The 258039-nt window shown below is 39.7% G+C and overlaps 4 protein-coding genes across 6 annotated transcripts in view; 2 read left to right on the plus strand and 2 right to left on the minus strand.

Moving 5' to 3' along the window:
* commd10 (COMM domain containing 10) overlaps positions 1-13046 on the plus strand; it is a 79464-nt gene extending 66418 nt beyond the window's left edge. The window contains exons 6-7 of one of the 2 annotated variants that reach the window (XM_079251862.1): positions 763-822; positions 12407-13046. In XM_079251862.1, the coding sequence (XP_079107988.1) occupies positions 763-822; positions 12407-12448 (102 nt within the window). In that variant the 3' untranslated portion in view covers positions 12449-13046. Of the gene's footprint in view, positions 1-762; positions 823-1097; positions 1488-12406 lie in introns of those variants that run through there. The other variant, XM_079251863.1, reaches the window with a different exon arrangement.
* Positions 13047-68453: 55407 nt separating this feature from the next.
* Positions 68454-178861, minus strand: sema6a (sema domain, transmembrane domain (TM), and cytoplasmic domain, (semaphorin) 6A). 2 transcript variants are annotated; one of them, XM_079251929.1, is made up of 20 exons: positions 178649-178861; positions 149002-149135; positions 132131-132296; positions 131192-131309; positions 116981-117041; positions 115785-115847; positions 115099-115200; positions 109716-109806; positions 108351-108470; positions 107784-107872; positions 104028-104245; positions 102411-102542; positions 100421-100576; positions 97551-97724; positions 95845-95985; positions 95667-95744; positions 91386-91444; positions 90516-90536; positions 87405-87584; positions 68454-72830 (listed from the first exon to the last, which is right to left on the minus strand). In XM_079251929.1, the coding sequence occupies exons 3-20, from the start codon at positions 132228-132230 to the stop codon at positions 71680-71682; spliced, it is 3054 nt and encodes a 1017-aa protein (XP_079108055.1). In that variant the 5' UTR covers positions 132231-132296; positions 149002-149135; positions 178649-178861; the 3' UTR covers positions 68454-71679. The 2 variants fall into 2 exon arrangements, with proteins under 2 accessions (XP_079108055.1, XP_079108056.1); XM_079251930.1 differs by lacking the exon at positions 149002-149135.
* Positions 178862-199269: 20408 nt separating this feature from the next.
* dmxl1 (Dmx like 1) lies at positions 199270-249352 on the plus strand (the record flags this gene model as incomplete). Its single annotated transcript, XM_079251606.1, has 50 exons — positions 199270-199356; positions 199965-200090; positions 203068-203145; positions 203656-203734; positions 203876-204020; positions 204268-204334; positions 204520-204704; positions 205167-205371; positions 207052-207232; positions 207766-207939; positions 208040-208281; positions 208808-209525; positions 210308-210429; positions 210889-210978; positions 211347-211449; positions 211551-211670; positions 212173-212391; positions 213966-215227; positions 216178-216433; positions 217808-217941; positions 219024-219210; positions 219312-219422; positions 219963-220132; positions 220476-220573; positions 220681-220846; positions 222759-222887; positions 223006-223144; positions 225053-225849; positions 226166-226264; positions 226683-226850; positions 229356-229547; positions 230938-231014; positions 233564-233685; positions 235175-235432; positions 235576-235778; positions 235952-236100; positions 236315-236400; positions 236540-236741; positions 237714-237831; positions 238207-238269; positions 239897-239983; positions 241506-241624; positions 242292-242439; positions 244327-244387; positions 244896-245023; positions 245598-245675; positions 245789-245880; positions 246009-246061; positions 247421-247638; positions 248623-249352. 50 exons carry the CDS (start codon positions 199270-199272, stop codon positions 248845-248847), a joined length of 9336 nt encoding a protein of 3111 aa, XP_079107732.1. The 3' UTR covers positions 248848-249352.
* A 4173-nt stretch (positions 249353-253525) lies between these two features.
* Positions 253526-258039, minus strand: part of hsd17b4 (hydroxysteroid (17-beta) dehydrogenase 4) — a 39879-nt gene continuing 35365 nt past the window's right edge. The window contains exons 23-25 of the mRNA XM_079252137.1: positions 256300-256438; positions 255071-255198; positions 253526-254178 (exon numbers count right to left, since the gene is read on the minus strand). Coding sequence (XP_079108263.1) covers positions 254089-254178; positions 255071-255198; positions 256300-256438 — 357 coding nt within the window. The 3' untranslated portion in view covers positions 253526-254088. The remainder of the gene's footprint in view (positions 254179-255070; positions 255199-256299; positions 256439-258039) is intronic.

Consider the following 258039-nt stretch of genomic DNA (forward strand, 5'->3'; position numbering starts at 1 on the left):
ACTAAACTGGCTTGTCTGAAACTCACTGATTTAAACATGTTTGGAATGTCAAGAAATAGAAAACCTGAAAACTGAGACTCCAAAGTGCTGCAAAATTTCAAAATATGTCAGGCAAGAATTTTAAAATAAGGGCCATGCAAATGTACATCTTATTGGCTCACACACAATTTACATTGTTTACATTGTTAAGACCTGGGGTTGCAAAATAGTGGTAGACGTGCCTTATTTTTACCCCCCCCCCCCCCCCCCCCCCCCCCGCATATTTTTTTAGATAAAAGTGAGCATATATTTTCTGTTTCAGCATTTAATAGTCTTTGTACCATTTCCAGCTGACAATATACTTTGAAATATAAGAAAATCTTTGCATTTGCTGAGTTTACTCAGCATCCCAAAGGGAGCTTGAACACAATGACCAAAAAATGAAGTGACCCCTTCAACACTTTGAGGATAAGCCAGTAGAATGGAGAAAGTGATGGATTTTCTCTCCACGACTACCTAAACTGTGACGTCAAGTTTATTTTTAAGCATTCTGATGGATAAAACTTAGAGATGCAACATATTGTGCAGAGACTAGAAATAATTAATGAAGGTTTTTATAGAAAGCACAAGAAGCCAGCTCAGCCAGTCTCAGCCGTGACTCCTTCGCATGTGCTCTTACTGCTGCTTTTTCTCATCTGCTCTGTTGTTCTTGTTTAGGTTTGGAAACTTTTATCCATGGGTTGTTTTTGTTTTTTCTTCTCACTCTTATCTTTGTCTCTGCAGGATCAGGAAAACGTCTTTGCTGAGTTTAACCACCAGGAGCTTCTTGAGTTCTACAACAAGGTCTGTATGTTCTGTTTTGTGTGTGTTTTTGTTTGTGTGTCACTTGTCAGTGTGTAGGATGCATGGTGCATTTCTTCCTGATTGGCAGACCCTGGCCTGACAACATCCATCTGCCCACTTGTCTGCTTTATACCTTGATACATTTAGCCTAAGTCTATCTGGATTTTTCTTCTCTTTTGTGTGTGTGTGTGTTTATGAGGTCTTTATTCCATTTTTTCTTTTTGTTTATTTATTCTTTTTTTTTCTCACTCAAAATCTTGTTTTCTTTCTTTCAGCTTGAAATGGTGCAAGGGCAGTTGGATTCCCTAACTTGATGCCTGGCGCTCTGTGTACAACCACACCCACACAAAACACTGTGTTGTTAGTGCTGATGCTGACAGCTATGCCAGCTGTTGGAGGCTGAGCAATTCCAGTCTTGCTTTGACTTATTAGAGAAAACTGTCAAGCATGGAGGAAGGAGTTTCTTTCCCTTTTGAGCTCTTTTCAATCCAAGTTTGTCCTCATCACAGAGTTTTGTGTGAGAAATGGGATCATATTTTAGAGACAACCCTGCTGTTTGCCAACATTAACTGTACATAAATGAATGTCTTCATAACATTTTTAGGACTTGTAGTGAGATGAATAATGCCAGACAGCTATGTACATTTCTTACTTTATCTGCAATTCTCAGCTGTCTTGAAATTGAATTTGTACCCCCAGGGGGAAAAAAGAAATTAAATCTCGAGTGTAACTTCATTCAAAACAAATGGGTTTTGTAGCTTGAAAACTACATTCCTTGTTATTCTATTAAACTCTGAATTGAAGATGAAATTCTTGCAGCCTGTTGTTGTTTAGTGAAGGCTCATTATTTCTCATTAAGACCAACCTGGACTGCTGGTTCAACAGATGGGAGTTCTGGGATGTTTCAGTCTTTGAGTGTTTGCATGTGTGTAAGCATATTTGTGTCGATGAACACTGAAACGAGCCTGTTCTAACATGTATTTCTCTGTGTCTTTGTATGTTTAGAAATTCTTCTACTATTTTCTACTTCAGTTCCAGGTTTTTGAAGCACCGATTCCCAGGTGCTGTTTTTCTCAGGAGATTTAGGAAACCCAGCCAGATCTATCTGATAGCTCTGCTCTGGAGATTTACATCAATAACGCTGAGTTTTGTTTTTATTTCAACTTGGCTTGTTCTTTAACATCTTACTTCAATACACTAGTTAGCTTCCTTTTTTTCTTTTTAAATTGGTGAAATGTTTGTCTGATTTGATTTATGGCCACAGTTCTTGGGAAGTTTTTATACAGGAAGTTTTTTTAACCCCCAAATATTTCAAGGTATCCTGAAGTCTTCATAAGTGCAAGTACATCAGCAAGTGGTTCATTTCATGTGTGTACTGGTCGGTCTTGAAAAGGAAGAAATTGAAGTTCAGTTTGCCTTTAAATGTATTTTCCAAACTACACCAAGACACATCATTCAATATTGAGTTAATGACACTGTAAACACATGATGGATAAATACAGGCAGCTTTGCTGGACTTAGACTGATGTTTTTGGCAATTTAGGTCTAAAACACATCAACTTCCCCCCTAAAAAGTTAAATCTCATAGGCTACTTCGTCTCAGCTGCTGCCACTGCTTCACAAACCCAGACAAGCACAGAAAAATGCATTACATACTTCCTTTCCCTGCTCTTTGCCAAAGGGATGTTGAAATAGTTTAGAAACTGTATTTTCACATTAGAGAAAAAAATTCCCTCAATCGGCAAGCAGCTTAACATTTAATTCAATTTGTTTGTCTCTGACTTTGGCACATAGTAAGCTGTGTTAATAGGATAATTGGCATGTGGAGAGGTCATAAAGACATAAGTGCACACTAAACCAAACAGCAAAATCACTCCCACTCGCACCTTATAAAATGGATGAGCAGCTGCCACCCTCAGAGATACCCAAACTGTTTAAAGATAATTTAATCCACAGAAAAAACAGCCAGCAATTACAATATATAGGTTATTTCTTGTGATTTTTTAATGAAACCCCACATATTATTGTAACACATGCAGAGAGAAAAAAAATACTATCTGTATAATAAAGCTTATTAAATGACTTCACTGTCGCAACATAAACCATTTCATAAACCTTTTCTGATAAACTTCCATTGACAATTTGTTGCCACCATGTAAGAATGCCTGCAGCCAAAGGGAGCGCCATGTCCCACAGCATGGAGAACAGATGGCAGGGCCGAACAGAAATGCCTGGGTAAAAAAAAAAAAGATGAAGAAAAAAGAAACTTGCACATCGACAGTCATACTGAGATCTGAGCATACACTGTCCCAGTAAAAATGATTAGAGGAGTGTGTGTGTGTCTCTGTGTGTCCATTGAGTTGAGTTTCTGCATGTTCCTGTTAAAACTGTTGACATGCTTTGTTGTGTGCTATAGGACAAGCTACTGTAGGTTTTTGCTGGAAACCACACCATCAGCAAGGAGTGTGTGCAGCTTTTCTAATGGACTCACCTCTGTATGTGGCTGTAGCCCTGTGGGACTGACAGAACTGCACAACAGATCACACACACAGATAGATGGTTTCTAGGATACACAAAAGCCATCCGCCATTGCACCCACTACTCACCTGTAGCGGTGGACAAATTTACATTTATGTTTTACCTCATGTCTGCCTTTTAGGTTCGTTAGGATTAGTGATTGAAAAAAAAAAAAAAAAAAAAAAAATCTCCTCTAAGCTCATGTTTTGTGGATAAGGGAGCCTTGAAGTGTTTTAAGTAAAATACATAAGTGATTGTCTGTTTTCTGTTGTTTAACCAAGAAGAAACCCAAACAAAGACTTAAAACATGTCAAAGGCAACTCTGTTAAGTATTTGTTTATATGAGAAAGTGGAAAATTTTTTACAAGCTTTGGACAATGGGACATGGTGACTTGCAAGTTGTGTAAGGTTTATGTTTGGATGTGGATGTTTACGTTTTCCGCACAGTAGAAAATATGTCAACATTCTACCAATAAAATTTCCTATTCAGTGGGACGATGCTATCTAGGGTAAAAATTTCTTTTGAACTTCAGGGAGTCTGCTCAATGGAAAATGTTACCAGGTGGCCATCAGAACATGCTGTGAAATGGTGTAATTGAAGTTGATTACTTTTGTAATCGTCCCTTCAGTATTTATTACTATAGTATAATCTTTGTTGCCTGCATACCGTGAAGAAATCTTTTTTTCTTTTTTTAAACATCAAATTTTTAAAAAGTGGGACAGGGCCTATTCAACCAATGTGTGTATCACATTTTCTTTTAGAAAACAGAGAGGTTTACTGTGGGAAAAATAACTGCTGTAATTTTGAAGTCCAAAAGCTTTTCCACCTTTTGTTTATTTACAAAACCCATTTCCAGAAAGAAATTGTTTCCCTTAAATGCCACACAGATTTAAATGTTAAATTCTTTATTAGTTTAAATTTTATGTAAGTTGGTTAGTCACAAACAAATTAAGACTATTGACTTCAGAAAACAACTTACCTTTTGAAAGTGTAAACAAATATAGAATTGAATGCCACTAAAACTGACAAAAAAAACTTGTAAATGACACGTAACAAAAGAACGAAAAGTTTATTGAATGTACCTACAACAGCTGTGAGGGTGTCAGAGTTGGGTATAAAAGAAGCATTCATCAAAGGCTTAGTCTTTCCATGCGACTATGGCTTGTAACCCACCTTTGTACGCTACACAATCTGAGAGTTAATGTTTTAAAATAAATAAAGTGAGCTAGCAATAACTTTTTTTTTTATCTGCAATGAAGTTCACGGTGAAAATATTCAGGAAGTTTTGGTAAATCTTAGTACAAAAAGGTATAAAGATTATAAAGTAACATTCAGGTCCTCAGACAGCAACGCATGGGAAATCTTTATGACACCAGTATTACTATACCCATATTTTTACTCAACACTGTCCAGACATGTAACCCAAACCTACATTTTAGAATATACACTTTCTCTTGAGCTCTCTGGGCGTGTAGTAATTTTAGATGGACATATAACTGGTCTCTGGTATGCCTAAGATAGGAAAAAAAAAAAACATCCATGCTTTTATTGGTGGAATGCGCAAAAGTCTGAGGATAAAGGAGTGTATCATTGTCCTTTTTATGAGTTACTTGCATGTTTTTTGAAGATATCAATAAAGAGGACCAGACCGGAGAGGATAGAAGAGAAAGATAGAGAAAACACCTCATGGAGAAAGAGATGAAGTGAGAAAGAAAGACATACATATGCACATGTAAATGCATATTCACACATACACACTCGCCTGTATTAACACATATACATACACACACATACAAGCCAACCTTAGATTCATAATCCCCCTGCAGAGGCCTGAGCTATTAACTGTTGGAAGCACCAGAAACTAACAAGTTTAATATAAATGAGAAACACACAAAGAAAACTAGCTGCTAGTGAATAAACCTGCAGGATGACTCGGTGACTGTGTCACATGCAGAACATACAGAGTGGAACGTGTTCAGAGAAGAGTGATCATGCCAATGTGACCCCGCCCACACAAAGGCAAGAGGGAGGCCAGGAGAACCCCCGAGACTTAAATTTATTTCTTAAGTGATTAATGAATCATATTATGCTCAATTGTAGTTTGAAATGGGAGTTGTAATAAACCTCTCAATGTGTTTCCATTTAGCTGTGAAGCCAGTTCTACACCAGCAGTACATAGCTCTCCACCGAGCCACAAAATAATATTGTTTTAGTTTAGGGAGAGCAAGTCTGCCTCTGTCCTTGGGTTACTGTAATGTTTCATATCAAACTGTAGAGGTTTGTCAAATTTTGTGATTCTTTTTTTCATCCCAAGATATTTAATCATATTTTTACACCATTTAAGTTTAAATTTATTCTGCATTTTTAAGGAACAGCTGCAACCGATTGTAAGTAGGCTGTCTGGGTTTTTGACATATTTATTTATTATGCAGAGAGCTGTGTGTAATTTAAAGGAAGGAGGATGCGGCACAGTGGTTAACATGTCTCTGTCCCAGTTTTTTAGTGTGTTATTATTAAATGTTAATTTGTTTATATTCTACAGAATGAAGCTGGTCAGTAAACACATTGAAAGCATTACCAATTTAAAGACATTGGTTTGAATGGTTTAATCTGCTAATGAGTCTATCATCACTTTGTATTTATATTTTCTTGTTGTTGTTTTTGTACTGCACCAACAGGTATGGACTGCAGGCAGACAATTTTGGCTCATAAACTCTTTTATCATATACATAGACAGAAAATTTATACAAATAAATTTTAAATATGCTGTGGTTTAACTCATATTTGACATAGTTATAAAGCATCTAAAGAGCCAAAAAAAAAAAAAAAAAAAAAAAGTTAAAGAAGGTTCTTATCATGTTTTCTAAAACAAACAAATTCTAATGGGACATACTTTGACTATATAGTAACCACCGGTACGGATACTCAGAATGAATGTAGGCTGATAACTAGTAAGAGTTAAAACAACCCCCTTAAATTCAAATACAGACGTGTCCATTTTTTATTCAGTGTGCACCACAGCGCCTGAAGATCATGGCCACTGATAACTAGTTTCAGCCTCCCTGCAGAGATTTTTATGGATTTTCTGAAGTTTTGTTTGATGTTTTAAATACAGCAGCTGATAAACTCTCCATTTATTTTTGTTCAGATTTTCCTTTGAGAAAAGGTCTCTGATAGAATAGTGAAAACCTCCCTATTCACCATCACACATTTTGAACCGTTCCACGTTACTTGCTCCTGTTTTAACTATATTAAGGTATATCAAATATTTAAATTGGAACTGATTAGATAAAGGTTTAAAATAAACAACCAAAGAGAAACTGTTAAAATGTTTTGCATCTGATTGATATATATATATATATATATATATATATATATATATATATATTATTTTTTTACAAGGCATCCCAAATTTCTTTTTTCATGGTTGTACTATCACTGTGATTATATTTATTTAATCTGGTCTGAACTGTCACATTCACTCTGGTCCATTTAAACAAAGCACATGAGTTTAGTTGCTCAGCATTTTATTAGTTAGAAGATTCTACAGTATGGCCTCATTGCATTGGCTTCCTATTCAATTTCCTAGTCAATTTCAAGGTTCTATTGATTGTTTTTAGGTCTCTAAATGGTCTTGCACCAGTATATCAGTCTGGCTTGCTGCACCTGTACATCCCTTCTCGTTCCCTCCAGTCAGATGACCAGATGTTACTGGTGAAAAAAATGAAGAGGCGATAAAGCTTTTTCTCTTATGGTTCTAACGCTCTGGAATGAGCTCCCTCAGTTTAAATGTTCTTTAAAAACACGCTTTTATTGTTTAACTTATAGTCCAGTGTGAGTTTGACACAGCTTTTATTGTATTACAATCATTTCTGTCCCGTGTTTTAACTTGTGCAGCTCTTTGGTCAACCACATGTTGTATTTTCTAAGTGCTATGTAAATAAATATGGGATGGGATTGTGGAATCAGTCACTAATAACTAATGGGAGGAGATAAAAGTTTTCTTTTCTTTCACTGTGAAAGAAAAAAATGTTTTTGTTTGTGGAACAAACTTCAAGAAAACTGCTGAAAGGTCTGCTGAAACTCAGCTGTTTTAAATCATGGTTATAAACTATTTTATGTGCTGCCTTTTATCAAAATAACTGTTAATTTCTCACACTGTAACTTTGATTTGAAACATTTTCCCTTCTCTTTTTACTTAATGTCTTCCTTTTTAATAAAGGTGTTGTTTTTAATGCTCTCTGCACCTCACTGTAATGCTTTAATGGTTTTATATAAAGCACATGAAATCTTAATTCAGGACTGTGAACAGAGTTGCATGCTTATACATGCTTATGCTTGTGCGTGCATGTGCTGACGTCAGCTCCACCATCATCGCTTTCACATGACGTGATCGTGAGTTGTTTTGGAAAGCAACAGCTTATAGTCACAACAGTGCTGAGCTGCACAGATACTTGTTTTTATGAGGAACATTCCTCTACGGCGACCATGCAGGCTCATGAGCAGCTAATAAAAGTGAACAGTTAGGGGAGGGATTGTCACATTAAATCTGCGCTGTGTCAAGAGCTCTTGTGTTTGCATGTCACTGTCTCTAATGTGTGTCTGGTTATTAAAATATTTAATACTGTTCTCTCCAGCAGAACAGAGAAAAGTGCCAAAACAGGACACCATAACATTCTGACAACCACGCAATCTAACTCTTAAGTACACATATCCTACTGAGAACAGGTAGATTGTGGTAATTCTTCATCAGACACTCACCCCCTTTCATTATTCACAGTTAATATGATTGTTAGACAGTTCAGTTAATGTTGATGATGTGGACGTTAGCTAACAAAAAATAAAGCAGTGCTTCTACTCATTACAGTGTTATTTATCATATGAAGCAATACGATTAATTATTTGGCCATATTAGGTAACTATTAAGTACTATTAGGTGCAGGTTGAAGCCCTAGTCCTAGATTTTGTGTTTTCAGTAATAAAAAAAAATAAAATTGCTCAGTGCCCTACATTAGATTTTTTCCCTTCTGCTTGAGCATTCCTGCTGGTTTGTGTCCCATCAACTGAGATGATAGTCTTTAAAACAGACTGACAGAAGACATTGGTATTCCGATGACTTGTGCGGGATATGGTTTTTGCAGCTTTACGATGAATTATTAATGATCTCTCAGAATGTTGTTGTTCTGATTTTTTCCAAGTCAAGATGAAACTAATAGAAAAATACGGTGTTACAGTCAAGGCACCAAAACATCTGAGTAAGTGCTGCAGTTCACGTGTTTCTTGAGGCGTGTAAAAGTGTGATGTACAAAAAGAGAAAATAAATGCTTTCATAAGCAGACAATATAATATAAGTTCTCCTGAGGCCATGATAGATTGGTAACATTCTTCAGGTCTAGTATACCAATTTACTGTAGATAGGCGAGTCCATCAGCACATAATATAACAGCAAGTCACATTTCTCTGATATCTGAGGTGTAAATCTGACAAATCCTCAGACTGAACATGAAAGGAAGTGAGTCTGTTTCTGAATTCAGATGGAAATGATCCTACCAGTAATTAATGTGGTTTTAAAGAGGTGGCGGTCAGCTTGATGACATCAGAAGATCTTTCATCTTTGCTGTTGTCTATGGCTTTTAGATTGTTCATACATTTTTCTTTCCAAGTTATTTTTGGATTTCTGTTTTCACCTATTGTCTGTTATTCACAGCAATTGCCTTCAATAACCCTGATAGGTTACCACTATCCTCTCTGTCATGAACCGACCTGCAGCCATACACGTAAACACACTTCCAGCTATAGACTGTATATTCCTTTTCTTTTCTTTTTTAAAAATTTTTTTTTATCTGCTGTCAGATCCCCCGTTTATGTGGAGCAACCATTTCCAGCCATTCACCATGTTTGTCCAGCTTTGTGTTTGTTCTCCACTTTGCTTTCTCTCCCTGCAGAGCTTTTGTTTATTTTATTTTATTTTTCAGATATATCACCAGCCTGCATCTTGTGTCTGTGCTTGGATCTTCGAAAAGCTGACCATCTCTTTCATCACTTTCTCTCAACACAACGTATTTGATTTAATATTGATATATTTCTCTCTTCCTACTGTCCCCTCCCCTGCCAGGTTCAGCATTACCATATCAGGACTGATGAATATCATAAAAATGAAAATGGTCAGGTTATCAAGGACAGCCGTATATGAAACATGTCTCCCTTGGTAAAGTAAACCTGTCTGGCTAAATGTCGCACAGACTACCATTCTGTATGCTACGATGCTGGACAGGACAGGGTAGAAAAAATAAATGATGATATGAGAACATGACTGGACAGTTCATATTATTAGTTGTGAATAAGATACAACCAAATTAAATGAACTGTTCATTAACTACAAGCCTTGTTACACAAGGCCTTTTGCAAGCTTAACATAGTGTTCTGGTTCATATGTGAGGAGCAGAAAGAGCTCCCATTGTCATGTCTCAGGATTTATCCTTCTTGCTGGAGGAGCGTTGCAAAGGAAACCTATGAGAATATGACTATTGCTCCAGTTTTCAGTCAAATTTGTGTTAACAGGAAGAAATTAGTTTGAATTTTGACTGAAAGAAGCATAAAATCTGAAGTCTGAGGAAAGTTTTGCTTTGTGTTTGCACTGTAATGTGTTTAGACTGATGGTTAGATAAGAAAAATAGTTGAATGCACAGAATCAGTTGTTTATTCAAGATATAGAAAGCTTGAAAGGTTCTTTTTGCACTATAAGTCTGATTCATATATCTGCTGCTTTGTCTGTAAAACATCCTCAGTGGTACAAGCTGTCTTCTAACAAAGACCTGCACTAGTAGAGCTGATACTTCTTTTTCTTTTTCCTTTAAAATATATTCTCACATCAGCAATGCCACATAAGTTTTTTGTTGGGAAATTATTTTTACACTATTTTCACATCTTTTAAAACTGTTGATGAAAATGTAACTTTGAAAAACTGGATGAAAATTTACTTAAAATCTAGCACTTCAGATTTACAGCTCAACTGGTTCCCAAACACTAAGGAAGTGTGAAACTGGGTTCTCACAGCCATTGCCCTGTAGTAAATTAGTTATAACGTAGACTTTTCCGATCATGTAATCATCACATTTGAGCCATGCTGCCCTGCCCCTGTAGCCAATTTAGTTTATGCATGCATGAAATTTTGGGATGTAATTTTTAATATTTCTGGATGTTCTCATTTATGAAGCTGCATCATGATCCCAGCTAAACTGGAATTGATTAAAATGTGATTAATTTAACCTACAGCATTTAAACCGCAGGCCAACTTAAGATGGTTAACTTTTATCAAAGCTAATCTGACCTGATGACGTGTGTTTGATAGTCATGTCATGCAGACAGTACCGTGCTGCTCTGTCAAGGGAAAGATCCTCTGGTAGTTTATAAAACACAGATTCTGTTCATATTTCTTTTGAACCTTTGTCACTTTTGTTGCTTTGTCAGCTTTGGAGTTAACTCTGGCTTTTCAGCATCATGTCTTCCCCGTTCATATTTCCCTCACGTACAACCGAATGCCTTCAGAAGCACATTCACATTCTCAAAGCTGTGAATTTCAGCTTTTTTCACACTTGTATCAGAGTTTAATTGTGATTAAAACATCATCCATCACTTGTTCAAGCATCAAAACAATTATGCCAAATACTTAAATAAAGTGGCTGCAGCTGAAGGGCAGGTTTAAATCACAGTGTTTAAAACATAGCCTGAGTGTCAGTCTATGTCATATTCTGGTCACATCATCGACATTTTCAGCAGGGTTGGCCAAGATGTTAGTGTGGGATGACCAGTCAAACACTAACTGCGATGTCCAGCAGGATTATTCACTTTGGTTAGTAAGTGTGTGAAATACTCGGATTGCTGGATCTGTGGAAACCCCTAAAGAAAAGCTTTAATCTCTTTCCAATGTCAAAAACAAAACTCTGTTTACAGATTTTAATGAATAATATATAAGGTTTGATCTTTGAAAAAGAACTAATTGGTATTACAAACTCTAAAGGCTTTCATGTGACAGACGGGGGAAAAAAGGACTTTAAACATTACTTGTTATTCAGAGTAAACACACACACACACACACACACACACACACAGAAAGACCAATGATGAACCAATCAACACAAGCTGTCCTTTCTGCTGGAATCCACTGACTGAAGCCTGGTTCTACTTTTTAAGGGTAAATGAGGGTTACCCACCAAATCTTTCAGACCCTTGTCCCACGTCAGTCCTTATTTTACACACTGGTTATCCATGTAAATAAAGTTGGCTTTATTGAACAGATACATCTGGAATGTTTGTTGTCTCCTTCTGTCTTTAAGCGACGATGAAATTTCAGGGGTGACCCAGGACCCTGCAGCAGTCTCCCTAATATTGCCACTGCTCATTGCAGAAGGCCTTACAGAAAAACAAAACATTTCTGGCTCTGATAGATTTTCTGTCAACAAACTTCAAATCTTCACATAAACTTCTACTTAAGTATATTTTCTGTGCCAGTCATTAATGTCTCATTAGCCAGTATCCCTTCTTCTGATCAGTGCTCACACTACAAATACAGTAGTTCTATAATTAAATAGGTATCAGGCCTCTTCTATTAAACAGTCTTTGGTTTTAAAGTTGCTAGTATGTAATTTCCCATCTTGATTACCGTTTGCTGCAGTTTTTCCCAGTTTTTCAGCTCTGCAATGGTCGACATCAAACACATTTGAAGTGTCTCTTCCCATCCCAAGGTCCCTCCAGCCTGACTGACAGAGGAAGTCGTTCAAAAATTGTCATATTTTTTAGGGTCATGCCAGTGAAATTTAAAATTGCCAGACATAATTCAGCCGGCTCTTTGTCTGTCATCATTTATTTCCAGCAGGCCCACATCACATATTCACGGCTGTTCTCCATTTATTTTCCTTCCAAATGACCATTCTGCTTTGAGCACTAATAAGCCACCTGTGGTCAGACCCCACACAAACAAATGTTTTGGAAATCATCAGTTTGCCCTGCTATCCTAAAATTGAATCATTTATTTTGCCTTTTTTCCCTCTCTTATTATCTCTGCAGATTGAGCATCTCGCTGCAGGGCACAGACAGAAAAAGATGTAACTCCAGTGTCTTCTCTGCATGTTTATGTGATGGCTGCTGGCTTGAATGAAATGGCATCTTTTTTTATTGAGATGAACTGGGAAACATGTCCTCTACTTTAAATTTGCCCTCTTTTTTTTCCCAGCTGTATGACCCCACCAACACTCCCCACAACTCTCCAACCTTACATGCTGCTCTACCCAGCCTTGAGCCCCAGTTGACCCATTAATCTCCAGTTCCAACACAGTTAAAGAGCCCTCATCCCAGCCCTGAAAACTCTTTTACCCTTCTGTATCCTGAGGGTTAAACCACTCAAAGTTTATAACATTGTCTCTCATATCTCAGCTTCTGTCCCCGATTCTTAGCTGTCCTTACTGAAGCCTTTAAAAACAACTGACACTAAATGGCTTTGACATATAAATATTTGCATTTTTTTTTCTTCCTTTGCTTTATCGGCTTGAGATCTGACTACATGAGACATTTTCCAGGATTACAAATCTGTTTCACCGAATTGCAAAACATGTCTCAAGAATAAGTCATCTCAATTAATGGGAGCCTGTCTCTGATTTCTGTGTCACTTTTACTTCATGTTGTAGCGTTTCTAAAATTAGTCCCCATCTCTCTCTCTTTTTTTTTTTTTTTTATTTAAATTTGCCTCAGGAACTGCTTGTCCACATATGGATTAGCAGCTGAAATGGAGTAAAAAAACTTGAATTAAAAAATTATATTAAATGTCAATAGAATTAGGGCTAATTAACTCATGTGCCTGTTACCTATGCAACATGTGGGATAAATTTAAAATGTTGAATGGCTTGTTTTTCTCCAGTGAAAGACAATACAGGACTGATTTATTAAATCATTAAATGCAAACTGTGTGCTTTATGTCCCTGCCAACAGGGTTCTAACATGAGTTTCCCAATTTGTTTTCTACCACACAGGGGGCTATTTATTTCATTCATGATTGTGAAATATAAAGTATATCCTGCAGACACTGGAAAACAGAGTCAGATCTGTCACAGTTGGCACAGAGACGTCTTTATTTTCATGCCAAAGCGACCAAAATCTTGTGAAGATATTCAACACGAGCAGGGACTGATCTGAAAACAGTTTTCAGGTAATTTTGTTCCTGTATTGATCAAAGGTTTAATTTAATTGAAGGTGATGAAGGGGAGGAGCAGAGAGAAAAGAAACAGAAAACAGGACACGTGTAAGCTGAGTATTTAACTGAAAAAGGAAAACATGTTATTTCATGCGAATTATGAAAATAACCCCTTAAATTTTTCATTATTTTAAATAATTGAGCTATTTGCTGGAGCATTTTTAAACAGAATGACACACATCTATCTCCCCATCTTCACCTCTATAAGCCTCTTTAGGATGTACTGATCTGTTGATAATTAACCTAATTAGTTGCGACAGCTGTCATTTTTTTAATGTGTGTAAAAGATAATAACATCCCAGCTTTAACATTTGATTGGGAAGCTATTTAATATTAACGATGTTTAGATAAAATGCAAATTACCGCATCATGTATAATGTGAAGCTGAGAGGTTACTATATTTAAATGAGAATAGTCACAGAAATATTTTTTAAATATAATGGCAACAACTGATGGATAAAGCTTATAGCATCCAGCGTCACCGCCAAAGACATTTCCATGTCTTCTACTTTTTATTCAAAATCTGTTCTATAAAGAGCTTATTGCAACAGAGCTAGTTATTTGAATTTTCATGGTTTTCATGCACTGCATGGGACAAACACACGCTGACCTAAGTGTCTGCTATCAGATGCTGGTTTAATTTGATGGTGTACGAAGACAAACAGTGACTGGTTTTGAAAAGTGAGTGACAGAAGTGTCAAACATACAGGACAGGTAAAATGAACAACTAAAGGGTTAAAGTACGCAGAGCTGCCTGTGCAGAACTTTTTAAAAAGTTTCCTAACTACGAGTCACAGCAAGAACACACAAAGGCTTCTTCATTCAAAGGTCATCCCACTGCTGCCATCCTGTTGTCCACGGTGTGGAAGCAGACACATCATTATTTCTGTCAAAAGCAACTTTCTGCTCTCCTTTCGATCCCATTTTCTCCTGACTTTTTAAAAGTGTCATCTCTTCCAGTACCCTCTAGCTATAGCCATGATATCTTCCTCAAACTGTCATCTTTTCTCTGTCTTTCTGTTTCTGCTTGCATGCTCTGCCTTGTTGGCGGCAATGTTGGCAAAATGAATAGGCACACTTATTCAGCTAGTGTCTCTCTGGTCCACTGCCCTGGGTGGCAGCTCTGGGCATCCAGCCTAGTCTGGCTTGGTAGAGTCTGGTTTCCATTATGGAGCCAATGGGGATCTGCCAGGCCTTACTCATGATTCACATCGTTTGCTTTTCCCCCCGTTCCCCAACATTACTTCAGTGAGTCATCTTTTCATCTTGTTGCCAGCCGTGATACTTAGCCAGATGGGCAGATTTTCCAATAAACAAGTTGCCGTTTTGATCTTGCAGTATGATTTTGTGGAGTCGACATTGGTACAGGCGAAGAGCACCTGGTCCAAATAAGGGAATCTTGCTGCTGCTGCATAAGGCATGTTTATTTTTAACTGTTTTGTGTTGATGTATTGTGCGGCATGTATAGTTTGAGGAGGTTACTGCCACATGTTTAGGGAGGCTATTTGTCAGCGAAATGAAAACCTTGATACTGCAAGTTTACTTTGTTTTAGGTGGAAATTTATATTTAGTTTCAAACCCTGTTATTGCAATAAGATTGTGTTGCTGCACAGATGTGTTTAACAGCTTTAGCTTCTGAATTATTTGATTTTAACTATGTTTGAAAACTGTTAGTCACAAAAGTCTGACATGGACTGAATTTCATTTCTTAAATGACTGCCAAACTTATATTATTGTGATCGTCTGAGCTTTAAGTACAGACATATTTCAAGATTCTTCCAGACTCTAGATAAATGGTCATTGTTGAAACCTTTTGTGTCACTTGTGTGTGAGCTCCACAGTTTGGAGTATGTGATTGAGTAAATGAATGACGAGTATGTTTCATGTTTTTGTGGTTTGTTAACTGTTGTTTGAAAAAAAAAAAACATAACATGCAGTCTCAAACAATAAAGGATAAACCCAATGAACATCAGACAAGCCTAACAGCAAATTAAACCCCGAACATATCAACAGAATCAAAAAGCAACACTGCAAACTGTACAGAAAACTGCAGTTGTACTCCACAAACACGCATACAGACGGAAACATATGCTCAGCCATTAATTCAAGGCCTGGGGGAATTTGAAAGCTGTAAGTTTGCTTTTGAACACGGACACATGTTATAGACTTCAGGTCAGCTTGTTATTGATGGCTGGACCACAGCAACTGAAAACAGCCTCATCAGACTTTGATTTAATTCTCTGTACACCCAAACGACTTGCACTTTATAAAGGACTTTGATATTTCTATCATTAGCTGGGAGACATTAAAGTTACTTGAACACCAGAGAAATATGGTGAAATATGTGTGTGTGTGTGTGTGTGTGTGTGTGTGTGTGTGTGTGTGTGTGTTTGTGTCTATGCTGCTGGCTAGTTGAAGAAGGTAGATTGAACTAAAAGGCAGTTGTCATGCAATAATGTGATCAAATGCTACCTACACACACATTGCTAATACAATCCCAACCTCCTCCAAAACTGGGATGCTGTATAAAATGTTTGACTGCTTTCATTTGTTAATCTCAAACTGATATTTTACTCCCAATGGAACAAGATATCAGATGTTGAAATTAACAGATTTTGCCATTTCATGGAAAACAAGACAATGTACATAATGTATTCAGCAGTCCCTGAGATGGACTGGCGACCTGTACAGGTTGTACCCTGCTTCCCACCAGTGACTGCTGGGATAGGCTCCAGCTTCCCTTCTACCCTTTTTTGGACAAAGTGATTAAGAAGATGGATGGATGGATAGATATTCAGCAGTATTGACTTATCTGTCTGACTGTTAGCATCATAACTCAAAAGTTATGGATGAATTTTGATTAAATTTGCAGTTAATCTCAGAAATGGAAGAACAAATAGGTAATTTGATTTTTATCTGGATCCAGGATTTTTTTAACAGGATTTTTTACTACAAGGAGATAAGGGTAATTTTGCCATCAAAGTTTCTACCTAAAAATAATAGAAACATCATTTAAAGTATACAACTCATTTGCAGAGGTCTGCCCTCTCTGAGTGTTTCTAGTTTCTTTCAAATTTGATATCACTGTAATACGATGACCAATGCAACCCTGCATTTAAAAGCAATGCAGGCTTTAAAAGTGTCCACTAACCCAAACAAACCAGACAGTCCCTCTCCTTTTCCGTCTGTAGAATACAGTCAATTGTTTCTTAAGATTTTAAAAGATTTTTTATTGATCAGACCAGAGAACAATTTTCCACTTTGCCTCAGGTCTTATAAAGGAGCTTGGACTCAGAGAACATGGTGGCATTTCTGGGATGTCTTTATATGGCCGCTTCTTTGCTTTAACTTTCATTTGTATTCACAAACTGTGATTTCTGGACGATTTCTGGATCTTGCATCAGGTGAAATTATTTAAAAAAATGAATGCCTTAGGCTTTGCCCTCAGCAGATGGGGCCACAAGGGTGTCCAAGCCTGCTGTCAGGGTGGTTCTGGTCCACTCTAGATCCCCCCTAGAACTGCCCTGATCGCATGCTGCTTGTGAACAAAGCCAATCAGCGTATGTTATCATATATACTGCAGTTTCAGTATTGATAAAACTTTCATGTTGTTTTCTTATTTCCTTTTATCTGTTCTTCTAATTAGTTTCATCAGCTGGTATGACACACTTACAAAACATATCTGGATCAGATTGCAGTGTTTTGTTACAGTGTTATTGTATTATATTATATCACTAGCATGTGGAGATGAAATTATTGTAAACAACTGCAATGTTTACTTGTGGATAGTTGCATATTTTAGTTTTGAGCAAAGACATGACTCCATACTGCATGATATAAAGTTCTTTAAAAAAAAAAAAAAAAAGGAGTATGAATATTTTTTTATGCATAACCACAGCAGTTGACAGCCAGTACGGCTTTGTTATGGTTGCTAAGCTATGATTAGACAGCCATTGTCTCGGACAAGGGTTTAGGTAAAGGTCAGCTAATGTTCATTTTTATATTTTTGAAATGCTCTAGGGAAAATTCATGCCTTTATCTTCCAACAACACAATTACCACCACCTCTCTGAGCTCTGTTCTGGTTCCACACAAAGCACTCACGTTCTGAGCTGCAGTGTCTGCTGAAGACATCTCCAGACTCTAGCTGGCACCGCCAAGACACGACAGCACTGTCAACAAGCTCTAGATTCTCGCCATTCCCCTGGTAGTTTTTTTTTTTTTTTTTTGTGTGTCTGTGTGTGTGTGTCCTTCTTTTACCCCTCATGCTCTGGCTGTTTTTCTCACATTTACTGTCCTCTGTCCTCACAAACCTCATCATGTCTTGCCTTGTCTTGCCTTCTCTGTCAATACGTGTGACATCACCTCAGTTGTTTGTACTGTCTGTCTTATTGTTTCTTTGTCCCCACTTGTTGGTCTTTGTTCTCAGTGTGTAGCTGTGGCAGATACTGTGGCAGCTGTGCCCTGGGTTTTTTGTTTACAGCTCTGATCAGTTTAGATCTGTTATAATTAGTGTTTGCATGTGATTCTGGACATAATGACAGACAACAGTCAATGGCTGTCATTGCTGTTTAGGGTAATGTGTTGCAGGGTAACAGGTTTTAGCAGCAGCATGAAATCATGTTTCATTTAGGCAGTTTTTGGTTCTGCGGGAGTTAGTGTGACCTTACAAATAAAATGAAATGGTAAAAATAGCTAAAGTGTACATGGACTTTATTCTTTTTCAGTCATTTAATTTGATGTTGGACATATGTTGTCATTTGTTTCTGTTGCATTTTTCAGTGGTTGTTATTTATGTTGTTGTTTTCATTACTATGTGAGGAGAAGCTTGCAGCCGCCCTGCCCTGTCATGAACCAAGCAAGGTGGTATGGTGTGTGACTCAGCAGGGTGTCTGAAGCAGTGGTGTGTTACGTAAACAGTCTCCACACAGATGGTACAGCATGCCTGTACATATGGCAAGTGCACAAGCTGGGGAGCTCATATATCATTTCATATTTTACAGGATGAATGTCACAAATTGTGTTTCTTTTGGTCTCCTGCACCTGCTTCAACCACATCCATTGGGGGAAACCTGCTGTTTGTGTTTATCTCTGTGTCCATGCTTATATGCTTTTACAGTGTTATGTTTTGATCTTCATCTTTAGTCACATAATTAAGAAGATCATTCAATTTTTTTTGTTGTTTTATTCTTGAGGTTTTTCATGGATTTGATTTTGTTTTAAAATGTTTGGCTCTTGCAATGTTCCTCTGAACAAATTTTAGGGAAGAAATGTGACTTTTTTTTTTTCCAAAAGTCTTGGTCTTGATGCATGAAACATCTTGAGATTTGGATTTAGAGATAAATAAGGTATGTTACACTATTCTGACATAATTTCACACAGTTTCCGAAGTTTTCTAACACTGAGATAGAGCCTACTGGTCAACAGATCCATTAAAACAAAAAATTTACATCTTTTTTTTTTTTTTTTTTTTTTTTTTTTAGTTTTTTTTTTTTTTTTTCTCAGGTTTTAGGGTATGGAATTTCCCCTTGGGGATAAATAAAGTATCTTTGATTTGATTTGATAGAATTGGCAACTTAACCCGATGTACTTATGTCATTAGATCCGTCCTACTCATTTGAGCTAACATGCAAATACAAATTCAGACCAAAATTACATAAAAATGATAAATTACATTAACTAATACCAGCCATGAACGCTCACACAAACACACAGCAAAGCAAGCTCATATTAGCACAAACAAAAGGGACAGAAAAACTTTCAGTATACTCACATATACCCCATCTTCATTTTGACCTGGTGATTGCTCTTTAACCGCTCACTTCTCGTACCAATTCATACAATTCATACATCTATCTATCTATCTATCTATCTATCTATCTATCTATCTATCTATCTATCTATCTATCTATCTATCTATCTATCTATCTATCTATCAATCAAGAAAAAAGAACTTATAATTGTGATATACAACAAATGCAGCCTTACTTGACACTGAAGTTGGGTCGTGAGATGGATACAGATGCAGGTGCTGCATGTTTCTAAACTGAACTGGCAGTAAGATGTCAAAATTTGCAGTAAATCTGAATGGCTTACTGAAATTGTAATTTCCGATCACAGAGAATTCTGATTGTCCAGGTTTTGGGTGACACACAAATATATATTTTCAAGCACAGCAACTAGGATTTTTTTTGTGTGGCTTAAAGCTGCAAGATAATGGAACATGCAGTATTACACAGGCTTAGAAACACTCTGCCTTTGACATCAGTGGTATGTGGAATTGGGTCATAGTAAAAGCAAATATAAAGTTTTAAATTAAAAAGCACATGGTATCTTTTACAGTTTTACCTCAGTTTCATAACCTGGCTAACTGGAAACATGAAAATCTGTTGCATTTATTTATCCTTTAAACTTTGACAACATATCATGCATTCCTTACCTTCATAATGTCCGTGTTTTTCCACATGTTAATGACTTTTAGTTTGAATAAATTGTCCAATATGTCCGCAGCTCAAGCTGCTTTAATATTAAGCTTTGAGAAGACGTTTTAGAGGAAATCAATTTAACTGGAATTAACGAGTTGAAATGTACAGTTTCACCGTTTTCATGCCCCGCAGGCCTGCTCACTCACTGACTTTTTCCTGCACATTTTACCGTGCTGTGCTTCCTCAGTAAGGAGGGAGAAATGAGATCAAAAGTATCAAAAACATAAACTTGTTTGATTTTGCAGCATGTTAAAACAGCAAGCTGTTTGTTTTAGATGAGGTCTTATATCGTGCATGATTAGCCATAAAATATATTTATATGTTATTCCCTTTTGCATATTCAAATATGGCACATATAAAACATGAACCCAGAAATATTAGAGATACTGATAAAATATTCTCCCACGTGAAAGATGACTGGAATTCATCTAAACTGCAGGAAATTTCAGCTGACTTTTCCCACATACATCCAGCAAGTGTTGTATCTATTTTTATTGACCGTACTTTAAAACAATCAAACCTGTACTGCCATTTTCTTTCCCTGATGGAGGAGTGAAATCGAGGGATGAAGTCAGAGGGTGGGAAGAGTTTAGATGAGGAGGAGGAGGAGAAGGAGGAGGAAGATGAAAAGAGGGAAAGTAGGGCAGAGAGATGACTGACTCTTATATCCTTCTGAGTAGCTTCTGGCCTAAGTGACTCCTGTGTTGAACCTGAGCTGCTCCCCGGTTTACTGAACAGTGTGTGTTACCAACCAGTTCTGCCCATGTGTCCTGGACTTATAGATGAGGAATCAAATTTTCTGTCATATAATAACTTTTCTCAGCTCAGCCTGCCAAGTCTGAAATAATACTGCTTAAATAACCCTTTGAATTTACTGTCGAATGCCAATTTTAGACCAATGAAAACAGTTCTAATTTACAGAACATTGTAAATTATCTGTAAGCAACATTTGCATAAAAATACAAAACAGTTTTCTGTGGTGAAATTAAAATAAAAAGGTTTTTTAAGGGACTAAAACATATCCAAGCAGCTATGTTGTCGGGGGCTTTATGCCCCTGGTAGGGTCACCCATGGCAAACAGGTGTCTAGGGGAGGGACCAGACCAAGCACGGCTCATCAACCTCTATGATGACGACCAACCTGGGCATGAATGTTCCCTTGCCCGGATGCGGGTTACCGGGACCCCCCTCTGGAGCCAGGCCTGGAGGCGGGGTACGAGAGCGAGCGTCTGGTGGCCGGGCCTTCGCCCATGGGGCCCGGTCGGGCTCAGCCCGAAAGGGTTACATGGGCCCCACCTCCCGTGGGCTCACCATCTGCGGGAGGAGCCGTAGGGGTCAGGTGCAATGTGAGCTGGGTGGCAGCAAGGGGCGGGGACCCTGGCGGTCCGATCCCCGGAAGCTGGCTCTAGGGACATGGAACGTCACCTCTCTGGTGGGGAAGGAGCCTGAGCTTGTGCGCGAGGTTGAGCGGTTCCGGCTAGATATAGTTGGACTCACCTCGACGCATGGCTTGGGTCTGGAACCAGTACCCTCGAAAGGGGCTGGACTTTCTTCCACTCTGGAGTTGCTCATGGTGGGAGGCGCCGAGCAGGTGTGGGCATTCTCATCAGCCCCCAGCTTGGTGCCTGCACGTTGGGGTTTACCCCAGTGGATGAAAGGGTAGTTTCCCTCCGCCTCCGGGTGGGGGGACGGGTCCTGACTGTTGTCTGTGCTTATGCGCTGAACAGCAGTTCAGAGTACCCACCCTTTCTGGAGTCCTTGGAGGGAGTGCTGGAGGGTGCTCCTTCTGGGGACTCCATTGTTCTGCTGGGAGACTTCAATGCTCACGTGGGCAATGACAGTGAGACCTGGATGGGAGTGATTGGGAGGCATGGTCCCCCCCCTCTGAACCCAAATGGTGTTTTGTTATTGGACTTCTGTGCTCGTCATGGATTGTCCATAACGAACACCATGTTCCAACATAAGAGTGTCCATATGTACACCTGGCATCAGGATTCCCTGGGCCGCAGTTCGATGATCGATTTTGTAGTCGTATCGTCGGACCTGCGGCCACATGCCTTGGACACTCGGGTGAAGAGGGGGCGGAGCTGTCAACTGATCACCACCTGGTGGTGAGTTGGCTCAGATGGTGGGGGAGGAAGCCGGTCAGATCTGGCAGGCCCAAACGTGTTGTGAGGGTCTGCTGGGAACGTCTGGCTGAGTCCCCTGTCAGAGCGAGCTTCAACTCCCACCTTCAGCAGAGCTTCGAACATGTCCCGAGTGAGGCGGGGGACATTGAGTCCGAATGGGCTGTGTTCCGTGCCTCTATTGCTGAGGCGGCCGGCCGGAGCTGTGGCTGTAAGGTCGTTGGTGCCTATCGTGGCGGTAATCCCAGGACTCGTTGGTGGACACCAGCAGTGAGGGATGCCGTCAAGCTGAAGAAGGAGTCCTATCGGGCCTTCTTGGCCTGTGGGACTCTGGAGGCAGCTGATGGGTACCGGCGGGCTAAGCGGCATGCGGCTTCGGCTGTTGCCGAGGCAAAAACTCGGGCATGGGAGGAGTTCGGCGAGGCCATGGAGAAAGACTTCCGAACGGCTTCGAGGAGATTCTGGTCCACCATCCGGCGGCTCAGGAGGGGGAAGCAGTGCTCCATCAATACTGTATAGAGTGGAGGTGGGGAGCTGCTGACCTCAACTCGGGACGTAGTGGGTCGGTGGAAGGAATACTTCGAAGACCTCCTCAATCCTACCAACACGTCTTCCGATGAAGAAGCAGAGCTGGTGGACTCAGGGGTGGACTCTCCTATCTCTGGGGCTGAAGTCGCTGAGGTGTTTAAAAAGCTCCTTGGCAGCAAGGCCCCGGGGGGTGGATGAGATCCGCCCGGAGTTCCTTAAGGCTCTGGATGCTGTGGGTCTGTCCTGGCTGACACGCCTCTGCAGCATTGCGTGGACATCGGGGGCAGTACCGCTGGATTGGCAGACTGGGGTGGTGGTCCCCCTTTTTAAGAAGGGGGACCGGAGGGTGTGTTCCAATTACAGGGGAATCACACTCCTCAGCCTCCCTGGTAAGGTCTATTCAGGGGTCCTGGAGAGGAGGGTCCGCCGGATAGTCGAATCCCGGATTGAGGAGGAGCAGTGTGGTTTTCGTCCTGGTCACGGAACAGTGGACCAGCTCTATACCCTCTTTGGGGTCCTGGAGGGGGCATGGGAGTTTGCCCAACCAGTCTACATGTGTTTTGTGGACTTGGAGAAGGCATTCGACCGTGTCCCCCGGGGGCTCCTGTGGGGGGTACTCCGGGAGTATGGGATACCGGACCCCCTTGTACGGGCTGTCCGGTCCCTGTACGACAGGTGTCAGAGCTTGGTCCGCATTGCCGGTAGTAAGTCGGATTCGTTTCCGGTGAGGGTTGGACTCCGCCAAGACTGCCCTTTATCACCGATTCTGTTCATAACTTATATGGAGCCGCTGCTCCTTCGCATCGAGAGGAACCAGTTGAGGTGGCTCGGGCATCTGGTCAGGATGCCTCCTGGACGCCTCCCTGGTGAGGTGTTCCAGGCACGTCCCTCTGGGAGGAGACCCCGGGAAGACCCAGGACACGCTGGAGGGATTATATCTCTCGGCTGGCCTGGGAACACCTCGGGATCCCCCCCGCAGAGTTGGCAAATGTGGCTGGGGAGAGGGAAGTCTGGGCTTCCCTGCTTAGGCTGCTGCCCCCGCGACCCGACCCCGGATAAGCGGCAGAAGATGGATGGATGGATGGATGAATGAAATTGTGATATAAAAATAGGTAGTAGCTAGATAAACTGGCAACTTTATTATCATCTTGTAAACTATTAGACTTCAGACTAGTCTTGTTTGTCATTTGTTCCTGATCTTGTGACAGATATAGAACTTCAAAAATGTATGTATTTCTTTTGTGATCTTAGATTGATAGGAAATCTAAGCCAGTGCTCAATTGGTTTGATCATTAAAAATTTCTCATTATGACTGAATCTGGACATTCCTATCTTTTAAACTGCAGTGTGTGAAATAGTGCACCTGAAACAAGCCAGGTCTAGCTATTCAGCACATAGACTTCACAGGCAAAGGCAAAGGTAAGTATTAACCATACACAGTTAATCTAGCTGAAAGCCTATGAAGGATGATCCGACTTCAGGCTGTTTTAATAGAAGATGCTGTTTTAGCAGCCCTTGACCCATGTGGTAAAGAAGTCCAAAACTCCAGTCAGTAATGAAGGCACCATAAGTCGATTAAGAGTTTGTTTCAGTGAGTGCAGAGACTTTTACTTGATAATCTGAGGGATAAGTCAGGTGTGCATTCAGTGAATAGATCAACAGTGTGGGAAAAGGCTGAGCCATTCATAGAGTTAAAAAAAAAAAAAAAAGATTGAATTTTCACTGAAATCCAATGTTTGTCTAACTGGGTGAAGATAAGCAGCCTACAAGTAAAAGAGATGGTACAGCAGTGTTCTGAGTTATCTGGTTTTTATTAAAGGTGCAACAACCCATTTCTAGTTGTTAGATTAAAACTCAACTCATTAACTGAAAGAAAAGCAACAATGAACCCCAGACAAGGCTTGTTGTATCTCAGTCAGGACACTGTTGGAACAGCCAGAAGGATGTCCTGCTGTAATGGGTGCCTTGTTTTCAGGAAAATGTGGGACTGTTCGTGTGTAACTGGTTGGTTATTCAGGCCAATTTCCAAACACATAGTGTAAATTGCTAATTGTTGGAGGAGTTTGAATCAAGTTAAACTCTGGAAAATATATGGTTCCTGCACTTTAATAACTTCTGCTTTATGACATTTTGATTATTTAAACAGATTAGACATTTTGTTGGACAGAGGCCCAGGACATGTCCCCATCCATGTCCTGGGCCGCCTCTTCAGTCACACAGACAATGTAACATGTATTTACTGCTTTGTATTCTGCCTTATAGCCCTTTCCAAATTATATAAATGGTCCTGCATTTTCTGTTCTTACCAACATTATTGGCTGCTCTTTCTGTCGATTTCAGTGTTATTGCAAGACAATAGTTGTGTCTTTATTCAGATCTGTTTCTATATCAGAATAAAAAACAACAATGTTGAAATGAACATTCGCTGTCATATTATAATGTCAATGCAATGATTGACAATGATCACTTCTACTTTTGCTTCTCAAAAAGATGATAATACACTGTGTAACTGTGGTTTATCACTGCATTTGCAAGTAGAACTTTCAATAGGCACATTTAGTCTAATGTGGCATCAGTATGTGACTTTGTCAGGTGATTAAAGCAAAGCGCCCTGCATGGAGTAGCGATCTGTCTCGCCTGCTGATTGCTGTGAGAAGGGTTAGGGCTCCGACTTTTCCTGAACTGGACTAAGTGGTATAGAAAAAGAGTGAATGAATGAAGGATAAAAGCAAAGCTGCCAGGCAGCAGAGAGAGAAGATGAGCAGAGGACAGGTGGAGAGACGGGGTCACAGATGAGATTAAATTAGATTCTTTTTGTTTTGTTTCTTGTTGTTTTGCCTTTCCCTCATACCATTAAAATGATTAAAATAATCCAGTATTCAGTACAAACATACAGTAAAACCTTGATGTCAGTCACGAAAACTTTGGATTGTTGAACTGTCTGTTTGCTCTAAATTACATGATGTTGTGGATAAACTTCTATTATAAGTACAAAAAATCCATTTGTCTTCCAGGAGCCTCTGTGGATCACTTGATCCACCCTACGAGTATCAAAATCAAGTCTTTGCCATATGTAACATCTATATATTTACCAATCATGCCACTAATAGGCAGGCAGACCTGCTAAAACCATTGTTTTTCTTCCAATCAGGGTTGTTGAGTGACAATTCAAAGCTGTTGAATATTGAAACATTGAATATTTTGTACCATATCAATTGTCAATGGTGTATCAATTTTTAAAAAGTCAGTATTCTTATGTTACCAGTCCCATGTTCTTGTATTTATCAAGATGAGTGATGATTCATCTTATACTCAGGTGTGTGTGTTGTGATCCAAGTTGCTGCCTGATGAGAGCTCAGAACGAGAATCCCACAAGTGTCATGGTGAAGTTGAAAAGTTAAGAAGCTGCAGATTGTGTCTTTATTCAGCAGTGTGGGACTCACAGAGTTCTTAAAATACCTATTCAATATGAATCAAGAGAATCTGAAATGTGTAGACGTCTAAGTAATGGTATGCATTGAATGTATTTGTGACTTTACATAAACATTAATTAGACTGAGCCACAGTTTTTTGTTTTTTTTATTTTAATATCTGATCTGAACTGGTCATTTGAGATTCATGTGAAGATGAATTGTAGCACCTGGTTTAAACTGACACTTAATCACATCAGCCAGGACTGGTTCTAGGACTACAGCTTTTCGTGAGTGTGTAAGCATAAATTTGTACACTTTAAATGATAAATAAGGTCCAAAAAACTATCCAAGCCATGGACATGTTTAATTACAACTTTCATCTTTCAAGGTAGGAGATGTTTTCCAGGAGCCTTTTTTTTTTTTTTTTTTTTTTTTAAACTATATTGTTTAAAATCCCCCTCACACCCCGATTGCAGCCAATTAATTAATTCGCTAACACACTCACACACAAAAAAAAATAGTCCCCTGTGGAATGAACAGGACTGAAATAACACCATCCAAACATTTTATCTGGCTTGTTCTAAACAATTGGTGTTATATTGATCAAACTCAAAAGTCGTTTGTCCCTCCACCCTCCACCCTCCACCCTCGTTTCTGTGGTTTGGAGGTGTGGCTTCGGGCTTCACAGGGAAGTCTGAGTCAAGGGGTTTGGACTTTTGAATTGCATATTTTCGAAATGTGTCATGATTTGAAGTTTCAGACATTTTCCTCAGTTTTGGTTTCCTGTTTTATTTTGTAGTTTTTCCCTGTTTACTGTGGAGCCTTTGTTCTTGTTAGATAGGTTACCTGGTCTTGTTAGTTCATTCTTTACACCCCTGCCTTGTTTAGTTCTGTCAGTATTTTCTAGCCCTCAGTTCAGTTGTGTTTTGCTGGTCCATTGCGCCTGTCTGGGTTATGTTTAGTCCGCTGCCTGTAGCAAATAAAGAAACTTCAGTTCTGGGGCCGACTCTGCGTTCGCTCATCTCTGCGCTTGGGTCCTCGCCTCCGCCAGACCCTGTCAAAATGTAGCTTGCTACAACCACTTTTCCCTAATCACCTAAAATACCTTTAAACCTAGAATGAAGACAAAATAGGGATTTTCATTTTTAACATTTATATGTCTTTTTGGGGGAGGGTCTTTTTACATACTTTTAAGAAGTTTATTACCATGTAATATGTCAAAATTGTTGTTGTGCAAAAGGTATCCACCAGGGGGCAGAAAAAAAAATCTGATTAAGTACAACTGGGTTCTGTGCAAAGTTTTTACCATAAAGTGATGCAAAAGGTAACACAAGCTACATGTACTAAATATGATGCTTATGGCATTAAAGGGTTAAAATTTAAATGGCTGAATCAAATCTTGAAACCCAGAGAAAGCAAGACGAAGACGAACATTTAGTTCCCCAGACCTTCTTAATCCTTCAGACTGCTCTCTTCCACCCCTCACTCCGCAAACGCACACACCAACACACAGCACATGGGCTGACTCTTCTGAGCACGCTGCCCCCACACATCCACATTATTACACAGCAGCTAATCCTGTTTTCCAAATCCCAGTACCTTGGACTCCGCTGAGAAAATCCTATTGGTGCTGCACATTTCACCATACGGTTTAGCATACAGGAATCCACTGTCCTCCAGACTGCCTTTGTCTCCTTCCAGCCTGCCTTCCTGATGTTTTCTGCTGTAAATCACCCCCTAAATCCCTGCACCCCATCCATAATAAGCAATGTCTCAAGTTTATTATTGCACGCATTGTTGTGCAGAATATCTCAAGCAGACACAAAAACTCACAGACAAATGGGACACTTGCCATCTTTCTTTGCCTTCCTGCCAGTCTGTTGTTTTGCTGTAACTAACTTAGTGGTTTATTTATTGCTCTGTTTGTTTATTGGTGGAGTTTAAGTAAAGAATTCATGAGGATGTAGTCTTCCCTATGAAACTGTGTTACTGTGTTACTCAGACAGAGGAAAGGATAGACTATCAGATCCCCTCCATTCAATCCAGTTGAGCTCGCTTACATTTCATGTATGTGTCTCTGCAAGGATTGTGCAACTGGTAAAAACGTACTAATTAACAGATATTTCTCTGTGACCAGTTGAGGCGTACTTCCTCCTGTGTGTTAAGACTCCTGTGACAGTGGTGTAGATTGTGTGTCTGTGTGTAACTGAGAATATGTAGTGGATATCCTGTGCTTTCTGCTCAACTGAATACCTGTAAGTGCTTTAGTGGCATCATGGGAATTCAAGGTTGCATGTTTGGTCATCTGCACGCACCATCTGCCTCTCGCTGCATTTTCTGTCTGTCTTTAGCTATTCAGGTATGCATTCTGTATTTTTGTGCACACATAATGATGTTAGAAAGATTTCACTTTGATTTAGGAAGTGTGTGAGACAGACATGGATACTTCTATAGGTAGGAAGCCTCCAGCTGTGTCAGGTCAGGAAACATTGCTTCAATCATTATCATAGATTTATTTTATGAATAACACATTCACTCCCATGAATGCAGGCAACTTGAGGGATGATGTGTCCTTCTTATAAATCAGTATCCTCACAAAGTATTTGTAGAGCAGCTGAAGCTCAAGTCTCACTTGTTGAAAAACCTGCTAACACAATCTGGCATTTGCCTCCAGTCAAACAGGACATAATAGACATACAGTCCCATGTCAAATGACCTGGAACATGTAACCTGGGTAGACACTCTTTTGTGTGTGTGTGTGTGTGTGTGTGTGTGTGTGTGTGTGTGTGTGTGTGTGTGTGTGTGTGTGTGTGTGTGTGTGTGTGTGTGTGTGTGTGTGTGTGTATTGCTCTGGGGCAGCAGGAGTGAGTGCTGTTTGGATTCGGTTTGCAGATAATTGTAAGTAACAGGTCAGATCTGAACTCAATGAATGTAGGTGTCAAAGTTTGGTGAGTGAAAGAAGAGAAGACCCGAAGATAGAATAACCAAAGGCTGGCAGGTGATGGAGAAAGGTGAATTTCAGTAAACCTGAGAGGAAAAAAGGCAAAACTATCTCATCTAAAAGAAAATGATGTAAAAGAAACAAACAAGCAAAAAGTTAATACTTACAGAAAGATACAAGAACAAACAAACATAGATCATTTGTTGTGTGCTTAGAGTTTGCTAAACTGAACCAAACTAGGTGCAATATTTATTCTTATATAGTAAGTAGAGACCAGGGATGGTAAGTCTAAGAATTTTATACATTATCGGTATGTAATTTCCACTATATTGAATGTCTTACATAAAATTATGTGGATCATATTAAACATCCATCTTCCTGCGCTGGCTGTCATTGTGCTAAATTGAATCATGTTGAATTGCACAGTATCACAATAGAATGGATCATACAGCACTCGTACGTGCTTCGTTTCCATAGCGAATCACATCATTGGCACTACATCACAGTGGCCTCAGTAACACATATCTGCAGGTTAACCTAAATAGGCACCTGTGCTTTTGTGGTGGACCTTATTAAGAGACAGTGTCCATGCTGCCTGAGAGATTTATGTCTAAAATGCTCTGCATATGACTCACTAAGGCTTTCAAAGGCCAGTTCTCCGAGCATGATGTGATTCATGCAATGTTTTAACAATCCAATCCTGATTGAAGTGGTTAGAAGTTTTTGTAAGACAAAAAAAAAAAAAGTTTTTGCAAGAGAGCACTCTCAGTTATTGTTCCTCGAGCACTGCCTTTGCCTTCATTAACCTCATGTATAGCCTCCCTTAATTTGTTTTCATTGATTAAAGAGGTGCTATTAAGGAGCTTTCTACAGTGTTACAGTGTTGAATCCTCATCAGACATGTGAACAACACTGTTTTTTATCACCTAAACGCATGTTTGAGTTTGAGTTTGAGTTCCAGCACTCTCTCTGTTCGGTTTCCATGGCGACGAAAAATGCGTCGTTTTAGAGAGTTTTTTTCTACTTCGAAATCCTTGTGACATCCCGGGGGATAAGGTTCGGTGATTGGTTACCTTCTACTGGTTAACAAGGGCATGTACAAATACATCAGGCGGGTGGAAAATGTCAGATAAAGTTATTTCCAACGATGTCTGGTGAGTTTACCAAAGAGAGACATCCTGCTGCATTCGTTGCTGTGGGTTGCTGTTTTCCACTTCGTTTTCAGGGTCTGATTCAGGTTCCAACATGTAGGGCTGTATGCTATGTGTTGACATTGTATTTTGTTTTTTTTATTGAGTTCATATTAGGGTTAGGGTTATTAGCCTGAAATGCACATAATAGTTCCACTTTAATCTCAAAACAGTCCAACAGTTTCAGTGACATTAAATTGTGTCTGATTTTAAAAAAAAGAAAAAAAACAAACAAAAAAAAACTTGCACACTAAGTATAGCAGCTAAAGCAGTTTTTATGGCAGTAAAAATAAAGAAAAACTTTACTTGTCACTGCTGGTTAACAGAGAGAGATAAATACTAATTTGCACAAAATTATGTTAAATAAATTACTTCTTCATCTTTATATTCAATCAACACTTACTTGTGAAGCTTTGCATTTTGTTGTGACCGACTCATTGCATGTGAAAGGATCATTTATTAGTTTGAGAAGCTGCATCTGTGTGTCTTAATTAAATATGAGGAAGACAGAATCTTAAAGCTTCATCCTATTTATCAGTGCAACTGTCCTCTTTGCACACTTGTCACAATATTTAGATCATGCGCTATATGAGGGATGGTAGAAGCTGCACTGTAGTTTGTTGTAAATCAGCTTGTCTCTGAGGAGTAAACATATCTGAGTCTCGCACTGCACTGGTGTGCGCGCGTGTGTGTGTGTGATCGAATATTTCAGACAGAGCTATTTGTTCTCTCAGGCTTAGCAGATGTGTGGCGTGCAAGAAATACAGTAGTGAAAAGCACTTTGCGAGATGCATGATTACCACCCATTCAACCAGTGTGAACTCCTGTAATCATATGATCCATCAAATAATGTGCAGCAGCCATGTGTTAAACCCAAAGGGAACAGAAGCCGGTTTACATGTGTGAACAGCAAACAGCACATTGTAAAAAATGGTTGTAAAATGAGAGTTGCCATTTTTTTAGTCACTGTCTTGCCATGGCTAAAACAATATATCATCAAAGACGTTAGATTTTTCACATTATCTTGATAAGTTTTTTTTAAAAACATTTTTATTATACAAACAGTCTGATAAAATGAATCCGTTCAGCTCCATCATGTTTGCATGTTTTCCAGCACAACAGCCAATGCTTTCGACGTCACTTTAATATAACACATTGTTTCCCGGATATGGATATTTATTCACTCAACAGGTCCTTAAACACAAAGATAAAGACGTATAGAAAATTTGTCTCAGTTAGTGAGTAGGTGCATTGCTTTGCTTTATTTGAATAGGATGTGGGTCGACTTTGATCTGCTGATGGTGCTGGAGGACCAACAATGTTCTCACCTAAAATCACCTTCAATGATATTGTCTGGGTCCAGGTGATGAACCAATGCTAGCAACGCTGCCATCTGTTTTCTGTAAGCCTTGTCATCTTTTAAAGCTTTTTTGTGGTTGTGATTGTAGTTTAAAATAGTAGCAAGAATCCTATTTTGTTTGTGTTGAGAATGAGCACCATGCTGGTAAAATGGGCACAGATGTACACCATTAGCTAGACCAAATTACTCATGGACGCAGCCAGAATAGCTGGAGGATAAGCTTAATGATGAAGCATAATGCGGGAACAGAAGGAAAAACAAATTTTGCATCTCAGAAATAAGTTCCATCTCAATCACTTGAACATTTTGTAGCTGTTATAACTTCACATTGCTTTGGCCCTTCCTGTAACTGGATAGGTTGACAAAGATATACAGTACCAGCCAAAAGTTTGGACACACTTTCCCATTGGATTTAATAGGAAAGTGTATCCAAACTTTTGACTGGTAGTGTATATTATGTACCTGTTACATTTTGTGTCTTGTTCTTGTTCTTGTAATGTTGAAAATGACGTAAGATGGTTTAAAGCAGGGGTCACCAACTCCTGACCCAAACCAATGGCTCATTAACAGGCAGGTGCAGAAGATGACAACAAGTTCTTGGAGAACCTTTTCACTTGGATCAAATGTGTTGTACAAGGGAAACACTAAAACCTGCAGGATGGTAGCCCTCAAGGACTGGAGTTGGTGACCCCTGGTTTAAAGGGTATGTCTAAAGTCTTATACAGTAAAATTGTTTGTTAAATGCGTTGATTGGTTTTACTTTGCGCTGAGTGTCGTGGGTTATGTGACCAGTTTAGCAAAAGACTTGACTGGTAGCATTGTAAGTTGATTCAACATGGATGCAGTGGAAGGACACAAGTCTCATTGAGCGTATTTCTGCATGTTGTGGAAAAGCTGCAGACTTTACTCGTCCATTATCTCGTTTATGTTTCACTGTATGAGATACAGTATCAGTCAAAAGTTTGGACACACTTTCCCATTGGATTTAACAGGAAAGTGTATCCAAACTTTTGACTGGTAGAGTATGTTTTTTCTGACAATTTAACACCGCTGAGATTTTTGTTTCATTCATCCTTATTCCTGTCATGAACCTGCTTTAATGATGGATATTAGCATGAAGGTTGTAGAAAATGGAAGATGCATTGTGTGAACTAAAATTTTCTTTATTTTGTAATTTTCACAAAGTCCACTGAAGAGAAACGAGAGAGTAAAATAAAACTTCAAAAGTACAAAATGTGGCCACTTTTTCTTTGTATCTGTGCAGCTGCCCTTGCTTCTTTCTATCAACACATTTCAAATCAAGCCTTCAGGCCTACAGTACTCCATCTTTCAACTGTACCAATAAGTCAAACGGAGGTTTTATCGCTTGATATGAAACGTCACATCAATTCATACTAATACTAGAAAAATGTTGTCGCCTACAAGTCATTAAAGAAATGTGACAAGACAATGTGAAAGCAGGTGAAAATACTGCAAAAACTAATATTTGCTGTTTCTTTGGTACCACAGGATAGATTTCAGCTCAAGAACCCCACCCCCCACCCCCTTTTGCTGCTCAGCATTAAAGCCCTGATGTCTTCCTACATATCCCACATAAAATGATAAAATGAGATTAGTATGTTCTGTGCATGAAAATCCCCCCCCCCCCCAAAAAAAAAGAAAACGCGTCAGCCAGGAGGAGTCAAATGGAAGTCATAGCCCCATGTTTTATTCATTCATTTTCACTTGAATCACTGTTGTTTTCTGAGAACATTACAGCGAGCGGTTCATGCCAATCAGTCCTTCGTCCTTTACCATCTGCTGGTTTAGTGACTGGAGGACAGTCAGATGGTCCTTGGGGAGCAGGGGCCCTCTCTGGGCCCCGGGCCTGCCCACAAGGCAAGATCTCCAGACAGTCCCCCCTGAGGCTGTTAGATGGTCCACAGTACTTCCAGACACTTCCACTTAGAGAAATACCTTTCTGCAATGACCCGAAGCATCAAGTTATCTTCTAAAGACATTATAATTAAATAAAAATGAGATCAAATGCTTTCAGTATCCATGCAAAGCATCATTTTACAGCACTACTTAAAATAAGTTATTGTTTCTTTTGTAAAAACCTGCTTATAATGTTGTTGCATATTAAAAAAAAAAAAAAAACTCAAATCCTCCCTTTTTTTTGCACTCATTAAGTCTGTACTTTCAGACTGGATTAACCATGTTCTGCAGTGAGTAAAGGGCCCTGCGCCTTTGAAACAAATATGAACATTTTTATCATTTCTAAACAGTGGGACACTAAAAATTCAAAGTTCAGAAAATTCACGAGTTTAGTTTTATTCGTTTATTTAGCATTTATAAGAAGATTTTGATGAGTTTCCTCTTGTGAAATGCTGATGAATAATTTTATACAAATGTGTACAAAAACCTCTTGCCAGCAAGTTGGAGATTTTTATTAATTATGTGTTATTTTATTCCAACTTCAGCAATAAAATATGTTCCATTTTAGTGAACTGTGATAGTAAATCCAATAAAGATGAATTTAATGCAACATAAAACTAATACTGCAACACGGCTGGAAACACTATGAGTGTCACGTTTGATAAATTGAGACACACTGAATGTAAATTCATCATGTGTGCTGAGTTATGCTGCTTGTATTGTACATAGTAGAATGAAAGATTACAGCAGGGAGACCAGCAACCTATAAACTAATGTGGATGTGTGCCTAGTGTGTGTGTGTGTGTAAATAGAGAAGTCTGTTTCATTAAGTAGAACTTGTCTCACTGTGAATTACTTTTTCCTCTACAAAGTATCTATAACCTCAGTGTGTGTGTGTGAAAGAGAGAGAGAGAGAGAGAGACTCTGTCTGCACACCTTCTCCTTACTATCTCCAGCAGCCAGGAAGACACTTAACATCTGGAGTGGGACCCGGGTTCGGTGCGATAAAAGCCCATGAGGAGAAAGCGAGCACAGTGTGTACGTGTAAGTGTGTATCCATGCGTAAATTGCAGAGTGAGGGGTTTGTCTGAGTTCATGTTCGAGGGGGAGGGTGAATTTCCACTCTGATACAGATAGAGATATAGAAACACAAAGGGAGGAAAAAGAAAGGCATGTTGCTGCAGTATGAAAGGTTTCTGGAACCACACTGGTTACCGCCACTGCTGTCTGCACATGAAATGGACGAGAGCCAGCGGGCATGTAAATGGATGGAAGATAAACGACAGCAGTTGAAGAGGTGAAACGAAAAGAAAGAGATGAGAAGGTGAGCAGGAGGCAGCCAAGAACAACTGCAGAAATTGGGAGGGATGAAGAGAGAGGGAATGGCCCCCAAGGAGCTCCATCTCCCATATCAATTATGGAAGAAGTACAGCATAGGGGGTCAAGAACAAGAAAACACAGCTGGAAAACAACTCTTTCGATGCACAGGCCATGTCCCTGTTAGCTCCAAATGCAGAGACACAAACATTCTACTCAACCTTATCTCATCACTCATCTTATTTGTGTTGGAAATACAGTTTTCAGCCCACCTTTTGCAGCATTTAGAAACAGTAGATGAAGTTGGCCGTTGAACAGAGTGGTGATGGAAATGCAGACAGTTTAGAGCAATGAAACTGTCCCGTTCAGAAAAGCTGATGGTTACGTTTCTGAAGCCTTTATTCAGGCAAATGTACAGCAACGACAGGAGAGCAAACGCGCAAAATATTTGTAGTTTACACGTGAGTAGACAGTTTCCAATTAAATAATCCATGGGAACGGGCTTAATTTCTTAAATATCCATCCCAATCATCAATATTCTTGTGAGATGATATAAGGAAAAATGTAAATAGATATGTTATTAATTATTAAGTTTTTTTTCCTTGCATCTTTGACACATTGTTTTTCATATTTTGTTTTTACAATTTCGTGCTCATAAGCAGTGTATCAATGTTTCTATTGTTCATATGTTCATATTTTTCACATGTTTATAAGCATTGATATGGAGCAACTAGTGTTTAGTTTCCCCATTACACAAACTAGTAGGTTAAAACATATGTAACATCAGATGTGCTTAATCGTCTCATTGGTGACGTATTATAATTGTATCAGGTCTTAGTCTTAGTCTCGTATCAGAGCACATATTATCATGCAATAACAGCAAATACAAGAACTTCAAATATGCACATGTATAAAGTTCCCAGTGCTGATTATCTGTCTTACATAACATGCTTTAACAGCCAAATGACTAAGCTGCTGGTGAATTATAAAAGGGTAAAAGTGAGAGAAAAAGAAAAGAAAATAGAAGAAAGGAATCATTGTGTACAAGTTAAATGTGCTGGACTGAAAGCCATTATATGATTCTAAATTACAGTTTTTATTTCCAGTCCAGTTTTCTGCATATAAATCCTACACTGATGTCATCACTCATGTGGCTCCACTTACTCAGCCCTGACCTGTCATTTGGAGCTGGGCTGTTAGCTATGAACAAGCCTTAATGGTGGTGCTCATTCACAAGTAATACTTAAAGTCCACAGTGGCTGCTTGAAATAAAAAGCTCTTGAGACAAACGTGTGAGATGGAGAGGAAGTGTGGGGTGAAACTGGAAAGGGCTTTTGCGTGCATGCCTGGCCAACATGCTTGTATTTTTTGTACTTTTCCATCCTTTGCACCTTTGCTGATGAGCTGTCAGCAGACAGCAGACAGAACCTACACTCCCCCCCCACCGCCCTCAACAGCTTCCACGAAACACAGTCTCCGCAGAGGTCAATACAAAATGTCAAGTGTGACGGATGCTCCCTTTCAGAGGATTTGCGACCTTTGACCTCTTGTGTAAGAAGGCCAGGTCAGGATGGAAACCAAATAGCATTAAAAGCCCATCCTGGGCCAGCATAAAGCTTTCTCATTATTGAACAATTGGTTTCTTGGTCCAATAACCTCAAATAGAGATCAGTACATAGATTTGGGTAATTCATCAAGTCTCCTCTCATGAATATTAAGGCAGAATCAGATGGAGAATATCATTCCATTCATATTCATGTAGTAAGATTGAGAAATACTGGCAAGACAGCCATTTGAATTTCAATAACATGTCAGACGTTTTAAATTTGAGAATTAAAATTCCAGCTGAAGCCATTCCCCATAACCTCATTTGACAGTTCATCCAGATCCTTGAGAATACATTTCCAACTATGAACGGAAACCATCAGTGACCTGTCGCAAACACCGCCTGATCCTTCACCTTTTAACCGCCCCACTCTGGAATCATTCACCAGTTTGAAGATGATTAGTTTGTGTGTGTATGATAGTGAGAGAGAAGCAGGGGTGTGTGCGTTTCTGGGTGTGTGTTCCAATCTGGTGTACAGTATGAATTTCCATCTAGAGTGACAGCAAATCAATGCAGCCATTTGTGCCCCAAACTTGGACACAGCTGAAGTATAATCAGCTCACCAATGACCTTTAGGGCTTTTTGAGAACATAACCAACAACCATTCGCATGCACAGACATGCATGCATGTTCGGCAGTACATGTGGCACATGTTGACAGATGTTGAACTAACAAAAATATGCAGGTACACACACTCACACAAAAGCACATGTAGGTAATTGATGTTCACTATAAACCACATATTTCACATACACTGATGCATGTTGAGTTACTGTGACCTAAGTGTTGCATAGATGCACACACCTGGTGGAGGAATGGTTAGAAATGATCAAAAGTATGCTCTCATGCTCTTCATTTTATATTACAAATTATATTTCACTTGATTTCTGGTCATAGTTGTTGTTGTAATGGCCATCCCACAAGGATCACTGAGGATTTTCATGCTCATTACTCAGATGTTTAAAATATTTATAGTTATATAGAAAATTTGGCATTCTCATGTTAAACACATTTCTAGTTTGCTTTTACTAATGTGATTGAATCAAGATAATTCTCACAACAGGAGCAAAAAGAAGTCAGATTTGTGTATAAGGGTGTGAACCTTTATTGGCCTTATGATGTATTTTTAGTTACTATTCACCTGTTACATCCTCAGATTACCATGCAACCAAACCATAGTTACTTATTTTTTAAAGCCCTAGTGTGTGAGATTTACCCCCATCTAGTTCTGCAGTAATTTAATGCAAACAACCTCATTATTACCACGACTGAAGCCGCGAGGAGTCAGAAATGTGAAAATACCAACATCTTGCACAAGTTGGAGGAGACCCCATTAGTTGATGAAGTACAGAAGGATACTCACTTCTGTTTCATGATTGATACCAATAAGGTACAAGCATACCCATGGTACCAAGCAACAGCTAATAGCTAATGTCATTGCAACTTCAACCCCCACCATCTTTAACAAATCAGCTGAAACAAATGATGAGACATGAGGAAAAATTCATGCAACTGAAAGAAACACACAGTCCCTTGCTCGTAGGACTTCTTTTCCTCCTTCTTCTTTTCCAACTCACAAATTAGCTGTCTGCAGGTAATAGGAGGATAAAGTAGTTGCTGGACGCCAAAGTAAACCTTTTTGTTAGATTGAATTAGATATCTGACCAACAGAAAGCGGCATCAGTTTTAACGTCCCTCTCCCTTATGAACTGCTTCCTTCTGGTAAATATTACACTGATGTAGACTCTTGTTTTTTCCTGGTAACTTTTTCTTTTTCTCTTTTTTTGGCTATTTATTCCTCCCTTTCAAAGTGCAAGAGTATGGATGGTCCTCCTTTTTGATGGAAAACAGCAAGCTGAATGATTACAGCTAACACTAATAAGTTTGTCTCTTTTTGGCTTCCTTCAAGGACAGCAATGCAACATGGCAGCCTTCTGATGAATGTGCCGCCACCTATAAATTTATAAGTAACTCATTCTAAGCTATGAGAACCCTTTCATTTGGATACAAATGTGATTTGACTTCAGTAAAATATGGATTTATGAAAGAAATACTTGACTTTTGCCAATAAAAAGCCAGAATAGTTACACACTGTACCTTTAAAAAAAGACAAATAGATTGCTCTACATAGGCTTTTATAATTAGTTTTTTCAGAGAGAGAGAGAGAAAATAGGACTGAACCTCTTTTAGTCCTTTACTTAGGTGTAAGTATAGCTGGAGGGATAGCTACATGTGAAAATCACATGCCCAACCCAGGGTTGTCTCCATGCTTTGCTGGTGGGAAATGTTGACAAAGAATACAGGATACAGATGTTTGAACCAAATAAATACAGCTAATGTGGTTACTTATGTTTGCTGTATTACCAAAGGATTATGATTTTTGTGTGCTAGATTTCGCAAGTGATTTCTGGTATGTATGTGAAATCTGGCCCTGCGATGGACTGGCGAGCTGTCCAGGGTGTACCCTGCCTTCGCCCATAGACAGTTGGGATAGGCTCCAGCTTCCCCGCGACCCTGAATAGATTAGGCGGTTTAGAAAATGAATGAATGAATGAATGTGAAATCTGACTTTTGGCCAGATGTCAGCTTTGAAAATGATTTACCCAGCCTATCAGCGACATTACCGTAATTTTGTTCGTACAATTTAATATAAGATAACAGGAGAATGTGACTAATTTTCACTGTTGTTTTACAGCCTTTTAACGTAATGTAAAGATGTACCTCTGTACAGTAACTTCCACTGGAGAGAAATAAAAAAAACGATTATATAATATTTGTGATGGGTACAAACTTGGCCATGTTATGTCACTCTGTGTAAACGTAAACATCATAATACATCTTACATAAGGCAAATTAATCATTAAATAATAATTATACAAAAGCTAGTGCAAATAGAGTTGTGCGATTCATGGAGTCTGTCACCTGCTGAAAAGTCTGAATGAGTCTGTGAAGTCACATTGTTTTAGAAAGTTGTAGTTCTTCTGCTTGTAAACTCATGATGTGACATTGATTTAGCTCACTCCGAATTCCAATGAGAAGAAAAACAAATTTGTAACACCAACTTTGTTATCACTTGGACAAATCGCCACCTATTGACTGGTTTAAAATCTGAAATATTCCCCAAATGTGTGAAAATTCACACACACATAGACACACACACACACACGTACACAATGTCAATTCCCTGGAGGGATGACTGATCCCTGCGGTCCTCAGAGAAGTGATGACTGGACCTGCAGCTGAGACCCCCACTGATTATAGTCTGCAGGGGCAGCAGGGGGCAGTCACGTGTGTGTGTGTGTGTGTGTGTGTGTGTGTGTGTGTGTGTGTGTGTGTGTGTGTGTGCTTCTGTTTGTATCTATGTATATGCACTGTGGTTGCAGAGATTCAGCAGCTGTGTCCCAAAGCTGAGGTCTCAGTGACATGTTGGTGGCTGAGCTGATGTGCAGGTGGAAGTATGATTTGTAATTTGCAGGGTTGTGATAGCAAGGGGCGAAGATGATGCAACATCGGGGGTGGGGGGCAATCATAGATACTGCTGAGGGTGAAGGGCATAAAATGTAATGAAAGAACGGATACAGGCAGGTATGGGGATTTATGACTTCTGTTGTGTTCCACCAGATCTTAGATGTTAAGTGATTTTGCAGATGTGACCTGTAGTCTTTCCAGCTGAAATCAGGACATTACCATTAAGTTTGCTGTGAATTTTACCACACGGTGATTTGAATTTATTGTCCGTGCAAGTGTTTCTTTAATTGTGTGAGTGTGTTTACATTGCCTGTAATGTAGGATATATGTGTGTGTATGTTGGTTTAGGCACACCCAAACAGACCAGATGGCCCATGTTTTACCTTCTCCCTGTCACACATCATGTGATTAGGGCTCAAGGTAATCCATGCAATTACAGAGTTATGGGGTCTGAATTACATGGGCGGACACAGTTCCATGGGGGCTTCACCAAGGACCACACAACGTCAGCTCGAGTATAAAGGTGAACCTGAGTACATGATCAAATGCGGTGCTCGTTTTATATTTAGAACACGCCTCATTATCTGTTAAAAAGGCATAAATTAGAGCAGCAGTCACAGTGTTGGTGTTTACACAAGCAAACAAAGTGAGAAACGTTTTTTTTTATTGCAAGAATTACATTAAATTATGAGCTCCCTTTTCTGCAAAACAATAACTTATCACCTTTTAGAAGTGTCACACGCATTTAAATCTGTTGTGTTTGTGAAGTTTTCAGGAGCTCACGTTGAGTTAATGCAGTGATGGTCACTCGTTTAAAAATTTTATATATTAAGCTCCTTAAATTGTCACAAGTGCAGGATAATATGGTACAGCTTCAGTAAACAGGTGCTGGTCCACAGCCTGGAGCTTTATTTCACATTTCATTGCATTGCCGCTGTACCACCACATCCCCTGCCGGTACAGATGGCCAGTTCTGTTCCGGGTCGGTGTTTGACTTCCCTCTCTGCAGGGGGCAGCGATGACTCGGATTCAGGCAGCAGCAATTACCCAAATGTTTCTCCACAAAGCCTCAGCTGCAACAGATAAATTAAATGGACGGGCATCATGGCAAGAAATCAATTTGGTCAGAGATTTCAAGAACTGCAGTGGGAGTTCGGGCTCTGACTGGCTTCAGTATTAGCAAATTTTACAAGAAATTGCCTGATTTCCCTAACCCTCCAGTTGTTCGTAGGCTGATGGCATAGTGTACAATCCCAACAAACAGACAATAAACATCTTAAGAAAGTGTTTTGTCGGATAACACATGGTGAAGCAAGGCAGCCTACATGGGTAAGCCCAACCTGCATATAGAAAGAAATCATTGTGTTTTTTGCTAAGTCAGGAGTTAGCATGCAGATATAATCCAGACATTTTTTATGTGTCATAAACATGTGTATGCTAGGATAGCAATGTGTTCATTTGTGGATTGTGTGTTTGTGTACGTGTGGGGTGACCTTGACTAACCATCAGGTAGTAAGTCACAGCTGTGAGCTGATGGATTGCGTACAGCTCTGGCAGTGACAGCCACACATTATACACACAACCCGTCAGCAGCCAAGTAAGATGCCAAATAACAGCTTACAACACACAAAAAGCTTCAATTAGGACAAATTTGGTCTTTCAGAAATACATATAAAACAGTGAGATTAGTGATTACTGACATTAACTTCAAAGTGTTTGGCTATGAAAAACCCATGTTGTGTTTACCCACTTTCAGGTTTGGAGGGAGCAAAATTAATGGCAAGCAAGTGGTTGTAACTTGTTGCAGAACTGTTGATTTTGGCAGCTGTTGAATTGCAGTTTCAGCCCAAAAGGCTGACTTTAGAGACACTTTTCAAATCTTTTGTAGATTTTCTCACCCCCTTATTGACAGCTAACTCAAAGCTCATCTTGCATTTGACCTGGACTGTGAGCTTTCTCCACCCAGTAAAATACACTTCTCTTGACTCTTGGCTTCTGAACTGCTCTGTATTGTTCTCTTTTTTTCCCTCTCTTTCTCCAGTAATGTCCTATTGTGTTTCTTTGCTAAATCCGCCATAGTGTGTAAAGCAAAACTCAGCTGCAATGTCACAAGGCATCCTGAAAGAAAGAGTTGTACAGTGTGGTTTTTCAGCATCAGGACGCTGCTGGGCAGCAACTGCTCCAGAAATGTTCATAATAAACTTGTCGTGCCATCAAACAAGTTGGGATGACTGCGTTTCAAGGTTGGAAAGTTACATAATGAGTGAAAACAAGACAAAAGGCACAAAAATATCTCGTGTTTGAAGTGGTCTGCACGCACTCGAGGTTCCTTGTGCTTCTATAAATATAAACTCTACATACAATATGCAGAACCTTTCCATCTACTACAGGAGTGGCCAACTCTGGTCCTCGAGAACCGCAATCCTGCAAGTGTTGGACGTTTCCCTGCTAAAACACATCTGACACACATCAGACTTAATTAGCAGACTTGCGAAGAGCTTAACATCGAACTGCACAGGTCTGCTAATTGCCCATTAATGTGGTCAGGTGTGTTGCAGCAGGGAAACAGCAAAACATTTGCAGGAATTTTTGCTTCTTCAATCATGCAATCAGGTAGAGGTGTAAAGAAAGGGACAAAAATTTGCATCTGCAACTTCAGAGTCGTGAACACAGGTTTTCACATCTCATACGTGAACAGATGTTTGCAAAAGCACCTCTATTTTAGATGTTTTTTACAGGGTGACACAGCTTCATTTACAAAAGCAAACTGATATTAATTGCGAACATTCATTTACAACAGTAAAATCTTCATGACTACATTGAGCAGTGTGGGTTTTAGTGTATTTTCCAAAGATACTTCAGGGCATGAACTGGGACTCTCACCACAAGACCTAGTGGCTGGTAAAGGAACACTATCAGTTACTCTATAGGCACCTGTGGAGACGATAGAATGGGATGAAACAAATAAGTCAAGTGCAGTATTGTGAGACGTTTAGGTGGGAACCAGAAACCACTGATGGACTTCGGATAAATGCATGACAAGTCAAGCATGAAAAAAAAAAATACTGCAGCTGATGATTGAATAACCCTTGAAGCTGTGAAGAACTGTGAAGAATGCAGCTGGTAACATAATCTCCAGTTGTGAAAGTATAGCAGTCAAACAAAAATCAGGTGTTTTAGTTCATTCCAGATGCATCAACTAGACCATTTTACTAATGTCTCAACATGTTCGTTCTTATGAGTCAGGTATTCTTCTGAACCAGCTTTTCAAAGCATATATTGAATAAATTCACTAAATTAACTATTAAAAAGTTAAAAGAGAATGTCAATTTGACATCACTTCAGGTAACTGGGCTTTTCTGTGCAAAGTATTTTTGACACACATTATACACAATATAGGAATATTAAGATTTAGTTTTTAGCTACATGATGTCAGATTAGCTTCTGAGAAATACTATTTCAAATATTTCTGTCAACAACGAATATTCACTAATAACCAACTGTTAACATGAACTGACTATGACTTCATAAAATGGAAACGTGGCTGAATGTAGTTAAGTTAATGAACCAAGAAAGAGACAAATTTAGCAAGTAATCAGGTTTTCTAACATCAGCTTAATTAGCGAAGTCTCAGACACTGACTGCAAAACAGTTTGTTAATTAGTATATTTTAAACTTATGCTACAAACAGGAGGTCCACTGAGTCCCAAATATGTTGTTTTTAATGCTCAGGACTCTGGGTGATGATATTGCAAGTGACACAGTCCGTGTTTTTCAATCCAGGTCCTCCGGACACACTGCCCCGCATGTTTTAGAGTTGTTCCTACTCTATCTGATACAGATTAACAAACTTCATCATCATCATCATTATCAAGTAACTGATTTCATTCAGGTGTGTTAAAGTATGTTTACATTTAACACATGCAGGACAATGGGTCCTGTGGACCAGGACTGAGAATAGCTGGTTTCATGTTTGGATCTATGACTAAGTTCCTTTCTTTCTGCTTAATCTATGTTCATGCTGCACATCATATTGGTACCATTCTATTTTTTTTTTTTTTATAATTTTTCTTTCATTTTCTTTTTTTTCTTGGTCGTTCACATTATCTTTTAAATGCAACTTTCACCACACTGAAGCCTGAACAGTTAATGCTTGTCATGTTTGTGTATCTATTTATACTTGTCAGGTTACAGTCAGGTTGTTGGGCACACAGAAAAAGGGGGGCACTGTAAAAAAAAGAAAAGTTGAATTTGTTCAGCCCTGCAATGGTATATACCCTGGCGACCTGTCCAGGGTGTATCCTAACTCTCACCTGCCAATCACTGTGACAGTTTCCAGCTTCACTGCAACCCTGAATTAGACAAAGCAGTGTAGATGATGAATGGATGAATTTGTTCACCTTAAAATTATTTGTAATCCAGTTTAACTTAAAACATTTAATAGCATCAAATAATTATAGTTCTAGTGGTTCTAACTCAATTTGATAGGTTTTCTGTGTATTGTTGGTTTCAACGACAAATGCCTGAGAAAACTACTGGGCAACTAAAACACTTATGTTTTAGTCAAATCTCAGAAATATAGTGCAGAAAGTCGCCTTTTTCAGTTCTGGTAAGTTTTTGGTTTTTAGAGAGCGCTGAGAGCTGCCAAAGAAAGGCAGCCCAGACTTCCCTCTCACCAGCCGCATTTGCCAGCTCGTCCTGGGGTCCCTGACGTGTTCCCAGGCCAGCCAAGAGAAGCAGTTCTTCCCTGGGGTCTCCTACCGGTGGGAATACCTCACCAGGGATAAGTTCAGGAGCAGGTGCGGGTAATGAGTGTGCCCACACCTGCTCACCAGGGAATCATTCGAGAATGGTTGACGGTCCAGCCCTTCTCATGGAGACTGGTTGCAGACCCCAAACTGCATCAAGGTGAGTCAAACTGTATCTAGTCGAAACTACTGAACCTCGTGCACCAGTTCAGGGTGATGTTCATGATGTTCCTAAAGCTAACTTCTGCAGCCGAGGATTGGACCCTCAGGGTCCCCACTGTCAGCCACCGCCCAGCTGACATTACACCCGACCTTCACGACCATTCTCGCAGGTGGTGAGCCAACAGGGCTCCCCCACATAGCAAAATGTGGAGCCATTGATATTTCAGTTACACAGACTGTTAATGCTACCAGCAAAGGTAGCTGTGTTGTTGCCTCCCAGATCAGATGATGGTTTTCAACTAAATCAATAACTTTAACTTTTCTCTTTAACTTTTTTTTTTTTTTTTTTTTTTTTGTAAACCTGTCCTGTCCAGCATCTCAGCATACAGAACAGCAATCTGCGTGCCATATTTTTGCCAGACAGATTTGCTCTGTCAAGGGAGACATCTCATGTAAATAGCTGCCCTTGATAATCTGAATATTTTTATTATTATGATAATTATTTTATTTTATTTATTTATTTATTTTCCTTTTATCATTTTGCAATCATCGTCAGTCTTGATATGGCCGAGCTGGGCCTGGCAGGGAAAGAGGAAAAAAAAAAAGAGGAAATGAAAGGAGGAAAAAGAGAGACAGAAAAGAAAGGCGTGTCTAAGCTGCTAAAGTTACAGTATTTACAAACCAATATAAATTACTGAAAAAATACAACAAGACATAAGTAGGATAGTGACAATATTCAAAAACAGACAAAAAAAATGAAAAATAAAAGTAAAAAAAGAAAATGAATTAATAAAATAACAATTACAATACCAACCGTTATTAAACATACCTACAGAGAGTCATCAGCAACATTTAGTAGGAAGCAGATGGGAAGATGAGCGCTTTGTGGGCGTGCACGTGTGAGTGTTCAGCCTGTGATCATGCAATCAAAGATCAGCTGAGTGCTTGTAGGGGAACACGACCACGACCCGAGGTGTAGAGGAGGAAGCCAAGGCCCCCAGGGCCCGGCAAGCCCACCGCACACAGAGCCCGGGCAGGTAAAGCAGAGAGAGCCTCCGTCCCCCGAGCCCAGAGCAGTGGAAGCCTCCAGGCAGGCACCACCCGGCGCGACGAGGCAGGGGCACCGGGTAGCACAGGGCGACGGCAAGCCGGCCCGGCAGGCGCCGGGCGCTGAAGCGCGGGCCGCACAGAGAGCCGGCAGCCCACAGGCCCCAGGACCACCCGTCCCCCCCGGCAGAGCCCCGGCCAAGACCCAGCGGGCCCCGCCCACCCAGAGCAAAACCATCGCGGGCCGGCGCCACCACGATACCAGGGGCGGGATCCCCAAGGACAAGGACACGTCCGTAGACCATCCCCCCAACAACCCCTCCCCACAACCCTCCCGCTGCTTCCTATCCCCCCCTCTCCAGCACCCTCCCCATCCCTCTCCCTCCCAAGCCCTACCGTCCCCAACACTCCCCCCCCCCCCCCCCCTTCCTCCAACCCCCCCCACCCCCCCACCCCTCCCTCCCATTCCACACACCCCCCTCCCTCCCTCCCACACACCTCCTCCCATTCAATCCTCCCTCTCCCTCCCAATCCCCCCCAGCGACAGCCGGAGCCGGAGGACTGCAGGCCCCAGACCTGAACTCCCCACATTCACACACACACACACACTTATGCAGCCAACCAGAGACCCTTCCGGCCCCCTCATGCGCCCCAGGCATCGCCCAGGACAGAGGGCCCCCCGCAGCGCCCCGTCCCCAACCCCCAGGCCAGCACCAAGCCCGCCCCCCGTTCCCCGAGTGCTCCCCATGAAGAGGGGACATAGGAAGACCCCCCCCCCCCCCACCCGCCCGCCTCTGTGGTGTGTGCATGGGTGGGTCGTGGTTGTAGTGCAAGTAAAAAAAAGGGGTGGCCGTGGGGGGGTGGGACCAGCTGCTGCCAGACAGCCAGACCCACCCTCCCCAGCATTCCCTTGTTTATGTGAGTGTCTGTGTGTGTGTGTGTTAAGTGTGTGTGCTGCTTGTGTAAATGTAATAGTGTCTAAGTTGTGAGTAAAATCGGGGGGAGAAAGACCCCAATGGGAGGGGATGGGCAAGGGCCACCGCTGTAGCTCCTGTCCACCCCCCATGGCCAAGGCGCCTGTCCCCTCGAAACCCTAAATGTATATTGGTGTCTATGTTGCAATTAAAATTTAGTGGGGCAGGTGGTCGCCGGGGTCCATCGGAAAATGCCCCTTAGGGTTCCCGGGACCACCGACTTCACCCGCCCCACCGTGCCCTATATGCTGTATGTATGATGTCAGGTGGCGGAAGAGGAGGGGGGCATGGGGAGGGGCACAACCAGGGGAGAAGGACTTCTCGACCAACTCCTCAGCTGGCCGCAGTAGGTGCCCCCACCTCACCGGGACAGCCCCAGGGCAGAAGGGCAAGCTCCGGCCCGCCAAGTGGAGCAGGAGGCAGCACCCCGGTTGTCCCCCCATCCCCGGCGGCCCAGCGCCAACACTCCAGGGGCCGGAGAGTCCCCGGCTCCAACCCAGACATCCATCCAGGTCCGGGGCCCGGTGCCACCAGCAGCGCCAAGACTGCCGCCGACGGGAGGAGACAGAGCCCCCCCGTCCCCCCCCGTCCACCCCCTCCTCTGCTGCCACCCCCCTCCTACACCGTCCCCCCCCCCCCCCCCCCTCCCACGCCACCCTCCTCCCCCCACCTCCTTCGCGCCCCCCATGCCCCACCCCCTCCTACGCCCCCCCTCCCCCCAGCCCCTCCCTCTACCAACCCGCACCAAACCCCATCCCTCTACGGACACATCACAATCCCCAGGGAACCCACCAGGTACCATAGCAGCGCGACCCCGAGGGCATGCCCCAGGCGACCAAGGTCCCCCAGGTCCCCCCATCCCGGAGGGAGGCAGCCCTGAAACCCGGGGGCCCCAGCGCCCCAGGCAGCCCGCACAACAGCAACCCGGCCACCCAGCCCAGGCCAGCCCCCGACCGCCCCGAACTCCTGGCCGCCCCCCGGCCCGCCCCCAAGCGACCCCAGCCTCTGGGCCACCAGAGTCCCAAGCCGGCCAGGCGAGCAGCGCCCAAAGCAATGACCTGCCCAGACCCCCAGCCCGACAGCCGCCCCGCCCCAAGGACCCCAAGCCCCCCAAGCCCCCCCAATCCACCCCCCAGGGCCGCCAAGGTCCCAGCCCCCAGTCCTACTAAGTGATGTGATTGATTAGCAGGGTCCACGGAGAGCGAGCATTGGCCGATTCATTTTTGATGGAAGCAGATGTGATCTCGAGACTTATGTGTTCCAACAGGAGATTTTTGTAGTGATTAATACTTAGACTTCTTTTGGACTTCCAGTTTAATAGGATAGTTTTTTTTTTGCTATACATAGGGCCACAAGGATAGTGTGTGTGTTGTTGGGGTCCATGTTGATGTCACTAAGGTCTCCCAGTAAGCAAAGCTTGGGGCATGCAGGAATGCTGCATCTGAGCCATGTTGATAATTCCCCACAAACCTTATTCCAAAAATTTTGAACAGGTGGACAGAGCCATAGAGCATGTAAATAATTATCAACTGTGTTACATGTGCATTGTGTGCAGATCTCTGAGTGATTTAGACCCATCTTGAACATTCTTGGTCCTGTGTAATGTGTTCTACTAAGAATTTTGTATTGGATGAGTTGTAGATTTGAACTGTCTGTCATATTAAAAGCATTTAGACATATTTGCAGCCAAGAAGGTTGACTGAGACTGATAGATAGGTCTGTCTCCCATTTGGAAGTTGGCAAGGAATTTGAATCATCTATTTTTGACATCGACTTGTATATTTTTGAAAGTAACTTTGGGCTACAAAGTTCCATAAATTCTGCTACTGTGGGAGGAAGTTCCAAGTCTATTTGATGAGGGGGGAATTTCGTAAGTATAATGGATTTGAGTTGCTGATATTCTAGAAATCTGCTACTATTAATTCCATATTGTGATGATAGAGTGTCAAAAGATAAAATTCTTCTGTTATGGATAATATGCTCTAAATAATTAATTCCTTTATTAATCCATTGTTTAAAGTTGATCATATTTTTGTTTAGAAGAATGTCAGGGTTGTTCCAGATAGGTGTGAGTTTACATGGGATTATTGATGAATTGTTTTTTTTAAGAAATTCCCACCAAGCTGTCAGAGAGGTGCTAATGTTGATGCTTTTGAAGCACTTTAACTTTTTTACACTGAAGCTGAAGAATGGAAGATTAGAGATTTCCACATTGTCACAGAATGTTGTCACAAAAGTCTATCCATGGTTCATCTAATGGACTCGGTTTAAGCCATTTTAAGATATATTGCAGCCTATTTGCTAAGAAATAATGTTGAAAGTTAGGCAAGTCTAAGCCTCCCTGATCTTTAGGTTTTTGTAATGTTTTTAAACTAATCCGGGGTGGTTTATTCTTCCAGAGAAATTGGGAAGTGTATGATTCTAGTGATTTGAACCAGGTGGAGGGAGGTTTCATAGGAATCATGGAGAACAGATAATTGATTTTGGGTAGAACCATCATTTTTATCGTAGCAACTCTCCCCAAAAGTGAAATGGGGAGTGACTTCCAGCGAGTGAGATCATCTTCTATTGTCTTCAGAAGGTTAGTGTAATTACATTTTATCAGTTCTGAGAGCCTGGGGGGAATATTTATGCCTAAGTATCTAATGTTACCTGATTGTAAATTAATGTTGGATGGATTTTGAAACCTACAGTTAATTGGTAGGGCTGTGCTCTTAGACCAATTAATAGAGTAGTCAGATAGTGATGAGAATTTATTAATTAGTGAGATTGTTTCAGATAATGATGTTTGTGAGTTTTGGAGGAATAGTAAAATATCATCGGCATAAAGGCTTATTTTATGAATTATATTTTTGGACTGGATGCCCTTTATAATTTGATTCTGTCGAATTGCAGCAGCTAGTGGTTCAATAAATACAGCAAAAAGTGAGGGAGAGAGTGGACAACCTTGTCTGGTGCCCCTTTCAAGATTAAAACTTGGAGAGGTTTGATCGTTCGTCCTGACTCTCGCATTAGGGGAGCTGTATAAGATTTTGATCCAGTCAAGAAAGGATGGTCCAAAGCCAAATCTATTTAAAGTAGCTAGTAAGAATTTCCAATTCACTCTATCAAAAGCCTTCTCTGCATCCAGAGAAACTATAGTTGTTTCCAGGTTATTGATGGTAGAGTAATCTATTATATTGATTAGCCTGCGCATGTTAACAGAGGAATATCTGCCTTTTATAAAGCCTGTTCGATCAGGGTGTACAATAAGTGGAGTTACTTTCTCTAACCTTGCAGCTAAAGCTTTGCAGATTATTTTAAGGTCTGCATTTATCAGCGATATGGGTCTGTAGCTAGATGGAAGTGCGGAGTCTTTGCCTGGTTTTAACAGTACAATTATGCTGGCAGTATTCATGTTTTGGGGTAAGTAGCCATTTTCCTTTATTTGTGTCACCATTTTGAAAAACGTAGGGGCCAGTGTTGTCCAGAATACTTGATAGAACTCTGCTGTGAAGCCATCCAGTCCTGGGGCTTTTTTACATGGCATATGTTTGAGTGCTTCATGTAGCTCTTCTGCTGTAAGGGGGGAATCTAAGGCTGTAACGTGTTCCTGCTGTAGTCCTGGGAGGTCTATATTATTAAGAAACTGATTTATGTAATTATCTGATGGATCTAATCGGGATGTATACAGATTTTTATAGAAGTCTCTAAAAATGCTATTTATTGTGTCAGGGTCATGTAAGATATTACCTGCTGGATCTTTAAGAGATGAAATAGTTGCTCTTTCTTTGTTTGTAGTTGATTGGCTAAAAATTTTCTAGATTTGTTGCTGTGTTCAAACCTCTCCAAGCGTAACCTTTGCACCAGAAACTCTGTTCTTTCGTTGATTATTTTGTTTAATTCAAGTTTCGCCTTCCCTATTTGATTCAACGTTTGTTCATTTGGTAAAGCACTGTAGGCATCCTCTAATGATTTAATTCTTAATTCATTCATTCATTCATTTTCCGAACCGCTTATTCCAATTCAGGGTCGTGGGGAAGCTGGAGCCTATCCCAGCCAGCTTTGGGCAACAGGCAGGGTACACCCTGGACAGCTTGCCAGTCCATCGCAGGGCCACACACAGAGAGACGAACAACCACACTCACGCTAACACTCACTCCTAGGGGCAATTTAGAGTGACCAATTAACCTATCATGCATGTCTTTGGATAGTGGGAGGAAGCCGGAGTACCCGGAGAGAACCCACACATACACGGGGAGAACATGCAAACTCCACACAGAAACCAGCCAAGGATTGAACCAGCAACCTTCTTGCTGTGAGGCCACAGTGCTAACCACTGCGCCACCGTGCAGCCCTCAATTCTTAATTCTAGTTCTGATATTTTTGAGTTATCCTTCTTTTTTTATATGATGCAAAAGAGATAATTTTTCCTCTCATTACCGCCTTACCTGCTTCCCACAGAACACATGCTGAAACTCCTGGTTTATCATTATTTTCTAGGTAAACAGCCCATTCTTTTGTGAAATAGCTGATAAAGTCAGGGTCTTTAAGCAGTGCTGTATTGAATCTCCAGCTTTTAGCAGGTGGTGTGATTCTCGTATTTCTTACAGTGAAGGAAACTGGTGCATGATCGCTGACTGTAATGGGGTGGATCTGGGTTTCTGAAATCATACACACCAACGAGCTGCTAACCAGGAGATAATCTAGTCTAGAATATGAGTGGTGAACTGAGGAAAAAAAAGTGTATTCCTTGATATTAGGATGAAAAGACATATATCGCAAAGACCAAGTTCTTCCATATATTGTTTAACAGTGTCTGCAGACTGCCAGTTTCTATTGTTTTCTGAATTATTCATCCTGTCTACGGGACCCATTACCACATTAAAATCTCCTCTTATGATAAGGGTGCTGTCTGAGTGTTCTGAGACAGTTTTAAAAAAGGAATGAAAGAAGGAGGAATCATCCACATTTGGCCCATATATGTTAGCTAAACATAACTTCATATTTTGGATAGTTAATGTCACTATAATATATCTTCCCTCTGGATCTGTGGTTCTGTTGATTTCTGTGAATGTCACTTTTCTATTTATCAAAATGGCAACCCCTCTCTGTCTGGAGTTATAGCAGGCGGAGTAAACATGAGGAAATTGTGGTGTAGAGAGAGCATCCACTGAAGTATTTGTCATATGAATCTCCTGTAAGAACACAATGTCTGCCTTTCGATCATTTAGCCTGTTAGATTTTTAGTCTCTTCTCTCTGGTCCCAGCTCCGTGAATATTCCACGTGATAAACCTAAGTACTGTCATGCTTGTGGTGACAGGGTAGGTGTTAGATGCTTCCACTTGATGTGAATAAGTGTGTGCGCAGGTGTAAGTATGTATGCCTTGTGTTGTGTGACTGTATTGAATGTTACTAAATATGTTTGAAATAATAACAGTGAGAGTGTTGGGTTATGTATGTAAGTTTATCTAATGAACTGTGTAGTTTTGCATCTGTGTTATTTAGTTCTGTGAGGTGGCAGCTAGAAAAGAAAGAAAGAAAAGAGTATGGAAGAAGAGAAAAAGATGAGCCAGATGTTGACCAAAAGAGGAAAGTGGGTGAAAAGGAAAAACAAACCCATAAGGAGATCTGTTTTGTGAAAGAGACTGGCAGTGTTGTTAACTATTGTGAGCAAACATTAAACTCTGATTAAATCCCAGTGAGACTTATTAGCCTTAATATCACCAGTGCAAAGCGTGTAGAGTGTGGATACATATCTGAGGTTAGTAGAGCCAGGGAGTGGTGTTATGGTCACGATGTAGCTGGCCATTGTCCACCGAGATGACCGCGCGGGCTCCTCCGTCCAGGAATTTCCTCCTGATGGGGAACAAAATCTTACGACGCTCCAGGATCTCTCTGGGGAACTGATCGCTCATGCTGATATGAGTCCCACGGAGCTGTCTCCCACAGCGCTTCACCTCTTCTTTTTCTTTGTGTAGCACGAATTTAGCAACTATTGGTTTTTCTTCCCATGCGATGAACACGGTGAAAGGAGATGGCTTTTACCTTTTCCTCTGGAAGCTTAAGGTGGGATCGGATGAATTCTTTCATGGTTACCTCTGCGTCTTCCTCTGGCTGCTCAGGGAGCCCTGAAATAACTAAGTTATCTCTCATGCTACGGGCCTGGATATCTAAGACTAATTCTTTCATTTTTTTATTTTCTTCCGTTAATCGGCATACTCCATCCGTGAGACTCTTAACAGAGTCTCTAAGCGCGTTGTTCTCCGTAGCTAAAGCTTCTACCTGCTGCTGGCTGTATTCTAGACTGTGCTTTAACGACTGGAACTCCCGGTGTAGAACTTCCAGCAGGGAAAGCCTGGCGTCTAAGCTGGATAACTTCCCGTCGATGGAAATTAGGATATCCGTTGTAGCACTACCTGTTGGAGAACCTGGCGAGGTTAGTTCGGGGGAATCCGCTGGGCGAACTCTTTTGGAGGTGGAACCGGTTTTGGACGCCGTCGCCGCGGTGTTGCTGGTTTTCCCCATTACGATCCGCTGGAAGCTTTCTTCGATTACCTCTATCGGGCTGGTGAGATCTTCTTCGTTGTTATCCAGAGTGACCGGGTTGGTGTGATTGGAGTTTTTAACTGTTTAACTGTAAATTATTCGTTTAATTTCTTACCGTTAGCCTGGTAATAAAGGTTTTGTTTACTCTCGCGTCTCTCCTAACTCTTTAACTCTTTAACTCTTAAGTATCCAATATTTTGGTGATTACAGGTGTGAATATATGAATAAAAAAGTTGTGGTTCTTATGTCTCTTTGAGCCACCATTGAATCCTTTTACATAAAACATTTCATCTTTGCAGGAAAGTTTTAATTTAATACAATAATAATCAATTTGTTTTAAAATGGGTCAGTCTGTCTACACCTGCTATCATGTGCTTAGCCAGCTACTTTTCACATTTCTCAGAGCTGCAGTATGTCTGGAAGATTTGTTCAAATCTCTGGGGAACAGAGAGGCTGCTTTCAAAAGTCACATCTGTGGTTCAGTGTTTTTTTTTTTCCCACATGAGAGGTGCATTTTGGGACAACAGCCACCACTACACATAGCTACATCTGCATTTGCACACAAAGCGCTGTGCTTTTACCACAGAGAGGCTGTAATGTGTGAAGATATGAGGTGTTTCATCTAGCAGAGAGGAACTGCTTTCACATGCATGTGGCTAAATAAAATCAGATTTTTTTTTGTTTATCCTTCCTGGGAATAGGTTCTTGGAAAGCATGCCTTACAGATGCGCTTAACAAGTGAATGGACTTTTTAGGACTTATCTAAAGATAATTCTGTTTTGGTTTTTTTTCTGTGTTTACTTTGCATATTAAATCTTATAGGTGTAATTCTTTCTTTCTTTCGTCGTTATCAACGTGAGCAAACACAGTGTGGATTATTAGCACTGTGTCTATACCTTAGGCTTATCTATAGCTTGTAGTGTGTAGCTGCAGAATCCCTCTGCATCAGCCACTATAACTGAAGGCTACTTAGCCTTACCAATCTTCTTTCATCCCATCTGTTTTTTTTTCCTCTCCATTCTCTAAATTTCGGGCAGTGTCGTGGGTGTGTGTCAGTGTAATCTCAATCAAAGGATGACTTCCCTTGACTGTTTCAGAGCCAAAGTTGTTACACAAGCATCCATTCTTCCCACGTTCTCTAAAGTTATTCTTGCTCATGCTTCTGTTTTAATACAAAGAGCTGGTTACTCCTCGTCTCCTCCATCGACTCCAACTCTACTCAACTACAGCGACTGACAAGAGATACGTACTGACATCAACCAAAAGAGTTCAAGATAATGATCATACTTTCTTCAAAACAACTAAAGATGATGTGAAAAGCATGCATCGCTAGATACTTTTAGCTTTAGGTTTATTGCAAGAACACTGGATGTTTTACGATTTTAAAACCAACCTCTGACATGTGCTTCAGAGATTTCGATTCATTTGACACGTTCTCTTCCCATGTCAATGTCAAGGCTGTTCTTTCGCAGGTTTGCTCTAACAGGAACAGAGACAAATTAGTTTTCCAATCAAGTTTTTTTTATTCCATCTAATAAAGCAGAATACGGGCGTCTGAATCTGACAAACAAGGCAAATCCCCACAGACAACAGTTGTCAGGTGTTATGAGTGTTTTCAAACTGACAAGCCAAAATGTTATTGGGACACTCTTGATCTTTACTAAAACCAAAGACAAAGAGATTTTTTTTAAAGCAAGAAAAAAAAAAGCTTTTCTCCAGTCAGTAGATATGACCTTCTTTTCCATGTCATGAGTAAGAGGTGGTGAAGCATGCTTACAACACTTTATCGTGAGTTGGAAGGTCTTGTTTTCAGGGAACAGCTGCCAAAAGAGGGGTGAAACGCACAATATGTCTTTTTCTTACCTTTGTGCCTGACAAGCCCAGGCAATCCTTCATGACAGCAGCTATCAGCAGCCTTATCTTTCCAGTGGGGGTCTGATGAATGACCAACATGTGAAACAGAAAAAAGGTGTCTAACTGTAATGAGGACTGACATTTAATTTTTTTTTCATAAGTGAATCTGTGCCATTTTATATTACTGGAACTCACTTTAACAAAAATGGCCTCTGTAACTCACTACCTAGTCCATTCCAAAACTAAGTGCTCCTCCTACAGCAGAAATCATCAGTGTGATTCTATAACTGAGATATTTGATGTCCCCCAAGGGTGGAAGGATTGTGGTCATTTATCCTTTTAGGTAGCAGCAGAATTAAATGGATGTCAACCTGAGTAGATATGATAAATTTGTCTGAAAGTGTTTGCAGTCTTAATGAAATATTTATCCCGACTGTGTAATGGTTATTTAGAGTATCACTAGATGACTGAATCATATCTAAAAGAATAAGTGTCTGTGTATGAAAGTTATTGCCCATTCTTTCCCTTATCAATAGCATCCATCCTAAGTTACCTAAATTACCCAAGATTTTAGTTGGGGGTGGCAGTGGCTCAGGTGATTTGAGCCCTGCTGCAATGAGGAGGTTTGTTCTCTGAGGTCCCAAGCCCAGATGAATGCAGAGGGTTGTGTCAGGAAGAGCATCCAGCGTAAAACGTGTCAATTCAACCAAGTGATGATTTGCTGTGCCGATCCCATCAGAGGGACAAGCCAAAAGTGAAACAACTACAACCACCCAAGTTTTTGGTTCATGATCACATACCTGCAAATCCATTTTGGCACACACATCAATAAAATTTATATTTTGCTAACAAAACATAGCACATTGTAACAAAATCCAAATGTAAATGGACCATACCAATATGGCACTTTTCTAGTCATGGTTACCAGTCAGAGTGCTTTAATACTACATTTCACATTTACCACTACCTCTTTGGTTACAAATTAAGTGCTTTTTTCTTTGTTACTCATTCTTGCCCGAGTAGACACATCAGGAGGCAACCTGAGGTTCATTGTCTTGCCCAAGGACACTTAAACATCTAGCCAGGGATTTAATCTTCTGATTAGTTGACAGACAAACTGCACTTCCTCCTGAGCTACAGCTGACGTGTATAGCAGCTATGTTGGTCCATAGCATAGACTTTAAGTCATGTCAATACATGTTAAAGCTTTACTAAACTTTACAATAAAAGACACACATTTTGCATGAATAAACTTTTTGTCACTTTTAATATCCATAATCCACAATAATGAGCTGGCAGGAGCAGATGCAGCGTGGAGTTAATCTGTGTACTGTCAAATGTGAGTCGGATCTGTAAGTTTCTGTAAAGAAAAGATGAGCTAAGGCCAGTTTTGTTGTTCTTACTGCTGCATGCAGAGTGACATTTGGCACCTGGGTGTTGTGTTTTCATTGAGGACAAACTCAGTGACCACTGTAATTGACACCTGAGATGTGCTTTTGCACCATAAAGCCTGACATTAGTGGGTGTTATTGACCTTTTAAATCGGAGTAGCAGGTAAAAAGACATTTTTTGACACCCTTAAGTTGTTATTTCTTCACAAACAATTGATTATTTCAGTAAATTCTTCAGTCATCTACTTTAATAATTTGGTGTAATGAAATTTTGATACCTTTGAACCTGAGAAAATAGTTCCACAAATGTCTTTCTGTGGCAAATAACCTGACCCCTTCTTGTCACCTTTGATTTATGTGTCCACCTTGCCCGTTCATATCTCCTCCTGTTTTGTGTGCACTGTTTTGTGGGCACAGGAGTAAAAAAAAAAAAAAGAGATGATTACTGTCTCCTAACCTTTATTGCTGATGACATGCCCATTAAATTTTAATGTCCTTGCTTTTCAAAAGGCTGCTTTAAAATTCTGTGATGTAACAGTGATACAAACTTCAGGAAGGACTATGTGGAATAAATATACAATAAAAGACTAAAATAATCACAAAAAACTGGAGTAAAATACAAGTTAAATCCAGCCAAAGCATGAGATGTTGATATACATTTCAACAAGCTGGAAAATCAAACATTCGTCCTTTATCCCGATTAAATGGTTGAAGCCCTGTTAGCAAATTTACACGTATGTGGAGACTTTCACACATACAGTGCATGTCTTCACTTCTGTCCCCTGACAGAGTGGCCTGAGAGGATGAGAAGGAGGTGAGACTTTCAACACACTACGCTTATTTATGACCTCTTCTTCTCATGTTTTGATGCCTGCAGGAACTCAGGAGCAGAGCTGTTTTTTTAGGTATTATAATGAAGGCTGATTTGTCAGGAAATATTGCATGTAATATATTGTCCACATGTTCTTAATGACCAAACAATCTGTCACATTATTTCTCTTGTTGGAAAAAAAAAAAAAAACTTGTAGTGATAACACGAAAGACGTTTATTAGATGATTTTGACAGAAATAATTTTAGTATTTCAAAATAATTGAAAGCTTTTTACATGTGTGCAAACTGGTGGGACAACATGATTATAAACAGAATGACAACTGATATTAAAGCTTAACTTTTTATGTCTGACTGTTATTTGTCATCTTGCATTAAACTGTCACTAGTTGACAAAAATTATATGTTTCTGTTAATTTCATGCATTTTAGCCAGAAAAGTGCTTTTTAACAATGTTGTAAACAGCACCCTCATGGGCAAACTGGTTTTATCTTCAGCAATTAGCTGTCCTTTGTACAACACATCAGCCAAACCAGAGCAGCATTCTTCCACCTGAAGAACTTTACCTGTCTCCACATCAGACTTTACCCTCATCATGAAACCCTCATCTATGATTTTATCAAATGCAGACTTGGTAATTGCTGCATGTGGGTAACCACAAAAATGTTTGACAAATTCCAATACTTCCAAAACTGTTGGAAAAGTCTTCCCTCACACCCTGCTCTTCACAAACTCCACTAACTTCCTGTTTTACAACAAGTTCAGTTCAGACTCCTTCTCATCACTTTCAAAGAACTTAAAAAGCTGGCTTAGAACTTTCTGACTGACCTTCTTCATTGCCATATATCAAACCGTGGTCTCCTGCCCTGTGATATTCCCCTTATAACCAGTCGATGAATCCATAGTAACCAGTGCTTCCCTGTCGCGGCTACTGGCTGGAACCCACTCTGAAACGTTATCCATAACAAAAAATGTAAAAGATAAACATCTCACAATCCACCTTAATGATCAGTTTTTGTTTTTTTTTTTTGGTTTTTTTGTTTTGTATAGATTTTAATGTAAGTTTAAAGTCATTTTGTGTTTCACTTTGTGTTCTCCTCTTTCTTTTTTGTAGTGTCTAAATTATATTCCTAACATTATTTTAATTGACGTGGAAACAACAAAAAAGGTTATTGTTTGGCTGAGCTGCAACACGGATACAGAGTACAGATACATGCTATTTTCTTCATGCAGCCCAAAAAGTTCATTTTGCTTTCCTAACTTTATATATATATATATATATATATATATATATATATATATATATATATATATATATATATATATATATATATATATATATATGTATATATATATATGTATATATATATATATATATATATATATATGTATATATATATATGTATATATATATATATATATATATATATATATATATATATATATATATATATATATATATATATATATGTATATATATATATATATGTATATATATATATATATATATATATATATATATATATATATATATATATATATATATAATGTTACTGATGTGCTGCCCTATAGACGATGTAAAACAGTTTCTGGGGGTTTACTTGTTTACTTGTTTACTCATATGTTTCTGTGCCGCTATCATATTTTCAAGTCTGTTTAATTGCAGACAAAAACATCCATGATGGTGTGAAAAAATGCAAAGCAAGAACCAAACATGAATACATTTTAAGCTGTAGCATGAACAGCTATTGTTGTGTTTTCCATCAGTTTAAGAAACAGAATATAAACCAGCTCCGATCTGTCGTCAATCAAATCTTAAGCAGTTGTTGTGCTTATAACTTGTGTGAGCTTGACAGCCTCCTCTGCAGCGAGAAGCTGTCATTTTGATGCAGAGGAGTAATGCAGCAGAAAGGGATGAGGACAGATCTGTGAGTCATAGTTCAGATTTTCAAGCAAAGTCTTCTCAAGATTACAGTGTTCTGCTTTAAAGTGATGTTTCAAAGTTCATCTTAATGAAATGCAAAAAAAAACGCTGCACAAAAGTCAACAGAGATGTGAATGTAAAATCCATGGTACAGATCATGTTTGATGCAGCTCCTCAAATTTGATGCTAACGAGGTGTGAAGGGTTTTAAGATGCTGCCCAAACCTTCAAAAATTCGATGAGCAAGATAGATTAAAGGCATGTAATTATCTTGTGACTGCTTTTCTCAACAGAAAAAGAACTATAAGTGAGGCTAAAACACAAACACAAAGCTGTCTTGAAGTTACTTTTGCTGAAATGTCAGGATACTGACTCATAAAGCATATTTCTGACTTCCAGCTGGTTCCGTAATACACAAACTCCCATTGACGCAATGAATCGGTTCTCCCATCAGTTTTTATCCAAGTATTGACAAACTAGTTGCCATAACTAAATAGCTTTGGAGGAGACTTGCTTACTACATAAACAGCTAATTCAAAGTCATTCACCATTATTATCTTTGGTCCAGCTTCTGTGACTATAGAAATGTTTGGGATGTTTGTAGGAAAGGTTAAAATAGATTTAAATGGCTGTAGCTATATGCAGCTGTTGTCATTATTTTCACCTCTCAGAGATCTTGACAGTATTTAGAAACCAGGTCAGAGATTGTTGTGGTATGAAAGTGATTGGCATCTTCTCTCAACTTGTGGAGATGTTTTTTCTCCTCGCTATCGAAACCAAGCTTCTCCACACATATAGTGTCATCAGATTACCCTTCACTTCTGGTTAAATCGCCTGCTAAAACCTCATGCGCTGTGTATATGTGTTCATGAATGCTTATGAGTTTCAGTTCTCTCTCTCCTTTTGGGTTTATTCCACCTTTCTTATGGCCATTACTCTCACACGTGTGTGAGTGTGTGCACATCTAAATGTGCATACTCTGACCAGTGGATGAGGAGAAGACTTCCATCTCTATTCCCTGAGCTCCCCTCCAACATCGCCCATGGGTTTTGTTTTGATCCCCATCCACAGCCCCCTCTTAAGCTCCGTGTACATTGTGTTGCATGTGTATGTGTAGGGCTACAGGGATGATACACAGCGCACCCTGAAGCCTTTTGTGCTCCAAATTTACACCGCCTTGCCCTTATTCCCAGTGCCAATTTCTCCCCTGCATGCTCGTCAGTGTGTGCAGTGCAGGGCTTATAGCGGTAGAACAAGGCTTGGCTCTTTTCCCTGCTCACTCTGCCATCAGAAGTCCCAGAGGTATACTCCTCTTACTGCTTCTTTACAGCCCAAGGCTTCTTTCAAAGTGCGAGAGACAGTTGCTCTTGCCCTCGTTCTTGTGAATCCTCGCTGTAAATCTTGTGCTGAATTCTTTTTGGGTTCTGAAAAGTTTGAGCTGAATGATGCATGCTTTAGTGCGATGGAAATAATACAAGAACAGGCTGTTATTGCCATGTCAGTATGCTGCATGCCACCAATTCCTTTCAGAGCAATTTTCTCCCTCTGGGACCATTTACAGAAAGTTTTAATGGATTCATGGTCAAAGTTCATGAAGCTGACGCAGTTTTACCTGTAACGGAAAACTGAAATGACACATTTTGAATTTGGTTTAAATCCAGTAAAGATACACGAGCGTGATGAAAAATGGAAAATGTTTCAAGTTATACAGTGATTGACTACATTCTTTAGTCAGACCGTTTTTGTTCTGTAAATCTAAGAAATGGCATGAATTAAGCCATCACCTGCTTAAATGTCATTTATGCATTAATCTGCTGGTGTTCATGACTCAGAAGACGACCTTTTTCATTGTTTACACCTTTACACATCTCCACAACTCACAACAAAGCCAACTAAATGCTTTAAAGGTATATTTAGTTTTGTTTAAGTGCTTGAGATGCATTTGCCACCAAAGGAGGAAGATTAACGCATCTCAAGTGCATGAGAAGTGTTTATCTTCTTCCTTCGATGGTAAACTATCTCCAGTGAGCTTTTATGTCTTCAGCAATGAATAAATATCCACTCTGCAAAGATTTTGGCAAACATCCACATTACTGTCATACATAATCTGCTTGTTATGAAACTGTGGGTATTGTTAAGTGCATAAAACGTGAGGTGTGGGTAATATATCGTTGCTGGGCATTAAAACTCAAGATATCCCCAAAGCCAAATGGGAGAGTGGCACTTAATGTGTTATGACCAGTTTATAGTTATGTTTCGATTGTTATCTGACAGCAAGATGAAAGAAATGTATTGTTTGGCATTGTATGTCATTATAATACTCAGCAAAAGTGCAGATTCAGTAACAGTGGCCAAATGAATCCAGTTACTTATTTATCCTGAACTTTATCTGTCGGCTGGATGATTGTTGAGTGAAAATAAGAACCTGATGTCATCTGAATGACTTCATTTTAAGAAAAGTCCAGCATTAAAGGCAAGCATGAAGAAAACTGTTGTACAAATGCCTTTTGTTTCTGCCCACTTAGCATCAAGAAAAACAAACTTAGTCCTCTACGGCAGTTTTCAAACGCAACCATCTCTAAGGTTGACAGAGAGTGGTCTGTAAAAGAGAAAATATTCAGTGAGCAGCAATTACCTGGAAGAAAATGCCTTTTGATGTCAGAGGAGAATGGGCAGACTGGTACAAGATGATAGAAAGGTAATGGTGACTGAAATAGGTATGCAGGGTATGATCTCTGAGCACTCATGTCAAACCTTAAAAGCAGATGTGCCGCAGCAGCCGAGAACCACACCAGGTAACAGTCACACACTTGTCTGCTAAGAACAAGAAAAGGACACCGCCTTTACAAAACTAGACAGCAGAAAATGAGTCTGGATTTTAGCTGCAACACTCAGATGGTATAGGGTCAGAATTAGATTTAAACATGGAATCAGGTTTCCATCCTTACTTTTATCAGCAGTTCACTATGCTGCTGCTGCTGCTGGTGTCATGGTTTTAATTATATGTTTGGCAAGTTTTGGGTGTTTGAGTATCATTTGAACATGGTTTAAACACCAGAGCATTCTTGTGTATCATTGCTGACCATGTCCATCCCTTTATGACCACAGTGTACCATCAACAGAACAATGCATCTTATCACAAAACTCAAATAATTCTACATTAAACATGACAATGAAATGACCATAATCTAATGACCTCCTTATCCACCAGATCTCTGTCCAATAGAGCATTGTTGGTATGTGGTGGAACATCATCATAGAAGTGCAGCTGATGAATTTGCTGCAACTGTGTGGTGGTATCGTGTCAATAAGAAGCAAAATCTCCAACCAATGTTTTCATCACCTTGTTGCAATCAGTGACTTGAGCCACACATGGCCCCGGTGTGATCTGCATCATTGATGCATAACATCATTTGCTCTGAACTCTGCAGAAATTTTCCACCTTGCATCATCATGAAAGCTCTGGAATATCAGCTGATGAGACAATGTGCAAAACTAGCAGCAAATCTCCAAGAACATGTACTGCCTGTGCATGAGTGTGAAGGCATGCTGAGTCATTCTCTTCATGGGACCTGTATGCTGCTTTTCTTTCTCCATTTACACCTGTGGATACATTTATGTACATACAGTAGTGATATCAATTAAAAAACAAGCCTCTTTTGTTGTGAAGAAAGCAAAGATTTTCAAAGCCTGATTTCTGCATGTTGTACCTCTTCAACACTCAAGCCAGTGACTCCCCCACACTACCTTCCTCACATTTCCAGTGTCTCCAGCAAAAGGCTTCCTGTTAAAAAAAAAAAAAAAAAAAAAGTGCTCAAACAGCAAGTGAGGAAAAGGTTTGAACCAATTTGTTCACATTTTCTCCTGAAAATGTCTCATGTTCCCCAAGAACTCCGGCTTTTCTGAGAATTTCTTTTGTAATTATTCCTCAAATATTCAAATGCAGAATCTGATGACTTAAATCGAAACACTTAAGTAATATTTTTTCTCAATAAATTATACAAAAATTAATATTAGTGTCTAAACCAACAATAGAAGTACTACTGAACTACTCAGCTGAAAAAAACTCTAATAAACTGAGGAAACATTGTTATTTAATCCCACATTAATTCCGTGTATGATTCTATTTAGTCATCTGATGGTATTGTAATTCCTCAAATAACAGACTCTTCTTAGGCTATAAACTGTTTGAGCAGGCTAAAAGTTTCCCTAATTTATTTGTGTGTCTACAAGTACGCAATTTCTGTTTTTGCTCATGGTTCCTGTAAAGCCCCGGTCATACACACACACACACACACACACACACACACACAAACACAGTCACTCAATATGATTATGACCACCATGAAGCTCATATGTACTTCTACCACAACACATTAATAACAAGCTAACTAACATGGTGAATGGCCATTAAGGGGGCTTTTGACTCCCATTAATGACTCATGGAGGGCCACATTAATTCACATGGGACACATCATTCAGGACTGGGATCATGTGTCATTGTGTTGGAGACAGACGGTGGGTAAATGTGTCCCTGTCTGCCTCTTTGTCTATTTTGCCTTCATTTAAATCTCTGCTTGCTTTGTGTGGAATTTGGCAGATAATTATCCTTTCAGCTTGCTTATCTCTGTGCTTTCTGCTTTTGTGCTTTTTTTCTTTTGTGTCCGAGGCGTTGTAGCTGAAACAAACACATTTGACATAAAAATGCATGAAAAAACATTAGATGTGTGCCATTAAGAGCAGCGGCCGATGCAGACAGTATCACTGAAAGGATAATGATTGCTGGATGCGACAGTGTGGATTAGCGCGTGGCTAAGCTTGTTGTGACCACAGATTGTAGGAGCACTCAAAATGAGCACTGCCATGCCACAGTCAGCCAGGTGGATTAGAGTTGGGTCTGGTGGGGGTGGGGGCCTGATAGCCAAATAAAAGACTCAATGGTTAACGTAATAGTTTGCTCACTGGGTTGTTTAAAGTCTGGCCAGCTGACCTCTGTTGCTGTTGGTGTCAAGTAAAACAGCCATCAAGCTCTTGGATCGACTGGCCATAAAGTTAAGTCATGAGGCGTGTTTGATTGATTTCTCCTGATTTACACCGGAAAGACTAACAAGAGCTGCTTATGAAATAAAAATTCATACTTATGAAGCCCCTTGCTGCATCTGTGAATACTAACTTACACATGAACAAGGGTAGTTGGTCATTTCCTTTTAAGAATCTGCAGTCACAAGACTCTACAGGAACAGTAAACATTTAAAAAAAAACTCCCACTGACAGGCTCTGGAAGCCGAAAGTGGCCACGCTCAGCTACTATTCTTTCTTTTAATTGTTATTTCGAGATGAGTTTATTTTCTCATTTTCTTAAGACAAAAAGAGCTGCTTTCTCATCACAGTCGGATCATTTATCTCAAGATCCTTTTTCTCAAGACAAAGTTACATTCACAAGATAACGAGATGATCAAGGTCTGTTTTTATTCACTGCAGATTAACTCAAGAGACTGATTATTATTTAAATAAAAAGTCTAAATCAAATAGATCAGAACATGTCTCCCCACTATGCCATTGTAATTCAATATTAAACTGCTCTGCACTGAATTACTACTTCTAAACTTTAATTTGATCATGTTCAGGCCACTGAAGTATAATAAATTCACTTTAATATAAAAAAATAAAAAAAAAAACTGTTTGAAATGATTTAAACTTTGTGAGATGGTATATTATCCTGCCAGAAGTAGCCATCAGAAGATCATGGGTCATGGTCATAAAGGGAAGGATGTAGTAATTAACTATAATCAGGTAGAATGTGGCGTTTAAACAATGCTCAAATAAAACTGAGGATGCCAAAGATCTGCCAAGAAGATTTCCCCCACATCACTGCTTGATGTATAGCAGGGTGGATCCATATTTTCATGTTGTTTAACCACATTCAGACCTGATAATCTAAATGTCACAATGTGAATGGAAACTAATCAGACCAGGCAGTTTTTTTCCCCAGCTTTATCATCCTGTACAAATTGTAGTTCTCCGGTGTCCTGGTCTTAGTTGAGAGGGGTGGTTCCTGGTGTGGTCTTCTGCTCCCGTAGCCCATCTGCTTCAAGGTTGTGTATTCAGAGATGGTGTTCTGCATACTTTGGTTGCAACCAGTGGTTATTTGCGACATTGTTACCTTTCTGTCATTCTGAATCAGTCTGCCTGTTCTCCGCTGACCTTTGACATCAACAAGGCAGAGACTGCATATTTTCTGTCATTTGGACCATTCTTTGTAAACCTTACAGATCTTTGTGTGTAAAAATCCCAGTAAATACTCAGATCAGCCTGTCTGGCACCAACAATCATGCCACAGTCATAGTTACTCAAATCCCCCTTTTTCCCCAATTAGAAGTTCAGTTTGAACCTCAGCAAGTCATCTTGAGCATATGTTAACAAGCTATTAAACCTAACCCTATAGTGTCCAGGGAGTGTATTTATGGTACATATATTATATTAGTGTTTTGATATGTAACAGTCAAATACATTATTTTGCATTATATCTTCAAGCGATAAACAAATTTTTCCTCTGCAGTTAACCCTAGCAAGTCCTCTCCAAACAGTTTTGACCCCTTAAAATCCCTTTGATGCAAATTCTGACTTGCTCTGGGGAAAATCCAGCTCAGACTAGCCATCATTGAGATTCTATTGTGTTATTGTCATGTTGAGAAAAGCTTATCTGAATCTGAATCTTCATCTGTGAAAAGCTCACTAGCACACGGGTGCCTGCATGAAACTGCACAATGCAGCATTGTGGAGACGGTGACAGGGCTCATTAGCTACACCACATCCTGGTTATCTGATATCCAGGCAGCCTGACTTGTACCAGTGAGCGTAGCTTATGACTTCACTCAGAATCAAAGGCAAGAGTGTCAAACTACCAAAGCCCTAGTTCATTAGAAGATGGAGCCAAGGACGTGCTAAAAAGGGAAACTTGAGACGGGGATTTGAAAAAAGAGCCGTTCTACTTGTGGTTAGTCAGCATTGAAAAACTTTTGGTGATTCAGTTTGGTTTTTGGTCTATGAGACATGAGAGCAACGACAGTAATATCATTACAGATATTCAAAGTTAAAGAATATTTGTATGTAACTCCTTCCTTTGTCATATCTTATTCTTCCTTCATCCTAAAAACAGCAAAGTGCCATGTCTTGTTTATGTCAAGTTTCAACTTGATACATATTAGAACAAAGTTAACGGCGGATCCACAAATGTAAGATACTAATGGTGATATCGCTTCCTGTTTTTACTGCATTTAGTGTATCTTTGTTTTAGTATTTTTGCTGTCCTGTGAATTTTTGAAAAGATAATACACACACACACACACACACACACACACTTTTCCCCTTTGCAATGATTTATTTAAAAAGTTCAATGCTTCAGTCACACAGACATTTCTCAGAGAGGAAACATTTGATTCCTTGCATCATGAGAGAGTTGAGCCTCGTGGCTTGTGTTATATTCCCTTCACTTGTTTGCAGTCTGCTTTCGAAACATTAACGGTTGTTTGTCAGCTACTAATTTGCAGTGAATGGCATTAACATTACAGTTTGTGCAAATTGCAACATGGAGTCTATGCAGTTTCTATAACCTTACCATTAGAAAAATTCAGTCTATGTTTACTGGTAGAAACTTCAGACATACCAATAACTAGCTTGTAAATAATTCACATCTAGATTAACTCTTCCTCTCACGGTTTTATTAAGCTAACCTTTGCATTTCTCCTGGCGTCAGTGCTCCACGGCATTCATCAGTAATGGCTTTGTGTGATTGCTTCCCACTCAGAGCAAGGAAAAATCTAAACTAGAAAGAAAAGTGTCACATATTGTTTTTGAGGGGTTTTTTTTACTGTCAGAAAGAAAAAATATGGTACATCTGTTCATTTGTGATTTGCAGTCTGCTTTAGCCGAACTGAAAGTATGCCACATCAGCCACAGATGTGTATCCCATGTGCTAAAAAGCACATTTGTCCAAACAGCAGCAACTTTTTACTGACCTTCTCAGTTACTAGGGTGCTGTATGAATGATACCATATTCTTTTTGAAAAATTTAAATATTGGCCATTTATAATTCCCCTTAGTGCTGATTTTTTTCATGAAGTCCGGATGAACATAGATATTTTCTGTAAAATTAAGCAAGTTTTGATTACTTGTAATCAATAGTCCTACAACTTTTATTTTCTACACATCAATGAAAAATGTACCTCCTAAGCTTGTAAGGAGAATTGGAAGAAAAATAAATGGACATTGTTAACTTTCTAAAGACTTGCAATTGCCTTTAAGAAGAAATCCTTGAAAAGTTTATTAATGGTCTAAGTGGGATTATTGATCTCATGGCAATTTGTGAAACAGTCATGAAAAACAATCTATTGATTTTTTTTAGGGATTTTCTTGTTGGTTTTATACCCAATTACATAAAAACATCTTCTTGCATATCTTGTTATGGTAAGGAAAAATAGTCATAGTTTGCTTTACATCATGCTCTCTCCCAACACTGGTCTTTTCTTGTTAGAAGTCAGTTGTCTTGGTTAACAAGGTGATACTCTCCATCTGGATGCAACACAAAGAACCAGATGGACTGAGAAGAAACTCCAAATGAAGTACAAATTGTTTGAAATTTTATTAATCTGCATAAAATGACTCATCTTGTGCATATTTCATTTGACCTTCCCGTGAGACGTATTTTGCACCTTTATTGTCTGCAGCGACAATGTTGTATTAAACATGCAATTTTACTCAAAGAACAGTTTTTCAGTTCTGAAAAGGTTGGTGGTGGTTTTACGAACAGGGAAAAACTTAGGGTCACAAAAGTGCAATGTTTTCCTTTTAAAAATAAGGGATTCTTCATCAAAAGAGGCTTCAAATCCTTTGTAAAACCAGAGCTTGGTTCCCTACTGCACTGAACTCAAAACTAAAGTAGTTCCCAGTGTAAAGATAACACCCTCAGGCAAACAAAGAAGTGAAAAAGTCAAGGACATAACACAGTCTTCATGACAAGAATTTTATTTTCTTTTTTTTTCTTTTTTTTTTTTTTTTAATTACATTTTGCATTAAATTAAAGAGTTTTGTTCTTTACAACATACATTAAGCTGTGAATCAGATGTTAAGGAAGTGGAGAGAGGAGGGCAAAAAACTTTGTGACATCACAATATCTTACAAGCTTACAAAGTTCAAAAGTTTGAAAGTTGATAAGAGTTTATTTGCATCTAATAGCAGTGTATTATAACAAGGGTGAAAGACAAAAAGGCACACACTAAAGAACCTCACTGTCCACAGCAGCCTTCACAGTCAACCCTAATCCAGTCATTAAAAGTCTTTCAACTTTACTCTGATATCAAAATGCACCACAGCTCTTTTTTTTCTTGCCTACACAGGATGTGGACATACAAATGTCTTAACTGAGACAGGTTTTGTGGTTCACATTCTGGGTAGATTCCCAATTGAAATAGAGATGTTAGAACAGTTGTAGATAACAGCTGCAGATAAACATTATTCCAGGCCTGGTTGGGGAGGTAACAGGTTCACGCACCCAGTACGCTGAAGGTTTGAAACAGTGATTAAATACCTTCAAGCTAATCTTGGGACACTTTTATATTTTGAAGTTTAATGCTTTTATTAATTACTGAGATTACTGTCTCAAAGAACCCCAGACCATGCTTCAAACCTTTGTCTCAGCTCGTGCTTTGACTTGTTTTTACATGACCTGTCATACAAAACCAAACCCTGCAAGCATCCATGCACATTAAATTTAGGCCACAGATCCTGCATGTCCCTCTTGTTTCACCTGGGGATTGAGACATTGTTGGCTTTCCTCCATTGAGAAACACAAAACTGTTTGATATTGAGAGAAAACTTTGACCTATCTACATATACAACACAAGGGGAGTGCTCCACTGACTTAAGTGTTTAGGTGAGGGTTGGGGTTATCAATAAAAAAAAAAACCCAAGTAAGAGGGAAGTGAAAACAAAAAGATCAGATTAGTCAAACTTGCAGCCATTCCTAAGGCCTTAATAATGAATTAGTGAAGCAAAAAAAAAAAAAAAAAGATGTCTAAATTTCCACAAACTGTTTTCTCTTACAAGAGGGCGTCAACAGAGCACATTTTTGTCATATTTATGTTTTAAAATGTCAACTTTCTTCACAGGAACCAGCCTGTTTATGCAAATACCTAACAAAGAGCAGCCATGAACGGCGTTGGTACATGGGGGTTGGTTGGTTGGGGGATGGGGTCTCATGAGTATCTCAGACTGTAATGTTTAACATGGCGCTGCTGTGGATTTATTATTGCAGTGCACCAGAAAGATACACAAAACATTGGCCTTCTCAAGAAGTAACAAATGTTAACTGTTCAGTTAATCAGTCAAAGGACCATCACGCCAAACAGAGAGCAAAAACAAGTAAAAACAAATATCAGGACTTTTACCTTGTATAAAATAGAAAATCAAAAACACTCACAACGTCTTCATCGACACTGCCAGCACAACATAAAGGGTTGCATGAAGCGCATTAATGGCACAATCAGAAATGAACCACAAAGATGAGTGTGTATGTATGTGTGTGTGTGTGTGTCTTTATCCACCAGAGAGAGTGTGAAAGAAGAAAGGGAATGCTTTCTTCCTCTCCCTCCACTGGACTGTAATTGTGTTATGTCTAGGGACCAGAATTACAACAATAACATCTACATTCTTCAATTGCCTTTTTATCAAACCAAAAATAAAAATGAAAATAAAAAATACAACAAGGAGACAAAGTTAACAGCTATTAAAGAAAACATTGTCACTACTTTAGGGTGTAAGGCACAAATTTACATGTGGAAAAAGAAGCAGGCAGTACAGATGTTTTTTTGTTTTTTTTTTACCGTTTTTAGATTTTCTTAATCTGTGTGATGCTGCTGGACGAGACGATGCGATCCAAGATGGAGGCATTGTACTGTTTCCTCGCAGCCTCACTTAGAGCTTCATTTTCAGTGTTTGTGTGTGTGTGTGTGTGTGTGTGTGTGCAGATTCCCACACTGTTGCTGCAGCTGCTTTTCTTATATTTGCAACATGCAACAGTGAGCTTTGATGGCACTGGTAAGCCAGCAACCAATCAGGACAAATGTTTCTGACCCACACAAAAGCACAGTGCTGATTGGTGGAGGAGGGGAGAAGGGTTTGGGGGGGGGGGGGGGGTACTCATCGAAGTAGTGAAATGATGAGATTCAGGATTTTGCTGTTGTTTGTTTTTTAAATGATTGGTCTCAAACAATGGAAATTCCATTAAGGTGAAAGTCCGGGTCTGGCACAGTTTAAATAAATATCTCCTCCTTGTCACAGAGGTCATCTTTACTGTATCTCAAGCTGCAGGTCCCACTGAGCACACAGTAAGACCTTGTGGACCTTTAGTCAACAAAAAAGTTCTACTGGCTCCAGTTTAATGACTTTAAATATTTTTTTTCAGTTGATTAATCAATATTAGAACACTTCTTCTTTGTCCTCTCTTTGTCTGAGCCGAGAAACTCAGTTTGTTTTGTTTTGTTTTTCTTCCAAAAGCACTTAATAAAAATAAATACAACAGGCTATTAGTATAACAGTCATGTGTTATTTCAGTAACCAGTACAGTAGAAGATTCCTCTGGCCGGGCTTCGAGTAAAACCCAGGTGGGTTTGATTGATGTAACACTGAGAGGCTTTTCACAGTTTCCAACAGAACTTAGGCAGTTGTCTGTCCATTCAGTCCAAACCCAATCTCTCTGAGTGCTTGTTCACTTAGATTCTTAAGTCCTCAAGGTACAGTACAACAATTACTCTCCAAGCCCCGCTCTCTGCGTGCTGTCTTCTTATGTGCTTTTCTCGGCGTGATAAAGTATCAGGTCAAGTCCCAGCAACCAAAGACACTACAAACAAGAGAGCCACCGTCTTGAATGCTACAGGGTGCAGATGGATGAAATATTCAAGACAGACTTCGTCTTCTTTTTCAGTAGCACAGGTTGCCATTTGTTTACAGAGGAACTGGGCGCCGGCCAGAGCATGAGCTCAAAGACGGCAACAATAAACAACAACCATTGTTTATTTACATATTTATATAAAAAGAAAGTGTTTTCTGAGGAAAAGAGAATATGTTGAATTTTCCACTGTACTGTACACCAAAAAAAAAAAAACCAAACAAACAAACAAAACACTAACAGGAGATGAAAGTTGTACAGTATTCCCTGTTTGTTTTTCTTCTTTCAGAAATCACCTTTCAGATCTGTCTGTTCACATTGGATTAATAAGCCAACAGGCTGACTATGTGCCGGAGTCACTGGACTTGACTTTTGTTGAGAGCGAGACTACGGAGGGTTTTGGAGGGACATCAGGCTTGAGGTGTTTGATGCCTGTTCGAGGCAAGGAACCATAAGAGCTCATTCCAGACTGTCGAGACAGCGATATGCCCTGTGCTGTCATTTGTATGGAGTCCACCCTCTGCGGTGCAGGTGGTGGGGACTCCACGCGAAAGCTGTGATGTCTCGCCAAATGGGAGGAGTTTGAAGAGTTGGTGTTATGCTTCTTGAGGGCGGAAGATCCTGAAGCAGCAGATGCTGATCCTTTCCGGAGGCCGTAGACTGATGAGTGGACCTCCAGGCGTTTGCCCATCTGTGGAACAGCAGGAGGAACGGTGAGAGAGGCCTCTCGTTGGGGAACGCGAGGTGGGAGCATGCCATCTGGATCCACAATGTTGAGGTTGTGACATGGGCTCTTTACTGTCTTGTACTCCAGTGTGGCCCCTTGGTCGTCCATAACGCCGTGCCCCATGCTCAGGTCACTATGATGAGGCTGTTCCACATACTCATGCTGGTAGGACTGCTGCAGATGAGGTTGAAGCTGATGCTGATGCTGTGGCAGAGGTAAGACAACCACACTGGGGATATGTCCTGGTGAAGCCCTCAAGGGTAGGTCTGTGGAAATAACAGGGGAGCCCATAGATGGCATGTCCTTGGTGCAAGCGTTGATCAAATTCTGATTTCTTTCCCATTCACGGCTTCCCCGGCTGGGTTTACGACGTGGCTGCATAGGCGTGGATTCAGGTGTTGGCAGCGCAGTGAGATCCAGGTGGTGCTGGTCAGCTTTTATCAGCATCTTTCCATTCGGTGTCAGTCTCCCATTGTGCATCAAAGGGGTGAGGATGGCCTCTGGGCGACCATCTTTGGCCTGTGTCTCAAACAGGCCAGTCAGCTTGGTCACACTGTTCATGGATCCACGGCGGGAGTGAAGATGGAGGCTGTCCTTTTCCTTGCGGCCTGTCAGGTCCATATCTCTCCGCCGGTGGTCACAGACGCAGTAGACTATAAGGCCTGAGAAGATAGCGCCCATGGCAAATGCCAAGATGACAGCTATTGCCAACAGGGTCACTGGAACCAGCTGGTCACGACCCTTCTGGTAGCTCTCACGGATCACACCTGCCGAGACACATTCACAAATGACATTCAGATTGGCAGAATTTTAAAAATGGGAAAGAAAATGCGGGCATGTTAAGTAGGAACTTGCTTCTAAGAAAAAAGATTTGATAAAAAAGATACTTAATATTGGTTAAACCAAAAACATGGAAACAAAACTCAGTCATATTGACTAAAATAATGTTCTGGGTAAAAAGATTACCCATTATGGAAACATGCAAATGAAGAAGGACTCATCTAGTCAGAAGAAACTACTATTCAAAATGATCACAAATGGTAGCTTAAAGTAGTAACATTCAATATTTGCTGAAAATCCAATCTTGGAACAGAAAATGTTTGGAGGGGTGATTAGGATTCACATTTTAAATCCCAGATAAAACCCTCTGCTGAAATGAAAAAGATATGAGTCAAGATAGCGAAGCCTGAAATACCCAATGTGCCTTTTCAGTCATTGATGCAAATGTGAGACTTTTCATAAAGCAGGGATCTAATCTCAGGGATCCAAGAGAATACATTAAAACGCCTCTGATTAGGCACTAAATCCAATGAGCTGTGTCATCAGTGTCCTATGAAAAAGAGTGGCAAAGACACACTAAAATGTGGCAACATGAAAGATAATTTAATAGAAGCAGATATGCAATATACAAGTAGTGGGAAAGGGGAACAACAGGTTGTGTGGACTAAAATCAAACATACATTCCACATACAAAACACACCATTGAGGAAAAATTCACACATCTGAGCTCATGGATAATAATTTCCAACCAAACGATAATTCTATAATGCAGCACTCTGATCTTAGGGTTAAACATATCAATGTACACAAGAGATACAGCATCATTCATATGACTGATCAGTCACCACAGACCAAGGATTAGGAATGTGGATTTAAAAGCACCCACAGGCCACAGCTTGGCTTGATACCTGTGTGTAAAACACTCATAGTCTCATCATTTCCTGGCAAATGTTGCTCACTATGGAGAGCAAGCAAATAAAAGATATTTGAATTCCTGTGCATGATGCTTATCCTTCTAACAGAATCATAAGAAACTATCTGAAAAACAGAAGCTTTCATTCAGTACAAAGGGCATATGACAGGATATTCTGAGCAAATCCAGATGTAAGACTGGAATTTCACCTCTATTACTGCATTAAAGTGAGTGGAGGATTTAAAGTGGGTCTCTATGACAAGCTGATGGAAAAATGAGGTAGACCTGTAGATATTTCATATAGAGAAGATTCATAAACACTGTTTCTAGTTTTGTTCTTCAAAGTACACACTGCACATCCACACTTCTTACTGGAAGTTTCAACAAACAATTCAATGACTATCTCAGCATATTCACAAGACTGATGTAATTTAGCTGCTTTGCAATTTTGTGCACAGTTAGAATAAGTCATGTGGTTTGACTTAAAACTCAGTAACTACCATAAAAATGTTATCTTCATTTGAACTACAAATGGAAAAATATATTGAAGATGTTTTGTCTTTCATAATCAGAGCTGTCTCCACTGTTTTAATATCCTCCTTTAAAGAGAAAAAACAGAACTTGGTTTGCATTTTTTTCCTTTTTGTCAGCGATCCACTATGTTAACAAGGGGCCATATCAACTTAGATCCCTATTTGCATGCAGTAATTTGCATGTACAATCTAGAAGTTTGCACATGGGGCTGAACCGCAGTTTGCCGGGGATGTGATGGCAAAAATGGTGGTAGGTGCAAACTTGTTGGGAACACCCAATTATTATAAATAAGGGTTCTGTGCATTTTGTGATTTGCAGCATGGGGAGTTTGGAGAGAACGCACAAAAAAGAAATTCAACCCTGGAATTTGAGGTGTTGGTTGATGAAGACAACAAACACTTAAATTACTTACAGAGAAGAAATCTGACTGCCACACAAAGAAACGAGTTCCATCCATCCATCCATCCATCCATCCATCCATCCATCCATCCATCCCTCCATCCACCCATCCACCCATCCGTCCATCCATCCATCCACCCATCCATTTTCTTAACCACTTGTACAGTTAAGGGTTGCGGGGAAGCTGGAGCCTATCCTAGCAATCACCCTGAAAAAATGTGTTCTCTGCATCGCCTTGCTTCTTTTTGATGTCTCCTTCTTGTGTAACCATGTGTGTGAAATTACCTCCAAAGAATATTTGCACCTCCCTTTGAAACATGTTTCATTCATTCATTTTCCTAACCACTTAATCCAATTCCAGGTCTTTGGGTGAAAGGTAAGGTCCACCCAGGACAGCTTGCCAATCCATCGCAGAGACAAACAACCATTCACACCTAGAGTAACCAATTCACCTAACATGCATGTTTTTGGACGGTGGGAGGAAGCCATAGTACCCGGAGGGAACCTACACAGAAAGGCCACTGTCTAAGCCTTGCCCCAGCCAAGGATTGAACTTCTTGCTGTGAGGCAAAATTGCTTGTGAATGCCCCATATTGCATATTCCTTGCTGCACAAGTAATAACTACATCCAGGCTTGCTATTGTGCACATTTGAAAGATACAACTGTCCATGTACACTATTAGAAAATCCGTTTGTGCATGTTTTTGCAAGTGAAATTTTTGCACGTATTTTTATACATGCAAACCCTTCGTAGATCTGGCCTCAAGCGTTTGAATACTCTGTTGATGAATAATGGCAAATTTGGATGCAAATTTTAAGATTTTATCATTTAGTTTTAAGATGTTGTTGTCTTTACTGAGCCCTTGCTGACCAGGAAAGGGAGTAGCATGCAAAAGGGGCTCCAGGACCAGACTCTTCAGGTAGCTGTGTGTAGAAGAAGTTTCTACATTGTATTAAAATTGTATATTTAGCTTTTATATTCATAGATGTCTATTTGTTCCAAGTTCTTCTAAAGTGCAGAAAAGCCTTAAGCAGAGATTATTTCTTTGCTTGTGCATAGTGAGCCTGAAGTTGCTCTCAGAGGCTACCAGGGGGAGAGAACTTACAAGAATCTGTGTTCATATTGGCTACTCTCATTGGATGAAACACACTTGCGGTTGTGCTGCATACAGTGTTAATTGGGGACCAGAAATTTCAGAATTTTGATGAGAAAGAAAATTAATGACATCAGAGGCCAGACTGCCTAATCAGGAAACTATGTAAGGCTTCATTAAATATAAACATTGAAGACTGGATAAACTTCTTTCTTTAGTGAGAAGAAGGCAGGCACACAAGAGAGTCCCTGCTGGACAGAGAAAGTGTCCAAAAATATTTGTAAAAGACTTAAAAATGATTTATCACAGGAGACATGCAGGCCTGCATTATGGCGCGTAAAATCCCTTTGAAAAAAAAAAAAAACATTTGTTTGGATTGACTGGATTGGATTGGATTGGATTGGATTGGATAACATGGAGGAACTGGATGACAAGAATAATGTTGCCTGAAATGAGGATCCCATGGGCAGGCTTATATCAGCAGTTGCAGTAATATTTTACAAATGATTATCTAAATTTTACACAATAACTAAGCTAAATCACTCAGTTCAACACAAACCCACATTATGATTGGGATTGCTGCATTAAAGGAAGAACCACCAGAAAGGCTCCATCCTTTCTGTTTTCTTCAAACTATAATAAAGATATTATTTCAGATATTTAAAAAAAGCATTCTGGGAAGTTTTGTTTAAATTCAGCTGTTTCATTTACCTTTTTGTTGAACACATACTGCTTAAAATGATAGAAGTCCTATTCAAAAGTCACATGCAACAACTAAACATAACCAAAACAAAATGGTTTAAGTTAACTTGCAGAAATTATCTATTTGAACTTAACTCCCTGTTCAATGTTTCTTTTTTTTTTTTTTAACAGAATGTAAATGTTTCCCTTCTACTTTCCAGCACATCATCAGTGTTTCATTTGCAAACTTTAGTTTTAAAGAAAATGCTTCATAACAAAATGTCAGTTGCAGTAATTCTCTAAAATCCTGAAAGAGCTCAGTAATCCTGTTTGACTTTTTCAGCTTGGCTGTGTCACCGAAGATGCACTCATAGAACATCTTCTTTCTGCGTCTCCTTATTGAGACATAACACAGACACAGAAACAGTAATCTGTTCTCATGGAACAGAAATCCAGACTCTCTTAAACCAACATCCATAATCCTCATCTCTGCGGTCATACTTCATTAGCCCAACAACTTGACTTTAAAACCTTTTTTTCCAAGCTGAAATAAAGCACTGAGCAATACCTCAGTGTCTCTGCAGACTTTAAAGCTCAGACCCTGGTAAACAAAAGAGAAGTTAGATTTACTCTGATCATTCCTCATCTTATATAGAAGCAAAACTTCACTATTCTCTGTTGACATGTGCTAAGAACGTGCAGCTCTGTCATAACTCATCTAGTGTCAAACAAATGGTTTAAAAACTTTTCTCTGTCTGATCTTTCTGTTTCCTTACCAAGGATATGCCCAGCTGTGTGGATGGTGTGAGCCGATGAGTGTTATCCCCAGTGAAGCTTTAAGGTTTGACAAGTGTTATGCTATAAACCCTTGTGACCAAATGGCCTGCCTGTCTTACCAAACATCTGCTTCCCTTCTCATACATTAACATCTAGTTAAGTGAGAAATGCTTTTCTGCACTGCTGTTGTTCACTCTTAAATCTTTCTTTTCCCATTTCCTGCTACATCTGATATGCCTCTTGTTTTTTTTTTCTTTCCATATGGTAAGTATTGCTGCTGAAAACTGAGAAGGACTGTATTTTAAAGTCTGTGGCCTTTACCAAGAAGCGACAGTGGAGACTGATGCTGCTTGAGTACAGTTGAGTTAAATATTTCTGCAAACAAAAAAAAGATGGAGGTAGGCATTTTAAATAAGGTCACATGAAAACTTCTGCAATATAACTAGAAAATTAGATTGGTGGCATGAATAAATATTCTGCTATAACATTTGTAAAATATAAATATTTCCATTGACCTCTGTTGTGGAAGATGTAAAAACTATGAAAAGCAATCATGATGTTGAATCTGTTGCTGCTGATAGAAACTTCCTTTAGAAGGGTGCTTAGATTTTACATTGACTAATAAAAATAGAGGGCAGACGAGCCATATAGTCCATTCCAGTAAAGGAGGTGATTTGTAAAACTGGATCTTGCTGTCCTCTATTCTGGGTGTCGAGTTAAAAAGCCTTCTTGGGAGGGGTGGAGGGCTGGTGGAACTTCTGGGTGGATGCATGTGCTTGTGAGAGTGTGTAAATGTGGAGTTGGCCCGGTCTGGGGCCTGCCATCCTCAGGCCCGTCTGGGCTGCCGCTGGTGGATGGGAGGGTTTGCTCAGGAAGTAATTGGGGGGGGGGGGCTACAGATGTGTCCTTGTCATTGGGGTGCTCAGCCTTGGTATTGAGATGGCGCTGGCCTGGGGGTGCACTGAACCTGTCAGGTTCCTGGACCACCCATGCAGGGGGGCATGGGTGGTCCATGGTCCTGTTGAGTGCTAGCTCCCTGTGCAACCTGCACTTCAGCGCCCAGTGCTGGCTGGGCCTCCCAGGCCTTTGGGGATTCAGGTTCCCCCCGACATCCCCTGATGCTTCAGGGCGTGGTCACAGTCCCCTTCCAAGCACACGGAGATCGCGTTCAAGCTGCACTTTGGTCAAACCATCCAAAGCGTTAGAATGATATATCCCCATCCTCACCAGGTGTGGCGCTGCACTAGTACTTAGCAAAAGAGAGATTTTTTATTTTGTCTACGGCAACAATGGCTGCAGTATGAACAACAGATGAGGCAGAGGACTCTTAACTCCATCGCTATGTATTTACCCACGATGCAATGCTACACCAAATGCAGGAAGTGACTTCTTTTGTAGTCCACTTCCTGTATTTGGTCCACTTGAAGCAAATCGATACCTGCATTTGTAGGTGGACCAAGTCCATTTCTTTGATCCAAATCAGAATTTGTTTGGTGCATTCACATTTTCCGAAACAAAGCGGACTTTCCGGGTAACTGGACTCGGATTCGAATCAAAAAGACGGATATGAATGTGCCCTTAGTTTCTCTGAAAGTATGCTTGAAAACTTTCAGAGAGCTTTTGCATATCATTATTATTCTACTTTATGTATCCTAGCTGGGTATACTTTAGCAGATTATATTGTTTTTGTGAATACTTTGATTTTGGCATCTTAGATAATTATTCCTTTCACATTTTAATTAAGTCCCTTTCTCTCCACTCTTTTCTTTCTTGCTTCTATTTTATTTGTTTGTTTGTTTTTTCTTTCTTTGTTTCCCCTTTCAGATTCAATATCATCATATCAGAATCTAAGATTACAGTAAAAGTAATATAAAAACACAGACTGCCTTCTGTACTTTATTATGTTGAAAAGGACTGGGTTAGATTTTCAAAAAGAACCTTTTTTAACCCTTTATAGGGAACTCAATGAAATACCTTGAAATTAGAAATTTGAACCTAAAATTGTCCTTCTAGTATTTACAAAGACCTCCATTCTGTTACTTTTTTTTTTTTTATGCTGAAAATGAAAGAAAACAAAGTGATCAAAAATAGTCACTTGCCTGATAAAGGGTTAAAGCTGCACAACATGCATGGATCCTGACTTGAGAAATGGAAAGCTTTATTTTTTTCTTACATTTTCTCCTTTTCCATCCATCACTCATGTTTCTCACACAATGACACTTCCAGAGGGCACTTAGCCCAAGGTCCCGAGTGAAACGCTGAAGGAAGAAAAGGAGGAAACTATCTTTCTTACAAGGAATTGTTTCTCCAACATCAAAGGAAGAGAAAGTTGCCACAGAGGGCACCTCAGCTGTCTCAGTCAAATCACAGGACCTCAGGCTTTTGAATCAAGGTGGCAACGCTGCTCATTTTTCCTGCAGCTGTTTTGTGATCTTTGCAAAAGTTTTCAAAACTTTCACAAGTTGACCCTGAAGTATTAAAGTGCCGCTAAAAACCCACAGCTTTTCTGCTTCAGTTCCATCCTGTTAGGGTTCTAACCATATTCTGCTTTATAATCCTCTAGTTTCAACCATTGCTTCACCCTCAGAAGACATCCTGCAGCTCGACGCCACTCTCTGCAGCTGAATTGGTTTTAATTTCACTCTGCCTCAGGCCTCAACATTCAGATATTAAACACATATCTCAGATACTCAGATATTTATTGCTGTCAAAACAGACTCGGTTGGCAGCTCTTAACTTGTAAATCTGAAATACTGTAATTTACTGTGACTGGAGCGTGTGAATACTCTCCCTCTATCTGTCCACCACACATATACACTCCTACACTCTTTAAATCTCTTCACAGGCACCATCGGACTTAAGCCCACAGAGCTCCTCTTTGTGTTGGTGTTGGGGAAACTTCAAAGGCAGTTTAACATCATAGAGAGGTTACAGGAAAGGCCCCAACCTCTGACTACCAGCCATGACACAAAGACACCGTCTGAGAAATGATAGAAATCTTCATCATCTGACTTAACTGCATACGCTCATGTGTCATCTGTTGAAAGACAAAGCTGTGGATCTTTGCATGCGGTGGGGCACAGGACGAGAAAACCCAGAAAATTCTTAGCTGCTTACGTTTCTGCCGACTTCTCTGCAGTGGGAGCCGGAGAAATGAATTTTCTGTTAGGGACAAGCTTGTTGTCGTAAACAGGACTTTGATGCTTAGACGACAACAGCAATTTATTAAGATCTATTTAATTCCCCGTCTGGATATTATCTCATTAAGTCTTGTGTATGTTTGTGTAGAAGAGGCACTTTCATTAATGGTATTATACGACAATAAAGCCTCCATCAGGCAATCCTGAGTCACTGCATTGCATACAGATGAGCTAGTTAAAGTATAATTAAAGACCTAATTGCATCATTCGGCTCCTCAGGTATTAACACCGTTTCTCTAACCTTGTGGGCAACTGCTTGCATACAAACTGCAGTAACAGGACATTAGGCTAATATAAACATAAGTGGGAACAAGCTTGATGCTTTAAATTGACACTGAAGATGAATCAAGGAGCTGTCATGATCCTCTGCGTGGCACGAATGGCGTCACTGAACCAACTCAACCCAGTCCTTCTGAACTACTCTGATAACTCTTGTTGACATGTTGATGAGAAACTGCAGTCTGTAATCAAGTATGGCTCTTTTTCTCAACAATCATGACTCCTGTTAATTAGTATTCCGTCTTAATGAGTTACTTTACACAGATGGCAACCCGCTCAAGTGTATCTTATCATGCAGTTACTGCTAAAAATGTTTGGCATGTTTCTATTATCTATGGATGCTTAAAAAGCTATGCTTGCGCTGATATCCTCTGCTATTGATGAACTGAGGCAGTGGTGATTAAGAATTGGTTTAGTAAACAAAAGATCCTACAGAATGCCACCAAAGAATAAAGACTTGGCTTGTAATTTCTTTATGAGTGGCGCACTCACGGACACCATTAACATGACAGTTTGATTTCAGTTCAGAGTAGGATAAAGGCAACTGAAAGTGGTTTAGTTCTCAATCTCACATGGCCGAAAGACATATCACATCTTTTCTATGGCCCAGCAATGATGAACAGCCTCACTGAAACACAAAACCAAGACATTAAAATGGAAAAGTAAGCAGCAAATGTGAAGAAAACAAAGGCAGTCTTAGAGAACAATGAGCCAATCAGCAGAGGAAATTATGGCTTGTGCCTTGACGTCAGCTGAGGATGCACGTAATTCTGGGAAAACATCCAGCCTGCTGTTTCTATTATGGCTCACAATGAGCTGCAAATAATTCATCTGCTAAACAAAGGCCTATCACAATCTTTGGCTGGTAAGAAACACAAACCCCAAATCCTGAGCGTAATAATGCTAAAGGTGTCAAAATGACAGGAATAGGACTGTAGGATTACTTAATATATGTTTCTCTCTCTCTCTCTCTCTCTCTGCTACGTTACAGTACTGGAGACTTAAATGGCCATTACACCAACCTTTAACCTAAATCCTATCATCCCTTTTTTACAGGATTAGTCTAAATCCAATCATTCAACTTCTAGCACATATGAAACTACTAACATTAAATTTCCCAATGCACTGAATCTCTAAGCCACCTTAAAAACAACACTAGACAAATGTTCAGTCTGAGTTCCCAGTAAAAATAAGCCTCCGTTATCTCAAATCTAGTTGGTTCCCCTCCAGACCAGAACAGCTTGAGCTATGTAACACCGATTGGTTGTTTTGGTTTCATTTGCAGAACCAGTGTGTGGATAAATTAGTGGTTGAACTCACCTTTAAAAAACTATACAAGATCATTTTATGACAATGTTTTCTTTATCTAGAAAACATTGTCATAAAATCTATCTATCTTTATCTATCTTTCTTTATCTATCCTTTCACTAGGGTGTGATGTTGGACATAAATCAAGGTGAGACCAGTTCAAGTTACTACAAAATGCTGCGATGGAAGTTTGAAATCAGAATCTGACAGTAAAATTTCTCTGATTAATTACTGATTAACATAATTGATAAGTTCACACCTTAATGTCACATTTAAGATTCACATCGCATGCCTAATGACAGTGATGAAATGTCCCTTCAACTACTTTCCAGAGAATGAGGTGAGCTCAAATTCAAGACACCTTGACATGAATTAAAAAATAGCACTGCATTCCTGTCTGAGCAAGGTCAGATTCTCTTTCTATCATACCAGTTTCACCTTGGCAAACAGGTGTCAGAGAGATACCTACAGCTGAAAATAACCCTTGCAGAGCAGCTGTCATGTGACAGGTGCTGTTGCTGTGAACTCCTGCCATGGAGGGAAATCATCACTCCAAATGCATTACAGTAGTGTTTGTGCAATAGGAAAGAATATTGTGCTCAAAAATGTGTCTACATTACAGTGTTCCACATTGAATTAGCATATCGAGCACAGAATCCTCCATAGTTTTCTCTGAATCATAACTGTTTAGTATTACATTGACATTTTGGGAAAATTTAATGGCCTGAATTATGTGTACCAACAAGAGATTTATAGTAGAAATATCATAACATATATATCCAACCCACATTCATAGCATGTTTGCATAAAGGTAATGAACAAAGCTTCAGTGTGGTGTCACTGCGTTTTGTGTGTATCATGTAAACTGTTGCTTTACATTAAACAGACAAATATATCTGTAGCAACACCCTGACTGGCATTTTGGACAACTAAGATTAAGTCTACTAGCTTGTGTTATCAAAAAATAAGCTCAAATGGAAAGTAGACAGAAAGAGAAGGGGGAGATGACAAGCTGCAAAGGGCCACTGACTGGGACTTGAACCAGGGCACGCTGAGTTCAGGAGCGTCCGCCTCAGTAAATGAGGGATGCCGAGAAGTTAAACTAGTTGAGCTACCCTGAATTTTTTCTGTCTATTTTGTGTTCAATCACTGCTTTTTTTTTTTTTTTTCCCCAGACAGTGGTTTTATATGTTGTACACTGTTTGGTTCAGGTTAAGAAGTAAAAATGAGATGGTTATGGTAAGTTATCTGAAACTGATCTGATTCTGTTTACAAGAAGTCCCGTCCCCTTCATTCATCTCATGAAAGGTTCTGGACACAAGCATCTTAAAAGTCTTGCTGGATTGTATTACAGCAATAATTCCTATCCTTTATAGCAAATGTTATCAGTTGTGCTCATTCTCATGGTCAGGAGGGGGGCTCATTAAGCATTGCTAAATATAATTAATGTTACATTTTGTTATAACTTAAGAGGATACAAAAACTGAAATATTCACTGCCAGTTATGTAAGTTGCCCTAAACAGGTATTTACTGCCTCTGTCGTAACTCATGTCCTCATGCACAAATTCCACATGCAATGTACAAAAGTAAACACAAGAGATTAAGTGTGAATGTTTCTGTTAGACAATCACTGGAGGGCATGAAAGGCCCCTCAGGCAACTTCCTGCTTTAAATGAAATACGGTTTATATCAGCTTTATATTAAAATATTTGGGGACAGAAGTGAAAGCATATTCTGAGTTGCAACACTAGTTGAATAAGAACAACAGCAGCATCTCTCTTTGAATGTTAGTGTTAATCGAGAAGAGTGATAGCTAGTAATGCTTATCCTATTTAATGGGGTGATGACACTAAAAGATGGTCAGGACAGTTTAGAACAACCTTGCAGTAAATCCATATTTATTAATAACTCATTAATATAATCAGTTGCTCTGGGTGCCTTAGCATATGTCTGGCCCTTACAATTAATCCTATATTCTGCCTCTCCTGTAAGTAAATTTGCAATAATACAAGTAAATCAAAATTTTAGTAACTGTTTTTTATGTGATTTTAATTCTGACTTTTCTTAAACAGGCATTCTGTAGAAGATGAGTCATTATAAAGTAGAACGTTTAAACTATTCAGTGTTAAAATTGTGTCACTTTACAAATGAATAACCAGAAGGAATAGATCTGCATGATCTCACAACATCTTTTATCTATTCTCAGATTTCTTCTCCTCCATTTAATTTCTTCTTATTCCTCAGCCACTTTGTCTACCTTCTATTTCTTATCCTCCATATAACCTTCAGTGCTATATTATTGTTCTGGTCTGCTTAATAAATCTTTATCATGTGGCCCTGTATCTCCTCATCCACAATGTCTCTTTCCCTGTTGTTTCTCACTATCCCTCTTTCCTTCTACCTCTCTCTGTTCTTCCTTCCCTGGATAGCAGCTGTAATGAACCCATAAATTGGAGCAACACAGCAGTGGCTACAGGTTGGGGATGGGGGAGGGTAGATGTACTATAAGAGGGGGGGGGGGGGGGGGGGGGGGGGGGGTAGAGCTGAGCCTGACAGTGAAAGGGAGACAGGTAGAAAAGAGGAAAACAGAGCAAAGAGCTGGGCAAGGATTCACTCCTGCAGATGGGAGAGATATGACTCCAGTTGGAAGAAAGACAGACCACAAAGGGATAAACCGAGAAGGAGGTGCAGAGATGAAGGAGGAAGAGAGGGGGGAGGGTACATAAGGGTTGGAGGCTCTATAAATTGGTTCAGGAATTCATTTGCACCAGGTAAGGTATAGCCTTGGAACATGCCATCCTAGTCAGATGAGAGGTCCTGTGGAAGGGAGACTGATCACAATGGCAGCAGATGGTGGAAAGAGGCGTGGCTGCTGGTGGTCTTGGGGGGGCAGGGTGAGCCATGGGAGGAGAAGGAAGGGAGAGGTGTACTGAAGGAGTAGGTGAAATTATAGCAGACAGATGAGACCCACACAGATAAACACCAAGCTCAAATGTACTGTGAAATACAAGCAACCACCTGTTTACACTGGAATCCAGACAGGGATGCAGTTGGATGCTTAATATCATCAGTGTGTTTGAAAAGACTCTTCACTTTGCAGCACTTCTAATTACACTGCTGGTGTTGAGCTAATACATATTGGCATCACTGTAATATTCATTAACAGATAAGACACTACTATGTTTCAGTTGCAAATGAAAAAAGATGGTAATCTTAATTTCTTTTAAATGATTACAGGCAAACAACTTTGGATATGAGATCACATCACATCTTTTCTCCTCAAGCATCGACTTGAGATTGATTTTATTTGCTTTAATACTGTTAAATCAGCTCAATGACTTTATTTGTTATTGAAATGCAGGTAAGCTGTCCTACTTACTTGGTTCTAAATTCCATAATAATTTCTAATACATATATTTTTCCATTTGCCTACCACGTACACACACAGTTTGTTAAGTTTTCACAGTACAGTTGACACCTGAAGCCAGTAAATACGAAGGGGCGGCAGGAAGGAAGAGGAGACAGGATGGGTGGAGCGGGAAATGAGTACTGTTGGCTGTGGTGCTCAATTTGCCATGCTAAAAAATCATTAAGCTGCATGGAGGCAAAACTGTGCTTAATACCATCAAAGCAATCAACACAGGAAAAAGGCAAATATATAAATAGCAAAAATAAAGAAATAAAAATAAAGACACACTCAAACCAAGCCATGCAAAATATCAGACACTGCTTACAAGAAATAATAATAAGAACAATGTAATCAGAGCTGATTTACAGAGAAAAAAGGAAAGAGAAAAGCTAAAGTTGAAATTGAACTGATAAACAGTGAAACAAGCTGCAAAAGTGACCCATAAAATAATAGTAATAATAATAATAAAGCAGAAAGCATCAATTGAAATATGAAGCCTTGTTGCAGTTACCTGAGCATTAAACACCCACAATCCTCCTCCGTAAAGCAACGATAAACATCTCATAAAACACTTTTTTTGAGAGATTTTTAAGCGTTTACATCAGCATATAATAAGTAATGATCCACCTGCTCAGGTAAAAGCAATTAAGGGGGGTGACAGCATGTTGTGATGCTGGCTGTAGGCATGCTGTCTAAAGTCTCTGCCACCATTGTGCTTGGATCTACCCACTGGTGCCTTGCTGCTTCCAGCTGACGTGTTGCAGTCACCGCTGTGCCTCTGTTCGTTTCACAGACAGGAGGTACTGAAATATACATTGTGGAAGACTGAAGCAACATGACGCTTTATATGGGTGTTTGAACGAAAGAGACAAACTGATTTTATCTAGCCCTGGTTTATGTGAAAACTTTACATCTGAGACGCGTCACCAAGCATCTATGAACCTTTTTTTTTCATTGTATTTGTTTTGCACGGGTGGAATCTTTTCAGTCTTTTGAGTCAACGCTTCAATTCTTCACAGACTTTTTCAAGCATGGAAAAAAAAAAAGAAAAATCATCTGTGTTCTCCCTACAGTTGTGTTTATTTCCCAGTTGGCTAGAGATGAGATAAATCCTTTTTTTTTATGAAACACAAACTTTCTTTAAATCGCTTTCTTTTTATCTTTACATACAGCTGCATGTTGATAAAAGGAAAGCAAATGAATATCCATTATTACTTTATCATCGTCTCCACACAACAATGATGAGGCTGCTTCCGATTGCACATGTTATATAGTGAAGCAGGGGCATGCTGCATGCTATTTTAATGAGTTGTATTATAGGTCTGCCTGTTTTGATATAATGAATTGGCAGCACTGCAAAGACCTTTATCCTCCCCCCTCCTATGTGTAATGTCCCGCTTGTCCCCTCCCCTTCTATCTTTTTCGCTCTGACTCATTTATCCAGTGAGCCGTCCTTGAGGCAGCACAGCATTAGGCAGGTTGTTAACACATGAGAAAAGGGCGTTCAATGTCATGTCACTGTGTCACCAAACATGACAGACCCGGGGACTGGGCCATCTTCTGGAGAAAATAAATACATTGCCATCTCCCTTTTTAGAGTGTAATGGTCTGGATATTACATCTCCTGTGGGACATTATAGTCCATGGATGATAAATCCATCCAACAACTTGTGTGTGCGTGTGTGTGCAAACATTGTGTGCATCCTAATAAGCGCTGACTGTGTGTGTGTGTGCCTACACGTTTATGTCACTGAGCCGTGTTTGCATACGTTTCTGTGGAGGTTTTACATGCAAAGTAAGAGGCAATTTGCCCCCTAGAGAGAGAGAGCATCCACCATTTCTACACTTCGTCAGCTGGAAGCGGCTAGGCAGTCGTAAATCTCAATTACTTCAACCCCCCCCCAGCTCCCTTGCCACAGGTGACAAAGGACCAAACTGACTGTTGCCATTGCGTCCCAAGGCTTACCATTGGCTTCGGGTTGAGTCTGAGAGGGCACAGCCACGTAGGGGTCTTCCCCTTTGTCTGAACTCATGGGGAGGTCCTTCCGCTCCACCATGCGGCCCCGCCCCAGGGGGCCCTCCGCGGCCTCAGGGAGGGCTGAGGTGGGAAGTGAGAGGGTATGGTGATGGTGGTGGTGATGGCGGCCTGCCGGACACAGCACAGGTTAACTTACGCTCACAGCAGCGAGCGACAGGCTTTAGTGGCTGAAAGCACGGGCCAGCTGGGATGCGCATACACACATACGCATTCACAACGATTTCACTTCTAAAAAACACAGCTATACACACAAACACACACCACGCCAGCTGCAGGGCTGCGTGAGCTAACAAGGTGTGTCCCGTGTGACCGTCAGCAACTCATTAGCAAATATGTGTGCGAGTGTGGGTGTTTCCAAGATCTGTCCCTTTTCTGTCACTCTGTGCATCTTCATCTTTCTCACTCCTCCTCCTCCAGTTCTGACTGACATGTCAAAGCTCTTTTGGGCCTGTTAGCATACAACTCTATCTCTCCGCACGAACTACAGGGTGCCTATCTACGAGGACAAAAGACAAACTTTCTTCCCAGTGCTCTTGTTAAGAACTACGCTTAGAACTTTTCTGAAACTACAAAGTGCTTATAACTATATTCATGTTCTCCCCGCTGTCTTTTTTGAGTAGCGTTGCAACCTAAATTTTGCAGCAACATTCAGTATGACAACTACTTCAAGTGTTAAAGCGAAAGAACATGGACAACAAAGAGAAAAATAATAACAATTTCTATCATTTCTTGATTATCTGTAAATAATTTTCTTTTTATATGCTGATATATCTTAAACAATCTGAGGTTTTATCATATCAGTTATTAAAGGTTGCTGCTCTTCCTCATTATCATTATGTTTCTGTAGTGTCATTAGTGAATTGGACCACATGTCACACAAAACTTGCAATTTGTTGAAGACATCCTGAGTTCAGGGAAAATATGCTTTCTGTAACATTCTGCAAAGTAAATAAAAAAGAGATTTCACTCTTGAATTAATGCGCTGCCATTTCTTAATTTGTGGGTAATGGATCATGCACATCTCCTGTCTGTCTACATCTGCAGATTGCTCAGAGAGGCACCATTCCTCATCCGCCTTACTTCGTTTCACATTTTCTTTCAGAAGCAGATTTTGCACATAAGCTTTGTTTGGATGTTTATTTTTTAACCATGACAATCACATTACTATCCCACATCCTACAGTTAAGCCACCCTATATACTTTTTGCCAAAGCTATATATTATATTTAATATGATATTTTTTTAATCACTTCTTTAAAAAGAATTGCATTCCCAATATGGAGTGTGACAACACTTTTATCTACAACCTCTTGTGGAGCTCAACAACCAGTTACCATTTTGACAAGCTCTCTCCACGGAGGAGGTGACAGCATGCGAGTGTATCTATTTGGGGATGTGCACGTGCTTGTTCAATATGTGTTTATGCTTGTGTTTGTAGATGGGGCAACATTGCTGGTAGGCTCTGCATAGTAGACACCCATACACAACACCACCCAAAGCCTACTCCTCTTCTGTGTGGCGTGGCAATCATTAAAATGATTTATTTAACTATTGGCCCAAGGCTGAGAGATTAGTGTGACAGGCCTATTTTATAATTCATTCCCCCACCGCCAGGGGAAGTGCAATTCAGGCGGATGACACACATACAGAGAGCTCGGAGCCTCAGTGCTCCTCTGTGGATAAGGGGGGAGAAAAAAAACTCTAAACTGCCAATGGATGCACATCCCTCTCTCTCTACAGATTAAAAGAAAGGCACGGATGTCTGGTCTGGAGTAAGAGAGGAAAACGGAGAAAGGTCAAGTATTTATCTTAAAATCCATATCAACCACACCAACAACATAACAGAAAGTCCCAGGGAATGGCTGAGACTTTGTTGGGGGGGGCTGCTAACTGGGTGTTGCCTGTTTCAGTCTGTATGTGTGCTCGAAAACACATAGCCAAGCTAGTGAGAGCATATTCAGCACAACAGGGGGGAACACCAACACAGATGCTTTTTCGATGACCCTGGATCTCCAAAACGAGGAAGAATCACAGTGGGGGGGGTACAGCCACGGGGGGTGAGTGAGCTGGCTTTCTGGAGAGACTTCAAAATATCTATTCTTGTCATTCTGTATGGATCTGACCGTTTTGATCTGGCAGCTGCGAGGCACTGCATGTGCGTGTACGAGAGAGAGGAGAAAGATTCACCGAAAAAAGAAAAAAAAAAAACAAGCTAATGCACCCTCAGATTAGATAAAGGGAAAAGTGGATAGGTGTGGGTGTTATGGATAAGAGTGGCATCGCTTTAGGCCAATTACATCTGTTTATCATGAATGTACCAACCACCCATGTCATTTAGAGACCTAATAAAAGGCTATATGTGTGTATTTTTTTACCTTGAGACTTGACTTGTTTTGTGCATGTTTACAGTTGTTCTTCTGAAAATGAGCATGAGTTTGTTTATTTGGTTCAAATAAACAGACTCTAGACAAACCAACTTCTTATCTCGTCCTCTTAGCACATGTCCTATTTAATGCACACAGTAAGGCATTTCCTCACTATTAAAGCTTTAAAGCACCATCAACCAGATCCATCCAATTAACAAAGCAAAGGTCATGGCTAATCAATGCTACCGCACAGAGGATAAAAAAGGATGGTGAGGTGGGAACAAGAAAGTGGGAACAGTATAATAAAACTAACTAAATCAGAATCAACATGACAGATATTCAATTCTACTTTCTATCTCTACAGCCTTTATTCTAAACACCAAAGGGCTAAATGAGGAGGAAGACTATGAGTGGTGAAAGTGACCGACTTTCATTTCTTTCATTACCTTCATAACCCGAAGGGATGTCTATCAAAAAGAAAGAACGAAATCAATTCAGTTAAAACCTTGTCTCATTAATAATCTCTCTTTATATGTGTGGGAGGAGTTTTCATTTCCTTGAGAGGGGATAGCTGACTAAGTAGATGAAGAGGTGTGGTTGAAGTAAATATTTCAAATGTGATGCAGCTTTTATGTTTTGTTGTTTTTTTTATGTTGCACATGCAGCATACTTACCATTCAGTGCCACAAATGTATCTGAAAGAAAAAAGAAAAGAAATGAAGGGAAACGTGTTATGGCGTGCAGTGAAGGGAGTTTATATGCTTTAACATGATGAGAAGCCGTGACTTTTAAAGTAATTTAAAATTGACTAGCTGCTCGATATTCTCCTCACTTCTAATCAGACGGGGAATCTATATGGCCTCTATAGCTGATGAAGGGCCAACATGCTGGGTTCCCTTGACTAAACATGTAGATTAAAGTAAAAAGAAAAATTCACGGGTTTTATTTACGCTGATTAATCAGTGATCTAAAGTCAAATTGTTTTGAAGTTTCTTCAGCAAACTGAGCAGCTCAGTAGAATATCAAGAGGGCATCGCATTTAAAAATCGCATAAAAAAAAATTAAAAACAGCTACTCTGAACACAAAAAGATCAGATGTACTATCTCCAAATTTAAAGAGTGAAAGAGACTTTAGACGTGAGGCTCACTCAACTCGGAGCTTTGGCTTGTTTTGGGTTTCAAAATGAGCCTTGTGACTTCTCACAGACAAAATCTCTCCCTTGTCTCCTGCTGAATGTTTGTGTATCTGAGGCGTTTTGCAAGACGGAACCCAGTCTTTGCCCAATGGGACACAACACTCCATTGACAAGCGGACCACAAAAATGGGGGAAACTGGACAGAAGAGGACAAGAGCCGAAAGGGACAGATGGATGGATGAGACTGAAAGAGAGAATTGTAAGGCAGAACAGACGGGAGAGAAAAAGGTGACGGCTGCGAATAAGGAAACGAAGAGCTGAAAGAAGAGGGAGGCAGAGTTAACAGAGAGTGGTTGTGGGGGGTATGGAAGAGAGGAAGAAAGATAAGAGTGAAGAGGGCCTGCTTACTTTGGCAGTCTCCCAGGCCATCTGTGTTACCATGCTCCACGTCCTGCTCAAAGGCTGATCTGCAGGGAACAGAGACATCATGGTCAGCAGCGGAAAACAGGCCAGGCCATGCAGGCTTGCCACACCTAGCAAAGTAACAAATCTGTGGGAAAGCTACTACAAAAACACCATGAAACTCAGCATATCTTAGCAACACAGGGCAAGCCACAGAAAGTCCTATGCTGGACTGAAATCAAAGTACACCTAGCAGGTACCCTGAAGACCTAAAATCAGTAGTTCTGCATAATGTATGCAGTCAAGTAAATCCATACCTAATACAGAATTTGTTGCCAGAATAGTCAATAAAAATGGATCTATGTTATGTTTGACTTCCACAAAAAAAAGATGTGGCTAAAAAAAAGTGAATTAGATGTGAAGCTAGCAAGCTAGCAGCCAGTTAGCTGCTAGCCAATTTGCTTTGGCTAGCCAATAGCTCATGTTACTGCCACAGCATACTTGTGTGCTGAACAAATTACAGACAACCTGTTTATTAGAAAGCAGGCTGGAAAATGTGCAAAGAGGTTTTCACACAGAATGTATGTTAAAATTGCAGATGTTTAGGGATAGGGCACACAACACAGGAGAATGAAGAAGGGAAATGGCATCCAAGTTCAGTCCCAGGAAGGTGCCCAAGAAGATATCCATACAGCAGCTTCTTTTTCCAGCTGCAGACTTGGGTGGAGGTTAGATCTGTCAAGCTGTCAGAGAAAGTGTCGTGGCATTGATTTTACTGAGGAGGCAGAGCTGAGCAGTAGCTATGAGGGTGTGGGTTTATAATATCTTTAAGGTAAGAATGGAATTTGGAGTTTTTAGGCTCATCCAGAAGTTGCACCTACAGAGTGACCAATGTTATGTCTAAATCAGGCTGATTAGAGAGAAATTTAAAAGCATGTTGGGCAAAGTTACACACAGACTCACAAGGATGAAGACACACTTTGGACAGCCATAACTCTAAATGACGTCAGGCAATTTGTCTGAGATGGGTGACTTCTTGATGTCTACTAGATTCATTCCAACAGGGCACACCTTTATGTCGTCCTTTTGAAATGATTTCAACTCCATGAAAACACAGATAGAACAGTTTACCCTGCACTTCACTCAGTGCACGTTCACCCTTTCTTTACGCAATACATAAACATGAATGAGTTCTGAAGCAAAGTGAATAGCTCAGGGGTTGATCACATCCTATCTGATAGCCATTTTCATTTCAGTACTTTCAGTTTTTTTCATCTAAGTCTTGGCAAGAAGAAAAAAGCAAGTCTTTTCTTGAGAACATTACTTTGTACTTTCTTTTTCTCCTTATACCCACTATCTGACTTTGTAAAGCTTTGGTACAGACACGTTTATAGTTACAATCACATGGACCAAGAGCAAAGCAGTGGGGCGTAACCATGCTTGAGGGCCATCATATGACACAGAGATAGTTTTGGAGATGTTATTTTCTGACACAGTCTGCACTGAAACCTGTTTTCTCCCTGAAAGACCACCAAGCAAGCTGTAAGGAGATCGTTGAAACAGAGCAGACCAACTGTCAACCAGAATCACAGTCATGCATGAAAGCATTTTACAGTCTTCCTCCCACCTCAATTCTCCTCCTCTGCCTTCTATCGCCTCTCATCTTCCTCACCTTTCATTCGTGACAATTATAGTATAAAAACTAATGATTTTCTTAAACACTATCACCCATAATTTTTGCCTTTATCAGGATGAAAACATGGACTTCTCAAGAAATGGAGAATTTTGGAAGCTAAACAACAACTTTGCTCCTGTTCTATTTTATTTATGTCAGAAGAAAGTCAAAGTCACTTCTTTGCGTCAGTTCTCATCCATATTAACACCACCAACAAATAAAACTATAAACACTAACTTTGTCAACTCATGGTGGGGAAAACAGACTGAGATTCATATGGATGCTCTATAACCATCATCCTTCTTTGTAAGTTTTACACCGATTTATATATTGGTCATGATTGAAAAATTTCTTGCACTTAGAAGTCAGCTTTTCCTCCAGTAGGCAAATCTTTTTACTTGGGAGGGGGCAGTGATGGTGATTTGATATAGTCTTGCAAAAACACAACTTAAAAACAAGAGCAGCAAACTGTTTTCATATGCGGGGGTTCAGTTAATCTGATTATCTGATTTGTATGCCATATATGGTCATGATCACAAAGTAGACGCCGAGTTGCAAAATTGAACCTATAATCAAACCACTCCTGGTGTCTACTAAATGTTTTCTCACAGACATCAACTTATTACCATGTTCCAACCTGCCATTAAATTCTGTTACTTTTTTGTTTTATAAAAAGATTAAGACCACCCTTATCGTCATGATTGCCGCTATAGGTTGATAATAAAACTACAGACACTGGAATGAAGAATGCAAGTTTGAAATCCCACTGGCCTGGAGATGAATTAACAATGAGCATTCACACTACAGTTGTAGCGTCTGGGTCTTTCTTGGCACGTACTATGAAGACTGAATGAACCACAGTGTGAACCCTCAGTTAAAGGGGTCAACATTATAGTGGCTGCAAAGTAGCAACAGAAGCGCAGTGTGTTTAAATGTGACACTACAGGCGGTCAAGCTCAGGGTTAAGATCCCACTGCAACCACATAATGCATACTTAAATCTGGATTTTTTTTTTTTTGCTGCGACAGACATAACTAGAGGCAGTCAAAAAAAGCCTTTTTTTAAATATTATCGTGCATCCCGTGATTATTAAGTGAGATATGAAGTTGCACAGGGGACTTAGTTGCTGAAATGCAGGTCAGGCATAATAGCACTAACTATGCATATCAAAAGTGAACTGGAGGCAGGGAATATACTGTACATTCAGTACGAAGTAAATATGCAAATCTATCCCCAAAGCTGCCGATTTATTTTGATTCCTGGTTTTCATTTAAAATGGAATGGGGCCTCATCAGGTCACAAGCTAGCATATGTGAACATTTTATCGGGGTGTTCTCATCTGATATGATGATTACAGCAACGCAGCTGTTTATCTATCTTACAAAATAACAACCAATCAGAATCATATGCAATTATATTCATGAAGGGAGGGGGAAACCATATTGCAGGAGACCAGAGTGCAAGCTGTTAATAGGCAGTAGGTATAAGAGGCATAACTCCACATGGGAAAGCTGGCACGCTAGCATGGGTGCCAGATGGAAGAAGAAAGGAGGGGAGGCTTGCAAGAGAGGAAGAGTATGTCAGAGGAAAGATGGAGGAAATAATGGACAAAAATAGATGCATACACAGGGATGGACATACTCAGGTAGGAAGACATGTAGGAGGATTGCAAGGAAGACACGTCAAGAGGACTTGTTTGGATAAGCAAACCTCTCCTATCCCTTATTTCGCCCCACTTCTATTCATCCTTGCTAATATTTTTAATAGCTCTCTGTCGATCCAACTAAAGCAAATCCCCCATCTCTCCCACTTAAAAATATTGTACAATAAAGAGGCGAGGTCATCTGCTTTCCTAAAGCCTCTGTGTCGGCTCCTGCTCCAAAGTGGAAACTCAATCAGAACTGTCCACCGCAACAGCTTTGGAGAATAATAATAGGATGGGGAGCATCTGTGTTTTTGCTATGCAAGTTTTATGTGGTGCACTTGGTGCAATGCCATGCCTGACCAATCACTTTGCAGCAGGAGGATCAAATTCATTCATCATCAGAGAGCTATTGGAGCAGTGGTCCCTTTGTTATGACTTCATCTGTAAAATGTTTTTCCCACCACAAAACTCCATATGCTGTTTGTCCAGAAAGCATAATCTGGTTCTATGTCAAAGCTGCAGCCACAAAATTATAGCTGCTGTGGCCATCAAACTTTCCTCAGCACTGCATACCCAAGGCCAAGCTTGGGGCAAACAACACTTTCCTTCCATTCATCCTTCCAACAACCACATCAGCTGGAGGTAACTTTACTTGCACAGTATAAAATCAGAAATATAGAGAGGTGCATTGCACCAGATATTACAAAAAAAATGCTTTAACTAGTTAAATTCAACCAAGTCCACAAGTTTCAAGAGGGTGAAAATGATGGTCTGCATCAAAATAATTCCCATGAGCCTTAGCTGCTGTTTGCTGTTATGTGCGGTATTGTGCAAAAGTGATTTAGTATCGTCAATAAAATTCCAAATAAACATCTTTCATAATGTTTTTCTTTGTACCAAAATTTGCAGCCCTCAAGGCTTCCTCCTACTTAGCAGCCCTCATATGATTGCACTTGGATTTACTTACTTGGTGTTGCCAACCACCTGTCTGCAGGCACCTTCTGACACCCAGCCGCAATATGGGTCCCTGGAGGCTATACAGGACCTGAGGGGCAATCATACAGCACAATATAAGAACACGGTTTGCAACTGTTAGAATAAAACTGAAAAGAAATGGCAATTTAATATGCTATCTTCAAACTTACTTCTTGCAACGTCCATGTCTTTCACAGCGAGACAGCGGCACTTTGACCACGCAGGAGGTGAAAGCCACCCACAAAGCATGGCTCTTGCTGTCTATCTGTATACCAATGATGCGCTTGTCTTCCACACCATCTATACTGCACCTATAGGAAGAGGGTCAAACCTGGAATATAACTACTTTCCTTCCAGTTATGTCATGATTAGAGGAACAAATGACAGCAACTAAATGAAGAGTTCACTTAGAAATAAAAGGGTGGAGACATGATAGACAGATAAAATGTGAGGTCAACAAGATCACAGATAATGCTGGACGAGTGTGCGCAAGGTCAGGAAAAGAGTGGGAGATAAAGAAAGGGGTGATACAGATACAAAAGATAAACAGACAGATGGACACTGTGAGCAGTCAGTAGCACTTAACTGTAAAATCCACTAACTCTAACTCAAACCCTCCTCTCCCCCCACACTTGACCACTCCTCCATCCCTGTTAGTCGTCTTTGTCTCCACATCCCCACAGGAACACACTCTAATCCCTCTTGGGTGTGTCAAGCATCTTTCTATCCCTTCTCTCCCTCTACTCCTCTCTCTATCCTGCCATCCAGCTCCTGGGATTTAATCTCCCCTTCACAGAGCTCCGGTCCTGCATTAATGCTCTCAATTAGGGCTTAGAGTCCATCTACACTGGGTAATGCACAACAATCGGGCCTTCGCTGATCCAGTCGGGCAGGCTGGGAAGCAAAGTCACTTACTGTACAAGACCGAAGCCAGATGGCCGGCAGCCGACAAATGCTCAACCCCAGCCAACAGGAGCGAGAGAGAACAAAGAGGGACATACAGGGAAGAGGCAAGAAGGAGGTCGAGCAAGGGGAGAGGAGAGAGGAGAGGGCGCTGCCCTTCATCCCCTACATATGGCGAGTTTGTTATCTAACATATTAGATAACAAAACCTTGTAGGCTCCTATTAAGACCTCCTTCTTCTTTGCTTTTCTCTCATAGATTTTTTTTATTATTATTATTTTTGGGCTTCACAAATATTTTTCTCCTGTTTTTCTCCTGCATGTTTTTTTCAGCCATTCATTTCCTATTATCCATTACCTCCCAACTAAAAAGAAGCTTTGGCAGGACAGCGCTCTGGCTCATTTTTTTTTTCTTCTTTCTTTTGCTCCAAATGAACAACAATGCTCAATTCAACCCTCTGCATCAAGTTCATGGACACAAACTCATTCCAAACAGCCTCTACACAAACCAGCAGACATGCAATGTCTTAGCAAGCTATCCCAGGCTGGCTCTGAAGACAAACACAGACCTCAATGTGTGTGTGTGTGTGTTTTCTTTAATCAGCCAACATCTTGGAGAAGCTGGGCTCTTCTGTGGTTGGGAACCGCACTGCTACGCTCTCCACAGCCTTAGTGTATATGTCTCTAATTTAGTAGCTGTGGTTGGGCACAGTGTAACCTGATAAAACTCTTTTAAATGATAGAGTAGCCATCTGGTTGGCTGGCTTCACTACACAGCTTGGGTCAGGGGGACTGACTGGTGGTGAAGGAGCTGGTAGGCTGGCAGAGTTGATAGATACTGAAAAAACCAAATTGAGCGCATTCTCTCTCGATAACACGCACACATACATGTAGTAACTGGCTTTCTCTTTTGTTTGTAGCAGTTGTATCCATGTTTTCCTCTAATAAACTCTCATGAACCCAGATCTACGTACTTCTCAGGGTTGTAGACGCTGAGCTCTTCGAGGAACAGGCTGTCATTAAGGAAGCCGTTGTTCATCTTGGCCAAGAATTTGAGGATGATGCCTTTCTCTGATCCCAGAAACACCACTGTGTGGTTCTTGTGGGGACCTGCCTTATTGTCAACCACGATGCGTGTCAGACGATACCTGGAAGGAGGAATAAAACAATCAATTTATTGGATTGGATAAAATCCTATCAATTCATTACTTGGTCTGTTTGTCTACCAACAAAAAAAGCATGCCAGCTCTTTAGAAAAGCTACAGATGGTGACGCACATCACTACCAAGGTTATCAGGGATCAGTGAAATGTTAAAACACCAGTCCAGTACCTTTTGGATTGAATGCCACTACCTGGATGATAATTAAACAGCTGATCAGTAAATTAACATGCTTTATTTCAAATGTCTTAAGTAGACAACAGAACAGCAGGGGACTCATTATTTTACTAACTGCTCGTCTCAATCTCATTAATTTTGTTTATCAGATTGGAAAGGAGGTTTGTGAAAAAAATATTTCTCGCAAAGGATGACAAGCACAAACTAATTTTCTGATTGACAGCTGCTGATCTCACAAAACTTCCAACTCACCACGGAGACATTCACTAATTAGACAGCTGCCAATCAGTGAGATTTGGACGGGCTCTCAGGTTTTATGAAACACCTCTCCAGGCTACTTATACCGTCTGATTTCACTGCGCTGCATATGCAGATGTTTATCACTCTGTTTACGAGTTAAGAAATAGTTAAATGGATCAAAAAGTGACAAAAGTCTGCATCGTTGTTTATCATATTAATGTTTTCATAGTGTGTTGACCTCGTTCACTCTGGAGTCTCTTGTCCTGGAATTGTCTAATCTGCCAACATTAACCGTTGTCATAGCTTTGCAAACATGAGGACTTAGCATGACTAAAAATACATGACATTTCCATTGGCCAAGTAGTGAATAACAAAGCACTGGTGTTTCTGATTTATTGTTACAAGGCACTCTTATTTGTCAGTCAGGTTAAATGGGAAATTTTGTTCTACATTTTTCTATGACTGAATGATAAGGAAAAGGAGCCTTATAGCTCAGAATTCTTCTAAATGTTCCTTATCAACGGGGCCCGAGGCTGTTCAGGATGGGTTAAATGTTGTCGAGCCATTACTGATTGGATTTGAAAATGTTTTCGGATGGGAGTTTATAAAAAAAGGCTTGGGGCTTTAGGGGTTAATAGAAGAAGATGGGATTTAAAGATTAGAGAAGAGAGCTTATCCGGACATCTCGGAAGTTCTCTATTACCCTCATTTATGTTTACTGAGCATTATACAAATGAAAAGGGGTAAAAGGTAAAACTGGGAACATAAAAGAGAAATGTTTTTATAGACATAATAATAATTTACTTTTGCACCATGACACCATTTAAAAAAAAAAAAAGGACACACAAATACTTTTTACTGCTTCTGTTTTCTTAAAGTAGAGCCTTAAATGCCCTGTAGTAAGTCGGCAAAGAGTAACAACAATGAAAAGGTCTAATAGGGTTTGATATATTCACTCATAACAGGAGCTCCAAGGACTCTGTCAGTGAAATGTGATCTCATCGAAATAATACAACCAGTAAGACACTCATTGTCTTTCCAATTCAAGATAATAAAAATCACAAGAGGGAGAATCTTCAGTGCGCATCTCCCCTTCAAGTGACTGATTGTGTCCAATCAGCTGAGGTCCCTGCTGTAGCACAGCAAGTCCTGAGACAAAAAAGCGTTTTCATTTTGAGGAAAAAAGCTTGTGCTTTCTTTTGGGGTGTCCTCTCTGGGATGCAGCAAGGATCAAACCCTATTACTGATGTCATTTACAGTTGACTTCAGCTCAGGAACAGTAATCCACTTTGAAACCATGACAACATCCTCCTCCACCCTACATTCCTTTGTGATGCTTTCTGAGCTTGTATAACACTTTTAACAACGTATCTACATGTAAAGCTCTGCTGACTGAGGTGATGGTTCACTTCAGTTGAAAGCGTTTGATTGCTGGTTAAGACAGGAACGCTCATTTATGATAAAGTCGAATCACACTAATGAACAGTTGGTGAAAAGCTGCTTATTTTCGAACAAATACAGCACAGAAATGTAGGTCAGACGCAATGAAAGTAGCAGCAAGATATGATATGATGCACATAAAGTGATGCTACCTCCACTGAGGCTTTTCAAGGATCAGGCAAGCTGTTCCAACATGAAATCCTGAGCAGATGCAATTAAAACCCAGGTCCAAAGTTAGAAGGGGATTTTTAACTTTTCAGCAAATGCACTCTCGCTTGCTTTGCCTTGCCGACGAGATCGCAATGTGCTGTCACATCCCCCCCAGAGGCTGGGGTAAATGTCTGTGTGTAGTGTAAGTAAAAGCCAGCTTCATGATCAAACAACATCAGCCACGGTGCAGTGGCTTTTGGGAAATGGGTTTCATTTCAGAAACTTACAAGAAAAGCCAGCTACTCATCTAAAGCAGATTTTTTTTTTTTTTTAACTCCAGTATATTCTCCTTAAAATACCCTCACAGCACATTGTTACCAAGAGCTGAAGAAAGTAAGGTTTTATACGCGTTCTTCAGGAACAGGGCATAAAGATAAGCATTAAGCACTATTCAATTTGTTCACTATGTCTTCGCGGCATCACTACACAGTCAGTCAGGGAGTAAGATTAGAAGGTGTGAATTGTGTTTCCTCCACTCCTACAAAAATAGGTGTCTGGTTTGTGGTTTCTTTCAATAAGTCTGACTCTTTGAGCTGCACTTCAAATAACTATCATCCAGGGCTGAAAAACTTCCCAAACCTCTGATAAAGATGGCTTTTGAATTGTGAAATACTTACCGCACCATGGTCTTAAGAAACCAGGGCCTGTTGGCGATGGAGGGCACAGCCTCATCCATCAGAGGATGCATCTTGATGAAGTTGAGTGTGTCATCGGGGAACTCGTTGGATACCTTGTATCGCTCCATGGATGGCGTGCCGGCACAGCTGCCAGGTCTTCAGATGGAGGGAAGGAAGGGGAAAGAAAGGAGGAGGAGGAGGAGGAAAATTTGGGGGGAAAAGTACAAAAAGAAAATCATATTATTAGAAGCCAGTAAAGGAAAGTAAGGTTGAGATCCTTAAAATGAATAAGAGTGAGGGTCACGGGGAAGCTGGAGCCTATCCCAGCATCATAAGGCGAGGTCGCCAGTCAATCCCAGGGCCAATGCAAAGAAATAAACCACCATTCTCGCTCACACTCACTCCTAATTAGAGCCAATTAGCCTAATACACATGTCTTGGATGGTGGGAAGAAGCCGGGGTAACCACGGAGAACGTGCAGGCTCCACACAGAAATGCCACTGTACAACCCTCCCATGACTGAACTTTCATACTAAAATGTTTTGGTCCAATCGGAGGACTTGATGTCTTCGTTCGTCCAGACTCAGGATAAGGCAGTGTCACATTCTACCTATCTCATCCTTTAACAGTGAGCTGGTGAGTTCCTTGTAAAAGAGAAGCTTCTTTTGATAGCAAATCCCCTGTGCAGACATGTCACTTCCAAGAGCTTGTAAAACCTTTTTACAGCGTGGTCTTTGATACCCCTTCACACCACATAATTGACTGGTTGACCCAGAAATATTAGCCAGCTTGCCACTTTGTGCCTGACACTGTCAGTGTGTAAAAATCAAACCTTAAATTACACATACATGCATGCTCTTAGTTTCTAAAGAAAAGATTATAGTTCTCTGATGCAGTGATGTGTAGCCAAGAAAAGCCTTTATGTGCATCCCACGCATATTGTTATTGTTTGTGTAACAGAACTGAAAGAAACTTTATTAAAAAAAAAGTAATTTCTTTTAGTTCTTTTAAAAACTTGCTCTTTTAAGACAACATCAAGCTCCACTGGATCAACTTTTGATGAAAAAATTGATTATAAAACATTCTTTTCCACAACTGAAGTTTCTATTATTATCCAAGACAAGTGTGAGTTAACTCTTTCTGACATAAAGTTGACCCTCAGTCGCTGCTTGTCAGTATGTTGGGTTTGTGCATAAGGACAGCATGAACAGAAACAGACATTTCTTAAATACAAAAATCTGCAAATGATTCAGCATGAGAGTCTAACACATGGAGGAACAGTCTGGTGCAGGACCAGACCTTGGTGGCATTGTTACAAGTCTCCGTCTGCCTGCTTGCAGATAAAAAGGTCTGAACACATTAGAGGCTGGAAATAAAATCAATCCCATCAATTACAGCAAGATTAACAGCAGGTATATCAGGATGTTGTTGCTCATAAACAAGTCATTACCTTCTAATTGAAAAACAAAATTGAAACTTACAAATATGCACGCAGTGACGCAATGCATGAGATGAGTACAGTACGGCATCTCTACTGGTGCAGTATCACAACCTTAGGATATACAGGAATACACACACAAACGCACACATACACACAGAGATACCACTTACAACTATCATGTCCCAGATCTCTGTAGTAAATCTGTTTGTTTTTTTTTTTTACTTGAGGAAAGAAGAGCAGTTCTTAGCCCACTAATTAGAGAGCAATAGATAGGAGATTGATCAGGTTGTGGAATTAGCCCGCCATCTGTAAAATGATGTCATGCTTCATTTGTCGATGCTTATGCAACTACATGTGGAGAAGTGGTGCGGTAATGGGTGCAAGTTTGAAAAAAGATGGCATGTATGTGAGTGTGACTGCTCAACGTGATGGAGGATGTTAAATCTCTTACTGAAAAAAAAAAGTGGGGCTATGAGTGAGAATAAAGACAAGAAGAGAGAGACGTGTGGATTTAATGTGTTTGTTTGTACAAATGATCTGCATATGTACCTTGGCTTGGGAACCCTCTCCTCAGGAAATGGCGTCCAGGTGGAATCTGGGGATTTCTGCTCTTTGAAACGGCCTGTGAACGTCTTGGCCACCTCTGCCATGTCATAGGCACACACTGCCGAACCTGGAATACTGCCAAGACACGAAACCACACAGAAATACTGCATAAACAATCCTGTTGACCTAACATTTCAAAGGAGGACTCTCATCAAGAGACAGAAACATGATTTATAATCCTTTTTTACAACAGTTACACCTCCTAATGATGACTTCTTTTATAACTTGCATGTTTTAAACGTTAACAGTATCAATTATTCTAAACAAAGCAATTATTCTTTTTTTAATAACAATTTTACTGAATGAATGGAATGAATATTTTACCGTATTATTATTGCACATAGTAACGTTTCTGTTGAAATATCTGTGCGTGTTGTGTATCGTGAGGAAACACATTCCTCCCTTGCTGGGTTTCCCCAAAAACCTCGTGGCATTAAAGTTCATCACAAGTCCACAATCGGGCTCCAAATATGGACAACAGATTATCTTGTTACTGCCCTTCATTTTCAGGGGAACAAAAATACCGATCATGTGATAGCAGCAAGTCCACAGACGTCGTTCTCTGTGTGGCATCAATGCATAGCTGATTACTGAGTCATTTCTCTGTTTTGTATGCAACTGCATTCAAAAGTAAAAAGTAAGAACTGTTTGGAGAAATGCTTTTCTCTTTCTCGGCAGGCAGGATTTCCCTGCTGTTGCATCATGGGTTAAACTCATCATGTAGACATGAGGGGGACAGAATACACAAGGGTAGTATTATAGATAGCAAGGTCAGAGAGTTGTTAATTCTTGGCTCAGCAGCTAAATGTCAGTAATTGCTGTCTGCCTTGCATTTTGACAGAAAGTTATACAGTCATATTTCTGTTTATACCAGACTGCTAACCGGGCATATAAATGGCTGGCCAGTTAGCAAGTGGCTGTGCCATTCAGCCACCCAGTCGTGCTTTCAGACAGACAATTAAGCGACACAAACTGAGTGCTGCTCGCACTCCGAATGCGCCGGCGCTAATTTCACCCCCCTGACTATGAAATGGAAAATTAATGCTAGGATCAAAACTGCTGCTTACAGAAATTTTCAGAAGCACTGCTTCATTGAGTTTTAATGTCCATTAAGCATGCTCAATTGCGTTGTCACAAGCAATTCTCTTATCTGGTGAAAAGCAGCCATAAAATAGAAAATTACAATACGTGTGAACTATCAGTGGCTTTGTGGTAATTTTCAATTTAGATAAAATGCTCCGACGGCCTGCGAGAATAGTTCTGAATATGAACAGCAAATAGGGGAATAAGATTAAAAAGCTGCAGGTCTAAAGGGCAACAAACTGTTTGACATGAGATATAAATGTTGACCTTGTAATATGTTGCCAAGAGGCACAGCAGGAAAACACACTTCTAACATTAGCAAAGGTCAGACTGTCACAACGTTAATGTGTTGAGGGTAGTACTTCAAACTGAGACAGAATATTGAAATAATAGACATACTTGAACTAATTTATGATTAAAAACAGAGCTAATATAATACTTTTTTTTTTTTTTAAAGCTTCTGGTCAGACAAGGTACCTGTTATAAGGAGTGGAGAACGTAGCCATCACTACATCCCTCCCATTGATGTGAATGACATCTGTTACGGCCTGCAGGATGTTGAAGTAGAAGTGGGAGTCACCGGGGATGGAGCAGTTCAAGCGAGACTTCAGAAACGAGGTCCACTGCTTCTCCAGGACGCGGGGTGAGCCACCTCGGTCGTTCTTACAAACCCTCGCCACCCGAGGAAACACCACCTGCAACAAGCGGCACAGTTGAAAAGTCACACTTGAATGGCCTGATGTCTTAAATCAACTGTCACTGATATCACACGTCTCACTCTCTTGCTCTGAGGCGTCTGTCAAAAGAGTACTCCGCGGATTTAGCAGTGCACCCCCACAGCGCTGTCAGACACATGATAGGCACTTTCACAAAAGAGATCATAATTGACGCTCCACAGCAAGAAATATATCAAGTGACAACACTTAAGGCATTTTATTGCTTTTTATACAGCCTCATTTTAAATCAATCTACAACTCGGAGAAATGCATATGAGTTTAACTAGTGATCCGAAAGTCTGTAAGTGTGGGTCCTAATGATGGAAAGGGTGCACAGACGAGTCACCGGCGTGGAAAATCTGCTTTTTTAGAGGTAAAGTCTGTGGTGCTTTGTCACACTTTGTCGCCTTCCATGTGAAAGGAGTTTTTTTTTAGAACAAAATGAAGTAAAAAATGTCAACTATAATGCACAAACTGACTTAAAGCTGAATATTTGTTTTGTTTTTTTGCCGTACTAATATCAGAAATGCAGAAAAGTCCCAAAGCAGATGAATGATCTTGGAAGTTTTTCATCATTAAACAATCAGACTTACCTTTACGCATTGGCCAAACTCTCTTACTGTCCATTTCTAAAACCCGTCTTGTTTGGTTTAGGATTTAATTTTAATTAGTTTGGATCGTTTTGATTTGATTTAATCCAGTGTTTTTCAACCACTGTGCCGTGAGTAATCATCAGGTGTGCCACGAGAAATGATCCAATTTCACCTAATTGGTCTAAAAAGCAGCTCTGTGCTCATCCAACCAGACCCAGGCCCAGGTAAAAGATCATAACATTCTTTTTTCTTGAGTTTATCTGATTTCTATGTAAAACACTTTGACAAGATGAATGTTATATTTTTAATATGGGCTTAAAAAAAACATTTTTGGTTTGTGTTGTGCCTTGTGATTTTATTTTCAGTGGAAAATAAAGTGTACCTTGGCTCAAAAAAGGATATCTATTTAATTACCTTCATTATACTTTATTCATTTAATTATTTGTTGTTGCTTTTTATGTACTTTTATGCTTTTGTTTCACCTGCCTTCAACGCAGAGCAGTTTGTTCAGCTGCGGCTGGTGTTAAAGCGTTAATAAATAAATTGATGATGATGACTGTGTCCAGTCTGTAGTTTACGGCTTCCATCGACCACGAACAATCCATAAAGTATCCTAAAATTAAATCCTGTGAGCCCTAACAACACAGTTTAAAAGTACAGAAGGAGAAATACTTTTTATTTTCAACTGTTACTTCGTTAATAAAGCTTTTACTTTTTCCAGTTTCTAACTTTGCTTTATTGTTGTTCAAGAAAATAATGTTTTATTTTGCATCTCTATGAACTTTCCCAATTTCATGATCAACTTTAACTTACATACAACAGTAACATTTAGAAATTAGAAATTACAATCCTGTGATCTGCACACGACACAAAATCAGAAATGTAAGAGGGAAGCTGAAATGTTACATAGCATTAATAGTTTTAATATACAATGTAAATTTAAATTCCTAACTTTGTTGTTCCTAACTTGATTATCTCATCATCAGCTGTTCTTTCCTTTCGGTTAAGTGAACTACTGCTGGTGTTGATTTGATCTTAATGACTAATGACCTAGGAAGCCAACTTTCTTTTCCTTCCTTGGTCAAAAAGTTGTGTTATTCTAAGTTACAACTTCTTATTTCCATGGTACATTTAATGTTGTGTGAACTTTGTCATAAAAAGAGCCAGTAATTAGCGCCAACACCCCAGACGGAGCACTAACTCTTCGCCTGCAACCTCACTGAATGGAACTGTTTTCTGCTGTAAGAAGCATTCCTATTGAATGAGGTCAGAAAGGTTATCATCAAATTATATTATAATAGTGACGAAATTGTTTAGTGACCTGTTTTTTTTTCAATTGTCCTGCAGAAACTTGAATTTGATTCTCTGCAGTACTCTATTATCATCCTGTTTAAACACAGACCTATTCCAATGTTTCATCGCTTTATAGCAAATTAAAGACAGAGAAGTAAAAAAGCGTGCAGATATGTTGTTTGAGTCATCACCTGGCAACAGAATAGTTTAAACTATACAGTTTAAATGAGAGCCAACACTGTAATTACATCTGTGCCATCAGATCTTGCAGCCTGTGTTGTAATTAGTTGTTGTCACAGTATACTTAACAGCTATAACTCTAACCATGACCTGAAATTGACAGTGTGAATGAGAGCAAACATGCATTTAAACCAGATCCCTCCACATACACACCCACAGACAACTGCACACACACCCTCAACCATGCACACACCACAATCTCAGCACTTCCCCACTGACCCACACACAAACATGAATCAGAGGAGCAGCAGCTAAGAAAAGCACAATAAAGCCTACACATGCCTGTTCAGCCTGAGATTATAAAAACACATTTAGCAGAAGAGGTGAAACTGACAAGCAGATGTTAAGTCATGCCAGCTCTACATGTTGCAGGTTTTTTCATACCAGTCTGTATAGCTTTGCTCAAATAAGAATATGAAGGAAAAAGTCTGATAAATGATCCACATAGATAGATGGTTCATCATTACGGGCATGTTAATATTATTGTATAGAGACACATTTATCCTTTTATATTTTCCAGATAACAACCCAACATTCAAGCTGAAGATAAGCTGCCACAATGGATTTATCAGTTTGTCATAAAGCACAGACGACTGTTTACATCGTCGGGGAAGGCCATTCTACTGTGCAGTAATGAAGAGATATCATTCACTAAATGTTAAATTGTTCTCTGCTCCATCAGTTCTCCCACCACATGCATAATTACACTGACACTTCTTTCAAAACACCCAACAGATTGAGAGGCCTGATCTGTATTCATGCGCTGTATAACACATGGCTGTCACTTCTGGCAGTGAATCCATTATTTCTGTGTTCTGTGTTACCTCGGCTCTGTTCTCCTCTCTCTTGTGTGTTTCCCTTAATTCATTCTGCAAAGTACATATTCATTTCCATAAAGCATTTTCTTCTAGCCCCTATTTAATTAAACTTTCTCAGGAATCTAAAGCCGAACTCGGGAGATTACTAAAACAGCTCTTGTCCCTCTGGTGTAATACCTGAGGAAAGCTTGTTTCTTCTTCAGCTTTTGCTTTTGTTCTTTGTCTCATTTCTTAGACACACTTGGGTGGAGTTTCTCTTGGGAAACATTGAGACGATAGGTCAAACAGGAGCACTGTGGTATGGATGTGCAATTCAAGGGATATATTTAGACTTCCAATTGGAATCTCCAGACATCTATACTTTGTTTCTGAAGCTATTCTTAGGTTCCGGACCCTGATGTGTATTGCTAACATTTTTTTGGCCACTTAACTGCTACTGAAAGCTTCCTTCCCATTATGTGATACACCCATATCCTGTTTGTTTCCCAAGGCACTTCCTGATCCTCCCGGTAAATAGGAAGTCACCTCTGATTAGAGTTCAAACAATAGCAGGAGAAGAAGGCCTGTGCTTACCTTTCCCATTGTGTTGTACTCCATAGCAATTTCCCGAAAGAAGAAATAGATGAAATCCCCATAATTGACTGCTTGGACAAAGTAGGGCTCTGAAAGAGAAGCATATAAGAATAAAACACGCGTTAAGTGACATTTTGCTGTGACAAAGCAAATCTGACACTATATTTCACAGTAAACAGCCGGAATATCTGTCATATTATGCAGAAAAACACAGACCATGAGCCTTGAGAGCCGCAATCTATCATCCATTATATCAACACAAAAAAAATGTGCTTGTGAGAAAGAGACTGATCTCTCTATTGAGCTTTGACGGACTCGTGCTTGTTTCACCCCAGAGCAGAGCAATTTCTGCAGGGGCAGTGAGGCAAAATGAATCTGCATGAAGCATTAGCATAAGTGGTTCTGCACTTACCTACCATACTGTCATTCATATGCAGAAATGTAAAGAAGACACTTGCACATTCATCATTTTCCGCCAAAATGTGAAGCATGCGTGCCGGTTTGTTTTCTCTCTTGTCAGTCAGCTTGGTGTTCTTCAACCACAGTGTTTGTCTGCCCCCAACTCACCTTTCAGCCATTTGGAGTCGTGTTTGACAGTGCGCAGAGTCGGGCTGTCACCAAGGCTGCGATAGATGACCGCATCGATCGCTAGAAAGTCCGTTACGGTGGCCGAATACAGCTTGCCATCTGGACAGGGAACACAGAAGTAGAAAGTGCAATGAGAAGGAAGGAAAGAGTTGAGGAGGAGGAAAGAATGAAGAGAAAGTCAAAAAGAAGGGAAAACAAGAGGAAAGTTGGATAAAATTAGGGGGGAAATGTGTAAAACTACTGAGAGATTCCTGTTTCCTCTGGCTAGGTACACAAACATGCTTGAAGATGACTCAGAGCTGGAATATGAAGGAATCGCACGACTGAAGAGCGCCGTTGATGGACAACAAACAGGGTGTACACACATTTAAACATGTTTTACATTTGTAATTACTCAGTCTCGCAAAGGCTCTTCAAAAGGCACCAGCACCTTGCACACACATCCAGTCTCACAGCACCAAACAAAGCTACAACCACACACTACAATGAGCACACACACACACACATGCTTCACAAATACAATGCTGTACCAGAATGACCTCAGCCTGCCTTGGTTACAACCACAGTGGAAACTCAAACAACATAATTGAAAGGATAGCAGTCGGAGAAACCCTCTTGATTACTCAGTGCTTCCAGCTCCTTCCAAGCATCTCTGCTACACATTAACTCCTCATGCTTGCCATCTACTCTTGTCATGTGCTTTGAACCAACAGCAACATCTCATCAATACTGCCATAAATCAGTTCACAGTGAATTTGGACGGGGACTGGATGTCTTTAGCAGCCTGTGGAATCTCACCCGCCAACAGAGCGCTGACTCACTTCTCTCCCGTCCATTTGTGACATATTTTAATGACATGCATACTGAAGGAAATTGAATATGAAACAAAGAGGGTGACAAAAAAGTATGATAAAAGGCAGTTACGTAGTTTTTTTTTTTTTTTCTGTCACCGCAGTTCTGTTGATGGATTTTCAAGAGCACTAATGGGTAGCAAATTCCTGATCAAGAGAAAATGTGCCAAAGTTTGTCTTTTACTACTGCATGTAACACAGACTGCCATTCCCTTTTGACATGTTGGTGGGATTTTGCCATTAGAATTAACCGCAGGGTATTAAGAAAAATATTAAATAAAACCACAACTGATCCTTCTGTCAAATACGCTCAAGTTTCCCATCTAGCTCAAAACCGTTTCGCAACTGCAGATAGCAGACAACTTGGATTACTGTTATTTCCTAATAGCAGTCAAGTTAATAGCAGTGACTAACAAACATAAGCTACTTTCGTTCATCGTGGAATGAGAGAATAAATAAATACAGGAAAGATAAACAGCCAGTTAGAGCGTACCGGCAAAGAGGGCAACATTGGCGTGCTTGGCATCGTACGGACAGCGCGCCATCCCGCTGATCTCTTCTCCCAGAGCCTCCATGGTGTCCATCTAAGGTCAAAAATGAGGTGAGAGGTTAAGATAGGGTCACATTTATGTAGTGTGGAATGTCAAATATGGCAACAGAATTAAAATAACGCTTCAGAAATGTTGGCTCCCAGTTGGAGGTGAGAATTTTGAAAAGCAAAATGTGTTCAAATGTCAGAAGAATGACAATCTCAGGGGAAAGGTGGGTAAGCCGATGATACGTTAAAGTGGTGAAATATGACAGGATTCATGATAGATAAATAAATAAATAAATAAAAAATCCCATAAAAGCTGTTATCCAGTCCACGAGTGTGTCCATCTAAACACATAACCATAGATGCCACTCTGGTGTCCCACTGAGGTCTGACAGAGCTGCACATCTGGGAGTATCTGGAAAACTGTCATGAAGAAAGATAACACAACAGACAGTTTCCACAGCAGCACATTTCACCGTATGGGTGGATACAGTTTGCTTTCCCCTTCCATCTTTTATCCTTCAGCTGCACTGATGTTAGAGAAGAGTTTTAACAATCCTCGTGACAGAACCACAACCCGTTTATTCCACTGCTTTCCCCCCACCCTGATTTCTTTAGTCTTTGCTTTTAGCAAAGGAAAAAATGGGTGTGCACAGGCCCTGAGCAGGAAATGTGAGATTTTTTTTCTTTCACAAAACCACAATGTTTTTAAATAGTAGATCATACAGTTGTGATTGGATTTTTGCAACTTTAGCTGCTTCCCTGTGTAAGCTTTGTTTCTTCTCATTTCAGGAGAAATCCTCGGTTTTATCCGCAACCTTGAAGGTTTAAAAGTTGTCTTTTAAAAGCGCTGGGAATGCTGTTTATCTGATTATGCTTCATCACTATATAGTCACATTTCTAAAAGCTATTTTGCATAATTAAGCTCTGTCTGAGAGTTATTAGTTTGCATTTGAGTGGGATGATCTTTGTAAAATGGAACTCGGGCACATTTTTCTTTAACTGTGCCCAGTTTAGCCACAGTGCGATCAGCAGAGCATGGCATACAATCAGATACGGGTGAAAGGTCACTATCATCCCACCATGGGTTGGCTTGTATCAACCAGCATGCCTCAGGACACTGTCTTGCCCTGGCTAAAGACCAGGGGCACACACAAAAACACAGACACACAATACATCCAAAGGGAAAAAAGAGCCATAGAGCACTGACCAGACGATCCGGTCAGAGATTACCACACAGTTTGCCTCCAAAGCACACAATACAAAGTCATTTTTCCTGTTCTGTCTCCGTTTCTATCTGTCATGCTCTCACTGTCCTTGCTTCCTCACTTTCTCTTGACCAACGTAGCTCGCAAAGGCTGCAAACTGCTTACTTCGCCCTTTCTGGTCTCTAAACAGGTCATTTTGTTTTCTATTCCTGTCTCGGAGGAAACGGTTATCATCTGCCCACTAAAAAGGTCACACACACACTCCGGCGCAATGCTGGAAAAGCTTGCCAGAGAAATTGTTGAGGCTGATTTGGCAGAGAAAATTACACGTGACCTTTTACAACAAACACAGAACCTCCAGCGGCAGCACATGGCTCGGTTTCTCATTTCTTCTGTTTTCTTCGGAAATGATTTAGTGGTGATACGAGGAGGCAAGCTGGACGTATAATTTTATTAAACAGGAGCGACTGTAATTATAAATTAGACTGTGTTAATCATAACAGACGTGAAAAGCTTAAGGTCAGGTGTGCCCACTGAATCAGAAAGTATAAATCACACAGGAACTTGGTTAAGCTTTAAACGTCAGCAGCTTCTGTGTCATCTACCTAACCCAAGCCCCCCCAACCAACACCTTTGAGCGACCCGCCAAATGCAATATTTAGTATTTTGCAAAACGCCAAAAGAATTCTAAAATGCTGCCACCTTGCACCGAAATATTTCTAAACATGAAGAAATGCATTATTTCAACCAACTGGGGATATTTGGTCTTTTCTTACTGTTGTGAGGCTAACATTATTGGGTTGTCAGCCCCTTTAGCAAAGAATAAAGAAGTGCTTCAACTTTGTGAAGCCATAATTCAAAATAATGGGATGAAGACAGAAGCCTTGTCGCATGTTGTGAGGCCTGCCTTAACAGTAGACTGCTCTGTGAGGATCCCCTGTATCTAACTGGATCTAATGTACACAAACCTTGGCTTGGGGTAAAGTCTATCTAGATTAATTAATTACTACAATGGCTCATTTGCGGTTTTTCCATAGGCAATATGCTAATTAATTATACAAACACAATGTGGAGACAAAACGTGCCCATCAGGAGTGTTATAATTGGTTCCAAATTCAAAACAGGGTTCAGATTTCATGGCCCTTGTTATTTTCTTAAGATTTATATACTTTATTTATTATTGCTGAAGGATTTGTTCAGTCTTGTTGAAAAAAAAAGAGTCAACTGAGCCAGTAGTTCACTTACAAACTGTTTGCTTGAGATATCTTAGTGAGGTTTATGTTTGTGCAAAGCTGTTTGAGAAGCTTGTGATGTTTGTTTTGTCCCAGTTGTTGGAGTCCAAGAGGGCTGCATCTAACAGCCACTAATGGTTCAGGCATAGTGATACATTTTTAGGTGGGGGTGATCTATGGCTTGCAGCTGGGTTCAGTCCATGCATATGTGTTTGTATGCAACCCACATTTCCACCTGCAACTTTCCCCTCCATTCACAAAGGTCAAGTACGCAAGTTTACATCTGGTCTGGATGAGGTTGTGTAAAAACCAAAAAAAGAGGGACACAACTCCATGGGAGATTAATAGTCATGGTCCATTTCTGGGCAACCTGTTTTCTGAGAACTGGACAAATGAAAGCTTTCTGTGACCACCTTTTACTAGAACTGGAAACCAGACTCTTTGCAACTATTTAAAGTAATGTGGTGATTTAATTTCATTTATCTGAATCCCTCCCTTCTATTCTTCAAGCATTCATTGCACCAATATGACAGAAACATGGCATGTACAGTCCATGTGAACGAATCATTTTAAATGTAAAAGACTTCCAAGTCCACCATTATTAAGTCCATCACCTGGGAGTCAGAGCCTCCAAGACTCCCCACTGATTCCCTCCGCTTCACCCGGCAACTGGCGATGAAACTGACTCCATTCATATATCAGCCCAGCTGGATGGGGTGTTTATTATTACAGCACAGCGAGGGAGTGACAGAGGGAGAAAGCAACAGAGGGAAGGATGGTGGAGTGGTGGGAGCGATGGAGGGGGAGAGGGAGGAATTAAGGCTGGCATAAGAAGAAGGGAGAGGAAAGGTAGGAGCAATGAGGAGAAGAAGAAATGAGTTGGGTGCTGTGTACTGCTAAGGGAGAGTTCTACATTATGCTGCCATGGCGTCTGTCTGTACCGGTAGTATCTTTTTTCTACATGCAGTAGTTTCTGACATTACCATCACAAAAAGGTCAGAAATTGAGCAAAAAAAAAAAAAGACTTCTGAAAAGAAATAATTGGTGCGAATGTAAATACAAAAAAGCTCAGAAAAATGCAAAGAGGAATGAATAAAGAGGTAACTGGTGAAGGGATGTGTCATCAGAAAACAACATGGAATGTTGCTGGTTTGGGCCGGCGCGCTTTTTGCTTCTTCTGTCTCCCCCGTGTGTGTCCCACCACTTCATCTACCCTCCCATGCCTCTCAATCCCTCCCACTTGCCCTCGCAGCGTTTTTGATTAATGTGGGATGAGGCTGGCCCTGAAACAGAAGCTCTTTTCAGTACTGTCACACTGAGGAGATGGAGAGGCAAATTGTGGCCAAGGTGGATTTAACCACATGCATACACACACACACACACACACACACACACACAACAACCCCCCCTCCCTTTCCTCCAGCAGACTAGCAACAATATCAGTGCAGTAATAGCTAAAACAAACCTTGAAAGCATAACCAGAGGTGCTATAAAAGCTAACCACCCCTGATAAATGTGAAGGCATAAATTCCACTTTCCCTCCAGGAGGAGTCTGTGAATTGAAAGACATCCACTCTGTGTAAGGATGCTGAACCACAAAAGCAGCGGAGCGGAAATGTCTTGCTTTTCTGATAAACAGATCTAGCGGACCAAAGCAGGAGTGTTCCCCACAGGCTATACAGATAACATCTCCGTGTGCTGCGGCTGTCCCATCACATCCTAACAAAGCTAACAACAGCCCTCGTCAGGACAGACCTGCTGCTGCGTTGCTGTGTCCTGTCATCCTTACAGTCTCTGTGTGTTCCTCTGTTCTTGCTTATGTTCACGAAGTGTTCACATTTAATTTGGCTGGATCACAATGTCAGCTTGTTTACAATCTAACTTTTACTGATATTGGAGAAAAATAATTTTTAAACTGATCTTTAGTGGGTTTTGAACAGATTTAGGCACAATGTCTGTCTCAAAGAACGTTTTTAAATCTGAGTTAGACAAGCAGATGCATTGGTAAATAAAGTAGATTTTCTTGTCTATAAATTAAAAATTCATCAAACTACAGACTCATCTTAAAAGCAATAACCATAAATATAAGAAAGAACTAAAGAAATATTCCCATTTACACAGACACAGGTGTCTCTTGTGCACGTGAATAACCATGTGATGTTTTCAGGTGCATTTATGTGACATCATTTCTCATCTGAACAGCAATCGGCTTCAATGGCTAAACTCATTCTTCACACAGAAGCAAAAACAAATCACATTTATGTTATCAAGGTAGGAAAAAATGTAACATTTTCAGTCCATCTGTTCTCTATTTGTCCACCTGCTTCCTCTTCTTTTTTAACTTCCATCTCTTGTCACATCTCCATTATTCTTTACCAAACTAATCTTAATGTCGTACTTGCTCTCTTTTCTTGTCACAGGCTCAATAAAATCTGTCATTTCATATCATGCTTTTATTTTTCCTAAAGCAATCCTGAAACTATCATCGACACTCCTCCATGACGATGGCGTTTACATGAATGTTTACAGGAAATGGATGAGTCAGATTTCTGGGCTGTGCTCTCTCCTGCAGTTTACACTGTATGTGAATATTAGAACACAAGTTGTTTAGTTTCTGCCCTTCTACACTGAGCTTGTCAACTCAGTGTAGAAGGATAAAGATTTAGGATGAAGCCTGCTGAGTTGTGAAAGTCATCCATCTACATTCATACCACCAGGATTCACTTTTACAAAATTCTCACAGGGTCAAAAAAAAAAACAAAAAGAAAACAGCTCAAAGTGATTTTGTTTATGTGTGACAGGATAAAAGAGATAAATAAAAGCAAGTGTGCAGTTTAATGTCAAATGTCTGTCACTAGAGTTAAAATGTGCACGAGCGCGAAGACTTGTGTGCTTGCCTACCTTGTAGGTTCGACAGGAAGGGTTGAATGCGTTTGTTCCACAAACAAACAAGATGTCATCGTTTTGCTGCAGGAGGACTTTGATGAAATTATGACACTCATCCTTTTGGGGAGCAAAGGACAGAAATAGAAAGAAAGATAAAGAGAAGAGAGGAAGTCCATGGTGACATTTGTGTCTTCATACCTGACATCGATAGCCACATGTGATTTGTTGAACAAGAAGCTTTTTCTTGTTTTCCCTTTGAAGCGCAGCATGTAGTGCAAGTCAGAGGCACGTGCTATAAACACTGCATGTGATCCTGAAATGTACGTAACATTTCCTCATGGCACATAGTTTTTTGGAGCAGATTTTAATACTTCTGATGACTCTCTCAAGAAACCATGACATAATTATTCTTTTTTAAATGCAGAGAGAAAAGATAGATATGAAGAATCCCTCTGATGTGCTCTATGAAAGCAGAAACTTGTATGAATTATAAGAAGAGTGTTTTTGCACTTTCAGGGTCTTATACCTGGTATAGGAACACGGAGGCAAACTGTGAGTGATTAAATCTGTTGTCTGCGTTCTCAAATGTGTGACTGCCTTTGGATGTGTTTTTCTCTTTTGTTGTGCAGCATAAGGTGGCATTTGTTCTATGAAGTGAGGATGTCAGCACAGGGTAAAGTGTCTGTATGAGTCATCTGTACCTTGTGCTTCCCTTTCATTCTGCAGGTGTCCACATCTGCTTGTCTGGACTTCCACGTCATTTTCTGATTCATTAAAACACAAGTAAAAACAAAAAATAAGAGGGATTGTCAGTGAGCAATCAGGGCAGAAGAAAGAGAGAGAGAGAAAAAAAAGCAGACCGTTCTTCACAGCTCAATAAACTCACTGATCAATAATCATCATCTGAGATTCCCAATCATTGATTCCCCTCATGGGGCACCTGCTCTGAGGTGAACTTTATTCTAAGCACTGACTGAAGATCAGCTTACCTCCTTGAACATTTAATTCTCTGCCAGCAAGGAGGAAATATGATACTTGCCCCTGAAGCAGAGCAGTCTGTCCAAGGACAGATCTCGCCCCATCTCTCACACACAGTTATCAATCAATGCTAAACTACAGACATACACACACAATAATACACACCACTCTGGTTCCTTCTCTGTGTGGCCTGAGGGTCAGTGCTGAGCCATAGGTTCAGACCGCTGCGTACACTGCCGCTGTTGTACAACTTGTTTAGAGCTCAGCCACTGATTAAAGACCCTCAGTCATCAATCAATCAGCACGTTTCCCACCAGCCTTTCATCTGCAGCCCACTCTCATTAAGACCCACTCGCCGGGCTCTGACATTGAAGTGGATGAGGTGGAGGAGAGGAGGACGGTGTGTAGACAAGAATGGCCTTGTTTGAAAGCTGGTTTCGTGCATTATGTTAAGTTAAATAATGGTGGTTGGATTGAAGTGGCGAGTTATTACAGCTGAAGGCGTCAGAAAATTCGAGGTATAAACTGAACAAAATGTGTCCATATAATGATTATTATACTCTCCGCATCTATTTCTCCGGTTTATCTATATTACTCTCTTTTTCTCATCTTCATCTGTCTATCGCCTCCTTGCTCCCTCCCAGCTTCTCACGGCTTCCGTAACACATCCATAAGACTGTCCCACTGATGAGCGTGGATGACGCAGGAGCTTTGATCACTGATTGATTGGATAATCTACTTAACGGGGTCACCATGGCAAGCAAGGCGAGTTCACAGGTGATTGAGTAAGAGTGCTGACAGGCACATGCGTGTACCCGCACGCACACACCAACACACCGAGCGCAGTTATTAGGGCTGCCCTGTCAATCACGGCGTGCCGAGAACCGCACATGCTCAAAGAGCCCGACGTCTCACTCACCTTACTGAAAAAGATCTCATCGCTGTTGGCAGTGTCCGTGTCCACCGTGTATATGTGATCCCTGCCGGCGATGGAAGCAGGAAGGGAAGGGAGGAAGAGATTGAGGAAAAGCACAGGGAGAGATGAAGAGATAATCGGTCAGACAGCAACAGACGGACAAAAAAAACAAAAAAACTCAACAAACAATAAACCCGTTTCTTTACGTCCTCCTCTGTTTTCCCCCTGCAGGCGGCAAACAGCATCAGAAAATGGGGCTTTGTATAAACTTTGTTCAAACTTCAAAAAATGACAATAAACAAAAGGAGGCCAGAGCTATTTGCTCTGTCAGACAGAAACAGTCAACAAAGGTTTAGAGCGCTGCGGCGCAGGCCTCGGGACAAAAGCCTCTTTGTCCCAAGGAAAGGTCTTGATGGGGGGGTGAGGGAGGAGGGAAGGTTAAGACGGGAGGTGCCAAGTCACTCAGAGCTGTTCAGGTCAATTAAGTCCAGTGTTTGAGCCACAGGAAATCTATACTAACAGTCATTACAGCTCAGACAAGAAGACTTATGTGTGCTGGCCTGGAAATATACAGGCTTCTCCTGTATTACACAGCCCAGGCATAAAAGGCCCCAGAAGGGCATATGGAAGGCATAAAACTCAAAAGGGTTAACTGCGTCTCAGACAGAGAGAGCGGCTGGTTGACCAGGCCTCCAGCTACACCTACTTACTACTGTGCATACGTAGCGGGAAGGTGGAGAAGTCTTGTCAACAGAAGTCGGCAACAGAAAGAGGGATGGAACCAAAGGTGACCATGCCAACTGATGTAACTGCTTTAATTTGGTGGAGATGAACTGCTGAGCGTGTTTTTAATCAAAGTGTATAACAGTGGCATCATCAGACTTGCAGCTTAATTACGTTCCAGCTCCCCAACCTGCGCTCAGGCAGTCAGTCTGCCTAGCTCTCTCATTAACTAAATCTAATAAAGTCTTTGGAGAAACAGGCACCTTGAAAATGAATCCACTTATATCACTTTCCTGGGGGGCCACCGCTGTCTCCTCCAGGATAAAAACCCAGTCTACTGTACCTTATCAGCCACAGGGCTCAAATTGAATAATTAATCTTGGAGAGAAGTTGAAATGAAGAAAATAGTTTACATGGTGGGAGAGGAGAAATCTTCCACTGAGGTTTTGGAAGAAATCTGTTTTGAGCTTTGATTTCTGTTATTTTCCCTCTTTTTGTTTTCTTCCATGCAAGGTTAGACTGCAACGTATAGTATTTTACCCCCAAACTAAACATTACACTGAAACTGGGAAGTCAAACCATGTGGTCAAACCTTTACATTTATAAAAGATCTATAAAAGACTCAAATATGAGGTAGAAGAGCCTTACAACACTTCGGTGGACTTGGAAGGTTTTGTAATACCTGAATAAAATGAGAAAATTGAAAATTTTGTAATTGTTCCTCAAAAATATTCCATTTAAAATGATTAGAAGCATTTTCATACAAAAAGCTGAAAGAGAAGTCAAATTTATATAAAATGAGTGTTTCTTCACTTTTCCTCCCATGTTTGCTTGTTTAAACTGTTACTTTTCACTCAACTATCATTAGAAAATGAGAATTGAAGGCCAAAACTGCAAACTGCATGTTCATCAAGGCTGCTGACACGACTCTCTATTAATACACTGAATCTTTGGTTATGAAATTAAGATGTTTTTCTTTTTCTTTTTGTTCATTCCTGCATCACAAGAGGAAAAAATATCTGCAGATGATTAAAATTCTCATTTATATCAATGGGAAAAAACACTATATTACATTTTAAATACAAAAAAATACCAAGAAAACATTTGTGAATGAAGATGAAAAATGATAGATATCACGAAAATGCCTTCAGTTCAGCAGGTTATTCATCTAGCTTTATTAATATATTCATTTTAAAATGCAAACTTTATAGTTAAAAAGACCAAACTAAATCAAAAGCCATTAAATCAAAGGATTATGTGGTGGATTTAGTGTAATCCCTTGGGTTATTTCACTGCCTGCAATTTTAAATCAGTTCATGAGTAATCTGTAATTGACTGCCCCATAATTTTCAACAGTAACCGTTCCAGCTATTCTCCCTGACTTGTGCCGGTGCTGACAGCGTCCTCAAGGGCCAAGGCCATCCAGCCCAGGGTTTTTGGTTCCAGCAGAGATTAGAGAGCGCCAAAGGGTGAGGTGTCCCTCAAACATCCTGAGTGGGGATGGAGGAGGACAATGGAGCGGCTGTGTCTGTGTCAACACCAGCTCTGCAAACATACACATGTGTATGCACAGAAACTCCCCCTTTTACCCCAACACGATCACAAAGACTCAAACATACACACTTTCATTTCTTTAACGCTGCCTGAACTCAAATTACCACATATTCACTTTCCTCCGCAGTAAATCGCATCTGCAGGTCTTTAAAGTGAAAAAGAGACACAAGAAGGCAGTTTTCAAGCACTTCACAGCATTGTAGACTTAAGATTTCTGTAAATGTTTGTGTAATCACACAGTCATACAATTTTAAGCTAAAGTTACTGGATTGTGAAAATTAAATTCCAATCTTGATTCTGCATCTTTCACTTAAATAATCATGATTTTAAAGTACAATAAAACTGCAAAATTTCCCAGATTTGTCATGACCTCTTCAGCAAAAAGACCCAAGCTGGAAAAACAAGAAAATCTGTTTTACATGTTTTCCATTTAAAACAATCTGTTGTATACAAGAAGCCTTAGACTCATGACATCTACATTTTTCTATTTTAATAATTGAATAATTCACAGATATTTTTTAAGTATAACTTAAAAAAACAAGAGACATGGCTCGTAAACAAGTTTAAGAAACTGTCCATTCTCATCAATTTAGGGTTAAAACATTGACTGAAAGAGTTTCTTTTCAGACTATAACAACTTCAGGAGTATGAAGTTGTTCAAATGAAAGACACTGATTTTAAACCCCTGACTTTGTTTATGAAAATGTCAGCCATGATGTTAAGCACACCAAACAGTTAAGATTTTTTCGTTTTTCTTCAAAGAAGAGACAGTTAAGTAGCTCTTTATTTATCGATATGTGGATTTTCTTTTTCGGCTTGATAAATGTATATTTACATTATGAGTTGTGGATATCCAAATAACAGAAAAAAAATTAGAAAATGGAGGTGTGTTTATTTGCCTGACCCAGCAAGTTGAGTGTGATTCCCTGCTGAGAACATTTAGACTAAACAACATCTAATAAGCAAAAGCTGCTGTTCTGATTGGTCAAACCAGATGTAGCAAAGTCTGGCCTTAAGCTATTTTGTATAGTGGCCTCTTTTATTACTAAATTAAGTCCTTTTTCATTATCTTGAAAAGAACCTATTGCTGTTAAACATGTCGTTGTATGGTTCGGTTATTTTGTTTTATGATTATGATCTTTCACAGTCTTTGATTCAAGCTGTGTGGTCAGAGTTGACTCTTAAATCCAGTTTGTTGTGTTTCAAAATAAAAAAGGTCTATATCTCTTCTTTTAACAAATAACCAAAGTTAAAAGTGCAGGTAGAGCCACACCAAACATCCATCCTCCATACTATTACTTGTACAGCCAGACGAGCCAAACAAGTTTTTTACACTGCCACTGTAGCACAGTATGGCTTTAACACTGATTAATAACAGATTCTCAGCTTTTGGACTCTACATGTTGCTCTTTAGGGTGGATGTACATAAAGATCAGGATCCAGTAAAGATCCACAAACAATCTTATACTTTAAAAAAAAAAGCAAATTGAGTTAGCTTCTTTGAAGGTTTGTTGAACTACATAGCTGAGAAACACCTGATCCAGCTCCACACTGCTGAAAATACATAGATCATGTTCGCATTATTTATGTAGGCCAGACTACAATTACTAATTTTATATGGAAAACTAATGTGCACCTTTCCTCTCAAATTGCATTTTGAAATCTGTCCAAAACTTCACAAAGGTGGATTTTATTCAAATCACTTGCTCTTCCACAAAATTAGTCAGACATATCAGGTCTCTTCATGAGTAAAACGTCATTAAAGGAACGGTGTGAAACAATTACAGGCATCTAGAATACAATTTGGGGATGGGCCGTATCTCAAAAGCTATCCACCAACATCCAAGTCATATGTTTAACAGAAAACATGCATCAATGTCAAAGCCCAGAAGACCATTTGAGGACAGCACAAATGTTTATTTTTTCTGCTTTAAACTCTTTACAAAAAGACTGATTCACCATAATATGATCCTTCATTTTAAAACACAGCGTGTTTCCAAACTTCTCACAAAAACATCATCTGCAACTGCTGTTTCCTCCACTTTTACCTTTTTCCCTCTCAACAGTATTCTTCTAGATGTCATCCACACTACAGGGCCAATGATGAAATTCAAAACGGCGGAATTCGGAGGAAAATTACATAACAAAAGCGTTTTGACACTGAATGAGTGAAGAACACAGGGTGTCAATGTGACTCACTTGGCATGGGCTTAGCATTTCCCAAAATTCAGCGACAAATATGAGTGAGTAGGATGGAAGGTATGCAAATATTCCGCTAGGCTCAAATATGGAGCCATTGTAAAAGAATGGATACCCACAAAGAGAAGAAAGACGAGTGACCGAGTCAAGACAGTAACACAACTGAATGTGGGCAAGACTGTGAGATTAAGTATAGCAGTGCGACATAGAGGGTCTCCATCAAACATGGAACCATGCATGGCCATGAGAACACAGGGTCTTTGTGTGGAAGAATGTCGTTTTCATAACAGTGCATTTCTTCTGGGGTGACTGTCGGCCAGCTTGGTTCGTCTGCTGGGTCTTTGTCAAACTATCTCGCACTCCGCAAGCATAAAAGAAGAGAATGTGATTAGCATGCATCCCACACCTTAAGCCACCACCCCACTTTTTGAAAACTAAATGCTTGCACATCAACCCTCCTCTCTGCCTCCCACCCTTTCCCTCTCATCACCCTCTTCACCCATATTCCTCTCTCTCTTCATAACTGGATCATGGGTGGTAGGAGAGGGTCCATTGTACATTGTTTTTGCCTTTCACTGGTTCAAATCCTCTTCACAAAGTGGATGGGAGGGAACCGAGGAAGCCAACAGGCACCTCTGAGCTGCAAAAGGAGTTGTTGAAGATTTGAATGAACTGAGGGCATCGAGAGGCCCTCAGTGATGTGGTGGCATGAAATGCGACAAGCCAGGGTTCACCCAATCCCCCCCTCCCCCCAGCTGAGGCAGGTTGTTCTTTTTGAAGGTTGAAGTTCTCATTATGGGGATCCACATTCTCCGCACATTTCCTTTTGTGTGCATATATGCGTGCATTTTTGTGTGTGGCAGTTTAGTAAGGTGACGGGCATGTTGTCAGCATGCAGCTAAACGGGCGTGAAAAAATAACTGCATAAAAGACGTGTTTTATTTTTCTGTGGTGTCTGCCATTGTTTCCCAAAGAGAATAATTAAGGTTTTTCCCATGAGACTGGGTTGAAAGTCTGCAGTTTTTACTCTTGAATTTAGTTGAATGTGTAATTTAGGGGAAGAATTGCAACAGACGACAAGTTGTGTTCAATGCTATGTATAAATATGTCCAATTTTAAAGTCACATTCAAAATGTATTTAATGAAACTGACTGATTCAAATCTGTTTTCACATGATAAAATAACATTTTAATGCGAACTGCATTGTTGCTTTATATAATAGTGTCATTTTCTGTCTTTATTAAGTAGTTTCAAGGGAAAGTGAGAAAGGCATTTTAATACAAGGAAGCACTTATTGCTTGGAGACGTTTGCACCCCATGTGGTTTTTGCCCAAACCACTGGGCTGTTAGGTTACGAGCATAAGCTTCCCCCATGCATTGTATTGACATGTTGCTAGGTGAGATCTCATAAAACAGCTCTGTCTAACTAATAAAAATGTGTAATACATGAAATAGTCCACTTGTGTTTGTTGTTTCTGTATGGCAGGATTCACATGATGTACCAGGAAGTAGGATGTATAAATATTAAAAAGGATTAGCCATAATCAGTCATATCTGTACATCCATACAATCATGTATTTTGTAGCATTTATACCTTACTATATTAATTATTTAAGCTTTTAGTCTTTCACCTAAACCATGAGGAAGTGGAGTTGAAAAGGTAGGAGTCCTAAGGGAAGAAATGTATGCCTCCAAACATCCCTTTCTACCTACTGTAAGCATAACTGGCCTCATAAACACAAGCAAGATATAGAAGTGTAGATGTAAGAAATCATAGTGTGAAACATAATTGTTGTTGAAACTCGCAAAACTTGACACTTAAAGTGCAGTGTATAACAAAATGAAAGGTCAATAACTTAATATATTTTTTAAAAACTGTTTGTATTGGTATTTAATCAAACAAATCTTATGTTTTCATTCTCTCAGAATGAGCCATTTATATGTGCATGCCATGTTGTCCAGATACATGGCAGCTCCATGTTTGTGCACCCTTATTTACTATAGCATGAACCATCTGACCCTCGAAACTACGGTAGCAGCTTTGTTTGACAGATAGTGTGTACTATTTGGAATAAGTAGATTCTCATTTCCTAAGGTTATGTAGGCTTATAAGTCCAGATTTATGCTGTTCCAGAGTGATGGTGCTTCATGAATCAGAGCAAAGCTTTTATATTCAAAGATTTGGAAGTAAAAGCAGGTAGAACTGACAACAACACACAGTCATGAAAAATTATTTATAGTATCACAGCTTTTCTGAAACAAGTCTCAAGGGGACAAAAATATTGATAGAAAAAAAAAACAAACAAAAGGCTTGGGATCCTTCTCAATAAGCAGGATGGCCACAACCACATGTAAGTTAAAATCCTGATAGTTATGACCAGTGTCTGCATCATTTTGTTTCATGAGATGCAACAAAAAACACAGAATTTCACCTATTTGTACAAATATATTTAGAATGAAAGCTTGTTTCAGTTTTTCCTTCAGGTAATGATGATTACTGGAGCGAGCAGCTATATTTCAGAGCATGGACATGGCTGGATGCTGTTGTTGATGTGAAGAGAAGGAGAGGAGGCAACCGTGTAATCCCAGTCATTAGTGGGCTTTAACAGGATTTGGTGGTGCTGTAATAATGGAAACTCTAGTGGCCTCCACTGTGAGACCCAAAGAGACCCAACAGGGAGGAACAGCATCCACAGAGAAGCCACCATAAGACTTTCCAGTGGACTTGACTGAGAAAAGGTAATCTGGATTTTTGAGCCCAAGTGTTTGTCTCTGTGTGACTGCAAATGGCAGCCACAAATTTTGGTAATTTAACTTTCACTCTCACACTCTCATTCCCACACACACACGTATTCTCTCCCTGATTCCCATGCTTCCCAGCTTCATAGAAAGGGTGTAAAAGGGAGTGTGGTTGGTGTTTCCATGGCAAAGCCTGACTGCAGCCCAAGAATGGCAGCTATGCCCTGCATGCGGAGAGGCCCAGGACATGCATGCTAGGCAGCGTATACAGTAACACATTCACACATAACTACACATGCACAGGCATGTAGGGGCTGTCTTGTCATGTCCTAAAACTACGTGGTCACTCTAAAAGAAAACGTAAAAAATTATTTTAGTTTTCATTCATTTTGTTATCTGGGATCTTTACTGATTGATAAACTTATAGAAACTGAATTCATTTCTGGAACAAACATATTAAAAAGTGGTTAAACTAAGGCAAAATGTAAGTTTGCTATCAGCCTGTCCATCATATACATCTACTCAATGTGCCAACTAACTTCCTGGTTTAACTTTAAGCTATCCTTATGTTGTGTATAGATAAAATTTTGCTGAGGAGAAAGAGATGAGCACCAACATTTTGGGTGCGCTCACCTGAACATTTAAGGCCAATTAATTTATTTCAGAAAATGTGGCTACTTTGTTAGCTTGTTCCCAACACTGTATTTGTGATAGCTTATGAAATTTTCATCTGAATAGTGTTACAACCAAATTGATGTCAAATAGCCTCCAAATTTTAGAAACAATTTCAATATTTAAAAGAGCTTTTAAATAATAATTAAACTACTTAAAGTTTTCTAAGGGGAAAACTCACTTTCATAAAGGTTTAAAATAAACCATGGCTTTGATCAAATTAGTTAAATGAGCACACACACACACACACACACACACACACACACACACACACACACACACACACACACAGGAGACCTGTCACTGGGCCATTTGTTGCTGTACACAATGCTCATCCCGAAAACCTGACTCACATAAACACTCACAACCCCATTTTTAGCAGAATTCAACAAGATAAATCTCCCTTTTCACTGTGATAAATTCTCTCTGGGGTGTTGAACATAGTGTACCCTGCACTTGAAATATGGACCTCTGGGATGGGAATCACACCACGTCCATCTGAACAGTTTATTGCTTTTATTAAACGTGACTCTGCTGCTAAACACCTAAAACACATGCCAGCAGACACACATAAACCACTGAGCTCACACATGAGCGAGTTTTCATTACCTGAACTTAAATATACATTAACTCCCAGTTTATTGTGGATAATGTGCGGCTGATGCCTGCAATCAAACAGCAGCTTGCTACAGAGCTGGATGTCATGTTTATCAGACATGCACTACTTTCCAATAATTACATTTTTCAGCTCCTTTTTCAATAAGCACTCCCAGAGCTTTTTCTAACAACATTACAATCTTACTAGGTTGGACCTGGTAACATTTAAACACCACTTTCAGCACTGACTCTGAGCATTAATGATGGATGCAGACAAGTAGAGGTGGGTGTTCATTTGGTAAGTGATCTGCATTTCAGATAAATGCTACAGGTTGAGTCGCTGGGTAAAAAAAAAAACATTTTTCCTTCAGTCTTTAAGGTAACTTTTCAGCAGCACCTGAGCCAAATGAATGACTAAAAAAAGAAAACAATATGATAAATGATCTCCATTACAACAGCAGCTTCTCTGTTTGCCACATAGCAGATAACAAACAGACAGAAATGAAGACACTAAACTCAATAGAAGTAAAAAAAATAACAACCTTGTTTGTGTTAGTGCAATAAAATCATTGTGCTTTGTTTACTTCTGATCCTTAGAGGGGGTGATTTTGCATTTGTACCATCACACCCATCATTAAACACAAGTCATTCCTTATATTTTGTACTGACACACATCTCTAACGGACATGCCAGTCACTGTTTTGTCCTGCAGGTTTGATGACCAACAGCTACATATGTTTTCATGTGCATGCTGCTACTGTTCAATCATTAGGTGCTTCTAATGATTCTCTGCACCGTTTTTTAGAGAAATCATGAGAAATGTCATGTTTTTACCCCCTTTGTGGGTGTATCAGATGGTTTTCTGTTTCTTTTTTCTGTGTTGGTTTTGATTGCACAGTTGTTGCTTTCTGTCCTTTGAATCTTTGTCTCCTTTTTCAAGTTTCTCCTTCTCTCCTCTCACTTCCATTTATTTTGTTCTCCCTCTCAGTCCAAGCTTTATGTTACTGAGCAATAACTAAATAAAAATAAAGAACAATACTCAAGTGTCTAGTGAAATCTTAATACTGTATCTACAAAGCTTCGCTCCCTTTATATTCATTAAGCTCTCTCATATAAGCAGAAGGTTAATTATCTTTAAGCTTTTTCCCCTCCCCTTTTTCTTTACGATGGTAACGTAAGTTAAGATGCATGGTGTCGTTCTGCTTGCTTTGATGCCGGATAGGACAAAGTCAAAAAGACTAAAAAATCTTTTTAAGCATCAAATTAACCCTTCAAGAAGTGTCAACATGTTTAAAATGTTCTATTTCCTTCAACAACAGCCATGTCGCTGCACGGTGGCATAGTGGTTAGGAGGGCGAGGCTTGGACAGTGGCCTTCCTGTGTGGAGTTTGCATGTTGTCCATGTGTATGAATGGGTTCTCTCCGGGTACTACGGCTTCCTCCCACCGTCTAAAGGCATGCATGTTAGGTTAATTGGTTACTCTAAATTGCTCATAGGCGTGACTGTGAGTGGTTATTTGTCTCTGTGTGGCCCTGCGATGGACTGGCGAGCTGTCCAGGGTGTCCCGACTCTCACCCAAAGACTGAAGGGATGGGCTCTAGCTTCCCCGCGACCCTTCATCAGAGTAAGCAGTTAGGATAATTAATAAATGAACGAATGAACGAATGAACAGCCACCTCAATGGCCTTTAATGCGATGGATGCTTAATACACATTTCTTCTTGTGTTTTCCGTGGTGAGAGTGTGTATAAAACACAAAAAGACTCATTGGCCTGTAAAATCCATAAACTAACTGCATCATTGCTGCCGATTTACATCATGTGAAAACAGTAGCAGCTTGTAGCTCGGACACATACGCCTGGTCCTTGAGCTATGAGTTGCCACAGTGGCACAGTGTTTTGTAAGGTAATGCTCAATGAACAATCTAGTGTGACATGAATGGCAAACATTGGCCGCATTTACATGAAAGTTTTATTAAATCTTTAATTCAGAATAAAAGTTAAATCCACTTTAAAATGTTAAAAAAACAAAACAAAAAGGATGTCCTTGTCATCACCTGATTCCAAATGAAAATGACAATTCCAAATTAAACTTAATTATTTATAAAGTAAGTGGCTGGTTTATTCTTAATTTTAATCTGAATTAATTAATTCCTCTATCATTTACGTTCAGAACACTTTAACTTAATTCCAGTTGTCCATGCTCGGTCCCTCGTCCCTTCGAGATGACGCACATATTCCACCTGATCTTCTGCCTCCCAGTACTCCCAGTAATCTCCCACCAACTCAGCTGCTGAAAAAGTGAACTAGTAAGCTTGTGTCGAGTTCGTGCTTCAAATTTCTAATTGAAATCAAAACAAAAATTGTACTTTTTTGTGCATTCAAGCTGTACTGTTAGCATGTTAGTATTTCTCTTAAAGAGGGTCTTTTTGCCAGAAAATTCATTTGGTTTCTCTCAAGTTAAGGTCAAATATTTGAGAAGAAGTGAGAGGAATTATTATTATATTTAATCCTGTGTCAGTCCTATTAAAACTGAACAAACAAGAGCTCCACATGAAAAGACTAACAGTAGTGTCCCTCAGGATATAATACTTGATGGAAATGAAACCAAGGAATAAGATCAAAATATTAAAGACCTAAACTAGCCATGAACTGAATTTATAATCAACTGTCAGTTTAGATGAGGTTAAGGAGGATGAAGATATCTTATTTATATAAAAAAAAAAAAAAATCTTATCAGCAGAGGTCATACTTGTTCATATACATTAACTGAGAAAGGATTGTCTGAAATAACTGAAAGAACGTTTCATTCAAGGCTGAAAACTGAGCATAAATGATGAATAAATGCATCTGTTGCTGCGTTGTTCTTCTTCTGCCAAAGATTTGACTCATTCCTTCTATGAATTAAGCCATTTTTGTCTATTTACAATTTCATCAGTTGCTCTGTTTGGATGTATTGCACAGCTTTAAAATATGTGTGTTGTTTTTCGTTCTTTTTTTTAAAATTTAATTTCTTTTTTATTGCCAATGCCAAAACAGGAGCCAAAGGGATTTAATACACTGAGCAGTCATTCAAAAAACAAGCTGAAACAGTGCAGGGTTTTGGACTGCATTCACAGAGGCCATCTGCAAGCTGCTGCACACCAAGAACTGAGGCGTACTGGTCTGGAGGCATGATGGCAAAGCTGTGTGATGCTGGCCCCAGAATAAACAAGTCATTTAACTGGACAACATTCATAAAAGCAACTATTGATGTTGCTCAGTTTAGGGAGGGGGTTTTGAGGGATTTTTTTGTTGTTCTTTATTTCCTGCCACATTGTGTATTGTTCCGTGGGGTGTGTTCTGCCAACTGTTGGCTCGCTCTTACATTGATTGCTGAATAGTAACTGTCTCTACTGTTTGTTTTACACTGTCATTTAACTTTTACATGTCTTTATCGGTATCCTGTTAGAGACAATTGACTTTTCTGCAACGAGTGTCATTTGTGTGTCCGCACAATCGACTCTTAACTTTCCTCTCTGTGACAAGATCAATGACGGTCATCTGACTCCATCTAATCTGAGGCAGCCACTCCGCTCATTCAGGGGTCACATACCGGGACCATGTGTCAGCATTCCTGTCTGCCATAAACAGGCCCGCAAGCCGAGGGACCTCATTCACACACTTAACACATGTTCTAGGCAGCACAGACTGGACTGCAGGCTGCGGCTCCTGCGCCCGCCAGAACCCCTGTCCGTCATTTCAAACGTATATCCATGTGCGCACATGTGCCCACAGACGTCGCTTTTAAATCCACAGGACAACTGGTAAGCACACTAAACTCAGCAACACATGCACAGCCCTCCTATAAAGCCTCTGTGTCTCATTTCCTTCCTCAAACCCTTCAGGCCTCTCCTACCCAATGTGAAGCAGGTGGGCGACAGGCAGACCAAAGCTTCTGACACCCACCAAACACACATGCAGGCTCTCTTTTTTTTTTTTTTTGCTCTGTTTCCTCTCACTTTCCACGCACCTTCTCTTAATGACCACAGATATGTTACAAAGCGTCTGCACTTAAAGCAGCAGCCTTCTACTGCCACTTAATTTGACATGCATGGGAGGGAAAACAAAGAAAGACCCCTATTGTGGCTTTCAACAGTCTCCAATCAAGTCTGCCACTCAGTAGGTAATTTACGCCAATGAAAGAGGACATAAGGGGCCATTTTTATTATAACCTTTTCAGTCTAACATTTTTTTTTTCAAAATAGCACTGCACATTCAAGCCTCTGCTAAAAGGAAAACTTGCTGTTGATGCTTTGAGCTTGCATGTGACAGTTTTACAGATTGTTTACAGTTCATGGGGTGAAGTGATATGAACATATCTAAAGTGTTTATGACAAGAGAAAAGACTGAATCAATATGGATTTCATCCATGACTCCTGATGGTGTAACTGAGCTGTATTCTCCCACAAAATTAGTTAGTCAAACATAAAGATGAACAGGTGAATACACACAGACAGATTCATAAAGCAATAAGGACAAGTGACAGATGGGCATAAAATACCAAATAAAGCAATAGACACTTTTAACAAATCAATCTGTGGTGGTTGTCAAGAAATAGAGGAGAAAAGTTCCCCATTTGTTTTACTGTGACTTAATGATAAACTGTGTTCCTTTGAGATTTTGTTTAAAATGTAAAATTTGTTATAAATAAAAATGTATTTTTCACGTGGAATATTATATCAAGACTTATCCTTAAATGAAAAAATGACAGCCACATTTGCCTTTCTTGTGTGTGAGAAACAGAACTGTTAAGTTCGCTGGGATGTTTTAGGAAAGCAGGACACAAGTATTGAGGGATATAGCACAAGGTCAATGGGGTTGTGGGTGACAACAAGCTCAAAGTATACAACAGGGAATAAAAAGGAATTTCAACTTTTCTATGTGATTAGTCGCTTCTGATTCCCCAAATTCTAAAAAAAAAAAAAAAATAGCGGCTCAGAGCTCAGAAAGTTAGTCTGAGAGCCTCATACATTAAGAATGTGCAGGAATGATCCCAAAGAGGGAGTAAATATATTTTCTTGTTTCATTTATATGCAATAGAACACAAATCCTTTCCCGAAAACTTGTGTTTTTGTACCTTCTTGACTATTTTTTTAAGAAAAATCCTGCACTTTTAGAGACACATATTACCCTTTTCTGGTAAAGAAATGTCTTTATTGACACGCGCGTCACACTCATCATACCCATTCAGCAGCAACAGTTTACTAGACATGCATGTTTTGGACTGTGGAATTAGGCTAAAGAACCCAGAGAGAGAACCTATGTTGGCACAGGATTAACATGCTAACTGAATTTTATGCTATCTATTTGCCTATAATTTAAGGTTATCAGCGGTGAAATTATTTATAAGTATAATTTTGAACTTTTAAATCAAACAAATGCCCATAGTGAAAGAACATTTCTGTGCCTTCCATATTTTTTCTAAGAATTGTACCTTAAAGTACAGAAACAACACCCTCATGTCTCTGAGTTTCAGTCATAATCAGGTTAAAACACAACTGCGTGTGTACAGAATGAATGTAATGTGAGGGTGGATGATGAAGAACTCAATAATATCCACTAACCTACACTCACTCAGTTGGATTTTATTCCACAATAAAAACAGATAAAACTTCATCTCATGTTTGGAATGGCACCAGTACTCCTGGGGCATGTCTACATACTATATGAAACAGCTATTATCACCCACCTGGCAGCGACGTATAACGTCCTGTTCATGATCATGATGAGCTGAATATCCAGTTTGTGCCGTTGCGTGTTGTTCCTCCCAGGTCTGTGGCCCACAAATACTGGATACTGTTTTGTGTCTGTAAGACGGAAGAAAAAATATATAGTTTTGATTATTTCAGAGAACTGTGAATTTCACAGCTTTCTGCAGGAGGCTCATGGGCCTCAGGTCAAATGTGCCCTATAGCTAGATGAGGAGACGCAGCCACAACTGTGTGTTGAGCTCCTCCGGTGACCATAAATTGTCGGTTATAAATATGCTACACTGTACCGTGCAATTGTTCTATTGTTAGTGGCTTTGGATGAAAGCACTTGTTTTGAATAAACAGTCTGATAGGAGCACAGATCTGTGTGAGGCTGGCTGGCTTGTGTTTCAGCTCTCCTGGCCAGGACAGACAGCATTACGCCCACAGAGGGAAGAACAGGACACATCAGAGGGTGAAACACACTGAGAAACAGAGGAAACAATGACCATATCTTTGCAGCTTTCCACAGCCTTTACACTATCACAAACAGCATTAGGAGCCCGACAGGAAAATAGCGGATTATCCTTTGATGTGGGGTGGGCTCCATTTCAAATGCTGCCTTAAGTCCTTCATTTGGGTGTGTGTAGAGGGCCTATCCTTGGGCACCAATTTATACTCAATGCCTCCAGAATGCATTCAGTTTGAGAAAGGTGGGGGTTGAAGAGGAGGCAAGGATTGAGAGGGATGCGTAGGAGCAAAAGGATAGAACAAGTGAGAGAGATGCCAAGAAGGGAAGGATTTGTAAGTAAAAGAAAAGGAGGAAATGGCAAAGAGTGAAAGAGAGCAACTACTTGAACTGAGAGTGGGATTGTTGCAGGAGAGTCGAAATAAAGGCATAAAGAAAGGAATGAAAAGCAAGGGGAAAATATACTTACAGTTGCCATGTGAGATGCTAATAGGCTCGCTGTCCTCGGGGAAACCCGCCCCGGCTATTTGCAGTAGCGTGAAGTAGAGTAACAAGGCGTCTGACCTCATGGTCGCACCAACGCTGCTGCTGCTGCTGCTGCTGCTGCTGGTCCTCTGCTACAGATCTGGCTAAGCCTGAACACAGACATACAGAAGGGATAGAAAAAGGAGGAGATTAAATAGTTGAAGAAAAAAAAAAGAATGATTTACAAAACATTTCATTCACCTGGCGATATAGTAAGTTAGGTTTCCTCCTTGGTTTTTGCATTCTTTGTGCGAGACAAAGAAATGCAGAAACCAGGGTTTTAAAAAAAACACTTCATGTCCATCTGAATTAGCTGTTTGTGCATTTTCCTTAGCTGTTTTAATCAGTCAGAGATGTATTTATATGCATTTTTGATGACTCAAGTAACCCACCATACAAGCAAAGCAGATTTAATTGGATTATGGTGGTAATATGCGTCATAGATCGATGTCAGGCAGAGAAGATCTCTGTGCTTGTCTCTGCCTCTCTCTCTGCTTGTGTGTGGCAGGGTCTTAGTGAAGCAGGAGTGCTTTTGTGGAGATTAGCCTGCTGTAGAGTATCGCCAATGCCTGGATTGGATGGCAGGTACCTTGTTTCCCACCTGCCAGTCATTCACAAGGGTAGTAATCCTACGTTCTTACTGAACCATCAGCTAAATCTGTGCATGGAAAAGAGTATGGGTGACACTTCATTTTACCTGTGGTTTAAAATCCACATAAAGAGCAAAAATTCTCTTTCTTTGCTCCCTATTACATTCATCTTTGCTAAAAACACACACACACATACACACACACGCACACACACACACACACACACATATATATATATATATATATATATATATATATATATATACACAGAGAGAGAGAGAGAAAATGTTCTTTTTAAATGAGTAATCAAACCACAAAGTAAATGTGCACCTTATATCAAGATTTAAAATTCATGTTATATTCAGTTATCACACAGGGTGAAGGGTTTTTATGTTCAGGACAACTCTGAAGGCTATGGATCAGGGGTGTGAAATCCGATCCTAGAGGGTTGGTATCCGGCAGATTTTTGTTGTTGTCTCTCACAGCTGATTCAAATCAAATGGATCCAGAAGCTTGTTGTCAACCTATTTATTCATTCCATTCATGTGTGTTTGAGCTCGGAGACAAAAAAAAAAACCGGCAGGATACTGGCCCTCGAGGCCTGGGGTTTAACACCTGTGCTATGGACTGTGATGGACAGCCTGATGGGCAGCCTGCCTGGAGTGTAGCCTGCCTCTCCTAGCATCTGGGACTGGCTCTAGTCCCCCTGCACCCCTCTATTGGAATAAACAGAAATGGATAATCTTTTGGTATAACTGTGGAAAGTTGGCGTGAAAGCACAGAAGTGCAGATCGTGGCTTGAATTATTAAAACCTTTTGGAAAAAAAAGTCTTTCAAGTTATAGCCTGCAAATACAAAGAATAAAATCATCATCCTAAATTAATTCCTAATTTCTAAAAAAAAAAAGTGCAGTGATCCCATAATATCGTGTCAACATGAGAAACTTTGTGTACATGGACATGTAATTCTCTAATGGTAACTTGCCTGTTTAACTGGGTTTCATAAAAATAGCCCACATAGTGTTGGTGCAATGTTTTCATAGAACAAACCAAGACAACTGAGCCTTTCTACTGCAGTTTGTGGCAACCAATTACACCCATAAATCATCCAAGACAATTATTCCGTGTGTAATCTAATCAAGAATAAAGCATTTAATTTGCATGAAGCTTTTTCGGGTTTTTTTTCAGTTGAAGCTGTGGGGATGAGATGGAACTGGGTAGATAGAGCCGGGGATGCTTCAGGGATGAAGAATTGAATAAAATAGCCGATTTCATTTGCTGCAGTGTGATAAAAGTTGTTTATCCCACGCTGTATTTTCATTCGCTATTGTATATCCAAGAGGAGACGGAACAGGAGAGAGGAAGAAGGAGGAGGAGGAGGGGTTTCTTTCTCTTTTCTCTGTCATGTCCCTCTCTTCCCCTCCCTCTCTCTTTCTCTCTCCATGCTCCTGTGAATCTCATTCAGGAGAGGAATGAAAACACTATTCACTGGTAGATTCATTTTAACACTGAGGAGAATACCAATACTAAAGCTTGGATACGACCTTGATCTCAAAAGATTCTCCCTTCCCTTCCCTCGTTTCTCACTCCTTGGCCTGCTGCTCTTATCCTTGCAATATTTTCATATACTACAGTCTACTGTATACTTTATGAAGAGAAAAACACAAAAACAGGGTCTTCCTGACTCTCCACAGCATCAAACAGCGACGGCTCACTGAGCTGAACTGCACATTTTGACTTCCAGCTGTAACCAGAAATTGGATTTTTTTTCCTTTACAGTAGGGTAAAATCTCTACGGAGGGCTAAAACGTATGTCTCTTCTGAACCTTGACCCAGAACTCCTGTAGTAATTGACTGATTGATGAGCAGGAAGCAGCATAAGACGGAGAGGTTAGCCTTCGGGGAGAGCAAAACGATGAATGATGGATGGCGGCGGCACTGACCAACAACACAAGATGTGGCTGCATGCGTTCTGATAGAAAGAAGGGATGAATCTGTGATCATATTTTTTAACAGGACCTGAATATGTCCGAATGTAACAATAACAATGCCTTCTATACGAACATAGATGCTGTTTGTCAGAATTATTCTAATGAGATTTATGCCCTGCAAACTCTCACTCTTCAAGTAATCAGAGACGACTGAAGGCAAGGCAGACTCTCCATCTATAGTGGATTTTAAATGGATGCTAAAAAGCATCTCACGCAGCCTCCTTTGATACGCAAGATAAATTGAGCATAAAATGATTTAAGTGAAACCTCGAAGCCTTCCGGTGGCCCAGAGAAGGGAGTGAGATGTAGTATGTCTTTACCAAATTACACTCTTTACATGGAAGAGCAAATTGTTTCCTTGTGTGTGAAAGTGCAGTAGCTAAAGGTAGTGTAAACTTAGATCTTAAACGCTGCTTCTGTGCAGCGCTGCTTAAACACTCATGTAAACTGAGAATGTCAGGATTCGGGAATCTGGGCTTTTAATTGTGCACGACAACCAAACAAACAAGACACACGAAAGGCAAAAAGTAGCAGTGAATCCCAATCCATCCGACTTAGTTCGCTGATTGATAATAACACTGCATGTGTGTGTGCTTTTATATGTGTGTGTGTGTGTGCAACACAAAGTGTAAAGAGTAAAGACTTAATCAAGCTGGCTGCTGGCAGGGGGCACCAGCAGGTAATAAAAGCACAAGGGCCCCCACAGAATCCCTCAACATACCACACCTTCTTATGAATGCATGCACACACTCACTCACACACTTAATCACTTTCTACACACTGCTCGAAGCCAGAAAACTTGAACAAACACACATGATTTCAAACTATAAACAATACTCATACAACCTAAAGCAGTCAAATACACAGAGCCACCCATGGAGGAAGCTGCACCAAGCTGCATTAACTTTCACAATAAACACATTAGCTTCCCCTAATGATGTTGCTGCTACTATTCCGTCAACATCTTAGCTATGGGTGCTTGGAGTTTAGACATGAGCACAATAGCAATCAGTCATTATGACTAAATGGTCAGCTGCAGGGTGCTTTAGGTGAGGAAGACGAAGGAAATGGTAGCCAATGGTCAGTCATATTTTTCTGTCTCAGTTTAGTTAAATGTTAAATACAACAATAAACAGATGAAGTTTGGTTCCTCCAAATACAAGCACACACACACACACACACACACACACACACACACACACACACACACACACAAAAGATTAGTTAATCCTGCAAAGGTCCCAGCTATTCATCTTCTGAGGTCCCCACTGTGCCAGACAAAGTGTGCAAAACAGTGAAAGACTGCTATTTGATTACCTCGGAGTAAACCTGTTGAGAATTCACTGATGTTCCTTAATGTGCTTAGAAACTGGTTTCATGAGGAAATCAACAATGTATGTTGATTTCTTTTTTTTTTTTTTTTTTTTTTTTTTAAATTAAAGCAACACATTTTAATCAGTCCATGGTGGTCTTCTAGTGGCTCTGTCTGGAAGAAAAAGAAGTAAAATATCGATATTACAGAGCAGCTGTTCAGGTTGGATAAAAGGATACTTGTTTTTTATCTGGATGGGTTGACAAACAATATTCTGTTGCTATTATTGTAAACTTGACCACAGAGGTTCTCTAACCCAAATCGGGGGCTAGTTTTGATCCAAACCATCATCCTTCTCCAAATGAAACTAAACTATTTCTGTGCTTGAAAAAATTTCTTCCCAAAGATGTATAAGGTTAAAAAATGATGAACTTCTGCAAAGTGTAATTTGCAAAATGTTGCAAGCTGTCCAACAGATACTGGTTTTAGAGTAGAGAGAATTTCAAACTAAACAGAGATTTATTCTTATGTGTATGTTTTATGTGCTCCAACTGCATGTAGCAGCTGTACAGACGCTGACCTGTGCATTAGATGTCATATTATGTCTATATTGCATATTGTGCAATTGAATTTTCCAAAAGTAACTTCTTTCAAGCATGTCACTGCTATGACTGAGAATGACAGAAACGTGTCTTGTATTGATTAAGCCTAGCAGAAGCGTTCTATATGAAGATTTTAAAGCACCAGCTTCTTCTAAATACTGTCTGATGCTTTTGATACAAGCGCAGTCTGGGTTTGTTTATATCTGGCAGTCTGGGTAATGTCTGCAGATTTATGCTGAAGGTTCTACAGATGACGGCAATGCCAGAGAGAAGGGGGTAGCTTACTAGAAATTTGTTGTTATGGCCTGTCACCAGATTTGGAGGAGGTTCTATTTGTTCCTTGAAAGTTGAACACAGGCTGTGTTTGTATTCCTTCTTCCGTTGGGGACTTTAAGTAGGATTTAATGAATTGTTTGGCAAAATTATGGAGCTACATTTATTTCTGCTACTTGTGATTTTGCATTTCTTTAGACATAGTTTCAAAGAAAGCAACCCAGACATTTTTACAGTCCTTTGAGATCTAAATCACCTGCCGTATGTTCAGGGGGAGGCAAAGAAACAGTGAGTGACAACTGAAAACCTGGACAAAATACAGGAGATAAAGCAATCCTCTAAACATCAATAAAAGTTGCAGAAAGGATGTCCTTAAGAGTGGTATTTTGTTTCTATGCAGCTTTAACAGTTGCTGGAACTGCATAAAAGCTAAAGCGATTGAACAAGTGAATAAATAACAATCGGGTTGTAACAGCAACTTGAAAAGTTTCTGCTGTGTGACGCGACACGAGAGAGCAGAAACAGAGCTTACAAACAGGTGCAAATGCAACTATACACAACCAAAACCAGACACTTTTACCACATGGCCACATAAATGTAATATTGTTGAAGAGTTCGCTACCACCATCAGTTGTCACACCTGTTGACAGGCAAGCTGGAGAAAATCATGTTTATGGTGATGTGTGAAAGTAGAAGCGAATTAGCCTAAGCAAGGCGAGAATAATGCACTGGATCCACCATAAGGGGATAAAAAATAGGCCACAGCCAACCACCTAGAGCTCCCCAATGGGGAGGATCGCCTGGCAGGTGTTTACACTTGTCAGTCCTGGCCTGATAAATCAGAGAGAAAAGACAGGAGGAGCTGTCTGCCTAAACCCAAGAGGCCACGATAAGAAGAGCGAATGCAGAAAGCTTGAGGAGGAGGAACCTGCCTGTCTTTTTGTGAACTGCAGCCAAACCAGCATCCAATATAAACACGAAGATGAAGACACGCACTCCTACAAAATTCCATGAGCTATCAAAAAGTACTTTAATGTGTTTTCCTTGTCCTCCCCTGTTTTTCAAGCCTTACATGTAGCTTTCAAATGAATACGTAGATGAGGGCAATCCATCATGGTTTGATTATTAAAAGACAAGGAAGTGAACATGAATGAGACACCCTGTTGCTGTAGGCCAGTTATTGAAACCCAAATGCGAGAGGTGATGGATTGATTCTGGATGTAAGCCAACGAAGACTCAAAAAAAAAAAAAAAAAGAAAATACACGACAGGAAAAGAAGAGGGTGGAAAAAAAAAGACAGAAGAACAGCAAGGGAATAGAGGGAAAGTGCCAATTTGGAACAACAGCAACCTAACAAAGACATTCAAAGACTGCAGATAAGCCGCTATCTTTTTAATACTGACTATGTGATCTAAATGCCATTAGGCTCGGACATGCCTCTGTGATTCTTAATCATTAAAAACAATTATCTGTGGCAAAGCAATGGATATCCTTTTTCAGAATGGATAGGGGAGATTTTTTTTGTTGCAAATTACCAAGGATAGCTAAATCAGGAGAGTAAAATGTAAAACCAAAAAGTGCAACGTGGAGAAGACAGCAAAAGACATCAGAGCGAGAAGGAGGAGGCAGAGGGCAATCAGTGTTTGCTGAGAACGATCCAAAGTAAACTGACATCATACCAACCTCTCCACCAGCAGATATTCAAGCAAGGAAAAGGATAAGAGGAGATAACTACTACTCACTGCATTGTTTCCAAAAGTAGGTCAAGAGAGGTGCTGAGACAGGAATGAAAGCTCCAAAAATGCCTCTGAAAATGCTCCAACAGCTAAAGGTTGAGCCCGGGACTGTAAACACATTACACGGTGTTAAATTAGCATCCAACATTCTCAAGAAAAAAAGGAATTAAATATGGATGCCTGACAGAAACCAGCAGAGGGAAATACTCTGTATTCATGCCTGCAACCTATTTGTGGAATACAGTTTAGTAATCTCATCTAAACCTGTTCTGTGTGGAAGATGGGGCTGTGTTTATTGTTATGGTAACACCGGTCAATTAGAGACGCCTTTCTGGTCAAAACTGAAACATCTCAACATCCTGATTTATATTATAACTACTATGTAATGAATTGTCATTAAATTAAATAGGTTTTATTTGATCTGCTTTGCTTGTAATTACAATAACTGGTTTACTGGCTTGAGTCTTTTACTCTGGTTCTGCCAGTCTGCATATGGACTCAGATATCCTCAGTTTGCTAACAACCATCACCTACACCATCCTCTTTTTGTTTAGAGTAGCTGCAGAAAGAGCACCATTTTTTTTTTTATTTTAAGCATCACAAGTGTATTCATAATCTTGGAGTTACATTTAGTAAAGTTTGTTTTCAGGTTCAATTGTTTAAAGTTCACAAATATGGACTGGGATAGAAACCACAGCACCTAATAGAGTGTTGGCTGCGTAGCTGCAGAAGAAATGTGTTGATATCAGGTCAGGTCTAAATCTACACCAAGGAAAAAAAGAATCAAACTTTGATTCTGTTCTTTATTCTATTCTATTCTTTATTCTGTTCTGTATATTTGGCTATCTGAACTGCTGAATAAATGTGATTTACATCCTGACTTGACACTGAAAATGCTGTCGGTTCATGATTGTAGCCTACCTTTCTGTTACGAAGACATTTAAATAATTTCTAACAACTTTAAAGGTACACTATGTAAAATTTTGGACATTTCTAGTGGGAAAATTGCAAACTGAACTTTAATCATTACCTTTCACTTTGGTCTTTATCTTAAAACACATCTGATTTAGCTGATTCTTTTAGGAGGTTGCATCTTTTTTTAGACTATTTATTTAGTCTTATCTGTTTTATTAGAACTAACACCAAAAAAATAAAAAACTTAATGAACATTAAGGAACATGGACACTTACACTGACTTTACATAAAGTTGCCCTGATCTTGCAGTATTTGTTTATGCCCATATCTGTTCCTTCATAAAGTCTCAAAGGCTAAAATAACATCTTTTAGGTCTTTACCATCCTGATCATATCGTCCCCCTGCAAATTTCAACATCTTTTGACATCTGTCAAACTCCTTGGGCACAGCAGCTTGAAGGGGGAAAGTGGGTACAATGCAGGCTTCCACATTTGCTTTGCCTAAAAATCGTATTTCTGAATCAAGTCAGACCCCCACACAGTGAAACACATTAAACACACACACTCAAACACAAAGCCCAACTGACACACACACACACACAAGTGCTGTTTAAGAGATTGACCCCCCAAAAAAGAATGAGGTCACACATTTAAATATCAGAACATTTTCCAGGCCTGTCAATCAGTCCTTGTGATGATACCAGCAGGCAACTTAATCAATCTGGGCACAGCTGATGCAGAGCTGTGTGGCAAAGCAGAGAAAATTACTGCTGATAAGAGCATGCTTTGAAGCACATGGCCTTCTCTGCTTCTCTTTTGATCCAATTATCTCTTTGGTCTGACACAACTCCATCTGCCTTCTTGATTGTAATATTGCCCTCTGTCTGTCTGTCTACCTTTTACAGGATGTAATACCAGAATATACTTCATGTACTAGCTGGTCATTTAAAGTTTTCCAAACTGTAATGTTGAGACCGAGCCTTCTTAAAAGGGCAAAAACAGCGAAGAGATGCAAAGTGAAATTTAAAAAAGAAAAAAGCAGTGAAAACTGTCAGGGTGTCACTGAGATAAACGCCACATTAACTCTACGGAGACAGATGATGGCATGACTGAGGCTCTGCCCTGTGGAGCGGCAAGTGGAGTGTTGAAACTGTCACACAGCATAATACACCCTTTACTTGGAAACTCGCTTTATGAAGTCCGACTGCAGGGTGCCTTCAGGCAGTGCTGCGCAATTTCATGCTATGCTTAGTCATGATACAGACCTGGGAGCTCCAGCCTGTAAGGTTGGTGAGTCAAGTAACACTTTGATTTAGGCTGCCTGGAGTTGAAAACTGACAATATGTTTGGAAATGTTTGTCCATTACCGAGGAATATGAAAGCAAGTTCAGCCTGTCATTTGGTGTAAACATCAGCCAAGCCATCAGCAGAGCGAATCAGAACAGAAAAATCTATTTTGTGGGGCTGCACTCCAATGTTTTCAGAATGAATGCACCATGAAGACTTTTTGTGCAAGTTTTTGGTGGATAAGAAGAAGGTTTTGCTGGCTAGAAGAAGCAATAATGTAACAGACTTTCAGAAATTGACACATAAAATAAGTTTTTTGAGTTAAACAGAAATCTGTGACGGTATTCAGAGAATGGGGGAAAAAAACTGAGGGGACGCTGTGATCCTGGGCTAGTTTTTCCCCACAAATAAAAAAGGATGGGCAATCAATAAAACATTAGCTGTAATTCTGGACCAAGAGCTGGATGGTTACACACCCTTTTTTCTCGACAAACCCAGACTTTAAATGAGAAAAGTCGGAGAAAATGCGCAGCAGCAGCAGTTCACTAAGTGATTTCTATGGATATAAACAGCTCAAGGAAATTTGGAAGAAAGAGACTGAGGTGTTATATTTTTATTGCTTTTTCTTATTCTGTCTTTGTCCTTGCTGGGCCTTCACTACATCCAAATAAATAAAAATACTACGTTGTAAATTTTTGTCATTTTTATTGTTTTTATTGATCCTTTTACTTGTAATTTTGTGCATTATAGCAGCAGAATAATGATCTGGCTACTGTGTTGCTTTTTCCTAATTGAAATCAAGAAAAATGACAAGCAAAAAAAAAGTTTTATACATTTTTTTTTTGTTTTTAATCTACAAAAATCAGCAATATTGAAGAATTGTGAGAATGGCAATTTAAATCAAATTGGCACACAAAAAATCTAAATCGAATCTAATCGGGACAAAAGCATATCAACACAGCCCTAATATCAACTAAACACTGGGCAGAACAGCATGTGGGTTGTGTTCATCCTTGTGCTGAGATACAAGAAGGTAAATGTGGAGCCAAAAAATGAAGTTTGCAGATATATACACTTTCTACATGAGTGCTTTAACACTCAGCTGCAGCTGTTTGTTTCTCTTCCTCTCATTGCAACTAAACCTGGAAAAGCATAGGCAGGATAAAAACAGGTGGCCTGTGGGGACTGAATAAGAGGTGTGATCATTTTCTGTTGTTGTATCCATCTGGTGCAGTTTTCACATCTCACAGCCTCCTGCTTCTTCATAATAGGTGTGCTTCAGAGTATCACAAGGTGTGATACCGTCTCTATCTGTGCATCCTTGTGGACCTAATGCAGTGATCGGTATGTTGCTTTTCAACATGCTTTTTTTTTACCCTTAAACTTTTACACAGCATTCAAGCATTTACTGCTAATGCCCAATTATGTGATTAAATGCTGCAAACAGAGCGAGGGGTATACGCGCGTCACTTGTGACCAATGACGGAAGTCATTTAAACACTAATGTCATGTCTCTTTGTAAATAAGGCTGCTGGATATCACATCAGGTGCATCTGTTTCAGTCATAAAGTCTGCAAAGGCAGCGTGATTCAATTTGCTGTTTGGCATCACAGAAAATCATTCCAGCTCTGTTAATGGCATCTTTCTTGTTGAGCTCTCAGTTCATTTCGTGTAAGTTCCATTATGCTAAGTGAGTCTGTGTCCTCGTTGATAACTGGCTAACTGGCCTGCTGTTCCTCAGCAACGGGCCTATCAGATCTGACTTAGCATGATGCTAATCTCTATTAAGATGGCCATGGGTCGGGGAGAGAAGAGCACGCACCACCACCACACGCTACCATTGTTTTTCTCTCTGACGCTAAAAGACTTACAACAGATATGTCAAACTACATTTTTGACTCCCCTCTCTTAGTTTCACTGCTTTCCCAACATCTAAAATTTTAAAAAAAAAAGACTCCATTCTCACCCCTGACAGGACACTCATATTTATTATGGAGAATGGAAAAAACGCAGAATGCAATTACAGTCTGCGTTAGCCCGTGATACTGTGATTCTGATAACAGTGGATCTTGTTTTTGTGTTAGTGCATCATATCCAATAGCATTATGAATCATCTGTGATAAACCAGGACATTCAATCCTGCTTGTGCATGAGGCCACAGTCACTAACTGGCAACGTATTGTACCATAGCATCCACCCGTCTGAATGTTGTTATCTCTACAGAACATATTTCAGAAGTAATGCAGCTTTAAATGAGGTTCAATCAGACGACGGTGGTAAAACGAACAGATCATTGAAATGTCCCATCAGTGTGTGAAGCTAAATGTATGGAGGGGGAATTTATTATGAATGCAGAACAACAGGCTACAAATTGCATATTGTCAGTTTCCAGGGGCGCAGTGTTCGCTGTTACGTTGCGTCATAAAACGAGATAATGCGACACTTATGAAGCGATTTATGCTGACACAAGATACAGTTTGGAAAGCACTTTCTTTGTGTTTTTTGGTTTAGCCACAAATAAATCCCACTTCAGGAGAGAAGATATGAAGAAAACACAGTGAAACAGAAAAAAAAGGAGGCATACAGGCATTTTCTGAAAACAGTTTCCTCAAAGATACGCATGGGAAGTGATGAAAGGATCTAAGCCTTCAGGAAACCAGTGTCTCTGTCATTAAACCTGATTAGAGGCAAGCCGATCAGCGTAATTAGTGTGTCACTATACAGTGCCTGCTGTGCTGTGAAGTAGTGCGTTCAGACATGCTGACGGTAAAACATTATCCATGATCACAAAAACACAAATGCAGGGAATACAGGGAAGCTCATGTCCAACATGCGGACATGCAACGTTTATAGTGAAAAATATACTAAATTTAAAATTTGTCCTTTTTTCTTAGCTTGTGAAGCAAACTGGTTTCAATTCAAGTCCCAAATTAATAAAATATGGCACAAAACTGCCATTTTAGTCACCTAAAACCATCCTTGCTGTTTAACAAATTTCTCCTTAGAATACCTTTCACCTGTTCAGGAATCGAGTCATGTGGAAAGGATAACAAAACTACACAAACTGCTGAACCCATTAACAATAACTACTTAGGCTAATTATCAACTCCATTAGCTATGACCCTGCAGCCAAAATCCCTTTAGATTTGGGCATAGAGTAAACATGGAGGTGGATTATTGGTTAAACGCAGTTAACTCAATATGTGCATTTGGCTGCTGTGCATGCAGGATTTAAGGTATCAGGTTGTACACAGATTCAAAACTAAGAGTATGTGCATGACAAGCACTTCAGTCAGAGTTACATGGAATCCCACTGTTTTATGTAAGTAACTCCATGAATGCTTTAGCCACAAGCAAGGTGCATTCTTAGTCAAAATGACCAAAAAATGAGTACGAAGAAGTTAAAGTTATTTTATGCTGTGGAATAACAGAAAAAACTGAGATTTAAAAGTGAATTATGTAGATTGCTAGACTCTGTTTCAAGTGATGTCATCTGGCTCCTATTGCTTTTATAAATAAAGCTATATTATAATTGGAGGCCATTTCTGAAAAGAAGCATTGCAACATTACTAGTTTTAGGTTGAATCCAACTTAAGAGGATTTACATGAAACTATATCATTCATAGAAAGGAAGATAAGATGTTACAATAAGATGTTAAAACAAGGACAACATATCTGAGTTTCTTTTACAGAAGTTTAAATTCAGGTTAACACAATTTTTTCTCATCTGCACTGAAATCCCTCCTGAATTACAGTGTGGTTACAGACTTCAAAATGATCATGTACTAACAGGAAGAAAGTATCAAATTACATCTAAATCACCTCTTCTCAACTCTCATTTACCTTTTATATCTCTACATACACACACACACACACACACGCATATATATATATATATATATATATATATATATATATATATATATATATATATATATATATATATATATATATATACATATACACACACACACACCGTAACATATATATATATATATATATATATATATATATATATATATATATATATATATATATATGTTACTATTGCAGCCACTATCTGTGTCCTCCATCACAAAGTGCAGATGACGGTTCTCCGATAAGTAATTTTCCAAGCAATGTCGCAGCGTCGTCGTGATCACTAACTTCTTATATCAGCTGTGTCAAGCAATTTTCTAATGGAAATGTTGCATTAATTCAGCAGCCAGGGTCATACATCATGGCTGTAAATCTGCTGGTGAGTTGTGAGATGAGCAGGACAAACACAAGCCAAGTCAGACAAACTGGTTTGTGATTTTAGGTATTTAAAAACAAAGAGGGAAAAAAACTTTAGACTGTTTCTTGTTGTCTTGTTCTCAGGTTTATTTGCAGCGTACAAAAAACAAAAAAAAATAGAAAGAAAAGAAAGGAAACAAAAGCTACCTTGTCTTGTCTTTTTGTTTTGTTTTCTTACTACTGCAAAGAAATATTTAAATCACTAAGAGTGCAGTCAGACTGGAAGCGGCAAGAGCCTCAGCTTTGAACCACTGTTCCCAGTTTGAGTGATAATGAAGGAAGGAGTGTGAAGAATCTGAGGAGCGAGACTGCAGCGATGGGCTGTTGTGAGTGTTTGTGCAATGTGGCTATGTGCTTGCAGCTGTTGTGTCAGTCAGTCGGTCAGATGGCGGGCATGTGCCTACCTGCAGCTCCGCAGGCATCACACTGGGAAAACACAGAGGAAAGCCTGAGCCAGCCGAGCCCGCTCACTGTCATGTTAAGCTAATGCCAAGATTACAGCCTCCTTGCAATCAAAACCACGAAAACCTCTAGTTGTTTCCTCGTCTGTCTGATCTCTTTGTGTGATGCTTTGTCTGCTACCAGACTACCAGACAACAAACCTGCATTGTCTCAAACAGCCGCTTACTTACACCTTAGTGCACGAGCAAACTCTCAAGGTTTTAGCAGAAGTTTGTGGATGGTCGCTTGAGTGTGCCGGAGGAGAGGGGAACTTCGGAAAAGACAAAAGCACAAGCATAAACATCTATCAGAGTAGTTAACACAGTGGATTTTTAACATGTCACTGTACTGACAAGTTAAATAAATAAAGCTGACGGGAGGTTCAGTTTTTGTCTTTTCAATATTGAAGACACAAAAACACGATGCATCATCAAGCCTAAATAACTGAGTAAGAAGACACTGATTCATGCCTGCAGACCTTTTTAAAAAAAAAAAAATAGTGCATTCAATGACTGATGGTTCAGTTTGTTTCAGCCAAACACAAAGAGTCGCTTTAAGTAAAATGTTAATGACAGCTGAACTGATTGCTATAATTCCCCCACAAATCTTCAGCTAAGACCTGCATTGCTGCATTTCTGATAGTTGACTGATTGAATTTTGGCTAACACTTATTAACAGCTTGAACTCAAGAGTACGGCCTCATTGCTTGCACACTTATTTCAAATTAAATGACAAATTAGAGTCAAAAGAGAATGAAACCAGTGAACTGTGGGATTTCCAGTCATTGACGGATGGTGCCATGAAATATTTGTATAATTATAAAGACATTTAAGGGGAAACTAAAGTTTTTCTCTGCTGATGAAATGTGACAGCGAGTGGGCCAACATTTGCTAATTAGCACTAAAACATTGTAAAGCTGAGTCATGTATTTAAGCATAACAAAGAAGAAGAAGAAAAGAAAACAGGGACAATTCAGCATAATTTAGCAAATGAAGTCATGTCAAGCAAGCGTTTCATAATATGACACTTTTTTTTTCTCTGGGTAATTCCAGGTTTACTCTGAAAGCATGAACTAAATAAAAGAAAACAGTCTTTTTAAACCTCTGAACCACATAGACTGTTCTTCACCGTTTCAATATCTGCTCCTAACACACATTATTTACACATACACACACCTACATGTGTATACATGTCATGAATGCTGTGACTTCTTAGACATTTCATCCCTCATAGTGTCAACATGCAGTACACATTAATCGATAGCCAGCGCATCAAGATTATATTTCTTCAGAGATGTGTTGCACGACTATTTCTCAGCCAACATGTGCACGTTTGAGTGTGTCTGAACAATCATGTGCATTTGGGAGCTCTGACTAATCATCTCATTTCCAAAGAGGAGGACTTGGTTTGGCTGCGACTGCTTCCGCTGGCACACTTACGTTAACATTTCATCCTGATTGTCTCTGTCAAAGTAATTCATCATCATCAAGTAAAAAGACTGCGGCTCCCTTTGTCTGCTTCCAGTTTGTTTCTTCCTTCACAGTCTTTTGGCTTTTACAGCCTGGCCTTTACTTCTCGCTTCAACTCTCAGCATTTCTCACTCGCATCCATCTGACTTTTGAGATAAACACAAGTCTGGTTCTCCTCATGCAGACAATATATCTATAAAGATGAGCAGAATCGCAGCTTAACTGGTTAAGCTGTTCAGTCTGAGTGGATATAATTTATCTGACTACCTCATTTGTCTTTGCCTCAATTGTTATTTTTTGCCTTTTTTGGTTCCCCGTCATTGTCCTCACTCAGATTTGCAAGGAGATTATATCCAAGGGAAAATGTGATTAATGAGTTTCTTATAATAGTTTCTGAATAAATCGACTTAATGTAAAAATAAAGGCATAAATTGAAGGAGTGAACAGGAGCAGGAGTGAGGAGGAGGTGGATGAAAAGGTTGATCAGGGTTCAAATATTATTCGCTCAACTTAAAAGCAACAAGATAGCGGAGCTCGGCTGCGGTCACAGTGGACGTGGAGAAAAACTGATGATAAAAAAAAAAAAGTCCTTTTTCATTTTTTCTTGTTTTTCTGTCTTCCATGATGACGGGTCCCTGGAGTAAGTGGCTCCCCGCCCCTCCATTAAATCTTCCCGTTATCCGCCCAGATATGATCCCATCCAAACCATTACCACCAGCAGCAGCACCGGCATTTCTAATCCAAGGACAGGGCCTGTAGGGCCATCCAACAAGCACACACATGCACACTCACCTTCACGTGCATGCAATTACAGAGAAAGCCAGCAAGACAGCATTTTACAGTCTGCTGGCTGCAACAATGAAATCTGTGCTTTACTGACAGAGTTAGGACCCCTAAAGACATAAGAGGATCAAGTTGCTCATCCGGCAACTTAAACCATTTAACTATTTGTGCATTTAATTCCAATTGACATGGAATTTTTAAAGAGACAACAATGCAAAGGAGCTATCTTGTCAGACGATGCTGAGGCTTAAGGCTCCAATCAAGCTGGCTTAAAGAAGATACTCTCGGAGAACTACTTATGCGACAACAACTTTAACAATCTTTTAGATCAACAGTACCAAACATGAGCATTTGATCAGTCTGCAGCACGACATACGGACACAAAAAACAACAACTCTCCTGCAAAAGATTTGCCACAAAGTCAGCAGCCGCATTGTTCTGCTTCTCTACTTCTTTGTCTGTCATTTTGTTTTTCCGAAGGTAAACCAATAGAAGCGCATGTGTGGCTGACGTGCACTTCTGTCAGTTCTGTCTAAATTTTAAGGGGCTGCACGCAGTCAGTCACAGAGCTACGTAGTGAACCCTTGAGGATTTGGCATCACATTAAAATTCCAAAAAATGGTTAACATGGATTTCAGTAGACATAAACACTGATCAGCTACATCATCAAATCCACTGAAACATTAATAATCTTCTTATAATGTTTTTTTTTGGGTTTTTTTTTTTATTTTCAGAAAGCTTTGCTTGTATCATTCAAACCATGTTATTGTTGCTGCAAACCACGCACCCTCAATATCCCACAATGCAGGACAATACACCCAATACACCAAAAGTAATCTGCTAATAAAGGTTTCCAAGTGACTGTATATTTCACATTAAGTATTTAAAAAACTCGACAAATTGATCAAAATCAAAACATCTCATAAGCATACAATCAATATAATTTTGGGTTCAGCAGCAGATGCAAAATTTCAGTGAAGTGAAAAACTAAGTTTGCACATAAAAATACTGATGACATGACATTAGAGTCTTTGGCCAGAACGTATGCATATCATTCTGCTGCCCTTACAAGTGATAAGTGTGTAAAATATAACACACTGAATGCATTAGAGGGAAAAATCACATGTATGTCCATTCATCTACCTTTGCTTCTGTCACAGGTCAGTCTGGTAGCTGGTTGTCTCTTCAGCCCAGCAGTTTGTGAGGGAATCAGTTCAGGACCCAAATCAAGAAGCCTTCCTTTTTCATTTTCCCCTTTCTTTTGCAAAATAAGCCATCTGTGAAATGATAAAAATGCAAGTTCAGACCCTTTTGGCATATTGATGTCACTCATTTACAGATAAGAAAATACTTGCAAGTGGAGTGGAGTTGACAGCAACGTTCATGTGCACATTTAGAAAGTCTTCATCTGCTATGAATAAACAGAAACAGAAACCAGGAAGCATGCTGAGTAGCCACAAGTTCTTCTCTGGTTTCCAAAGCAACAGACATAAAATGCCAGTTTTTATATGAAATCTAGGCCACTTCAGTTGTATCAATCAAGGCCACACAGGTACACCAGCACCTGACATGTTTGCAGAGATGCTTAGTCATCTGCTTTGCCCTTTGACTCCTCGTCTACATCTGTCAAAAGACGGTGGCTGACAGCTGAAGTGCTGTCAACGCTGCTGCTGTGAAGTCAGACAGCACTTCCGGATTGCTCGTGTTTCAAGCCCACCGCTGCGTCCTTGGTGGCTGTTTGCTAGTTGAGGAAAGTGGTTGGTGGACAAGACAGCGGAAGCAGCCACTGGTAATCCCCTCATGGCATGGCAGCAGACCATGTCACGAGGATAAACAGTGAGCTATCTAGAGGATGGCCGGATGAGGACAAAGGTTACAGGTGACAGGTTTAAAACAGGTGATGCTTGTAAAGACACTGCTACTTTCTGTAACTCAGTGGCAAATATTTTACTGTTCAGCACGCTGCCTTTAACATGCCCACTACTGAATCTTGACAGACTCCTTATGGCTTCTGAGTAGTAAATACAGGTAATGCTTCCTAGAAAGAAATGTGCCAGGGGACATAATCCAGTCTACCATTGCTTTGCTGTAAGAGACTTACAGTGCTTGAAAAACAAATTAGTGGTTTGTAAATGTAATTTGTAAGTGGCAAGGTCACGTGAGAGCAGGACAGGGCGGTGAGATCATCAAAATGCTCAAAGTGCATCATATCAATCCTAATGGATGGGATGGTTTACAGGCCCTACAGATATAGTCTCAATTGCGTTTGTGCAGTGCATTTAATCTTTGTATTGAGTATTATTATCATCTCTCTAACGACAAGTAAGCAAAGCATGTTGCGTTGTGTTATCTGACTTGAATCTTAACTCAAACAACCACTATTAGCTTTCATTTTTCAGATGGGTCAGAGTGAAATTACAAAGCCAAACCAGAGTCTGAATTCAGTCTGAGGGAAGTGAAATAGCCAGACAACATCTTTGTGTGAGTTTCAAGGACTTACACGACTTAACTTCACAGTAAATGCAGCTGTGATTATCTTTACAGACACGCGCATAAAAAAAGAAAGTGGGAGTAAGTCTGAAAGACAAGTCGTAGAGTAGTAATAACACAACATATGTCTGGCCGGAAGGCAATTTATTCTGTGTTTCTGTGTGAGACGCACGATGCACCACCAGATTACAAATTTATCACCCCCCCCCCACCCCCTCACTCCCCCCACCCCCCCCTCTATCCACAGATAAGTATCTTATCCTATACTGTACACTGCTACATATGCATATGCAGCCGCTGCTACAGAGCTGAAGAGATGCAACAACACAAGCTAATCTGAGCAATGTGCCTCAGAGGGGTTTAGCTGAGGGGGAGGGACTTATTAGACAGAGAGAGAGAGAGAGACAGAGACAGAGAGAGAGAGGGGGGGGAGAAGGACTTAAAGCAGTCATTGTCCCTCCAGGAGCAGATTAACTATTTTAAAAGCAAAGGTGACGTCTATCCGTGGCTCGTGGTGAAGGCCAGCCAATGCTTTCTAACTGTGTGAGATCACATTTCTCCTCTTAATGTCTTGTCTCTCCCTTCTCTTTCCTTGTAACACATTAAACCTAGAGCAAATGCTTTTTTTTTTTTTTTTGCTAAGTTTCTGTCTTCGTCTTTGCCACCTTATTCTTCCTCCTTATATGCCTTCATCCTCTCATTTTGTTTAATTGAATGGGAGACCAACATGAGCCCACTCAGAGCAGCTCCAGTAACAATCAGCATTGCCTGCTTGGGTAGCGTTGCTAATGCCAAAATGAAAACACTAGATGCACTGGGAGGACTGCTGAGTGTTATTATGGTGCCGCAGCAGTGGCACCAGTGAGTGAATGGGAGATATTGGGCCATAGGGGCTCTTTCCTTGGGGAACAGCACAAACAGGTGATGAGAGAGAGCGAGCAAGAGAAAAGAGAGAGAGAGAGAGTCAAATTTTGCAGGGGATACAGGTGATGATCCAACTTCAGAGAGGAGGTTGCAGAAAGTAGGGCATAAGGAAGCAAAATTAAATATGTGTGGGTTTTTTTGAGTATGTTCAGGATGAAGTGGAGCAAGGAAAGAAGATCTCACAAGTAGTTCTCACAAATAACACAACTTAGTCATTGTGTTAAAAAAAAAAAAAAAAAGACTGCAAGTTACATTTTAGAAAAACCAGACAGGACCCTTCAATAACATGCAAAAATAACAAGGTATTCCTTGAACAGTATTCCTTGTTCAAATCACAAGACATTTCACATACTTTTCAAGTAATCCCATCTAACCTTATGTGCATCCGCACAACAAGCAACAACCTTGTTTCATGTGCTCTTCTGAGTTTTGTCGTGTGGGAAGGAGCAACTATTATGAATCTGACTGAGAAGAGGAGTCCCATTTTCTGAGTGAAGAAGGTCAACTTGAATGTAACATTGGAGTTAGCAAAGCAAAGCAGTTGCTTTGACGCTACAAATTATCCAGTTTTTATGTTATGAAAAAGAAATAAATTAATTTTGTATCAATTTAATATTCAGGAAGAAGTCTACTCATACTGCAGGCATGAGTAACTTAAAGCTAGCATTACATACTGTACGTACTCATGACTGTTGTCATTTGAAGACAAAGAGGCCAGGTAGCTTTAAAATGACTGCTCTTAGCTCCGTTTGAGGGTAAGCAGGTTAAGTAAGTTTTTTGTGCACCTATAAGGTAGCTGCTGTCTGTGGACTTTGAAGCTAGTGTTGGCACTGGCCGGGCGTTAAGTGCTAATCTAGCACTGGATGCCAAGTTCTTATTTTTCACACATTCCTTTCAAAGACATCTCTTGTTCATGTTGGAAGACTTGCATTTTAGCGAATGAGAAGTGGAGAAGAGGAATAAAGTATGATATGAATATATGATAAAGAATCACGTTGCAGGATAATGTCACTGGATCCAAACACCATCAAGCACTTATTAAAGATATTTGAATTGACTGGGGTTTTTGAGTTGATTGTTTCTTTGTTGATTACAGTTTTGGAAACTGTAGTGATTGATTATGTTAATTTGATTTGGGAGCAAAAAGAAAGTGTATAGTTTTGTTTTTTGTTGGTTTTTTGGGGGGTTTTTTGTTTTTGTTTTTTTTTTAATTTTTTAAGCTGCATTTGTTTTTTTGGTTTAAGTTTTTATGCCAAATTACTTGATTTGTCTATTTCATCACTTCATGGTGTGTTTTTGTTGGGGTGAACAAAAGAAATGTCCTCCAATGACCATGATCTCATGGTTAAATTGCACATCTTAAAACATGTGCCTGGCACCATTTCAGAGGGACTTAACAAGTTCCCATCTTCCCCAGCTTCATAACTTGGTTTAATTTTGGACTTTCTCAGGTTCTCAGATCCTCCCAGTGCACTTGACGAAGGTGTGTGTCGCGTCTGCTGAGGAGGCGTGACTACTTGCACACCTGATCCTCATCACCTTGATCCCAAGCAGCTGCTACTTAAGGACCGAGCTTCCTCCCTACACAGCGCCAATTTGTCATGTAGCCAACTGTGGTAATACACTCGAACCAGTTTTGCTTTTTCCCTTGTCTGTTTGACCAACTACTCGAACTACTCTGTCCTCCTCTGCCACAGTCTGCAGTCTCTCCTTGTTCATGAGAAGCACCTGGATTGCCTGGACCTTTTCCTCTGACTGTCTGACCTGGATTTCCCCCATAGCCTAGAAAACATAATATGTCCCAGAGTCCTCCCTGCCTCACGTGATTATATGAGAGACTTTTATAAGTTGCTAAATTCATTTTATGCTGTCTTCACTTAAATTGTGCATACTAATGCATTTTATCCAATTAGAAGATGGTGAAAATTTGTTTTTCATGTTTTACATTACAGAACGTAAACTTTAACATGATATCTACATATATATTAGATATTATCTAATATCAACATAAATGTCACCTTTAGGAGTGAAATTGTTTTTTTTTTTTTTTAAAAGTCACTTTTTTATGGTGCTCTTTATTTTTTAGATGATACTTTAAAACGGTTCTCAGCAATTATTACAGATATTTTTATACGGGCATTTTTTTTTTGTTTGTTTTGTTTTAGGGCATGTGAAATAAAGATGACACTGAGATTTCCATTTCACTTCTACTTTAATTCAGAAGCCCAATAACAACTTTTTTTTTTCAACCTTTATTTATCCAGATGAAAAACCTATTGAGATCAGGATCTTTTTCACAAGGCTGGCCTGGCCAAGAGGTCAGCAGCACATGTCATTAAACTTCATTAGATACTTTAGGTATGAGGATGATGGACAAAGGCAGTAAATTAAACCTAAATTAAATGGTAAGAAAAACATAAGTAGGTTTTGTTTTGTTGAAGCAGACATCGCTAGCACAATGCTAACATCAAGATAATTTTATTAGACATTTCATTTTTATGCTCAAACAATACAGTAGTTCATACAAAGTCTATTTATGGTCATATTACATGATGAAATGATGGAAAAAGTTTTTATTTTCGAAGCAGTTCAAGGTGATTTTGTTTTTTATCAGTGTGCTACGTCCCCCCCCCCCTTCTCTTTTTCTGACCTTTCTCCTGGCAAGTAAATGTCAAATAAAGACTAGATTCCAAAAAAAAAAAACCCTATAAAAATGATGTTAGAGGGTAAATGGTGAAATAAGTTCTTGAACCTCCATGATATCAGGATTTATCTCAACGCTTTGTTTTATCAGTCTTTAGTGTGTCCGATGGGAGATCGCTGATTTTGTTTCATCCTTTCGTTCCTTCACTCTGCTCTGTTAGGCTTTGGTCATGTGAGGATGGACAATCTGGTGATCTTTTATCGTGAACAATCTAAATTTGGCATATGATCTTCTTATCAAAGAACTCATAGAGATTTCATCATTAAGGATACAACATGACCTCTGAAAACCGCTCGCCATTCCCTTAATGCAGCAAATATCAGTCAAAGCCAAACCGAGCTAAAATGATAAGTGAAACTGAACTTTAAGCCCTTCAAGCAGCTCATGCTGTAACATGGTGGGTCTTATCCTTCTCTTTGAGGGAAGCTTTTTAGCAAATGAATGCCATTTATTTTTTAAAAAGAAATTGAACTGCAGGGACTTGAAAAGAGAGTTGACGGCATTCTCTAGTGATAATATCATTACACGGCAATATCATCATTAGGATTCAAAATATTAAACATAAAAACCTTTATATAAATGAATAATAAAAGTGTCATTAAAGCTGTGTTTGGCGGTGCAAGTCGGAAGCTCACTGAATGTTTTCGACATTTTGGAGTCAAAAGTTGCACAGCGGAGGGAAAATTCACTGATAGCTTGAAAAAGAGCTTTTTCACAATGCAACCTTAAAGAGGTTTATCTGTTAAAACTTGAATAGGTTTAAGAAAATATCAGCAGCTGTTTACAATCCAGATGTGATGGCATGGGACGCCGGCTTCTTCTGGCTGAGAAATGTTTTATTATATTATCTAAAAACATGAAATGTCAACATTTTAGATTCTAAAGAGATGAGCACAAGACGAGAGGGATTTTGAAAGTAGAGCTGAGGAAAGAGAGGCGACTGCACACGGGATACGCTTATGTTTACTTAAACACAAACAAAGACCGGTACGGAAAGGCATGGCATAGAAATGCAAATAAATCCCCCACTTACTGCCAAAGTGTTTTTATCAACTCTAGGAAACAGCATGAGAGACGGAGTGAGGCAGAGGAGAGGCATAAAAGACAAATAAAAACCACTTCGTTCATTGCATTTCTTTTTCCTTTTCAACTGAGTAAAATTGTTTTGTGTGTATTATCATAATTCGCTACGGAGTCGTACTTTCCTCTCTCCCACCACACACAGCAAACCAGCCCTCTTGTGTAATCTGCATAATTCATGAATTCTCAGTATAGGCTGTCAAGGGGGAAAAAACACGCGAGGCAGTAACATTAGAAAGCAAGAAAACTTTAAGTATATGTGTATAATATGTACTTGTAATGAATTATTACATAAGCCTCTCAGCTTTCGTAGAAACCGCAGTGGAGTTGTGTACTTTCGCAATGTAACACATAAAACCAAGAATATCCACAAAGAGGAAACATCGTGTTGATGTTCACTTGGGGAGCGGTGAAAATAGGAGTAACCAGTCAACATGTCAACACACAGGCACATACACAGATTGAATGAACATGCCACACATGGACGCACATGAAGGCTGTTGTGTCACTCTGCCTGTCACACTCTTTCTCTCTCTCTTTTCCAGTTATTCAAATACACACACACATCCATACCAACACAATTCAGCGCCGTCATAATGAGGCCATCATGATGAGCAACACACAGAGTTAAGAGACAGCTTTTCATACTGCAGAGCCACGGAGTCTCCTCGACTCTTTATCTCGCACTGGCCCCACTGTGTGTCTGTATTTGTGTGTGCGGGTTTGTGTATCTGCCAGGCAGGGTGGGCCCCAAAGGAGAGGACTGCATGGCATGACCTCAGCTGGAGACTTCCCTCCTCCAGGCTCTGGCACGCACACGCACACAAACACACACAAACACACACACACACACACACAAACACACACACACACACACACACAGTGTTCCTAGCGTTCCTGGTAGCACCAGTCAACGGCCTCTTTTTAGTCACTACTTATTTTCTGCAGGTGTCTGCTCTCGGTTATCCAGTTCGTCCCAAAAGAAGTCTACAAGATAATCATACATCATGCAGCTCATGAAGATCGCACAAAAAAACAGGGAAATGATTGAGATTCACCGAGTGTCATCATTCACATTTTGCAAGGCTTTTGAAATTCACTTTTTTCCACGACAACTTCATCATTTTTTGCTGGTTCCCTTCCGTTTATTCTGCTGCCAGTTGTGAACCACACAACGCAGCAGCAAGCAAAACGTGCAGCGCAATAAAAGCGCACATTCATTCGATACGCCGAATGAATGTGGACAACTTTAGTTTTTCACAATGGGAAAAACTTCATTTGCTGTCACTTAGATTGCAGCAAAGTCACAGTAGGATACAACGAAATTATATTAAAAAAAAAAAAGTTATGTGAAGTTACTTTGTTTCAATGGAAATGGTTGCCGTTATGTGGAAGTCAAGTGTGGAACAAACCACCATGCTTTTGCAAGTTTTGTGAAACTGAAACTGGCAGCTTGACAAACCTGCAGCGGAAACAAAAACATGCGGTAAAGCTGAGAACGTGCATCTTGTCCTCTGCTGCCTCATTTTCAGGTGTCACCGCTTATGACAAGACAAGGCAACGATGGAAGAGAGATAATGAAAATATTTTGCAGAGGTAGCATTACTCGCATTTTCTCTCTGAAAAAAACATGAGAGACTATTTCAGTGAAGCTGGAGAAAGTTTTCATTTATCCTACATTGTTTCGTTGTGACTGTTGAAACAAGAAAAGTTGGAAAGAATTAGTTTGAGCGTTCAGAGCGTATTGTTTTGGCGCCATTGTTCTGTGTAAGAGAGAATGCAACGATATTCTTTATGAGCAAATCAGCAGTGTGTGCACTGTGTGTCTTCTGCAGTGTATGCACACCGTTGTGCAGCAAGACTTCAGGTGATCAATGTCATCATCCAGCAGCTGAACAGTATTACATAACGGGAATGTAGGTGGATGTTTAAAAGTTTCCATCATCTTATAAGCTGCGTTGCTACGTCAGCGGGGAAACATGAGATGGGAAATATGAGCATGGTTAAATTTCTCAACTATTATCGTAAAACTGTAACTGTTCCATGAAGCAATGCAGCTCTGATACTTTCTGTCATCCTTACAAGTTTCTGTTGACGTCACTAATATTTATTGCATTTTCATCATCTTTCTTGTCACCATGTGGACAAAATGTGACAAATAATATAAAAATCTGTGCTCAGGCCGTCATGAATAAATGCATTTTTTTTACGTTATCTCTGCAACATCCTCCCATAAAAATACAATGAATCACTTCCTCTAAGCTTGTGCTAAAGGCAGAATCTCTGATTTGCATGACTATGAAGAAACATGCAGAACCATTCTATACATTACTGATTCATAATTCATCTGCACCACAAGATAACATCCAAGAAAGCCAAATATTGAAGCTCTGAAAGCAAATGTATTGTTTAACTTAGAATGAGGCGACCTCTTATGTAGTGGTGGGGAAACGCGTCTTAGATTTAAGGGGAAAATACAGATCTTTGAGGACAAGAACGCTGTCTCGTGCATATTTGATGAAAAAGCAATTTCCTGTTCTAAGAGAAGTTACAAGTCATGTTTTGAAGATTTCAGACAATCTACGATGCATGCATTGCTCCTGACACGTGATTGAAAGGGATCATTTTGCGTGTTTAGACATAAAACTTCAAATGCCTGGGTCGAACACGAGATGTTTGCGCTCAGCGGGGATGTTGGGTCGTCATTCTAATGAATAAAATGAATTATAGATTGCCTGAATCACTATACCCAACCTTTCCTTCTCTCTCTCTCTCTCTCTCTCTCTCTCTCTCTCTCTCTCCCTTCGTCTGTTAAAGAGTGATGAGCAAAGAAACTTAAGAAGCAGCTTTGGGTGTGAAACTCTATCCCTCTCTGGGGGTTTCGGCCATTTTGTTGAATTTGCATCTTAACAACCTTTCTGAGTAATTGAAAAAGTGGTGTCAGAGCCCAGAGTCTTGATCTCTGATATGGTAATTACCTTCCATTTATGCCAGAGACTTTCAGGGAGTCCTGAGATTCAGAGGCAGCAGCTGTCTTTGAGGAAACGCGTAATGACCCGCATATGTCTCCCTCTTTTCGGGAGCTATCAAAATGCATTTGGTCGGGTATTTTCATCTGCGGTTCACATCTGATTATATGATCCTGTAAAGCTGTCTAATCTTCTAACAGAAGCAGAGGGACTGAAAAAGTGGAGTGCAGGAAGTACTGGTGGAAAGATAGGGGTAAACCTTTTTATGTGGTTTTGCCCTGCTCTAAAATGGGTTCCAGAAGCGAGTGTGTTGCATACACAGCACTTGAGTCTGATAAGCTACTGGTTTGGTGGGGGTATGTGTGCTGGGAGACGGAGAACCGGTTAGAACCAAATTACCCTTTGTTTCATTCTTTTCTCTTTAAGTTTGGAAGGAAGCAGAGAGAAAATAAGCAAGTTAAGTTGAGAATGAAGTCAAACTTAAAAACACCTTTCACAGACAGACACACATGCAATACATCTTGTAATATTGCAAACAGTTAGCTGCAACTTAGCCTTCCATGCAAAGCTTTTCTGTGTGCGTACACTTCCACAGTCTTCACAGCAACATACCAAAGAGACAATGGGAATGCATCAGCTGCGCTGCTGCTGCTGGAGCTAGCAGCTTTAATCATTTGATTAAACATCTTTCATATGAGACTATGAATGTGAATGCTGCAGAATGTCAAAACAAAAAGCTCAAAGGAGCTCCTTGAAAGACATTCATTTGTTTGTCTCAGGTAAAGTCATTCTGAGAATATGCGTCAGTGTATATGTCTGTAGTGGGAAGCGTACCTGCACAATATAGATAACATGGATTATTCCTTCCATACTCGCAGAACTGTAAGATTTCCTTATTTACAATAAAGAAGTGCACAATCAGCTCATCCGTCACCAACATGATCAATTCCTGCAACGTCTCCATAAGAAAACAATCTGTATCTGGCTTGCTTCACTGCATACGAAGCCACACACTTTTTTTAATCATCAGCACAATCACTTGATTGGCCACAAAGTAATTTGTCACTTAAATTGTTCTCTTTGAAAGCCAGAACACTCACTAATCATGGTAAAAATATGAAGAGGGAGAAACGGTGGAAGCCAGAGGAAAATTGTAATAAATTAAACAATCCATGACACCTTTGCAGCTTCCATTCCCTGATTTATGCTCTTTAGACCTTTAAGATAAACTGTTACTTTTAGCTTCTTTAAATGCTCTCAGCGGTTAAAAAAATTCTTCGATTTGAATGAATATTACGGAGGTCAAATAGGCTAAAAGGCTGGTAAAAACTGCTGGGAGAGAAATGATCAAATTGAGTGTTTATTTAATAAAAAAAAATAAAAATAAAAAAAAAAAGAACATCATTCAGATTGGAACTGATAGTTTTTCCCATTTCTCCAGCCTATATGGCCTGTGCAATGTCACATTCAGAGCCATGGAGCTAATTTCATTCAGGGGCATTATCCCTTGGTATACATGTAAGTCTTCCTCCAAGTCCTAATCAATACCGAGTTTGTTAAAGAGCCACTAATGTCCATGGCTCCATGCTTTGCAGACACTAACGACTTCACTCTGGATCCAGCTACGACAGCTGAAGACAACCAGCACACACAGCAATCAATAATTTCTTATGGTGGCTCAGTCTTTTGCCTGCTGTCGATGTCCGTGTCTGTCTTACTGCCTCTCTCCTTTTATCGCTCACGCCTATCTTCTCCTTCCCTTTCACCTTCGTCATCTCAACTTCTTATCTCTTCCCCTTGTCTTACCGACGATGCTGTCTCTTACCCCCAACACTTTCCTTATCCCGCATCGCTCCATCAGTACCTCTCATACTTTCCCTTCCGCTCTCAATTCTTCACTCTGTCCATCTCAATCTATTTCTCTCTCTCTTTTTTCCTTTCTACCCATCTTTCTTTCCTCCCTCCTTCTTTCCCAGCTCAGCCAACAGCTTCATTGTCCTTGGGTCGGGGTGAACAATGTCGTCCCACATGGGGCCCCAGTGGAGTCTCAGCCGAGAAGGCAGGGAGCACCAGAGAACACCCATAACTCAATATTTCAACTGGGCTGTGGGATAAAGGGATGCCTCACACATGGCTGACTATGTGGGTCAGCCTTGGATCATTTGTAGAGGAGGAGGCCAGCAACTGGCACCAGTATCCCCCACTGAGTGTGTGTAAACGTGTGAGTGCATGAATGAGTGAGTGGATGAGTGAATGAATGTGTTTTTTTCCCCTTGCAGCCTGGCAGCGAGGCCCCCCTCCAGTGCGTCCCAGCCAACTATTCTATGGGAAACCTGCTTGTCCCTACTGCTGCTTCCCTCCACCCCCCACCCTCTACCCGACCGCACCCCGATGCCTTTGTGAGCAGCGCGGACAAAACAGGGGGCTCTTTGGGGCCACCAATTAGTCCTCCCCCATGGGGTGACATGGTCGATGAATAGAGGGACCCCCAAACCGTCCACGCATATAATCTCAGCCTTCCCTTTTGGAGTCATAGCCACACAGATACAATCTTGTTTTCAGCAAGGTCTTCTTGATTTAAAGGCACGGCCCGCTGGTCCAAAAAACGAGCATCCGGATGCCAATGAGTCACTTTGTCAGAAGAATGGGATGGGACTTGTTCTCCTTAATGTGTGTTCAAGGATGCCTTTGGGAAGGGAAGTGAAAGGAGGGGGGTAAAAGAAGGTGAATTTTTCCCATCAATCACTAAGTGACATAAGCAACAATAGCAACTTGGAATCTATTACCAAAATAAACAAAGACATAGCAGGAGCGTCTGCAGCAGGAACCTAAGACGGTGGGGCAGACTATGTAAACTAAAGTGGCGACTGAGTAGACGCAGGGGCAACTATTGAACGACTCCTGTTGAACCGAAACATGTCACGGTGACGAGATGTCTCAATAGTTGTCTTCTTCCTCAACAGGCCCCACCCAACCACTAGTGATTGCTAAAGCAGACGTCTTTAAGACTGAGAAACCAACTTTTCAACGCAGTGTGCTGATATTCATTTCAACACCTGAATGATGTGGTACAGTCATTTGCTCCGGCTCGCTTTCAGTTATTCCTAGTCATTACATATTGATTTAGACTCAAGAAAATTTTTTTACAAACTTATTTGCCCACACCTTTCAGGTAGTCCAATATACAAACATGTCTGAACTCCTCTTGTCTCTTGGGAAAAACAGTTAGATTGTATTGACTTTTACAAGAGATTTGGCGCCCAAGCTGCTCACAGACAGTCCGGCACTAACCCTCACTAAGCACTCTAATTAACACTCACACACAGATATATCTGCAACTTCAGAGGACATTACCTTTACTTGCATTCAATTAGCCTCAACCATATCTTCTGCTTGCCAAACCCGAACTTACACTTCCCTTAGGTTTGCAATATAAGGATTAAATTCATGTGTGCATCCCTATATCATGTGATATATTTTGGCCCCTGCAACATGAGCAACATGGACCACACACACACACACACACACACATACCAGAGGATTAAATGTGCTATTTCTCTCCCAGTCATGCTTCTGCATTGATCACTAACAGGATATGACGGGAAAAAGGAGAGACTGAAGACAATATATGGTCTTCCTCAAGTCTAAACAATCAGGAAAATAAAAAGTCTGATCACACTTCTCTTTAAACATGCCTTATATGAAACATGGTCGACTATTATCATGACAAAATCTGTGGCATAACATTATCTAACACTGTTGTGTTGTACTTTCAATAGTCTAAATTACTTTTTTCTGCAGGTTTTCTGCAGAGACAACCAAAAACCTCCCCTCTACAAGTGCAGAAAAGATGAATTCATTAGAAAACATGCAAAATGTTATGCTTCAGTTAAACAACCCACTTTAAAAAGTAATTTAATTTTAAAAACTGGTAAAAAAAAAAAAAAAAAAATAAATAAAAAAAATCCCATCTGCAACAACAAAACAAAAGCTAAAATATATCAGCTCTCTAAGAGAGGCACATGGGTGGGTTCTTTGTTCATCTTCATCAACAGCAGTGCTCCGCCAGGCTATTTAATGCTTGACTGGAGATTTAGGCAGTATTTTATCTTTGTTTCAGTCCACATACCTGAGGAATACCTCTATATTCCCAAATGTTACAAAAGGGCAGGGGTACAAGAGTCTATAATTCATGAACTACAATTCACAGCCTGTCTGTACCAAACACAAAGGAGGAACTTCTACTCAGTGTCAGAGCATTGCTTTTAGTGGCTGCTGGTGTCACTAAAAGCATCTTTAACTGATCCTCTTTAATGTTGTTTTTTTTTTTAACCTCACAATGTAGCTGGTACGCTATCTGAAGGTGAAAGCTGCAGGGTGGATGCTTTGTGGCTTCCCACTGAGGTGAGCTGGGGTGGTGCTGCTAGGCAACAGATCAATGACTTTGAGTTTCCCACTGAGAGATATAGCAGCAGCTGGGGCCTTAAAATAGCCCCTCCAACTGCTAAACAGTTTTAACCCAAATAATGGTGAGTCTGACCAAGGTCTGCAGAGGTCTCATCATTCTGGATTAACTAGTGACCTCTGGACAGAGTGGAGACAGGTGGAGAGCTTTTAAACCAAAAAGATGGAAAAGTGGGACATGGCTTGTCCTGTCTCTGCTTGAGTTTGTTTTGATCCAGTGTTCTAGTGAGCATTTCTGCAAAAGATCAGGTCACACAAGGTGGCACTGGAGCCCCCAAACAAATCTATGTGTGTATTGTGAGCGCATGAGTGTGTGGCGCGTCTGTGTCATTCATCACACTTGTCAGATTAGAGCTAACGAGTTATGGCTTCAGGGGAATCTCAAACAGTCAAACCCCCCCCCCTCATCGACTTCCTCCCCCATAACCACATACACACCTCTGTCCACTTCACACTTTGTGTTCTTATGAGACAGCAACAGCTTAAATTGATTGTACGAGCTCACACAAATAAAGAAATATCAATACTTGTCCTTCAGACTGGCTAATTTAGGTTTTTCCTGTGAACGCACCCCAGTCTCTCCAGAAAACAAGATTTGTATGTCAAAAAAATATTAGTTTCTTTGTTACTGATGATAAATTATGAGAAGGTAATGATTCCTGAGGCTGTTTTTAGCTTTTCAGTCAGGAAGTATTTACATGAGCTAACAGAACATTTTGAACAATGTTTTCTCAGATGAAGATAACACTGTCACTTCGGAGGAAGGTGACTGTATTCAAGGTTTGTTTTTTTTTGTTTTTTATGTGTATCAAAGTGTCCTCTAATACCCAAAACATATTCTCTACATCTCCTTTTGTTTCTAATTATTGCTGTATTTTCAATGTGTTTCAATATTGATTGCCATCTATGAGCAAAGTTTCCCCTTGAGGATGGTGCAACATCTGCTTACCTACCTATATATAGAACCATCATCTCTGGTAATAGCAAAAAAAAAAATCTATTTTGCAGGAAAACTATATTCCCTGCAGATTCCCATTCTTTTTGAACATCATCTCATTGTAGCTTAATGAGAAAAGACTAGACTGAGCTTTTCCCTGACCCAGAAAATAAAAGAGAATCAGCATACAATGAGCAAACTAAACTATAAATGGAAGAGTAAATAAGAACGAGGTAAATAATTAGAAAGATGATGATTCTGGACAAGTTGGCTCATTAGTAAAAGGAAGATCAGAGGCCTTTCCATTTCACCAATAAGACATTTTCTGCCTAACAGATTCCCATGGAGAGCCGCTTCTGCTAACACGAAGCATCCTCTCTTTTCTTTCTCTCCCTCTGTCTCCATCAATTTCTTCTTTTCTCATTTTGCCCCCCTACTGCTGCGTCCATTTCTCCCAGCCTCCCTCTTCCTCTGTTCCTTTTCTGCACTAACCCTGCTCCCGCCCTCCTCCGCCTTCGCTCAGCTTTCTCAGGGTCAATTAAGCTACAGTAACTAAACAGCAGCGCACCCTGTCACATTCCATCCAGGCGCCCTCAGTGAGCAACTACAACTTTCACTAAAACAAACGAGCTTTGAAGGAACCCGCTTCAGCAGCTATTACCATATGAACAACTCACTTCCCAAAGCACAATGAACTACCTTGACAGAGCTTCTTTGGCCTCGGGCTGTCCTTCGTGGAACTGTGTTATTAATGGGGTATAAAGAAGGGTCTGTGTGCAGGTTGCCTGCCCCGTTTTTCCTCTATAGCCTTGGTCTGGTCTACCTTGCTCCTCTTTCCCAGCGTTGCAGCGATTCACCTCACAGGAGGTCAACAGAGCAGCACAGACATTCAGTTGCACACAACTGAAGTACACACAGCCTCACAGCAGGGGTAGTACAAAGAATACGAAACACAAAGTAAAAACTTTGATGTACGCACTCTTTCACAGATTTTTGCACAAAAACATGCACAAAATCTCAAGTACAAGAGCACCATGCTGAGCACTTGAGAGGACAAGCACCAAAAGCACATCTACAGCATTTTTCATGTTCAGCACCAATCCATCCTCCCAGAAAGAGGATTGGTAAACTACACTAAACCTTACAGTTTGTCAGCAAGTGGCATTTTCAGGAAGGAAGAAACCAGCTCAAGCTCAGCTGTTCTTTGTACTCAAAAGCTTTTAAATTTACTTTTCCAAAGGCCAAGTTAGAAATGTCCACTCATGCAGGAATTTGTGCCATTTTAGTAAAAGGTTTATACAGAGCAAATCAAACAGAATTAGTTGCAGAGATTGTGTCCACTTAGGAGACTTAAGAGTACTATGGGAGGAAGAGCCTTTAGCTATCAGGCTCCTCTCTTATGGAACCAGCTCCCACTGTGGGTTTGGGAGGCAGACTCCCTCCACACCTTTAAGATCGAGCTGAAAACCTTCCTTTTTTTCATGATTCTTATAGTTAGGATATGAGCATCTCCTGAGTTGGAGTCTGCATGTATGGGACCCAACTATCCAGGTTATGCTCATTGCTCTCATATTTATGGGTAGTCTAGCCATGCATTACTTATGTAGCAATAGGGATGTTACCTGATGCACTGAGAAGTACCTCGCTCTATTACGCTAATATATTAATGTATAAATATATGCCAATATTGCCGTCTCTAACTTATTTCTCCTTTTTTCCGCAGGTCTTCCTGAATAAGTGCAATTGTACATGTTGTTCTGTCTTTCCTGTCGTCTCCATCCCAACCAGTCGAGGCAGATTGCTGCCCTCCCTGAGCCGGGTTCTGCCAGAGGTTTTCTTCCTGTTAAAGGGGAGTTTTTTCCTTCCCACTGTCGCCGTGTGCAGCTCAGGATGGTGGATTGGATCGAAGTCATGACTTGATGCAATCAGTTGGTTTCTATTATAGGATATGTATGAATTGGCTCGAAATGATGTGTATGTTGATTCATGTATGTAAAGTGCCCTGTGACAACATTGTTGTGAAGTGGAGCTATACAAATAAAGTTGAATTGAATTAGGTAGGCACAACAACAGAACAGTTGCCATTTTTATCGTATGATTGCTACTGTAAGTCATTCCCTGGAAACTGCAGAGCAACGCTCCAAATTGTTCCAAAAGATGTCACCAAATTTCCTTGTCTTGTCTTACCTGTGCAAGATAACTGGGCACAAAGAAGAGAAGCATGTGTGAGTGATACTTCCTAGTTTACCTGCAGGCAGGCAGGTAGATCAGCTATTTTTGGTGACATGATACTTTCCTCTGTATTTCAATACCTTAAAGCCTGGGGAAACAACCCTGCTGTCTTATTGACTGAAACACAGAAGGGGGAAACATCATATGATTTGGTTGTGCATCCAACACGAGTTTGTATGTCTTATCTTTATATTTGATCTGTTTCGGGGAAGGCGTTTTGTTGAATGGTTCTTTGTGATTGACCACTAAAGCTTATGACCCACATCCTCAGCTCGCAGCATGGGTGGCCAAAGACACAATCAGAATTGACTGAACACTCAATGGAACAAACCACATTCGTGCTATGTTTCAATACAGGAAACACCGCACACCCTGCAAACAGATCTACCTGAATCAATCTTTTCTCCACATCACAAAAGAGACGAACGTTGCACTCGCACTGCCAAAATCTATAATTGAGGAGCTTGTTGTGCTGATAGAAACTGTGACTTAGTGCTCCTAGCTTGGCTGCTCTCTCATGTTCACTTTCATGAACATATTGTAATTCAAAGAAACAACAGATGGTGTGACAAAGTCTTACATTATGCAGCAAAATTATAACATACCTTGCTTTAGTGCTCCCAGTTGAGTTGTAGTGGGCGATGATGCCAAAAAAAAGTCAAGCCAGAGACGTTGTTCATTTGTAGAAAGTATATGAGGCTTGCGTGTCTAGGTTGAACTATTAGATTCATTATGTTTTATGCTCCGCTATTGCATTATGATGAGAATATATTGTTGATATAGTTAAATATAGTTAAACTGTTCTTTTCATTATCAAATTTCTTTCATCATATGAAGACATTATGTCTGAAAACTGACCAACTGCAATTTCAAATCCTAAACTGCTCAGATATTAACAAAATATGGCCAGATGCTTGACCAACTCAAACCAATACATGACCATCAAAATAGCTTCCAATTAAATTTCAGTGGGTCACCTGACAGATTAATCTATTAATTGCTTGAGTCCTAGTCCATAGATCCCAGCTGACCCCTCATTAAACTGTGTTCTCAAGCAGGCATCTGATGCCAGCAAAAAAAAAGAAAACCTGAGTCAGAAAATCCGGTTTCTCATGGATCAGATCATGATCTGACCACAAAGTCATCTGACTCCCAGCACATGTCCGACTCACCGATACTTGATACGTAGAATCCTGCCCAAAACCCCAATAGTAGATTCCAGAGATGGACACGTACACAACCCAGCCCATTGCACAGTGTGACTCTAAACCTAAAGCAACGTTTGTTTCTGAGAGTATTTATTTATAACATGCGTTCACTTGTTTACACATCCCTGCCAGCCAAATTGTGTGTAGAATTTAATAAAGACATCCAGGATTTATAAACGCTGTAAACATCTACCAAAAGCCTCTTATCTCCTCCACATATTTGTTCATTATACTCCCCCATAAAACCCCTCAGAGGTGGATAAAGTTCCATCATATGCAAGGTAATAAAATCCACTATTTGTTCTCTCGCACAAATGGCTGCAATACAGGTGCTTCTCTTTCTGTCTGTTTGAGAGATAGCTATCAGTTAAAAGGGTAACCAAAACCTCTTCGCTAATCAGGTCCCCCCCCTTTTCTCTGCATTCAGCTCATCATTACATCCCACTGTGAATAATATCTCCCTTTAGCTCTGTTTACTTGAAGCATATGGCAGGCTCACTGTAGTCAGCAAGCTGTTCCTATGACTAACCTTTCTACCGGGGTTTTGTTGTTGCGCTCTTATGACCACATCATATGATGACAATATTCAAGCGCATTCAAACCATGGGGTGAACTCATGATAGGAGTGTTTTTCTTCTGTAAGGGGAAAGCAGCAGTCATCCGTGGAAAAAGGGAAGAAAGACAGGGAAAAAAAAAACTATTAATGCTTGTATTGATTACAATCTTGGCATCCGCTTTTACACCCTCCGTCGCTGTAACACAATGCATCCAAGGAATGAATAAGCATTGCTAATGGCTATAAAAAGCTCCTGAGAATCGGCTAACATTCTAGCCACTAAAATCAATATCTCCCATAACCGCAATCTTTATTTAATCTCAATATGGTGGCACAAGGAATTAAGGATGAAAAACAGATGAGAAACTACTCAGCTGGATCAGAAGATGACTGTTCCTTCTGGATTTCCCCAAACTGGCCGAAGCCATGCCACTTTGTTTAATCCTGATGTAACACACTACAGCCTGACAGCTAAGACCAATTCATTCATGCTAAATATCAACTGTATTGCTTTCCAGTCAGATAAAAATAGTCCCTTGCTTCATGTTGTGTCACATTAACTCCAGTCAAGGATTCCAGATAACAATTAATTCATTAAAGTATCTCCTGTGTGCTCATCATTTCCATTCCGCTGATGCTGTTGTCACAGCCCAGACAGAGTTTACTATAGTAATTAGCCCAGTGTTACAAGCATGGAAATCACCATGATGAGGGAGCAACTATCCGAGTGCCTCCAGGGTGGGACAGGCAATGAGAACACTGCAGAGAAAGTCGCACCTTTTTATGCAAGGTGTGGAGGTAGGAAACAAGTCCCCCACAGGTAATTGAGGCCAAGTAGACTGCTTCTCATAAAATCACTCTAAATAAGATAGAGATGCTGGTGTAAAGTGGAAGTGGAAATACCTGAAGCCCTGCAGATGACTGACTGATGACTCAAGTCAGAATGAAAAATTGGGAACTGTGAGCAAATGCCTTCACAAAGCACTTGTAGACAAATCAAATAATTTGCTCAAACATGATGCAAAAAAAACGGGACGTAAAAGTGCACCTGTAAGGTTATTTATGGTAAATATGTGTAACAGCGAGCATGTACCATTGTGGTCATTAAAAAAGGAAATCCTCGTTAGATAGTGAATTCCATGAGTGGATGGATTTCAGGCAGGTCATTAAACTGCTCAGCTGTCAGCCATTTGTTGGCCTTAGTCTTGGTTTATTGAGTTCAAATATTTGTGCATGCTTGCATACATCTGATGGTACGAGTGTGTGTGAGTGTGTGTGTAAAGTGTGCGCACCCAAATGTACGCAAAGAATGGAGCCATTAGTAACCACATCCTCCTTCCTCATTGTGTTGTAATAACACCAAAATATCTTTGTCTGAGCTGTCTGTTTTATCTGTGACTACTCATTTACCAAAGTTTGGGTCACCCAGAGTTAACACAAAGCACACATGCACAGACACACACACACACACAAGCACACACTAGGTCCTTCACCTGTTAAAGTGTGGGGGAAAAAAATGACTATTGCACAGGCGCCAGAGTGAACACGCCACCTTGTCCCAGCTTATCTGCTGGCTGCATGAAAAGCTGTTTGTTCTAGATAGAGCCTCCGACAATCAACCAGTCTGCTAGAAGAAGCGAGCCCGGGATAACTGTACCTCACAGGACTGAACAGAAAAAAACATTTTCAGCGCCATATACGTAAAAGATGAAGATCAAAGTCAGGTACAGGCTGAATGACAACAATAGGCCTACACCACAGGATCAACGCTGCAAACTCCTAATCTTATCTAGGTCAGAGCTGCACCTCCAAAGACTCATCCCACCTCCTTTCCCTGCCGTCTGATGTCTTCGTTGTCATGTGTAGTGATGTAATGTACTGTAATTTTGCAGTGTAAACTCAAGATGGAGACCAAGTAGTCATGTATCCTTTGTGAAAACACTTGCACAAAAGCAACAATAAATCCCCTGAAAAGCAAGTCACAGCGAGCGCTGCGGTTGAACTTTTAATAATATGGCTTAATATAGGGCACTCAATGAAATTCCTTGAAATTAGAAATTTTAACCTAAAATTGCCCTTCTGGTACGTACCAAGACCTCCATTCTGTTGTTACTTTTTATTTTTTAGTGTGTTTTATGCTAAAAATGCAAGTAAACAAAGTGATAAAAAAAAGTCACTTGCCTGATAAAGGGTAGAAATGAAGAATAGCAGATAGAATAACATCAGTAAGACTCATCCAAACCACGTAAATGATTAACAGATAGTGTCTTAAGACAACCTCATCTGCCACACAGTGTTCCTATCTGGTTACCAGGCTAGTATTACTAGATCTAACACATGCAGAGTTAGTTCACATGAAACAAAGCCAGACAGATGTAAAGACAAAGCCGAAGAAGACAGAAAATGAGGGATGACTAATAGATTGACTGTTCTGTTTTCTTACCTGTTAAACAGATAATAAGGGAAGTTTAAATCCTTTATGCAAACAAGATTTAATCCTAAGAGAACATACACATTTTAATCATCCTCCAAAAATGGGACTAATTCACTGCGATGATGTCAGACCAGTTTTGACTCACCAAGCTCTCCTCAGAAAAGCTGGGCTCACAGCCATGCCTCCACACTCACATTCCAAATCCAATTAAATAATCAAGGGTTCAATTGCTGTGTTATACTGCAATCAATAAGCGGAAGATCTGTTTTTGGGTTTGTTTGTTTGTTTGTTTTTTAAATAAAATTAAACAGATTCCACCAAACAGACAAGATGATGACATTAAAAGAGCATGCCAACTAAACACCAGCTTAAATTCACTCACGCAGCTTCATACACCTTCACAAATCCACGCGCTGAACAATTCAGTTAGAAACCCCTTCAGAAGTTTAGAAAAGCAAGAAGGGTTTTTAACAAATAACAAAAAAAAAAAAAAAAAAGGCTCCCAGCAGAATGTCATGAATGAATCAACCCAAGATAGCTGTGAACACTATCAGAATGGGGGGATGAATGAATACATTATTATGCAGGGCACAACTTCTCCCTGCCTGCCTCACAGCTTGTCTGTCTTCCTGCCTATCAACCTGCTTCCCTGATTACCTGCACACATACAGAGCACCTTTTGTCCACATTAAAAGGGGATGGATGGGGAAAGGTGGAAAATGATTTCTTTTCATGTGAAATCAGTTTGAAAGAGAGATGCATTGAGTTTTTTTGCCCTCTGTGATACAAAGCCTCACTGCCTACCTCTTTAACTAACTGTCCAACCTCTTTCTATTAGCCTCTTTGACAGGCTGCCTGGCTCTCTACTTGTCTGTAGTTACCTTTGTGTGTCTGTGTAGTTCTCTTTGCCCCTAACCTACAATAAATTTGCAAGGCTGTCAGTCCCACTTTGTGATTTTTTTTTTATATGTTATATATATATATATGTTTATATATTTTTTCTCTGTTCTTCTGGCAGTTATATTTCCACACCAGCTATTGTCGGGATGTTTAACAAAAAAAATACTTGCTAATAGTTGAAGTTGCATTCATGGAGAAAGAAAACTGGCAAGGAAAGCATAAGCATTTGAAAAGTTTGATATTTCGACCCACCTTGTCACTTTATAACTGGAAGCTGGGTCAAGAAATCCAGCTACCAGCAAATCTGGAAGCCCGTTTGATGTATTTTATTTAAGTTATTTGCCTTCTAAAATTCATGAGATCACAACAAATGATTTGATTTGACATGTTTTTACCCCTGCATATGTAGGATTACTCCAGGTACTCCGGCTTCCTTCGGCCCAGAAACATGCATCTTAGGTTTAAATTGTAATTCTAAATTAACACTAGCAGAGAGCATTTATGTGAGTGGGTTTTTTTTCCATTTGTCCCTGTGTTGGCCTTGTGGTAGACTGGAGAGCCATTTAGGGTGTGCCCCACCTCTAGCCTGATAGCAGCTGGGATAGACTCCAGCCCCCTCCGTGACGCTGAATTGGATTAAGTGGGCTGAGAAAATGGATGGATTGATCTTGAAGCAGAGGAAGTCTGGCTTTTTTTCTTTTATTTCTATAATTATTATAAGCTAAGCTAACCAGCTGAGTGTCTCTTATTTCAACAGCAAACAAATCTTATCAAGGAAATCTTTTCTGAAGCTAATTAAACGTGTTTAAATGTATTTTACTTGATTTGTAAGATTGCCTTGTAATCTATCTGTCTGCATCTCAGTGTCCTCTTATAACAATCCGGTTGTCCTGCAGTGTCAGCTCAGGCTGTTGTCCACCATACATACACTTTATCAGTCTTGCAGCCGTGATACACCAAGAAGCCTCCACGTGCGTGTATGTATATATATATATATATATATATATATATATATATATATATATATATATATATATATATATATATATATATATATATATATATATATATATGTGTGTGTGTGTGTGTGTGTGTGTGTGTGTGTGTGTGTGTGTGTGTGTGTGTGTGTGTGTGTGTATGTGATGTGAGTGGGCCTTTGTGAGGGGCCCCTATTCAGCAGAGTGATGATAAGTACTCCCAGCCCAGCGCTCTGCATGAGCTGATGGACAGACAGGCCAAGAACACTGGGGGCCTTGTGGTGGAGCATGTGTGTGCATTGTGGCGAAAAGAGGGAAGAGGAAAGGCAGTGACTGGGGACTGGAGTGTGTGCGTGTTTCTTTTTTCGCCAGCCACACCACCAGACCATGCCACATGGCTGCAATTTGTTCATTAACTATGTAATAAATGTACACACACACACACTCACAGAGGTAATATTGTTCAGAGTTCTGCCTGATTGGATTGTGAAATAGAGGACCCTCCAGGGAATCACTTGTAGTCTACCAGCCACTGTGACGGGGAGAAATTCTGTGCATGGGTTGAGAAAAACTCTGAAGAACATGTTATTTGTATTTTTTTTTTTTTTTTTTTTTGTGAGAAACTGAATAAACTAACAAGCTACCAGCGGTGATGTTTTGGATTTTAGTGGCACATTCATTGCAACTGATTCCACATGAATGAATGTTAAAAGTTCTCTTTACTCAATTTGTAGCTTGTAGGCGAGGAAAACTGCAGGTCATTGTGAGGATTTACCAAAGCACCTGGAAATAATCAATATTCACTAAGGGGCAATTACATGACTGATCATCACAAGTGTGGTAGATGAACTGAGGATGTCTGCTCCAACAACAACCTGCTGATTCAGGTATCAGCGACAGTTGTTTTGAGCTGAACTTGTCCTGCTACGGCTTAAAGCCAGCTTACAGACGCTTGCATCAAGTTGTTGGGAGAGGTGTAAGGTGGTGTTATACTGTATATACTCCCTACTGATCATTTGAACAGAAAGGTTTCTGTGGTGTAAATCCAGAAACATGGATGATGAACTAAATTGTTCCAGCCACGTTTTGCCCGCATGTGGAAAACCAGCAGCGAAGCTCGTAGCCTCTGGGAGAGGATGACTGCTGTTCTGCCATGAGTATACATATCACCTTACGCTCTGGCTTTCCTTTGCTTTGATGACGGATGCGCACACACACACACACACACACACACACACCTATACATGCATGCCTGCTTCCACTGATACTGAGGAGCATAACAGATTTGAGCGCGCACACACACACATACATGCACCTTTACCCCCATCCTCCACCTGGATTAATTCACCTGCTGCACCTGAGAATGCGGCCGCTATGATGTCACCTGCAATCCCATCACTTCAAAGGGACAAAGCACTTCAGTGCCATCAGCACAGAGACTAAACGCACCCTCTCACTTCTCTCTTTGTCCCTGTCTGCTAATGGTAATTCCCCTGCAGAAGTCCCCACATATTATACAGTATGCTTCACAATCAGGTATTATTGGGTTTCTGCCCACTGGCACGCATTGCATGAATCACTGTAAAACTGACAAGCTTTCTCTATTCCTTTTCAATCTTGGTGACATGAAAGAAAATGCCCCGCTGCCTGAATCTGAGTGCACTTAGACGTGTCTTCTGTATGTGTGTGTGTGCGCGCGAGTGAGTCTCTGTCTATTTGTGTAAAATGCATTTGAGTAAAAGGTTGTATGCAGTGAGAATCCCATGATTACAGTGCTGCCAGTTGCCTACTCTCCAAAAATGCTCCCGCTGGAAATGTTCACAAGCAGGGCATGATGTGAAGAGACAAGGCGATAATACAACCACCACATTAGTGCAGGGTTAGCCATTAAAAGACCCAAATGAGATTATGAGGTCATATGGGAGGCACAAAGCCTAACAGACAAAACAAGGACCACTTCTGTGAAAGTGAAAGCGCATGTTCAGTATTCCATCTGCACCGACGGGAGAAAAATCTGAGAGGAGGAAGAAAGAAAACAGGGCAGCATAAGGAACAATAAACATAAAAAACAGAAAGAAAAAGCTTGATGGGAAGAGGTATTCTCGGCCTTGGAAATTTCCATAGTGGTTGATTTGTACAATCTGTCACTGACTAACATGATAACAACAGAAAATTCAGTGTGATTTACCATCGAAACATCCAACTGAGCATGAAACAGGAGGCCTGAGCCTCATCTTCCATCTCAGCTCAGTGGAAAGCATTTCCATTTTAAAGTAAGGTGAAATAACAGCAGCTCAATGTACTGTGACACATCTAGAAACACCAGCCCCACAAGTGTGTGCGGTTCAAAAGCCGATGCCTACTGCGAAGATATTCTTCTGCTCTCTTTAGGAAGCAAAGAGCAGAGATACGAGGAGTTTTTTTTTATGCATTTGTGCATGAGAGAGAGAAACAGAAGAGATGCTCACGCAGGAGGAGATAGAGGATTTACTGCTGAGATAAAAATGGAATCCATTTTGGTTCTTGAAGCACTCGCATCCGCTGTGTGAGGGCCTGCTCGGCGTGTTAGCCCACCACTGCTCTGTCAGTCACTTCCCCCTCTTTCCTCCTCTGCTCTACATGTTCTACCTTTCTTACGCTTCCTCCTTCCCTCCAGTAACACCTCCCTCCTTTCTTCCTTCCCTTCCCTGCACTCCTCTCTCCCCCTCTTCTTACTCTCACTTTTCCTCTCTCTAGGCAGCCAGGCACCCCAACACTGTCTCAGGTCCTGAAACTATGGCAACGGAACGAGAGAGCAAGCGCTCTCTATGATTAATAGATGAGAGATGCAGTGCCAATCGCTGGGGCCTGGGGAGGAGGGACAGATGCACTCAAACATCGCCACGCAAACATGCACATACACTCGCACAGAGTACACACAGTGAGTGCACACTCCACCCTCCGCCCCACCATTAGCCACCCTCCGTGCTTTATGGTACTATACACGCAGAAAATTGGACAAGGTTTGACTAACACTCCACAGACCGAACATGCACATGCATGTGCTATCAGCAGCGATGGGGCTTGAGAAGCAAATGAAGAGGCAACGGAGTTTTCCCAATGCCCAGCATCCACGTGACATGCAATTTCCTTATTGGCTCCCAGCAAACAAACTAAACCGCAGATACGACCGCAGCCACAGCAGCGGATGTGGCCCTAATGAGTCCACACAGACTGTGGTCATACCCATGAATCACAGCTTGTGTCGCCACCTGTAAAAACACAACAACAGCAGGGCAAGAACTAGGACATCATATTTTAACGCTGTGTATTTACATCATCTGATCTGTGGCGCAAGACTGGGCTCTTTTAAAAGGCCAGTCATTCATCCATCACCCAGGCACTCCCACAAAGCCCCACTACTTTCGGATTATCCTTACAAATGCAGTCGCTTTCCACTCCATTTTCGTAATGACAGGCGACCAAACCGAGCTGTGACAAAGGTATTACCACGCTGATGTTGCATGTACTTAAGTGAAATAAAAAATAAATAAATAAATAATGATCATAATAATACGCCCCAGGATTTTATAATCTGATTTTAAATGTGGTTTTTCATTTAGCATGGCACCGATTTTACTTGAGTCATAATGGCTATCTACTCTGATTCACTTCATTTCTAACAACAAAGCTTTGCCAAGTACCAACAGCCAACAACAGACACTTGCTTGCTTGGACCTACATGCTTCAGGCTTTTTTGGCAAACACACTCAATCAATTATTCCAACGTAGTAAAAAATGAAGGGAGTCAAACAAATGAATGGTTAATTCAAAACAAGCAGCATAAAGTCATTTTAAGGGTTAGGAAATAAGTGGGAGGAAGCAGCCAGTTAATGTCAGCATGATGAAACTTAGAAACTGTAGCGCTATGTATCCATGTGGGTGTGTGTTTGGTGTGTGTGTATAGGACAGAGAGAACGGGAACAAGTGATTAGAGCGTGATTACATTCTCAATGAGCCATGCAGTGGACAGAGCCCACCGGACTGTTCAGATACATGCATAAGTTGCCAGTTGTTGTAAACGATGAGCGAAAAAGTTCTGACTTCACTAAAACGGATGAGACGAAGAGAAAATATCCTTGCAGCTCCAACAGAATCTCAGTATCTGTCTTTCTACCATCTCATCTCATCTCCCAAGTATTCTCAGTCAATTTTCTTAGTTTAAATGAGAGGTACTTATCAAATAATGTGTTCAACTCTGGAGGTTTCTGAGAAATCCTACCCGACTTGAACGAAAGAGATGCAGCAGCTGAAGGCTAAGTAGAAAATATGTTTATACAAGGAGGGGTTATGTAATGGGTGAACGCAGGTTAAAATACCTTCCTGTTTCTTTTTGCACCTTCTAAATGAAAAGCATAAACAGCTGACTGGCAAACAGCTAAAATCCGTAAGTGAGCTATGAGCCACTTGGGAAGGATGTTTGCATTAAAATATAAGATTTTTTAGTCGAGCTGGCCTGATTTTCTTAAACATGTGCCAAATAACTGCATCTACACCTTATTATCTTTTTTTTTTTTTGCCAGTAGAAAAGGTTTGTCATGTTGCATTAAGGAAGCCCCATTCAAGCGGTAGCAATTTAGAGACGTGGAAACTGGAAAATGGGTTAAGCATCAATAAATCACATTCAAATGAGTGAGTAAGGTTTGATGCTTTTTTTTTGTATTCTAACAGTTTAAAAAAAAAAAAAAACAGCCCACACACCAAGGATGAGCATCAATAAAACATGGCTTTTATAAAATATGCATAAATACACACTCTATTGAACGCTGAGTATTGACACTGACTGAATGAGGACCAGTGGTTAACAGCAGTTGGCTGGTCTCGGTGTTTATGATAGAGGGCCAATTCATTTGAACAGGAGCAAAGCCATTTATCAATTATTCAGACCAGCTGCATTCAAGCAGCTTCTGAATGTGTCCTTAGCTGGCAAAGGTAAATACAACTCTCTCTGCCTCTGTCTTCCTCTAACACACACACACAAACACACAAACCCACACACACACACACACGGTGTGACAAATTCACATCAGTCACACACAATGCCGTCCCCTTTTGCTATTGTTAGGAGATCGGTGGATCAAACGCTCCACAGAGCATTGCTCCAAATACAAGCATCAACTCGGGTCGCTCTGCTGTGTTCTGCCTCTCCAAGAGGACAGCAGGCAAGCTGCTGTCACAAAGGTAATCATGCTGTAATTCACGTATCAGCACCATAACATGCCAGCGTATGCAGAGTGTTAGCCCTTTGGTTGTCTTGTTTTGGCCTGAATGAAACAGTAGAATTTACAGCTTGTGTAATATTTTAAAAAAACTGCCTCCAGGAAATGTAAATGCCTTGAGGCTGATGTTGTAGTTGGTACGGCATCAAATTGTTAAAACATTCTTCTTCTTCACATTTAATATCTATCAGCACAACTATAGTGTTTGGCCAATGATGGCAAGAAAGATATGGTCACAGATGAGAAAACTCTTGTGCAGAAGGTTGAAATACTTCTAGTCTTTTTCTTGAAAAAAAAAAAAAAAGCTAACTTCAGCACCCTTTCCTTTCAGATATGGTGTGAAAAAAAATCTTTTTTTCTTTTTTCTTTTTTTTTTATAAAGCTGATACATTTCCTAAACACCATGTGCAGTTGCTGAAATTCAGCTGACAAGAGGCATATTTTGCTGCGTGTGTGCATTTAACCGCTTCAGTTCAACTGTTTCTATCATCTCCTTTGCAAACTTCTTAATCTATAACCTACATTTCCAAAAAAAAAACCTTTTCCCCGATTTTTCCCTGCGCCTCAGGGAGAGGAGAGGAGAGGAGAGGAGAGGAACCACTGGAGTAACTGGGTGTTGGCAGACTGGCTCCTTGATGTGGTCCTCAGTCCTCATGCTTGTTATATTTGCTGCACCACTTCATCTAACAGTAAATCCACTTCTGACACCGGCGCTCCTGGTCAGAATTACAAACACTGGCTTGATCCTTTTGGATAGAAGTTATTGTTACCACTCCTCAAACCTTAAAAACCCTGAACACACCCAGCCCAGTGTCCATGTGTTCAGTGTGTGAGTGGAACTGTGGAAAAACTGGCAGTCGGCAGAGTATTAACTCCCTTCAGAAAAAAAAGAAAGAAAAAGAAAATGTGAATTTAAAAGACTAATAACTGTAAGTCAGGTCCCTGATTATAGATTTATGAAAATGATCGACAGAAGAAAAGCCAGCATAGTTAACCTCTGTAAATTGCTCTTTTAATTGCTGATTTATGTGAACAGAAATCCCGTCACACACTGTGAGTGCTGTGCGTTTTCTCAAACAAATCGGGCATTAATATGATAATAAATCCATTTTCAGCCCACTGATATTTTCTATCATTTTTGCTTTTTTTTAATCTAACTTTCTTAAATCTAAAAGAATGTTTAAGGGGAAAACACGGAAGACTAATTAAAAAGTGGACAATTATTCAAAAAGTTCGGACAAGCACCTTATTTTAATTTGCTATTCATGTACCAACTAAAAGGAATAATGGTTTGGCTTGCATTTACCTTCGGCGCAATCCAAAATAGGTAAACGGAGACTGGCACTTCTTTATTCCATATGAGTAAACAGTAGAAAAGGGATTACGCACGAAATTCTGCTCTGTTCATATCCACAGAGACAATTCTTCTTCAAGGAAACCACAGTAATTTAACTGTTCATTTAGAATTGACAGCTTATTATTTCCTAGTTTTAAAGTGCTTTAAAACTTAGACAGAATAAGTAAGAGAATATTAAGTAAATAAAGGAACCCCCAGTGACGCCTGTGCACTTGTCGCCTGGCTTTACAAGCCTCCGTGGCTGGAGGAAGACTGGTACGGGCAAGCGCTTAAAGTTTGAAATAAACAAAGAAATCTTACCTTCAGCTCATGAATGAATATGCCTCGGATTGGTTGAACACCTCTGCCTTTTAGTAATCCATTAGATTCGTCTCTTCAAGCAGTTCAGATGGGGCTCGACTCAGAATAACAATACGAGCGCTACTTTTCTCTTGCGCTTCTTTTTGTTACATGCCGCGCTCAAATCACACCACTTCAAATCGGAATATCCAAAAGAAATCCACACTAAACAGACAGGGGAGAAAGGCGGTGTTTTAGTTCTTAAATTCCCTCTCAGGTAAACTGAACGAACGGAACCAACCGGGTTGTCCCAGAACTAGCTACGTAGCTGTACGCAGTCCCTTCCACAAAAGCCGACGGTCATCCTATTTGGAGCTGAAGCTTCTTACCAGACTGGAGCGGAGCGCAGCGAGCCCAGCTGTCACCCACCCGCTACGCATGCACACACTCTCTCACACATACAGGGAGGAGCTTCTGCAATGGAGAGCTATTGTGTCAATGGGTGCCAGTTATGGACAACTGTATTTCTATTTTTACGCAGCGGTATTTCAGAGGAATGCGCGTCGGAAAGAGAGAAAGCTTGAGTGCTATTAATAGTGTCAACACAGAGGGAAGAAAAAAAATGTTGGGAGGTTGTTTTGATTTTAATTAAAATGCTCTCTTGGCTGTGATTATGAAAGATGTCATTTGTAAATTTGGAGACGCGGCAGAGACGCAACCACGCGTAGAACCGCACTTAAAACGGAATATAATCAGGTTCAAAGACTCTTTTGTATGTTCTCTCCAGTGTCAGGACCGCCCTTCCCTCCCTGGTGGTCCCTCCTGGTGCCGGCTTTAACGCGCACACACACGCGCGCGCGCACACGAGCACGTGTTTTTGCAGTTACTGTGATTTTACAAATGAGCCTTTACTTTCCTTGGCTTTCGTCTCATCAGAGGAGCCATCAGGTAAAGTCTGAAAACAACATGCAAAGTTCAAAAAAGTTGTTGCTTAAATTTATGGTACATTTACCATGTGATATCAGTGATGCATGCGCCACACGCACTCTCCCGCGCACCAGTAACTCAGCCAAAACCAACAAAATTTTCCTAGAATGAAAACTGTAAGCCTGAAACAAAGCACAAACATAACTGCTTACACATGCTCTCAAACATACAGCCACAGGCTTTACCAATAGGCTCACAGATCCACATGGACACCTTCCTCATACTTACCCAACACATCTACGTGTTGACACATCAACCCTGAGGGGAAGAAGCTAATATTTTCTGAAGGACTTATCATAATATAATAATAAGGCACCTGTGAAAGCAGCCATGTGCGTGTGCACTTTCTGCACATTAATGTGCTCCTAACTATACAGTACTCTATACAGTAGAGTGCATTATTACCTTCCCAGGACCAATGACACTAAAGTGATCATCTAATATTAACTTATGTGCTCTCTCTCTTTTAATAATCTCATTTGGAAGAAAAAACACTTTGTAATTTACACAGAATTTATTTTTTAAAAGTAGTGAGAGGATATCCTGAATATTTACATACACATATATGTATAAAACTCCTTCCTCACCCACCCCTCCCATCTCCCCAGGGTGGGGCGGGTGGCTGTTCATCTATCAAGCTCGGGTTCTCGACCAGAGTCCTGGGAGCTTGAGGGTCCTATATGCAGTATCCTAGCTGTTCTGGACGGAGATGTCTGATGTTTCACCAGGTGGAGCCACTTCTCCAGTGTGGGGGACATGGCTCCCAGTGCTCTGATCACTATGGGTACTACTGTTGCTTTCACCCTCCAGGTCTTCTCTAGTTCTTCCTTGAGGCCTTGGTACTTTAGTTTCTCATGTTACTTTTTCCTGATATTTCCATCATTGGGGATGTCCGGTGCATGTATCCAGTTGGTTGGCCACCACCATTTTATCAGAGGATCTTAGCCCTCTCATTCTCCACCACCTTGGGGGGAGTTTCCCACTGGGACTTGGGGGTCTCCAGTCTATAGTCTGCACCTGGGATCCTGTCTGGTATAATAGATCTGGGCCTCGATCACTCTGGTGTTCAGGGCCTGCTTATGTGCTGCCACAATTAGTCCTAATTAGTATATATATATATATATGTGTATGTATATATATATATATATATATATATATATATATATATATATATATATATATATATATATATATATATATATATATATATATATATATATATATATATATATATATATATATGTGCAGCTAATTTGTTAGCAATCATTAAAATTCTGTTTAAGAAATGTGTGTTTGGGGGCAGGTTACATTGTTGCTGCTGACACATATAAGTGAATCGATACAGACACTAAACACAAAATTAAACTTAAAACAAAGAGATAAATGTGGTTCATCTGCTAGCATCAGTAGTGGTGCAATTTCTGAAGGTCTAACCAAATCAACTGTACGCAATTTTTCTGTTTTCCACACAATATGTCTTTAAATTCTTTAATCTTTATCTCACATGCCTCCTCTCTCTCTCTCTCTCTCTCTCTCTCTCTCTCTCACTCACACACACACTCTCTCACACACTTTGAAGTGGAGTAGTGTGGGTGGTAAGCAGAGCATAATTCTAGCTCAATAATGTCAAGATGCTCACCAGTCAGTTTGAACTCTGGAAATATGCTTGTGTCAGAGCTTATCTCGCTTATCTTGCTAAAGTTGTCCCAGGTGCCTCAGGACTCGGTGTGCAGAGGAGAGGCAGTTAAAATGGAGCAACCATCAGCTCAGATTGGGACAAGCAGCAGGCACACAAACAGCAATTCTTCAGGGATTCAGCTGAAGACTTTTTTCCCCCTGACTAAATGACTGTAGCTCGTATACGCTTTCTTCTCTCCAGCTTCTGGAACTTTATCTAAAACTTTACTTTCCAAGTATCACAGAAATCTTCTAGCTACTTCACTGACTTACACTTAGGTCTTGCAACTTTCTGGCCTGTAAGACCCTTAAAAGATTGCGACCACCTTTAGCGTGTGGCACAAACATTTTTATAACAGCATGCAATTTCCTGCGCTTCTGACATTTCACCTCTCTTCTCCTGTTTTCTTCCTATTAACGAGAACAATGCCGAAAGTAGAATCACTACATAACAGAGGAGTCAGTAAGTACTCCATGAAACACAAGTAGAAGCCCTGCCTTCAAAATTCAGCTTAAAACAGGAATAATGCACTGTAAGGAAATGGCTGCTGACTGATTATTCATGACAGCGTTTAATTTATTAACATCGTTATGCTCTACAGGGTAACATTAGACCAGCTTATATTTCTATAGGCTGCTCAGCAGTTGGAGTTTTCTTGCAAATCTTTTTCTCTATATTGGGTCACAAGTTCCACCTCAGAGGTCATGAGGTGATTTATTAGAATTGAAAGGAGAATAAACAAAGTCCTGCAGTGCACATTAGTGTGACTTCATTTTATTATGTAATAACACATTTATGTTAGACTTTTCCTTTTAATGCCAGCTAAAGAGAAAATGTTTCCTTTGTGGAATGGCAAAATAAGAATAGAAACACCACAAGTCTCCAACTACATTCTGCTTTCATGATCACTAAAGCTGTATTAATTGCACATGTCAGTCAATTAAGATTAAAAATGTCATTTTCCCAATTAATGCTGTGAGTGGAGGAAAATCCGTATGCATAAGGAAAGTATAAATAACTCAGATCCTCAGTTCAGATGCACTGGGATAACATACTGTTTAGTGAAAAAGTGTTTTGGTCCTACATAAATCAGTCCAAAACGAGAAAAAAAAGAATATTATTGACAGATAAAAAATCAACTTTAACTTTCATACTTGGTACCTACCTGAACACTACCAGTAAGAACTAAATGGACAGAGCCTGATGCTTCATCTAAACTCCAAACTCTCCATCATACCAGTCTGATGGGATGTGATGGCAGACCACAGGGGACAGCCCACAGAGCCCAAAGGATCTATGTCAAATATAACCCTCTGATGGTCTTCATCCATACCCTGATGGTCCTTCTCACCCTTTTGGCAGATAAGAAGGACCAACTTAATGCAAGGAAGGTGATTATAATGTGTAACCACGTGTAAAGTGCTCAAGTTAAACTTAAGCAGGTATCAGTTTTGGTAGCATTTCTCTGAAAGACTGTATTTGAGTGAGATAGTTGTAAATTTTTCATGCATGTTGTTTTAAAAATATATATATAATAAAAGGAACATATTTAGATATACATTTCTATTGAAAAATCAATGTATTGAAATAAAAAAGATTGCTCAGACTGCATTGCAGTGTCATACTTGGTCTCTGATTCTTGTGCAGCTTATGAACTTCACCCTGTTGGAGTGCAGCTGTGCTTTAATGTTGCATTACGGTGCAGGTGATCGGATGCCTATGTGAAGCCTGCTGAGCTGTGCGTTCTACAGCAGGGTCACTGGAGTTGCATCATTTTGTTAAAACTGCCTTTCCTGCTGCAGGCCAACTTGCAGTGGTTGCTGCTTGCCTGTGGATCACATAGACAGTTTAGACAGAAGCACAGCCCATTTACAGTGGTAACTACTATTTTGCTATTGCTGGTCAGACACCAAATCACTCTGCTGCTGCTCTCTGTGGACTCTGCAGTCTTATCATTTTCCCCAAATGGTGTGAGGTGGAAAATAGTAAATATGTGGTTACATCTAACTGCTGATTGCTAACTCTTTCCACATGTGACTTTCAGAGCATATGTGCATTCAAAGAGAAGACTGTGTTCAGCTGTTTCCGTCATCGTATAATTGATATGCACTTGTGGGTCGTGCTGGAAACAGACAGGAAAGTGGGGATTATAAGGATCTAGTCCAACTCCGGTAAACAGCCACAGGCTTGAAAGTGATACTGTTGGTTTTTAGAAATACTGTCAAGATTCAGTACACTACATAGCGAGTCTGCAGCATTTCCAGGTGTCTATTTTACAGGGGTTTTTTAAATGCAAAATTATTATATCTGTACATTTGCAATATCATATTAAGTCCTTACATGACAAGGTACAACCATTTGCATGAAGAAGAAGATTAAGTATGGTACAAAGCTGAAAAATGTCACAAACACTAAACTCATTTTTAATTTGTGTGGAGAGAAAAAGTATATCTTTGCAGTTAATTCTCCCCCAGTACATGATTCTTATAGTCACTGCATTAAAAAAAAAAAAAGCTCAGTTTGATCTTTCTTGGATTTGTTTGTCACTTTGCTCTGAGGCAACATGAACACTGACATTTTTTTCTCAAAATATTCTATGGAATAATGTGAGTATCAACTAAACGAAAGGGAGATGTTTTAGCAAGCTACAGACTAGACAGGATGCAACCAATAATAATGTGCAGTTTAAATATCTGTAAATGTTTACCCATGCATATTCTCACTCATTAGTTGTTCAACTGTGAAAGATGTTTGTTTTAAAACAGAGGACTGAGGTATCTGCGAAACCGCTGCATAAACAGTGAAGTGCACCCTGTTTTACTCTGACATTTTGATCAATGGTCTGTGTATGCAGGTGGAACAGCTGTAATTTAGTACTTAGGCTTGATGGGAGGGGGGGATTATTTAGCTGTTGCTCCTGTGTTTTCTCACTCTAAAACCACTGAGTCTGTTTCTGGCTGAGGTTCATCAAACAATATTAAAACTGAAACTGATCTCTTGAACTGGAACAGCATCGCTCTGTGTGTTATAACTGTGGTGTTTTTTATAGGACCTTTGCTACTTACTAAATATCCTACATGAAACCATTTAAAAGGACTGCTGCATTGTCAGAATCATAACTCCTGTATCTAGTTACAAGCAGGTCCAAGAAAACTGCTAGCATTTGAGCTTTGAACATTTTATACTACACTAGCATGTGCACACAGACCAGACCACATGCAGAAGTTGTGTCATTTGAAAGCTGAACTTGACCAACAGGTAATGAGGATGCTCTCCTCACAAACTAAGGCAATGAAAGCACATGCAAACTCAGGCATTTTGCAACTTAAATTTAACCCTTTGAGCCTTGTGCCTATACCATACCCATAATAATAAGCACTCGGAGAGAGCAGACCTCCATCAAGCAGCTCATTTCCATCCATATTGTGATTATCACCCTATGTTCTAGTCCTACATTCATTTTATATGTGTACACTACAAGATTCCTAGATACATTGGTAATGAATCTAATGTTTCTTGGTTGTATTGTGTTGTTTGCTGCAGATCAATATCTTAGTTTGTTCTCTTACAGTGACAAAACTTCCCAAGATTTCCATTTTTTTTTCCTTTTGGCCAAAGCACCCTGTCCTTTTAATGTGGAGTTACATGCACATATCCCAAAAATGGCACCATCTCGGAATCCCACAAAAAATCGTGGATCCATATGGTGATCTGGATCACTCTCAAAGTTTGTTGGAATCTAACATAGACTAGGACCTATTCTAAGAAAAAAAATCATAATAATCTGTCCAGTATTTTTTTGCGTAAAGACACAAACAGGCAGATAGACATACTGACAGACATACAGATGAACACCATCTAATTTATAACCTCCTTGGCAGAGGTAAAAACCTGTGTATTTCTTCTACCACATCTCTTTTTAAATACTTTTGGAGTCAAAGAAAAAGGAACACATGTGAGGTTTGTTAAAATTTATATAAACATCCATATGTGTGCTACTGGCAAAAAGTAAATGAAGATGATATAGCACAATTGTAAAAAAACACGGTTGCATAAGAAAAAAGCGGATTAAATGAAGTACAGAGATATTGGTACAGACAGTTCCAGAGAAGCCTCCTCAGTGGCCATTTAAGTAGTTTGGCACCGACTGTTTCAATATTGTAAATACAATTACATAATGGATGTAGCTGTAGACTTGTCTTGTTACATACATGTGCATAATCAAAAACACTTGAATGAAGACAAATAGGTTGACTGACTGAATGTCATTTATAATTGATCATTTCTTGTGACTTTTCTGACAACACCAGTTTTCTGCAGATGTACATAGATTTCCTTTTATTTTTTTTTCCTTTTTTTTTTGTTAGTTTGTGAGATGACTTGTGAAGTTGAGACTTATTTTTAGTAACTCTTGCCCACTTCTAGTTCTCAACACCCAGTTTTATCCATGAGCAGTCACTTCCCTTCATCATCCAAGCCAACCTGATACAAATTCAGGATGTTATAATAAACATTTTGCACTTGGGGTGTCCCCTAGTGGTGAAACTTGATGCGCATTTGTGTATCGAAACTATTGTAAATGTGTTTCCTGAGTTTAAGATGGATATCTTTACACATTAATGAGTAACAATAATAATTTCATTTTATTTAAGTTTTTTTAAACAGTAGCTTGTAAAATAAGAAATGAAGGCCATAGTCCAATTTCTTCAACAGCTTATGATCAGTTAAGCCTGTTAGTGACAGTGAGTCAGTTTTCCATCACTTAGTCTACTTTCTGAAAACATATAAAAGAAAAAATATATAAAAATATATAAATAAATATGAAAAAAACCCAATTTTATTTAATGCACAGCTGTTCATGGCATTAGAAAAATGTGTAAAATTATGAATCATTGTCTTGCAGTTTAATATTGCTTGACTAGATTCGCTTCCTACATCTAATTTCCACCTTATGAGTGTGTTAAAAACCTCAAAACAACAGATCTAGTCAAGACGTCATAGACTGAGAATCAGTTTCTATGTGAAGGCAGAAGTGTAAAAAGAGAATGTCTAATGAATGAGAGCACATTAGTTATCATATGGATCAACTCAAAGACATTGTTACCCATGACTTATTGTAAGGTTATAGCATGAAAATCAAGTAGTCTTGGTTTAGACTGATCTTAATCTCAAACTGCATGTTGACCTTAAAGTTTCTTCTGTCTGTGTTGAGAAGTTGCAACATTATGTCGGCACCATCTATATGCAGACAAATAAATATCTCCCAAAGTATTTGAAACTGCCTTTTATGCGATATTGTTCCCAGTACAGGTGCCTTTAGGACCATATGTTGTCCTGATTACACAGACAGACAGACTCACAAGGTGAAAACGGAACCAGCTACAGCATCACAGCTAGTTTTAAACTGTGGCTCTGCTTCCCCTGAGCAGCAGAATAATGATCAGCACATACCTGAAAGTTTGCTCTCACTGGGAGATGTCACAATTCAAATGCATTCCTAGAGGCTGTATATGTGCACTTTTGCACATTAACACACACATGCCTCCATACCTGCCAATAACAAGCCATCAGTAAGTATTGCAGGAAATGCAGACAGATGTACAAAGGGCTTTCATACCTTTTACAGCATCCACCTGGCAGGTAACACTCGCACACAATCTTAATAGGTCTCAGAGACATTTCTGGCCAACTTTAGGTTTACTTCTCTTCTGTTTTTTTTTTTTCCTCAATCAAGCAGCAAAGTTAAAGTTTTGTGAAATGATTTGTATTCAGAGATGGCTCATGTAACCTCATGCAGCAATACATCTGTTATTTAACATTATTTATCACCTGTTAACACAAGAGTGTACAAAATATAAGATTTCAACATTTGTATCATTTTTAACCATCATTAGTTACAGTTAACCTGCAAACATGAGCTTCATGCTGATGTTTTTGCATGTTGATTGGTCCTGTTTAATGACACTGTCCAGGCATTTCTTACCCATTATATATGGCCCACTCTACACTACTATTAGTGAATGAGCTGTATTGTGAAAATATAGTTCTATATTACATGGTGTAATATATTCTCACTTTTCTACTTAACTGGACAGAAAGTCTATAATGTTGGAAATAAACTGTCAGCTGTTGCTAAAATTATTTAAAGCCCTATTAGCAATTGGCTCTGGCTGTAAGTCAAACACATGTATCAGCATATATGTATGTGTATATATATATATATATATATATATATATATATATATATATATACATTATTATTGTACTTTACTTACCCATGCCATCACAGGTTAGTCACACCAGGGCACTTAAAGATGGAAATTATATATATATATAATTTCCATCTTTAAGTGCCCTGGTGTGACTAACCTGTGATGGCATGGGTAAGTAAAGTACATGGGTAAGTAAAGTACAATAATAATGTACTGAAAGACACACACTCACAGACACACACAGCAGCCGGCTGGTCTCCGCCCTTGCCAGCTTCAGTTTCCTCTGTGCATCCAGGTTTGCATGAAAGCCATGAATAAGTCAACATTTCTGCATGATAGGTCTGTAACTAGGAGTGACAGTTAGAGAGCATGGTCTTTAGAGTCTCAGATGGGATTCGGTGTGTATGTGTGTGTGTATGGTTGCAGGGCTGAGAGCCTGTGCATGTGTGTTCCCTACTTCCCCATCCCATCCGCTCCACAAATGGATGTCATGCTGCTGATGAGGCCTGAAAGTGAGGCTGTTGACGTCAGCAGCAAATGGAGATGTGAGGTGATAAACCACTGAGGGTTCAGGTAAATGAAACGGGTCATCAAAGTACCCGATGATAAGATTTTAATTTAACTGTGCAAGAAGTTTGTTTTTTGTTTTTTTTTAGTTGAATCATAAATTTTCTTTTGCAGACCTCTTTGATGAAAAAAAACTCAATAACCAACCTTTTTAGTTTCAATAAAGAGAGGAAGAAAAAAAAAAAACCCACTTCACTGTCTAGTTACAGATACTGGTCTTGCAGGGTCATATATAGGTCAAGGCTGCTGCAATGAAGATGTGTGTCGTTGCACTGCATTCTGTAAATTCGAATGTTGAATAGCTGTTTAAATAGGCTGGCACTAATTCCTTGGCCCCGCTCCTAAAGGCTCTGTTCTCACAATCAGCCACAAGCCAGTCACACCACTAAGCCTGACAAACTGCAGAAAGAACAGGCCAAACAAGCCCCCGCTCCGACCAGTTTCCTCTGTGGCCACTTCACTGCTTTTTTCCCACATAACAAATCTTCCAGTGAGCGATGTCACATCTTTAGCTGACAGTACTGGTCTTACTTGTTAGGAGATGAAAGCACATAATCACCTTAAATACTAATTTCAGACAATGACAACGTAAAAGATAATTATTGATTATCATCATCCATTGTGTCTAGAAAATGGATCCAAAAGAAAAGGACCAGATTGATCAGACTCAGTCTTGTACATACTTCAAAAACCTGATACCAGTTTTCCGGTTTGTTCCTGCCTTGGGATTTTGGAGAGGCTCTCGATTAGTGTTCTTAGTCTTTAAAACACTTTGGGTCAGGTCCTTGCACCTGTCAATTTAGGATGTTAATTACAGGAACTAAATAGTCTCATAACACCTGTCGCAGAATTTATTGTGAAGTATTTTTGCGAGATAATCAGTGTTAATTCCTTCATCTGCCAAAGCGCATTATGTTTCCAAAGAAGTATCTCTGACCTTTGTCTCCTTCCTCTGTATACATGACAAAGCAAGATATTTGTGTACAGTACAGTGTACCTTGTTGCACCTATGAAAAAACGTATCAGGTGTTGGAGGGAAATTGATTTTATGAGAAGATGATGCTGCCCAACGCAGCTTTTTTCTGTAGAACCACAACGGCATATGCAGACACTCTCTTGACATTGCATATTTTTATTTCTGTCTTCATCCCAGCCCATTGATTCAGAGCCTAGTCCCGATCCAGACTTCACTCCAGTGTCTCATTTTTCTCCCAAAGCCTCAACTTGAACTTCACCTTGAGTATTGCAGCTGATTTAATGACATGTACACAGCCCCTACTGAATAAGTCATCCAGCCTCTGCTTACACCCCCATCAAACTCATCTATTTTTTAGTCTGGGGATTTTTGTCTCTTTCTCGATGCCACTCAGCCTGTTCGTCCATGTTTCTTTGTCTCTTGCTCTTTGTTTGTGTGCTAATAGTATATTTTTAAACATAATCTGGTATTATCACTCCTATTTCCTGCGTAGCCCTAATGGATTGCTTCTATTGAATTGTTTTTGTTTGTGGCTGGTTGGGGTAAAGTGGCTTGGATCCATGTAACAGTAGGAGGGAATAGAATTGAAATTGGACTTTGCCTTGAGAAACCACAGGGACCACATTTACCGCAGACCTTGCTAACAGCTGGATAACTCCTCTCATGGACCCTGATGGTCCAAACAGTTTGCTTTCTGTTAGGCATCTCTTGATGTATTAAAGACTGCCATTCCATCCACAGCAGTGCACCAGAAGTATGCTTAGATACAAAATATTGTTCTCCTTTTTTTAACAGTGTCACATGAGAATTAATGTCATTATGATCAGACCCCAAGTTCCTACACAGACAGGCTTTTTTGCTTTGAACTGTTAAATGATTGATGGGTAAGATGAAAGTGAATGTAGGTCACTGTGGGTGAGGGTCGACAGAAGCAGCATAAATCAGACGGGGGATAATAACCAGATATTATGAAGGATAATGGTCTAACCAGAGTGGTTACAGGTAAATTCAACAGTTATAACTCAGTGATTTGCCTTAGTCTTTAAATACTAAAGCAATCAACTCATATTTCAACTTTAATGGCTTTGGTTATAAAGTAATTTCTGATTAAAGGTCAGTCGGAGTGAACTCGGTTTAAAGAAAAATAGCAGTGATGGATTCAATATATACTAAAATGACCGATTATTTATGTTAAATGACAGAAGCTGCATGCCTATTGTCCAAAACAGCTTTAAACCTTTGAAACATGGACTGAATTTGAGCATATGTGAGTATAGATCATTATGCTACTATGTGTCCATACTGAATCAGACTTGGTATCACATATTGTTTGAGAAAGATGACTGCCGATTTTGTCATTTCTGCTGAAATAATGTAAAACATCATCTTGTCTCGTCATTGAGCAAGTTCACCCCACATTTCCTCAGGCAGGAGCAGGCTTACAGAAAAAGAATGTAGTCAAATAATCAGATGATGAACAGATGCAACCCAAATACACATGGAAAGGTTGGATACATGGAGAAATGTACAAAGATGTTTACAGCAGTATGAACTTCAAAATCAAACAAATCAGATACAAATAAGCAATTTCTTGCTTTAACTAGGTTAATTAGATTAACAGTCTCTGCTAAAATATTGACCCCCCTCATGCTCGAATATTGAAATGCTATAAAAAAAAATTTTTAAAAAGTGAATTAAGATGCTCTGGTTTAATGCAGACAGATTCTTCTAGAAAAGAATTCCCTTTAAACTTGCCTGACACAGAAAATGGAGACGTCAAACTATCACCTCTGTTACTCATTTCAGTCAATACCCATACATTATTCTGTTACAGAGCATTGTTGTGTATCATGAAATAGTTATGATGACATAACATTTATATTGCATTACCACTTGCCCCAGATTTTGGCAGCAGTTTTGACACACTTTGGCTGGCATTGGACTTCTCTGTGCACATCCTCTCTTGCTAAAAAAAAACCAAAAAAAAACAGGCTAAGATTCCACTCTGAAAGAATTGGATTCAGTAGCTAGTCTATCTGTGAAAGTACTGGCTGCAGAGCATCTCTGATGCAATCTAGAAATCAGTTGCAGACTCAACAAAAACTTGCGCCAGGCGGGGCTTTTCGGTTCCGTGTCTGTGAGAGAAAATGAAGGAAATTGAAACTGATGCTGGGCTATCAAAAGAGCAAAAAGACACAAATAAAAGGCAAAGACAGGGGGGAGAATTGGGGAACAGATGGACAGAAAAAAAAGATGTAAAAATAATAAAGGCAGAGTCGGACAAGAAAAAAAGGAGTGTTGAAGGCCATAAAAAGCTGAAGCTGGTGTCAAGAGTGAAGGGTGAAGCGAGAGATGGGAAAGTTCTGTTGTCAGCACAGAGAGGACGGCAGGTGATGGAAGGATAATGACAGAGGGAGGAGCTTGCCTGACCCCTCCTGACCCCCTTCTGGATCCAGCTGCTGGGAAGAGTTGAGGGAAATGGGTGGAGCAGCAGTGCTAATGTGATGGGATATCCTGCCCGCTAACCCCCTCTTCCTCTGATGGTAATGTCTGCTCCCATCGTTTCACAGTCACCTCTGCAAGATGACTGTACTCAGGAACCGCACACACACACACACACACACACACAGGAGATACACTCACAGACACTTTGCGCAATGACGCACACATGTTCACATCCGCACACACACTCGCAGATGGATGGACCACGTGCTGATGTACGCAGGCCTCCACACATGCTGCCAGCCAAAAACCCACACTCAGACAAACACACCTCCAGTTGACTCAACGTTCACAGCCAAGGACGCGTTCACGCCGGTCACCGCATTACGCACAAATGAAGGACGGTGCTGAAATGATACAACAGAGGACATGAGCTGAACGCAGAAAGTCTGCCAGAGACCTCACCAACAAAACAAAATTATCATGCAGAGCAGTGCTGTGTGGTTTACTGGGAACAAACCAAAGTCATTATCCATTCAGTCCTGTTGTTGCACATATATACATCCAGATGAACGTTTAGCCATTCAAGTGATTTTAAAGAATACTCATAATCAAACTCAGATGAGAGCTTTAATATTCTATGCTCACTGAAGTCAAACACAAGGTGCCAAAGTTCTTTGCTTTATCTCCCACTACACTCTGTTGTGGTTTGTTACTCATGTCTCCGTCAGACAGCAAAGTTCAGCAACTTGTGGGTATTTTTCCCACTTTGCTTCACAATCCCCCTATCCACACATGAAACATCAAAGCATGGCCACACTGAAACTTCAAGCCCATTTTGGCATTGCCCTCCTACCTCCAGATCCAGTAATTACAGCTCATACAAGACATCAGCATTATAACTCGTCAAACCACTGTATAATAATACCACAAAGCACTTCAAAGAGACAACTCACATTTCAAGGGGAAAATAAAAACTCATGGATTATGCATTTGCAGGGACTGATTCAACCTTCCAGAGCAGCTGGGGCTCAGTTCGTGTTAACTGGAGCAAGACCCAAAACTTGATAATTAAGATTTATGTGGGTGTAATTTGAAAATAAATATTACATGATTGTTATGGCTAATCAGGCCGGCAGTGTTTGTGTGTGTGTGTGTGTTTGTGGGGGTGTTTTCACCAGCTTGTATTTTGCATTTAAAGTATGGTGTCTATTTCTCTCACAACAACAGGATTATGCTGCATTCAACTGTGGATTTAGGCAAGAGGGTTAAATGGAAGTGCCTTAAAAGTTGGGAGAACTAAACCGAAGGAGAACCAAGAGGGTTTTTTTTTTTTAAATGTTTCAATACTGCCCTCTTGTGTCTCAGGCTTTTTCAAACATTTCTTCTTTTAAAAGTATTTTATTCACGCAGTTAGATCAAAGTTTAAACCAAAAGTCAAGTCGCTTATGGAAATAATGAGACAGTTGTTTATTTTTGTTTTAGTTATACATCTTAAGGAGATAATTGCCTTCAAGGGACCTGTCTGACAGAAGAAGGGGCTGCAGTTGGGCAGAGATGGAGTCAGATGATATTTAGGGAGAATCCCTAAAGGGAGCTTTGAAGAATGAGAAGTAAAAGATAAAAACATGCAACTTAATTCATACAAATATCAAATAAATTCTTAATATACAAAATATAATCCTAAACGACACATACCATATTCTTAAACTGAGCTGTTATGGTTTTAGAAATGGGTTTTGTGCAAATTATGTTTGAAACCGGAGAAACATCTTACATGTGCGCCAACAAAACAAAAATAACTAAACTATCTGATCTTGACTCTGTTGTCGTTGGACAGCTGAATTCATAAATGACTAAAGATTCAAAGCCACCATGATGGACATATATATATGCTTATATATTCTTTCGCCAACATTATACCTTTAGTTTGATATTTATCCCATGTTGTAACTTTAAATCTGAACAAAACTTTTCATTTTCATTTCCAGCTTTAAAGAGAAGGCTCCATCATTAGCGGTGGGAAAATCGAATTGAAAAATCGGAAATCAGGATTTTTTTCTTCACAATTTTAAAATCGATTTTTTTTTTTTTTTCAAATAAATAGAATTAATCCACTATAAAATTTTTGTCATTTTCATTGGTTTTATTGATCTTTTTACTTGTCTTCTTGGGCATTATAGCAGCAGAATGATGATCTGGCTACTGTGTTGTTTTCTCCTAACTAAAATCAAGAAAAATTACTCACAAAAAGAAGTTTTATAAAAAAAAAAATAAATTAAAAAAAATAAATTTAAAAAAAAAAATGTTTTTAATTACAAAAATCATCAATTTTGAAGAATTTTGAGAATTGCAATTTAAATTGAATTGGCACCCAAACAAAATCTGAATCGAATCGAATCGGGACAAAAGCATATCGTCACAGTCCTACACAATGTCTTCTTTTTCTTTTCTTTTGGGTGTTTGCATGTTAGAAACTGCTGCTGACAAAGAATTTGTTTCAACACAAACTCATATCAGTAACACCGTATGACAACATCCATCATGGATTGTCTATAGAACGAAATGACATATTTCCTCTGTAAATGTTATTCGACTCAAGGGAAGACGTCTGACATGGTGAGACAAGATGGATTGACATTATTAGAACAAGATAGACAGTACATGTGTGTGAGTGGGGGTGTTTTACCATTTTTACACCTCTAGCCAATAAGCAGTACATTTAACTAGCAGTAAAGACATTTAAAATTTACATGTGTGTTAAGATTGAAGATGGTGATATCTAGTCGGGCTTTTCTGTGGAATTAAAACTTTATTAGCACTGTGACCCACTTCATGACTGGGAATTCTACCATTTCATCATCACTAAATGTCACAAACCTTTCTTGATGTCACTAACATGTCACTTCATTTAATTAGTCATGAAGACGTCAGTCCCATTTATCTCAGCATGCTGTAATTAAAGTGGATTCCTCCAGCCCTTCGTTCGCCTCCTCTTTTAACAGTGTTTGGACAATTGCTTAGTTGAGCTCAGGGAGAATGCGTTCAAATACAATGAGCTTACATATATGAACCAGTGTATAAAGAATATAATGAATAGTGTGTGTTTACTTTATTACCTTTAATCTGTTTTCTCAGAGACTCCTTCCAGTTAGTTTCACAACAACTCATCTTGCTGTTTTTGACCAGAATGGTCATTTTAATAAATATCAATCCAAAAAGAGAAAGTCTGTTAAAATACCAGCAGATAAGGACAACACTACTGTCAGCTCTTTTCAGTCATGTGATGTGGTCAAAGTAAAACTGAGATGTGTCACGGTGAACAACACTGACACCTCGTGGTAGATTGCAGAAACTACAAGGAGAAGGAACTTTAGGATACAATGATTGTTTGCTGCTGATGACCAAATACAGCCTCTGGAAGCTATGTGGCAGCGATCTAATCTGTGTCAGGTCCCTTTCTTGAAGCTGACGATATTATTTGTTGCTTTAGTAGTTTGGTATATTTGTCCAGAATATACATGATGAAAGTTATGGGCCTCTAGTCATTTTTAACTTCTGAGGCAAGAAATTTCTGCGCTTTTATGTTCCATATTTCCATGTTTATTTCTGCTTCTGGTAACATTTGACTGAAAGGAAGAAGGATCTAGAAATCATCCATAAAATTTCACATTAGTTCACACCCTGTAGTCCAGCTTGAGTAATGAATGGATCCACTGAATAATGTCATCATTCTTGTCTCTTGCTCACTGTCTGCTTCTGTCCCTTTTCTCCCCTTCATTCCTCACACTCACATCTTTTTTCTGCTCATAATTTTTTTTTCATAAAACTGGTAGTAAGCTGGATTTGTTTCCAGTGAGGGTTGGACTCCGCTAATGCTGCCCTTTATCGCTGATTCTGTTCATAACTTATATGGACAGAATTTCTAGGCACAGCCGAGGTGTTGAGGGGATCCGACTTGGTGGCCTCAGGATTGGGTCCCTGCTTTTTGCAGATGACGTGGTCCTGTTGGCTTCATCTGGTCGTGATCTCCAGCTCTCATTTGAGCAATTCGCGGCCGAGTGTGAAGCGGCTGGGATGAGAATCAGCACCTCCAAATCTGAGACTATGGTCCTCAGCCAGAATAGGGTGGATTGCCCTCTCTGGGTCGGGAATGAGGTCCTGCCTTAAGTGGAGGAGTTTAAATATCTCGGGATCTTGTTCACGAGTGAGGGAAGGATGGAGCGCGACATTGACAGACGGATTGGTGCGGCGTCTGCAGTAATGCAGACTCTGCGCCGGTCTGTCGTGGTGAAGAAGGAGCTGAGCCAGAAGGCGAAACTTATGATTTATAGTTGATCTAGGTTCCTACCCTCACCTATGGTCATGAGCTGTGAGTAATGACCGAAAGAACGAGATCTCGTATTCAGGCGGCTGAAATGAGTTTCCTCCGCAGGGTGGCCGGGCTCTCCCTTAGAGATAGGGTGAAGAGCTCGGTCATCCGGGAGGGGCTTAGAGTAGAGCCGCTGCTCCTCCACATCGAGAGGAACCAGTTAATGTGGCTCGGACATCTGGTCAGGATGCCTCCTGGACGCCTCCCTGGTGAGGTTTTCTAGGCACGTCCCTCTGGGAGGACCCAGGACATGCTGGATGGATTATATCTCTCGGCTGGCCTGGGAACGCCTCAGGACCCCCCCCCCCCCCCAAAGAGTTGGCAAATGTGGCTGGGGAAAGGGAAGTCTGGGCTGCTGCCCCCGCGGCCCGACCCTGGATAAGCAACAGAAGATGAAGATGAAGATGAAGATGAAGATGAAAACTGGAACTGTCTCCACTTTAAATTTGTTTTCATAATAATTAAATCATTTCAAGCCAGAAATTATTCATCACACAGAAGTGGCACAAACACTGATTCTATTTTGTTATTTTCCCAGTTTGGAAGTAAGGATTTAACACAATTTCTAGGTTCTAAAGTAGGAACTGCATCCTCCATGATGGCAGAGCTTATCCATACTGAGCCACATACATAACAAACATGTGTGGCATTGGATTGGTCATGCAACACATCCACACTGGCTGACTTTCAACAAATCCTGGTTGAGGAATGGGATCTAATTCCACAGCAAAATGTGACAAGGCCAGCAACTAGCATAAAGGGGGGGAGTGAGTCACATGCTACTGAGGTCCCTCATCGCATTAAATGAATAAAATGTCAAAATGGCCACTACAGATTCTTACTGAGGATTTTGACACTTTTGCAGGGCCTCAAACCACTTCCGTGGCAGTGTCACTCATTCCACAATAGCGTGATACTTATAGGTTATCATTATTATGATTATTATTATTATTATTATGGTTATTGTTATTATTTCACCTCACCTCTCACCCCCCCAACACACACACACATATACCCTAAGGCAGGTCAATTCAACAAGGCCCTGTCTGTTGCTCAGCATGTGATGGGCTGCTTTCAAAAACTACAAGGACCATAATGCATTGCAGCGCCACAGTCCTTATCATGACACATCTTCAACCTAACGAAAAGCTTCCTCTGTTGGAGCGTTTTATTTTTTAACCATAGGTAGCTCCCTCCTAGTATTTTCGGAAGTAAGCAGTTCTTCGTCATGGCAAGGAGAGATTGCCTGGCTCTAAATGTGTGCCACATATGATTTTCAGCTAGGTTTGAGGGTCAAGAGCTTCCTAAAAGAGAACTTAATAAGCTAGTGAAAGCTAACGCAGCTAACTGGGGAGACAGAATCATTATCGTCGGGATGATATAGCCACCGAAGAGGGAAGCTTAAATGAATAATTGTTGATGTTACATCTTTAGGATATGTCACAGAGTACCACCATAAGGTAAGCAACAAATTAGTTAGTCCATAACAGTCGTGTCACAGTGTGTTTTGCAAACAGCGGATGGCTAGCTAAACTTGACAGCTAGCTTAGCCGCCTGATTGTAAGAATTTAAGCCTTATACTTGATTGGTGAAATGTTAAAACTAAGTGATGTGTTATGAGATGTGTGTGGAAATTGGTGACACAACATTCACCGCATATGGCGTCACTTGCTATGTTTTAATTTGCTGGCGTGTGAAATGTTGTCACGTGAGTTGCCAGAATACAGGAAACATATAACCTTCACTAACATTAGTTATAAACTACTTAAACGCTTCTGTTGTTATATATAAATGTTGTAGGCCCATGGTATCTGGGGTATTTGGTTTTCTTCTTTGAATGTCATTTGGTGTCGTAAAGTAACAATGCTATAACTCCTCCATATCCTCCATTATTAAACATTAACGTTGTACCTTATATTAAAGCTATGCTGTTGTGTATGGACTTGATATGGATTTATAATGGGCCTTTTGGAATGGTTCTTCGAGAAACTGTCAGGATAATTTTGTTGACAAGGACAATAAAAGGAGTTGTTAACATAGAAAGTGGATTAACCGGGTTCCTGGTAAAGCATTTCGGTGTAACTTGTGCTGCAGTGACCAACCTGTTTTTCTACACCTGCTATTCATCCTTTTGTTACAGCCCTCTTGTACTGCTTGTTTAGCTGCCAGCGTACAGAGGTGAAATATTCTAAATGTTTATGGTCAGACTCTCCTTCTTGCCCAATATTACTTCTTCACTATTGCAAAAGAGACATGTTTGCCTTGTTTATTTATTTCATTGTAAAAGAAACAAAGATTACTCTGTTTTGTCCTTGTACAAAAGTCATATAAAGTACATCATCAGTTCACACTTGTGACGGATAATGTGTCACTAAAGCATCAGATATAAAACAATCACCTTCCTTATAGGGCGTTACATTGTTTTTTTGTTTTGTTTATGAAGTCGTCCTTAATATTTACTCCCAGAGTTTCTAATAATCTTGGGGATCATTTACCTTCCTATTCCCCCTGACAACTTTGACAGTTTTCATTTTGGGTTCATGTATTCTACACAAAAGTTATTGATTATGACCTCTAAAACAGCTGAAATAGCAAAGGCATGCATTATACATGAGGAGGAAGGTCACTGGGATCAAAATAGCTTTGATGCCTCTATCCATTGTTCATCTCTGTTTTCTTTAAAAAAAAAAAAAAAAAAAAAAAAAAGAACAGTTTATTTTTAGTAACCATTGACCCAGTTTCCAAGCACTTCTATTTACAGAATACTTTCTCTCACTTTTTGCCATTTGTGTAAAATATGCTACAACATGAATGTTAATAATAACACATACCGATTCTGTCTGACCTGCACAATGTTGGAGACATCTCTGATGTGCAAGGATTTATGACACTGACTATATGATTTGGCATGAATAACCAAATACTGAAAAGTGCTGTGCAATTTTTTTTTTTATCTTTGATTAAAAATTGTTTTTATTTCAAACATGTATGGATACTATGTGTTGTGTGGAGCATGGCTAGTCGTTTTATTTGTCATTCAGTGCAATATAGGCAGTGTTTTGCTATCTGACAATTACACATGTTTATTTGATGAAGTAAAAATAACACTACCAATTGCTAAGCACAAATTTTATATTAAACTACTAAGGCTGTGCTCTAGGAAAAAAATCGGTCAATATTTAGATATCAGTAAGCCTGTTTTTTTGCTGCAACATCTCATTTTATCTTTACATTTCTCCCTTCTCTTCATTCTATAGGGATACTGGCTTGAAGTAACCAGCCAGCTCCAAAGATGAATTTATCCCTCCCATGGTTTCTCATTAATCTTACCTGAAGTGGGAGGGTTTTATAACAAAAACAGAAAAAGAGTGAAGAGGACAGAACGTTTGTGGAGTTTAAACAGAAGCCATGAATCTTCATCAAGTCCTCACAGGGGCTGTCAACCCGGGGGACAATTGTTTCTCTGTTGGGAGCATCAACAATGTGCCTTTCACGGTAAGATATTTCAAGCTCTGGAAATATTTCCTCCCCAGCACTTTGGATGCTCTGATTCTTGGGGGGTGGTCAAACTGATTTGTCACAAAGCTGAATGAATTTTTGTTCGTTGTACTGTTCCCCCATGCAAAGAAAACACATGGCTCCAATCAACCTTCTTCATAGCAGATGTTTGTTTGTTTTTTAAATCAGCTTAGCAGGTAAATCTTTACTTCCCTTTATTACTAATCCTTAAAAGGATTTATTTTATTATTTGGAACTTTATTATGCATTGGAAATACTGAACTATCACATCTTCCTGCTTTGTCTCTCATCTTAACGAAAACAATAAGATGCTACTCCCTTATATCCTCTTGTAAAGGAGGTTCAGTCATAATGAATCACAGCTCATATGAGTATTTTCTTTGGAGAACAACAGAAATAGAGCAGATAAATCTAATCTTGTCTGCTTGAACTCCAGAGCGGTCATATGCTGGCATGTCTGATACATTGACACTGACTCTGGAGCAAGTTCAGGTCATGTGACCCTTAAAAAATTCTCTTTGGGTAAGTCTAAAGTGTCGTCGTCATCTTTCACCCCGTTTTTCTCTGTCTCTGTGTCTTCATAGGCTTATGCGTCGGGTTGTGATGTGGTGATTTTGGGTAGCAATTTTGAACGGCTGCAGATCATCCCAGGGGCCAAACATGGTAACATCCAGGTCGGCTGTGTCGACTGTTCGCTCCAGGGTGGACAGGTAAGAATAACTGAAAGGTGCTCGGTCCTTTTTGCTCCACAGGACTGAAAGTATTATTATATATTTTTGTACATAAATGATACACAATTTGGGATGATCAAATTCTTAAAACTGTTGTAATGTTCACAAAAATTGGTTACATTCATTTTGCTTTATCTTAGGGGGGCTTTTCCATTATTTGCTGTCTTTTAAAGCCCATACGAATAACCAGTCAATCATGAAAGTAACTGCCATGTTAATCAGTAAAGAAAATAATTGACAGTTGTACCATTAGCCAAAATTGTAATGTATAAGGTTCATCCTTCGCCTGTGTCAGTTGTTAAATCAGACTACAGCATGGCAGGGAAAAGAGACAAAAATCTCTTAAATCCAGATTAAGTCCAGACTTAATCTGAAAAAGCACAGAGCAGAAAATGTCTGAGTTCTTCTTTGACTTTGCCTCATTGTAATGACCACACAAGTGGGGCCACATAAAGCTAAGTTCATAGTTCATATTTAGTTTAAGTATTAAATTCTTTAGTATTTTTTTCTGTAGGTTAACTGGAGCTCTTTTGCACAGCAAATTAGTGCCAAACTCTTGCTCTTCATGTGTTGGCATCGTGTGTTTTCAGGAAAGGCAACATCAAAGGGTGGTTTAATGAACACGGGCTTCTTGTCAGCAGCTGTAAGGGCAGAAAAAACAACCAAGAAAGCCAGAAGTAGTACAACAATTCATATTTGTTGATTTCACAGTTTCAGTGGCACAGTTACCAAACTGGTTTAAAATGTTTGTATTACTAAAGGTTTTGTTGTGATATTTGTGTTTTTTTTTATTTAAAACCACAGATATGACATATTTGTTTTTGGTAGGTTGATATAGACTCAATGGTGTCTTTTGAAGTTTGATGTACTTTTTATCTCTGTAGAGGCAGTGCAAGGTCTTTTCTGTCTACAGTTTTCTCTTGCTACAGGTAGAATTTATTTAGTGATTTTTACTGAGTTTTGATATCTCTATCTATGAACATGAACCTGGACTTGGAGTTATGCTGGGCTGCTGGGAGCTTTTATGATGGAAAAGCTGTAAATAAGTTTGACTGAATCTTTAATTTCTGGGGGACTGTGTAGATTTTAATTAGTAAAAACTTTTGTAGTTTTTATGCTATCTTACCAATGTACAAACGTGTATTGGATTCTGCTTCAGCGTTTTGCATTGTATTAATTTCATAAACTGAAAAATTTCCAGAAGCAGTGTGTAGCATTTAGTAATAAGAAGTGGTAAAGTTTTTTAAATCGCAATCAATTTAGTAACATTGAGTAATACAACTGTGATCAGCTGCAAAGGACAAATCCAGGATTGCTACAACTGCATAAACTTAATTATAAAGATAATAAAGGCTGAAGTCATCAGTAATCTGGATTTATTGTTTTAACTGGGGAGGTAGCTTTGCTGAACAGCACACAGACCTGATAGAAATGAAAAATGCTCACTCAGTCTTTTCTTGCTTCCCTCGTGATGTTTAATCCAATTCAGTTGGGTCCAAAGTACCCACACATGCCTCCAGCATGGTCTAGCATCTGTTTAAGAATGCTAAGTTGGTATGCTTTGCCAGTTCCACTTTATTGGCCTGTGCTCACAGTGATATTTGCAATGCTATTAGTTTCAGCAGTACGTCCTGTTCACTAATTTGTTCAAGTTTAACGCACACCAAGAGCAAGACTCTACTGCTATGAAATGCATATATTTTTTAAATGAATTGTTGTGAAGAGTATAATTAGGTATAATAAAATAGTACTGCATTGTTTTGAGACATTTCTAAACTGGTTTGCATTAAAGCACCTTCTCTTTAAATCACAGCAAATGCAGAGTAACAGTTTGCAGACAACATTAAACTAGTAAAAGCAGAAATGCCTCTTTAGTTCAGGCCAAAGAAGAGTCGATCATCACAGAGAAGGAAATATAATGTTTTATCATAAATGTTTTGCTATTATAAAACAGTCTGGTATGAGTGTAACTACTTCCCACAGCTTTCTGCAGTATATGCTCTTGTACAGGTCTAACCACGTGAAATCAGGCTTTCTGCTCAAATATAATTAAATGTGTGGTGTTAAATGTGAATCTTGAGGTTTGACCTTAAGATGAAGCGTGGATTTTTATTTGCCTGACCAGTTGTATTTGCAGAAGCGTTTCCATCTGTGAATGCTTTCATGTAGGGGCACATCAGCTCACCGCAAGTGATTCACTACTTCAGAATATTCTGTTTTTCCTTTGATTCTTAGCACATTATTCACCCAGTTAAAGATACAGGGTTTTTTTTATGACCATGGAAATTTTAAGCCATTTGCAAAGTAATTATTTTTCTGTGTCTTCCCTAGCTAACACTTTAACATGTAGCTCTAATTAATCATGGAAGACATAATCATGTCTATGCATATGACATAGAATCTTGCTAACTCAACACTTGATTGTTAGATACTAAAAAACATATTTAGCTTGTTGTTCAGGCACTATTCACAGGAAGGATTCACAAGATGTGTTTTATATTTAGTCTATTGATCTATTTCTGTTCTCTGGCTGTTCATAATTATGTTTTTGTATAGAAAATGTTTAAAGTAATTTACAGTTTATAAAATTACTCTTTTTTACTTTTTTATGGGGGGATAATTAATCTGACTGGAGCATAATATGTGTACAGGCAATTCTCGGGTTGTGTGTTTCTCGACTTCCGTCGTTTAGACTTTTAAATAAATATAAATTTAAAAAAATGCTTATTTCAATTTGAATGTCTATTTGAATTGCCTGTACTGTTTTTCCATTAATATGATGTATATTACATGTATTTAGATTGTTATTTAGTGATTAAAGGGCTATTTAGCTGGTATTTAAGGGTAAAAATCCAACTTATGTGGAATTTGGGGTTCTGCCGCGGCGTATGAACAGAAATTGTTCGTAAACCGAGGACCGCCTGTCTAACATTTGTCTTTGCTTTACTCCGGACAGATTGCAGCTTCCTATGGAAGCATTGTGTGCGTGTTTAAGCCTGTTCAGCTCTCGGATCAGAAGGACACTTCATTGTCTGTAGGTAACATGCATCATACAGTCAGTAATACTCAGATGAACCACAGAACAAATATCGTCTTTCTGAGGAAACTCTCTGAATGTTTGGAATAAACTGAATGCGTTCTTCAGAACCAGCTAAAATAAAGTGACATGCAGTAAATTTCACAGGAGAATATGTTTTCCAGACACATAGTCACACACAATTTATATAAGTCTTACAGTAATTATTATCTTGAATGTTTTGTTATTGCTCAACTGTGAATGAAGATCCTGCCTGCAAACACTGTTTCCTTTTAGATAATCAGAAATGCAGCTACTGCTTCTGTTTTGCAGAAGTTCTGTATTTTTTCATTGCAATCCATGCGGTCTGCTCACATGGGACTCACATGAAACCAGCTGTTGCTTGTGTAATTGCTGCAATTGCAGTACCACTGAAATAGTTGGCTTAAGGAAACAATTCATTCTAAACTTTTTCCAAGTCTAACAAAAAAAGTTTTGATTTAAATGTTAACGTTTTTCATTGTTCAGAAATTGAGCTGCCAGTGGCAGAAGACTGGTCAGTTTGTATTGGAGTCTATGGTACGGAACCTGGCCTGGCACCCCACAGGTACTTAAATGCATCACGCCGTCTCAGCACAACACATTCATGTCCACAATTAGAGGAAGAGTTAATAATTATTCCAGCATATAAATCTTCTCTGCAATGTATCGACACTTTCTTTCTTTAAAAGTATTTTTCTGTGCGCAGGTAGTACTCTCTTAACAGGCTCTAGTAGCCTCCAGTTATGGTCTAACATTGATGGTGGAAAAAATGAAGAGGAGGAAAGAGGAAAACAAGCAGAAATGACCATGCAAGACTCTAATTCTGCCTGGAGGTGTATCTGGCAGAGCAAGTAAGAATAGAGATGTTCCAAATCCTTGAATAATGGTATTTTCTGCTGTCAGCTGAGATTTTGATTAAACTACTGTTTTTTATCTTTTTTTTTTTTTTTACCTGATGTGTTTTTCTCATAATTTTCTCTATGTACATGTCTTATTGTGCACTGTTTGTTTAATTTTTTATTATTATTATTGTTATTATTATTATTATTATTATTAATATGATTAACTCACTTTATTTGTCTTTTTTCCTGTATGAAGGACTGCTTCACCAGTCAGTTTTATGAAATTTTCTCCTGACGGGGAATTCTTTGCTACAGCTGGACAGGTGAGGGGCTTTTACCTGGAGATGCTAAACCTGTATACATTTTGATGCAAAAGAGAATCTAAGATATATTTTTTATGTGGACACAATACTCCAGTATATTTAGTAGCTGACTTATGACTGATTTTTTGTTTGATAACCAGTTGACTAAGAAATAGCAACATCCTGTTTCTGTTCCTCCTTTTTAGGATGACTGCTTGGTAAAGGTGTGGTACAGTACCAGCAAGTGGAAATCAGGTGTTGCCAGGTTATTCACACCTCCAGAAGCTAGTGTGAGTGTCCAGGGAGAACTGGCCTTTTCCTTCATCTATCTGGCCCATCCCCGCTCAGTTACTGGGTTCTCTTGGAGGAAGACGAGCAAGCATATGCCACGGTATGAACACTTATCTTTACACATATATGAGCCCTCTCCACTGCCTTGTATAATTTCTTTATTCCTCTGATACATTTTAACATTAGCCTATTAAGCTGCATAACCATGAGAAAATAAATAAATAGTAGAACCAATAAATCAAGAGCTTCCAGCATTTCACCTCAGTCTTCACTTTGCATAACCTCATTTACTGTTCATTTAAACACAATGCGCTGTTTACCGTAATGAGTGTTTTGTGTCATGCTGTATTAAATTCTGCATTACAGATAACATCCAATTCACTGTCTTTCACCTAATATTATGCTTGACTTGTTCTTCACTTCATTCTCATTCAGCTCGCATTTTTCTTTTTGGTGTAGATTTATAAAAGCATTATTGATGAGTGAAAGTACAATATTCTCCAGCAGAGATCGGTGTTAACTCTTCATTCTTACCTTGTTTTGTGTTTTTCTCTCCAAAAAGAGGTGCAGTCTGTAATGTTCTGCTCACCTGCTGTAAGGACAGCGTTTGTCGACTTTGGGCAGAGACGTTGTTGCCTGGTGACAGCCTCCTGTCTGGTCACCATAACAACCACACTTCTGGCCAAAATGGTGAAACACCTAGATATGCTGCCTCATCTTGGAAAAACAGCTGCAATGGAAAAACACAAGGCGCAACAACACAGGAAGTAAGTGACTCTGGTTTTTTTGCTTGAAAAAAGGCTGCCTGTTAATTTAAGCAAACTTTACTAGAGTGAATATAATCTAGTAAATCAGTTTAGTAATAACAGTTTCAGTCATGAACATTTAAACATTTAGCTACTGATATAAACTGATTATTTGTTGTGGGGAAGCAACTCAAACGACACAGAGGAAAAGGGCTAAGACAGAGCTAAAAACCCAAAACCAACAGAGGCTGGATGATGCTAAAAGGAAAGATTAATCATGTCAAAATGTTTTTTTTTTGTTTTTTGTTTTTAAAAAAAAGAAAATTAGCATAAAAGCCAAAACCCTGAAACGATAAAAGAAAAAGAAAAAAATCCTGGTTGTATTTCATAGTCTAATCGTTAAATTAAAAACATTTTCTCTTCCTGCTTTTTCTTTAACTGCTAAATTGAATAAACTTGTTTTTCTTTAGCTCTAAGTGGGTAGATCTCAGTAAGTGTCAGATTTTTACCTCCTTCTATTCAGACCTAACTTGTCTATTTAAGTCATCAGTAGTTTAATGAATATCTGACACTGACCTTGCTGATACATCTGGATTCTGATTTCTTTTCTTTTAATGTAATGACAAATGATGTAAGTTGTAGCTCACTGCTCAACCACCATACCCCATCCCCCAACCCCCCCCTAAAGTAACCAAAAGCAGTACCAAGATCCCCTTCAGCTTGAACATTTATTGCGGTTATAGGTCTCACTGATTCTTTAAAAGCCCAGGGGACATTAGATTACAGGAAACATAGATATGCAAATTTCTTCTGTGCCTTGAGGACAATCTGCAAGACTACCTGTGTGGAATTATTCATTATAAATCAGACTGTGCTAGATGTTTGAGGAAGGCTGTGTTTATTTTCAGATCAGTTTTTCTCACTAAGGCTGAATGGATGACAAATCCAAAATACGAATTAAAGTAATGAAGCCTTTCTTAATAAGAAATGTCTTTAGAGTATCCTCCACCACAGTTTAATTCTTTCTACCTATATGAACACATTTTTAGAGGTTTTTGTGACTGAATGTTATACATTATAATAATACATCCAGGGTCAGGTGGCGGTTAACAAGCGTTCAGACTGCTGTGCAGGAGTCATGAGCAAACTTGAAGCCATTCGCCCTTTTGGTCAGCAAATGATGGCAACTTTGGTTTAATTTGAGAGAATTAGGCATTGAGCTTTAACTGAAGCTTCAACTCGGTGTGACCGTTAACCGAATCTTAAGCTTTCAATTTGTCTTTGTGAGTGTTACACAACCTACTGCTTATACTGTCCTTTAATGTCAACCACTTTCCCACAGTGAGAGGTTTTCTGTGGCTTTGTGACTTAATTACAGTTCAAACATCAGAAACATTTAATTAAATATCCATCTCTAAGAGAAACACTCATTTACCAAAGCAGAGCGAGAGCAAAGAGGAGAAAAGTGAAAACCTTTAGCTTTCATGAAGTGTCTAATTTACTGCAACCTCCTGTACAAAGTAAAACTATTTTCACCATTTTATCCTATAACATGTAATAGGTGTAAGAAAAGTATTTAATATTATTCACTTTGAAGTTTTTTAAGGTTCTTTATATCTGTTGAGATTGAAATCTACTCTTAGTCCATTTCCAGTTGCAGGTGAAAACCTCTAATAAACTTGATGAATGTTTTCTTCACAGTTCAGTTTTCAAGAATCCTGGCATTCCTCCTTTTATCGGGATATTCCCCAGCCCTCGCTGACTGGATGCCTGCCTCACCATCAGAACCAACATTACAATCATAAGAGGAGCAACAGTGGGATGCCCCATGCTAACGCTCTCTGCCACTTCCACATCGCTGCAAGCATCAATCCAGCCACAGGTTAGACTCTCCCACTGCATCTTTTTCTTCACCAAATTATTCAAACTTTCTGGCTTATTTAAGACTTTGCAATAGTCCAAGTTATGCTTAAAGTCTAAGACACATTATTCAGCCCGCTTAAACAAAATCCACTGCAGGTCAGAGAGTTTCACCTCTGTTTTGTTTCCACAGAAACAGTATTTATTTTTTCTTCTTCTTCTTCTTCTTCACATTGCCTCAATCTGTTTTGTAAAATTCCAGTAAGCTTCTCTGCTCAGAGCCTCTTGGAGTGGTTATGAGTATTTTGTTTTCTTTGTGGTTTTTGAGGGTCAGCTTAATTTGACCTAAATTTGGGCAAAAACTTGTAGCTTGATTCTGCCTTGAGGGTAAGAAGTCTTGTAGGATTGCTTGAACTATGTTTAAGTGTAGAAACTACAAAGCACATTTATATTTATGAATGTTAACATACTGCAACATATTTCTATCCAGTATCTCTGCAGCTGTTCATAATATTTTTATTTTTTAAAATAAATCTACTTTCAAACGATTCTCAGACATTCCCCTGTTGCCCTCCATCTCCTCTATGAATGCTGTGGATGATGAGGAGCCTGGAAGTCCATTTACTGTCCACTGGCTCAACAACAAGGAGCTTAACTTCACCTTAGCCATGGAAGTCTTCCTGCAGCAGCTCAGAGGCAGTTTAGAACAAAATGACTGCCCAAATGAAGGTACAAAAAACAGTTTACTGTCAGACATCAAACTAAACTACAGGATAAACATTGGACTTTGGCATAATGTTGGCTTTTCCTGGTCTGCGTTATTTTCTAGAACCTGAAGATGAAGATAACTTTGATGAAGAAGATAACAGTAGCAGACCAACTGAGCCCCAAGGGTTTGAGGGTGCGGAGCTTCCTTTCGCTGCTGTTGAGCACCAAGTGGATGTTTTATTAGAGGAGTGGAATAAAGGAGCTGACATGCTGTTCAGTATACATCCAATGGATGGCTCCTTGTTAGTTTGGAATGTGGACTGGCTAGATGAATACCACCCAGGCATGTTCAGGCAAGCACAGGTAGGTTTCCATTAATGCTCTATTATATATACACTGAACACTATTATGTTTTAATTATTTAATTAAGTTATTCTGTTATCTTATTAACAAACTATTTAAATTTCTTGTCCACAAATCATTACACGCATTGCAGCAGTGAAACATGTGGACAGTATTACTCATTAAAAATGAATCGTAAGGGCTTCTGTGCAATTATATCCTAACTGGTGTGTAAAATGGTGGGAATTGCATGACAGTGGTTAGTTAAAGGAGTCCCAGGTTTCATAGACATTTAGATAGATTCAAGCCAGGCTGCCTAGGTTAGGTGGAATAGATAATATCTTGGATTATAATTTGCAAACCTTGTCATTCTGACTTCTTTTTAATGGAAATAAGAGTTTTTACGTTTTGTTTCTACTTGAACTCCTTTGTTAAAGCTATATTACATGTTATCTGTAGATTGATGAGTTGTTATTACTAGATGCAATATTACAATTTTACTTACTTTGGATTACATTGCTGTGATGCCCCCCCCTCCCTCTCTTAGGTGTCATTTGTATCCCGTATTCCTGTAGCGTTCCCTACAGGTGATGCAATCTCTCTGAGCCACAGTGTGGTCATGTATGCCTGCAACAAGAATGTGGACTTGGCCATCCAGCATGGCAGACAGCGGCTCCCTGGGAGCTCTTTGACTCAAAACAAATCTGCTCTAATAAGCTACGGAGGTCAAGGAAAAGCCGCACCTGGCAGTAGTCTTCGTCTCAGCATTTTCACCCCAAACGTGCTCATGATCTCCAAACATGACGACGGCTCTCTAAATCAGTGGGCGGTCAGTTTTGCAGAGGACTCTGCTTTCTCCACCGTGCTCAGCGTTTCTCACAAATCTCGCTACTGTGGCCACCGTTTCCACCTCAATGACCTGGCCTGTCACTCGGTACTCCCTCTCCTCCTCACCACCTCACACCATAATGCCTTGAGGACCCCAGAGGCAGACAGTATTCTGGCTCCTCCAGAGGCCTACTCCACTGGTGTCTCTTATTCCACATCTCTGCCTTGTGGGTCACGACCTAGCCGGGTGTCCTTAGGCGGGGTTTCTCAGGATCCCAACGCAATCTACAGCGAGCTGATTTTATGGCGAGTGGACCCGGTTGGTCCCCTGTCTCTGTCAGGCGGGGTCTCTGAGCTTGCGAGAATAAATTCTCTTCACGCATCAGCGTTTGCTAATGTAGCCTGGCTGCCCACACTCATTCCCAGCAGCTGTCTAGGTGAGAATTTTTTCTTTAAATTATTTGTAGATTGCTCTGTACTTTATTCAGTTTCTTTTGAAGCGTAACCGTTTAAGTAAACACAGCTTCTTATTTATTTATTTGTTTATTCTTGTTAACCAGAAGTTATATTAGTTATTTCACAATAAGGAAAATACACCCATTTATTTCTGAAAGATCAACTTTAACTGAGTGACTGATATTTGGACATTAAATCATACATTTTAGAGCAGTTTTTATGTCACTTCATTTTCATTTGTATATAACTACAACACTTGTGAAAGCACCCGATTTCACTTTAAAACTTCAATTAAGATGCTATTTTTATAATGGATACATGGTCTCATAACACTTTACACATTTCTGCATTCAGAGATGTAGACTATTAGAGGAGACGGGGCATTCTTTGTAGTCGGTCTGAGACCCTGTAATGCTCTGCCCCTCCATGTCCGAATTGCCTCCACAGTGGAGTGCTTTAAGTCTCGTATAAAGGCGCACTTTTATTTTTTTACTTTTAACACTGCATAAGTTGTGCAGTCCTTTGTGTCTTTAATTTTTTTAATGTTATTTTATTGGGTATTTATTTATTTTAAATTGTTCTACCTGTTCTGTCTATTTTAATTACTTTATTATGTTATTTTTATTTTGTGATATTTGACTCTGTGCTGCATGTTTAAAAATGTGCTTTATAAATAAAGTGGATTGGATTTTTCTGAAGTTGTTTAGACTTGGTGAATCTCAGCACTCTGCATTCATTACTTCTGTTCATCTTCTGTCTTTAGGTGTGTACTGTAACTCCCCCAGCGCCTGCTTTGTTGCAAGTGATGGCCAATCACTGAGGCTCTATCAGGCCGTTATCGAGGCTAAGAAACTCCTGAGTGAGCTCTCCAATCCTGAGATATCAGTGAGTCATTAAAAAGATTTTTTCAACAAATTAGGACCAAAGTGTAACTAACAGAATTATACCACATGTGGATCATAAGACCAATAGCAAAGTTCCATGACTGAATATTGAAAGTTAATGATCTGCACTTAGTCTTTCTTTTCTTATTATTAGTCGGAGCTTACAGAGTTATTTACAGTGTGTTTTTATTAATATTTTCACATACAAACTCATAATATTCATAGTTCAGCTAAAAAGAAACATGTACCTTTACTATCTGTAGCCCCTTGCATTTTAGTGTGTTCCCCAAGAACCAGCTTACTCATAACAGTGCCTGAAGAAGCTTCTGATTACGAGAAAAACTGCTCTGTTACTTGATCCAAAGCTTCCCCAGACATTACACTTTAGGCAAACCATTTCAGCTTTACAACACTTATTTCTGAATATGTCAAGATATTTTGTTCATTTGTTTCACATCAGAAATATGTTGGTGAGGTGTTCAACATTATCAGTCAGCAGTCCACAGCAAAACCAGGCTGTATCATAGAACTGGATGCCATCACTGACTTTGTAAGTATGCATGGCACTCTGTCTGTGCTAGCCCTTTCTCTTGTCTCTGTTTTTAATCTAAACCTTGAAGCGGAGGTATTAAATGAAATATTACAAAGGTTTTAGCTGGGTTCCACACCATTCATGGTAGGAAATATTCTGCAGTAGTCATGTGAGTCTCTGAAAGGTTAAACTAGAATAAACAAAAACTGATGCAGAGCAAACATTCTCTCGTCCCCCTAGGGCAGCGTGTGTGCATGTGCATGCATATATTTGACATGAGCACAGCCGGTGTCTTTGTATTTTTGCGTATACTCACCATAGTAGATAAAATTGTTCAGTGCCTGCTTTTTATTTAGTTTGATCACACCTGCTGCCATTCTTAACAGCAAGGGAAGGAGACCCAGCTCCTGCACGTCTTTGAGGAGGATCTAATCCTTGGCAGTGTGAGAACAGAGGACACACCAAAAACTCCTGATTCGCCTCTTAAAGGTATCTATAATATTATTAATGTAGATATGTTTTAGGATTCCTCAGGACCTTACAGCATTAATGCATTTTCTCTGTTTCTCTGTGTTTTTTTTTTTTTGCAGCCTCTACTGAACCCTCCTTCTCAGCACGGTTTTTTTTGGTCGTGGTAGAGTTGACCCCAACAGGCCGCTCACTCCTCCACATGTGGCATCTCCATCTTGCAGCTCTCCCAGTCACCATGGGTGAGCAAATCTTCTGTTCCTGAATGTTTTCTGTCCTGTTTATTTTTTTTAATCGACTTTAGTGAACAGCAGTCTTAAAAAAAAAACAGTTTCATAACAAGAAGAGATACTTTATGAAATTTTCCTTATCCCGAAAGGAGCAGCAACTCTGCTTTTAAGTGCTAAATTTGTTCTTCATTGACCTGGTTTTCAAAGCCATTTTGAAATCCAGCACTGACTGTACATTTTGTTACTCCTTTTAAGTGTTTTTTCACTCAGTTACACTTGATGAGACATTATCATCTTGCACAGAGTTTTCACATAATCACATTTTCTGCTGTATTTTAACTTGATGCAATCTGTAATGGTTTGAGGACCACCAGTACTGTAACATCTGCTTGCACAGTTTACACATGGTGATGAAGTTTCAGTGTCTGTTCCAGAGTATTCTGTGAAAATGAATCTTGTGGAGTAGCTTTGATGGAAATTTGTCTGAGCTGCTCTTCTGTCTTTATCCCATCAGAGGAAACCACAACGCAGAAGGAAACCACCCCAGCTTCTCCTCTGAACACCTCTCAGTTCATCTTTGATGCACTCAGTTCTCCAGTTATTCAGAAGAGTAAACCCTGCACTTCCAATCTTCAGAGTGCTTATCGCCTCAGCCTTTCAACAAACAAGCTGTGCTGCCAAGAAATGACTCTTCCAACAGGGGTGGAAGCTATCAGCATCACCCCCTCGGCAGGTGAGGAGCAACACGATTGTGCGCTCTTTAATCTAATTTTAGTTCCATTTTATTGTACAGCACTTTGTTTATCCACAACCTTGTTTTTAAGTTCTTTATATATTAAGATAGCGTGGTTGATGATCACTTTTTCTAGTAATGAGAACTGACATGCACATCTGCTAAGGTGTTTATTTTAGGTTGCAAATTTAACTTAATATGTAAAGAACTGGTGCCGCAGTTAGGACATAATTTAAGACCCTGGTTAGATTATCTTTATTGGAATACTTTACTGCTCCTATACTGAGCAATAAAAAGCTTCCCCAAGGATGCATTAAAAACAGCAAGCAGTAGGGTGTCTTTAAAGTAGTCTCATTAGCTCTTGTTAGAAAGAGAAAATTGCTGGAATTTGTTACTTTTTTCCCCCCAATTTTTATCCAAACATATCAATGAAATAACCTCCATTTTAATGCAGTATTTTCCTGTTTTTTTTAGAATAAACGCATCAAGTTTGTTAGACTTGCAGAGTAAGAATCTTCTTGCTGTGGTCCAGGGACATTTCATTGTGAGAGGATAACTAGATTGCATTGAAAAGATTGGAGACTTAACCACTGGAACACTTCCATTCTGCCATTTCAATTTCTTCAACCAAAGAAAAACATCTTTCCCGTGACCTTTAAGTTGTAACAAAAACAACAATAGTTTCACTTCTTCCACTCCTGCTCTTGATGTTTACCTTTGTGCTTATAGCCAACTTTGTCAGGCAGCAAGAGGAGGCTGCAATAACTGTTAAGTTAACTAAAACACATGACTGACAAAGAAAAGGAGGATTTGCTCTGTCCGTGTGATATTGGATGTTGATAAGATTTATTTTAGAAAATCCAGGTTTTTGAAATTCAACAAAAGTCAAGTTTATGTATTAGCACATTCAAAACAGACTTTTGCGTAAAACCTCACTAATTTAGAAGCAAATGGGTAAAACTTTGTTTTTAGACAAGTTTTTGGTGAGGTCCTGATGTGGAGGGAAAGGCAGTTAATCAGTTTAGGGATAAAAAGTAAAAAAAAAAAATCTCACATGATACATTTTTAGCTTGACTTGAGACCAACCAGAATCATCTGGTCAGCAGATCTTAAGAAGTGCTCTGGAAGAAGTTGGTACAGTTAACAGGTCAAAAAGTTAAGGTGTTAACCAAGATGCTCACAAAGATATAGAAACAACAAGATCATGAAGAGCCCTCTAAAACCCATTGCAGATCTAAAATTGGTGGGATGATTGGATGCACATGTGCCTGTTGAGGCACATTTTGAATGAACTGCAGATGAAACAGCAGAGACTGACTCAAACCTCAGTATGATGAAAGCCTGGATGACTGTCAAAATCAAACAATAAGAGGAATAGTTTAAACTTTGACAGACTGAAATAAGCTGACTGACAGTCGTGTTCATTTATTTGTCAGATGATCAAAAAGCATGATCAGAAAGGATTCATGGGTTTTTACCGAGCTTCCTACATTTTCTAGGTGTATTACATTTTAGAGCACAAACGATAAAAGAAAAACTTGCTTTATAATATTCAATGTTGCTTTTCTTTTAAGGTCACTTGAGTGCATCGTGTTCTCTACCAGCTCGTCGTGTGCCTTACCTCCTCGCTACTTCCTGTTCTGATGGAAAGGTGCGCTTCTGGAGGTGTAACGCTGTCTCAACAGAGGCCTGCAGTTTGGACAATTTGGTGTACCAATGGGAGGAGTGGCCTCTCCTGGTTGAGGAGAGACTTCCTAATAGCAGCGCTGTAAGTGTGCCCGGTCGGCCGGTCAAGGTGAGCTGCTGTCACACGGGACGGTTTGCGGTTGCCTACAGGCAAACACCAAACACACCCCTGAACTCAACACCTCAACCAAGCTCTCACGGACTGCCAACTTCTCCTCCTACCTTGGCATCCTCTCCATATGTAAACTGCAACAACACCCATGTGATTCCAACTCTAACTATACATCCAAGCCCCAGTCTCCTTCTAAGCAATAACCCAGCAAGCACACGAGAACCACCAGTCCACATCAGCATCTTCCAGTGTGAGTCCACTGGTGGTTCACAATGGATTTTAGAGCAGACCATAGTGTTGGACAGCACAGATCCAACTTCCAACTCTGCTCCTAGCAGCAGTTCAGCTGGAAGTGCCAACATTCCATGTAATATAGACTTCTCTATGCCTAATGAGAACTGTCTGGGTTCTTCTGGTAAGAGCCTGGTTCATTTAGACTGGGTCTCCCAAGAGGATGGATCACATGTTCTGACTGTTGGTATTGGGACAAAGATTTATATGTATGGGCGTCTGTCTGGGAAGCCTCCAGAACTGGTTCTGTCGACTGATGTCAGTAGAGACCAAAGCTTGTCTCACCTGGTTCTGCTTCGATCGGTCACTCTGGTTTCGTCCGTTGAAGGTTCATTACCTATCCCAGTCTCCCTCTCCTGGGTCCGAGATGGAATCTTGGTGGTGGGCATGGACTGTGAGATGCACGTCTACTCCCAGTGGCAGCCCCCAGTACCTCCCAAACCAAATGCAGCAATCGTCCAAGACACAGATATCAGCAGCAGCTTCTCCTCTATAGTCTCAGCAGTTCGACAGTGCCAAGAGGAAAGTCTCAGTTCTGTGACTCCCACATCTGCACTGGCTCCTCCCAAAAGGGCCCTGACAAGATCAATGATGAGTCTGGCTCAGAAACTCAGTGGAAAGAAAACAGTTTACGACCTGCCTGTAGAGATGGAAGATGCTGGGCTTTTTGAGGCAGCTCACCAACTCTTCCCCACTTTACCCCAGTACCATCCCGTACAGTTGCTGGAGCTCATGGACCTTGGAAAGGTAAATAAAATAAATTACTCTGTTACTATCAACTGGTGTAATGCCATTTTGAATATGGTGCAACCCAGGTTTCTTTGTTTTTTTAATTTGTACACATGTGGAAAATGTCTTAATAGAATACTACATGCAGCCAATAGAATTAATCTATAAGGGGAATGCATCCATGTCAACAGAGATGTCATGTATCCAGGTTAAACCTATCAAATGCCAACATAATATTTGACTTTATGTAACAGGTTAAGGTTTTTCAGTGAACATTTTTGTGCACAATGGTTTCTGCTTTTTAACAATGAATATCAATATTGCAGAATATTTTGATCAACAATGGCCCATATGTGCCACAGATATCTTACATGAAAGCCACTGACTGTCATGAAAGTATTACAGGCAGGTTTGGAAAGATGGAAAGCTACAGTGAATAAAATGAAGTGAAAACATAAGATAAACATAACGCATGTGATTGTTGTGAGCCAGAGGAGCAAAGCTAATCTTAACCAAAGCAGTTGCTCTATTGTCAAACACAATCAAGTCTTGTGTTGTTTGTTTTGACTGACTCACTGGGAACAGAGGTGCTTGTACTGAGAGCATTATTTACGCATATTTGCCCACATTTCATTGCAGTGTGTCTATATCGGGTTTTATAAATGCTTGAGAGGTTGTGGGTGATGGTACCTTAGTTGTTCTCATCAAAACTACTCCAAGCAACTACTCTGTTGCCTTTTCTTTGGATGCTTGTAATAGGCCCAAGAAGTTTAAAGGGAATGCAATGAATTGTTGTCAATCGAATAAAAACACATACAGCTCTTCCTTTTTATTCAAACCCCTTTACTAGTTGATATGACGCAGTCATTAATTTTTATACATTTGTTGTGTTGTTTTTTTTAAAACCTGCAGTATGAACCAACTTGTTTTAAAGAAGTTTATGTTTTACATACTTTGTCAATACCAAGGTTCATCGTGCCAAAGCTATTCTCTCCCACCTGGTGAAATGCATTGCTGGGGAAATTGTGACGCTTAAAGACAGCACCACCAATCCAGAAAAGCGTTTGCGCTCTCGTACCATCAGTGTTGGAGGTAGCACAGCCAGGGACCAGAAGATATTCAGCAAAGCAGAAAGCTCCAGCCCTGACTACACAGAGATAAGCTCCGTCCCTCCCCTGCCTTTGTACGCGCTTTTGGCAGCGGATGAGGACACGCCACAGCTAGGTGAGTTTTACAACATGCAGTTCAAGTAGGATTATAGTCATCATGAAACTTTTGTAATTCCTATATAAGGCAAGGCACTGCAAATATCCCCGTTTGACAGCAAAGACAATCTTCATTTGCCAGAATGTGAATCCAATAAACGCATTTAACATGATTTAACATGATTAAACCCACTGAAGTCAGTTGTGGAGAGGTTACTTAAACAGCAGTGGTACAAAAATATGTTTCACTTTATAAGAAGTGTATTTACAACCTGAACCCTCCTGTTTTCGTTCAGTCAAGCGTTTTGGCCAGCTTTCATCTGTTGATCAGATGCTGTACCTCTGAGAATAATTAACGGCTATGAAGAGACAACTTGTAGATCATTTTTTGCACTGTGAAAGGGTAAATGGAAGACTGCTTTTGCTAGAATATAAATACTTATACTAACATTTGATCTTAATCAAAGTAAGTTTGACTGGCGTCTGAAATGTTTTACAGGTGCGTTGTTAAGTTCACAGAAAAAGAAAAATTTTGTCAGCTGTTCTTTCTTACTGAGAGCTGCGCTTTTCCCTCTTCAGTCTCCTGGTTTTTCCTTAAAGGGGTGCTATTATGGTATTTGGAGTTTTCTGAGCTTTCTACAGTGTTACGGTGTTGAATCCTCATCAGACATGTGAACGGCACTGTTTTTTTATCATCTAAACGCATGTTTGAGTTTAAGTTCCAGCACTCTCTTCGTTCGGTTTCCATGGCGACGAAAAACGCATCGTTTTAGAGAGTTTTTTCTACTTCGAAATCCTTGTGACGTCCCGGGGGATAAGGTTCGGTGATTGGTTACCTTCTACTGGTTAACAAGGGCATGTGCAAATACATCAGACGGGTGGAAAACGTGGGATAAAGTTATTTCCAGCGATGGCTGGTGAGTTTACCAAAGAGAGACATCCTGCTGCATTCGTTGCTGTGGGTTGCTGTTTTCCACTTCGTTTTCAGGGTCTGATTCAGGTTCCAACATGTAGGGCTGTATGCTATGTGCTGACATTGTATTTTGTTTTTTATTGAGTTCATATTAGCCTAATCCTTCTGTTTATGAGATGTTACAATGACGGCAAAAGCAGGTGCGGTGCGCGCTCCCGATGTAGTGCAGTGGCGGGGGGTGGGGCTTAATGCGGAAGAGTCTCAATCCACTCGTTTTGCCCACAGGCTGATCTGACAGCCTACGGAGAGGGTCGATCTGAAGTAAATAAAGCGATTTGTGACAATAACTCGATCAATCCCAGCCCTTCTGGGCCCAGAAATAAAAAAAAAAAATTAGCCTGAAATGCACATAATAGTTCCACTTTAATGTGTCTCATTGTATACAAAGGGGGAAAAGTGCTCTGTTTTTGCTTCTTACAGATAAAGGGGGCAGTGTGAGTGGTGATAGTGGGCATGGCTCCAGTCAGACTGATGCTTATGATGAGCTCTTTCATACACCCAACATGGTGGATCTGGACCCACTGGACAGTGAAAAGGAGGAAACGGGGAATAAGGTCAGCTTCAATTGTTTTGTTTAGTTATGAGAAAAATAGGGAATGTTTAGTAAGATGAGGCTCTTCTGGCATCCATTCTACAGCTGAGATGAGCATATACGAGCCAGCTATTTTCATACTGTATATTTGTCACATTAAAAAGATAGACTTGTCAAATCTAGGTCTCTCTTAAAAATGAGACACTGGGTCTCTTTGGAGTTACCTTTATGAATTAAAGATAAATGCATAAATAAATCTCTTCACGTCTTAATTTAGCATATCAAAAGTTACCTTCACTACATCTTTGTGAGTCTGAAGCATAGACCGTATATGAAAGATGGACGGAGCCTCCGGCGGTTAAAAGTGAAGCATATGCGAAGTGTGTAAAACTGCAGTTCCCCCTTCATCCACTGGGGGCTGGCTGCAAAACAGAGCAAATCCCTGTAGACTTCTATAATGGCCATCTTACCAACAGAAATAAACATGTATACAGCCCAGTTGAAAAATCCATTTTCGGCTCAATAGGTCAGGTTTACCTTCATGACAACTGTGGGGGGAGTGAGTATTTTTTATAACTCACTCATTTAAAAGTAATTTAATCACGAAGTTTGTCATATTTAGGGGCGTGTCCTTTTGACAGGTACCCAGTCTCCCAATTCAAGTCAGAAGAACGTAGAGCAACTGCTGTTTTTAGCTGGTTAACAACGGGACTTAGCTTTAGCCCGCTTACCTCCGTTAGCTGGTTAGCTCCTGTTATCTGCGGGTTAGCACTTAGCTACAGAAAACTCGGAGTTCGCTCATTGTCAGTCATCCACCATGACACTCACAGCCCCCCTCTCGGCTCCACCTCTTTACCCATATTTGTATTTTCCGGGCGAGACGACACGCATGTCTCTGCCAAGATGGTGACAGCAGGAACCGCCCACCGTGCTTCAATTCAGCTCTTCAGAAACCTATGGGTGACGTCACAGAGGCTACGTCCATCTTTTTATATACAATCTATGGTCTCAAGGCAGCCATACTTTTATAATCTACCGTTTCTCTGTTTTGTTAAACTGAAAGTTAATTCTGGGGTTTATTCTGCTCTTCCTTCCTTTTTGTAGGTCATAGACTTATCCCAGTACAGTCCTACTTACTTTGGTCCAGAACATGCCCAGGTTCTATCAAGCCACCTCCTTCACGCCAGTTTGCCTGGGTTGACTCGAATGGAGCAGATGTCTCTCATTGCGCTGGCCGAGACCATTGCAACCACAAGCACTGATCTCAAGAACAACCAGGGCAAGAGCAAAGGTACTGCAAGAATATATTTGTACAGGCTTTTTAATGGAAATAAAACATATACACTCTCCTTTCCCAATGTAATATGTCAATATTTGAACTTTATTTAATAGGGGGAGAGACACTGGATGAGTGCGGTCTAAAGTTCTTGCTTGCTGTCAGACTCCATACTTTCCTCTCAACCTCCCTGCCTCCAGCACACAGAGCACAGCTGCTACGACAAGGTCAAGTAATGATTTTTTTGTGAAGTTTTTGCAGTGTTTTTTGTTGCATTGTAACGACTAGATGGTAATAAGCCCCTCAGTTTGCTCACTTCATTCTCTTGCACTTAATTTTCTTTCAGGGTTATTGCATAAAGTGCCGTTTTCCTGCACTCCTTTACACTTTGTTGCGATACTCATTAAGGTATCAAGAGAATAACTCTTAAGGATCCCTAAAGCTACAGGGGAAAGAGATTATATTGATGGTCTCAAGTGTGAATACTTGACTGCAAGTCTCATTTAGAGAAGTTAACAAGCTACAGTCTATTCATCCTTAACTACTGCTTTGAAGTCACCTTTAGGCAATCTGCACTGCTTCCCATTGAAGTCCTCACACTAAAGCTGTGTCTGTGCTTCAATTTATCCAACCCAACCTACGTTTTTTTTATACCTTTTCTTGTTTTATCATCTCAATGATCTCTCTATTAACTTCCCCCCTTTTTTTTATTTTGATGTTTTAATTAAATTCAGGTATTTTAAAGGTTTATTTTCTTCTACCTGCAGGTTTGTCAACATGTCATTATGCCTGGGCCTTCCACTCTGAAGCTGAGGAAGAGCTGCTGAACATGCTGCCTGCCCTGCAGAGAGGAGAGCCCACCTGGCCCGAGCTGCGCTCTATGGGTGTTGGCTGGTGGCTGCGCAGCACTGACAAGCTGCGCAGGTGCATTGAGAAGGTACGGCAAACTGATCACATTATTGATCAGATTTATCACTTTAGTTCTGATCACAAATTGGATGTCTTCATACAGTTTATCATCTAAATTTGTGGATTGGGTGTTTGGGAGAAAAGCTCCCAGATAAAGTAAAAACTTGTATTTTTAGCAGCCACTCAGTTTTTAAATGAATCCGTCAGCTTTCTGAAAGTACAGATTTGCTGAGCTTGCTCTAAAATGTGTCACCATGTGAGTTACTGCCTGAAATGGCCCATGAAGCTACAACTTACTCTTTACAAAACATATGCTCTCAGATTGTAGGGGGGGCAATAACTGAATGTATTGTTCCCCCTCTTTTTGTCAGGTTGCAAAGGCTTCTTTCCAGAAGAACAATGATCCTTTAGATGCAGCTATATTTTACCTTGCACTGAAAAAGAAGGCAGTGGTTTGGGGATTGTACAGGTAAGCAGAACTGGAATGATTTTGTACAGTGCCCTTATACAAACTTCGTCCTGTCAGATCACTGAATCCCACTGACATTGATACTGTTTGAATGTTTTTCTCTCCAGGTCTCAGAAGAACGCAAAAATGACAGACTTTTTCCGCAACAACTTCAGCGAGGACAGGTGGAGGAAAGCAGCGCTGAAAAATGCCTTCTCTCTGTTGGGAAAGCAGCGGTTCCAGCATTCGGCAGCCTTTTTTCTTCTAGCCGGTTCCCTTAAGGATGCTGTGGAGGCAAGTGGAAAATAGACATGACAAAATGTTTCCTTAAAGGACTTGTTCTTTCAACTGCAGCACCACCTCCCAGTCTTGTAAACTTTTGGAGGCAGAAACCAGGTTTTCAGAGCAAGTCGAGCACTTCTCTATGTTTTTAATTAAGCCACCTATCATTTCTTATTTAATAGTGCTGTTTAATGAAATGGGGGGGAAACACAGAACATTCTTTTGCTAATTCAGACCACACCAGCAGTATTGGGTGCATTTCTTTCATTATTAAAGCACCTCAGTACTTTACTTCTGTGGTATCCTTGTTGTAGGTTTTCAGCAAAATGTGCACAAAGGAATTATTCATGTTGACAGCTGACTCTTGGGTATTGTTGTCGTTTTTCTTGTCGGTTCGTAAAACAGCCTGACCTCCTTCTTATTAAATCCTAGGAAAACGGGACGATCCATTCTTAATAGTTTCATTGTGACTTTTTTTTTTTTTTTTTTTTTTTGCTACTGTGTACACAAAGTGCGTGGTATGTAGATTAACTAAAGGCAACTATATTAAGCCACAGGAATGTGAATTTATCAATATCAGGGCTGGCACAGGTCATTTTGATTACATTTTTATTCATCAAGGTTATTTCTGCTTCGATGGCCCCTTAAGCAATGAGTCACGTTATTTCATCTGCATGAGTAACTCCAACCTCTCTGAGCATTTTATGGAAATGAGCGTCACCCAGCCAAAGGGATATCATTGACTTTGCTTGCTCTCTTTGGCTGGAAGGTAGTCTCATTGAAATGCACCTCACACATTCTCAGTTGGGAGCATGCTCAACAACAAAAACTATCCACACGCTTTTTGCTATGAGCACAGTTTTTTTTTTGTTTTTTTTTTAATTATGTTTGTAGGATGGCGTTTTTCTTTTAAAGGTTTAATTTCAGAAGATCACATGTAACTGGACCACTGTACATCCTGAATATATTTCCATGACCCCGGGGGGCGGGGCCGCCAGGACATTTGGGCCCCATGAAAGACAATGGCATAGACCCCACCACTTGACCGCAAACTTTAGATTTTTTTTTTTGCTTCAATTACTTTAAGCTGATTTAAAAAATAGGAATAATAAAGGGGAAAATGGGAATAATAAAGATCTAATGCTGTGTTTAACCCTTTATGGGGCAAGTGACTATTTTTTAACACTTTGTTTTCTTTCATAATCAGCATGAAACTATTTATTTATTTTTTGTTCATGTAACAACATAATGGAAGTCTTGGTACATACCAGGAGGACAGTTTTAGGTTAAAATTTCTAATTTCAAGGTATTTCTTAGAGTGCCCTATAAAGGGTTAAATTACTACGGAAGAGTATTAGGGCCGCTGAATAAAATAAAAATTAATTCTGTGAAAAAAGTCAGAATTCTGACTTTAATCTCAGAAGTTTAACTACAAGTTAAGACTACAAGTTTAACGCCTTGGTGTTCAGTAGCTGTGTTACCATTTCATTCTTTCGCAAAATGAAAGCAACATTTGTCAGTTTTGACAAAAAAAAATGCAGCTGTTTGCATTGAGCTTTGTATAGTGTGTAAGCCTCAGTTCAGAATTGTCAGAATTGCTGCTTATGCAAGGTAGCCATGCAGCGTTATTTTGCACTTTTGCGTTATTCAGTGGCCCTAATACTCCTCTGTAAATCACAGTGCATACATCTAACTAGGTTTTTTTTTAATATATAAATGGTTTATCAGTTTATATTACTGCTATATATTTTCTAATCTATTCTCTTTTTGGGCCCCTATCAAGCCGTGGGGCCCTTAGAATCTTCCTAACCCCCCCCCCCCCCCCCACCATGTGGCACCTCTACATGACCCATTAAGCTAATTTTTCAGTGTAGAGATCATGTTGACATGATTCTTCATGTGAATGATTTCCTTCCTCCACTAGGTGTGTTTAGAGAAAATGCAGGACCTGCAGCTGGCACTGGTGATCTCTAGACTCTACGAGTCTGAGTTTGAATCGGCGTCCATGTACAAAAAGATCCTGCAGAGACATGTTTTGGGACAAGACAAACAGGTGAACATTTAGAGTTTTTGTTATATATGATGTGACTGCATCGGTTTGTTGAAATATCTCGTTTCACGGAAGAATAAATGAATTGATTTAGGCCATATTTATTATCTGTATGTTTTAGATTTCACCTCATCCAGATCCATTCCTACGAAGCATTGCTCATTGGGTTTTGGAGGACTACAGCAGAGCACTGGACACTCTAATCGAGCAGCCTGCTAACTGCAAAAGCACAAGGACATCTGAGAGCAAATATGACACTGGTGCGTTTTCTGCTGCTGGTCTGGAATTTTCTTTATTCTCTTTTTTTAAATTTTTTTTTCATCACAAGTAAGCATTAATAACGTGTATTAACTGTATTGATTATATCGAATTCTGTTGCTTGTGAGTTTCAGCTTCTAGAGTAATTGTTACTTTTTTGTACTGAGGATACAGCATCTCATTTTTATATCAGAATTAGCCTTTTTAAAATGGTCCTTCTTAAATGAGAGAAACTTTTAAAAAAGACTTTAAAAAAGCAACTAGAGTCTCAAAAGGCAGTTGTTGGCAGATGTCAGCAAATGTTTTGATGATGAGTATGAAAAGGGCTGTAAAGTAAATGACATCTAGTTTGAAGGAGAAGCAGCAGAGAAGCAAGAAGATGTTAAGAATGGGGCGGGGTTGTCACGATAACGGATCAAACTCAAAACCGATACCAAGAAAATATTCCAGCATAAGAAAACATCACAGATGAAATAGAAAAATATTTAATTAATCACAGATCAATCAATCAATTAATCACAGGAGTAAATCATAAATTCAAAAGACTTACAACATTTGACATAAAGGGTTTTTAAATGTGCGTTATTAATAGATAAGGATTGGGTCATCAACAATTTACTATAATATGTTTTTTTTCCCTTTTATTTAAGAGGAAATATCAAAGTAGACTATTACTTTACCAGAAATAAATGATTCAAGTTCAACTTTTTTTCCAATATGGATGCTAAATGAATAAACTAGAAGCACTCAGAGTGCAAACCTCTTTTTTCCTAATGAATGTGGGCGTTATGGAGTTAGAAACTCGAATACCATCATAATTATACCTAAATCCTAGTAATAAAGAGTCCTTTAAAATACCCCTGAGTCCAGGCGGTGATTTGGACCGCCACATAAATTTAACGAAGGGCTCATGATCCCATTTTTAAGTGTTCCTGAAAATTTCCCCCAGATCTGTTAATAACCTTTTAAATTATGTTGCTAACCAACACCTAACACATAACCTCCACCTCGGCGAATGTCTGATTTAATGCATCCCCTTACCCCGATCCTTTTAGAGACTAAGTGAACTTTGGTTTTTATGTTGTTTATCTGGTATTTTTATTATATAAAGTAATTTTATTTAGTTTAATTTGTGGGTATCTTTTCCTTTTTTTTCTTTTTAGATAACAATGCTATGGTGACCAAGAAATGTAAACCATGTGTAGATTGTATATGTTGTCAGAAAAGGTTTCAAATATGTATCTGGATTGTTTTATTCAGCTATAATCAAGTCCAGAGTTGGGGTTTGCTGAACTACATATACCATTTGTAGTACGGTGATTTGGAAAACCTCATATAACCTTACTAAAAGGTGAAAAGCAAAAACAGAAATCATCTTTTCAGAATAAATGAGTCCCTGAACTAAATATGAACCCTATCTAAGTTCAAAGTTAAACTACTGTCCCAGATTAGCATCCCAATGCTACATGCATTTCATGAATAATGTTCTCAAATCACATTTGAAATGCTTGTTAAGGAAAAAACACTGAATTCTAAAAATCTGAATATTTCTCGGTTGCTTTGAAGATGGATGCTCTTTCCTGGCCAGGATTTCTGTCCTTTTGACATAATAGTCTTTGCATTTAAAAAGTGAACTTGATTCTTCACCTTGTTGCCCTCCAGCCCTTCTCAGTCTTCTTAGTGCTAGCTCTCTTCTCATTTTAAATTTAAGTGACTACACAGTGCATTTTGTCAAGTGCATCTGCATGAGTTAAGTTGTCTTGAAGCTCAGCCGCATCTCTGTCAGGTCAGTTGTTGCTTTGTTTCTTATCCAGGCGAATCAGTTGCTGTGGTTAAAGCTGTTCGAGCGGCAGCTTTTTGCCACTGACACAGATAAAACACCGTTTTCTGTCTCTTTGTGTCTATTACAGGTTCCTCTGCTGTGTCTTCATGTAACCCGGAAGTTTTCAACTTTTACATCTACCTCCGTACACACCCACTCCTCCTCCGCCGCCATTTTTGCCTTTCAGACAAGGCTAAAGTTGGCTTGACCGCTGAAGTTCGCAGGGCCGACTCCATTAGCCTGGATGAGAGGAGGCTGTTTTTCACAGCTGCATATGCACATCTGCATGCTGGTTGTCCCATGCTAGCACTAGAAATCCTGTCCAAGATGCCCAAAGTCCACAAGCATTCCAAACGCTCCAGCCAGGAAGACACAGGCATTGCAGCTGAACTGAGTGTTGGAAGCAGGAATGGACAAGCGTCAGACCCAGACTGGTCTCCACCAGCTCTAAATGGCTACGAGACGGATGGAAACAGCTTATCCAACAGCCAATCAGATTCAGTGCTGAGTTTTGATTGGAGCCAGCCATCAATGACCCTTCCAGATGAGCCCCTGGAGCTGAAGTGGGACAGTGACAAAGAAGATGAGGAGGAGGATGACGGGGATCAAGAAGAAACTAAAGAAGAACAAGGAGGTAGAAATGCAGACAACAGTGTGTTTCAGGACACACAGGACGGCACGTCAACATTAATGGAAACGGTGACAAGCGAGAGCAGTGAAGACAGCAATGATTTCATTGCTCCGTCAGATGACATTTTGGTGACCCAACTTAAGTTCACTGCTTGCTTGAAGATTATGACCAATGAGCTCCGAACGCTGTCAACGGGGTATGAACTGGATGGAGGAAAGCTACGTTATCAGCTCTGCCAATGGTTAGAAAGAGAGGTAAAAGCATAGATTTGCAGGCCAAGTGTTATCTTTTTGTATTTCAGTGCACTTACTCATTTGCTGTTTATTTTTAACACTAATTTGTAAACTTTAGATTTCTCCCTAACTTCTAATTTCCACACATTTATACTTAAAAAAAATTCCTTGTTTGGATATTTTATCTTCTTTTTATTTAAGCATCACTGGTTACAAAACCAGTGGTTTTCTTTAATAACAGATGTTTTGGTAAATATTTAGCATTTTTCTCACACAAAGATCTAAAAAGAGAAAAATTTAAGAAAAAGTTCTCTTTTTTTTTTTTTCTTTTCCCCAGGTGGTGGCTCTCCAGCATTGCTGCAGCTATACACCTTGCCTGCCAGAATTGTCAGTCCAGGGTGATGCCCCCATTTCTGGATTAGTAGAGGAAGAGCAGGTGTGTGTTGATACCTTGTGGTAATGAAAAATGTAGACAACAGTACAATATCTAGTGACATAGAAGTTGTACGTGTGTTGCACCACTCATTCCTGGACCTCTGTTTGTCAGACTTTTGTTTCTCTTGTTGGGGGTAAAAAACTCTCCTTATTTTAGTTGTCTTTAGCAGCAAACCTACTCAGTGCGGTTTATGTATTCACAGATTAAAATCACATTGAAAATACACATTGAGTTAATTATTGTTGACCTAATAGCTTAATCTCTCCCCCTTATTAGAAAAAAAAAAAGTTATTTGTTAAAAAATGTTTAAAATGTTATTTAGCATACTGTTGTGGGGTTTTTCTTTAAATACTCATCATTGTCATTATAATTTATGAATTAGACACAAATGAAGTCAATCAAAAAAACTGTGTTTCAGCCTGGGAGCCCCCGTGGTGACAACCAGAGGAGCAGGAGACACTGGCTGCAAAGTAACCAGCCTTTACTGAGGATGTTTCTGAGCTACTGCAGCTTGCATGGCTCCCAGGGTGGAGGACTGGCTTCTGTACGCATGGAGCTCATATTGCTGCTTCAGGAGTCCCACCAGGTGAATAAAACATGCATAGATGCACACCAAAGGCCACTGGTAGGCAGGGCATGACGGTTCTTCAGCAGCAGCCACATGTCTGACATTTTATCAGTTCCCAATTATATGTTTTTATAACAAAAAAATATAGCACATTTTGTTGGTTGTATATTTTCACAAATTATTTGATAACATTTTCAGGATGTAAATAATTAACTGTTAACCACCAAACAGCTGTTCATGGCTATTTTGTGGCAAATGCCTCTGAGAAAACATTTCTAAATTCACACTTATCATTATAATTATTGCTTATTACATGGATATGAGTATCAGGAAGGTGTGCATTAGCATATCTTGATGCACAAAGAGCCTCATTATGCCTTCTCATACACACCAGCGAACAGAGCTGTTTAATTTCCTGATGGCATTTTCTCTTTGATAGGTAAGATACTCAGCATATAATCATCCAAGGACTCATAAAAGAAATTAAGAACGATTTAAAAAGCTTCCTACGGTAGACATCAACACTTAGACTTAGTTACTGTGCACTGATTATCGTCTTTACACCTCCAGCAACAAGCAGATGGGTCTTTCTGAGTTCCCAAGCTCCGGCGGGAGATTCTGCCTTAGGCTTACTATCAAAAAGTTGTGTAAAAATTTAGGTGGTAAACAGCTCATTGAGCCGATGAGGGAGCTGTGCTTTTAGCTGTGTTAGCTCAGTCATCGGGCGCTGGGGGTCCTTCCTCCTCTCCTGCTTGGATTTCTGTTTCTTCTAGTTCCCTTCATTGCTAATTTTTTTTTCTTTCCCTATTGCTATTGAAGAAGTTTTTGTATTTTCCCTTTTGTCTTACTTTCAAACAGCGTGAAGAGTTCCTCTAAAGTGGGTTAGTGACAACTGAGTGTGTTTCATTGAGGATGATAAAAAGAAGCCTATGGTGTCCCTACACACACAAACTTGATGTTCAGGAATTAATGCACTCAAAACCGCACACCCATCCTATGTCAGTTTTCTTTTTCTTCTTGCTCTTTTTGTGCTTTTTAACTGTCAATAACACATGCACTGAAAGAATCTTGTTAAAATCTTGTTGAAATTGTTTGACGTATCCAGCTGTCGGCTCATCTTAATTCCATTCATTCAGCTAAGTTTATTATAGCTGAGGAAAGGGATGCTGTTCCAGAAGTTCAAAGCAGCTCCTCTCTCAGTTCCTTGTTCTCTTTGTGAGTTGTCTTTTATACCCTCCAGGCAAGAAATGAGAAAGCTGAGTGAATACCTATTCATAGTGTTTTTTTAAAGTCACTTTAGTGTGACATTTGGGTTTGTAGGATTCAAAGTTTGTATTTAATGATCCATTTTTAGAAAGTTTGAGAACTTTTTTAAAATGCCATTAAAACTTACATGAATAATTTATTTTGGTTTAAATGGTATGACATAAACAAGTACAAAAGATACATATTTTATCTGAATAACTTGATTTCATGTAGAAATTATAGGTAAATGTAAAAGTCTGTACTAAGAGCAGAATTCAAAGGAGAAATTCTTGAGAATGTCACCATCTTTAGTATTACTGCAGCACCTTTCCTTTTAACAGTGCTTTTTGAACTAAGGATGATGCTCATTGTTGTGGATTTGCTTGAGGAAAATGTACCAATTCCAGCTGAATGTATGATCTCAGCTGCTCAACATTTGTCTGATTCTCTTCAAGATGCGCCACAGTGCAGTTCTATACTGCAGAGTTTTCTTTAGGTGTTGTCCTGCTAAAATCACTAAGGACCTCATGGGACAAACATTGCCTTGATGTCGTACAGATTTTCCTAAAATTCCAATTCACGCTTCTTCATCAGTGGGAACTTTACAGACACTCATGTCGTGGACACTGATGCAGCAGTTTGTAGTACACTGGCTTTCACACCTTTTGCTTTAACAGTCTGGCTTGTTTTCCTCAACTTTTGCACATAGTTCCAGACACCTAAATGTTCATTTGTTTGGATTTTTCTATGAAGACCAACAGTGGTCTGCAGCATTGGTCTTTGACACTGATATTTCCCCTGACTTTGTCAATCTCTGACAGTCTTATGCATGTAGATGCTGAGAAGTTAAAGTTCTTGTTCTGCTTTTGTTTTGGGCACGGGGTGAGGTGCCAGGGTCCACCTTTGCTTGTAAAGAATTTCCACAAAGCCTTTTTAAACCCAATCCTGACACCCTTACTTGTCTGCTGATTGCAGAATGCTGTTACTTTCACATCATAAAGACTTTTCTGTCTGGAAGTGTACTGCTGCCTGTAATTATAATTTCATTTATCATTTTTAAATCAAATAAATGGATCACTAAAGACACTGAAAATCTATATTTAGTTTTTTTTACCCATCTGTTTATAATTTCATAAAAAATATAGATCTGCTTTTGTTGCATTTTCAAGTTTTTCAGATAATGACGTTTCTACGGTATTGCATAATAAATGCTGGACATCTGATAGTTTAATGCCAGTATACAGTAATGATGTGACATATTTTGACCTCTGCCCACAGGACGACTCTATCAAGTCCATAGTAACTCAGAGTTCCCAACCCACCTCTATCCCTCTCCTCATGGCGTGTACAGTCAATATGAAGACAGTGGTGGCCAACCCCACTGTCTACCTGACCAACCTGACTCATGACATCTTGCAGACCATCAACGCCCTTGACTCTCCTCCACATCCCGATGTTGTTAGTAATGAGGTGAGTCAGTTTGTTTCCTCCCCCTCCTCCGGATCATTAGACTCAGGTTTTTTGGTTTTTTTTGTTTTACCTTTACATTTATTCACAGAGATTGTCTGCAAATACAGTCTGTGACTTAACCAAAAGAAATTGTGATTTAGTGGTGGGCCTTTTTATTTCCTGGATGCATTTTATGTCAATTTTAGCAAAGGATGGAGGCTGCATTGAAGTGTTTTGACAGCTTTCTGGGTCCCGGACCAGAAAAACCCTATTGGCCCATAACATGCAGATGCAAAAAGAAAAGGTTAAAAAATTAGTAAATAGTTGATCACTTCATGCATTGCAATGTGTAGCAAGATGCTTTTACTGTTTGTAGCGTACTGGGTAGGACTTCTCTTTTGCATAAGCCACTTATCCTGCATCATATCCAGGAGATATGCTTATATTGCAGTTAATTCTCAGACTTTAGTTATCCTGTGCAAATGTGCCACAGAAAAAGCAGGTGTAGGAGGGGTCATTTATTTATTACATGTGGTCCCGAGTTAAAGCTGATCTCGTCAGAATAGGGCTTTTTTTGTTGATTTATTTTCTTGTAGAGTTGACATTTCAATTGAACCAAACTGAAATATTGACAAATGTGAGAAAAAATGTACATTTGCAGAAGTCTAAATGGAAACATTTCATGCTTCAAAAACAATTTCTTCATATAGTGATTTAATATGTGTGTTCATTTGTATGTTTTAAGACTTGTATCATATTATCTTGATTTATGCTTGATTTACTGTATACAAACCATATGATACAAACTGGTAAATATTTATTCATTCATTACCTTCCTGGTGAAATGGGATTGATCAACAGGGATGTTGTGTGTGCTGTAAAATAGGAATAATCTAAAGGTCTGAAATAAGTATTTTATTGAAAGCTGTCAGAGTTAACACGTTACTGACACAATAATAAGGCATCTTAGTTACTTGTTAAATAACGTACAAGAACGTGGAGTTGGTGTGTCATGCCATACACCACATGAAATTACACTTCCAGTTATTCACTAATGACAAATTTCCACTTACTGCCCCTTTATAAATTCAGTTGAAGGTGTCAAAAGTTGTATGAGAACGTGTGAGTAAAGGTGTTGAGTGTGTGTGTGTGTGTGTGTGTGTGTAAAGTCTTTCAAACTCAGGTGATTATATTTAAAAAGTAACTAAGGTGCCTTATTTTGTCACTGCAGATACATAACTGCCTGTAGGAAGGTTGAAGCATGATAAATATTCTGTTAAGGTACACTTAGAAACATAAAAAAAAAAAAAAATCAGTGATTAATTTTTAATTAATCCTTCGTGGCCATTTAATGTTTTGAATGACTGACAGCTCTACTATTCCTATATGCTTCTTTTCTGTAATGTTTCAGATCTATGTGATGCACACCTTGGCCGCTTCCTTGTCTGCTAGTATCTATCAGTGTCTTTGTGATGAACACGCCTACAGGTGAGTTTCGCAGTGAACAGCTGTTTTTTTTTTTCTTCATCACAGGTAGCCTTTAATAACAGTACAAACACACAATTTTTGAGCCAAGGACAGAGAAACCACACTTTGCCATTGCACGAGTTCATGCTTGATAGTTGAAAGACTTGTAAATGTGACAGTGTGACTGGACGTAGCAGTGATGTTTCCTTCTTTTGTATAACTGAAACTAAAAAGGCAGCCTCGCAATTTGCAGCTGAGAAAGATGTCAAAAGAGTTCGGAGTGCTTTAATGCAACACTTGGACTGTTTTCAAAGAAAATTCTTTGCAGTCTCGGAAATAAGTCTCTAAGGTGTCTTCTTCTAGCTCTTTTTTTTCTCTGACATGAAAACACTGCATGGATACTAGGATTAAATGAGTCTCTGCAATTAGAATTCATCTGACAATCTGTTTGCTTCGCATGATTAAAGCCCAGCCTTCACAGTAACATTAAGCGTGAGAACAATCCACTTCCAAGTTGCCTTTTATTGTCTTTGTTGTTATCGTTTCTGTCTGAAATATCATAGGAGTACAGCTGAGGAGAGGGAAATGCAGTCAGAACAGCTTTTTCTCCAGTTTCTTAGTTACCATAGTGATGGTTCTGTCCATATGACTGAACAAAGGCAGACTTCACTAAAAAAAAATATGCTTTTTTTTTTGTTTGTTTGTTTGTTTTTGGGGGCTTTTTTTTTGCAGCCTCACAACCTGGAATAATTAAATTTAAGACCACTTAAAAAAAAAAAAAAAAAAAGGAATTTCCCATTAAAGTGACATGTTCTATATAGACTCAGTTTTAACCGATCTGATTTCATTCCCAGTATATGTATTAAAGACAAAATGAGGTAAGAAAAAATGAAAAGATAAACAACTCCTTTTACACTGAAACATGTTATAAAATACCACACAGGTACTGTCAGCCAAAGACTGCAGAAACACAAAAAATGGCTTTCAAATCATCCTAGCATATGCTTCATCTAGCTTTTGCAAAATGCTGTGGTTTGATTTCAGGCATGGATAAAGAAATGCTGGAGGCTTGGTATCCCAGAGTCCGACAGTCACTTGTCTGTTTTGATCATGTTGAATATAAATTATGAAAGCTGTAAGGATGCTGTTTGTCATTCTCATTGTAAATGCTTAATTAGATTTCAGTTCTTACAGATGGGAGCAACATTGTTTATTTAAGACTGCTGTACCATAACTTCCGATCACTTTGACAACAACACAGTAGGCTTAACTTAAGGATAGATGAATCTGCCTGCTTTTCTTTTTCTCTAAAGTAACCCGTTTGGCTCACAGCTGTGCTGCTTTGTGACTTCCTGTCATGATTCTGTCAGATTGCTGCATGATTTACAGAATTGTTTGAACTAATGCTTTGTCAAACTGGGACCTTAAGTCAAAGTGATGTGACTCCAGACACAAGATTTCTTCTATCATATACATTTTGTCAAAATGGGTGAAGTTGGTTGTTGTTCCAGTATTTTTTCAAGCTGAAATGTCAATGTTCAGTATTTCATCAGAGCAGTTTCTCTAACCTTAATATATAAAACTTCAAATGAAGTGATTTAATTCAAAGCCTTATTGGTTTAGCATAATTTTCTGTCACTGTACTCTACATGTGAACACATTTCCTAACAGAGCCATCTATCAGAAACTGTTGGGAGTTTCTAACTAAATTAGAATGGCGATTTCTACTTTGACTCAAGTCTTTGTTGTGTTAATTATGATATAAAGTCTCCTGGTGTTGAACATCTAGCTTTGTTTTTTTCTTCTTTCCCCTTCAGTGTTAAGTGGAAGAGTGTAATTTTTTAATGTGTTTCCCATCAGCAGTAATTTACCTCATTTTCACTGTGTTTCATTTGGTTCATTGTTAAATTGACCAACAGGTCTATCTTATATAACCTTTAAAGCCCTAGAGGTTACTGTTTTGTCACATTTTCTGAGTCATCTGTGCAGCTTAGTGGATGACATTCATTGTTAGAAATGCCTTAGGAAGCGTGACTGCAGCTTCCTCTGAATGGGGTTCTCTTTGACTTTTCAATTCTTTTTGATGTGGATGCAGTTGGAGTTTTTTTTCGCGCAGAAGCTTAAAGGAGGACTTACTGAATGTTGGAAACTTAATGGACTCCCTGGTGGTGCTTGCATCCCATACACACTGTTTAAGAAAAAAAACCTTCTCAAGCGGTCCATGTTCTTTGGAGTGCTTGTGTTTAAAAGACGCCGCTTTATATGAAAACTTGACTGCAGAGGTTTTTGAATCATCTCCTCTACTAAACAGCACAAACAGGCAGGTTACCTGAGATGCCGCACATTAGCATTCCATGTCTTGACAGAACGCAGCTTGACGGTGTGCTTCTGTCTAGAAATAACAACCCAGAACTCATAGCAAGGTTAAATGATTTAAAGCGAGACATTTGTAAACTATATATTGACATCACCGTTTTTATATTAGAATTCCACTTTTCAGTTCAGCTTTTCTTGTTGCTTTGTGTTTCCATACCAACGCTGTGCGGTATGTTGTTCTGTTTCTCCCACAGCCACGTCAACCATTTCACTGGGACTGTGTATCAGAGTGTGTTGCTGTCTCAGAAGCAGCCTCTCAAAGCTGTCAGCATGGATGAATCTGTTCAGCCTAATACTTCTCCTGCTCAGTGGCCAGGTAAGTCAGTCAAAATGAACATTTAGCTTGATTAAAAAAAAAAGATTTTTCTCTAAGTCAGCAAATGAATGGGGAGAAGGATCCAAAATGTGTTTTTCAACCTTTCCTTTCTAACATTCATTTGTTAGTGAAGTTGTTCTGCTGTCGAGTCGCATTTTAATAACATGCTTAATTAGAAGCATTTTGTTAAGTTTTAATACTTCAAAGAGACTTGAGACAGATCCCTGTGATTTGAATAACAATACAGTAACAAGAAAACACAGCAAGAAAACCTTACAATTACACCACCGGTGTCACTTATGAAGCAGATCATCTAATTTCATTTTAGAGCAACTTCATGCATAAATGTGCTTCTGGAGGGATATTCTTACTATTCATCTAACTCCTTTACACACTAAGCTGGCAACTTTAAGTAGGTACCAGTCATGAACTAAAGTATTTAATTAAAAAGAAACAAGTGCATTTTTGTTGCTTATTAAATATGTGGACACGGTGTCTCTATTGTTTCAATTTAACCATTTTTCCAAGTCCCTGTGCTCCACTTTGCTCATGAAGAGTAACTTTACTCTGCCTGATTTCATATTATTATTTAGTAGAAGTATTATTGTTGTTATATTATTACTATTATTGCCGTTGTTATCATTTTTTTTTTTTTTTTTTGTATACCATTTACTTTTAGAGAAATAATACAAATTGCATCACAAAGTAAATCAATAGTGCTTTCTAAACTTTCTAAACTTTCTAAACCAAGCAAATGCATGATCGGCTGTGACACAATTAGGGCAACACTCACAAGACACCACACATAATACGTGTTGCTTATTTTGTAAACAGAAAGCAGCGAGGCTGTGAGCCAGCCAACATGCTGAAGGGAGGGGGTGGTGGTGGTGGAAAGTTGTCTGATCAAAGACTGTAATTGCAGTCTTGAAATGAGGTTTTTTGGTCATATTCGGAGCAGAACTAAATAAAAACATTCACCGTAGTTTAAGCAAATAAAGATGAACCAAATTTTTTTCCACTTATTCTATTTTTCTTTTTTTTTTTTTTTTTTTTTTTTAATTCCAGAAATTTCCTTTTCCTTGTTTTTGTGTTGCAAAAAATCATTTATGATGGCGATAATTTCCCTTGAAGCTAAACATCATGAAGTGATTTAAGAACTTTGCTTTAGATGCCGACTAAACAAACATATCTTTCTTGAAAAACTATGAAAGTTTCAGTGAAACAAGTCACTTTCACTCAAAATATACATGGCAGAATTAGATAAAATGTAAGTGTTTGGAGTTTTAATTTGAGATGAAGTCATTTGAACCCATGCAGCCGTATGCTCATCTAAGCAGAATTAGATGAACAAGGGTTCAGGAAAGTTGCGACTGAAGATGGTGATCCTGCCTCCAAACATTGCCACACATCATATTTTAATGCTCAGTGTTGTTGCTCTGCTTCTAAAAATGGCAACAAAACATTTACATCTGTTCTTTCTGCTCTTCAGGTATCGCCAGTCTTATTCGTCTGTTGAGTTCAGGAGGTGAAGAAAGCCAACCAGGCTTAGCTGTGCTGCTATGCGAGATCCTCACCGCTGTCTTCCTCAGTCTGTTTGTTCATGGCATGGCGACCCACTCCAGCAATGAACTGTTTCGCATTGTGGCCCACCCGCTGAACAGCAAACTTTGGTCGACAGTGTTTGGAGGAGGTGCCCGTATCGCCGTTATAGACAAACCCAGCAGTCCTGCAAGAACAACCCCACCAGGTGATTGTTTTGCAACGTCTAGCTTTCTGTGCCACACTGAGGACGACCCAGTAGTTCAGTTAAATCAACCGTAAATCATAGATGTGTCGTGTATTTGGTGTTGGATTGGTAAAATACATTTTTACCCTAACTCGTCTCCTCAGACACACCAAGCGGATCAGACAAGAAGTCCAGACGATTCAGACTTCTTTCATCACGCAGCGGATCAAGAGAAGAGTCTGGGATAGAACGGGAAGGGCCATCCAGTCCCAAGCACGGTGCTGTTGTGGAACAAGAAGCTACCTCTGTCTTTAAAGAGCAATTTGTCCCTCCAGAACTCAGCATTTGGGATTACTTTATTGCAAAGGTAATATATTGATATTAAAAGCTCAGTTCTTGAACATGTTTTATTTAAATAATGAGTTTGGCTCCAGTAGATTGGCTCTTTATTGAGACTCGTTTGTTTAATAGACTTTTTGATCATATTGAAAGAGAAGTGTGTGACCCTGTCATCTTCATTGTTGTTCTTTTGCCTCTCAGCCTGAGCTGCCACCATCAGAAAACAGAGTCGAATATGACTCTGAGGAGAGCCAGAGCAGCCACGATGAGGATGAGGAAGATGATGAATGTGAAGATGTGTTTGACCCAAACTCTCCACAGAGAGAGCATTCGAACCACAATTCATACAGGTAATGACACAGGGTTTAATGGATGCGTCATCATGAAGTGTTTACAGTTGCGTTTGCCCTTCCTGTGACTTTTACTAATTATTACTGTTTTGAAAATCTGCTCCAATTTGAGTTTGAATGCAACCTGATGTCCTCCATTTTCTTTCTTTTTTTTTTTATTCTTTGAGGGCACCTTTGAAACTAATCTGATTTGTAATGACTTTTTTCCTTCAAGCTGGTGTTTGATGCGCCTGGCCATGGTTCAGCTGGTGTTGGTCAACCTAAAGTCCTTTTATCCCATGGCAGGATATGATCTATTGGGTAAATACTAAAAGCACACCACACACCCTTTAAGGTTGAAATACATGGAGATTGTTTGCGGCCCTATTTTTCCCCATCCTGTCACTGTTAATCTTATTGACTTCTTGTTTTGTGGGTGTCCTGCTTCTTTCTAACTCAGATTTGCCTGTGGCTTCGCCTCTGTGTCACGCTGTGCTGAAGACACTGCAGCGCTGGGAGCAGGTGCTGCAGAAAAGGCTGGAGATCTTCGGGGGCCCTCCTTCCAAGTACATCTCCACTCACCTCCAGGATGAAAGCGCTACTCCTGGCCCGGCCCTGCTCAGACACAAAGCCCTGTTTGAACCATCCAACACTCCATTCAAGTACTGTCGTCATATTTAAATTTCTTTTCCTTTTTCCCCTTTTTCCTCACTTAAAAATTGTGTTTTTACATCGACATTTCAGTTGGCTTACTTTGTGTAGAATTAGCAAAAATTGCTAATAACCCTTCAGGAAACTAGCATTAGACCATTTTCATTCTGGGAAAGCAAAAAGAAAGCAAATTCCCCAAAATGCATATTAAGGGCAAATTATTCACTGTTTACCAAATGACTAAGTAGAACGTCAGGAACATGATAACTGTGTCCAGCAGATTTAAACATCGTATTTCTACTGTTTAAAAAGTAAACATATTCCTAACCTTAATAAAAACTCTGCAAGTCACCAAAATCACTGAAGCAGAGAGACTTCACAGCTTACCTCACAAAGAGACAATGCCACTGAAAGATTAGGAAGATAACCACATTGATGGCATGTTCCCCTGTAGCAAGTAATGCTGGTACTATCCACGTAAACTATGTTGCATTTAAACTAAGCACAGCTCTGGATGCTGTGTTTAGTGTCTTTGCAAAACTGTTAGCGCTTGGTAAATAATGACAATTTGTGTTTTTCTTTTCATTCTACTGGACCGTGCAAGTCCTACTTGGTATCATAGTTGAAAATCCAATAATCCACCCTGCAGAGATACCCGCCAATCTACTTGTGCAACATGTGCATACTAAATATTACTGTCTTATTAAAAGTTAACATTAACATGCAAAATGTTTACTGAGCAGCAAAACTAGTTTAATGAATGTCACTGTTGATATATAAGAGATTGTTGCTGCCTCTCGGGAGTTCAGGTGGTGGTTCTTCCTGTGAATTCATGCTGATTAATCCTCCCACTTCCTTACTTGACATGTTCAATTGTCCTCGAACATGACAGTGAATCTTAAATCTATGTGTTAATCTCTTGTGAGTCACTGTGGATACATTTACATGGTAAATTAATGTAATATTTATACATCTATTTTCAGAAGTCACCATCATTCAACGTTTCCAGTGAAACGTTTGTGGCAATATCTAGTCAAGCAGGAGGAAGTACAGGAGACCTTCATTAGAAACATCTTCACCAAGAAACCCGGTACTAATCAGGTATGTTATGTTTGCAGCCTGCCACCATGCTGCATGAGGCCCACTTCATTAACCACCACTGAATAAAAGATTTTACTGTTGCTATGATAGACTCCAGCGTGCTTCTGTATGTATCCCCAAGCAACCTGCAGCATTATTGCTTTTACAATCTGTTGTTGGATTTGTGTTTTTCTGCATGTTAACCCCATGTATTATTACTTTCTCTAGTTGCATGTTGATGCTTTCATTTTTATTGAAATAATTGCATTCTTGTTGAATTAACATCACAGTAATTCAGCCTCTGTGTGTGTTTGCATGGTTAATCAATGGTTGCTGTTGTGTATTTTATGTGTGTGTGTTTGGGCCTACCCTGCGCTGCTTCCCCAATCACTAAAGTCGGTTGAGGACCAGACTGACAATATGAAATATTCAGGAATGGAGAAGACAGGAATCAATCAGGTACTGATACTTTCAGAACAATTATTGCTTTCGGTGTCAGAGTGTGATGGGCCGAGTGTCCAACCTCAGTATCTTTTGCAATACTTGCCTATTTCAAATTATACTTGAAAGTTATGAATTAAAAAGTCACTGACGAGAGGCAGGCAATGTAATAACAAATACTGAGAGAAAATAGTCCTTATAATTAAATGTATGTAGTTTAAATATATGTTTTGCTTGTTGACAAGCAAATGACCGCATCATCCCATGTGAAGAGCAGATTTTGATCAGAACAAACCCTCAGGATAAAATTAGTCACAACTGGGGGGGGGGGAATGTCCTCACTTGAGTAGCTCATTTGATTTACCAAGATTTTTCTGTCTCTTTTCGAGCAGAACCTCACGCTAATGAAGGCACCCAAGATAAGCGTTACAGTTCGCCAACATAATTTAAATTCAATCAAACTTCATCTGAGAACATTTGTAGCATGTTTGTGTGTTAAAAAGCATGTACCTTTAGCATAGTTAGAGCAATAAATACGCAGTACTGTACTGTTTATTTATTGTGCAGAAGAAACCACCTTATGTGACACTATAGCATGCATGGTAGAAACTGTACCATTTGTTGGATATGGGAATATGCCCTTCATGCTCCTTGTACTTGCCATTTACAGTTGAGTAGCTAATGCGTCCTGTCAAATCTACTATTAAATGTTAAAATTATGATCTTAACAGAACTGTATTTTTAGGATCGTGAACTCTGAAATTCCTGTCAATTTGATATTAATCTTACATTTAACTGTCTAAATATTCATATGAAGATGAGGCATAAATCTTACATTGAACTGTGCGCGGATGTTTTATGGACATTTTTTAATCCTTTAGCTCTCACTTTGAAAGCTGCCACATTATAGGTGCTCCATTCAGCTCAGTGTTAATTAACCCAGCCTCTCAGAGGACAGGCTATGAAGCTGAACAGCTTCACATTAATGGGCTCTACACTGTCGCAGTCAATCTGCATCCTACAGGGATTATGCGCTCTGTGAAAATGGCACAACACCATATTTAGATTCCTGCAAGTCAAGTTTTATTTTACTTTATTGCATCTGACAGAAAAAGACATGTCTTTTCCCCATGACTAAAAGCAATGAAGACTTTAATTCAATCTTGTATTGAGTAGCTTTGGCATCATATTCTAAAAATCTTAGTACAATATGCCAAGCTGCAGCATAGCCTGTAGCGATGTACTGTAAACCTCCCACAGGACCGCCATGGTTTGGTGTGGATGTTTGCTTTTTGCTGCGGGGTTATGCTTATGCTGTCAATTGGCAGTATCATATATTTTTATTGGCTCCACTGGTTAACAATCTGATTTTATGCAGTTTTCGTCGTCCACAGAAATATGAGATGCATACATAATACAGGGAAGAAAACAATTTATTGGATTAACTTGACTCACAAAAGTCTCCCACAATGAGTGATTTAATGATTCATTTACTACGCAGTCTCTGTCAGCTTAGAGGGAATGAAACAGATATTATGGTTATTATTTATCTGAAGGATATGTTTGCCCATGTTTCTGTTGTAATGACTACATTTTGATGGTGGTGACATAGTGTTTGTGTGTATGTGTGTTTCCCTGGCCACAGACTGAGTCAGATCTGGGCTGCCCTGGAGGAAAAGCACGTATCATCCACAAAGAATCTGACATAATCACTGCTTTTGCCATCAACAAGGTACAATGTTTCTACATAGTAGCCACTGAACAATACTATATGGAAACAATAGAGGATTTAAGTTAATTCCCTAAATGGAAACAGAGAGATCTTTTTATGTAACTCTTTAGAGAATGCCTTAAATGTTTAAGTCAGGGGTGCCCAAACTTTTTGCCTCCAAGGGTCAAACTGAAAATGATCCAAACACTGCAGCTTTAAGGATGAAACACAAGTAAATTTATAAAGTTTTATAATTAATGTTCAATAGCTAATACGGTGTATTGTTTTCCTATCAGGGGAAATAAAATGTTACATAAAAAAAACAATATGGCAATAGGACAATAAAGTAATAGTTAGAGGGGCAAGAAATAATAATTACAGGCACTAAACTGCAACCAAGTGCAACATGTCAACTACAAATAACAGTGCATGTTGAACAACGCAAGTTGCTGATACTTAGTGGGACACATGAAGTTGATCTTACCATTACCAGTCTCTCCATGTTGGGTTGCACCTGGCTCACTGACAAGGTGAGGACGTCATTGGGTACCTTTGAGTCTAGACTTATTGAGGTTCATGTCACAGAGCTTGATGAGTCTTTTCATCAATCTCTGTAGGGTTTAAATATGAACGACAACTAGCAGGCCAAAAGCAAAGTGCTGGTGGGCCGATTTTGGCCCGCGGGCCCCACTTTGGGCACCCCTGGTTTAAGTACTAAGGTAGCGTAGTAATTTCTATCTCAGTAACTGGAAAGATGGAGAAACAAACACAAGTTTCCTTGTTTCAAAATAAGTCATACATCTAACTGATTAAAAGGATTAATGTGGGAAAAGTAGGAGGCTTAAAGCTTAAAATAAAAATCCATGTTGATTAAAATTATGCTTATTATGAATTTGGTACGTTTTCACTTTGACCAATGCAGTTTCAAGTTGAAGACAAAGGTAGAAGTGTTTTGGCTGATGGCACATCATATCGTGGCTTTTTTGTTGTTGCTGAGCCTGTCTTTTCTTTGTTTGATGATGGGAAGAGGTTCAGACTCTTGATAGCTGTCGTTGAACACAGTTCTTTATCTGCTGCTGCTGGCTTTTTCTCGGCACTGATAAAAGGGAAGTAATCTTTGTGCCATCATTAAAAGCAAAAGTTTGCATAGCTTTGCTTCCAGAGGCAAACCGTAGCCAGGAAAAAGTTTTTGTCTGAACACACAGGTGGAAGACTAATCTGTACATCCTCAACAAAAGCAGCAGGAGCGTGAAGTAGCACCCACCCCTCTCCTGTTGTAAAGTTAGCTGTGGTAGACATTTTTTACAGTGTATACAAGTGACATCTTGATAATGACGTTAACATACTTGGATATGTAACACTAATGTGAGCACTTGACAGAAGGGGAGTTCAAGAGGGGTCAGCGGTACTTGAGCACAGTGCAGATTAATTGTGTTTGATGTGAAGGCGCTCTGAGACTCAACCTATTTTCCTCTCTGCGGTCCCCTCTGTCCACCTCCCCCCCCTCCCTCTTCCTCTCTTCTTGATTTTGTTTCTCTCCCAGGCAAATCGTAATTGTTTAGTCATGGCCTCCACACATGACATTCAAGAGCTGGATGTGTCATCCATCTTGGCCACACAGATCTTGACATGGATCGACGAGGATGAGACTGAAGCCAAAAGGTAACCGAGCAACCTGTGTGTTTGTTTGTGGCTTTGCATATTTACACTTTACCTGTTGCTGCTCCCAATTCCTGTAGAGAAATGCTGCTACAGTGATTGTCTATGGGACGATGTGATTGGTCATCAGGTGGCGTAAATGAGTCTCTACCATCTGTGTTAGTGTAACATAAGCTGTCATTATTTTTATTTCTCACATCAAAATCATATTGACACTGTCACACAGCTTCAGTGCGAACCAAAGAAGTTGTTGTCTCGCTTATGGTTAATGATATGAAAAGAAGTAATGCTTCAATATGCAGAGGGAATTTGGGACTCAACTCAATCATCTGATTATTTATATGTTATTGTGGCGTTCTCCACACAAAATCAAGCAAACTTAGCCCGTGCTCAGGAGTATTTATTTCCAGAACTTACACAGGCCACTGTGTAAAAGCCAACGCCAAAAAACAACCATCCAAAGAAAACATTAGCTACCAGCTTTTTCCTCTCTCTGCACACCAGCAACTAGTTCCACCTACCCCACCCCCTGTCCAGTCACTCACCTGAAACTGCTCTAAAACCCAACCAGTGATATCCTAACCAAACAATGGTTACAACAGAACAAAACTGTGAACATGACAGCCAAATCACCAGTATCCTGATCAGTGGCTTTATTTTCTGTCTCTAGTATTGGTGGAGATGACTTCCTGGTGGTCCACACGCGGGACGATTTTGCCGCCCTCCATGGCACCACACCGTACACCCATAGCAGCCCCGGCACACCAATCAATGTGCCGTGGCTTGGAGGGCTGCAGACGGGCAGGGGTGCTGCTGTGGTAAGCTCCAAACCTGCATCTTTTTTTGTTGTTTTTCTTTTAAGCCAGACAAATTTGTCTGGTGAATGCAAACCAAACTACTAATGAGAGGATTACAGATGTTACAACCTTGTCGCATCTTCATCTTAGTATATTTCCTCATTATATTACATAAAGGTGTTTGAGCCACTTGTGTGTGTCACCCCTCTAACTGCCAGCTGAAGTCAACATTTTATAGTTTTTCATACAGTCATCATTGCATATAACATCATCATTATCGTTGTGAGGACAATATTTCATGGAAACTGTAAAAATTTGCCTTGTGACACGAAATAGGAGCATTTTGACAGAATTAGTTAAGAAATATAAGGGATGATTAAATAATCATATCATTAGTTGTTTTTTTTATCTCCTGGATTTGATATAAATATGTTCAGGTTAGGTGTAGTGAGAAGAGCATACAGTTTGTACCAGCGTGGTGCTGCAACTCCTATACTCATTACAGTCTAGAAGCAGTAGCTTTATGGTGTATAACACTCTCTGCTGCTCTTCTAGAATTAATTAATGTTGTCTGTTGCTCTGAATCTGCCCTTCTTTGTACTCAAAGCAAAATCCTCAAAGCAGTTCAAATGACTTGCATTAATAATTAATCTTTGTCTGCACTCAGTTTGCCAAAAGCATCATGGCTGCTAACATTAGGTCCCCTCATTGACTTGCAAAAGGAACGATGGTGTTGCTGCCTACTTGTGAGACATAAGGCCAAAATCTGCAGTTTCTCCTGGTTTTGTGAAATCTGCTGAACCAATTTTTACTCCACTGCAGCTTTAAGCTCCAGTTGCTTCTAGTGTTTGCAGTGTTCATTGATATGTAACCAGTTATTTAGGACTGGACAGTAAGAGCCATTCTGCTTTCCAATCATTTCAGTCAGTAGTCAAACAATTTGCTATGGGAGAAAACATTTTCACATTATAACTAATAAAAAAAACTTAGTAAATAGATATTAGGGGTGGGAAAATTGAATAAAAAAATCGAAAATTGGAATTTTTTTGCTTAACAGTTTGAGAATCAATTTTTTTATGAATACAAATAATCCATTATAAAATTTTTGTCTTTTTTTTTTTTTGTTTTTATTGATCTTTTTACTTGTCCTCTTGGGCATTATAGCAGCAGAATGATGGTCTGGCTACTGTGTTGTTTTTCCTAATTGAAATCAAGAAAAATAACAAGCAAAAAAAGTTTTGTACTTTTTACAAATATATGAACTAATAACCACTCATGGAGGATTTCCATTTTTACCATTTGGAAAGGCAAAACATTTCATGAAAAATATGACACAAAATAAAACTACTGATTTTTTTTCCCATTTAACTTCATCAACATAGTCATAACAAAAATATAGACAGTTGTTTAAAATTTGGTGGAAATTCAAAAACACAGTAAAAATATTTTAATATTTTTATTATTTAATATTTAAAAGTTTTTTCTTTGACAATTTCATTTTTCTGCAAATAAACAGAAAATAGTTTACAATCCATTTCAAAAACTTTAAAAAAAATATTCAAGGTAATTCATTTAAAGTTATTTCATATCAAATAACTCCAAATTTTCTGCAACATGAAACAGCTGAATGAATGTCCTCTAAGGGGGTCGCCTGCCTATTTTCTGCCAGCTGTATTCTCAGCTCAGTGAACTCCCACACCTCCTGCTGATGTGTTTAACATGATTTCTCTGACGGTAACACTACAATGTGACTCTTAGTGAAGAGTTCCGCCTCTTCCTTATCCTTTGTCTCTGCCTCCATCACCATTATTCTCTGCACCTTTCCAGTATCTAAAAATTCATTTCTTATCACTAAAAAGTTGATTTTCTCTTTAAAAGTTTTTCTGCTTTTCACTTTTCTTTCCCCAGATGATTAAGAGAAATATCACCAATGTGAGAAGAATGACCTCCCATCCCACGCTGCCGTACTGTAAGTTCTGTCTGTAGAATACAAGAGCATCAGCCTTTTTAAAAATGCCATCCAGGCTTCATATTTTTGCATTAAAAACAGCTTTCAGGGATGATTGCATCACTCAGGAAGTTTCCCTTGTGCAAATTCTCTGCATCTGGAACTAACTTTTTGTTGTTGCTGTTGTTGTTTAAATGCTTGTTTTCCCTTTTGGTCCCTGCCCTGCTGATTCTTAAAAGGCTTTGTGACCCCTTATGCTACTAGTATGTGTTTTTCTCTGAAACTACAATGTTGGGACTGAGTTGTGAAGCATTTAGGTTTTATAATTCCCAGCATGTTCACAAAGCATCCCTTGAAGCATGTATAAATGAGTAGTTTCCTTAATCAATAATGCAGCAGATTTTTTTCTTTTTTCTTTTTTTTTTAACAAATGCCAAAACCTCGTGTTGAGCTCAGAAAGCTCACTGAAGTTTACTGGAAAAAGGAGTAATTCTGGTGTCACAGCGAGTTTTTTCCTGTTTGGTTTTAGACCTGACAGGAGCTCAGGATGGTAGTGTGAGGATGTTTGAATGGGGCCACTCCCAGCAGATCACTTGCTTCAGAAGTCCAGGAAACTCCAGAGTCACCAGGATACGATTCAACCACCAAGGAAACAAGGTTACTGAGTCCCACACACACCTTTTACATTTGTTTGCTGTGGAAAAAACAAGGTTGAACTGTTTACCACCTCTACAGATGTCAGGCTATTCTTAGGTTCGCGACATGACTACAGTGATGTTTTCACACACTGTCACAAATTTGCCATGCAAGCACGCACCACGGTGGGGAGTTTGACTTCAACACACACTGGTACTCAGCTGAGTGAAGCCAACGTTTTGATGTCAGGCACTCGCTGCGAGCTAATAATTTTCTCAGATGGCGCCTCTCCTTTGCCAGCACCGTTTTATCTGCTTCTCTGGCCCAAACAATGACATGTGCTTATTAATTTTTTTTTTTTTAAAATGCAGAGAATAAAAACATCATTTTAGTTACATAAGTGATGCTTGGACTTTGCGAGCCACCAGCTAGTTGTGGAAGATAATTTTTGCATACTCATGTACACCTGAAGGGAATAATGATCCCTAATGCTCAGTTGAGCTCCCAACCATCAGTTTTTGTGTGTCTGCTGTAAAATAAAGGGTCATTCTTAATTCCAGCGAAGCTTAGGTCTCCTTTTTGTATGTTTTTGTAGTTCGGTATTGTAGATGCCGATGGGAGTTTGAGTCTCTGGCAAACCAACACAAGTGGGAATACACCCAAGCCGTATCTGGTAAGCATTTAAATCTGTTTATTCTCCTAAATTCCTCTTTTTTTTTTTCTTCTTCTTCTTCTTTTGTCAACCTCCTTGTTTTCACTTTCTCCTTTTGCGTTTTTCTCTTCTAGACTTTGCAGTGCCACAACAAGACAGCCCACGACTTTGTCTTTGTAGGTTCTTCCTCCCTTATTGCCACTGCAGGCCTTTCAACAGATAACAGGTACAGGAGATCTTCTTCCCAACTTGTTTTCATGATGCTCAGTCTTTCTATTCCAATGTCATATAATGTAATAAACTAAGATGATGCAGAAGTGTAAAATAACGCAAATCATTGTGTTTTCTCTTCAGGAATGTGTGTCTCTGGGACACTCTTGTAACTCCTGCGAACAGCCTCGTGCATGGTAAGATGCAGCACAGTAGACATTCTTATAGCCGGGTCTGTTGACTTGCAGCTTTTTATGGATATATTTTTGTTGAATTGAAGCATTTATTTTGGAAAGACCTTAAAATTGACAACCTGTTCAAAAAAGTCACCACCAAATTTAAATAAAGGCTCCCATTGGACAATACCTGCAGTCATGTTTCAGCTGGCTCATTTCTTAACCAACATTAGGGAAGGCACATGTTGTTTTCATGGAAAAGATGCTTATACGGGCTCAGATTGTTGATTTAATTATTGACATGGTTTTAGAAGAGTAAACATCTAAGGAGTTTGGTGAAACTGCTAAAATTGGGTTAACAACGGTCTAATGCATTATTAAAACTGGAAAGATAGTCGGAAGAAATGTGGCGGAGAAACAGAAAAAAAACACGAATGAAATTGTTGGGGAATCGCTTAATCATTGGGGAAATAATGAAATAAAACCTTGAACTCCATGTTTATGGGTATATTTTAGTGGTGAAAGGCAAAGCATTGGGCGTAAACAGCCGTGTAGTCTTCATAAAACTACTTCTCAGTTAAACTGATCAGAAAAAAAGGCTTCAGTCAGCGCAGGAGCATGAAGCCAAGAAAAGACATGTGGTCTGATGAGTCCAGGGTGACCCTGTTCCAGAGTGATTGGCGCATCATTGTCAAGAGAGGCAGATGAAGTGATGCAGCCATCAGGCCTCGTGGCTGCTGTACAAGTATGCTGAGCGTTGCTTTGATCCGGGGTTGCTGCAGTTTATCAGGTCTAGGTTCAGCGGCATGATGTGCCCTTAAGATGAGATCTGCTGACCGCCTGAAAACATGCTGACTGACCTGGTTATACCATGAATGGATTATTTCTTCCCTGATGGCACGAGCATATTCCAAGATGACAAAGCCAGGATTCATTGGGCTGGGAAAGAGTAGCTCAGGGAATGTGAGACATCGTTTTTACACATGGATCGGCCACCAGTCCAGACCTGAAGCCCACTGAGAATCTCGGGATGTGCTAAAGAAGTCTTTGTGTTGTTCAGACTTTCATCCTTTTTTTTTTTTTTTTTTTTTTTTTTTTTTTAAATGAAAAATGATGAGAAATAAACCTGACATTGAGATGAAACCACAGCGGTTGCATCCTAAAATAAAAGCTGAAGAATTTGTGACTTTTGGTTGTTTTTTTTTAGAGTTTAAATAACGATTTAGTGTTTTTTCTTTCTGCCTCTGTTGTAAGTTTGGTTCTCAGCCTTATCAATTAAGGACATTTACTTCATTCTTACATAGGACAAAAGCAAGCCACCATTTTCCTTTTGCTGTTATTCCCTCATCCTCCATTAAGCACTGCCTCCTCTGTCTGTAGCGTTCTTCTGCCATGAGTCTGGTGCCACCGTGCTCGCCATGGCTTCCAGGCAGCAGCTGCTTATCACAGGCGGAAGGAAAGGCTGGATCAGTGTCTTGGAGCTTTCACACAGACACCAGCGGCAGAGCTTCCAGGCCCACGACTCGCCGGTCAAAGCTCTGGCTGTCGATCCAACTGAGGACTGTTTCATCAGTGGTTCAGCTGAGGGCAACATTAAGGTATTTCCAAATTTGTTCCTTTCATCAAAGTGATGAAATACATTCAGTGAAACAGATGTTTGACCCTCTGAGAGGGGTAATCCAGAGTAGAAGCCGAGACAATTATTTATTTAATTCTTTTTTCTTTCTTGTTTACTGATGCTTTCAGACTGTTTCTAGTGAACATCTTGATCATTAAGAAATAAAAGATCCTTGAATTTCTTTTAGAAAGTCTTTCATTTTCTACAAGTGCAACCGTGGGGATAGTTCTTCTAAACAAAAATTGAAGTCTGGATTAAGAAAACATTTTCAGTCATTCTTTCTGCACAAAGTAAATTCGTCCCTGACAGAAGAGTCCTGCAGGGTGTTCTGGCACCCAGGTGCCAACATGTCTGGCTCCCATCCACACCAGCAATCAGATGACTGTTGTGTTTATACATAGGGGCAGTGAGCCCCATCAAAGTCAATAGAAATCAATGTTCCCTGATGATTAGCCACCTGCTCAGGACAGCATTGACTGATGGGAACTAATTTGTGAGGGGAAGTTTAAAAGAAAAAAGAAATGGTTTGAGTGAACAGACAGGAGACGTCTACGACTGATGTCTTTCCGGGGATGGCGGGTCTTTAATCTTTTTCAGCAGAATACAGTGGTGCAGATCACACAGCTGTCAGTCCATGGACGAAGCCATTGTGTCATTAAATGTGTCAAGGAAACGGTGCTGCGCCCATCTGCTTGAAATTTAAATGATGAAGCTGTGTTTGATGTTTTCATCTGGACTCCCGAACATGATGATGCTGTACATTTAAAAGGTCACAAAGTTTTTGATGAGCGTCCAAGAACCGGAAGATTAGCTAATATATACACTGTAGTCGATGAAATACTGCTTCTTCAGAGCAGATATTCATTGTAGTTTTCTGTCAGCTGAAGAGTTGAATGAAGGTTGAACGTTCTGCATTTCTTTAGATGAAATCCTCACTTCATAAAGCGCTTTCTGATCTTTGCAGGTGTGGAGCCTGGCCACACAGAGCGTCCTCTACACCTTCCCTAACGAACACGCTCGCCAGTCGCTGTTCAGGAACCTCGGGACGGGCGTGATGCAGGTGGAGGTGGGACCAGCCAACCACATCTTCTCCTGCGGGGCGGATGGTACCATGAAGATGAGGGTCCTTCCCAACCGCTTCAGTGTTGTGAACAACAACCTCAAGAACGATGTGAAATTCTTCATATAGATGGGAAAACGCAGCATCAAAGCTCCTCAACTGAGAAATGTGAAATGCCTCCTTTTTTTTTTTTTTGTAGTGACGGAGCAAACGTTCCCAGCGCTTTTGTGGAAAGCGCTGTCACGCTTGATTGGAAGAATTGCTGCAACGGCTTCATTTTGGGGCGAATGATGACATGACAGAGCAATGATGCGAGCTTTGAAGAGCATCTTTAATGACGAAACAAGCTAAATCCTCGTGGGATTCGCTGACTTTGACGAAGCGGGAGTTTGTCGTCTGATCAAGGGGCGCCAAACGTGACTGTACATGAAATAATCTGGGGTTTGGTTTTTTTTTGTTTTTGGTTTTTTTTTAAAATATAAAATATGAACACAAATTTGGCTTTAAAGGCAACCAAGCTTCAAGTATTTTAAACTGTAGCCACAGCGAGCACAGGGTAATGACTGGGAGCAATCAGAATAAACTGAACAGAAACAAGAACCCAGCTGGAAATGATCTGCTTCAAACTGCCATCTCAGTGTCCACTGGACTGCACATGGAGAGCCTTTTTTTTTTTTTTTTTTTTTTTTTTTTTTGCACAAATTAAAGCTGTAGGAGTGAGATTAAACTAAAGTCCAAAGCTGCAGCGTTGTTGTCATGCAGCATCATCCGGAGTCACCGCTGCAGTTTGTTTGCTGTTTATCATACAAGGACAAAAGGTGAAATCCCCACAACACTGCAAAACACTGTTGAGCCCCCTCAGAACTTTTCAGTGAGGCTGGTGGACATCAAGCAAAGCACATGTCATCCGGCGGCACGGATTCCCAGCTCCATAGTAACATACGGGACACCTGCTGGGTTGAACAACCGAGGACCAGGTCTTTGTCTCCATCAAAACTCATTAGAAATGAGCAGATGTCAACTTCATGTTGCTGTCATTGGTTCGCTCTTTGATTTTTAGCAGCTTTGCTGGAACTCCCTTCCAGCTAGACACAAAACGAACGCAGGAAATCAGTTTTTATAAAGGTGGAAATAAACACATCTCTTATATCAAAAGCTGCAGTTACGCCTTTCAGGAAAAGTGTGCATCTGCTTTGCAGTGGAGGAGAAGTTGTATTGAACCGCTCGTGTGTTTGTCTGACTATGAGGCTAGCAGCTAATTAGCAGAGAGACTGGAAATCCGCCTGCCTGCCTCTGTTCGACAGAAACCAGGTGTTAGTTCTGCGCCTATCAGGCTGCATTAACAGGTAATAGCTCAGCAGTCATGGACGATCTTGCATCTAACATGCGCGTCATCTCTGGAGACGTAGAGACGACGGCAGGTGGACTTGGACAGCAGACTGAGTCAGGCCAGCTGCTTCCTCATTTCTTTTCATAGCTAAGTTCAAACTACTGCTGTCAAGTTTCCCTGGCAGCTGTGAGAGACTTCTATCCATCTCCTGAGCTTTATCTGCCAGGATGAAAATATATCTAAAGGCAACCTAGTCCTTAAATGAGATAGTAGAAATTAGCAAGTTTAAAGTGTGCACTAAAGCACCTGCTCTTTCTGTATTTGCACATAAGTTAAATGAAGCTAAACAGTAGTGTAATATGACTACAATAAGCAAGACGAAAGTACCAAACATCAGTGTTTGGTCATAAGATAATAATATAAAGCGCAATGTTCATGTATCCCAGCATAGATTTAACCAGTTGTATTATTATCGTTATTATTAAGTGTCCTTAATCTTCAATACTACTTGTGCCAGCCTGGTGCAGTACTGGTACTGCTGGCTAATATCGATTAGTGTTGATATTCTGTTGCACAAAGTAGCTTTAAACAAGGCCGTCGATGTTGTGAGACACCGCAAATACCTTTTTCTGGCCTTGTTTATCTTTTTTTTTTTTTTTTTTTTTTTGGAATATTAAAATAAAGACCATGTAGCAGGAAGCTTAGCTGTTGACAATAGATGAGGGGAGGTGGGGCGGGATCTAGGTGGGACATTAAATACATTTGAATGGAAATTGATTTTTTATTCTCGTAACAATGCCTGTCCCCTCCATACACTCCAAACTTTGGCTTTCTGCATCATGATTGACAGCTGCCTTGGAAGCTTTATCGTTTGCCTTGTTTGTTAATTTAATTAGCAGATTTGCTTTATGTAATTTGCTGCTAAAGATTTAGTCATCATTTTAATTATTATGCAGCTTCATCCAAAGCAGCACTTTGCCTTCAGCACAATCTCATAGTCTGATGTACAATATGATGCTTCTTCCTCTCTGATAAGGAAAGGCTGGTGCAGCGTAATCCACTAGGTTTACTAGAAGTAGAAGCTTGTTGTGTAGCTTTAACTTCAGGGCAGAGGAGTTGGATGAAGCAGGTTTAAGGCAGTTGTGCATAAACATAAATCCATAACCTGAGCTTCTTACAATGCATGGAAAGATCCCGACGACTAGTCATAGGTGAAGGGGGGGGTGGGTAACGATAACAGCCACTTTATAAAGACTATTGCTCTGTACAGACAGATTATTATTCTGATATTTATGATATATGTTCATATTTAGGAGTTCGGATCTCCCACACACACACCTTCCTTGACCTGAAAGATCTTGTATAATTCTGCAGCAACTGGAGCGTTAAATCAGTTTTTTATCAAGGCCAAATGTTATGTACTTCTACAAACTCTAAAATAAAATGATTTTTGGTTTCTTTTTTTAATCATTTACTGTTTAAGACTTTCATCAAAAACTGCTTTCAGCTTCGGTGTGTCAGGTTGTAGATGTTGCAACAGAAGATCAAAGATTTAAAAAAAAAAAAATTGTTTGCTTTATTTAAGGAAAAAAAATAGAAAAAAAAATGTAAAGCTTTTTTCCCTTCAACCTTGCAAATGTGAATTTAATCAGATAGTTATAATTTTCTAATGTAAATTGTTTAATTCTTTACAGAAAATGTACGGATGTAATAAAAGTATTGTGTAAAACGAGTAGATTTTTTCTTTTCGTAATTCTCATCAGATGAACAAATACGGATTTTCTTTTAGAAAAAGTATGGACATCTACATACACCACAAAGTCACTGAATATACATCATTTTAAACCTCACCTACAGTTCTGGATATAAAACGACTTATCATTTCTGCACGTGACTTGGACTGAGAATTAAAAAAATATCATTTCCACCCACAGCCAAACAATGACTTGCATATTACTTGTACTAAAGGAGAGATATAATTTTCCGAAGTACCTACACTTGAGTAAATATTTGCAGCATTTGCACTTGAGTCTGAACTGTTCATACATCTATTAAAATCATAATTAGGAGAAATTGTCTGTTTTACTTCCTTTAATTTCTCTGGCAGCTTTAGTCAAATAAAAGGTCAAATAATTCCAGCTTTAAAGGTTTGTCATCATCTCCGTTAAATATTTAATTGATGATAAATATGTTTACTTGTTTATGTTCAGACTGATGATTGGACAAACTACATTATGGAGGCCTTGCTTTGTAGTCTAAGAAATGCTGTCATAATTATCCAGTCATTCTTGCATTTTCTGAAAAACTAAAGAAGCCATGAAAGATTTTTTTTTTTTTTTTTTTTTTTTAAACTTCATTTAGATCTAAAAATCAGGATTTTAGCTTTTTTTTTCCTTTTAAACCTTTTCTTGCTTGTCTTGGTGCTGCGTTCTGCGTTCCAGGAGGAGTTTTATAGACAGAATAATTCACTTAATCTGAAATAATCTGAATTCTTATTTTGCTCCATTTGAATAGGTATTTTAGGTATTTTAATTCCAGAGATCATCTGCTCCACCTGCACCCACCAATGAGCCACCTCCTGAATATGGCGTCCTTTTAAAGTTGAAAGGTAACTTTAAAAACCTCTGTTGCAGAGACTGTTCTGACTGCATAGGTGTATTTTCCATTTCATCATGACTTATTAGGACCGTTTCTGGAGTAAAAGACTTAATACATGTATTTCTGCAACACTGCGCGAAACATTCAAATCCAGATGTTTGCGGTAAAGAATCCCTTTCAGTCTGGAGATGTTTATTCTTGAGTCTTACTGACGTGTATCTACTAACAAATATGTCTTTAAAATCCTCAATTAGTCACAAACCATTCGTCTTCTGTCGGCACTTTCCTGCACTTCTTTGAACGCTACTTAGTCCGTTTTTTTTCCTGCTTGTATGAAGGTAGAAACAGGAACGAGAACCACACCAATGTTCCCCTACTGGTGAACAAACAAGACCCAACTATAAAAACTTGAATGCGTGGATATCCAAGATAAGGCTTCATGTTTGTCACTGTGATGGATAAAATGCTAAACTGATGAGAAATGTTAAGATCACATTTCAATTAACGCATTCTGCTTCATTTACACTCCATATTCCCCTGTATGCAACCAGTGTTTAATGGACCAATCCCAACACTAATCATGTCCTTTGCCAACAAGCTGGCGATCTTCTCATGCAAATATCTGTCCTCTTTTAGCTGCTTTAGGTCTGAAGGGTTTAACTGGCTTTTGGCCAGTTAGTAAAAGTAAATGAACATGTGTTTAATGGGATTTTAGAGTTTCCCACTTCCCGTTGAGACAAATAAAAATAAACCAGAACATCATAGGAGATGTTTAGTAATGGCTTTTCAGTGACATGAGGGAACACAAACATCTCTGCAGCTCTGAAAGCGAAACACACACACACACACACGCACACGCATCAGGTTTGAATGGTTTAAAATAGAGAATAGATGACTTTTATTCCACTTTTTTTTGTATTAGAACCATTACATTAATTATACCTTCACATCACAGTATTTGGTAAAAATTAGTATTTTTACAACTTGGACAATCTCTGAATTGATCAGATACATAAAACTCTGACTTTTAATCAGTCGGGCAGAGAAATAAAAGAAAGCTGGTTTAGATTTGAAGTTGTCACATAATCTGGTTTAACTGTAGCAGACACGCATTTGTCCTGGAAATCTATTGAAATTCTGTGGTTAATTCTATGGACGTTTATCCTCAGATGAAGGAAATGTTTGTTGAGGACACACAAGCTGCGCTGTGTTGGTGTTTCTCCAGATGTCAACAGCTACAAATGTGGCCCGAAAAATCTTAATCATATTTAACAAATGAATTCATTTGATTTTTCTTTTAGACTCTTAGAAAAATGAATGAGACAGAATTTATACCACTGATCTCTGATTTTATAAATTCCTCAGAAAGGCACTGCATACAAAGTTCAAACAGGAAATGAAGCAGGTTAGTTCCTGGACATCTGATTGGCTGCTGGGGGAGCTCACAGCTTGGCGTAATCCTTCAGGATGACCTCCAGCTTCTGACTCAGCATGATGTTTCCTTTAACCTTCAGCTTTCCAGCGAAGAACGCCTGCAAAACAACAAAACCTTGAGTTGTTTTTGTTTTGTTTTTGTCCATTTGGCCTCCAATTATACACAAATTGTTTTGTTGATGTTAACTCTTACGGACGGAGCGACACCCGGTCAGGACATCTGCGGTTATCATGACACACAACTCAGGGGAAAAAAGTGTTCTTAGTGCAAAAGCTAAATATGTGACCACTTATGTTTAGCAACAGCGTGGCGGTAGAATATTTATGGGGTCCGGTGTCGACCGTGCAGCAGAGAAGTCCCTTTACAGAGATGATGATCCAATGATGTGCGCCGTTTTCCTCAGCTTAAAAATCAATCACATGACACGGGGTTATGATGACCCCGAATGACAGTTGGCGGCATCCCTTTCAACTCCGCCAACTAATCTTCCCCCAGCTGCTTCTTTCATCATCGCAGAGGCTGGAAAAGACCCAGCCTGAGGGGGCTTCGGCGCCCAGTCTGCTGACTCTCTATGTGAAACGCACATACACAAACACCGGCCTCCGATCAATAAGAAGCGCTCCAGGAAGCATATAAATTCTGTACAGTGACGGCCACTCTCGCTGACAGATGGGATGCAACAGACATAACAAGTAGTGAGGATTGATTACCCACACTGAGTGCTTTCTGATCTAACGCAGAGATCCCTGCTGCTGCTTTTTTTTTTCTTCCCCCCCCTCTTTGAAAATTGGACATGACAAGATTAAAGAAGATGTCATTTCAGATTGAAGGGCACCTACAATTTTACTGTAACTAAAATGTACAGGAAGTGATTTAAATATTAAGATACTTTTTTTTTAAAAAAATTTAAAAAATAAACTGTCCCCCTTTCACAAGTCAAAGTGCTTTAAAGAGCATGCAAAGTGTAGAAATGACTACTTCTGTGTTACCTTCTGGGGCATGAGTTTCCCCATCACCACCTCCATGAAATCCTCATCTGACACAGTGAAGGTCACGTCCGCCTTCCCGCTGCATGGTCCTTTGTGCAAGGAGCCACTGCCGTTCTTCAGATCAATGGCTGCGGGAAGACGACGGCGAAAGACGAAGGGATTAATCATAAAACACATCAAACTTCGTTTCTCTCCAAGCAGACTTTCACAGTTCTTCAACTTTATTCACCCGCTGACCAAAGTCTCACCGTGGTTTTAAAAAGCCAACTCAGTAAAACAAGCTTCAACGTAGAGCTCGTTGTGAACCGGCAGAAAAAACGTGAAAACACAAGCGCAGACAACCTCCAAATGAAATGAGACCCTCTGTACGATCACTACAAGTTCCTGTGAAAGAACTCTGACTGATAATAGCTTCCAATTATCTAAGTAAAAAGAAAAATAAAACAGCTGGACTTAAACCCCTCCCACAAAAAGATGCTTGAATGTGTCAGCTTCCAGCAGCCTGATCAGGCACCACCAACCATTCTGAACCACATAAAAGCTTTTAATTGGGTGTAAATTTAACATACAACCCTGAAAGTGTGTTTTTTTTTTCCTGGGAAATTACTGGATGTGTTTTAGTCTGAGTTGTTGCTGCTTAAGTATGGCACACGACTGGTTTTATTGCCAAACAGAGGAGGGGGGGGAGGGGTCCTCTTTTTTTTAAATAAAAGCTTTATTTAGTACAGGAAAAACTATGAACTGGTTTCCCTGAAACAGATGCACATGTGTTTTCCTACTTGTCCATGATTGTGTATGCATGACTGAACCACATCAGGACAACAAAAAGCTTAGGAGCAGGAAATAAGATGCATAGGAGGGAGGGAGGCAGTGCACTCTGCTGAGAACATCAACTCACAGTTATACGGCTACATGGAAGGAAGCAGTTTTCTGCTGTATTAAGGTTTAAGAAAACTGTATCATGAACACGCATCCACCTCAGCATCAGTCATGGCCCTCTGTAAGTGCGTGGTTTGTGTTTAACTAACATTTTCTTATAAATTAAACCCAATTTCCTGCTTCCACGCTCTCTGGATAGCTTAATCTTCCCCTTTTCTGCCTTCTTATTGCAGCAGTTTGTCTTCTTTTGTCACATGAACCTGTCATAGGGGTCTCACCAGCACATTTATGCCTACAATTGTTATCCCTATAATACTCTTCTGTGTCTGCTGAGCATTAAGTGCACTCACTCCACTCTGCAGCCTTCTTGCCATTCTTTGTGATCTCCCAGCCGAACACAGCATTCACTTTCTTGACCAACTCTGAGCCCAAATCTTTAATACGACGCCCAATTTCTGCAAACACCAGCTCGCTCTGAAGATCTCCCCCCTGCAGAGGCAGAAATGACAGAAAGCTTGTTTCAGCAGATGATTGGGTACAAGTACACATTTATTTAGTCTACATCAAGGGTGCCAATTTAGCGCGAACGTGTGAGGGTGAAGGGATGCACGGGAAAACGATCCATCACTGAATGGCTTACAGCAGCTTGCAGTTTTAAAATTAAACAATTGCAGAAAACATATATCAGTTTGTTCAAACATGGAATTTCCTTTTCTTTTTTAACAAGACATTTTTTGACTGCTATGTCCTATAAATGCGTCTTCATTTCACTTCCACAAAAGCTGCTGACTTGGATCACCGGCTTTAGCTAACAGCTCTTAAATCTGTGGCAGAACATGATTTCTACGACACCCTGTCAGGTCACTCAGGCAAATAAAGCATGTGCAACCAGAAGCTTTCAACAAGTTGTCATGGCTAACCTGACAGAAGCTTGTTAGGAGGTTGCAGTATGATATGAGACTTGAGTCGTGTAATAAATTTAGACAGTGGCAAAGGGTTTAAATTTTATGTTTCACAGTGTTATTTTTAGTGTCCAGAGGTAGTTTGTGTATGTAACTATTTAACTGGGTGTATAAAGAGCACCTTAGAGAGGCAGAGTCTCCAAAATTAAAGAAACTCTGCAATCTGGGAAAAGCTGCTGACTCTGGAGGTACTTCTAAGTAATGTCTTCAACATTAAGCTGTGAAGTCTTAAAATATTCAACCTTACAGATCACAATATCATTAACGCAATGAGATCTGAAGACATCTCTGTACGCTGGGGATGTAGCCAATGACATTCAGCTCTTAAGCAGCCACTGGATTAAAACATACATGTGTGTCAGAGAAATTACTGCATGGCTCCAGGAACACTTCCAGAAAGGAGCATCTTTGCATTCAAGAGGGACCATCTGGTTAGCGGCACTCAGTTAAAAAGCCTGCATCTCTGACTGACAGTATGGGGGCAAGAGGGCACTACTTTTATGGATTTATTTTATCTATCTATATACATATATATACATATGTGTATATATAGATATATATACATGTGTATGTGTGTATATATAGATATATATACATGTGTAAATATATATATACATATATATACATGTGTATATATATATATATACATATATATACATAAATATATATATACATATATATACATATATATACATATACATATATATACATATATACATATACATATATATACACATACATATATATACACATACATATATATACATATACATATATATACATATACATATATATACACATATATACATATACATATACACATATATACATATACATATACACATATATACATATACATATACACATATATATATACATATACACATATATATATACATATACACATATATATATACATATACACATATACATATATACATATATACATATACATATATACATATATACATATACATATATACATATATACACATATATATATACATATATACATATACATATATACATATATACACATATACATATATACATATACATATATACATATATACACATATACATATACACATATACATATATACACATATATATATATATACATATACA

This window comes from Telmatherina bonti (assembly GCF_933228915.1).
Source record: "Telmatherina bonti genome assembly, chromosome: 13".
NCBI classification, from domain to species: Eukaryota; Metazoa; Chordata; class Actinopteri; order Atheriniformes; family Telmatherinidae; genus Telmatherina; species Telmatherina bonti.

What these genes read in the sequence shown, in the direction of transcription:
- sema6a (XM_079251930.1), bottom strand. Translation starts at nt 132,230, where the DNA reads ATGAGGTCAGACGCCTTGTTACTCTACTTCACGCTACTGCAAATAGCC. An exon ending in TTCTCCACTCCTTATAACAG is followed by an intron (nt 102,543 to 104,027) that starts GTACCTTGTCTG and finishes GTGTCTTGGCAG; the next exon opens with TATTCCAGGTTCGGCAGTGT. An exon ending in AGACATGGACGTTGCAAGAA is followed by an intron (nt 95,745 to 95,844) that starts GTAAGTTTGAAG and finishes ATTGCCCCTCAG; the next exon opens with GTCCTGTATAGCCTCCAGGG.